Here is a 288,358-nt window from a genome sequence, read left to right on the forward strand (position 1 = left end):
GCCCCTGGGCTGGTGTGCCCATTTAGTCTCCTTTTGTTTGATGGGCCTGTCCAATATTTGGCTGAAGGGTGAACCTCAGGAGTGACTTCAGTACTGACTTAAAAGGGTATCCGAGGCCATGCTCTTGGGGTTTCTCCAGTCTCTTACCAAAGTCTGTGAACTGCACGATTCTGTCTACAAACTCCAAAAAGTGTGGTTGAGGCAAACTATTTCTAAGGTCTCTTTTGGTTGCAAAAAATCTGATTTCAAAATGAAAAGATGGTGTTACCCACCAGAATTTCAACAAAAGGGAAGCCCTGCATGTGCCCTTCTCTGTACCACTGACACAGAACCATGAAGGTTCAGTGGTGAAGCCACCCTATCACAGCGCCAGACCTGGAAGGGTGGAGGAGCTGTTGGCACCCCAGGGTCACAGAGGACTTTTGCTATGTTCTCTACCGCTCCTCCCCACGCCCCTGCCCATCTTCATTCTGTCTGACCCAGGAATTGGCCTTATGAGCCGGTGCAGTTGTGAGCCAGTATCTGTGGTTCTGGGAAGAGATTAGTGGCTGCATGTCCTGAGGTCATTTCCCTTTCTGCTGCCTGTCTCCATGGATGTTTCCCAGGGATCCCTTTCTGCCTGGGGAAGGTGGAAGAAGGCTAACTATTCTTTTAAATCCTCCTTTTCAGGGGCGCCTCCCTGGCCACACTCCCTCGGTCCAGGATGGTCAGCTAGAACAGATGTGCCTCATTCCTGTCCCGGCCCCATCTGGGAGCTGCTGTGTCCTCGGCCGGGGGCGGGGGTGTGTTGTGTGGTTTGTGCCTCTCATCAGCACGTGACCTGTGGTTCAGTAATAAAGTTTGACCTCAGCTCAGGTTGCCACTCAAAGCAAACCTACAATCTCTGAAAATAGCCTCTGAAAGCAAATTCCTCAGGCAGCTGTTGAGTTTAGCCCTGTGGTCAGTCTCCGTAAGCTAGCGCACACGTCTGATTCAGCTCTGCGTCCCTGTTGCTAGCACACAGCTGGCACACAGAAGGCGCTCAGCAAATATTTGAGAAATGATGAGTCAGGACACACTACTCCCCTGATTAAGTACTCAAGGGGCCAAAGACAATGGTGCTCCCCTCTTGTGAATTCAAACTTGAATATATATATATATATATATATATATACATATATATATATAGGACTGCAAACAAGAGAAGCAGCCCAACAAAATTCTGACCACTTTCTCCTACGATGATCATGTTATTTTTTTTTTCAATAGCAAATATAAAATTGTTCCAAATTGTGACATTCAGGAAAACGTAACACTATAGAGACAATAAAAAGATCAGTGGTTGCGGGGGGGGCGGTGGGTGAAGGGGCAGGGATGAATAGGTGGAACACAGGGCATTTTTAGGGCAGTGGAACGAGTCTATAAAAAAAAAATACTGCAATTGTGGGCACATGACATTATGCATTTGTCAAAACCTATAAGACTGTACAACACAAAGAATGAACCTCAATGTAAATTATGGGCTTTAGTTTATAATACCCACTGCCGTGATTCTGACTCACAGTGACCCTATAGGACAGGGTACAACTGCCTCATAGGGGTTTCAAGACTGTAAATCTTTTTTTTTTTTAATTATGGTTTAGATGAAGGTTTACAGAGCAAATTAGTTTCTCATTAAACAATTAATACACATATTGTTTTGCGACATTGGTTGCCAACCCCAAGTTGTGTCAACACTCTCCCCTTCTTGACCTTGGGTTCCCTATTACCAGCTTTCTGTCCCCTCCTGCCTTCTCGTCCTTGCCCCTGGGCTGGTGTTCCCCTTTGGTCTTCTTTTGTTTTATAGGCCTGTCTAATCTTTGTCTGAAGGGTGAGCCTCAGGAGTGACTTCAGTACTGAGCTGCAAGGTTGGCCAGGGGCCATGCTCTTGGGGTTTCTCCAGTCTCTGTCAGACCAGTAAGTCTGGTCTTTTTTTGTGTGTGTGAGTTAGAATTTTGTTCTACATTTTTCTCCAGCCCTGTCCAGGCCTCTCTGTTGTCAAGGCTGTAGATCTTTATGGAAGCAGACTGCCACATCTTCCTCCCGCAGAGCAGCTGGTAGGTTCAAACTGCTGACCTTTTGGTTAGCAGCCAAGCGCTTTCACCACTGCACCACCAGAGCCCCTAGTTAATAATAACGTATCAATATTGGTTCATCAATTGTAACAAACGTACCACAAGAATGCAAGAGCACTGCTAGGAGAAACTGTGAGGAGGCAGAGGTGGCGGTATTTGGGAACTCTGTACTTCCTACACAATTTCCTACACAGAAACCTAAAGCTACTCTAAAAAATAGTCTTTTTTTTTTTTTTTTTTCTTTTTGGGTAAAGATCCATTTTAAATTCAGAAGGGGGAAAAAAAGCAAACGAATAACTTTTCCTCTCCCATCCCCCTTTTGGGGGTGGGATCCTGTTTTGTGGGGCTGCTGTAAACACACTGGCTGATCTCCTTTCTCTCCAAGCAAGACTGTAGCAGGCACTTTACCATTACGGGGACATACGCAGTTCCAGTTTACCTTCTAACTCTTCAAGAAGGCCTCCCACGGCTAAGCTCAGCTTTCCCAGCTGCCTCCTTGGTTCCGCAGCCTGGCATCTAGCAGCTGTTTATGCAGGAATGATGCATGATGGATGAGGTCTTTACTCTGGAGTGGCTTTTCTGGGGTCACAACACCAGAGGTTAGCAAGACATGTGTGGACTCTGGATACAAATGGGGCCTCAACTTGATTTGATTGTTTCTGGGAACCTTGTAGCTGTAATTGTAAATCTCTTTCTGCCAAAACGAGGACACCACCATTTGCACAGAGCTCAGGTTCCTTTAGGAGCAAACCAAAACCAAGCCAGTGCTGTCGAGTTGATTCTGACTCACGGCGACCCCATGTGTCAGAGTAGATTCTAGAGTTTTCAAGGCTGTGAACTCTGGGAAGCAGACCACTGAGCCTGTCTTCCGAAGCACTTCTAGGTGGGTTCAAACCTCCAAACTTTCTGATAGTAGTTGAGCACTTAGCCATTTGGGTCACCCAGGGACTCCATCTAGAAGGAGCAGAGATCCAGATTTTGGAACAATTAACTTCCAGATATGCCCTCTGGCCCACGTCATGGAGACTTTGGGTCCCTGGGATGTCCACACTGGAGGCTGCAGGCCCCCACGGGCAGCTCACGTCCAGCGTCTGTACCTAAGGGCATCCACAGCCTGGAGGTAGGTGCTGAAGAACACACTGCCCATGTTGTTTGCAGCACCTCTAAGAGAAAGGGTCCCAGGAGTGGCTTTAACATTTCTGGCTCCTAAAAATTTCACACTTTAATTTTCACTTATGGCCACAGAGGTAAGCTATGGCCTGATTTCGTCCCTCTCATTGGTAGTGGAGCTGCTACTCATGGTGGCACTTTGCTGGGCAGTTTCAGCCTGACACCAGTAATCCCAAACTGCGCTCCCCGCTGGAATGCCCTCCACCTTGCTTCCCAGGAAGGGGCTGTGACCTCAGGGGATCCTTAAACTCTTGAAGGTTGGGATGTAATGATTCCTAGGAATGGCTTCAACATTTTAGGAGCCAAAAAAAAAAAAGTTTCTGTCGATTTTGACTCTTGACAACCCCCTGTGTGTCAGAGTAGAACTGCATTCTGTTGGGTTGGTTTTCACTGGCTGGTTTTCTTCCAAAGTGTCGCTGGGTAGACTTGAACCTCCAACCTTTTTGTTAGCAGCTCCGGGCCATGGTGGCTCAATAGCCATATGGACAGGTGACTTTCCTAGGTCTTGCTGGTATAAAGAGACTTGCAATGCTTTGCCTTTGTCTGCCCTGCATTCTTCTCCCCCTTTTCTGGGAACAGAGCACACTTTGGGAGAACCACTCCTCCCTGCTGCACGCAGCCTTGTGGGTCAAATAACACTGAGCCAGGGCCAAGGAGGCCAGGACAGTCATAGTGCCCTATCACAGGGCACAGGCACGGCTAGTTGTTGCTGTTGTGTGCCTTTGAGTGGGTTCCGACTCACAGGGACCCTATAGGACAAAGTAGAACTGCTCCACAGGGTTTCCTGTGGTTGGGACCCTGATGGCACAGTGGTTAAGAGCTCGGCTGCTAACCAAAAGGTCAGCAGTTCAGATCCACCAGCCACTCCTTGGAAATCCTACTCTCTCCTACAGGGTTGCTATGAGTTGGAATCAACTCGAAGGCAATGAGTTTGGTGTGTCTGGAATCTTTTTGGGAGCAGATCACCAGGTCTTTTCTCCTGCAGAGCAGCTGGTGGGTTCAAGCCATCAACCTTTCAGTCAGCAGCTGAACACATAACAGTTGGGCCAGCCGGGCTCTTTACAGGGATGGTTACATGACCCAGACTATTCAATCAGAGCCTCCTCTGGAAGCACCTTGCCTCTGGTTTTTAGCCACCTGGTGACAAGTTCCCTGTCATATGAAGCACTCTTCTGAAGCAGGGGGAATGAGTCCAACAGTGAGGAGTTAAGACAAGAAATCTAAGTTTCATTTATTCTGAAAAGACCAAAAAAAAAAAAAAACCCCACCAGTTGCTGTCCAGTCAGTTCTGACTCACGGAGACCACGTGTGTCAGTGTAGAACTGTGCTCCATAGGGTTTTCAGTGGCTGATTTTTCAGAAGTAGATCTCCAGGCCTTTCTTCCAAAGCACCTCTGGATGGACTCGAACCCTCCAACCTTTCGGTTAGCAGCTGAGAGCTTAACCGTTTGCATCAGCCAGGAAATCGCACTTACTCCAAGGCAACCACAATTTAAATTTCAGTATCATCTCTTCTAGGCATATTTTGTGTAGTTTTTAGTTTTACTTTATTAATATTCTCTTTCGAAATATAACAGCATATGTTTATTGTGGACCCCAAACCAAAAACCACTGCCCACTGCTGTTGAGTCCATTCTTACTCACCGTGACCCTACAGGACAGAGTAGAAATGTCTCATAGGGTTTCCAAGGCTGTAAATCTTTATGGAAGCAGACGGACATATCTTTTCCCATGGAGCAGCTGGTGGGTTTCAACCGCTGACCTTTTGGTTAGTATCTGAGTGCTTTAACCACTGTACCACCAGGGCTCCGTTATTGTGGACAACTGGGCAAAATAAAAATAAACTTGATTTCCACCATCATAGAGAAAATCATTGTTACCTTTTAAATATTTTTCCTTCTAGTCTTTTTTTTTAATGCCCATTTTTTAAAAGCCACCTTGAGATTACGCTAAATACAGGCTCTGTGTTCTACTTTTGTCACTTACAGCTGCCATGTAGTCAGATCTAGAGTTTCTAGTTCATGGTCTGGGGCAAGTATAGTTTATATTTAAGGATTGGCAGGGAAATGTGTATCTTTTGCAGGTTTTCTCTTGCTCCTGGTACCGTTCTCTTTACCTTTGTTTCACAACAGAAAGCTTTTTAAGTCCCTCCATTGCTGACATTAAATGACTCAATTTGTGTGCTTTTTTTTTTTATTGATCACTCAAGGAGACTGGAAGGTGCTGTGTTACATGTGGTTTCTGTAATGCTCTCAAACCACGTATGTGTAAGTCACAACATGACGTTAGAAAATTTCTGAATTTAGGAATAGAAACATAAAATTATGTGAGGTATGCAGTAAGCAACTTCTCTAAGATAGCCATGCACCTGCGTATAGTGATAAAGTGTAACATATATTTAGATCTCTGTAAAGCGGTCTTGAGACATTAAGACAAATGCCTTAATCTCTAACCTTAAAGAAAAGGTGCTACGTACACCTAATCTCTTAGATCAGAGAAAAAGTGTAACACACTAGTCTTTGTAAGACATTACATCATCTGGACCTTATTGTGTAGGGCCAAGGTGAGAAAATCACATATAAACCATGGACTTAAGACCACTCACTGAGAGAAGGCAGTAGGAGACTCTGCCTGCTGCTGCCATACTTGGAACCCAGCTACAAGGGAACTCCACCAAGCACAAAGCAAGGTCAAGTCTTCTTATATGACCACTCATTACAGGTAAAAGCCTGAAGTCTAAAGATTTGGACTCTAACCATTTGGCTAATCTTATATTGTCATGATTCTCCAGTCCTAATTGGATGTCTTGTGGTCTTATCTGTGTGCCTTGCCATGACTGTCTTGCAATAAGGTAAATGAGGTTATACACAATAAACTTTAACATTTCTTTAGTTAATTTTAAAATTAAATTCCACAGGGCAGGCCTCTTTTCTGTAAAGTTAGGAAAATGTGCAAATTGGTTGGGATCTATCTTAACACTGCCCATACCACTCCCAAATTTGGCAATAATTAAACACTCAAATATATTATTTTCAAACCCTGGGAGCATAACGTTAGAGACTTTCTGGATTTCAGATTGGTTTGTCCTGTCATATGGAATGATGGCTGTGAAAACTACAGAAAGAAAAACAATTTTTTTTTAATTAAAGACAAACTAATGCAACAAGCAACAGTTTATTTATTAAAAAAAAGGAAAAAACAAAACTTAACTCTTTACTACATCTTAAAGATTAAGTAAAAATACCAGTATTAATATATATGTATATACATACTGCATATATATATATATATATACACTTATGATATAATATTAAAATTACATGCTTCTCAAGACAAAAAAATCAGGACATGTTCTCTCACATCAATTTAAAACTCTATCATGATTTAAAATCACTGTAAGAAAACTTGCTTCCTTTATTTTCTGTTTTTAAACTTCAAGTACAGGAAGTTGTCAAACCAGGATCTAAATGTGGAAACCCAGCTGCTATGCACAAATGACAACAGACTGCGACACATGTTGAGTCGGGGGTCTTCTGGTTTCTTACACAGGTCTCCGTCACCCTACAACTGTGTCAACCTTCTACCTGAGATGAGAGGGAATGATGAAGTGTGACAGTTTGTAGGTTTCATGGGGACGGTCATATTGACATTTAAACAGAAGCAAATGCAGAAATGTCCTAGAGCAACAACACTGGCCATGACATCAACCTGAAGGAATATTCCTTTCTCCCCTTTCCTTGCCGAAGGAAACATAAAGAATGCCAGAAAAAAACTTGGGGTGAAGCACCTCAGGGGATGATCCGCATGCAGCAAGGGACAGAGAGGTAGGTTTCCTTCGCGACAGCGCCCGGCTGCCCCAGATGATTTCAAACACACCCTCTTCTGCAAAAGGCACTCACATGATGTCTGTTTATAAACCGTACAGTGGGATTCCAGACACGGGAGTCTTCCGTACAAATATAAAAGAGAGAAGCGCAGGAGATGGTATCACAGAGAAAAGGAGTATAAGAAAGACACATTTTGGATCAATGTGCGCTTTTTTTTTTTCTTTAAAAGGACAATCAATAGAATAGAGTTAAAAAAAATCTCATTAAAAAGTTAGGAATCCCATTAAAATGATCAGTAAGAAGCAAGGTGCTGGAGGACGAGATCTGAAGTCCGAAACACTGAAAGGAGGTACACTAGCTTTTCAAATGGCCCAAGTAAAGAGAGTCGGTCTGCCTGTGTATTACAAAGACCATTCACATACAACGGAATGTGTGAGGAAGGGAGGTAGTGGCAGAGAACAGGTGAAAAGGGAGGAAGGGGTTGGTCCTTCAGCAGGTGAGCAGAGGAAGGAATGCACCCAGAGGCTCCCACGGGCAAGGCGGGCTGTAGCCCCTTTGCTGTGCAGTCCAAGGAGACCCAAGGGAAAGGCTGCCCTCACCGGGACACCACTGAACTAATGGAATTATATGATGTGCCACTGTTGCAACTTGAGGCATAGGCCTCCTGGCCATTGACATCGAGGTTTATTTTGAACACAGAGGACGCCTTCAGTAAAAAGTCGGCAGCGTCCCGGCGACCTAGCTCCCTTAGTTTAGACATGAGGATGCCGACCGTGCTCTCAGGGTAGGTGGTCCACTCCCGGAGCAGGGCATGGACTGGGCTTGGAAGGAAGTCCTTGGAAGACCCATTGTTGGTGTTGTACTTTGCCACGAGGTCCGGGAGGCCCAAGTTCATGGCGAGAAGGCACCAGTCCTTCCCCATGGGATCGGGTGGGTCCAGTAGGCGACTCAGTTTCCGCCGGGTCAGGAGGTTCAGATCTGAAGCGTGGATGTCCATCCCGAGGCTGGCCTGTGAGTAGACGTCATGACACCCAAAGCACATGATGCTACTGAAGCTCTCCTTGTAACCCCCCATGGTGTTCGTCAGTGAGGCCTCCTTCAGGGTCTGTGCCCGGAAGAAGTCCCGCGGCTGGTAGATCATGACAGGTTCGTGGTGCTCCCTCAGCTGCTGCGGGCTCAGGTAATGCTTCACAGTCAGTAGCCCCGGCAGCGTGGTGGCCATGACGTTCTCGATGGTGCTGCACACTGAGTCCAGTAGGAGGCAGCACTTGATCTTTTCCGTCTCCAGACCGCGGACCTGGACCTCGATGCCCTGGCCGTGGTTGACCAGGAGCACCAGCAGCTCAGCTCCGCGGTTGGCAATCTTGCAGCCGTTCACCCACAGACGGATGTCCGCGTCGCCCTCGGCGCTCTGCTGGTGGATCCACCGGCACAGGTTGACCTGGACCTTGTGAAAGATGCCGCAGGGGAAGGGGGTGAGGTGCTCCACGGGGACAACACGCACGCCTCCGTAGACCATCACCTCGTCCTCCTCGTCCGTCCAGGAGCGATGCAGGTTGTCCGTCTTGATCAGGGCGGGGATATCCACCATGGTGCCACTGCTCAGGTCCCGGGCGCAGATGTCCATGGCATCCAGGATCTGAAGCAGCTCCTCCACGTCGCTGTCGGGAACCAGGCGCTGAATGTCCTCCACGGTGTAGCGGCCACGGTAGTGGTGCAGGGCCCGGGGGGTCTCAACGGAGAGCAGCTTCCCCAGGACTGTGGTGCACAGCCAGCGGGGGTCCAGGAGCAGTACATCCTGGACTGTTTCACTCTGCATGATGTTGATCTGCCAGAGGGGACAAGAGGGGGCCACACACAGGAACATAAATGGGTCACTCAAAGCAGTTACCATAAGGAATGAGCCAGGGTCATTCAAACGGATGAATTTCAACAATCAAATACTGAATCCAAAAACACCAGCTTGAGGACGTCATACGAAAGATCTGAAAAACTACCCTTGACTCTTCAAAAGAGATGAAATAAGTAAATATAGATAAAAGTAACACAAAAGAAAAAAAGTTGGTGAGACAATTACAGGCATTTGAACTGGACACTAGATGATCTTAGGGCATGGCTGTTAATTTCTGCAGGTGTGACAATAACACTGGGTTATGTTCTTAGGAGATGTTTCAGGAAGTATTTAGGAGAGAAGGGTCATGATATGTGCAACTTACCTTCAAATGGTTCAGAAATAAATAGAGCCAGATAAAGAAAACATGGCAGAATGGAACAATGGTTAAATATAGGAGGTAGGTAATACGAGTGCTCATTGTTCTGGTCTTTTAGCTTTTCTGCATGTTTGAAAACTTTCAGAATAAAAAGTTGGGGAAAAAAAAAGGCTGGGAAGCTTTTAGATTAAAGGAGACTAAAGAGACATAACGGTAAAATGCAAAATATGGTTTTTGATTGGATTCCGAGTCCCAAATAATAAACATAAATAAAAACAGTGATAAAGGACATGACTCATTATTGGGACAGCTGGCAAGCACGTGCGTGTATATATGTCAAATAATAGTATTATATCAATGGTATGTTCCCCGAATGTGGTCATTTATTATATTGTAGTTACGTGGGAGAACGCTTTTCCTCTTGGGAGATACAAGGTAAATTATTTAGGGGTGAAATGCCATGATGTCTGAAAAATAAGAGAAGAGAGGGATAAAGCAAATGTAGCAAAATGTAAACAGTTGGTGAGCTTAGGTGTACAGTTTTTGAAGACTGTACCATTCTTACAACTTTTCTGAAAGCTTGAAATTTTTAAAAGTAACACGGCACAACAGTTGTTGTGTTGTGCCATCAAGTCGATTCTGACTCACAGTGACCCACTATGCCAAGGTAGAACTGCCCCATTGGGTTTCCTAGGCTGTAATGTTTATGGAAGCAGATCGCCAGGTCTTTTCTCCTGCAGAGTGGCTGGTGGGTTAGAATGGCCAACCTTTCAGTTAGCAGCTGAGTGTTTAACCACTGTGCCACCAGGGCTCCTCATCAGAAAGCTTTATTATTGTAAGTATAAAAGGTCTGTATAATGATTGTAGCTGGCCCCACAGAGGAAGGAAAGGGGGATGGGGCCAGAGGTGATAGTCAAAGGGGATTTTAGCTTCATCTGTCAGGTTTATTTCCTTAAAAAAAGTCTAGAAGAAATAAAGTGCCAAAAAAAACAAACAAATAAAAATAAAACCCAGAAGAAGTAATTTTTCACCCTGCTGTGACATGGTTCCATGAGCAATGACCATGCAGGGTGGACCCTTCCCTCCCTCACAGGCTTGGACCTTTCACCTGTTGGTAATAGGATTATCTGTGCAGTCATAGTCTGGCTTAAACCTTTAAGGTACCCTCGATATACGGTTCTGTTCGAACTGTGCCTTACTGAAAATTCCTAGAAAGTAGAACCAATATTGGAGTCCCTGACCGGTGCAAACCATTAAGCACTTGACTGCTAGGTGAAAGGTTGTCAGTTCAAACCCACCCAGATGTGCCTCGGAAGAGAGGTCTGAGGGTGATCTGCTTCCAAAAGGTCAGAGTCTTGAAAACTCTGTGGAGCAGTTCTAGTGTGCACACGTGGTATCGCCATGAGTTGGAATAAACTCAACAACGACTAATAACAGTAGAGCCCACGTTTATTTGGTTCTTGCTATTTGGTGAACCACCATCTGTAATCCAGTCCCAAACACTGCTACCTCCGAAAGGTCGCAAAAGACAAAGTAAGACTGAGGAGACACAGTAACTAAACATAGTGTGGGATCCTAGACCAGAAAAAAGATATTGGAGAGACAATAGGTGGAACTTGAATAAGATATGTAGAATAGCTAATAGTATTGTGTCAGTGTTAATTTCCAGGTTTCCATAAGTCTTATCTGGTTATATAAGACGTTAACATTTGAAGCTAAATTTCAAGGACTTCATCTCATGAACTGGTATCAATCCCAGTCTTTTATATAAATTTTCAAACCTGGGGAAAAAAGTTACCTCGTGATTTCCATGTCCTGCTTCATCATTTCAAAACATCAAAAAAAGAGAGGCAGGAATGAAATGATAATGAATGGTCTTTGAAATGACCCCAACAGCAGTCGAGGGATATCAGTGATCTATGGTACTAATGGCCAGGCAGATCTTCGAGAATTTAACCTACTTAAAACGGATTTAAGCTGACCACCAGCTCTATCTACTTCCTCTAAGTTCTCCTCTACGTCTTGGCACAAAGTGAACTTTCTTTATCTATGAATTCTTTAACTGCCTTTTGTTGAGGGCTAAATTCTTTAGTTACCAAGAATTGAAAAGGTCAAAAATTTAGTGTGAATGGGGGCGAGGAGGAGCATAAGCCAGTCGCCACTGAGTCGATTCCGACTCCTGGCAACCCCACCCCATGTGTGTCAGAGTAGAACTGTGCTCCACAGGGTTTTCAAAGGCTGATCTTTTGGAAGCAGATCGCCAGGTCTTTCCTCCAAGGCACCTCTGGGTGGAGTCGAACCTCATCCTTTCGGTTAACAGCCGAGCACGTTAACTGCACCATCCAGGGACTCCAGGGACAGCATGGGTTCTGGTTAGATCAGGTGTTGCCAAACTACAACCTGAGGCCCAAATCCAGCTGCTGCTTACCTTTGTATGGCCCTTGAGCTTAGAGAGGTTTTTACATCCTTAAATGGTTGCAAAAAGAATCAAAAGAAAATAATATTTGTGACATGAGAAAACTGTATGAAACTGAAATTTCAATGTCCATAAATAAAGTTTTATTGGAACATAGCCTTGCTCATTCGTTTATGTATCATCAGTGGCTAACTCTGAGCTACAATGGCAGAGCTGAGCCGTTCTGACAGAGACTATATGGCTCATTAATTTATGTATTGTCAATGACTAACTGTGAGACACAATGGTAGAGCTGAGTAGTTCTGACAGATACCACACAGCCTGCAAAGCTGAAAATGTTTACTAGTTGATCTTTTACAGAAAAAGTTTGCCAACCACTGACTCAGATAACCAACCCTCAAATAAATGCATGAGGACAGGATTAAGCTTTCTCTGGATAGAAAGCAACGTTTCTTGGGCTTTAGGGAACTATTTCCTGTATAGGAGAGTCTCGGTGGTGCAAAGGGTTAACGGGCTCGGCTGGTAGCTGAAATGTTGGAGGTTTGAGTCCACCCAGAGGTGTCTCCGAACAAAGACCTGGCGATCTGCTTCTGAAAGATCAGTCATTGAAAAGTCTACGAAGCACAGTTCTACTCTGACACACACGGGGTCACCAGAAGCCAGGACTGACTTGATGGCAACTGGTTAGTAGCATCATAAGGTCTGAGCTTTGGTATTTTACTTGTCTTTTCCCTTGGACTCAGCCCCTTTAAAGTACTGCTGGACGGGCCAGTAGATTAGTCAGCAGTTTAGCTGGGAGTTTAAAGACCATCAAAATCATTGCTGGAGGCAGTGGCTCCTGGACTCAGTTTTCACTTCAAGCATATATGATCCACAAAATTAGCTGTAGGGCAGATGTGGCACCCAGGACTAGAGAGGCAACCTCCTGGTGTTCCATATTCTCAGAACCGGTCTTCTTGCCCAGACTAGCTTACACCTTCTGATTTCACTTGAAGGAGGACTGGGAAAACTGCGATCCTTTTGGGGATGGGTATGTGATGTAGTTATAACAAGGTTTCCAAAACTCGCCCCAGTGCTGAATGTAACACAGCCAAGAGCTAAGACTCCCACTACCTTGTCACTTCTGGCAAGCTTGCTGGGGACTTTTAAACGTGTATCTTGAATTATGATTATAGGAAACCCTGGCGTTGTAGTGGTTAAGTGCTATGGCTGCTAACCAAGAGGTTGACAGTTCACATCTGCCAGGCACTCCTTGGAAACTCTACTGGGGAGTTCTACTCTGTCCTATACGGTCGCTATGAGTTGGAATCGATTTGACGGCAATGGGTTGGTTTTGGTTGGTAGTGTATCATAATACACATAATATGGTGTATATAGAACACCAAAGAAGAACTGATGCCTTTGAATTATGCTGTTGGCGAAGAATATTAAATATACCATGGACTGCCAGAAGAATGAACAAAACCATCTTGGAAGAAGTAGAGCCAGAATGCTCCTTAGACGCAAGGATGGCGAGACTTCTCTCATGTACTTTGGATGTTATTATCAGGAGGGACCAGTCCCTGGAGAAGGACATCATGCTTGGTAAAGTAGGAATCATTGAAAAAGAGGAAGATCCTCAACAAGATGGAGTGACACAGTGGCTACAATGACGGGCTCAAACATAGCAAGGATTGTGAGGATGGCACAGGACTGGGCACTGTTTTGTTCTGTTGTACATACGGTCGCTATGGGTCGGAACTGACTCCCTGGCACCTAACAACAACAGTGTCTGTGCAGTAGTCCTCTGTCTTAGTTTCTCCAGGCAGTGTCTCCCTGAGGACACCTCACTGCCCTTCCTCACTGTCGGGCTGGAGTGGGTAACACCCCATGCAGAGCAGCCGGACTGAGCCATGGCTGTCGGTAACAGCAGGAAAGTACCAGGTGACCCAGGGGCTGTGAAGAGAGACCACGTCCCCCAGGACAGGGGTGGGGGAATTATTCTCCCTAACTAACGGAATCTGGAAAACAAGCAAAGCAACTCCTCCCGTGAAGCAGGAGAGCAGACAGCTGCAGTGCAGAAATCACTCGGAAAAAAATCAAACCACTTGCCTTGAGTCGATTCCGACTCATGGAGACCCCATGTGTGTCAGAGTAGGACTGCGCTTGATAGAGTTTTCAATGACTGACTTTCCAGGAGTAGATCACCAGGCTTTTCTCTGACACATCTCTGGGTGGCCCTGAGTCTCCAACCTTTCGGTTAGCAGCCGAGCATGTTACCGTTTGCACTACCCAGGAACTAGTCATATATTTAAAAATACTATGAGTAGTTGGGCAATTTCCTCCATCAAGACTCCGGAATTGGGACACAGTAATGAGACCCAGGGGCCTCTCCCAGGCTGTTACCTCGCCGATGCTATGGAGCTGCTGGGCCATGTGCCTGAGGTCCTCCTCGCTGGCCAGGGGGTTCAGCTGGTCCTGCACATCGTACATGAACTGCTGCAGTGACATCAGCTGGTTGGGCCCACCGAGTTTCCTCCAGGAAGGCAGCGTCGAGATGATCTTCTCACACAGGTGGGTCATCGGAGGGCAGACCTGAAGCAGGACGGACAGGTTAACTGACAGCCGCGATGCTCTGAGGGGGACGTGACAGAAATCCTGCCGTTCACGTACGTGCAGTGGCATGTAAGGCTCTGAATGAGGTACTACTTTTTTGGCTGCATACTCAGCTGCCAGGGGTAGCGGTGGTTCGGAAGGTTTAGAGAATTCTCACCTTCCACGTGGGAGACCCGAGTTTGATTCCCAGCCAACGCACCTCACATGCAGCCATGACCCATCTGTCAGTGCAGGCTTGTGTGATGCTGAACAGGTTTCAGCGGAGCATCCGGACTAAGGCACGCTAGGAAGAAAGGCCTGGCAATCTACTCCAGAAAATCAGCCACTGAAAACCCTATGGAGCCCAATTCTGCTCTTACATACGAGGGGTCGCCATGAGTTCGAACTGACTCGATAGCTACTGGTTTTGGTTTTACTGGGGCAGTCATTTTTGGGAGAGCCGAGCTTAAGTAGAATCTACTTCTCAAATATGAATTTCTGTGGAGTCTTTTCATTTCTACTGCTCATGTTAAATGGATGGCAAGTCTTCACAATAATATTTCTGGAACAGTCAATTCAGTCTCTCAACCCAATGAGGCAATAAATATATAAATGAAGCAAAAATGGCCTCCGTGTAATGGCCCCAGTTGTTTCCTTCTTCATAGCACGCTGAGGCCCACTGGCCCGAAGAAGTCTGCCAGCGCCAAACTCAAATTTGTACACATTTAATTATTTAAAAAATGGCCCACATAAGCAGACTTTTAGTCACTTAGAAATGGCTGGCTTTATATACCTCGTGAAACCGCACCCAACGCCTGCTAGCCACAGATGAGATAAAACGCTATAGTTACAAGGACCCTAAGGTGCTGCTGCCTTCGGAGCTCTCTGACTCAGAGATGCCCCACGTGAGCTCCAGCCCTTCTCCTCTTCCCTGGGGTTTTCATGCCTCTTCTCTAAAAATAATTTTTAATTTTTTTTTCTCTTCAGGTAGGTGTCTACACTGATGGCCTCTGAAGACCTCTGCTGTGGGGATCACCCCCCGTATGCAGCTGTCGGTGTGTCACCCCAATAAACAGCTTGCTGTGCAACGCTGTTGTCTCGTAGTCTTCTCTTTTTCCTTCATCAGTCCTGAATTCCCTCGAACTCACTGCACCAGCGAATGTTCACCAACTCTAACACTTTACTCACTCACTCACAGTGACCGATTCAGTCAGGCAACGCCACTTTACGAGCAAAGAGAGGAACAGAGTCGTTTTCTGTATTATTAGCGTTTTTACCAGTAAATTAGGTATTCATGGGGACGGTTGTTGAACCATTATTTCAAATGACTGTAGACCAAGTCTTGGTAACTGGCTTGAAATGAGTTCTTAATCTTTTAAATTGGTTCAGTGGCTCAGTCTCTGTTATAGACTCATGTCAGCAACACAGCTTCCCAACTAAAGACCACACAAACCATATACTGCACTGCGTAGCTCATTATGTAGTCCTCTCTCGAAGTATTTTTTGCCATCAGCTGTATGCCACCCCCTATTTAAATAACAATATTCCCAGGGATGCAGGCAGTTTAGCTGGTGGGTTCCACCTGCCTGATTTCAGGAGTGTTGGGGGTGGGGGCTGAAGCAGATCATGCTGTGCCCCAGCTCAAAAATCTCCAACGACCCCCTACTGCCCAAACAAATCAGTTGCATCCAGTTGACTCTGACTCATGGTGACCCCACAGGGCTTTCAGTGGCTGGTTTTTTAGCAGGAGATTGCCAGGCCTTTCTTCTGAGGTGCTTCTGGGTGAACTTGAACCTCCAACCTTTCAGTTAGCAGCTGAGTATATTAACCATTTGAACTGCTGGGAACTCCCCCTACAGCCTACAGACCACAGGCTATAATCCATAACTGGTGGAGGGTGCCTGGGGCCCTTACTGTTCCAAGAGCCATGGCCCAAGAGCAACTGTGAACATATTTCTCTGAGACCACAGCAGACCACTCTTGGTCCCTGACTATGCCAGAGTAGGATACTCAGCAGAGGGCAAGGGCATCTGATGTGAACGGCCAGGCTTTCATGAGAGGAGAGGGCTTCCTGAAAATTCCGCAGGCATGTCTAGGACTAGGAGCCTGGGGTTTCAGGTGTGTCGTTTTACTATCAGCCAAGCAGTATGGAAGGGGTGGACTTAACATGAGGCAGCATCGCTGGGCGGGAGAGGGAGGCGCCAACCCGCCCCGGGTTAACTCAGGCATGGGCAAAACGAACATTCCTATGAGCGTCCTAGCATTTTGCAGTTGGCAGTCACCTAGTTGTGCTGTAACAGAAATACCACAAGTGGATGGCTTTAACAAAGAGAGGTTTATTCTCTCACAGTCTAATAGGCCACGAGTCCAAATTCAGGGCACAGGCTCCAGGGGAAGGCTTTCTTCTCTCTGTCTGGAGGAAAGTCCTTGTCATCAGTCTTCCCTTGGTCTGGGAGCACAGGAACCTCAGGTCCAAAGGGCGTGCTCTGCTCCCGGCACTGCTTTCTTGGTGGTATGAGGTCCCCCGTCTCTCTGCTCACTTCTCGCTTTTATATCTCAAAGAGATTGGCTTAAAACACTATCTAATCTTGTATAATTCATCACTATAACTGTCACTAATCCATCTCATTTCATCATAGTTATAGAATTTACAACACATAGCGAAATCACATAAAATGGTGGACAATCACACAATACTGGGACTCATGGCCCAGCTAAGTTGACACATATTTTTGGAGGACACAATTCAATCCATGACAGCATGTTTGTCTTTTTCTTACCAACTTCGAAGAGCTTTTTGAATAGTAGCAGAGACCTTTCATCTATCAAATGCACCAAGAATATTTTTCTCAGTCTACTTCATCTTTTGTCTTTTTTAAAATGATTTTTGTTTGCCTCCCCTCCCCACCCCCAGAAAAAAAGCCTTGAATTTTTATTTAGTCACATACGTCTACATTGTCTTTGGAAACTTCTGAGATTTCCTATCTTGGTCCAAAGGTTGCCTCAGTCCCAAGGTTTTATTATTCTTAAAATACATCATCCTAAATTTCTATTCAAGGCATTTATTTTCTTTGCTTTTACACTTAAAGTCTTTAATCCACCTAGAATTTATTTCTGTGCTCTGTAATAAAGTAGGGGGTTCAACCTTATTTTCTTCCAGGCAAATACAGTTGTGCCAGGGTTATTTATTAAATAAATACACTTTCACCGTTAAACTAAAATAACATCTTTGTTCTATATTATATTTCTATAGGCAGTGTGATTTATGCTTACACTCTCTTCTGTTCCACTTATTTAATTCTATCAACTACAGAGCCTTTAAAATATGTATAATTTATTCTTACATCAACATTTTTCCGATAAAAAACCCAATCCCCTCAATCCAGCTAGGATGCTAACTAGAATTATATGAAATTTATGTAACTTTGGGAGAATGAAAACATTTCATAATATCTTGCCATCCAAGAGCAGTCTCATTCCGTTTGTTCACACGTTATTTGACTGAAGGGGGATTTTTCTGTTCTGCATTTTCTAAATATCTCATGCTAAATCACTTTTGCATTGCTTTCAGAACTAAAAACAAATTTTAAACAAACAAAACGATGAGAATGTCATCAAATCTGAAGCTGTGTGTTGTTGCCTATAACATCTCCTTCATGTACTGGCCTCTTCCTCCTCTGCTCTGCCTTCCTCATCCCAGGGCAAGAGAATATACAAACGCTCATGCAGCCAACTCATACTGAGGCCTACTATAAAGCTGTTCCCCCAAAACTCGGACTGTTATGGATTGAATTGTGTCCCCTCTCCCAAAATACGTGCTGAAATCCTGATCCCTGCACCTGTAAATAAGACTGTGTTTGGAAATAGGGGTTTCTTTTGTTATGCTAATGAGGCCATACCAGGGTAGGGTGAGTCCTAAACCTAATCACTTCTGAGTTCTAAAAAGAGAGCAGACACAAGCCCAGGAACTGCCAAGGGTTGCTGGCAGCTACTAGGAGCTGAAATAGACAAGAAAGGACTCCGTCTAGAGCCATGCCCTTATTAGGACTTCTAGCCTCCTGAACCCTAATAAACTTCTGTTCCTTAAAGCCATCCACTTGTGGTGTCTGTCATATGGTGCAGCACTAGGTAACTAAGACCTCGGCCAAACAAGAGGGAAACCCGAAGAGGCCCAACCCCTTGGGTCACTCAATGGTTGTGGCAAACGTTGGGTTCAAGTCCTCCCCAGACTGTACTTACAGAAACGATCTGGCTCCGTATTTCTTGCAGGTGATTTCGAAGTACCTTCATATCCTTAGACCCGGAAGCCCCAGCATCCAGAACAAACAGCTTATTTGAAATGTGAAGGTCATTCCCAAACCTATGGGAAGAGCAGTGGCTGTATTAGCAGTGGTTTTCACCAGGCACTTCCATGAGGGAGACTGGCTCCTACAGGCCCAAGAAGAGGCAAAGGATGCTGTGGTGGCCCTGCGTACAGGGGACTCTGCACTGTGAACCGAGAGTGGAGGCTTGGGAACATCGGTGCACGCTCTGAGTCGTACAAATGGGTGCCTCAGTTTCCACAAAGCAGCAGAAACATGGGGTGGGAAGACTTCAGCTTCTGTGATGCAGGGAGAGTGAGGCCTAATGCTCTCACGCTACAAGTCAGGAGAAGAGATGCTGCTGAATGTCGATGGCCTAAGAATAAACCTGTTGCCATTGAGTTGATTCCAGCTCACAGTGACCCTACAGGACAGAATACAATGGTCCCATAGAGTTTCCAAGGAGCTGCTGATGGATTTGAACTGCCGACCTTTTGGTTGGCAACCGGTTCTTAACCACTGCACCACCAGGGCTCTGCAATATAACAAAGTAGAATGTATATGGCTTATTGTTGTTAGTTGCCATCGAACCAGTTCTGACTCATGGCGACCCCATATGTGCAGGGCTGAACTGCTCCACAGGGTTTTTAAGGCTGTGAGTTTTCAGAAGCAGATCACCAGACCTGTCTTCTGAAACCCTCTGGGTGGATTTGAACTGCCAACCTATCAGCTAGTAGTTGAGCCCTTAACCATTTGTGCCACCCAGGGACTCTGTGGACTAAGAATGGAGGTATGAATTTCAAGACATACCACAGATCTAAAAATATTAATAAAGAACCCCATTTTCCATATTAGGAGGATAATACATAAGTGCCTAAAGCTGATAAATCAAGAATTTGAGTGGCTACCATATTATGTACAGCTGCAGCCTTGGGACTTTTGATAGACTGTCAAAAGGATGTTGTGTGTGTATATTTACATGGTGACCCTGTGCACACCGGTGCTTGTGCCAAAAACAAAAGTTTCACAAACTAACACTTGACATGAAATGCACTCTGCTATTTCTGACTCTAAGCTACTCCACTCCATTCCTCTCCACCTCATCTCCTTCCATTCATTCCATTTTAAAAAGGGTTGGCTGTGACCCCTAAGTGAGTTTCAGAAGCTACTAACAGGTTGTACCTTAACACTGAGAAATACTGATAACCGTTATGGCGATAATCAACACGTGAATCAAAAGCCCAAACAGAGCAAGTTCCTCTGGGCAGTAGCACTGAGAGGTGGGGAAAGAGGTCAGAGGGCGGCTGCTTTTACCACGTGCCCTTCACCTCCATTTGATTTTTATTATGTGAATTCATCACTTTTATAAAAATAAAAAAAAAAACAGAACAAAATCGTCAAGAGAGGAAGAGTGACCTTTAACTCTTTTCTCTGGTTCATGTGACTTGCTGTTGTACTATTCACACCCACGACACTCCCTCCCGGGCCTGAAGGCCCACGGCCACCCCTTACCTGTTCCTGATCTCTTTCAGCAACGATGTATCTTTGTCATAACCAAACTCGCCTCCAGCTGGACGAGGGACGTTCATGATGTCGGCGTGGGTGGCCACCAGGACAACTCGGAGGGGGTTCTTCAGCTTACCACCAAAGGCTTGAGGGCAGGGAGAGCACCAGTTCAGGAGGTGGGCCCCCTACCTGGCTGACTGTTCCCAGGCTGAGGCGGGCCACCTTGGCCTCATGCTCACGTGGCCTCCCCACGTGGATGTACAGCCTGCCTGCAGACAGAGGGTGCTGTGTGCAGCTTGGGCCCTTGCCCCGCTAATAGGAAAAGCCCATTCCTAAGTCGCTGCCATTTGAAACTAAAGCTCTGAAGGCTGAGCTTCAAGGAAGGTTACTCAGAAGTGGACTAAAAACAGACCACAGAACAAATGGTAGCTTCTCCCAGATCTTATCCAAATAGCCCTGCCTGCCTGCCAGGTGAGAGAAAATGTAGCCACTGACAAGATGGACACCCTTTACCAGACCAAAGACAGCCCTGAATGCAGCAATGCCTTGGAAATGGCTCAGAAGAGGAGCTACCCGCAAGCCACAAAGAGAGTCTTGCATTTACAGGAGCGTTTAAAAAAGGCAGAAAGGAGGAAAAAGACAGAGGCAGATGGCAGTACACAGCTGAGGACTAAGCCCAGTGTATTTTATTAGCTACATCCTCTGCTAGAAAATTTGACTGCCGAGCATCATATTTCATCCTGCAAGGCTGCTTCTTTAGTTGTATGAAAAGGCCAAAAGAAATTTATTCCATGTTAGCCTGTCCTCTAAGAATAAAGGTAAAATAATTTAGTCAATACAGTCATTTCTCCAAACATCTGCTTTTCTTCTCCTCTTGATGGAACTGCAGGATGAAGGAGAATTTATTTTTTATTATTAATTTATCACGCACCCTTTAAGTAAAGAGGTGTGTGTGTGTGTTTGCTGCCAGTGAGTCAGCCCCTGACTCGTGGTGGCCCCGTGCAGAATGGAACAAAACGTTGCCTGGTCCTGCACCGTCTCTGTGACCTGCTGTGGATCAGATTCTTGTGATCCATAGGGTTTTCACTGGCTGATTTTTGGGACGAGATTGCCAGACCTTTCTACCTGGTCCGTCTTCATCTGGAAGCTGCACCGAAACTTGTTCAGCATCAGAGCAAGACGCAAGCCCTCAGAGACAGATGCGTGGTGACCGTGCATGAGGTGCCTCAGCTGGGAATCGAACCTGGGTCTCCTGCCTGGAAGGCGAAAATTCTACCACTCAACCACCACTGCCTGCCCTCAGGTAAAGATGTAGTAGTTACTAAAGGAAGTATTCCACTTGCACCCAACAAAAATGACCACGGCTCTAAGGCTTAGAAAGAAAGAGAGAAATTACTACAAAGGGATTGCTCACAATCGGGCCTTAGATGCAGGAATAAGGGATTGTGAAATAAATGAACAGCCGACCCTCAGGAAGTCTGTGAGAGCGGTAAATCTAGTAGGGTGGAGGAACAGAGACAGGTAGCTGCAGGGGTTGGCCACAAGCCCTAGGGTCCGAGCCAGGCAGGACACCCCCTTCACGCCCTATGGGCTGTTTGACTCACCTATGGGCTCTTCAACGGGAACAAGAGACTTCAGGAAACTCAGCCAGAAAATCACTTGGTTCAGCTGGATCTCATAGGGTTCTTCTAGACTGAAAACGATGATATGGACTGAGGTGGGATCGTTGGCAGCAAAATAATCGTAACAGCAGAAATACACAGGATTTCCAGAGAACTCCCACACACTGAAATCACCGACTCCTACCGAGAAAGAAACGTACAGATTACTAACATGGGGCACCACCACCAAATTCCAATCAGAATTTTCCTTGGCACTCTAGGGGTTACATGCAGGGACAGTGACACCTATAACATATAACATTCAGCTGTATACCCACCCTACTGCTACCTGTTGCCATCAAGCCCATTCCCACTCATGGCGACCCCATGCATTACAGGGGAGAACTGAGCTCCATAGTGTTTTCTTGGCTGTAATCTCTATGGGAGCAGATTGCCAGGCCTTTTTCTGTGGCACTGCTGGGGGGGTTCAAACCCCTGTTTCAGTTAGCAGCTGAGTGCAAACGATTTGCACCACCCAGGGACTTGTATCTCTAAGCCTATTTCCATATCCATGTCTTTTTTGTCTATTGCGATATAACTTCTCAAATGCTGTCTTGGCACAGTTCTGAGGCCTTGGCTGGGGGACAGTGTTCCCCGTCTTGAGCAGCTGATTAGGTCTACTCTCCGACCACTCCCCTTATCAGGCTCTCACACTCCTGGACCACCATGAACTGTCCTAATCACCCTGGGACAGGTACCCGACAACTAGGACAGCCTCTATGCCCTGGAGCCTGCAGACTTAGTCAAAATGCCCAATTCCCAGGAAGCCTGGGAAACCTAGCTAACCCCACTCTGCTTGCTATACATAAAAACCCTCTCATACAATGTCACCTTGTTGTCACCTCATCCCTGGCTGCACCCTCTGGGTGGCCCTGTGTCATGGTGTGCTGTGCCTCCCTGTCTCTGGGACCTGTGAGTGTAATACACCTGGGTACTCCTCACAGCCTCCCTGACTCTTTATCCCCATGTCACGCCTGACTTACCATCCCTCAAATTTGCTAGAGCATCCATGTATCTATAAAGCTACTTGATCCGCTTATCTATTTTCCAAAGTATCTCTATTATTACATCCCTATCTATATTTGGTGGTGCAGTGGTTAAGAACTATGGTGAGCCAAAAGGTTAGCAGTTCGAATCCACCAGCTGCTCCTTGGAAGCCCTGTGAGGCTGTTCTACCCTGTCCTATAGGGTCATTATGAGTTGGAATTAACTCAACGGCAATAGGTTTTATCTATATCTATGGAGTCCCTGGGTGATTGGCTAATGCATTTGGCTGCTAACTGAAAGGCTGGAGGTTCAAGTCCACCCAGAGGCACCTTGGAAGAAAGGCCTGGTGATCTACATCCAAAAGGTAGCCAATGAAAACTCTATGGAGCACAGCTCTACCTGGCACAAGGGGGATCACCACGAGTCAGAGTCGACTTGATGGTAAGAGGATGTTTTTCACTGGTGGGGAGACCACGGTGCCTAGTTTTACTTTTATGAGCTGGCCACGCTTAAGTCCCAGGCCACTCCCAGTATTGGTCTGCACTGGGCGGTCTTCCATCCTTTGCATGGAAGTGACAGACACCATCAGGGACCGGTTCCCTTTGTGGAGTGACTCACAGCCCTGTGGAAAGGGAAACCCGAGGCCCTCCCGCTTCGGCATGGATGGCCCACCGGTAGGGTGCATGTGCGTGCACACACACAGACACACAGACACACACACACACACACACACACACGCCTATATGCATGCGTACCGTTCAAATAGGCGTTCTGGATGTCAATGGCCTTGGTGGCCTGGTCATCGGCGGAGCAGTGCGGGTGGGGCGGCGGGGCCACGAACACCTCCAGCATCCCTTTGGTGAGCCCCGGCTCGAACATCATGCTGCGACTCCTCACACTCACATTCTCACAGCCGGGGTACAGGTTGTTGGTGCTCACGGAGACTGCAGGCCAGGAAGGACGGAAGTTACACCTCGTATAGGGCACTGTGCATGCTGCGCCCCACTCCACCCTGCCCAGCCTCTGCCCATGAGGTTTTCGTCTTCTGGAATGCCTTCCACCTCCATCTCAAATGTGTGGTTCAAGCTGGATGTGGACGGGCCCCTCATGTGTTCTGTGCGCCATGGTGTATGGATGTGATCCTCCACCTTCCCATAACCCTCCTCTGCCCTGCTCTATGTCCCGAGAGGCTGACTCTATGGGCTCTGTCTCCCAGGCTTCCTTGTCATTTGGTTTCTGGTTGGGGTTAGCCAATGAGAGGCACTGGAGAGGGTGGGAGGAGAAAAAGGTCAGGGTATTTCTTCCCCGCTCATTTCCTGCTTCTCTGGCAGTACTTGCGTCTATGACTTTCTACCACCCGTCTGTCAGTTTGTTACACTGTGGAGGCTTGCGTGTTGCTGGAAGATATGCCACTAGTATTTCAAATACCAGCAGGGTGGCCCATGGTGGACAGGTTTCAGCAGAGCTTAAAACAGACTAGGAAGAAAGGCCTGGTGATTGACTTCCAAAACATTAGCCAATTAAAAACCTTATGGATCACAACAGAATATTGTCTGACTTGCTTGTCTGGACACGCCATCAGGAGGGATCAATCCCTAGAGGAGCACAACATGTTTGGTGAAGCAGAGGGGCAACGAGGGCAAGGGAGGCCCTCGGTGAGATGGATCAGCACAGTAACCACAATGATGGACTTGAAAATGCTGATGGTTATGACAATAATGCAGGACTGGGCAGTGTTTCGTTCTGTTGTGCATAAGGTCGCCATGAGTTGACGGCAGCTAACAATAAGATGACTCTGGCTCCCTCTGATTAGCTTCTCCCCAGGCCTCCTCCCAGGTGCTTTCTCAGTTGTGCCATTTCCTCCTCTTGTCCTTTCAGCCCTAGGGAAGGTGCTATGGAATGAACTGTGTCCCCCCAAAAGGTCCTAACATCTGTTCCTGTGAATGTGACCTTGTTCGGAAGTCGAGGTTTTCTTTTGCTGCATCAGTATGTCATACCAATGTTGGCTGGCTCCGAAACCCAGTCGGTTCTCAGAGGTGTTTTATAAAAAGAGCAGAAGAGACACAGATACACACACGGGGAGAGAGACACCATGTGACAACCCGTCTACAAGCAAAGGAACACCAAGGATTGCCGGAAAATACCAGAAACCAGGAGAAAGGACAGAGAAGGAATTAGCAAGCCAAGACCCTGATTTGGACGGTTAGCCTTCAGAATTATGAGAAACTAAAGTCCTGTTCTTTAAAGCCACCCACTTGAGGAGCTGTTTGTTACAGCAGTACTAGGAAGCTAAGACAGGAGGTAATGGCTCCCCCCTGTTGCTAGTCTCTGGGCGCATACCCATATCTGACGTGTTCCCATGAACTGTGCCCATGACTCTATGAACCGTTCTTTCCTAAAGGCCTCCTGAGGGAATTCTCCTGCCAGGACTCGACTGGTACAGAAGAGTCTCACTCCTGTGCTCGAGATGGCTATGGGTGGGCTGCAAAATGATTTGAGAGGAGGAGGCCAGGGCATGAAATAACGCTGAGTCTCACAAAAAGAAAGTCATTCCTTTTTAAAATTCCCTCAAAGGCCTTTCTACTGCTCCAGCAGCAAGTCTCAATTTGTGGCATTAAGTCTTTAGCATCTCTTCAATACTTGCTAATCCTTCCCTTTAATAAAGAGAGAGTGGGCAACAGCACATAGCTAGGTTTTAATTATATTCCTGCTGAATGCACTTCCTTATGGCGAGTGGTACCAGTTTTCCATTTATAGTAATGATTTTGAACAGCTACGTTTTTAAGTCGACGTATTTTAGTAAATAAAAAAGGTGATTCCATATACAGAAAATACGTAAATCACAATGGTGGCACTCGTGAAGTTGCTGGCTGGGCAGCCCAGTTTGGGTCTCTGTATTACAGGACTAGAGCCTGTACTTACTCAGCATGGCATTGGCTTTGTGAGGGCAGAGACCAGTCTGTCTTGTTCAGCCTGATGACTCAGGGCTTGGCCTGTTTTTACAGATTAAATTGTGTGTCTCCCCTCGCCCCCCCCCAAAAAAAGTATTGCAATCTTAACCTCTGGACCTGTCAAAGTAATTGTGTTTGGAAATAAGAGTTTTCTTTTTCATGTTAATTAGATCACACCTGAGTAGCATGGGCTCTAAATCTAATCACTTCTGAGTTATAAAAAGAGCAGGTAGACACCGACATACACAAGGAGACAAGGAAGGCAGATGATGGAGATAGACACATCTTTAAGAATTGCTGCAGCTACTAGAGGCTGAACTAGACAAGGAAGAATCTCTAACCAAGAGCCATGCCTTGGATTAGGACTTTTAGCCTCTTGAACTATGAAACATACATTTCTGTTCTTAAAGCCACCCCCGTGTGGTATCTGTGTTACAGCTGAACTGGGAAACTGAAAGACCCCCCCGTGGTTGGTGCCCAGTAGGCACTTGGTGAATGAATGAATGTAGGGGAGGTGTCCAATTAGTTGACTGCACCCCGTAGTACCTTTGGTCCACAATTAATGGTGACAGACATTGCAGGGTAGTAAAAACATGACCACTTTGCCTGCGCAATTTGACTTTTTAAATTGGTTGTCCCAACACAAAGGTAATCTCTTATTCAAAGATCAAAGATTTAAGACTGGGGCCATGGATAATGCGAAATACCCAAGGGAGGGGACAAGGAGTAGAAACCTGGCATACAAGGCAGGTGTAGGTAAAAGGAAAGGAGAAAGGTCAATGAGTTGGAGAAGAGTTATTCTGAAATATACATACATACATACATATAAAGGAGCTTTGGTGGCACATGGCTACTAGTCGTAAGGTTAGTGGTTTGAACCCACTCAGGGCCTCCATGGGAGAAAAGACCTGGTGATCTGCTCCCATGAAGATTACAGCCTAACCCCAAATTCTCGTAAAAAGACCAGACTTAATGGTCTGACTGAGACTAGAAGGACCCTGGTGCTCACGGTCCCCAGGCCTTCTGTTAGCCCAAGACAGGAACCATTCCCAAAGCCAACTCTTCAGACAGGGATTGGACTGGACAATGGGATAGAAAATGATGCTGGTGAAGAATGAGCTTCTTGGATCAAGTAGACACATGAGACTATGTTGGCATCTCCTGTCTGGAGGGGAGATGAGAAGGCAGGGGGGTCAGAAGCTGGCCAAATGGACATGAAAAGAGAGAGTGGAGGGAAGGAGTGTGCTGTCTCATTAGGGGGAGAGAAATTAGGAGTATATAGCAAGGTGTATATAAATTTTTGTATGAGAGACTGACTTGATTTGTAAACTTTCACTTAAAGTACAATAAAAATTACAAAAAAAAAAAAAAAGATTACAGCCTAGAAAATGCTATGGGGCAGTTCTACTTTGTCAAAAGGGGTCACTATGAGTCATAGATGGGCATATCTCTGTGTGTGTGTATTTTTATTATAAAAGTAGAAAACTTGGCAAACATGGAAATGCAAAGAAGAAAGTAAAATGACAACCCTCAGCATCAACGTGGTCAACACTTCACTGAATTTCTTTGCAGATTATTAATCCAAGTCTGACAAAGGCTATGAGATTCACACTAGTCAAAAGGTGGAAACAACCCGTGTCCACCAACACATGCATGGATACACAAAATGTGGTATATACATACAACGGAATATTACTCAGCCATGAAGAAAAATGAAGTCCTCATAAATGCTATGACATGGGTGAACCCTGAAAACATTATGCTGAGTGAAATAAGCCAGACACAGAAGGACAAGTATCGTCTGATCCCACTTACATGAAATATCTAGAATAGGCAAATACCTAGAGACAAAAGATTAGCGGTTCCAAGACACTGGAGGGAGGGAGGGACTGGGAGCTACTCCTGAAGGGCTACTGAGTTTCTGTGGTGGGTCATGAAAAACCTCTGGAAATGGATACTGGTGATGGTTGTGCCACATGGTGAAAATAAATAATGTCACTGAATTGTACATCTGAAGATAGTTAAAATGGCAATTTTTTGTTATATGCATTTTACCGCAATAAAATTAAAAATAGAAGCTATGGGGTTTCCAAGAAACGGATTTTCCCATTTCTCTGTACCACGAAACCTAACTGTTGGGATGACCATCTGTCAGGAGCAATCCTTGCTTCTTGACACAAACAGACAATATTTGGTAAATGATGTCATCCCTGCACCTCAGTGGTAGCTTTCGTCGGGAGAATAAAAAATGTAAGAACGGGGTTTGCAGAGAGTATAATTAGAGTAATAATTTCATAAGGAAACACTGAAATTACAGAAGAAAAACTTGTTTGCCAACTACTGCCCCCTCGTGGTAAAAAGTGGCAGACCCTGATGGACAGCCCACTTCGGCCCCATGGTGGGAAGATTCTTCCTCCTGTGTGGTTCTCTCTGGTGGGAACAGACAACTACCTCTTCAAGTGCTGTTCCTGAACACCTGTTCCTCAGTGGCACTGGATAGTTTCCTTCCTGCTGTGAACCATAACGCAACAGCTACAACACCCAGTGGCCTCAAGCCCGAGTGACATATGGCTGGCCGTACACCCATCGAGCTGTTCCAGGTCCACTGGAGGTGGCTTCACTGCCAGTGTGCAGACATGAGTCACCTGTGGGGATCTGCGGCTGTCGGGCCAGTGCACGAGCCCCAGATCCTCCAGTGTTCTCTCAGTAGACAGGAGTTATCTTCTCGTTCTCGGACAAGTCACTTCACACCTTGGGGCGCAGAGTCTTTGTCAAACAGGAATGATGCACCCCACCTACCCCCAGCCCTGCTTTGATAGCCCAATAAATGGTGTGTGTGAAAGGATGCTGGGAAGCAGGTGATACGTGCTATGAGTAGGAGAGGCCATGAGAGACACAGTCCTGTCTCCTGGCTGATAACTCTGTATTCAGCCTCTAGGCTTTTTTTTCCCCAAGAGAACATGAATTGTAGAGGGTCAAATTTCTAACGGCAAACTTCCTGCTCTAGATGTCCCACGTGAGCATCTCTCCCATGGAAAGGAAGAAGGACTGACAATCCTAGGAGCGGTCACAGAGTATCAGAAGCCTTGGCCTGGGAGATACTAGAGCATGGTTTTCCAGGGACTTGCAGGGCCACCGTGAGATGCTCCTGTTTCCGGAACCAAAGCCCCTTTCCCTGGAGGGCACACTCTGGGAAGGCCTTTCCTGCAGGCTTTAGGAAAGCAATAGCTGCTCCATCCATTCCCCCTGCCGCACACGAGGTCAAGGCCAAAGCCGGCCGGTGCCTTAAGTTTGAGCCTGGCTTTGCTTTTCCAAAGTCTCTGGGTAGTGCAAATGGGTAATGAACCACACACACACACACACGCACTACACATACGTACATACCATACATACGCATTGCACACATACCACACACACGCACACACACACCCCCACCACACCACACATACACACACACCCCCACACACCATACACACACACACACCACACAGGAAACAGATATGATGCCTTTGTAAGCGTGCAGAAAATGAATCTGAGCACAGAGCTACATTAACAATACTTAAGAAAACCTCTGAAGATCTCTATCTCTATTCTTCTCAAAGTTAATGCCCTCACTTAAAGGGGATCTGGAAGAAATAACCCCCAAGATGGTTTTCTCTTGCTCACTGTGGCCATTTCTGCCCTGGGGTAGGAAAGGCACCACTGCAGTTCTGGGAATGAATCCTGACAGCCCCCTGTGGTAAACCCGGATAATCTTGCCTATAGAAGGTGGGGGAAGACAGCAGGGCCTCCTGCCCAGCAAGGGTCCATGTGAAAGGATAGAGACTCACAAAACCACTAAGGAGCCCTGGTGGCACAATGGTTAAGAGGCTGCTAACCAAAAGGTCGGCAGTTCAAATTCACCAGCTGGTTCTTGGAAACCCTATGGGGCAGTTCTCCTCTGTCCTACAGGGTCACCATGGGTCGGGACTGACTCGATGGCAATGGGTAACAGGTTTAAGGGACTTGGAGATGAGCAGAAATGGTGCTTCCTAGTGAAACCAGGTTTTTTACTGATACTCTTCTCCTCTGAGATTTCATTGTGGTAATTTATGTAATGATAAAAATATATCGATACAAAACAAGAAAGTTTGCCATTTTACCATTTCTAAGTGTGTAATTTAATGGCATTAATGATATTCACCGTGTTGTGTAACCATCACCATTGTCCATTTCCAAAAGCTTCTCATCACCCCAAACAGAAACTCAGTACCGTTTAAGCAATACCCCCCACTCCCTTCAGTCCCCGGTAACCACTAATAAACTTTGGTCCCTGTACTACTGGCCCTTCTAGATACATCACGTAGGTAGGATCATACAGTATCTGTCCTTTTGTGACTGACTTAGTTCACTCAGCATAATGTTTTCAAGGTCACCCATGTTGTAGCCTGCATGGAGCTTCATTTCTCTCTATGGCTGAGTAACCAACAGTCTGTTGTACGGAGAGACCACATTTTGTTTTCCCGTTCACGTGCTGATGGACGTTGGGTTGGCTCTCTCTTTGGCTGCTGTGAACAGGGCTGCACTCAGCACTGTTGTGTTACTGTGTGTTCTTGCATTACTGGGTGCACCTGCAGAATAAGGAGCACTAGAGGCTTGTCCCGAGGGCGGATACCTGATCTTGCTATGCTTGAACCCATGTTAGGCCAAGTTCTATCTTCAAGGGCTGAGCCCCTGAATAAAACATGACGCACATCTGTAATCTGAACATTTACCATTAGCCACCTTTGCCTCTGTGACCCTGATTTCAGTGAGGCCCTCTCTTTGCAATTGCTGGGGCAGATTGCAATCACTGCCCAAAGGGGAGTGCAGACACAAGGCCAACAGCTGGCCTGGACACTCCTAAACGCCACCAAGACCACAGGGTCAGGCCAGCCATGGGCCAAGAAACCAAAGCCAAAGCCACTCCTCCTGGACCTTGACAGGAGAAGACAAAACAAATACCTGCAGGAGAGACAGGGGCCGCACGCTGTCTCCTACCTGTTGGCTTGGAAGCCAAGGGCGATGGGGGGAACCTGGTGGAGTTGGTGGAGGAGAGCCTGGGCCGCCGCCTCCGGAAGAAGCTCCTCAGCAGCCCGCACTTGAGGGACTCCACCAGGGTGGTTTTCCCAGACCCCGAGTGGCCAAACAGCTTGAGTTTGATTCTCGGCTGGAGGTTCTGCGTGGGTCGAAGCTGCTGGATGAAGAGACCTCGGTGGGTATCCTGAGAATGGATGAAAACAGTCTGTTAGTTATGGAAAGGAGCCCCTGGGTGGTTAAGATGCTCGGCTGCTAACCGAAAGGTTGGAGGTCTGAGTCCACCCAGAGGTGCCTTGGAAGAAAGGCCTGGTGATCTGCTTCCGAAAAATCAGCCATTGAAAATCTCATGCAGCACAGTTCTGCTCTGTCACACATGAATCAGAATCGACTCTACAGCCACTGGTGGTGGTGGTCCCAGATAAAGAGAAGGCCTGAGGAGATTGTAAATGCTGATTCCCTGGCCCAGAACCCCAGGCTTGCTTCCTTCCCTGCCTACCGTCTTCACCCATGTTAACAAAGTCTTCAGTGCATTTTTTAAAAATGGAGTTCAAATTCACCTAACCTAAAGTTCACCGCTTTAGGGTAGCATCTGAGGCCTGAAAAGCCTGTGAGCAGCCATCTAGGATACTCCACTGGTCTCACCCCTTCGGGAGCGAGGAAGAATGAAGAAAACTAAAGACAGAAGGGAAAGATTAGCCCAAAGGACTAAAGGACCACTTCTACCACAGCCTCCACCAGGCTGAGTCCAGTACAGGTATATGGTGCCCGGCTACCACCATTGACTGCTCTGACAGGGATCACAACAGAGGGTCCTGGACAGAGCTGGAGAAAAATGTAGAACAAAATTCTAACTCACAAAAAAAGACCAGACTTAATTGGCCGGACAGAGACTGGAGAAATGCCATGTATGGCTGCCGGACACGAAAGCTCAGTAATGAAGTCACTCCTGAGGTTCACCCCTCATCCAAAGATTGGACAGGCCCATAAACAAAATGAGACTAAAGGGGCACATCAGCCCGGGCGCAAAGACTAGAAGGCAGGAGGGGACAGGAAAGCTGGTAATAGGGAACCCAAGGTTGAGAAGGGAGAGTGTCGACATGTTGTGGGGTTGTTCACCAATGTCATAAAACAATATGTGTACTAACTGTTTAATGAGAAGCTAGTTTGTTTTGTAAACCTTCATCTAAAGTACAATTTAAAAACGAGGAAAAAAAAGTTCACTGTTTTAATCATGTTAAAGCGCACGATTCAATGACAACAGTTTACATTCACCACGTTGTACAACCTTCACCACTACCTATTTCCAAAACTCTTCATCCCCCCAAACAGAAACTCTGTACCCCTGAAGCAATAACTCCCACCCCCTCGGCCCCTGGCCACCAGGAGCTGCTTTCTGTCTCCAGGGATCTGGCTATTTCCCTTGCATTTTGAGGCAAAATGAATCGTGAAGAGCAATTCCTGGGAAGAGTTCAATTTAAGAATGAAACAGGATCAGCCCTGTTTTGACTAGCCTAGGGCACCGGCTCCTCTCTGCAAAGACGGGTCCCATTGAGTGAGGACACTGCCATGGAACTAAGCAGACGGCGAGAAGGAGGGCCACAGTGAGGTACAAAGGTAAACGCTGTGGAAGTGACTGACGACATAGTATGCTTTTCACTTTCTTCTTTCTCAGGCCTGTGGGGAGGAGGGATGGAGAGAAGCAGGCGTCTCCCTAATGGTTCACTTACCCATTCATTTATTCATTCAGAAATGAACATTTATGGAGGGCCCCCAAGTGCCAAGCATAGTGTTAAGAAGGGAAAGATCTAGACACATCCCAGGTCCATCATCTTTAGGAGATATGGACATGTGAACAACTATACATCAAGTATAACATAAGCTGTTTTAGCAGTTGGGTTTGCAAGGGGCTCTGGGAACCTGCAGAGAACCCTACCTCAAGGTCTATGCAGGAGGGCTCCATCTTGCTTCCCTGGCTTCACTCACACTCGTTTTGCACCACCCCCGGCCTCACTGAGTAACAACGACCTGTTTGGAGTTGTCTCCATGCAGTCCAATGTCTTTTACTTTCATCCCTACCCTGGACGATACCCTCTGCTTTAGCCCACTAACTTCCACACATTCGACAAGACCATCTCCTCCAGAAGTTCCTCCGACAGGCAGAATCAGGCCCTCTTGCTCTGTGCTCCTGCAGTGGCCCAGGGATGTGACCCCCCAAGAAGGTATGTACAGGTAATCCCCAGCTTACAACGTATTCTAGTTACTATGAACTATACTTACGACCTTCTGTTTTGGTAAACACTTACTGTTATGTAATATGTACTACATAAAAACCAAACCCACTGCTGTCCAGTTGATCTTGACTCATAGCTACCCCACAGGGTTTCCAAGGCTGTAAATCTTTATGCAAGCAGGCTGCCACATCTTTCTCCCGCGGAGCTGCTGGTGGTTTCGCTGACCTTTCAGTTAGCAGTCCAGTGTTTTAACCACTGCCCTCCAGGACTCCTTATGTACTACATACAATGTTAAAATATATCTATAAGTTTATATGTAATGTTTCCAACCCCCAAAGACTAATAAGATCAGATTTATTGATACTGATTTAAAAAAAAAAAAAGGCAACAATAATGAAGAAAAAAAGATTCAAGCATTTGACTTTCATCAGAACTGACTTACGATGGAGTCGTAGTCAGAGCCCCGACGTAAGATGGGGACGGCCTTACAGCGAAACCTGTGGGAGCCAGAATTCGACCAGGCTGCTTTGTTTTTCCGGGTCTCGCAAGTCTTCCGCCTTTGACAAGGTGCAGTCTTACCACTTCTCTGTTACTCATTTTAGTGAGAAATATTTGTGTTTTCCTACTCTGACAGGTTTCTGCCCTACTCGGGTTCTGCCTTTAGTAGGTTTTACTGTAATTATTTGACAACTTCCCCTTCTAGACGGGGAGGCATCTCAAGGGTGAAGACTGTATCCCCAGCACCCAGCACACGTAGGATGCTAAATAAAATTGTTGTGGCTGGCTGCCATGGAGTCGGCTCCTGACTCATGGTGTCCCTGTGCACAAGAGGATCAGACTGTGTGATTCACAGGGTTTTCACTGGCTGACTTGTGGAAGCAGATTGCCAGGCCTTTCTTCTTTGTCTTAGTCTGGAAGCTCTGTTGAAACCTGTTCAGCACCATAGCAACATGCAAGCCTCCACTGACAGACGAGTGGTAGCTCTGTTTGAGTGCACTGGCCAGAATGGAACCTGGGTCTCCCGCATGGAGGGTGAGAATTCTACCACTGAACCAGCACTGCCCCTGCTCAATAAATACGTGCCATGCAGATGACTTAACTCTGTGGGGACCCATGCAAGGTCAGTGCCGCCTGTATGGCTCAGTGTGATCTCAGACCTAGCCAAGCCATTTCTTCCAGCACGAAATCCTGGAAGTTCTAATTTACTGCCTATGCCTTCCAGCTGAGTCACTTACTTTTCCAGTTAATGACCTGAACTGTTATAAAACTCATGTCCTGCCAGCTACAATTTTCCAACACCTATTTTCTAGCCTTAAACTTTGACCAGTCTTTTGCAACAGGGCCAACACTGCCCTCTAGTGGGCATTTTGGAAAGCTGTGGCGACATTTTTAGTTCTCAGTGTTTGGGGGCAGGGGAACAGAACCATTGCTAAAGGCTGTGGGTTTGGGTGTCCTGCTGAATAATACACACAACATCCCACAGTAACGAACTTCCCTGTGGCCGCCTGCCTTCTGAGTGTCCACTGTGCATTCATACAGGAGAAAAAACAATGTATAATACTCTGAATTTAGGACTTAACTGTGTTTTACAGATAACCCAGGGGTTTATCTTTGCTTTTGGGGGGCATAGTTTTAATATATACCGAGTTTGCCAAGAATGTGACTACTGTGTAAATTGGGATAAGAACATATTTTGGAGTTTTTTTTTTTTTTAAATCTCTCATGAGAGAAGATGTTCTCCCATCTCTGGAAATCACAACGCCATCAGGCCAGCACGCAGCTTGCGGGATTGAAGTCACCATCCCAGCCCTCCGGAGTCTGTCCCCCGTCTGTAGGCGCTGCACTCAGTGGTTTTGTGGGCGGGTGGGTGCAAACAGCTGACGATTTCACTGCGTCTCCCCGTGCACTGTGCCTGAGCACTGACGTACTGAAACACGGAATGTTCTACCCTCAATGATTTTCCTACTTCTTGGTTATATTATGCTTAAGGCCCTATTGATCTCTTAAAATTATCCGTGTAGGTATGAGATTATCTACAAGTTTTATTTTGAGAGAATAAAAAGGGCATTACAAAACTTTGGCTATAAAATGTTGGGTCTTCTCAGGCTGGGAACCTCGGCTCTAGATGATGACTGTCAGACATGGGGTTGTCCTTATTCTGTCTTCTTCTCCTAACCTCCAACCTCAGTACGTTCAGAGACAAAGCACTGAGAGGACTGGAAGGGTTGGGGTATCTTCCAGCAAGTCCCCTGATTTATTCCCGGAGTCAGCACAAAAGCTGAAAAGGTCCTGCCCTGGGACAGGTACTCGTCAGGGACGCCATCGACTGGGCTGGAAGAAATGGGGCGCTGGGATTCCCCCGACGCTGGCTACCACTGCAGGTAAGCCTGTGCTGCTTAGGGATGCAGACGCCCTGAATCGAGCCTCCTCCCCCACCCTAAAATCAGGCAGCCCTGACTGGACCTTGGTCCCACGGAAGCACCGTAACTGCAATCACAGCATCTGCTTTCTTTATGAACATCTCACTGAGAAGGTGAAAAAGTTCTCAACTATTTTGTCACATGCAACTGACTAATATACACATAAATCCTTTATATTGGCCAGTGTCTGCTTCACCTGAGATGGTGAAAGGCGATAACCTGATTCCACATAAATTCCATCACTGGATCTTGGCTGAACTCCTTTTGTTAAGGACACTTTACAGTTGCCTTGCGGCTCTTTTCTGCCTGTTTCCTGCTGTGCCAATCTTGACCCTTTGAGCTTTGGCAAACACACCCGTCATGGCCGCTCCACGTCCCAGCAGCACGTCTGTCCTGTCTGAAGGAATGCGGGCAAGTCTGTCCATTCCAGGCCTTTCTGCTCTGATGAGACTTGAACCACAGTAATCAATGGATAATGCTGCCACACATGTGGCTTCTAGAAGCTTCTAAACCTACAGACTGGCTTGCTCCTGAGTAACTGAGGTAAAGTTACATCAATTCTTTGCTCAGTACTGCCTGTGACTGAGGGTACAACTCTGCCTCACCCCTTCCAATTCCATGCAGTGCAGCAGTGGGCAGGAACACAAAACATCGAACTGCTGCTGAGTCGATTCAGACCCGTGGGGACCCCAGGTGTTATAGAGTAGAACTGAGCTTCAGAGTTGTCTGCGCTATAGTCTTTATGAAAGCAGATCTCCAGGCCTTTCCTCTGCATCACTCCTGGATGAGTTCCAAACTGTCAAGCTTTTGGTTAGCAGCCGAGTGCAAACCGTTTGTGTCATCCAAGGACCTAGTGAGTAGAAAGCTGCTGGCATTTTGTTTGCCTGTTTCCCCGTCCAATTCCCAGAATTGGAGGTCAGAGTGCAGGGGGAGTTGGAGGGGCTGAAACAGCGGCACTTCTGCCTGCAGTACAGGCAGGCCCTGACTAGTGACATATTCGAGTTATGATGAGCTGCCCCTATAACTGCCCTTTTTTTTTTGTACATCTTGTTGGTAATATGTACTACATACAAGGTCGCAGTGCGTAATTTGCTGATGGTATCACTCTCAGATGTTCACTTGCAGATATTCAATTTTACGATTTAATGTTCAAAACACTGCTGTATAGATTTAGTTTTCTAAACTAAATTAGGGGCTTCAGTTGCTGGAAAACATGGACCCAAATGCTGATCACTTTGCTAAAGTTGATAGGCAGATTCAGGAAGCTGTGAGATGTTACCATGAAATATATGTTTAAAAAAAAAAAAAAAGGACCATACAGACAACTCCCACTAAGCTGGCTGCACAGTGTTTAAAGTGCTCAGCTGCCAACCCAAAGGTCGGCGGTTCCAATCCACCAGCCGCTCCAGGGGAGAAAGATGTAGCAGTCTGTTTCCATAAAGATTGAAGCCTTGGAGACCCTATGGGGCAGTCCTACTCTGTTTTATAGAGTTACTATGAATCGGAATCAACTCACCGGCAACAGGTTTTTTGGTGTATTTTTTTTTTTTAATGTATCAATGTATGTATTAAAATATATCTGTAAGTTTATGTATGTTTCCACGCCCCAAAGACACATAAAGATTGGATTTATAAAGATACTGATAATAAAAGACAATAATAATGAAAACTAAAAAAACTGAGGTTCTTGACTTACATCAGAACCAATTTACGATGGAGTATTCGGGACGGAACCCTGTTGTAAGTCGGGACCACATGTAGTAACTTCCATGTGTCTGTTGTATGGCTTATTGTGCTTTCATGCACATTGCTTATTTAAGTCTCAAAAAAATCTTTGTGGTAAATATCATCATCCTCTGTTTGCAATGAGCAAACGGAAGCTCAGAGAGGCCGAGGGACTTGCCCAAGGCCTCAGAGCTTGGAACAACAAAGCCAAATCTCACCATGGGGTCTTCCTATACAGCACAAGCTTTCTTTCCACCTTGCTGGCCACTGAAAATGAGGCAGCGGGATTCCTCAGTAGCAGAAGGAAAAAGGAATAAACAAGGATCCTCCAACCGAAAGCAGAATCTCAATGCTTTGCATGCTGGGGTTACAAGTACTAAAAAATGTCCAAGGAGTTCCATTTACAGCTCATCCCGCTCAGAAATACTTCCCAGGTAATGCCAGGTCCCCACTGCAACACCACTTCAAGGGAAGCTCGATTTAAAACAAAATTCAAAAGGCATCACTACAAAGTCAAGTAAAACTAGAAAGGTCCATTCCTGCCCTGGATTTGCAGAGACAAACCACACAGCTCATTTTAGATGTTTCTCAAGCAAATTAGATTGGTTGCTGGCTTCAGGGTTTGGACCCTGGAGCGCCACCTACAGCACCCTCGGGTGAGCTGTGGGAGGGCTCTCCTGCCTTATCACAGGCGGCTTTGCACCATGAGCCTTTATGCTGGTGGCCACCGCGCCCTGCTCAGAATCAGTTATAAGCTCACATGCTGTTTCCCAAATAATGCCTGTCCTCAAGAACTCCTGTTTCATCTAAGAAAATACTGCTGCATGGGATTTACAGCTCTGCTTTTATGATGTCCCCGATTCTGGATGTCATATAAACGTACTTTCCGAATGGGGCTAAGAAAAGGATTTTGAAGACTAAAGAATGGATGAAAGGGGCCCCAGGCCTGGACATGCCGCCTTCCCTCCTGATCCTTGCCCAGGCCTTGGCATATCTCCTGGCCCCTGCCTTCCTCCCCAGTGGCTGTGGGCTTTGCTGACTCTCACTCACCAGGCATTTGGGAAGATACACTGCTATACTGCTCTCCCTCCAAGACCCACAGAACCGCCATAATCTTGAAACGCAAGGAAAAGCCAGATGAACTCAGATCTCCTTTCTAAGGAAACCTCAATCACTCACCCTGCTCGCTAAGGACTTTTGAGATTCTAAACACAAACAAATTTGATTTTTTTTTTTTTGGTCAGTTGCTGCCGAGCCAGCTCTGACTCACCGCGTCCCTGTGTGTGTCAGAGTAGAACAGCACTCCATAGGGTTTACAATGGCTGATTTTTTGGAAGCAGATAGCCAGGCCTTTCTTTTGGGGTGCCTGTGGGTGGACCTTTCGGGTATGGTTACATTTGCACCACCTTACAGCCACCCACTACAGAAGTTTTTGAAACCTCACCCCTCTTTAGTGGAGGACGTGCTTTCACTGTCCGTCACTAGATGGCGCAGTAGGGATGGTCTGAGGGGCCAGGGACATATCTCCCTGTGGATGGCAGCTCCCCATCACCACGGCACACTAAGGTGTTTATGAAGATGGGGTGAGCAAGGGAGCTCTGGTGGCGCAGTGGCTAAGTGATACGGCTGCTAACTAAAAGGCTGGCAGTTCAAATCCACCAGCTGCTCCTTGGAAACCCTCTGGGGCAGTTCTCCTCTGTCCTATAGGGTCACTAGGGGTTGGAATAGAAGGCAATGGGTTTTGGGGAAGAAGATACTGAGTTGCTCTAGGCTAGCTCGAGAATGTATTTCTTTGGAGGGGGAGGGCAAAGTCCTTACAGCCTACATTTGCCAGAACTACAAGACTACCCCTAGACCCTGGGCTGACCAGTAAGCATTTTGTGGTCAGGAGCTGGGGGACAGGGGGGCTGGGTGGCTGTGTGGCTGTGGTGTGCAGCCAGCACCCCTGTGGGTAGTGGAGAGTTATCTAAATTCTGGATCATGCCTTAAAATATTCTCCCGTGTGTGACCCCTCAATTGGAGCTTGTGGACAGAATGTAGATCTGAGACCTGGGTGCACACAATGTGGGTGAGGCCACCACAGTGCAGGTGGCACCAGGGTGGGGAAGAGAAGGAGGCAAAGCGGCACAGAAGCGGAGGAGTCCTGGGATGCTAAACTTGAAGCTGGCCTTCTAGGTCGTCAGAAAGGTAGGCTGGGAAACCGGGAGGCCAGAGCATATTCTACTTATATTTTATAATATGAGTATGTTTATATTATAGCTGCTAGCTTTAATCATATATTTTAAATATTGACTGTGAACCTCCACCTGTATTCTCACCCAAGGCTCACAGAAGACAACCCCGGTCTATGCCACCGTCATACCTCACTTGGCTACCAAGATGGTCCCTATCTGGTCTCTCTGCTCCTCTTCCTGCCCCTGACATGCCAGCCCCTGAGGGAAATGTCTAAAACCTAAGTCAGATCTTGCACCCTCCTGCTTACATACCTGGACTAAACCCAATCTTGTTACCAAGGTCTGCAAAGGCCTGCCTATCTCTCTGACTGAGAAGCTGGACTATACGAAGAACAGCGCATCAGGATTGGAGGAAGGCTCGTTAACACCTGCGAGATGCAGATGACACAGCCTTGCTTGCTGAAAGTGAAGAGGACTTGAAGCTCTTACTGATGAAGATCAAAGACCACACCTTTCAGTATGGACTGCATCTCAACATAAAGAAACAAAAATTCTCACAACTGGACCAGTATGGACTGCATCTCAACATAAAGAAACAAAAATTCTCACAACTGGACCAATAAACAACATCATGATAAATGGAGAAAAGACTGAAGTTGTCAAGGATTTCATTTTACTTGGATCCACAATCAACATCCACGGAAGCGCAGTCGAGAAACAAAAGACACATTGCATTGGGTAAATCTGCTGCAAAGGACAGGACCTCTTTCAAGGGTTAAAAAGCAAAGATGTCACCTTGAAGACTAAGTTGTGCCTGACCAAAGCCATGGTGTTTTCCATTGCCTCGTATGCATGTGAAAGCTGGATGATGAATAAGGAAGACTGAAGAATTGATACTTTTGAATTACAGTGCTGGCAAAGAATGCTGACTACACCATGGATTGCCAAAAGAATGAACATATCTGTCTTGGAAGAAGTACAACCAGAATGCTCCTTAGAGGCGAGGACGGCGAGACTACGTCTCACATATTTTAGACATGTTATCAGGAGGGACCAGTCCCTGGAAAAGGACATTATGCTTGGTAAGGTAGACGGGTATCGAAAAAGAGGAAGACCCTCAACAAGACGGACTGACACAGTGACTGCAACAAGCATAATGATTGTGAGGATGGTGCAGGACTGGGCAGTGTTTCATGATGTTGCACACATGGTCACAATGAGTCGGAACTGACACGACGGCACCTAACAACAACCAACTCTCTGGCTGTGTGGCACACCATTCCCTGCCTAGATCACCATGCTCAAGCGCCAGCCCTGGCCACAACACCCTGACCTTGTGTTTTGCCTCACTGAACACACCCAGCTCTTTATAAACTCAGGTCATTTGCACTGCAGCCCTACCCCTGGCTGGCTCCTCCTCCTTGTCCTTCAGGGGTCAGTTTAAATGTTACCTTTAAAGAGGCCTTCCCTGACCAGCCAGTAGAAAGTAGCTGCCCCCACCACCCCTCCATACCCCCTACCCATGACTTTGTCTGGTTGTTTTCATTGTCTTACTTCACCCTATTTTTATCCCCTGAAAAGCACTTACACCAGGGCTGGCAAACCTTTTCTGTAAAGGGTCATATGGTGTCTCTCTCTATTCAACTCTGCCATGCAGTGCAAAACCAGCCACAGACAAGAGTAAATGGGTGTGGCTGTGTTCCAATAAAACTTTATTTACAAAACCAGGTGGTGGGCCAGATTTAGCCCTCAGACTATGGTTGCCAACCCCTGACTCACACATTTTTCTTATTTGTTTATGGTCTGGATCTTGCCTCTTTTGTTTGTTGTGGTCCTCCTCCATGCCTAGAATAGCTCTTGTTATAGACACCTGTGAAGTTCTTGTAAATGCATGTATGAATGAATGAGTGAATGAATGAATGAGTATTATTCGGTAACTGCATTGTTCTTTGAAGCCCTGGTGAATCTTGGTTTCTGGTTCCCTTTCTTCCAGCTTGTTTCTCTCTCCCTGGCAATTTAGCTTTCACTTCTCATCAGACTCCGCATCAGCAGGCTAACAGGGAGGGCCGTCCGCAATCTGGGAAAGCCAGAAAAGAGCACCCAGAGGTGACACGGCTTCCGCACATGGCAGGATGCAATTAGGGGCAGCAGGGATGGGAACACAACTCTTCATTATGCAAATGTGGTTTCCTTGTGGCGAATCTTTAATTCTGGGCAAACTCCTAATTTTGTCCTTTTCTCCAAAATATTCTTGGGCACCTTGCTTCACTGCCTAGTCTTAGGCTTAGGGAAAGCAGACTAGTTTTAACATCAGCTTTGGGAAAATCTGATTAGAAAGACAAAATAAAATAATCCAACTCCCCAAGGCCCTGGAGATGATTATTTTAAAATAGGACATGGGACTTGCCGTGACAGGGTTAGTAAAAATGGATTCTGATACAAAATCTAAATGTGCTTCCTCCACCCAGCCATCATAACAAGAACCCCCTTTTCTTCTATGAGAAGGGAAGTCAGTTTGGCTGAGCAAGGACATAGTTCTTGGACAGGATTGTAGGGCAGAGCTGGGCTCTGTTTTAGGGGTGGGAATGAGCACAGAGTGAAAGGAGCAGCTCCTTTTTGTAATAAGGTCGTAGTTATGACCCAGGGTGTAGCTGTGCAGGCTTCTAGAGACCCCCACCCTACCCACAGCAATCCACAGCAATGGTATGCTGGTAAGCTAGTTCTCTATCAAAAAGAAAAAAAAAAAGCTCTGATTTGTAGTGTTTGCCCATTCCTGTGGTGTAAATATTCCCACCATGGCCCATGTCTCTGATCACACAGTGGCTCCAGCACAACGCTGGCTCCAAACTGCTCATACTGAATTGGGTCAGAGTGGATCCTACCCAACTCAGCCCTACCCCATGCTCCTCCTCCTCCCATGAGCCCTGGTGTCGACCTTGCCTACCCTCACCCCATTCTGCACCCCACATGGCCCCTTGAATGTACTGGCAGGAAGGTCCTATTTCCCCTTGGTCAGCCCCCTGCACTAACCTCCCTTTAGTCTGCTGCCGTTCTCCACGGGTGCAGGTAAATCAGATGACTTTGGTTCTATTTCTGGAAGACCAACCCCCACTACTTCCCTACCAAATGTTATTAAAATTATGTTCCTAGGCAATGTCAACTGATTAGAGGCAAAAAAAAAAAAAAAAGAGAGTGCTTCCTTCGCTAACGTGACCCATTTGGAAACCAAATACAATGGCAATTTACAGCTAACACCTCCAGCTGTTGCAAATGGAAACCTTTCCCTGTGAATGCGTTTTGGATGTGCAGGGGCTCTTAAAGGGGGTAGCTGCCCACCTAGGAGGTGTCTGGATATATGTGGAGGTTTTTTTTTTTCCACAATGAACGGAGCAAGCAATACCATGGCCTTAGATGCTTGGGTGCTGGGGATGCTAAACAACCGCAAGGACAAGAAATCTCACCCATCCAAAGTGACAACAGTGCCCTGGTGCGAAACACTAGAGAGTACTGACGGGAAAATGACATTTAAAGGAAATTGGTATTCTTGTTCCCCATGTTAGGGATCCAGGTTCAATTCCTGGCCAGTGTACCACATGCATAGCCACCACCCATCTGTCAATAGAGGCTTGCATGTTGCCATGATGCTAAGCAGGTTTCAGTGGAGCGTCCAGACTAAGATGGACTAGGAAGAAAGGCTTGGCAATCTACTTCCAAAGCTCTGCCAATGAAAACCCTATGTATGGAAAACAATGCTGATCTACAACAGATCATGGGGATAGTGCAGGACCAGGCAGCATCACCTTCGTTGTGCACGGGGTCATTATGAGTTAGGAGTTGACACCATGGCAGCTAACAGCAACAGGTGTGAGTTACCTCTGTCCATCTTCCCCCACCCCAATTGTGTAGCTGTTTGAATAGTCTCTTCCTCTGTATGACCCAACTATAATTTGAGATAGATCTAGTTACTTGGCTTTCCCTGCAAGTATTGCTCTCTCCTTGCGGCAGCCTACCGCAAACCCTCACCGATGTATTCTCCAGGGATCCAACTGTGACATCTTAATCACTTTCAATAACCAAATTCCAATATCAAGTGTCCCTAAGTGCCAGACAGTTATTTACATTGGGGAACTAAAAAATAGATAGGATGAGATGAGAAATGCTTGGCAGACAACTCCTCCCTTCTTGGTTAATTAGGAAGCTAAAGTCTAGAGAAAATGACAAAGGCAAACAAACCCAAGGGCCTCATTGACCTTGGGGTTAGAAGACTATTCTGACAGGAGCTGGGACCCTGGGCTGCTCAGCTGCCCAAGGTCAAGGCAATCTGTGCATGCTACAGAGCAGGTGAACTCTGCTCCTGTCCGGAAGGTGCTGCCTTCCTGGCTGGCAGGGGATCTGCCCTAAAGATGCCCTGGTGGCCCCTGTAACAGCACTGAAAACGGGGGTTTGTATTTTAGGTCTGCAGCTCAACCTTGCACTTACTAGCAAGTCACTTACCATGAGTCCTGGCTTCCTCACCTGTAAACTCAAGGATATTGTAGGATCACACTGCACAATCCATACCTCCTGGGGGTCAAATGGTAGCTGTTGTTAAGAATAAGAGTCCCTGGTGGTACAAACAGTTAAAGTGCTCAGCTGCTAACCGAAACGTTAGGGGTTCAAGTCTGCCCAGAGGTGCCACTGAAGAAAGCCCTGGAGATCTACTTCTGAAAAATCAGCCACTGAAACCTCTACGGAGCCCAGCTGTACTCTGACACATGTGGGGTCACCACGAGTCAGAACTGACTCGATGACTGGTTCAGATTATTCAGAATGACTCTCAAGGGTACCCTGCCACAGCCAGCATCGTCGACACCCTAACAACTGCTCACAGGGACTAGGACACAGGAGGGGCCGCCACAGAGAAACGTCTGTGTTTTCCCAGGACTCCGGAAGTGGTTTGCAGGACAATCACAAGAACAGCAAACAGAAGACATTTACTATGTGCAAGCACTGTTCAAAGGACGTCATTTACACCAAGTCATCCAACTCACATCACCAATCACGTTAGGTAGCACTGTTCTCACCCTTCTGACAAATTGGGAACTGAGGCACAGAGTCCTTAAGCAGCTGTTTAGGTTACTCAGCTAGAAAGTGGCAGAGCTGGGATTTGAACTGAGGTTATCTGACTCCTGAGACTGTACGCTCAGCCACCACCCTATATTTTGCCTCCCAAAGCAAAGATGAAAGGAGAGCTGTTTGGTCCTCTAAGGATTTTGGGTGCTATAGAGATGGAGCCCTTCCAGCACATGACTAAAATGATGATTCTTTGCCTTGACTTTTGTAATCTGTCCTTCAGAAAAAAATCATAGAATAATGGCAAAACATTGAACATTGTAATATCCCTTTTCCCATCCCTCTTTTTAAAATCAAGGCACCAAAATCAGAGGTGCAAATTAATGGAAGAAAATAAAGAAAATTCCAAACTGAGAACAGTGTTGGAACTTACCTTGCACTAAATTCCAAATTCTAAATGGGCAGTCAGTTACCCTTCAACTGTACCATAGCAAGCTTCTTTTAATTTGTATTTTTAATTATAAAAGTAATCTAAGCACATTGCAGAAAATTCAGGAAATAGCTTAAGGGAGAAAGTAGCTTGAACCCACAAATCCAATCCAATTCAACTCTGGCTATCGTTTCAATGTTTTCCCTAGACATCTTTTTTTCTCAGCATTTATTAACTTTTTTTGGACTTGTAATACATGCCCAGGTTTGCATCCAGAATAGGAACCTTTTTTTAAATAAAAGAAGAAACCATTCCTAAGTGGAAGATGGACAGCAAAACACCTCATGATCTAATGAAAAGCCTTGTCAATCTTCTGGAGGACGGGGGTTTCCTAAAGTGACTCAGCTGACCCCTGGGTGGCCACGGCTTTGCTGTAGATTTTTGTTTAAAGATTAGCTGGTTGCATATTCCCACGGATCACTGCTGTATAGCAAATGCGTGTGAGGTGGTAAACAGCACTCTAAGCCAAGAAAGAACGTGGCAGCCAGGTTTTCCAGGGCACTGTAGGGTCATGATGAGTCAGAATCAACTCACTGGCAATTTTTTTTTTTTTTTTTTTTACAATTTTGACAAAGACTGTCTGTAGTGGCAGCTGAGTAACTGACAGCAGACACTGGGAAGGAACACTATTGCTCCTCAGGGACAATGGTGCTTATTTAGCCAGAACGCGGATATTGCAGGTGGGTTTTAAATCTTTGTGAAATTCTGGAAACCCAACAATACCTAGCCCATGATGGTTAGGTGTTGAGTTTGCACCCCTCTGCTGCTCCTTAATAAAGTATTTCTTTCTACCACTGGGATGTGATAGAGACCTAATAATTAACAGTAAAAAATTCGTGCTCATTGAGGCTGTGGAAAGACCAGATTTCATTCCAGCTTCTCTTCACTATTGATGGATACTATAATGGGAAATCAATTTTTTTAAACATTTTTTTCTATAAAACATAAGATTCTATACCCAAACACAGGGCTCCGAATAATAAAATCCTGTAAAAGCCAGAAGTTGTGAACTAGGGGCCCTGGAGTCAATTTGGCCTGGAGTTGAGTTTGTTTGGCTGACACACTGTCAAATAAAGAGAATTTAAAAATTAGGAGACTCTATGTAAAAGTTTATAACTGACTTGTGAACCACAACTATGAGGCTTTCCCCTCCTCTTGTTTTGCTTTAACAAAATGTTTCCCTTGTTTTTCTCGTCCAAATCCTCACTCACGATGTTTGTACATAATGGAAAACATTAGGCCTGTGATATTTCCTTTACGAACATACCAAGGCTATGGGAATTTTCCCAGGCTGATCTCTTTCTGGGATTGCTAAAACAGAGCTAAAATTAAAATCACTGGCACAAAGGTGTGAAAATGAATTATCCATGACATTATCCAACCCAGGTCAACTCCAGGGAGTTTTAAATATGCATATGAACTTGAAAAAATTGGATCTTTCCACATCTATATTCCGTACAAAAGAAATCATTCTAATCTAATCCTCCTCCCCACACACATGTATTCATTAAAACCATGGGACCACTATGGAAATGTAAACCCTTAGGGAATGTGAGAGTTATGACATCATCATCCCCCCCCAAGCCACTTTTCAATTTAAAAAAAAGGCGTCTGAGACCTTTGTTGGATAACAGAAGCATATTTTGGACAATATTTTTTGCAATGAGTGCTTAAATATACTGAATTCTATTTTTATTTCCATAAAGCTCATATTTTAAAAATTATTGCATGATTATGATAGAAAACATGAAAAAATACAGTAATGTTTAAAGAAGAAAATGTTACCCATGATAGCAAAATTTAAAGACACCATTGTTAACATTTTGGTAGTCTCTTTCACATTTTCTAAGCATTTTAAAAACATAGCAGGGATTATGAGGTACACACGATTTTTATCCTGCTTTGAACCCAGGACCTCTAGTGGTGCAGTGGTTAAGAGCTCGGCTGCGAACCAAAAGGTAAGCAGTTTGAATCTACCAGCTGCTCCTTGCAAACCCTATGGGGCAGTCCTACTCTGTCCTGTAGGTTGCTATGAGTGGGAATCGACTTGATAGCAACAGGTTTTGAAGCCCAGGGACACCTTGAGCATTAAAGTCCTGCTACTAACCTCTTCAAAAATATTTTAATGGCCCCAAACCAATCTACTGTATAGCTGTACAACAACACAATTGTCTTTTGATGTTTCCAATATTACTATATTATAAATAACACTACAATGAACATCTTTGTGCATAAAATTGTTTTTTCTTTCCTTCCTTCCTCCCTTCTTCTATCCCTTCCTATCTTTCTTTTATTTCCTTAGGACAGAGTCCCAGACATAGACTTAGTAGCCTAAAGGGCGTGACCACTTCGAAATCTCTTGATACAAATTGCTATGATGTGAGCTGGAAAGGATGCATGACATTTATTTATTTTTGTAATGTTTCTTTAAATGTCAAAGTAAGGATGCTGATAAACAGTGATATCTTGGAGCTCAAAACATTAAGAAGCAGCAAAGAACCAGCTTTTTCCTTTCTCTACTTTATGGGGAATTTGGAGGTGGGGGGAGAAATGAGGCTAATCAGAGAGGCTGGGAGGAGAGAAACCAGACACAGCAACTGTAAAGAGGCCAAATGATTTCCAAGTGTAAACCCAGAAGAAATCTGATAGATCACCTATGCATTTATGCAAGTTGGTATGCAAATCAAAGGACAGAGGCAGCCACCTCTTTGTAAAACGTGGAGTGCCAAAAGCCTCATTTTGTTCATTCTAAGAGTTTACACGGGAAAACACTGAGAAATTTTCACATAAAAACCACAGAGGATTTCAACTGGTAAACAGGGTTTCTCACCTTTCGGAGTCTGGCAAGGAGACCGGCTACATGCTGATGCTGTTCCGACTTCGCAAGGTCTTCTGCGGTCTTGCCATCCTGTAGGACAGAAACGGTTAGTTCTTTCCTCTGCAAGAAAACAATGTGCTACCTGGACCAATTCCGTCCATCCGAGGCCAGAACAAGCCTAACAGGTATCAGGAACAACGAATGTACAGAAGAGTATTCTAGATGATTTCTCTATCTGTGTAACCCTTATTTTACTCAAGTGTCCAGGAAAAGAAACTAACAGCAGGAAAGAATTGTACATTGGTGTTTTGAGATCCACAGTGAGCTGTCCTGGGCCCACAGGCTTTAATCAAGGCTCGGCAGCCCCATTAGCCAGCTGGTTCCTCCATGGCTGAATCTCCAATCAGGCAGACAATCAAGATTGGCATTCAATGCCAGGTCCTAGTTGTGCAAGCAAACATCTTAAAATCCTCACAGGATGCTAGTTACTGGTAATTGCTGTGGCTTTCAAAGAAAAGCTCAGTTTTACAGACAATTTTGATTTAAAGATTTCTAGTGAGTGGCCAAACCAATATCCAAACCCATAGCTATCGAGTCGATTTCGACTCCAAAGGATAGAGTAGAACCACCCCATAGGGTTTCCAAGGAGCAGCTTGTGGATTCGAACTGCTGGCGTTTCAGTTAGCAGAGTGTTTAGCAACTGCACCACCAGGGCTTCCTATGCCTGTTATTAGGCGTGAAAGAGCACCATGCTGCCTCGTGGCAGAAATGGACGTGTGTGCCTATGTCGACGTGTATGCACAGGCGTGCACAGGAGGTGAAGGGGAGAACCAGAAAAAGAGCAGCCAGTGCCAACTTGCTGAGGGTGGGGAGAGCAAGGAGCTTCCCAGGACCTACAAATAGTGCCATCTGGTGTAGCTGGGGGCATGTGGGAGTGAGGGATATGGCCGGGCAGGGGTGGGGGCAGGTTATAGAGGACACATCCTAAAGGCAAAGGAGCCCCTGACTGATTTTAAAGCCAGAGTGCATTGTCAGATTCACGTTACTGGACAGATAAACGTGACAGAAAATGGAATTGTCCAGGAGAGACATGAGATCATAAACATTGGTTAGGAGGTAACCTCGCCATGAAGGAGACACAGTGAGGTCCTGAACCTGGTGAAGCAGGACGGACAGAGTGCTGCATCTTCAAGAACTGAGAGGCAGATTTGACAGGATTTGATACGATGTTCTGTTGTTGTTGTTATTTGCCGTTGCATCAGTTTCGACTCATGGCAACCCCATGTGATCCCAGGTGTGCAGAGCAGAATTGAGGCTTTGACCTTTTGAAAGCAGATCTCCAAGGCTTTCTTCCGAGGTGCCTTGGAGCGGGCTTGAACCTCCAACCTTTCAGCTAGTAGTCAAGCACTTAACCATTTGCGCCACCCAGGGGCTCCTAAGAAGGAGGATTTCCATGCTTCTGGATGGGGTGACAGACATGCTGAAGCCCTTCACAAAGGTTAGGCATCGAGGAAGAAGAGACCTGGGGGAAGAGGAGACATGGACTGCGGAGGGCTTCTCAGTGTGGGTGTCCATGGGGCCACTGGGGATCCAAGTGTGGGGCTGAGCAGACTGGAGACCTGCATGTGGGCCTGGCGTTCAGGGGCAGCTGCCACCTAGGGGCTGGTAAGAGCTCCTGGGGAGAATAAGAGGGAGAACTGGGCAGGACTGACCAGCAGGAACCTCCCACAGAGGGGGTGGGAGAAGACGTGGGTCTACAAAGAGCACAAGGGGAGGGCAGGCAGAGGACAGGCTTTTCAATCTCAGGCAAGAGAGCCAACTACACCAAATCCTGGAGAGATAAGTAGAGAGATAAGGATTAAAAGAGCTACTGGGGGTTTGGTGTACTGGTACGTGAATGAATAAACAAGCTGTGGTACATCCACACAATTGAGTATTACTCAGTGACAATAATAAATCAGCTATTAAGTCATGAAAGACATGGAGGAAACTTAAATGCGTATCGCCAAGTAAAAGAACCCAGTCTGAAAATGCTACATACTATAAGATTACAACGATATGACATACTGGAAAAGGCAAAACTAGAGAGACAGTAAAAAGATCCCTGGTTGCTAGGGAAGTGGGCTCGGAGGAGGGAGGTTGCGTGGAGCAGAAGGCATTTGTAGGAGAGTAAAACTATTCTGGAAACCCTGGAGGTACAGTGGTTAAAAGGTAGGGCTGCTAACCAAAGGGTCGGCAGTTCAAATCCACTTAGACACTTCGTGGAAACCCCATGGGAAAGTTCTACTCTGTCCTTTAGGGTCGCTATGAGTCGGAATCAACTTGACGGCAATGGGTTTTTTGGCAACTATTCTGCATGATACTGTAACGGACGACATAAGACTTTATGCATTTCTCAGAAACCACAGGACTATACAACACAAGGAGTGAACCCTAAAGTAAACTATGGGCTTTACTTAAATGAACAAACCAAAAACACCTGATGCCATTGAGTCGGTTTTGACTCATGGCGACCCCGTGTGTTACAGAACAGTGCTATGGGCTATAGGGTTTTCTTGGCTGTAATCTTTATGGAAGCCGATTGCCAGGACTTTCATCTGTGGCACCACGAGGTGGGTTTGAACTGCTAACCCTTAGGTTAGTAGAGTACAAATGGTTTGCGCCACGCAGGGACCTCTTAGTTAATAATAACGTTGTATCATCAATTCTAACAAATATACCACAGGATGCAAGATATTAATCATAGGGGTAGCTGGGTATATGGGAACTCTCTACTTTCTGTGCAATTTTTCTGTTAACCTAAAACTGCTCTAAAAATGAAGTGTATAAAAATCCGCTGCTGGCGCTTGGGTGAGAAGACTGTAAAGGAACACAAGGGAGCAATCACTGTAGTGTCTACATTGCAGCGAGGAGAGAGCTGCTGAGCAGATAGGGCACTGGGGAGCGTCTGGGGTAGCCGCAAAAGCTCTATTCCTTGACCTGAGTGGGGTGACAAAGGTGTTTACCTTCTAATAAATCAATAAGCTTTACATTTATTTTGTGTTTTTTTTTTTGTGTGTGTGTGTGTGGTAAAATATATTTAAAAAAAATTTCCTTTTTAACCATTTTAAGTGTATATTTCAGTGGCATTAATAACATTCACCATGCTGTGTAACTATCATGTGTGGGGTTTTTAAGATCTGTGTTGTATTCTGTATCAGAAAGGTCTAGAAGGAAAGAGCTACGGGAGGTGACTCGTGGCTTGTCTGAGAGCCCAGAGAAGCAGAAGGCAAATGGGGGTGGAGGAGGAAGTAGGAGATAAGAAAAAAGAGAAGACAGTACCTTACGTTTAACCAAAAAACCAAACCCACTGCTGTCAAGTCGATTCTGACTCATAGCGACCCTATAGAATAGAGTAGAGCTGCGCCATAGGGTTTCCAAGGAGTGCCTGATGGATTCGAACTGCTGACCTTTCAGTTAGCAGCTGTTGCACTTAACCACAACGCCACCAGGGTTTCCACCTTACATTTAGAATATTTTTTTAAAGTTATCCTAGTTGAGAACAGAATGGGAGAGAGAAAAACACTAGAGGGCACTGTAGGGCCAAGGGTTATTTTAAGGATGGGAAAGCATGGTGCCTGCTCAGGTGATGAGATAAAACTTGCAGGGATGCAGGCTATCCAATAAGGTAGCTGCCACTCACCACACAGGGCTACTCAGACTTGAAATGTGGCTGGTCCCAGTTAAGACATGCTGTTGTCATACATGTAAACTACATACCGGATTTCCAAGACTTACTACGAAACAAAAGGCCGCTAGGTAGTGCAAGCAGTTTGCACTCGACTAACTTAAAGGTTGGCAGTTCAAATCCACCCACTAAAGCTGAGGAAGAAAAGGCCTGGCAATCTGTTTCTGTAAAGATTACAGCCAAGCAAACCCTACAGAGCAGTTCCACTCTGTAACACATGGGGTCTCCATTAGTTGGAATCGACTCAACAGCAACTAACAACAACCATACAAAACAGAGAATGGAAAATATCCCATTTAATAATCTTTAAAAACTAATTACAGGTTAGAATGATATTTCAGATATATTGTGCTAAGTTAAATATATTATCAAAATCGTCATCTGTTTCATTTTCCTACTAAAACCAAACCAAAACCTGCCGCAGTCGAGTCGATTCTGACTCATAGCGACCCTATAGGACACAGTAGAACTTCCCTATAGAGCTCACAAGGAGCATCTGGTGGATTTGAACTGCAGACCTTCTGGTTAGCAGCTGTAGCTCTTAACTACTACGCCACCAGCATTTCCAAAGGAAATATTAAATGACATATGTGGCACATATTTCTATTGGATAGAAAATAATAATAATCACGTCACTCTCCTACTTAAAAACTTCAATGGGTTCCCATTGCTTGCAACATGAAGACCTAAATCCTCACCTCGGCCATGAAACCCTGCATATCCAGCCCCACTTACTCCTCCGGCCTCGTCTGGAGCGACTTTCCATGCTGTGCTCCAACTCACTGCTCTTCCTTCAATTCCTGGTATGTGCTTGTTTCCTCCAAGCTCTGGCCTTTGCATGCTTTTCACACTCCTTTGCCAACCTAATGACTCCTCATTCTTCAAAGTTCAGGTAAAATAGTGCTCCTGCAGGGAGCTCTCCCTGATCCCCTTGTAAGCCTCCTCAGCACCCTGTCCTTTCCCCTCACCACATGTATCCCAAACCAAACCAATCCTGTTACCGTGAAGTTTATTCTGACTTACAGTGACCTTTTAGGACAGAGTAGAACTTCCCCCATAGGGTTCCCAAGGCGTGGCTGGTGGATTGGAACTGCCAACATTTTGGTTAGCAGCCAAGCCCTTAATCACTATGCCACCAGGGCTCCACATGTATCCCATTTAGTAATAATTGTGGCTCTTTGGTCCACGCCTCTTTCCCATCAGACTCTAAGTGCCCATCCCTATCTTCTCCCCACTGTATTCCCTGCACCTAGCCCAGTGCCTGGTATAGAGTACAGGCTCCCTGTTTGTAGAATGAATAAATGCATGAGTATATGAGTGAGGCTCCATGAGGCGCACTCCCCAGTACCTGTGGGAACACCCTCCTTAAACAGAAGAGTACCTCTACTGAGAGGGGAAGGACAGGACATGAGATGAGAAGAGAGAGCAAGATGATGCACTTAAGGGACTTCTTGAGGAGGAGGGATGGGTGGCTAAAAAGAATCATGGCAGAGGGAGATGACCAGGGGCTCACTGAAGGTCACTGGGCAGCTCTGGGGACTCATGAAGCCTGGAGATCACACAATTTAGTGGACTTAACCTGCACTGCTTTGTTTGGCAGAAGTCATCTGGTGTCTTCAAAGCCATCCTTGCTAGCTTATTTATTTTTCTCTTATTTTTTAACAGACTTTTTTTAGAGAAGTTTTAGGTTCACAGAAAAATTGTGCAGAAAGCCAAGAGTTCCCATATACCTCCTCCCCCATGCACATGATTTCTCTTATAATTGACATCTCGTATTTCTGTAGTACATTTGTTACAATCAATAAACCAATATTGATACATTATTACTAACTAAAGTCCATAGTTTCCATCAGGGTTCACTCTTTGTGTTGCACAGTCCCATGGGCTTTGACAAATGCGTAATGTCATGTACCCACTATTACAGTATCATACAGAATTACCCTCTCCTCACTTATGGACACAGTTAGTTTTCAAAGACTAGGTCGTTATGTGAAATCGTTGTTATGCAAAAATGGAGGATGATAACAACAGATCACAAAATGGAAGACTACTTCATTACTGCCAAATGACACCATAACTGCCAAATGACATCATTACATAACTGCCAAATGACATCATTACATAACTGCCAAATGACATCATTACATAACTGACAAACCACTGAAAATCATGGCTCAGCCAAGTGGACACATAACCTGAACCACCACTGCCAGTGTTACCCTCACCTCAAACCTTGGCGTTCGTTACTGCCACACATACGTCGCCAATGCACAAAATAGTCAGACAGTAGTTTTTTACTATTGTCGTAAATGCGAAATGTCAGATGAAAAGATGGTTGGTAAGTGAGAAGAAGGTGTAGTTCTACTGCCCTGTGCATCCCTCCCCTTCCCCTCTCCCCTGGCGACCGCTGATCTTTTCAGAGTCTCTATATTTTTGTCTTTTCTAGTTAATTTTTTATGAGGTAACATATGTCACACACACACAAAAATATTTCCTCATAAAATGCATATAAATTCTCTATGACTAAGTAACTGAGTCCTGTGCCAAGGACGATGGACAGGATTTAATACCATTATAGAACATCTGGCAAGGCAGGTCTTCGCCTGGCATCGTGTGTGTGGGTTTGTGATGGGTGAGGAGGTGCCTTAAAAGGGGGAGCAATCCCACGGAGAGTACTGGTAGTAACTGGGCCTGTAGGGAAACCACAGCTCTGGGCTCTACGCTGCAGAAAGCAAACTCGTTACTTTAGAGCGGATGGCATTGAAATCACATTAGTGCCGCCAGTAAGGCATTTCCTAGATCAGGGGCCAGCAAACGTTTTCTGTAAAGTACCAGAAAGTACGTATTTTAGGCTCTGTGGGCCATATGGTCTCTGTCACAACTACTCAAGAATGTAGCCACAGACAGTACGTAAACAAATTGGTGTGGCTGTGTTCCAATAAAACTTTATTTACAAAAACAAGAAGCAGGCTAGATTTGGCTCCTGGGCCACCGTTTGCCAACCTCTCTGTCAATCTCCCAGAAGCGAGGCTGTACCTCCAGCCTCAGGGCCCTGATTTTCCCAAGGTTGGCATCATCTTTTAAAGCATCAAGCGATCTCCTTAGAGAAACACTTTATGTCAGCAAAGTGCTAATCTGTGAGTTTCAGGTACTTCTTGTTCTCCTACATGGGCGTCTGGAGAACGAAGAGTCAGCCCACAGTTGGGCCAGAAACAGCTCCAATTATATCATTTCACTGCAGCAATAAAATGGCAACTGTGTCTTATTAACTGACATGTTTTCCTTCTTTGGTATTTCATAGAATGCGAATCAAAGGGTTTCTTCTGCAGGAAGGTCTAGGATGGGGAGTCGGGAGGAGAGGGACAAGGGGAACTAAAGAATGTGCATTTAAATCTATTTTGCAGGCCTCACAGCGAAGCTGGGCTTTTTAATCAAGAGAGGGCAGCTCCTGTGCCAAACAGCAGCAGGGCTGCCTGGCCCTGCAGGCAATATGGGCACTGCCCCCACGCACCAAGGGCCACCCCTGCCAGCTCCCCCTAAAGCAAACAGGAGCCCCCAGTGCCTGCAGTCAAATGGGAGCATTTGGGAAAAGAAAATACACACATTTAATAAAAAATGCAAAGGCACTGTTGTGTAACAATGAAAACCCAAGGGGTCCGTGGGAAACTGCAGGGTTTCCTGGCACAGCAGGGCTTGCAGAGCTGAGAAGAGGATGAAATATTAACTAGATATTAAACTGGGTTTGTGTGGGCAAATGTTTATATAACTGCAGTGGAGGAGTTAGAGCTTAATAGCAGTCTGTCCGTGTTAGAATGAGTTGCCAAGCAATACCTATCCTCTCTTGCCCTTGAGGCATAAGCTTTCTCTTGACAAAAGTACTCAGGCCATACTCACAGAGGTGAGGGCTTCCACGTTGGCACCGGTCAGACAGAGGTACCGGACCACATCCAGAATCCCGTTGTTGGCTGCAAGATGTAGAGGGGTTCGGCCATACTGGGAAGAGAAAAGAAAGACCTGAGAGAGTTGGTCTTGCTGTTCTTGCCAATGATAACATTTATGGAGTAGCTCCCACAGGCACAGCATTGTGTAAGGTGCCTGGAATTCACCAGAACAAAGCAGGAGCATGGCCACCCTTCTCCAGAAACCTACCATCCACTGAGGGAAACAAGCCAAGCAGAACGTTTTCAAATATTTTTCATAGTTTAAAGGGTAACTTCAAAATCAAACTTCAAAGGATGAAAGGGAGGGAGGCTTATCATAAGGTAACTAAATTAAGTTTCTTGCTGTGCTGGCAGAAAGGAGATGTGAGTCAGGGCTTGAGGGCCCACGTGTATGAAAAGATCTACACCAAAGATCAAATTTAGACACAGTAAGGGAAGAAGGGATGGAAGGACAGTTACTGGAGATATTCTATCCAGTAACGAGCTGCTGTCAAGTAGACTCCAACTCACGGTGACCCCATGTGTGTGAGAGTAGAGTTGTGCACTACATGGTTTTCAGTGGCTGATTGTTCAGATGTAGATCTCCAGGCCTTTCTTCTGAGGTGCCTCTGGGCAGACCCAAATTGCCGACTTTTCTGTTAGCAGCCAAGTGTGTTAGCAGTTTGTACCACCGAGGGACACCTGAATAAGGTGAAATTTCAAAGCTGTGCTCCCATTCCTGGACAAAGCCATATTAGACCATGCCACTGAAGCAGAAGGATCTCCTATCCATCAGAAAGTATGCCCCACAGCTTGAAGTTTCAGAGTGAATTCCAGCCCAAAGTGTCTGTGTTGCAAACTGGTGGTTCACAGGCTACACATGGCCCTTGGGTGCATTTCCTTTAATTTTCTAATATTTCCATACCTAGAAATTTCACATGCTCGAATCCAGACTTGCTTCCCTTGAGCCAATGGCACAGTCTGGCCACGCTGTCAGCAGCTCCCTCCTTTGGGCTGTGGGAAGGGGGAGTTGTTGTTCCCCAGCTCACCACAGTTCCCACACAACCTGCCACACTCATTTATGTTATGTACGTGGGCCTCGTAGGTGCCTGGGTTTGTGACCATGAGATGCAAATGTGAACATGAGGTTGGCGATTTGAACCCACCCAGCAGCTCCTCGGAAGATAGGCCTGGCAATCTGCTCTCATAAAGATCACAGTCTGGAAAATCCTATGCAGAACTCTTACACATTGCTGCTGGGATTGTAAAATAGTATAACCACTACAGAAAACAGTACGGCACTTCCTCAAAAAGCTAGAAACAGAAATACCTCATGATCCAGCAATCCCACTCCTAGGTATATATCTGGAGAGATAAGAGCAGTGACACCAATATGCACACCCATATTCACTGCAACATTATTCACAATAGCAAAAAGATGGAAACAATCCAAGTGCCCATCAACGGATGAACGGATTAACAAACTGTGGTACATACATACAATGGAATACTATGCAACTATAAAAAATAACAAGGAGTCCGTGAAACATTTTTTAACGTGGATACATCTGGAGGACATTATACTGAGGGAAATAAGCCAATCACAAAAAGACAAATACTGTATGGTCCCATTATTATTAAATCAAGAATAGACACACATGTAGAAAGTAAAATTCTTTGATGGTTACCAGGAATGGGAGGAAGAGGGAGGGAGAATCATTTCTAGATGGCAGGCGCTTGATACTTTTGGTGAAGGAAAAGACAAGACCAAATATGGGAGAAGCCAGCCCAACCTAACATAAATAATAACACTAAAAAGTACATGAGGAAAAGGGACAATTTTGGTAAGTGCTATAATGTATGCAATTTTGCAACAACAGTAAAAACAATCAAAAAATATGTGTGCAGTTATGTGGATAGATATGGATGCATATACCTCTACAGGAAGACATGCGAGTAAAAGCAGGTGCAGGTATAAGTGTATTTGTAGGCATATGTATATGCATGTTTGTGTGTGCTGCATATATACCTACATAAATAACACACCACATAGAGGGCACGGTCACAGAGGCTTCCTAGACATGTCCAAACATCTCATGGCATTGGTTCACTGGGTTAGAAAGCTTAGGACCACAGGCTCAGGGGACAACTTAGTTAATTGGCACAACATAGTTCACAAAGATAACGTTCTACATCCTAGATTGGTAAGTAGTGTCTGGGGTTTTAAAAGCTTGCAAGCACCCATCTAAGGTACAACCATTGGTCTCTACTCCTACGCAGCAAAAGAGAACGAAGGAAATCAAAGGCTCAAAGAAGAAACTAGTCCACAAGACTAACAGCCCACATAACATAGCCTCCTTTAACCTGAGACCAGAAGAACTAGATGGTGCCTGACTACCAATAACGACTGTTCTGACCACGGACACAATAGAAGGTCCTGGATAGAATGTGGGAAAAATGTAAAACAAAGCTCAAATTCCTAAAAAAGGCCAGACCTACTGGGCCAACAGACTAGAGAAACCCGTAAGACTACTGCCCCAAGACAAATTTTGAACTTGGATTTGAAGCTATTTTTTCAGGTCACCTTTCAGCTGAATAATAGATTGGTTTATAAAACAAACAATATCACCCGTGAGTAATGCGCTCCCTTAAACAATTAACTACAGGAGACCAAGAGTCGACATGTGCCCAAAAGCAAAGAAGAGAAGGCAAGGAGGGGAAGTGAAGCCAGATCAGTGGAAACAGAACAGAATGGAAATAACACGAATGGTGATACATTGTAAAAATTGTAACCAATAGTACAGAACTATTTGTATAAAAATTGTTAAATGGAAACCTAATATGCTGTGTAATCTTTAACTTAAAACACAGTAAAATGTTATCATATGTTAAAAACACACACACGCACAAAACCCATGGGGCAGTTCTAGTCTTGTCACGTGGGGTCACCATGAGTTGGAATCAAGTTGACAGCACCTAATAACAACAACACAGTGCAGTTTTATAAAAGGGAAGAAGGACAAATGATGACTAAAAGGGACTGAGAAATTTACATTTTTTCTTTCTTTTTTTTATGGTCGTGAAAACATACAGAACAAAACATCCACCAACCCAACATCGTCCACACTGACAACTCAACGACATTGATTACATTTTTCATGTGCCCCCATTATCACTGTCTCCATCCAAAACATTCCACCACTATTCCAAAGCACCCAAACAAAAATTTCCCCTTTCTCCCTCCCTCCCACCCTTGGGAACCACTAATAATCTTTGGTTTCTATGTATTTGCTTATTTCATGTAAGTGAAATCATACAGTACTTGTCCTTTCGCGTCTAATTTATTTCGTTCAGTGTAGTATTTTCAGGTTTTATCCATGCTGTGGCATACATCAGAAATTCATTTCTCTTTACAGCCACATAATATTCCATTGCATGTATACTGTATACCATATTTTGTTTATCCATTCATCTGTTCGGTGGACATTTTGGTTGTTTCCACCTTTTGGCTATTTCGAAAAGTGCTGCAATGAACCTGGTGTACAGGTTTCTCTTGGCATACCTGCCTTCACTTCTGGGTATGCACCTAGGATTGGGATTGCTGGGTCATATGGTAGTTCTGTGTCCAGCTCTGAGGAACTGCCAAACTGTTTTCCACAGTGAGTGCACCATTTTACATCCCCACCAGCAGGGGATCCCAGTTCCTCCACAACCTTACCAACACTTGTTGTTTTCTGTTTTTTTTTTTTTTTTTATCATTGCCATTCTAGTGGGGGTGAGGTGATATCTCATTATGGTTCTGATTTGCATTTCCCTAGGAAACCCTGGTGGTATAGTGGTTAAGAGTTTGGCTGCTAACCAAAAGGTCAGTAGTTCGAATTCACCAGGCGCTCACTGGAAACCCCATAGGGCAGTTCTACTCTGTCCTATAAAAAAAAAAAGGTCCCTATAAGTCAGAATCAACTCAACGGCAATGGATTTTTTGGTTAATGACTAACGGAAACCCTGATGGCATAGTGGGTAAGAGCTATGGCTGCTAACCAAAAGGTCAGCAGTTCAAATCCACCAGGCTCTCCTTGAAAACTATGTGGGGCAGTTCTACTCTATCCTATAGGATCACTATGAGTCAGAATCGACTTGACAATGAGTTTTTTTTTTTAATTTTTTTTTTTTAATGGGAGCCCTGGTGGCACAGTGGTTAAGAGCTCAGGTGCTAATCAAAAGGTCAAGGGTTCAAACCCACCAGCCGCTCCATGGAAACCCTATGGGGCAGTTCTGTTCATCCTATAGTGTTGCTATGAATTGGAATCAACTCAGTGGCAATGGGGTTTTGTTGTCCTATTTTTTTTTAAAAAGGGGGTTAACAGCTCATGAAGGAACCCTGGTGGCACAATGGTTAAGTGCTCAGCTGTCAACCAGTCAGTGGTCAAACCCACCAGCCACTCCATGGGAGAAAAAACCTGGTGATCTGCTCCTGTAAAGATTACAGCCAAGAAAACCCTATGTGGGACGGTTTTACTCTGTCCTGTAAGGTTGCTAGAAGTCAGTGTTGACTCGATGGTGCACAACAACAAAGGCTAATGACGTTCAACATCTTTTTATGTGCTTGTTGGTCACGTGTGTCTCCTCTTTGGTGAATTGTCATAAGGTTTCTCATAAAGCACCTAAATTAAGTTTCTTGCTGTGCTGTAGAAAGGAGGTGTTGTCAGGGTTTGAGGGCCCCACATGTCTCTGAAGTCCTCTGCCCATTTTTTTATAATTGGATTATTTGCCTTTTTGTTATTTTAGAGATTATATTTTGTTCAGAGAAATAAAAGAACACAAAAACCAAAACCCAATGCCATCGAGTAGATTCTGACTCAGAGTGACCCTACAGTACAGAGTAGAACCGCTCACAGGGTTTCCAAGGCTGTACTCTTTACAGAAGCAGACTGCCACGTCTTTCTCCCATACAGCAGCTGGAGGGTTTGAACCACTGACCTTTTGGTTCTCAGCTGAGTGCTTAACCACTGTACCACCAGGGCTTCTTTAAAAGAATGCAAGATTCCTTAATTTACATTTTTAAAGGCTCCATATTTTTGCTGGGAACAAACCCAAACTCCTTAGCATTATATTTGGGTCTTTTACCACCTGGACCCAAAGTTTCTTTCCAGCTTCATTTTCTTCCTCTCCCCTCATTTATCCCCTTCCCAAACACATACACCTACCTCTGTGTCAGTCATATGAAACACCTACACAGACCCCAAACACACATTTCCCTTAACCTGAAATATGCTCTCCCTCTTCTTCATCCGGAGTCGCTGGGCAATACAAAGATTTAACTCACCCAGCTGCTCACCGAAAGGTTACAGGTTCAAGTCCATCCTGAGATGCCTCAGAAGAAAGGCCTGCCAGCCTACTTCCAAAAAATCAGCCATTGAAAACATTGACACACACGCTGTTGCCATGAATTGGGGTCAACTCAATGGCAGCTGGTTTTTGGTTATAATAACCACGCTTCTGCTCCAAATGGGTTCTGGAGAATGGAGCTGAACCTTCTTGTGGATTCCAAGAGTTTGAAACTGTGGAACGAATGATTTGCAATTCAGCTGAGCTCCATCCAGTGGCAAAAGCATCTATTCAAGGCCCTCTATACACTGCTATTGTATTGTCTGTAGTCAAAATACAAGCTTTGCCAGGTGGCTTTATGTCAGCATTGATGACCCACTGTGGCCATTTTCGGTATCAAACAGGTAGAAGCTTTTCCACTAAATAAGTCAGCTGTGTTAAAGTATGAAAGTCTGAGATTATCCTGCTGGGTTTTTAAAAGAGGATATTGAACAACTGTACCTTTTGCATTGAGGCCAGGGTAGAGCCAGGGACAACGCCCATTCCCTTGTTAACGTTACCGCAAAGTACCAGGAGCTTCCAGTTGACAGCTAATACCAGAATGCCAAGCACACAGTAGGCCAGCTGTCCACACAATGGCCAGGTCAAAGGCATTCAAACGAGCCCTACAATGTTCCTTGAAGCTGCTCTTTATTCATTCAAAGGAATCCTAGAAGGAAAGCCAAGGTCTTGATGTTGCTTAATGCTACACTTGGCTTTCCCTAAAGCCACTTATATAACTGATCTGGCAAGATTAGAATGGGATAAGCTAAGAAAGCAATCAGCCTCTGAGAGCTAAGACTTAGAATATTGCCTTTTCACAATTCTAAAGTGTGTAGCTTACCAATTTCAATTTTCCTTAGAATTAATCTCATAATGTGCAAAAGGAGTAATTTTTTCTGTCAAAGTATAATTTTCCAACTGTTTCAGGGATTCATCCTTTTACCTCAAACAAATCACTATAAAATTATGCTGGCATCAAGTGTGCCATTTATAAATAAGTATCACCTGCCATTTAAAAAAAAAAATTCTACTCGGACTTCGTTTTCACCAGAATCCTAACAGAATGGTGCTTGCTTTTCACAGAGTTACGGGGTTAAAACCGCAAGAATATCCAGTTATTCTATCTTATTTGGTAATGCAAATCTAGACGGTACTCAGAAAAAAGGAGTCAGTCAGCTTCTAGAAGTCGGTGTATGGGAATTTTTATGAACGTGGAAGCATGTGATTCATTATTTTCACTCTTTATTATTCACTAGGATTCTGTGGTGTAAACAGTTAATGTGCTTGTTAAAACGTTGGAGGTTCGAGTCTACCCAGAGGCATCTTGGAAGAAAGGTCTGGCTAGCGACTTCTGAGAAAGCAGCCATTGAAAACACTGTGGAGCCCAGGTCTACCCTGACACATACGGGGTCACTGTCTGCTAGTATAGTCGGGATCTCATATACATGCATGAGGGACAAGAATCAAGATCAGCCCAAAGCTAGTTCCTACAAGGTGGAGGCCAGACATACCTCCACTGTCCAACTTTTCCACCATTTCTGACACCAGCCATCCACACTCCTGCCCCCCCAGACAGCACTCTCTACTTCTCTGCTGGGTTCAATAATTGGTTGATATGGCCACACAGAATTCACAGGCCACACTCACGATTATGTGGTTTATTAGGGAAGTAACAGGTTATAGCTCAGGAGCAGGATCAACTTGTAAGTAGCAGGATACAACTCAAGAGACAGGATATAGTTCTTCAATCAGGACAGCTTCTGACCAACACAGCTCTCAGCTTCTTCTTGGCTGTGCCTCCAAGCAGGCGGCCCTTCTCTCGGCCGTGCCCACTGCAGGCATTCTCTTAGCCGTGCCCACTGCCAGGCCTTATTTTTGTTTTACTGCTCAGGCAAGTAGTACAGCTCTTTGGTGCCTGAAGACAAGTGCCTGGAGACACCCGGCTCTGCCAACAAGCCTCCTGCCCGAAGGCTCTCCGTTCTCTCTGGCACTATGGATCACCAAGCCTACTGCAGCCATCTTGCATAGGTCTCCTGGTTCCCACTGCCCATACTGCTGCCACCATTTCTCTGCTACTTACGCTGCTGCACCATCTTGCACTGTCTTCAGTGTTACAGCTCTCTGCCTCCTGGGTCTAGGAGGTTCTCAGTGCAGAGACCCTGGGTCCAAAAGATGCACTCTGCTCCAGGCTCTTCTTGATGGTGGTGAGGTCCCCCTCCACCTCTGTGCAACTGGCCCTTATGTAAGCCTACTTCTTGTCAATGTCAAGTCATGGTCTTCACACCAGACCGTGAACTGACCAATCCCTTCAGCAGGTCACAGTCAGTTAATTCGCATAGTAGTTGACCAATTCCTACAAGGTCACTTAATCTACTGGGTGGTTTTACATACCCTATTTGCATTTTTTTTTTTTTTTTTTTTTTTTGCAACATAGCAGACTGACCAATTCCTGTAAGGTGCATAAAACAGACCAATCACAAGGCAGGCTGTGGCCCAATCAATAAGGGCCAGAAAGACCATATATAAGAGAAACCCATTGCACTGTGGTCACCAACTCAGCAGCAACTGGTTTGGCTTATTATTCACTAAATGATAGTATACCCTTAGTCTTACCAAATATACGTAGCACAAAAAGGGTGTTATGATTTTATAACCGTAAAACTCTCAATGTGGAAAGGTAAGAAAAGAAATCTGATCTTAGCAATCTTAAGAAAGTCATTGGGTATTTTCCTGAAGACTTAGCGCTCCACAAAGATAAGCTGCTGCAATTTTTCCAAGTTCCCTGATTATAGGAGTCTAAATACAAACACAAATACACACACATGTACATACTAGATGCCCATAGTAGTAATCTGATTAATTTATCACCAGGCCAGGCAGGAAATGCTAGCTAATGTAATAATTTTCTCTAATGTAATAATCATTCAAAAGTCATGTGTGAGATGACTTAAAATGGCAGAGCCCGATAAAATCAGATCACATCCACGTAAGTGACACTTTACACAGTGAAGAAATGCAAATAGAAACTGGGCCTAAACCCAGAAGCAGGTAGGCGGACAGACAGCGGCGGAACCTGTAGGGATCTTCTCCTCCACGCTTACCTTGTTTGAGATGTCCAAATTGCAGTTTGCATCACAGAGGGCCACCACAATGGGCATGTTGCCATCTTTGCAGGCCACGTGCAGGGGGGTGTTGCCGTGTCTGTCTTGGAAATCCACGAAACATCCTTGGCCAAGCAGAGTCTTGATGACCTCCATTTGACACCGTCGTACGGCAAGATGAAGAGCAATGTGTCCATCCTGAAACAAACACCAGTGACGATGAGAGCTTTTCAGTTAGGCACACGGATCTAGTTTTGCCACCGTGCCTGCCTTCACTACGCTGGGATTAGTTAGCAACGATATGAGTACTGCAAAGCCTTTTAAAGGAGGATTAAAATCATCAGCTTTACTCCTGGGAGGGGGTGGGCCTTATACATTCCACTCTGAATGATACAGACTAAGCTGCCCATCGAGGGCGGTGGTGGTTCAGTGTAGAATTCTCACGTCTCATGTGGGAGACCTGGGTTTGATTCCCAGCCAGCACACTTCATGTACAGCCACCACCAGTCTGTCAGTGGAGGCTTGCATGTTGCTGTGCTGATAAACAGGTTTCAGTGGAGCTTCCAGACTAAGATGGACTAGGAAGAAAGGCCTGGTGACTACTTTTGAAAATCAGCCCATAAAAACCCTATGGATCACACTGGTCTGAGGGACAGGACTGGGTAAGCAATTGGTCCCATTGTGCATAGGACCGTCGTGACTTGGGAGCTGACTTAAGGGCAGCCACCTCTACCACCACCACCGCCGCCAACAAGCTTAATGTAGACTTGGGAAGCACAATCAGACAGAAAGAACCTACACTCCTTTCTGTCTCTGAATGCAGATGATTTAAGTCATTTTTGGAACTCTAATGGCCTGTTTTACCAAAGTATTTGAAAAACACTTTAAAAACATTTGCTCAGCAATCTTTACAAACCTCCTAAGAAGAAAGCTTATGATTTTTATTTTGTACCAGGAGAAAGTGAGAAAGCAAGGTGAAATAATTTGCTCAAGGGATGTCATAAATATGAGAAACGAATATAACAAGCTTAATCTCTGCATTCCATAGCAGCCTGGCCTGGAAATTCACTCTGCCTATTATAGAGTGGAAGAAGTACAGCCAGGATGCTTCTTAGAGGCAAGGATGGCAAAACTTCATCTCATATACTTTGGACATGTTATCAGGAGGCACCGGTCCCTGGAGAAGGACATCGCGCTTGGTAAAGTAGAGGGTCCGTGAAAGAGAGGAAGGCCCTCAACAAGAAGAAATGACACAGTGGCTACAACAATGGGCTCAAGCATAGCAATGATTGCAGGGATGGTGCAGGACCGGGTAGTGTTTCATTCTATTGTACATAGGGTTGCTGTGAGTCAGAACAGACTTGACGGCACCTAACATCAACATTATAGAGTCCCTGGTGAACAAACAGGGTGTTGAGCTTCTGGAGCTGGGGAGAAAGTTTTGAATGATTTCTAGAATTTTGTATTGGGTTTTTCAATCTCAGCACTATTACCCTTTTGGGAGAGATAATGCTATGTTGTGCACTGTAGGATGTTTGGCAACACCCCTGGCCTTTGCCCCCACTCCCAGTTGTGACCACCAAAAATGCCTGCAGACATAGCCATGTGTCCCCTGGGGGCACAGTTACCTCCAGCTGAGAACCACTGCTCTTTACTAAGAAAATGCTCCACAGATGACAGTTACTATATTAACTACAGTGTCCCAAATCTCATGATACAGAGCAATATCACAACCTCATTTTAAGCATAAATTCACAATAAAAACAGATTATGCTGAATTTGCTTAATTGAAAAAGGGAACACATGGTCTGGAATTGAGGTTGTCAGACAAAGTGGTTTGTTATCTTTCTACGAAATAGCAGGTGATGGGAGTAAATTAACATGGGTCTTTGCTTATCTAAAAATTAATAGTGCATTGCCAATTCTAGTCCTCAATGAGGACTGCCTTGGGTTTAGCGATCCTCACAGTACCTGCTCCACAGCTTTTTAAAAAGGCAAAAAATAAAAGAGCCCCAAGTCATTGGACCAAATCATAAATTTTGTCACATTAATTATTAAACAGAATCTAGGAAAGTTCACAGAGAGGCTCTTTAGAACAAAGACAAGAAAGCAGAACTACAAATTGCTGCCTTCAAGTGTGCTATTTTAGGTGAACTAATTGAGGAGTCCTGTGGTCCCGCCATCCCTCCCAGATCAGTTTTGGGTAAGCGTGATCCATTCACCCATACAGCACCTTGTCGGAGGCATCAAGGTCGGCGCCGTGGTCAGCCAGACACTCCACGATGTCGTGGTAGCCCCGGGCTGAAGCTGTAAGGAGGGGTGTCTCTCCTTCACGATTCTTAATGTTCACGTTACAGCCGGCTTCACAAAGGGCTTTGGCCACAGAGTAATAGCCGTGCCAGGCGGCACAGTGCAGGGGGGTTTCTTCCTCCTGGCAGGGGAGACAAGAGCACAGAGGAAGAGGAGCACAATAATGTGAAACCCAGGCATGGTGAGCATACTGGCCAACTTCCATGGTACAACAACACGGCTGCAGAGTGAAGGAGCCCGTTAGCTCCTGGAGCTAAATATTAATCTGAAATAACTAACACAGGCACTACAATTAAGAGGCAGCTCTGATGTTCCTCCTTCCTAAGGGTTCTTTCCGCAACTCCTGACACATGTTTCAGCATCTACCTGGCAAATGACTCTTGGGAGCCCACTAGAACCAGCATCTCAGCTCTTCTGAGCAACACAGCCACAACGTGGGCAAACTTATATGGCTTTCTTGTATAAGTGCCTTCATTTGCTTAATCTGAGGCTGTTAACAGTGGGAAAGTACTTCTTTGAACAGGAATCCTTCTAACAGTCTTGACAGAGATGAGTCCCATAGTGGTATTCTTAGTTTGGCATGAAGTAATGGAGATATAGCCACGCTTTAACCAATCAAAGAAAGACCTGCCCGTGAGGTCTATAAAGTATATAAGGCCTATATTTTCATGACCAGCATCATTAGACATGTACATCTGCCTCTGAGAGGCTGTTACAATACAGTAGTTGTGAGCATGGACTGTGGAACTAGGGTGTGTGGGTTCGAGCCCCAGGCTCCACCACTTAGAAGCTGTGCAACTGTGTGCAAGTTACTTCACCTCTCTCTGCCTCAGTTTTCTCATCTGTAGGATGGGAATGATAATATTAGTGACCCATCTCACAAGGCTGTCCAGCGAATGAAATGAATGATAAATATTAAGTGCTCAGAACTATTCCTGGCATCAGCACTTAATCCATATTAAAGACTGGTTCTCTTTGAGTCCCTGCCCTCTGTAAGCTAAGACAGAAGATCTAACTTGGATAAAATTCCAGTGTACTGACTGTATCATTTGGCTGCCTGTACATCAATGCAGAAAGCTGAAGGAAGTGAGGACATCAGCTATGGTGACCCACCTTGTCCTGGATATTGGGATTGGAGCCGAAACTGCAGAGTAACTGAACCACGTCGGCATGGCCGTAGCGAGCTGCCACATGAAGGGCCGTCTCTCCAGACTGCAAAAGAAATGGAGCTAACATTTCAGAGCCACCCCTGTGAGCAGACTGTGGCGATGGGCTGGGGGCCCACTCACAAACAAGCCTGATTCCACACCCTCCCGTTTGGTTGCACCAAGACTCCTCAGGCCACATGCCCCAGGCTTGGTGACTGGGCCAGGGGCCTGAGGGCAGGGTGTTCACCACACAGCTGGTGTTAAGCCCACACACCTTTCTCACTGTGTTTGTAAGAAAACTCACAAGCCCACACAACCCAGTGAGGATGCTTTTCCTTTTCTGTGATGGCTGTCTCAATCTTCTTTACATACTGATACTTCTAGCTATGTGATCTTAACAAATCACAAAATTACCTTTTTAATACTAGGAGCTATTTAAATGAATTAAAAAAAAAGTTGCCATCTAGTTGATTCCAACCTATAGCAACCCTAGAGGACAGAGCAGAATTGCCCCATAGGGTTTCCAAGGAACAGCTGGTGGATTTGAGCTGCCAACCTTTTGGTTAGCAGCCATATCACTTAACTACTGTGCCACCAGGGCTCCATTTAAATACAGCAGTTGTTTAAATGAATAGTTTTATTTATTAACAAATTTCTCACTTCATTGTCTGACTATGCTTAGAGGTTAATTTCTTGCATTCTTACAGATTTAAAAAAAACACTGCTAGTAGCTCATACAATAAAAAAATAGCTTGCTGTAAATCAGCAATAGGTACACCTTATACTTGAGTTACAGCTGCCAAAAAATTGCAGGAATATATATATATATTTTAAAAACAGATATTTTATTGCCATCTGCTAGAAAGCTGCTACAATAAATATATGTACTTTTGATGTGAATGTCATCTCTTAGATATGGTACTCTCTGTGCAGTGCACAACCCATACAACTGTATGTGGCAGCCCTGACCGAACACAACAAATTCATCTACAAGTATTAAAGCAGAGATGTGGTGTACGGTAAATAATGGATGAAGAGGTAGGAATCCTGGGTCCAGGTTCAAGCACTGCCAGTTATTCACAGTTTGTTGTGTACACTGAATGAGATGTACGTACACACGACACGGAAGTAAGGTATCTTGCTAAATCAGTAACTTTTTTTAAACTTCTTTGCCAAAAAAGCCTTCCTTTATGTGCATTATCACATTAATCCTTCTGGTGCCAGTGATAGTAAGGTCAGCATTGTCAACTATCTCAAAGAGGGAAGAACTTCAAAGAGGAAAAAAAGGTGAAGAGATCTGTTTAAAAGCACAAGGAGAGTCAAGAGAGAATCAGGACCCAGCTCTTGTTCTGGTTGTCTTTCTGCTAGAACTTTGAGTTTTCTCGTTACAGGGAAGATAATTTACTGCTTACATATTACGGCAATAATCTGGCAGATTTCAGCTAAAAGCAGATTTTAACAGCAGACCAAACCACCAGCAAGAAGAAATTTCCAACTTAAATTCTCTGCAAGAAGATTTTGGTCCTGAATGCTTTTTTGGGTCCTCATGCGCATGGCATGCCAGCCTTCAAATACATCCTTTTATTACTTCCATTTATCCCTCCTAGAAGTCCGGGTAGCATAGTAGTTAAAGCGCTCGGCTGCTAACCAAAAGGTCGGTGGTTTGAACCCACCAGCTGCTCTGTGGGAGAAAGATGTGGCAGACTGCGTCTGTAAAGATTTATACCCTAGGAAACCCTATGGGACAGTTCTACTCTGTCCTACAGGGTCACTGAGAGTTCAAATCAGTTCGACTGCCATGGGTTTGGTTTAAATTGTCCCTCCTGAGAAAAGAAGTAGCCTTACCTTGTCTTTAACATCCAAAGGGCATTTGTTCTCATTGAGAAATTTCAAGGTATCCACGTGGCCATGCCGAGAGGCCCAGTAGATGGCATTGGATCCGCCCTGTACAAAACCAACACAGAGTTACATTTCGAGAGGGCTGGTGGACTTGAACGCATGCATCACTCAGACTCACTAGTGTTTCCTTTCCTAGTGATGGCAAAGCCCAAACAAACAACTCTCAGGAGGAATAAAACCCTCATTTCATTTTTTAGTTTTGACCAATGTACAGTGGTTATGTAAGATGTTAACATTAGGGGAAGCTGGGTGAAAAGTATATGGGAATTCTCTTCAATGCTCCACAACTTTTTTTTATAAATCTAAAATTGATTAAAAAAAAAAAAAAACCTCTCATTTCAGCCCCTGGTTAGAATTCCCTACACTGTAAAGCTCTACCCAAAGTCTATGGAAGCTGAAGATGTATCCACGGTAACAACCAGCAGCTGTAATCAATAGTGTCTACATTCCAATGTGAGCTACATTTCAGGATGCGTCATATTCCCTCTGTTGCCCTAATTAGCATGTAAAAAAAAAAACCCCAGTGCCATCGAGTAGATTCCGACTCATAGTGACCCTATAGGACAGAGTAGAACTGCCCCATAGAGGTTTCCGAGGAGCGCCTGGAGGATTCGAACTGCCAACCTCTTGGTTATAGCAGCTGTAGCACTTAACCACTATGCCACCAGGGTTTCCAATTAGCATGTAGGCAAATACATTTCTGAAGAGATTAATTAGCTAACAAAAACTTTTCCAAGTGTGACATCTAACACTACTGAGTAAACATGATCATTAAGGAGTAAAATCTGGCGTAGTGTACAAAGAAATGCTCGTATCAAGCCACAGTGCCAAGAGGAAGATACATGTTTGCCTTTTTCTTTCTAACATTATGGGTTAGATTGTACCAGGCTATTCCAGGACTTCACCTTCCTTTACAGGAAACAGAAATGAATTAGTACATACATGTGTTTGTTTTGTATTCCCCTCCCCGTACCCGTGATTAAGAGACATTTGGAAATACTTAAAAACTTAATTAATTTGCAATAAAACTGAATTATGACCTTATCCTGGATATCAATTCTTGAGCCTCTTTTAATGAGCAACTGCAGTATTTGAATATTCCCGCAGCCAGCCGCAATAAGTAACGGAGGTGTCCCATGCTGCAAAAGGCAAGAAAAAAATACATATGTACAATTTTACAGGTCTGGTAGGGAAGGAAAAGCCCAAAGTATCCTAGCTGTCCCCACACACCTTCCCTATCTCCCGCAGCATAACAGGAATGGAAACAACCAGAAGAACACAACGGCTCTTCTTCCTTCCGGTTCATCATCAAAGGCGACATTTTCATTTGCGGGATGAGTGTATTTCAAGTTTCACGGATTTAATCAGTAGAGGTCTGTTATGGATTGAATTGTGCCCCCCAAAATATGTGTTAAAATTCTAACTCCCATACCTGTAAATATGACCCTATTTGGAAATAGGGGTTTTCTTTTGTTATATTAACGAGGTTGTACCAGAGTAGGGTAGGTCTTAAACTCATCATCACTTACGAGTTCTAAAAAGAACAGAATAGACACACAAACTACAGGGGGAAGACACCATATGAAGACAGACACGCACGGCAAACACATCTACGTGCCCAGGGATGCCAAGGATTGCCGGCGGGTACTAGAAGCTGAAATCAACAAGGAAGGACCTCGCCCTAGAGCCACACTCTTAATTTGGCCTTCTAACCTCCTGAACTGTGAGAAAACAAACTCCTGCTCTTTAAACCACCACTGTGGTACTTTCTGTTACAGCAGCACTAGGCAGTTAAGACAAGGTGCAATACGTACATGTAGAGAGGTCTTGTATGAAGGAAGACCATGAGCTCAAAAGACCTCATTTCTAACTAAAATCTCTCTCTAAACAGAAGTGATTTTTCAACAGTGGAGTTTCCAACGGGAAGGGACAAGGGAGAAGCAGATGGAGTCCTTTCCACACTGGACTTCCAAGTGTCCAGTCGCCCATGATCCACCCTCCAAGCACCCTGGCAGAATAGTATCTGACCTTGTTGGGTTGGTTAACATCGTAGTTAGACAAAGAGCCCAGAAGGTGCTGCAGACCTGGGACATTGTCATCGTTGATGGCATGAATGATGGCTTTCATCACAAAGGAGTCTTCCTCATCCTTGAGAGAGACAGTGACGAGGGAAGAAGGAGTTAGCTTGTTGGCCCTGATCCCTTATCCATAAGAGAAATCAGTGTTCATTCGTAAAAAGGGGCATTCAGAGGACAGTAAGCCATTTAGTAATTAAAAACCCTCATGGTCATGAAGGGAAATAGGACGTTACTTTGTGCCTCTTCCATGTTGGAAGCCAACTCCATCTACTATTTACCTGTGCCTTAATGTCACCTGAGTTATAGCCCAGAGAACATCAGCTTTCAAGGTTCAGATGAAGAATATGAATGATGACAAACTATCCTTTGGGTTTATCTTAGGAATCTGTCACAATATCAGCCCAAACACCACTGTGGAAAATTTCAGGTATAACCAAGACATGCTTTGGACTTTCCTTCTAGACATGGAAAAAGAAAAACCATAGAACCAAGGAAATGCTGTCTGTCTTTGAATGAGATATTCTTAACTTGCAATTTTTCCAAGTACAGAATTGTCACTTTTGGTCACTTGAGTTTCTTCCTTTTCTAGGTATAGAATAACATGGGAAAATTCTCTTTAGGCTGGTCACAATTATTTAAATTTAGGCCCAAAAAGGGGAGAAAAGTGAAAATAAGGTCCAGAAAAAGGGAAATGGATACATTCCTAAATATAAAGGGAAAATAACTAGAAAATGTTCAAAAAGAAGTTAGTTAAATTTTATATCATCAAAGTTTTCTATAATAAGATATTTCTAAAATATGGCACATTAAAACCAAAGAATAAACTAGAAAAAATCCCAAATTTTCTGGATTTATAAGTATAGAGTTATAACTATTGGTTATACTTATATTAGTTACATTAGTATACTTATTAGTATATTATTTATACTTATAGCCATTGAAATTTCAGGTCTGGAAGAGTGTATCCAAGAATGTCTGCTTGTAGGGGCAGAAGAAATAAAGCATTCCTCTGAACTTTGCTTTCTCTTCTCTACAGATCTGAACTCAAACAAGCTTCATGAGGGTTTTAATAAGCTTTTTATAGAATACACGTTGAAGAATACCACTGGTATTGATTTCTACCACAATGCAAGTTGATGACAAAGAGGCATTTGTGGCAAAGTGGAAGTCAAGAGAAATGAGGAGAACGAAAGAAAGCAGATTGTTCTAACTTGTGCTTGTGACAAGCACAATTTTGAGGCTATGACAGAATCTGAGGTCTGGCAGGCGATCTCCGTGCTCGAAGTTTCTACCCGACCCTGGGTCCCTCTCATACGCTACATTATTCATTGCAACACATATATTTTCTCCCACCTGATTCTTCAGGATGAACGCAATTTATAATCTTAAAATCACTCGCATTATTACTGCCAGCAGCAACAGGAATCTAAGATTTAGATTAATCATTTGTATCTTTTTCTTGGTTCCAATGCCAGTCTCAGACAATTCCTGATCCTCTCTTCTGCTCCTGTCTTGCTTCTTCCCCACTCAGTGATCTACGTCCAAAAATCAGCCACTGAAAACCCTAAGGAGCAGGGTTCACACACAGGATTGTCATGAGTCAGAGTCAACTCACTGGCAACTGGCTTGGGTTCTTTATTTTGTTTTATCTCTTTTTACTCTACAAGGCTAGATCTGGAGCCTCAGCGAAACTACTAGCTCCAGGAAAAAGAAATGCTGGTGTCTGCTGATGTGTGACCCTGCCCTTGAAGTCCCTGGATTCCACTCAAGGCAACACAGACGATCCAGTTACGGGAGAGGGTGGTTCCCACAGAACCACCCTTTCCGCCTTTTCTGGAGTCCCTTTGCCTCCGGAGTTCACAAAGCCCTGTTGGCTGACTGTCAGGGGAAAGTCTTGTTGAATTCAGATTCGTCCAGTCATATCTGAAGGGTTAATCTGGAATTAGGTTTCAGTTTGGATTAGTGGAGAAAAAACTTAGGTTTGTTCTCAGGAGCCTTGGGCTGTCAATATTATGTCAGTAAGTCAAGCAGGTTCAAATCTGTCAGGCACTCCTTGGAAACTCTATGGGACAGTTCTACTCCGTCCTACAGGGTCACTATGAGTCAGAATCAACTCAATGGCAGTGGGTTTGGTTTTTTTTTTTTAAGTCAAGTGGGTTTAGTCTTCAGGTCTACTGAGACATAAGCCAGAAAGCAACACTGCATTTTCCCTGATTTTCTGGGGGATGTGTGGAGGGAGGAAGGGCAATCTTCCCTTTTTCTACTACTATGGTCTAAGATTCTCCTATGTCAGTGGCAATCTGAGGGCTCTAATTTTAGTGTGGAGACCTGGTGACGCAGTGGCTAAGAACTTGGCAGCTAACCAAAAGGTCAGCAGTTTGAATCCACCTGCTCCTTCGAAACCCTATAGGGCAGTTCTACTCTGTCCTACAGGGTTACTATGAGTCTGGACCAACTTGACGGCAACAGGTTTTTAATTTTAGTTTGTACAAATTAGAACAAGCTCTTTCCTCTTCTACTGGCCAGTCTCTTTTTTACCAAAGTGTGCGAGTGAGGCAATAGGGGTGGGAGTGGATATAGTGCCAATGAGGACAAAGAGAGGAAAGGAGAGAAGAGGCAATAGGGTTCCTCAAATCACCCCGCCTCTGCCTGCCCCACCACCTCGAGAGGAAGAAAAGGCCTGATGTTTCCATGACCTCAGGTTTTCTGGACTGTTGAGCAAACAGAATTTAACTTGAACATTCTAAATACAGTGTTAAAAAGGAACCTCGGCAAAGGAAACTGATTTGCTTACCAGAGTATCATCACTTCTGGCAACACTCATGTTGCTTCTGGACAGGAATGACCTGGATAATCTTTGGCACAGTGATATCAAGCGAACCGATTGCTTTAAAAACAAAAGAAAACAACGGAAGGAAAAAGGCAGGGAGAGAGAGAACTTATGTAACAATCCTCAAATGAGTGCAAATGGCACAGGCTTTGGGATAGTGCTTACTGTTTACAGCATACAGTCTTCGGGGTGGGCAATCTCACAGGTGGGCTGGGTGGTATTTGCTTAAAGAATAACTCTAAAGGCCTTATGAACCAAGACAACGGGATGGAGAAAGATGCTCCTGAATTTCATTATTAAACCACAGACCTGCATGCTCCACACCCCTCTCCTGCTACTCTGATCTCTGCTCTTTGGGACACGTGATCTGACTCGGGACAAGCCCCTTACACGTACCCCCCTCATGTTTTTCAGGGGCCTTGCCCTGTATACTCTGGTCAATGAAGATCTAACAGGTGCATGGATAATGCTAGGTAATCTGATCATCAGACCTCACACAGAGGTGGAAACCGACAGGTAGGGGACCCTTAGTCTATAGGACAAATACGTCGGCATTTACATTCAACGGCAGAAGCAACATGTAAAGAACGTGTGTCTGTTTACTGTGTATTTTAAGCTTTATTCTAAGGGTATCTTCGGGGCTAAAAGGAAGGTCTAAAGTCTTCTAGTATTATGGGCCTCTTCATCCCTGTCATGACACCCCCAAACTTGATGAGCATGAAAATGAGCTATATTTCTGGCCCAGTGCTAGGGAGATACCTGCTTCCCCTGGATTTGATACGACCCTGGGCACGGAAAGCCATCCTGCAGCCTTCTTAACTACAAACTGTGATTTTTTTTTTCAAGGATGGCTGGTATGCACACACAGCCTGTGTAGAGGCTTTCAGGCTGAGGAAGCCAAAGGGCTGCACTGCAAATGCTCACAGCCCCGCCCAGGGTGAGGAAGTCAGGGCCACACTGCAAATGCTCACAGCCCCGCCCAGGGTGAGGAAGTCAGGGCCACACTGCAAATGCTCACAGCCCCGCCCAGGGTGAGGAAGTCAGGGCCACACTGCAAATGCTCACAGCCCCGCCCAGGGTGAGGAAGTCAGGGCCACACTGCAAATGCTCACAGCCCCGCCCAGGGTGAGGAAGTCAAAGGGCCACACTGCAAATGCTCACAGCCCCACCCAGGGTGAGGAAGTCAGGGCCACACTGCAAATGCTCCCCACCCACCTCACTCCCCGCTCCAACCAAACCATTCATAGACAAAGGCTGTTGAGAGAACCATTTCCCCAAGTTCTGGTGTAAATATAATGCCCGGCTGCGTACCACAAAGAACAAGTCTGTTTAAAACCTGGTTCGTGGGGCCAAGAGAAAAGACTTCGCTATAACTTTATGGAGCTGAATCCAAAATATGCCCTTGGAATGGTTCCGATTAAAAAAAAAAAAAATGCAAAATTACATTTGAAAATAGGAGTCGAAAGGACTGAAATATCGTTTTTGCCTATCTCTGAAAAAAGGCTGGTGGTGCAGCAGACTACAGAGTGAATTAGAACAAAACAAAACCCAAAAAACCAACCAGATGGATCGATATTTTCCAAATGGCCATTATCAAAAGAGATGGACTTTGAACAGACAGGGTTCTGCAGAGCAAACAGAATTTGCCAACCCCTCCATATCAAATAATCTTACTTTCCATTTTTTTCGGGCTGCGAACTTCTTGAATTTCTCCATGTTTACTGCTGACGCTTTTCTGCTAAGTGCTTGCTGTGTGTCTTTAGGCTAAAATGAAAGTCCAAGAAAAAAATTTTTTTTTAAACTCTCAAATTATAGTGATATGTTATATGACAACTTTTGGAAACCTCTCATTAGCCAGCATGTTGACACACATTTACCTCATGCAAGTAGCACGACAAGGTGGGGTAGTACGCAGAACCTAGGAACCCAGTCTCGGGAGGCTAATGCTTGTGGCTGAGGGTTTGAGAGCCATAAAGGCTGGATACTGGGGAGAAGCGAAAAGTTGAACTTGGAGCCGAGATGAATGACAATTTTCAACACTGATAGTTCGAGAATGCCAAGATTCACAGCAAGGCCATGTTATGAGACATTTTAACTTAATCAAGTAATTTAGACCTAGGAGGGACTTCAAACCAAAGGCAAAACCAAACCCATGGTGGTCGAGTTGATTCTAATGCCTAGCAAACATATTGGACAGAGTAGAACTGCCCCATAGGGTTTCCAAGGTTGTAAGTCTCTATGGAAGCAGATTGCCACATCTTTCTCCTGCAGAGTGGCTGCTGGGTTCGAACTGCTGACCCCTTGGTTTGCAGTCCAGCACTTTAACCACTGTACCACCAGGGTTCCTGGAGGGACCTCAGAGCTCAGTAAATTTGGCCTATCCCCTAATAGTGTTGCTGTTGTTAGCTGTAGCTGAGTCAGCCTCAACTCATGGCAACCCCGTGCACAATGAAACAAAATGCTGCTCAGTTTTCAAACATTCCCGTGATTGGTTGTGGAATCCACTGCTGTGAGTCATAGGGTTTTCGCTAGCTGATTTTTGGAAGTAGACTGTCAGGCCTTTCTTCCTAGGCCATCTTAGCCTGGAATCTCCAGTGAAACCTATTTAGTATTTCAGCAACACACAAGCCCCCACTGGCAGACAGGTAGATACACTCTAATCTGTTAGTTTTCTTAGAATATGGCACAAGAGCAAACACAATACCCCGGATGTGGTCTGTTGCTAAAATCCATAGTAACTTGCAATATACTCTGGGACAAATGAATTCCGTTATGCCTCATAATACTCAGGAGTTGCTGGGTGTTGCAAATGGTTAACATGCTCAAATGCTAACCAAAGGGCTGGAGGTTCAAGTCCACCCACAAGCACCTTGGAAGAAAGGCCTGGAAATCTACTTCTGAAAAATCAGCCATTGAAAACCCTACAAAGCACAGTTCTACTCTGACATACACAGGGTTGCCATGAATCAGAATTGCCTCCATGGCAACTGGTCTGGTTTGGGGCTATAATTACTTCAAGAGCAACCTAAAATGTAATTTACCTTGATCCAGGGGTGCTGCAAACTGTCTTGAATTGTCATTCTCTTCCTTTGGGGGTAGAAGAGGGAGAGAAAAAAAAAAATGCTGTGACCAGAACAGTAAACACTGAGGTTGTTTCCATGCGGGCGGAGCCTACCAAACAGACACTCTAGAAAACGTAGTTTGGGGCCTGCTTCATGGAAGAAAGCTGAAAATTACATCGGTCTTTCCGTGATGATTCCATGGTGCCTGCAGAAGCTGACTGAGCAGATAACAAGGACACTGCATTTTCTGAAGTGTTTCCTTTCGCCAGGCAGAAACACCCGGGGGCTGATTAACGTGGTGGCACGTGGGGAACAGAGCTGACGCCTGGCTAGCTGAGGCGTGGCGCAGCGCCTTTCGGGAATAAGACACTCACTTTGGATCCTTGACCAGAAGTCTCCTTATGAAATCTTTGGCTAGGGCACTGGTATTACTGAAGTATTCTTCCTCAAATTCATAGTTGACGGCAGATACATTTGCTAATGTTTCTTGCTTTGTGTCTCCAAGAAACGGGGAGGCCCCACTTAAGCTGTTAAAAATAAAGGGAGGCACAGAACATTTATAGTTATCTCTCATGTTGCCATTTTGTTCCTACAATACCTGATAAGGGTAGAGTGGAATAAGATTATCTTCTGGCCCCTGGGCAAGCACTAGCGAATTCAATTACATTTTATAGGACAGTTAACTGTCATGAATAAAACAGTTAGCGTAATGCAAAAGATTCATTTAAGAAGTTTATCTGGAAAAGTGTCTTGTAGTTAAAAACCCCTTTTTCCTATTTTCTCAGCAGTGACAGACAGCCAAGCTTTCCTTCAAGCGACTATGTCATAGTTTCTGAAGAAACATTTAGAATTAGGAGAAAACGTTTCATTAGCATAAACTAAACGTATTCTGGGGGTGTAAAATGAATATGTTTACATAAAAACCATGTGTCAGCAGAGGAGATCAACCTCACGCCTTTAATGATTAATAAAACATATGGTCTCATAGAAAATGGCTAAGGGCGTAGTTGTGGATTTTGATACTTACAGAATATAGGTTATTACCCCAATGCTCCTAAGACAGAGGGAAAAAAAAAAAAAAAACAGGTCAGAAGTGTGGTAAAATAAATCAGAAAGACAACACCACCCAGACAGGCTCCTTACCACATGTCCGCCTCGAGACCAAGGGGTTCATAGTTGACTATCTCAGGAGCTAAGAGGAAATAAACACACACTTAGCTGGGGAGGGAAGCAAATGTCAGATTCTATCTTCATGTATAAGTCAGAAAATGGGCCAGGGATATAATCCTATAGAAAAACCAAAAAAACCAAACCCACTGCCGTTGAGTCGATTCTGACTCATAGCGACCCAACAGGACAGAGTGGAAAAAAAGAACTGCCCAATAGAGTTTCCAAGGAGTACCTGGCAGATTCAAACTGCCAACCTCTTGGTTAGCAGCCATAGCACTTAACCACTACGCCATCAGCGTTTCCAAAACCAAACCCGCTGCCGTTAAGTCGATTTTGACTCATACCAACCCTATAGGACAGGGTGGAACTGCCCCATAGAGTTTCCAAGGAGCGCCTGGGGGATTCAAACTACAGACTTTTTGGTTAGCAGCCGCAGCACTTCACCACCAGGGTTTCCTTATAATCCTACAGCAGAGGAAATTTTGGATCATCACGTTTATGAGAAATAAAAGAAACTTACCAACAAACTCTGGTGTCCCAAATATGTTTTTGAATTCATTTCCAAAGTCAATTTTATGGGCCAACCCAAAGTCAATGATCTTGATCCGAGGTTTGGGGACATGTCTATCCAAAAGCATTATGTTTTCAGGCTTAAAAAAAAAGAAGCAGCTATGATATACTATGGTAAGGACAAGGATGACAGAATATTTCTTCCCCTCTCCTAAAAAACCCCCAAAACCCACTGCTGTTGAGTCAATTCCAGCTCATAGAGACCCTATAGGACAGAGTAGAACTCCCTCATGGGTTTTCTAAGGAGTGGCTAGTGGATTCAAACTGCTGACTTTTTGATTAGCAGCTGCGCTCTTAACCACTGCACCACCAGGGCTCCTCTCCTAAAAAAAGCAACCAAAAAGTAGGGAAAAAGGGTAGTTGAAAGAGAACACCAGGAAAAAGAAACGTCTTGGTTTAAGTTTTTCCAGAAGAAAATCTAAGACAAGGATTCGGGCGCAAGTGGTGTACATGGAAAGTGTCACCAGGAAATAACGAGGGGACAGGAAAAGGAGAGAAGGAAGGAAGCTGATACAAGGTGTCTTGTCTTATTAAGGTATGGGTGATTGCAGCGAAACCCCTCTAGGGAACTCGGGAAGAAAGAGTAGAACTCAGAGTTATTCCAGTGGAAGCAGGGGAAAGTTGGGGGGTTTATCCACCACCCCCTCATCCTACACTGTCAAGAGCTGCTGTGTGGGCATCTACTCTTTGGCATTTTCAGCTCCTAGGGCCAGAAAAAAAGACATTAGGCAGAGAGTCGCAGGTGTTTGCAGTGAGCAGCCTTTGGGGAGTTTACATAGGAATGAGTGTTGGGAAGATACAGGCAAGGTTTTTTTTATTGTGTTAAAAATACATGTAACACATCTGCCGATTTGGCATTTTTTTACATGTACGATCCAGTGACGCTGATTGCATTTATCATGTTGTGCAACCATCACTCATATCCACTGCCAAATTTTCAGATGGGGTCTTGATATCTCTGCTACAGTAAGTATGGAGAAAACCCTCCCCTCTCTGAAGTCTGATCCTAGCACCAGTTATCTGAATCATCCCCTTGGCAGTCATGCACACCCGGCTTTGTGACATCTCTTCTCACTGCTTTCAACTGTGACTTGAATCTTACATTGCCACTTCCTGTCTCACATGTTTATGTCTTCTCTTTCCAGGAGACCATAAACTCTTTGACAGCTGGGAGTATGACTTACATTCCTTTTTATAACCCATCATTCCTTACCTCCAGCCAAGCAAAGACCCCAGTTAGCCACCCTAAAAGTTTGGTTTGATTGAGTTAGGCCCATTAGCCTCTCTAATGAAAGGAGAACACAGCTCAAGACACCTTCCATGTTATCTGCCCTAGAGCCACAAAGACAAATTTTGACTCATAGTGACCCCATGTGTTATAGGCTAGAACTGCTCCAAAGGAGGGCATTCATGGCTGCAATTTTATGGGAGCAGATCACCAGGGCTTTCTTCTATCATGCCTTTGGGTGGGTTCGAACCACCAACTTTTAGGTTTGTAGCCAATCATAAGCAACCCGTGCCCTCCAGGGACTTCCAGGAGCCACAGGGAGAGTGAAAAGTGTGTCAGCCTCTGGCCACACCAGCTGGAGATGTCCTGGTAATCAAGAGCAGCCCCCTTGCTTAAAGACCCTACTGGTAAAACCCCTCAATTCTTCACCACAGATTCCACAATGAAAGCGTTCATCTTAAGCCTCTTCCCCTCAAAAAGCAGAAATCCCTGCAGCAGGCATACATTATCTACTTGCTGATTTATATTGATAATTCTGTTTGATAAACTCATGCAGGAAAAAAAAAAAAATGTATGTCTTTAAGATGCTTATTTAATGCCTCCATTTCTCTTACAAACAGTGCTGTGGTCTGCATCCGCTTCCACCCGGATCACAGCCTGCAACCTACCTTAAGATCGAAGTGTGCAATCTGAAGGGAGTGCAGGTAGTAAACACCATTGAGGATTTGTTTGAGGAATTCCGTTGCTTCCTCTTCAGTCAAAGATTCCTTCTCAGCTAAGAAGTCGAACAGCTCGCCACCTGCAACACTGAGAGCCAGGAAGCCAAGGTTATTGATGACAACTGTTTCACACTGATTTGTTCACTCACAGACTACCGGAGTACTCAAACTCCAGGCAAGAAAACAGCATAAAGATATGCTGAAACAGCTAGGCACGAATCAATACACCTTTGGAATTCTGCATCAAGGTGCATTTATGCTTGGTGGCGTAGTGGTTAAGAATTCGGCTGCTAATCAAGAGGTCAGCGGTTCGAATCTATCAGCTGCTCTTTGGAAATCCTGTGGGGGGCAGTTCTACTCTATCCTATAAGGCCACTATGAGTCGGAATAGAGTTGATGGGAACGGTTTGGTGTTTGGTTTTTGTTTTGGTGCTTGGAAGAAATTGGGTATCATTTTCCTAAATACTATGTTCACAAATGGGGGGGTTGAGGGGGGACAGAGATCCGATGGGGGAAAAAAATCAACGATTCTTTAGAATATTTTAATTAAACCTATTTAAAGGTGAGGTCTTAACTCACTGAGAAAAATTTAAAACCTACAAATGGACAGTGTATATGATTTATGGACTATATCTTCATATCCCTATTAGAGGGTGCCTAGAAAATCCATCATCTTAAATTCTTAAACCAAAAATCGTAATATATGGTCTGAAAAGGATTTTTCTTTTTTGTTTGTTTAATATGTAAATGCTGTTGCTAGCTGCCTTTGAATTGGCTGGACTCATGGTGAACCCAGGCACAACTGAAGGGTCCTGTGTCATCCCCATGATCGGTTGTAGATAGGACCTTTGTGATCCATAGGATTTTCATTGGCTGAAGATTGCCAGGCCTTTCTTCCCATAGTCTGGAAGCTCCGCTGAAACCCATTCAGCATCATAGCAACACACAAGCCTCCCTGACAGACGGGTAGTAGCTGTGTATGAGGTGTGCGGGCTGGGAATTGCACCTGGGTCTCTTGCATAAAAGGCAAGAATTCTACCACTGAGCCACCAATGCCCCCAGTGATATGCAAATACTTCTAAATTCATAATTATCACATTTAGTAATGAATTTAACACAGCGCTTAATTAAAGTAAATAAACTGAAACACAGAACTGAACAGCACATGGTTACCTGAGGACTTCTTTAATCTGCCTTCCTTACCAGACTCTAACTCCCATGAGGGCAGCTGGTGGCCGGTGTCCCCCCACCTCCCAGCACAAGGCAGGCACTCTGAATATTTTTATCAAGTGGATGAATGAACAAACTCCCCTAGGAAAGCCACGATGGTGATTAATGGCAAATAACAGGGAACTTTTAATAAGAGTTTTTTATAAGTTAATCCTTATCAAGTTTAACCATACATGCACAACATAATAATTAACTGCAATTATGCACATAACTGCTGTGTTCATTATCTTTCTTGCAGCAAGACAGCTCCATAAACATACCTACCACATTTACATCCACACGGAGTAGAAAACTGAGATCCACAAGATTCAACAGCCACCACCCAAGAGCAGTTTTCCTAATGTTTCAGACTTCCCCCTCACCCCGGCGGCACCCTCCAAGTCCAGGTTTTTCTCAGCGGGGCTCGGGATCCCCTGGCATCAGAATCCTTGGGATGTTTTTAAAAGTGCAGGTCTGGGCCTTCAAGTCTTCATGTAGATGTCCACAAACACAATGACTGTGTCTGTTTACCCTACAAGACTTGTTTTTAAAATACGTGGGCCAACTGCATGAAGCAGAATGAAAGAGAAGACAGCTGCTTTTGTAAGACTCACATGGTGAATCCCATGGGCACGTGAACCCCAAGGGCACGTGAACCCCAAGGGCAGGTGCGTCCTGGCCTGGAGTATCTGGGCCCTTTTATTTTTCCCTTTTTAATATTATGTTCCATTTGGTGAAGGTATAGGTTCTTTGGAATTGCATTCACAGGTCTTCTTTCTCTACTTTGATAGTCGATTTAATGAAAATGCCACGTTAAATTTTTTTTTAAATAGAAAGAAGTGGATTCTGCACCTCACTTCCAACCTGTTTCTTGAGAGTTTCCAGGAGAGGGGACCAGGAAACTCAGCATTTTGAACGAGCACCCCAGGTGATTCTTTGCTGGTGTTGCTAGCTGCTGTCGAGTCCACTCTGACTCATGTTGAGCCCACGTACAACAGAATGAAACGCTGCCTGGTCCTGTACCATCTTCACGATTGTTGGTATGATTGAGTCCATTGTTGTGGTCACTGTGTATTTTGAGTGCTTTCCAAGATAGGGGGCACGTCTTCCTGCACTGAATCAAACAATAGTCTGTTGTAATCCATAGGGTCTTCACTGGCTGATTTTCAGAAGTAGATTGCCAGGCCTTTCTTCCTAGTCTGTCTTAATCTGGAAGCTCCACTGAAACCTGTCCACTGTGGGTGATCCTGCTAGATTTTGAAACAGTGGGAACATAGCTTCCAGCATCACAATAACATGCAAGCCACCACTATGTGACAAACTGACATATGGGTGGTGGAGGTGATTCTTAGCACACTAAAAACTAAAAGCCATTTTTCAAGGTCATAAGTACATGCCCCTGCCTTAAGTACAAGGCCTCCCTCTGATATTTAACTTCAGGATGTTTATCAGGAGGCTGAGGTGACTGGTCCACCCCTGGGGCCCTTCTCCAGGAGCCTGGCAGAAGTGAGAATCGTCCACGTGACTCCTCCCTGGGCCCTGAGCATCAGCCTCAAGGAGGGCTCTACCAGCCCTGGGTGGGAGGGGTGGGGGGAGGTTGGGCAGGGAGATGCCACAAAGCCTGAACCCAGCCAGGAAGCAAAGGAGCCCTGCCCAAGGAGGGCAGAGGCCTGCAGGTGGCATGGGAATGTCCCCCTGGAAATGGGCTACCTCCCTCTCCGCCCCCCACACACACAGCCCTCAGCCTCCTCTCCTGGGAGACACAAGTCTGCCCTGCCCTCTCCTCTGCACCCTAGGCCTTGTATTCCCACACTGCCTCCCCACCCAATTACCGGAAGCCCTCCCTCTTCTCACCTAACCAAAGGTCAGCAATTCGAATCCACCAGCTGCTCCCAGAAAACCCTACGGGGCAGCTCTACTCTGTCCTATAGGGTCACTATGAGTTGCAATTGACTCCACAGAAACGGGTTGGGTTTTTTTTTTTTTGTATTTCTTTTAAAAGGTCCCTGGGTGGCCCCGATCATTTGTGCTCACCTGCAAACTGAGAGGTTGGTGGTCTGAACCCACCCAGTGGTGCTGCAGAAAAAGGCCTGGTGATCTGCTTCTGTAGAGATTACACCCAGTAATGGAGCAGTTCTACTCTGTAGCACCTGGGTCGCCATGAGTCGAAATCAACTCAACAGCAATGGGTTTGGTTTTCATTCCTCTTAAAACAAGCAAAAGGGGCAGAGGGAATCCTTCAACTACAAAACCCAAGCCAAACCCACTGCTGACAGAATGGAACTGCCCTATAGGGTTTCCATGGCTGTAATCTTTATGGAAGCAGACTGCCGTATCTTTCTCCTGCAGAGCAGCTGGAGCGTTTAAACCGCCAACCTTTTTTTTGGTTAGCAAACAGGATCCATCCTCCAACTATAAAAAACCAACCCAAACTCATTACCATAGAGTCGACTCCGACTCATAGGGACCCTATAGGACAGAGCAGAACTGCCCCATAGGGTTTCTAAAGAGCACCTAGTGGATTTGAGCTGCCAATCTTTTGGTTAGCAGCCGGGCTCCATTACAGGAGGGAAAAAAGAGAAAAAAATGGAAACCTGTGACCCAAACAACCCTGAGAAAGATGTTTCCTCATAGATTCACTCTTCCATCCTCCTGGTGTCTGCACTCTCAGGGTGCTGGTCTCAATCCTTCACACTGACTTCAGCACCATGGGGGGCAGTCGAGAGTGGGGCACATCCAGGCGCAATTCTTAACTCTGCACCTTGCTAGCCCTGTGACCCATTTCTTCTGTCTGAGCCTCCTTTTTCTCCTCAGTTAATCAGGGATGAGGGCTGTGAGGTTAAAGATAACAAATGCATGAAAAGCACCTGGCTGGTCTGGCCTGTGGTCCAGACTCAGCACGTGGGAGCGAGTGTTATCCTAAGGGCAGGAACCTCTCTCCTGTAATGCCCTACCGATCTCCCCTGGGCAGGTCCGACATGAAGGCCCCCTTCCTGCCCTGCTTCTCCCCTCCCCTCCCCCTCAAATGGGTTGATCTCTAGTCTTTTAGCCGCAGAACTGTGAGAAAATACATTTCTGTTCTTTTCAGGCGCTCACTTGTGTCCTCGTGTTACAGATGCACTGGGTTACAGGACAAGTCCCCAAAGCAAGGGGCCAGGATTGCAAAACAGCAGTGCCTGATCAAGACGGAGAGCAAGGAGGCCTGAGCTGCTCCTCTCATTTTCTTGGTCGGCCCTTCTCACAAGTCTCTGTTCAAGCCTCACATTGTGCACGATGTGGTCTCACACCATGACTTGTCCTGGGGGCTGCATCATCAGGTCCCATCTCACTGGCCTCAGATCCATCACTGACCTCTTGACGCCCCAAAGGCCCTACACAGACACTCATTGCCGCTAATTCCAATCTGAGGTCTTTCCTCCATTTCCAACTTCCTCCTGGGAGGGCACATGCCTTTGTCATAAAACTCTACCTATAAAATCTTTAGTAATTAGTCAAAATAATTAACACTGATTTCAGCAAAGTTTCGGGAACAATAACAAGCATCATTTAATAATAACCCCTACTCAGCCCCCATGACCTCGGAGGGGGAAGGTGACCTGAGGCATTTTTCCCCCCAGGCACTTTCTCATGCATGCTGTTTCTGGAACTAGAACACAAATACTTATCAGTGTTGTTGCGGAACAATAGAATAATGCTAACCAGGAAATCAGCCAAAACCTCGGTACTTTTACTCTTTGTTTCAAATTTTACATTTTGCTCAAGAGAAGGAAGATGGATGGAAGGAGAGATGAGTAATCTCTGCAGCAAACTGAGAAGGCAAGTTTAACCTCCTTTATTAGGTCTTTGAGTCAGAGTGTTTTAAACGGTAGCATTATTATGGAAATTGTATGAAATGCATGCTAATAAGCATTTGCGATTTTCACCAAAAGAACTGGAGAATAAGAAGGCTTCTTTTCTTCCTCACACCTTCCACCACCACCAAAAGTTCCCTAAAAGTTATGGGGTCATAACGAAATGTAACTAGGGCACATATAAGAACAAAGCTTCAAAAACAAAGCTTCAGACAAAGATTAGACTGGACTATAAAACATAAAATAAAACTTAAGAGTGTGCTTCCTAGGTCAATCAAATACATGATACCAAATGGGTGGCTCCTGTCCAGAGGTAGGATGAGAAGGCAGGAAGGGACAGGAGCCGGTTGAATGGACACAAGAAACCTGGGTGGAAAGGGGGAGTGTGCTGTCACATTTAGGGATTGCAACTAATGTCATATAACGATACGTATATAAATTTTTGTATGAGAAATTAACTTGAGCTGTAAACTTTCACCTAACACACAATTAAAAGAAAAAAAAAAAAGTAGGCCGTCACAGTAACATGAGAGAAATGACTGCACCGCCAAGCACTGTGCCACGTGCTGGGTATAGAGAGATGAACAAGACACAGTCCCCAGCCTCACAAGGCTGATGGGCCTGAAGAGAGAGATGCGTTAGGTTGGACCATATGAAATTCCTATTTCTTTAGGTCATAAGCGGTCAAGTATTGGCAATTTAATATGGTTCATTCTAAATGTAAAGATAATTATCAAATAATGAAGTAAGAACAAAGATGGAGTCCAACCAGAGGGCCTAGGGGGTACAGAGAAGGGACGTAGCTTATCTTGTCAGGTTAGGGTCTGGGACTTGTCTGGAAGGCAGTGGTATCTGTGCTGAGTCACAGTGATTTGTAATTATGCTGTAGGGGAGAGATATTCCTCATAGAGACAACATGGGGAGAAAGAAAAGGCTGTGATAGTTAAGGTTGTGTGTCAACTTGGCTGGGCCATGATTCTCAGCGGTTTGGGAGTTATGACGGAGCTTAATAACACGATCCCTTCCACGATGAGATCTGATAAAATGTGATCACCCCCATGATGGAATCTGCTGTGAGTAGTCAATCAGTTGAAAGGGAGTTTCTTTGGGCCTGCACGGAATGTGAGGCTGACTCTCTGGCAAGGCTCATGGACAATGAAGAAGGAAGACCGAAGAAGAGTTGACGCCTTTGGATTGTGGTGTTGGCGAAGAATATTGAATATACCATTGGCTGCCAAAAGAATGAACAAATCTGTCTTAGGAGAAGTACAACCAGAATGCTCCTTAGAAGCAAGGATGGGGAGACTGCGTCTTACATACTTTGGACATGTTGATAGGAGGGATCAGTCCCTGGAGAAGGACATCATGCTTGGCAGAGTACAGGGTCAGCGGAAAAGAGGAAGACCCTCAACGAGGTGGATTGACACAGTGGCTGCAACAATGAGCTCAAGCATGACAACGATTGTAAGGATGGCGCAGGACCGGGCAGTGTTTCGTTCTGTTGTGCACAGGGACGCTATGGGTCGGAACCGACTCGATGGCACCTAACGACAACAACAACATTCTGGTGTATGGTGGCAATGGTGGTTAAAAGCTCACCCACTAACCAAGAGGTCGGCAGTTTGGATTCCACCAGCCGCTCCCTGGAAACCCTATGGGGCAGTTCTATGCTGTCCTGTGGGGTCACTATGTGTCAAATCAACTCGAAGGCAACGGTGTTTTTAACGGGTATTCTGGGTACAAGAGATCCTAGGTATAAATTGTTACTGTGCCTGGCTCCTAACTAAAAGACTGGAGTTTCGAGTCCATCCAGAGATGCCTCAGAAGAAAGGCCTGGAGATCTACTTCTGAGAAATCAGCCACTGAAAACCCCATGGAGCACAATTCTACTCTCGCACACATGGGACTGCATGAGGTGGAGTTGACGCAACGGCAGCTGGTTAACTGGTTATTCTAGTGTACGTGATGTGAAGGCACAAGGTGACCACCTCTTGGCTTTGCTTCTAAAACAAAAAGCAAAAAACCCTTGCCACTGAGTCCATTCTGACTCACAGCAACCCTGGAAGACAGTGTAGAACTGCCCCACAGGGTTTCCAAGGCTGTAATTTTTACAGAAGCAGACAGCCACATCTTTCTCCCACAGAGCGGCTGGGGGGTTTCAACTGTGGACCTTTTCGTTCGCAGACCAGTGCTTAACCACTGTGCCACCAGGACTCCTTTACTTTGCCTTTAAATAAACCCATAACTGAACCTCAGTGCTCTATTGTCATTGCTAAGTGTCCGATGTTCTTGTTGATCTAGGGGAAGCCATCCAGGGTTTTCACTATCTCCTCTCTCAGGTTCTAATTTAAATTCCTTAGGTAATTGACTGAGGACCTCGGTGAATGCAAAGTTGAAGCTGGGGAATGTGAAAGGGAAGATAAAACACAATACACTCTTTTTTGCATTTGTTTGACAGGTGTGAATATAAGGTTGGAAACAGATTCAGAGGAGGGAGAACACCACTCCCTGCTCCTCAGAGGAGGGAGAACAGCACTCCCTGCTCCTCAGAAGAGGGAGAACACCACTCCCTGCTCCTATACTCTGTAGCCCACAAATCAAATAAATAATATCAAAGGAGTCCCTGACCTTACCGCCTTCTCTGAATTAGCCCTTCCTGCTTTGAAACCAAGCTGTATTTGAAAACACATTTCCTGTCTGTTTTTGCCTCAAATCCACAACTTGAAAGGAGTTCTGGATTCCCACAGAAAAGCATGCCTGGTACTCAAAATTCATGGGGCCCGGGTGAGCTTTCATTTTACCCAGGGAGTCGTGCAAACAGCAGGAGCCTTCTGAAGGTTTCTAGAACAAAGTCCATAAGGGAAGAATATTGCCGAATGGTTAAAAGGCATTGGAAGAAGGTGTCCTGGGTTCAAATCTGGACTCTGCTTTGCAACCTCCAACAGGTTGCTTTCTGAGCCTCAGTTTGTCTATAAAACGGGAAGGTTTACCTACTGCTCATCATTATTAACGGGGATAATAATATGACTTACGATCTGAGTGTGTGTCCTATAGGGTCATTGTGAGTCAGAATCGACTCGATGGCGATGGGTTTGAGAACCCTGCACTTTATAACCAAGACCATCTATGTTACGTGTCTCTATTTCCCTGTTGTCATTCCCAGCCCTGGTAAAGTCTATTTTACATGTTTCAGTCCAGTCTCAACTGTGCAACAGGAAATCAAGGAAAAAAGTATGTTCTTGCTTAGGCAAGAGTGTTAAGCGTCCCTGAGGCCAGGATGGAGGTAATAGTAGTGATTAGAGATTCCTCAAGGGGAAGTTCAACCTCATGGGCCATGCAAGAGCCACAGTGGCCACGTGAAGACACCCCTCCCCACCTGGGAGCCCCCTGCCAACCTGGTGGAGCTGGGTTTATTGAGGGAGATGGCAGGTCCCTTTACTGAACGTAGGTTTCTTAAAAGTATTATGCCAGAAATACAAAACTACATTCTCCTTTAAAAAAATTAAAACATACACAAATAAAACTAAAGTGTCTTCTAATCACCTATTTACCCTCCTCCCCAGACATTATAAAAGAGCCTGGGTGGTGCAAATGGTTTGCGATGGGATGCTAACCTAAAGGTCGGCAGTTCGAATCCTCTCAGTGGCAACGCAGAACAAAGACCTGGTGAACTGCTTCTGTACAGCCAAGAAAACCCTATGGAGCAGTTCTACTATGTAACACATGGGGTCGCCGTGAGTTAGAATCAACTCAATGGCAATGAGTTTTTCAGACACTATAATAGAGCTAAATGTTAAAACAATTACCAACATACCCCTGATCTCTAGTGTCCCAGGCACAGCCGTCTGTCTGCATACCCTTCAGCTGTTTTCTGCTCATGGACAACTGGACACAGACCTGAAGTCCACCTTTGGTTAAGTACTAAACATGGGTCCTGATTCTGCCCTCTAGAACAGAGGTCAACAATCTTTTTCTGTAAAGGGCTCTAGGGGGACCATACAGTCTTTTTTCAACTATTCAACTCTATTGCATAGTCTTCTTCACTTTTTCAACCATTTAAAAAGGTAAAAACATTTTTTTTTTCCTTGAGGACTAGACATAAGCAAGGAGCCCTGGTGGCACAAAGGTTAAGAGCTTGGCTAACAGAAAGGTTCGTGGTTTAAACCCACCCTGCATCTTTGTGGGAGAAAGAGCTGGTGATCTGTTTCTGTAAATATTAGTCTAGAAAACCCTACAGAGCAGTTCTACTTTGCCACATGGGGTTGCTATGAGTTGGACTACATAGTACCCAACAGCAACATATATAAACAAGAGGCAGGCCCACGAGCTGCAGTTTGCCAACCAACCCCTGTTCTATAACAACGTAGGTCATGGAACACAAGCCACTTAAGTGACCCACACAGCCATGCTTCCCATATCTGAAGGTGGTTATACAGACTCCCGCATCTTTTCTTCTCAAGGCTAGAGTTCTGACAGGGGGGTGACTCATAAAGTTAATTCCAAACACAGATGAAGAGATTCAGGGATTGCTTTGCTGAGCTTCTGTAGCTAAGCAGGGCATTGATGCTGTAGACTCAGTAATGGAAGGAAAAAGTACAGAAACATGGACTGAGATCAGTCAGGTGTCTGGCTAACTCAGGAGTGTCACAGGTCCTAGAAGAAAGCAGAGCATAGGGGATACAGACCCCACCCTATTCACTTGGTAGCTCTGTATCTAGGGCAGGGCACTTAACCTCCAACTGACAACTGTGGTCTCTTCCCTCTTCCTCCTCAGCTTGAGTCTGAGCAGGCTCTATGTCTTCACCAGTAGAATACAACAGAAGAGATGCCATGGCAATTTTCAGGCCCAGGCCTTAAGAGTCTGGCAGTATCTACTTTCTGTTGCTGGAATACTTGCCCTGAGAACCTAGCTACCATGCTGTGGGGAAGCCAAAGCAGCACTGTGGAGTGGTTCATCTGTAGAGGAACCAACATCCCTGGCTGAACTCTCAGCCGACAGCCAATTACATGAGAGAGCAGCCGACTTGCAACTGGAAGATGCTGTCCTAGTTGAGCCATCCCAGCTTACACTGTGAGGAGCAGAGATGAACTGAGTCAGCTGAGCCCTGCCCAAATTATAGATCTGTGATCAAGCCCAAGCCCACCGCCACTGAGTCGATTCCGACTCACAGCGACCCTATAGGATAGAGTAGAACTGCCCCATAGAGTTTCCAAGGAGCACCTGGTAGATTCAAACTGCCAATCTTTTGGTTAGCAGCTGTAGCACTTAACCACTATGCCACCTGGGTTTCCCTGTGATCAAGGTAAATGATTATTTGCATTTTAAGTCACTAAACTCTGCAGTGGTTTGTTAGGCAGCAATAGATACAGAGAAGAGTGCCTCCTTTGGTTTTATGAGGATTAAATGACAGGATATATATAATGTGCTTAGCTCAATGCCTCGCACGCAAAAATGCTCAGTAAGTGGAAATTATTATTTGTGAAAAATAAAGCTACTTAAGGCCCCTTCTAGGGATCGGGGAAAGTTTGACCTAATATCTTAGGCTGTCATTGAAAAGCGCTGAGCACAGTATAGGACATGGTAGTTGTTCAAGAAATGTTAGCTCCCTCCCTTTCAAAGCCCTTCCTTTCTGATGCCCAGAAATGCTCATAAAAGCTCTAAATTGCCTCACATCTCCACCCTCAGCCCACACCCCAAATCCTCTTAGGTGGCGTTGAACCAACAACAACAACAGACAAGTTTATTTCAGTTCCTTTGTTTCCAGGTTGACATGGGACGTCCAATGAGTCAGGGGAGGACAGACTGTTGTTCTTGTTAGCTTCCATCTAATGGCCCCCAACTCAGGGCAACTCCGTGCACAATGGAACAAAACGCTGCCTAGCCCTGAGCCATCCCCGTGATTAGCTGTACATCAGACCGTTGTGATCCAGAGGGTTTTCGCTGCCTGATTTTCAGAAGTAGATTGCCAGATCTTTCTTCCTGGTGTGTCTTAGTCTGGAAGCTCCGCTGAATGCTGTTCAGATGATAGCAACACGCAAGCTTCCACTGGTAGGCAGGTGGTGGCTGCATGTGAGGTATACTGGCTGGGACTCAAACCCCGGTCCCCCACACAGAAGCCGGGAATTCTACCATAGAACCACCACTGCCTCCCTGTGCTAATGGCACAGAAAACCTGAAATGATAGTGAAAAGGTGCATGTTATATGCATGGGGCTGCAAACGTGTTAGCCCTGCCTACTACGGCAAGAAAAATAAGATTTCAATCTTGTAAGGAGACCCAAATTTGGAAATAATTTGGGATACTTCCTCCCCAAAAGGCTCCTTGCCTCAAAGTCATGGAGAAATAATCTGACATAGATAAAAGTATGGCCTCTGCAGCAAAATGAAGATTTTAAAGTAATCACGCTCATTCATAAATAAAAGAGCAGAATCATGACTTTCAGCTTCCGAGATGGAAACAGAACGCTGGACTGGTAAAATGAAAATGCATCACGATTTATCAATACCAGAAGGCACAATACCATCTGGGGCCAGACATATCACTCAGCCGTTAAGAAGGTACTGGCAGCTGCTGACGAGGCATAATATGCAATCGTGCGTTCCAGTCCAAGTGGTCCCTGATGTGATTATCCAAGCCCACCACTTAAATGACAGCATGTTCAAATTCAGGCAAATGACCAGTGGCAGCGGGCTGAAGCTGACTTACAAGCAGGAAGATGCAGAGCTCAGCTTGACACTGTACTAAAAAAACAAGGTTCCTTACTTTTTTAAAATTGAGGAAGCCTTATGTGGGATATGTGAATCCCCTAGGTGGTGCAAGAAGGTCCCTGGTTGGCGCAAATGATTTGCACTCATTTACTAACTAAAGGTTGGTGTTTCAAACCCACTCTGCCCCAGCACAGAAGAAAGACCTGGTGATCTGCTTCCATCAAGATTTCAGCCAAGAAAACCCAATGGAGTAGTTCTGCTCTATAACACATAGGGTCGCCATGAATCGGAATCAACTCAACGGCAAGGGGCTTAGTTTGGTTTCTAGTGGTGCCAACGGTTAACGCAGTCAGCTGATAACTGAAAGGTTGAAGGTTCCACTGGACCCAGAGGTGCCTCAGAAGAAAAGCCTGGTGATCTCCTTCCACAAATCAAGCCCCTGAAAACCCTGTGGAGCACAGTTCTACTCTGATACACATGGGACCACCGTGAGCTGGAAGTGACTGGATGACAACTGGTGGTATATGGAATATGAGGAAGCTGCTATAAAAACAATCTGACAAACCAAAAACCACTGTTTACCTCTCTCTTCCTCTTTAAGTGAACAGAATTCATCTTCTTCTCTCTTCCCATTGAACAGTTCTCGTCTACAGTTCTTGAAAATATGCTATCGGTTCATAAACATGGTTTGTAAGACAACTCTCTGGAGAGTACCTGATGGTAGTTTTGTAAGTTATCAAAACCTGCTGTCTGGGCAGTGGGTAAAGCGTGACATCCCAAAGGATGTCTTTGAAGGTGATCATGGCACCATGGCACCTACAGTAGATTAACATAAGCCACAGCCCTCCCACCCCCAATTCTGAGCACTTGCTCAAGTTCTGATTTCTTACTTGCATTTTCATTTCCCTAGGGCATGGGGGGGACATGGAAAAGAGAAATGTACGGGGGAGGTAACATTAAAAAAAGAGAGAGAATTTGTTAAAAGTTCCCAGCGATGAAAACCAAGAAGTCCACCAATTCAAGAAGAAAAACAGGAGAAAAGCATAACACAGCGAGAATGAAAACCTTACACAACAATGGCTCAGTGAGCCTCCCCAATAATTCCACCAGTCCCAAGGCCGCGCTCATCAGTTGCCATAGAGTCGATTCGGACTCATGGCGACCTCATGTGTGTCAGAGTAGAGCTGTGCTCCACAGGGTTTTCAATGGCTGATTTTTTCTGCAGTAGATCACCAGGCCTTTTTTCCAAGGCACCTCTGGGTAGACTCCGTCCTCCCACCTTCCATTTAGCATGAACCATTTACACCACACAGAGACTCCAAGGATACTCTTGGAGAGAAGTAATAATATGCGGGAAAGGGTGATGCACTGAGTGAGGCTTTAGGGAACCCAGGATGAAAGTGTTGAGGACCTTGGGTTCCTGGGTTAGGGGGCATCACGGCACAGGCATGAGGGGCACAGACATCAGCAGTCACCCAGACCTGGCTCTAATGGGGGTGCTGAGGGAGAGGAAGTGGAGGGCAGAGGGGGAGGTCAAAAGTGTCCACTGAAGGAGAAACCATAAACACATTCAGATAAGGAAAATTAGTAACTTGCCAAAAAGAGCACCCAGGTCCAGAATAGACCATGAACAACTTGGGTTTTTTTTGTTGTTGTTTTGTTTTGTTTTAATATATCGTGCTTTAGGTGAATGTTTACAGCTCAAGTTATTTTCTCATACAAAAATGTATACACATATTGGTATGTGACACTAGTTGCAATCCCCACAACGTGACAGAACACCCCCCCTTTCCACCCCAGATTTTCTGGATCCATCCAACCAGCTCCTGTCCCTTCCTGCCTTCTCATCCTGCCTCTGGACAGGAGCTGCCCATTTGGTCTCATGTACCTGTTTAAACTAATAAGCACACTCTTCACAAGTATTATTTTGTGTTTTATAGTCTAGTCTAATCTTTGTCTGAAGAGTGGGCTTGGGAATGATTTTAGTTCTGGGTTAACAGAGCGTCTGGGGGCCATGGCTTTGGGGGTTCCTCCAGTCTCAGTCAGGCCATTAAGTCTGGTCTTTTTACGTGAATTGGAGTTCTGCTCCACACATTTCTCCTGCTCTGTCAGGACTCTCTGCTGTGTTCCCTGTCAGGGCAGTTATTGGTGGTAGCCGGGCACCATCTAGTTCTTCTGGTCTCAGGCTGATGGAGTCTCTGATTTATGTGGCCCTTTCTGTCTCTTGGGCTCACATTTTCCTTGGTCTTTGGTGTTCTTCATTCTCCTTTGTGCCAGGTGGGTTGAGACCAACTGATGCACTTTAGATGGCCACATGCTAGCATTTAAGACCCCAGACATCACTCACCAAAGTGGGATGCAGAACATTTTAATACACTTTGTTATGCCAGTTGACCTAGATGTCCCCTGAAACCATGGTCCCCAGACCTCTGCTGGGCCCTACGTTTTAAGGAAGATGCAGAATCTGGAGACTATTCAGAAAATGTCACAGAGACAATGTGAGTGATACACATATAGACAGCAATAAGGATTGGCCTCTCTCAGGAAAGTTTAGGGAAGCTGGGAAATGCTAAAGGAGCCGTGATAGCTCAATGGTTAAGTGTTCACTGCTAACTGAAAGGCTGGTGATTCATACCCACCCAGCGGCTCCTCGGGAGAAAAATGGGGCAATCTGCTTCTATAAAGATTATGGTCTAGGGAACTCTCTGGCGCAGTTCTACTCTGTCACATGGGCTCACTCCCACCCATTAAAGTAACTGCTGTTAACTCCACCTCATAACAACGTAGAGGTAGGATTTACAACTCATAGGAAAATCACATCAGATGACAAAATGGTGGATATCACACAATCCTAGGAATTATGGCCTAGCCATGTTAACGGATATTTGGTGGGGACACCGTTCAATCCATGACAATATAAAGTACAATAAGAAACTCAACATCCAGACTGACCAAGCATATGCCAAGCCTCTTTTTTACTTTAATGGCACTGGTCCAAGCTTTGGAGACCCACAGAAATAATTAGGCCAATTGAAAGTGGGGCACACGGAACAGCCAGACGTCTCTTCAGACTGGGTAATTATAACTGGCGCAGGAACAAAAGGCAAGCGGGAAGTAAACCAAGCTGGGACAGCCTTAGATGAAGTCTACTCCAAAATCAATCTGTCTCGTCTGGTTGAAAACAAGGGAAGGCTATTATCCAAGGGAAGCACAGAGACTCATCTCCTCCTACTCCTTGACTGGGTTTCTCTTCAAAGATCCAGCCAAAAGGGCTAAAATGAAAGCTGCTGATTGTTAATGACCTGGAAATCCCAGGATGAAAGACCACTAGCCCATCAGATAGAGGGCACAGGCCAATCCCAAGGATGATGTCTGTTCATTAGCCAACTCCCAGACCTGTAAAGCTGCAATTCCAAATGGGTGGTGAATAGAGTGGTCCTTTCCCTATTTGAGGATGGATCTGAAGAAGAGGAAGGAGAGTTGGAGGAGGAAGGAGAGATGGAAAAGTTGAAAGGCCTGGACTTTGACTCAGAAGATGGTGAGGCTGTCAGGTCACTTGTTCTCTCAGCTATTCCCCTTTGTGCTCTAAAGTGATCTAAAGACGAAATGAGAGTCAAGGAAGAAAAGGGAGCAAATAAAAACTGCTTCCTAGCTCCATGGCAACCCTTTCCATTATATACATCATAGACATGGATGCCCAAGGAGCCTTAAGACAACTCCCATTCCTTCAGAGATCAATGCAGCACCCAAGGGACAGAAGAGGCAGGAAGGCAAAAGGCACAGGCATCCTGCTGGGTGAGTGGCCCTGTCAATGAAAAGCTACCATCTGCTAAAGAGCCGGGATTTCTAGTCTTGTCTTCCATGTTTCCACCTCTATATGCCAATAAAGTTTATAATAAAGTGGAAAATAGGGTCAGGTTTGAAAAAGTTGTACTTCCCCTTTAAGAATATGTGATAGGCATACAGTCCTGGATAAAGGAGAGCATGGAGTAAAACGGATCCTAATGATTCTTTGGCAAGCTGTGCAATCTTCAGACCTGAATGGATTGCACTGGGGGCACCATGAAGTTTGGGTTGTAACTCAGTCACAGCATCTAAACGGAAGTATCAAGTGGACTGGAGAATCAAGAGAAATCCTTCTGAACCCATGTCCAAGCTCCATCCTTCTGCATCAGCTCTAGGTCCAGGGAGGCTGTTCACAGGAGCAGAATCAATGAGTCCCTAGTTAGTTGGCTTCCAGTTTTGTCTGGCCAACAGAAAGTAACAACAGGGAAGGACAGTGAGGTCAACACTGCTTCCTCCCTGCCAGGCTGCCACAGGTTGCCTGAGTCCCTTCACTGAAGCTCCTCTCCAGCTGCCCTCTTTATAAAGGTATTTTTTCCAGGGTCCCCCAAGTTGCTGCCTTTCCTTACCCTTCAGACCTACGTGTCATGAAAAACCAGACACCCTCAAGTGGACTCCAACTCATGGAGACCCCATGTGTGTCGGTAGAACTGTGCTCCGTAGGATTTTCAATGGTAGGTTTTTTGGAAGTAGACTGCCAAGCTTTTCTTCTGAGGTGCCTCTGGGTAGACTTAAACTTCCAAACTTTCAGTTAGCAGTTAAGCACATTAAACGCCTGTACCACCCAGAGACTCCAGGGTGATGATAACTCCTTGCAATGGCTAGTTCTAGGGTGCTTCCCCAACACGTTTTCCTTAAACCCTGTATATCACATCTTTGAGTGGGTTATCACATCTTTGTAGACAGTCCCTTTATTAAATGCTCTTCAAATTCCCAGTTGGTGTGTGCCATCTGCTTCCTAGTGGGACCCAGATGGATTCAAGCAATAATATTCAAGCTCTTCTTCCTTACTCTGTAGGAAACTTGATCCAGAGAAAGTTTCCAGAAGCTGAGAAAAATAGATCAATACCTCACAAAGAGGAGGAATGCCCTCCTCAGCGGTCACCTTACTGGCTCTTGAGCCACTAGTGGCCCATGAATGGCATCACACTGTTCTTCTTGCACTATTTGGATTTTACAAACATTTCTTGGGTCAAGCGCAGTCTTAAGTGCTGTGAGTGCCAAAATAAAACGCAGTCTTTCCCTCAAAGAAATTTCCTGAAAGAGGCAAATGTGTACACACAACTATAGCATGAGAGCCCCCACAAAGCCATCTCAGCTCCTGAGCGTCATTCTTCCCACAGGTATTCTAGAACATTCCTGCCCTCATCCAACTTGGTGGGAATGTGAAGAAATGAGATGCAAGAACAACATGGCGGCCCGAGAAGCAGCGCTGGAGAAAGAACCAGGAGGGCGAGAGGGTCCTCCAGGTCCAGGCTGCTTTTCAAAAAATTCTAATTCACTTTGAAATTGAAGAGTAGCAAACGTGGCTTAGGAGCCCCTGAAATGAGAGAATCACTCCCAAGTGGTAAAGGTCAAAGGCGACGGGCCAGCCCATAGATGAGGAGTAGAGCGAGGCAGGCGTGGACTTATCCCAATACTGTAACCTCTGCCCTGCTCCTGAGATTGTCTGCTTTATTTAAATCACATCCTGGACTCAAAGATAATAGTTTGGCTTAGAAAAGTTGGACAACACGGTCTTGAAGGCTAAGTCCTACAGTGGATTAGCAGAATTTTAAGGTTTGGAAAACTCAAACACAAGAATAACCTCCCCCAGATGCTGCTGTCTGGGATTAGAACCCACCCTCCCGACCTGTAATTTATGTCTGGCCACAGGAGCCCTGGTGGTGCAGTGGTTAAAAGCTCAGCTGCTATCCAAAAGGTCAGCAATTCAAATCCACCAGCTACCCCTTGGAAACTCTATGGGGCAGTTCTACTCTGTCTTATAGAATCGACTCTATGGCAAGAGGTTTAGGTTTTTTGTTTGTTTTTAGTTTTAGATGGCCACAGTTTTCCTTATCCAGAGGGTCAAACAGCCAAGGCAGGTGGGGATGACAGTACAATTCTCATACATTTGCACACAAGGTTTAAAGGAGATCACGTACAGGAAAGGACGTAGCACGGTGCCTGACCCAAAGAGACACAAATGTAGTACAGATTCCTCTTCTCCTCCAGGGAAAACCAGTCTTGTCACTAAGCTATACCCTCTCTCTCAAAGCAGCTGGAAGATCCATGTCTAAACGGGATGGCCTTAAAGTTCTGAGTTTCTGAAATGATCAATTGGACTTGCATTTTCCCTTCAAAACACTGGAAAAAAGGTCCTGGTTCTTCTTTCATGCAGGGAAGAGCAGGTAACTTTGCCCACGTCTCACTTATATCCAGTTTTGTCAGTAAGGCAGCATTCACTTCTCACCATGGCCATGCCTGGTAATTGGGCTCATTTAGCGTCTGGAAGTGAAACTGACATTTCAGTGTGGAACAGGCAAATACTGGCTGACGTGCCTCCTTTGCGTGACCAATTCTGACAATATCCTGAACAAGTTCCACACGGGGGGGAAAAAAGTGGTTCAACATCAGAAGGTGAGCTAATACTCAGTTACTTGGAAATACAATTGAAGAGAAAAAAGCAATACAAGGCTGGTTCTAGAAGCATCCCTCCCCCTACCCACCTTTTTTTTTTTAAGTTGTGGTAAAATACATAAAAGATAAAATTTGCCATTTTAAACACTTTCAAGTGTACATTTCGGTGGCACTAATACACTCACAAAGTTGTATAACCATCACCATCCTTTGTTTTTAAAACTTTTCATCACCCCATACCCGAACTCTGTGCCCATTAAGTGATAACAACCTATTTCTTCTTCCACCCTCTCCCCCGCCCCTGGTAACCAATAATCTATTTCTATGCATTTGTCTTCTCCAGATATTTCACATAAATGAGATCATACAGTATTTGTCCTTTTTGTCTGGTGTGTTTCACTCAGCATGCTTTCAAGGTTCATTCATGTTATGGCATGCATTCAAACTTCATTTCTCTTTATGGCTGAGTAATATTCCACTGTACGTATATACCACATTTTGTTTATCTATTCATCTGTGGTTAGATACTCCCTTTGCTTTTTAAACGACTTTTTACAATAACACCAGGCAGAAGAAGAGGCTCTGAGGGGCTCAAGGGTGGTCCTGGAAAGACTGTTATTGACCTGCATTAGACACTAGTCTACTTTCTGGATAGTGAAAACGGTTCACACTTAGCTGCTAACGGAAAGGCTGGAGGTTCTAGACCTCCCAAAGGCACCTTGGAAGAAAGGCCTGGTAATCCACTTCCCAAATCAGCCGTTGAAAACCCTACGCGGCATAATTCTACTCTGACACGCATGGGGTTGCCACAAAGTGTAATCAGCTTGACGGCAATTGGTTTTTGGAAGATAATAGTCTAAAAGGTATTCCCTCCCATGACCGATAAGTCTTGGCTCTCTCTTCTTAGGAACTATTTGAGGGTAAATCTTCCCCATCATCTTGTCTCCAACCCTTACCCCAACCACCATCCCAGCATTTTAGGAGGCAGCAGTGTCCAGACACGGCACCAGAGGACCAGCATGAAGGACAGTCAGGCTGAAATTCTAAGTGGAGCCTGGACCACCAAGCTGGCAGCCCTCAGGCCTGGGCACTTCACGCACGGAGGCAGCAGAGCGCACAGTGCAGGAATGGCCTCTGCCACCAGGAGAAGAAACGAGGGCAGAGGGAAGGTGTAGGGCAAGGGGGAAGCCAGGATGTCTACCAAGTCAGCTGAAGCACAATTACTGTTCCCTTCTACTACATCCCCTTGACATGTTGGCCAAGAACGGAAGGGTAATCAGATTTGCAACATGGCTGTGAGTTTCCAAGAGGAAGTGTCAAACACTTGAAGGGACTTGGCCCACCCTAGAGTGTCATAAACTACAATCTGTGGTCTCTGGGAAGGAGTTTGTTTCGGCTGAATTATGTCCTCCAAAAAGATATGCTGAAGTTCCAACCCTGGTACCTGTGAACGTGATCTTGTTTGGAAGTAGATGGTATTAGCTCAGTTAACACAAGGTCACACTGGGATAGGGCGTGTCCTAATCCAACCGGAGTGATGTCTTTATAAAAGAGAAGAGACACAGACACAGGGGCCATGTGAAGGCGGAGACTGGAGTGAGACGTCTACAAGCCAAGGACTGCCAGGAGCCGCCAGAAGCCAGAAAGGGACAAGGAAGCATCTTCCCTTAGAGTCTTCAGAGGAAGCGTAGCCCTGCTGACACCTTAAATTTGGACTTCTAGTCTCCAGAACCGTGAGACAACACATTTCAGTTGTTTTAAGCCACCAAGTTTGTGGTACATTGTCACAGCAGCCCTAGTGAACTAACGTAGGGTCCAAGATTAGCCACGTGGACAGGCACGATGGACACCCCTGAGACTGGCTGGTGGGCAGCAAGGCTCCGTCAGCTTCCCAAGCCTTTACAATGATCAGTCTTTCCTAGAGATAAGCAAAGATGCCAAATACTCTGCTTCCTATACAAAACAGAGTCAAATATTAAAATTAAAATTGCAGCCTAAAAACCATAGACCTAATGGGCTGAGAGAAATCACACGTGGTATGCTTTTATGATTTCTGGATTTCATCCAGAAATCCAATAATCCACTTAAGTGCATGAAAATACCTATTTAATAACTTGAAGGAAACACTTTTCAACAGAAGTGGCGAGAAGTGGGGTGTGGGAAAGACGTACATACAGAATTTTATTTCTCCAGAGAAGGCCTGAATGGAAAATAACCTCTTAGTGACTTAATTCTGCTGTGAAAGGTTGAGACTGTTGTCAAATGCTCCTTAGTCCTCTGTTCTTGTCTAACAGTAGATATCTGAGGAGCAAAATGCCGAAAGTGTAACCCAGAACAGTTCTTGAAATTACCTTTGTGAATAAAAACGAAAGTTCAAAAAGTCAAAAGAGTTATCTTGAGCTCAGTTGAAGAAAGAAAAAATGTAGCAGCAAAAAAATTGCTCGTATTCTCCCTGTGGGTGCTTTTTGTCTTGTGAGCAGCAGGAGAGGAGCAGAGAAGAGGTAAGACAAAAAAAGTCCCTGCATCAGATACACCTTGTTTATCAGCATCACTTAGGTCTCTTTTCCTGCTTTCAGTGTCAAAGGACTTTTGACACTTTTAAGATAGTTTAACCCAGCGACAGATTGTCCTACTGTGGTGGCTTGCATGTTGCTGTGATGCTGGAAGCTACGTCACCAGTATTTCAAATACTAGCAGGGTCACCCATGGTGGACAGGTTTCAGCCAAGCTTCCATACCAAGACAGGCTAGGAAAAAAGGCCTGGAGATCTGCTTCCAAAAATTAGCCAGTGAAAACCCTATGGATCATAAGAGAACATTGTTCAAAATAGTCTAGAAGATGAGCCTCCTAGGTTAAAAGGCACTAAACAATGGCCACAACAACGAACTCCAGTACCATGGGTTCTCGATCATATGCTACCTGTTGAAATGGCTGAATGTCAACCAATTCTTTTTGGTACAGTGACTCTGTGTATTCTTTCCATCTTCTTTTGATGCCTCCTGAATCGTTTAATATTTTCCTCCCTCTCGCTCTCTCTCCACACACACACACACACTTCACTAGTGTTGCTTCTCTAGAGAACCCAGCCTAACATAGGCTCAGAACCACCCACCTCTCCCTCCAGCCCTTCTCTGCCCAGCCCTTCTGCACCAAGTAGGAGCCACGCAGCTCACCCATTTCACCTGCCTGATGGCACTACCACGTCTAAGTGCTTTGTTTCTAAGTAGCTTATAGAACTTTAGATTAACATATGCATGGGCCCCCATCCCAAGAATTAATTTTTTGTTCAACTAGTGCTCTCAAAAGGTGAACCCCCAGCCAGCAGCATCAACATTACCTGGAAAATTGTTAAAATCCAAAGTCTCAGACCCCACCCCTGGCTCACTGGAAGAGTGGTCCAACCATCTGTGCTTTAACAAGTCTCCAGGAGGCTAAAGTTTGAGGACCACTGCTTGAAACCATATTGTAAAATTAAAAAGTTGGGTTATAACGCTAAGTATATATCTTGTCTCCCCAAGAGAATCATAAGCCTTTGGGGGCTGTCTCTGACTGTATTTATCTCATGCTGCTTCTCTCATAGGGAGAAACAAGACAAAGCAAAAAACAGTTTCCAATGAGTCAGTTCTGACTCATGGAGACTCTGTGTGTTGCAGAGTAGAACTGCTCCATAGGGTTTCCATGCCTGTGACCTTTTGGAAGCAGATCCTTTCTTTCGGGGCATCTCTGAATTGGTTTGAACTGCCAACCTTTCGTTTACTGCTTAACAGTCGGTGCCACCCAGGGCCTCCTTCTCTCACAGTAGTGATCAGCAAATAAGTTATTGCTAACATAAAACAGGCTAGCATCTAGAGGTCTATGGAGGCTACGTGTGGCCCTCAGATATGTTTTCTTTTGTCTGCTCATGAAAACTGTGAATTAACTGCCAACATTAAAACCTAGATTACAACCCTTTTTCTTCCTTGAAAAAAAAAAAATTGGAAAATCCAGCAATGCCAGATACAAATTTCCACACAGCAACAATAACTAATTAGTGGCTGCCATTTTGAGGAGGGGCATGAGGGCTCCACTTGGCCACAGTCCCCACAATTCTCTAGCACCTGACTGACACAGAGGCTTTATACAACCAGCCTTGCTCGTTTCCATGGCCTGCTTGGTTCCTAAGGGCATTTGGGTTTGAGCCATGGCTAGATAGAGAAAAGTTAGATACAACACATCACTATCAACAGCCCAAAATACTAAGCTGCTTCTGAGCAGCGAGTTTAGGAATGGAATTCTAGGATCCAGTGCTTCTGATCCACAATGCCACACACTTCAGAAACAGCACCGACTTTAAGTTCTGAAAGTCTGGCTTCATTTTTCCTCAAGTAACATGGCAAGTTATGAAATGATTCAAGCCCTGAAGATTAAAGTTCTATACCAGTGTGCCCAGGCAGCCACGCATGGGCAAACGGCAATGCAGGAAGGAAAGATTTTCCTATCGCCACGACTTCATTAGAGAGCAATGGGAATGTGGAAGGCAAGAAATCGTGATTTTAAGACATCACACATGCCTCCTTCAGTGTGTGCGCTGTGCTGAACTGCAAGAGCAGATGAGCTGTGGAAAGGGTACTTCTCAGTGAGGCAAGTGAGGGAAGCAGCCATTGCTTTAAAGCCTTATTTAGCTTTGGGATATTTTCAAGTGGTAGATGCTGGACCACAATTTGACAATCGTGCCTTTAATGCAGATGTCAAGTCGTTTCTGGACAAACTGCAGAAAAGATGCCTTTTCTGTGTCTCACCCAGGTCACGGGGGCTGGAGCCACGGTTTGGATTTCCTTACCTCTGTGGTAAAGACAGTTCTGGAATTTGGAGGATAGAGTTCATGCATAAAAGTGGAGACAGATACCAAGTTTCAATGAGGGAACTAGCCTCCTCATTAAACCTCCAGAGTTTTACTTGCCACGGAGATCATTTTTAAGCAATAAACCCAAAAAACACATCCATTCAAGGGCTGGTGAAACAGATGATTCAGACAAATGGCCACTATTATGTCATATGATTATTTTCTAACAAATTCTTCATTTTTTCCTTCTTCATCATCCCTGTACCTCCGTCATGTTTATGGAGGAAATGATGAGACGTGTCACTGACGACTCCTAAGCTTTCTTTAAAGCTACTAGAGTGTAAAACAGTGATGATTTTCTCATAGGCAAAGGCAAAGATGACTATTTCTTCTGGCAGATTTAATACTTTAAATGTTACTGTTAGTGGCCGCCCAGTCAGCCTCTGACTCACGGCAACCCTGTGCACAATGGACTGAAACGCTGCCCAGTGCTGTGCCACCCCCATCATTGGTTGTGGACGGGACTTTTGTGATCCATGGGTTTTCACTGGCTGATTTTCAGAAGCAGACTACGAGGCCTTTCTTCGTAGTCCAATGCAGTCTCTGCTGAAACCTGTTCAGCATCACAGCAACACCCAAGCCTCCACTGACAGATGGGTGGTGGCTGCACTGGACGGGAATCAAACCTGGGCCTCCCTCACGGAAAGCAAGAATTCTAGCCCTGAACCACCAGTGCCCCCAACTCTTCATGTCAAAGTAAATATGTATGAAATGAGAGAGGCTTCTGAAGTAAAAACTAGGGTGCACTTTCCCTTCTTGGTGCTTCTACCCACATGCCTGGCTGGGGAAGAGGCAAGGACAATAAACCCACAGGTGATGCTGGAATCTGTGAAGAGGAAATACCCAGAAGAATCTAAGCCTGTGAGGAAGGTGGGTTGGGGGCTGGAGACTCTGCAACGGGCATGTCCTAAGGCCCCTCCTGCCACTTCCCATCTAACAGCTGCTCCCGGTGAACCTGCTCAACTTTTATGAAAGATCACTGTTATAGACTGAATTGTGTGCCCCCAAAGTAAGTGTTGGACTCCTAACCCCTTTACTTGTGGATGTAATTCTATTTGGGAATAGGGCTTTTCTTTCATTATGTTAATGCGGCCATACTGGTATAGCCTGGGTCCTAAACCTATCCACTTCTGAGTTATAAAAAGAGCAGATTAAACACAGAGGCATGTACACACGGGGAAAGACAGGATCATGTGACGACTGCCTACAAGTCAAGGAACCAAGCAACGTCCAGAGCTACCGACAAGGAAAGAATAAACATAGCTGAGATACTGATTTGAACTTTTAGCCTCTAGAACTGAGAGAAAATAAACTTCTGTTCTTTGAAGTCACCCACTTGTGCTATTCAATGTTACAGCAGCACTAGGCAACTAAAACAGTCAGCGTGCAGCTCACTATTTAAAACTGTATGCCACTACATACCTATCAGTACAGCGAAGATAGGAATGGAAATGGGGAACCTGAGGTCAAGAAGGGGAGAGTGTTGACACATCGCAGGGTTGGCAACCAATGTCACAAAACCACGTGTGTAGTAATTGTTTAATGAAAAACTAAGTTGCTCTGTAAACTTTCACCTGAAGCACTGTAAAAAAAAGTAAAGAAACAAAGTTCCCCGAGGCAAGGAAAGTGTTTAATTCAAAACTTCTGTCAAGGTAAAAATTATTCTTTTCAAAAATAAACATTGCTCAGAATTAAAAAAAAAAAAAGAATGGTGAAAATAAAAATATACTGGCAATATAGAGAGCTGGTGGAGCAGATGAAACTGTCATACACTGCTGGTGGGAATATAACTGGCACAGGCACTTTAGAGAACAGTTTGGTAGTTTCTTATAAACACACTCTTACCACACAACCCAGCAATCACACGCCGAGGTATTTATGCAACAGAGAGAAAAACTTATATTTCACACAAAAGCCTACATGTGAATGTTTATAGAAGCTTTGCTCATGACTGTCAAATACATGGAAACAACTCAACTGCTCTTCAATGGGTGAATGGATAAATCTACATCATACAATGTAAAACTACACAGCAATAAAAGAGAACAAGCTACTCATACATGCAACAACTTAGATGAATCTCAAAATCATTATATTGAGTGAAAGAAACCAGTTGCAAAAAGTTCTGTACTGACCAGACTTACTGGTCTGATAGAGACTAGAGGGAACCCCTGAGACTATATGGCCTTTAGCTGCCCTTGTAACGTTGAAGTAAAGCCACTCCCAGAGACCACCTTTCAGCCAAATACCAAAAAAAAAAAAAAAAACCCACTGCCATCGAGTCGATTCTGACTCACAGTGACCCTATAGGACAGAGTAGAACTGCCCCATACAGTTTCCAAGGAGCCCCTGGTGGATTCAAACGCTGACCTTTTGGTTATTAGCTGAACTCTCAACCACTACACCACCAGAGTTTCCAGCCAAATAATAGACAGGCCCATAAAATAAACAATAACACCCATTTAGGAAAGTGCTCCTTAGAATAATCAACTATATGAAACCAAAAGGGCAACATTTGCCCAAAAGTAACAGCAAAGATGAGAAGGCAGGAAGGGGCAGGAAAACGAGATGAATGGCAACAGGGAACTCACGGCAGAAACAGGTGGAGTGCTGACACGTTGCGCAGATTGCAATCAATGTCACAGAATATTCTGTGTATAATTACTGGATGGGAAACTAATTTGTTTTGTAGACTTTCACCTAAAGCACACACACAGATACAGACACACAAGAATGGTATGCTTAAAAAAAAAAAGTCATATACTGTACATAGAGTGAAACGAAATTATCACATGATCCAGCAATTACACTTCTAGGTATATACCCAAAGAATTAAAAGGAGAGACTCAAACAGCTATTTCTACACCAGTGTTCACTGTAGCACTATTCACAATAGCCAAAAGGTGGAAACGAACCAAGTGCCAATCGACAGATGAACAGATAAACAAAACGTGGTACATGCAGACAATGGATTATTTAGCCATAAAGAGAAATGAAGTTCTACCATACACCACGATTTGAATAAATCTTGAAAACATTATGCTGAGTGAAATAAGTCATACATCAAAGGACAAATATTGCATGGTCCCACTTACATGAAATACGCAGAACAGGCCAATGCGATAGCAACAGAAGGTTACTTTGTTAGCAGGGGCTGGAGGGAGGGACCCATGAGGAGTTTCGGCTTAATGGTACTGAGTTTCTGTTTCGGGTGATAAAAAATTTTGGTAATAGACAGCAGTGATGGTTGCATAACATGGCAGTTGTAATTAATGTCACTGAAATGTACACCTAAAAATAATTAAGTTGTAAATTTTATGTTATATATATTTTACTTCAATTCTTAAAAAGGGAAAAGTGTTGCCTATAATTCTATTTCTATGACATTCTGGAAAAAGACAAAACTTTTTTTTTTTTTTTTTATAGTGATAGTGAACAGTGGTTGCCAGGGAATAGGGGTGGAGGGAGGTGTGACTATAAAGAGATACCCATACATACCCATCGCCGTTGGGTCAGTTCTGACTCACAGCGACCCTACAGGACAGAGTAGAACTGCCTCATAGGGTTTCCAAGGAGAAGCTGGTGGATTTGAACTGCCAGCTTTTTGGTTAGCAGCCGAGCTCTTCACCACCATGCCACCAGGGCTCCATAAAGAGATAGCCCGAGAGTTTTTCTAAGTAATGGAACTGTTCTGTATCCTGACTGGGGTAGGAGTTACATGACGTATACATGTGTTAACATTAACAGAATTACATGACTCCTCTCCAGTGTCAAATTCACTATATGATAATTAAAAAAGTAAACAACTTAAATGTAAAAATAATAATAATAATTGTATGCCATCCGATTTATGCATACTATCAATGAGTCTAATGAAAAAGATCTACGGAATGAGGTCAGGCAACAGAGCATGAATCTGGAATAAACACACAGGTGAGAGTAACAAGGGCAGTAACTCACAGCCACCACTTGTGTATTTTGGTAGTAAAGGGGATAAGTGACATTCTTGAATCACTGGGTACAACCTGGTAATTCTTTGAAAAGGCCATGGGTCAGAGTCAACTAAGCAGCAGTTGGTTTTATTAGTCACCCCATTTTATAGTTAAGAAAGCTGTTGCTCAGACCAGTAGAAGGATATGGCACAACTTAAGTTGCAGGCATGACACCAAAGCCTTAGGGCCTTTGAGTGGGACAACCCTGGGTTGGACAACTCTGTAAACGTCCTTTAACGTTTATCTCCTCTAGTCTTAAAAACACCCTTCATCCCTGAGAGATCTGCAAACCAGGAGAGCTGCTGGGCTGGCAGAAGAGCAAATCTGAATTCGAGAGGATCCCAGGAAGTGGTGGGGCCTGTCATCACTAAGAACACCCAGGATTGGGTTTTCACAGAATCTTCTTTTGATCCATCCATCCTCCTTCTTCAGAGCACTAATGTCTTGTTCCCTGGATGGTTTCTTCTTCTCTCTCACCAGTCCCTTTCGTTGCTTTGCTTGAGCTGCAGGACTGGAGGCCACATGGACTGGGGGTCCTGTGGAGCACACACAGGCATGGGGCCAAGAGAATGGGGAGAGACGGGGGATGGAGACTGGAATCAACATAGAACGACAAGCTACAATCAGTTTCCAACAATGGCACCACACGAGCAGGGCTTGCAGAGAAAATAAGCAAATCACTGTAACAGCAAATCCTATAATCATATCTGAGTGACTCAGGTTCCATTTTTCCCGTTCGTATAATTAGTCTTGACAGTTCCAACAGTAAAAAATGGGGCACATGTGTATAAGATAGAAGGAGGAGGCAAAAAGGCGAGAGCAGAGAGAGAGAGGGTGAGGCAGCGGTGAGTCAGGGGCAGAATTCTCGCCTTCCATGAAGGAGACCTGGCTCATTCCCAGCCAATGCACCTCCTGTGTAGCCACCACCCATCTGTCCATGGTGGGCTACATGTTACTATGATGATGAACAGGGTTCAGTGGAGCTTCTGACTAAGGTAGACAAGGAATAAAGGCCTGGAGATCTACTTCCAAACATCGGCCTATGAAAACTCTATGAATTACAAAGGTCTAGTCTGCAACCGATCATGGGGATGGCACAGGACCAAGCAGTGTTTCATTCAGTTGTGCACAGGGTCACCATGAGTCAGAAGCCAACTGGATGGCTGCTAAAAGGAGCAATGAAAGGGAAAGAGAGAAAGAAACAGAGACCAGAGGAAGAGAAGTAGAAAAGCAGAGGCAAGTCAGAGAAATAGGTGAGAACCACATGTGTTTAAAGATTAACATAAAACTCAGAAAAAGAGGAACTCATAACAAAGATGAAACCAGGACAGTGATGAAGCTCAAGATTTGCCGACCCTCTTGCAAATCAGGCGCCACCACACTGGTTGAAGGTGCTCTTTAGAACTTAGTGAACTACAGGTAAGTCTCAGGTCAGGGCTTTCAGCACACTCTTGCTCTCAAACCCAGCCAAGCAAAATCACTTCCCCATGAGGCTCCAGGGCTCCCGAGCCTGTGGTCCTCCTCCTGCCGGAAAGCAGCATAGACTGACCTCAGCCACACCCTCGTCCCCACCCACAGTCTCTGCCTACTGCCACCAGCACTTACAGCTCTAGAATCAGGATGACATCTGTCTTGTTCTCATAGACTTCGTGCAGGGTGATGACGTTGGGGTGCTGGACCTCCTTCAGGATGCTGACCTCCCGCTCGATGTCCTCGCGGCTCACGCCCCGCCGGCTGGATTTCGTCCTCCTTTTCTTGATAAATTTGGCCGCATACTGGAGGCCAGTGCTTTTCTCCCGGCATTTCTTCACGACTGCAAACTGCCCGCTGAAGGGAGAAAGCAGGTCAATGGTCATTCGGAGATTCTTTACTGTTCTTTAAAAAAATAGGACTGGAACAAGGGTGTGGCCTTGAGGGACAATGGAAATGCGAATAAGAGAGTTACAGCTGTAAGACAGGAACAGACTAAGTAGGGATGTTTCTTCTTATATCTGTTTCATGAAGCCCCTTTCCTAACAAACAATGACACAGAAATAAAAATTCATGTCTTCAATTATATTTTGTGAAATGGATAATAATGTCTGGATTTCTGTACCCTCCCTTCCATTTCGGATTCGACAGCAGGAAGGAGCTCCTTCATCTGACCCCACCGCCGTCAGCTCTTTCCCTCTGTCTAGTCTTAAAGCTAGGAAGAGAAGAAATGGAGACAAGGGCTGGGGTAAAAAAATATATAGGGCCCTACCTTCAATGATGGGAAACCCTGGTGGCGCAGTGGTTAAGAACTAAAGCTGCTAACCAAAAGGTCAGCAGTTTGAATCCACCAGGTGCTCCCTGGAAACTCTATAGGGCAGTTCTACCCTGTCCTATAGGGTCGCTATGAGTCGGAATCAACTCGATGGCAACAGGTTTTTTTGTTTTTTACCTTCAATGATATATTTTTAGTACCAAATACCCTGAATAGGAAAAGCTTCATATTTATTTGTCCACAATTCAGAGACCAGTAAGCTCTGTGTGCACACATCTGTTTGTTGCTTCTCCAGCAGCTGCTTTTCTGCCACTTCCTTTCCAACAATGTCTACTACCGGGGATCCTTGTGCTTCTGGGGAGGATGACTCCACCCGAACTATAAATATGGGCCATGTGACCTATGCTGAGCCTATTAGTGCACTGTATTCTCCTGGCTCCAGTGACAGACATACGATCTAAGTTAACACCTTTCAGAGTGAGTATCAAGATTTTGTGGAGAATGCAGAGACAAAGCCTTTTCCTGATACTCTCTTCCCTCTGGATCTGAACATGGAATTATACAACCCTGGAAGCTGCTGGCAGCCATCTTCGGATCACGAAGGGAGCCAGTCTTAGGAGAAGCTAACCACTACAGAGGCAGAGTGGGTAGACAGAAGGAAACCAGGTCTGTGGTTACATGATGCAGTGGCTGGATCAACCCTCACCTGAAGCCATATCACTGTGGATTTTAAATAACATAAGCCAAAAAAATTCCCTTTACAACTGTGATGGTTAATTTTATGTGCCAACTTGGCTAGGCTATGGTGTCCAGCTGTTTAGTCAAACACTAGTCTAGTTGCTGTTAGGAAGTAGTTGTATGTGATTAAATAAACCGGCCTCAAGTAAAGTGGATTAAAAGGGCCCTGGTAGCGTGGTGGTTAAGAGCTGGGCTGCTAACCAAAAGGCTGGTGGTTTGAACCCACCAGCCGCTCCACCAGAGAAAGATGTGGCAGTCTGCTTCCGCAAAGATTACAGTGTGGAAAACCCTATGGGGCAGTTCTACTTCATCCTAGAGGGTGGCTATAAGTCAGAATCAACTCGACAGCAATGGGTGAAGTGGATTACCTTCCATAATGTGGACGGGCCTCCATCAATCAGCTAAAGGCCTTAAGAGCAAAGAGGGAGTTTCCCTAGGCTGTGCTCTGCCTCCAGACCATAAACAGACATTTTGCCAGAACACTCTTACTTGTCATCTTCTCATGGATCTGGGGACACAGGGAGTCTTCAGCCTATTGCCTGACCTACAGATCGGGGACTTGCTGCCTCCTACAGCCCTGTAAGTCATTTCCTTGAGTAAATCTCTCTCTCTCTTTAACTATTTTGTTTTGTTTGTTTATAAATGGTTCTGTTTCTCTACAGAACCCTGACTAAGCCAACAGCTAAACTGAGCTTGATTTGGGTTTTCTATTTCTTTCGTACGAAAGCATCCGAAATGACACAGCATGTAACCAGAGCTTCTTCCCATTTCTAAAATAGGATAATAACAGAAATTGACACAAAATAACGTGAATACGTAAGCCGTGAGATCTCGAGAGGTAAGCAGGCTACCCAGAAAATCGGTGGCGCACATGGAAAGACCCTTCTGTAATGACGCTGGCGCCCTCCCCTCTTCGCTCGCACCCAGGGAGGAGTCTGCCCACCCATCCCAGGATCTGTACACTCCATGGCACCTGCTGCAGAACAGCTATATACAGAACTAGCAGTTATTTTTAGCTAGCTTTGGTCTCCTGACATGAAGGCAAAAAGGGCAGAGAAAATCAAATTAAGCATAATATTCTGATGTTAAAGAATGAATACTTGGAAATGTTACTCACGTCCTTCAGCAGTGGGAGGCCAGGGAGGAAAAGCAGACGGTGAAGGATTACTTTAGAGCAGTGTCAAATTGTTTGCACGGCAGTTATTGCTACACTTTTCCCCTCCTCTGCAGCAAAGCAGAGAGACGGAACCCAGAATCACACTGGAAAGCCTGCACCAATGCCTATAAACTCACCACCTGAAAGAGCCATGGGATCCGTGCTGCCACTTTATTGCAACCATTTCTAATTTCTCTGGGGAATGAAGAACTGGGCTTTTCCTCTGTCATGGACTGAATTATCCCAAAAAGATAAGTCGAAGTTCCAAACTCTGATACCTGCGAATGTGACCCTGTTTGGAATTAGGGTCTTTGAAGATGTTAGCGGTTAAGTTAACAGGAGGTCATACGGGAGTAAAAACCGAACCCAAAACCTATTGTGGCTGAGTTGATTCTGTGGAGAGTGGAACTGCTCCGTAGGGTTTTCTTCGCTGTAATCTTTATAGAAGCAGATCGCCAGGTCTGTCTTCCACCCGCCTTTCAGCTAGTAGTTGAGTGCTTAACTAACTGTCTGAGGCACTTTACATGCTGGAGTCTGAATACAAAGCCCAGCTCCTCTCCACCAATCCCCCACTACCCCAATAATAACAACAACAGCTGAATTCATTTACGTGTTTGTTTATCTTTGGCAAGCACTTCTAAATCGTGGGCCCCCAGAGTAACAAAATGACACAGCTTGGAGGGTGAGCTCAGACCCAGGGAGGAAAGTGAACACACAAAAGAAGCCTTACCACCACCGCCGCCCCCTCGAGCACTGCTTTCTCTTCAGCGCTCCCTGCCTTTTGCAAACACACTGAAGCTAGTCAGTAATTAACGTGGATACAGATGGCTGCAGCTACAGTTCGACTGTAAGATGGGTCGGGGAAATGTAGCTTCTTTATTGGGAAGTAGAAAGTCACTGTATATGGCGAATTTGTGTATATTATGATATAGTCAGGCAAGGAGCCTTGGTGGCGCAACAGTTAAGCGCTCGGCTGCTTACCAAAAGGTTGACTGTCTGAACCCACCCTGCAGCTCCGCAGGAGAAGGACCTGGCGATTTACTCCCATAAAGATTACAGCCTGGAAAACCCTATGGGGAAGTTCTGGTCTGTCACATGGGGTTCCTGTGAGTCAGAACCAACTTGACAGCACCCAACAACAACAACAGTGATCAGGTGCCTATAAAGACGATGAGGCATAATCCTTGAGCTAAAGGAGCTTTCTACTAAAATACTTGATTAAAAACAATCACAAATTTTATTAAATAGAGGAGAATCTTGGCTAAAAGGAGCAAAATTTATAAAGAACAACATTCCATCTCATTTCAGTGTCTGATTTACTAATATTCTCTGATTGGTCCCCTTTAAGTTACTAAATGAACCGTGACCAGGATTCTATGCGAGACGCCTTATACATGTTACCTTATTAATAATCACAGCTCTGGGAGATACACATTCTTGTCCTCTCTTCGGAAACCCTGGTGGCGTAGTGGTTAAGTGCTACAGCAGCTAACCAAAGGGACGGCAGTTCAAATCTGCCAGGCGCTCCTTGGAAACTCTATGCGGCAGTTCTACTCTGTCCTGTAGGGTCGCTATGAGTCAGAATCGACTCGACAGCGCTGGGGTTTTTTGTTTTTGTTTTTTTTTTTTGTCCTCTCTTCTATCACTAAGAAAACCAGGACTGAGAAAGATTTTAAAAATTGCACCAAATCACTCAGCCTGATTGAAAAACGAATCCAAACCGACGTGTTTTTTGCCTCCAAAGCTCAATTCACCGAGCCATGTGGCTGTGTTGATCTTGTGATCATTTGCTTTGATGTACAGTCATTCTAGGAAAGTCCTTTGTGAGGGAAAGACAGAAGCTTGCAGTGAAATAAGCTTGGGTACTGTTACCTTCTCCTCTCTCTGGAAAATTCACACAATGTTTTAATTAACTGAAGCCATCGCTCTGACGTGCCCTGAGATGCTATGTGATACAAAGTAAACTCTGTGTGCACGCACATCCACGCATGCCTGGTGGTGCAATGGTTAAGGGCGGGATCGTTAACCGAAAGGTTGGTGCTTCAAATCCACCCCGTGGCTCCACAGGAGAAAAGACCTGGTGATCTGCTCCTGAAAAGACTTAAAAAAAAAAAAGAAAATCTGCTGCCGTTGAGTCAGCTCCAACTCACGCAGACCCGACAGGACAGAGGTGAACCGCCTCACAGGGTTTCCAAGGCTATCATCTTTATGACAGCAGTTTGCCACAACTTTCTTCCGTGGATCAGCTGGTGTGGTGAGTTCGAATCACTGACCTTTTGGGTAGAAGCCAAGTGCTTAACCACCGTACCACCAGGGCTCCTTAAACCCACTGCCGCTGAGTCGATTCCGACTCATAGAGACGCTGTAGGACAGAGAACTGCCCCATAGGGTTTTCAAGGCTGTAAATCTTTACAGAAGCAGATTCCCCATCCTTCTCCCACGAGCGGCTGGTGCGTTCAAACCGCCAACCTTTCCGTTAGCAGCCAGCGCTTTAACCACTGTGCCACCAGGGCTCCTTTCTGCCTAAAAAACCCTATGGGGCAGCTCTACTCTGTCACCTGGGGTCACTATGAGTTGAAATCAACTCAATAGCACCTATCAACAACAACAATACTAATAATTGGAGCTTCTGGGTGACTCAAACAATTAAGTACTCGGCAACTCACCAAAACATTGGTGCCTCCAGCCCACCCAGAGGTGCCTCGGAAGAAAGCCTTGGCAATCTATTTCAGAAGAATCAGTCACCGAAAACCCTATGGAGCACCGTTCTATTCCGACACACCTGGGGTCACCATGCATCGGAACTGACGAGACAGCAACTGTTTAATCCGTTAAACAAACTTGCGGAACAATCCAGCCAGGTTCTATTTTCAAGTTTATTTATTCGTGGAAGTCTTGTCTGCTTGGGGGAAAGATGGTATGGACATTCAAATTCTGAGAGGACATTGCATTCAGAAGGGAGGAAAGTGCAATTTGATCGGATATAACAATTTCTGTCTCACGGGTTGGAACCCAATCAAGTGTCTAACAATTTCATTGTTGATCTTGATCCAGAGGGCACAGGCTACCACTCAAGATAGGTGCGGATTAAAAAGCATATATATATATATATATATACACACACACACACACAACTAAAATAGCATATGTTTTATCTTTGATTTTTAAGTATGTATTTACCCAGCACACGTGACAGTTAAAATTATTTATGGTAACTATTATTGTTATGGAGTTCCCAGGTAGTACAGTTAACACTCTCAGCTGCTAACCAAAAGGTTGGTGGTTCAAGTCCACCCAGAGGCACCTCAGAAGAAAGGCCTGGTGATCTATTTCTGAAAAATCACAGAAAACCCTATGGAGCACCGTTCTGCTCTGACTTACATGGGGGTCGCCATGAGCCAGAGTTGACTCAATGGTAACTGGTTTTTGGTTTTATTATTGTTATAAATCCCTAAACTAACGCTGAAAGCAGATCTGGTTTAAATCTAACAGCTGGTAACTTCCATCTCTCCTTTCCTTTTAATGAAAAAAAAAAAAAAAAAAAACCTGTTGCCACCGAGTGGATTCTGACTCATAGCGACCCTACAGGACAAAGCAGAGCTGCCCCATAGGGTTTCCAAGCGGTGGCTGGTAGATTCAGACTCCTCTTAAATTTTGCAATATGATTTCTAATGAAAGCAAAATAAGTTTTACTTCTGAATTCATGTATCAAATCCCTGGCCCAATTTTAGTGCTCGTTTATGGGCGATCTATTTTTCTTGACCAGAGCTGCACTGAGAGATGAATAGGGCAAAAATTTTGCTGTAATACTGGAATCACAGGTCTTAGGTAAGAGGTGAGGTGACAGGAATGATTTTTCGAGGCTGAGTTACCATCTGATAATAATTCACATTTACAATATGGGAAAGACCCCAAAGGGCTTGTAGACGTGTGGGAGAGACAAGCACATGTCACTATAATGTGACATGGCCGCTCTGGGGCTAAGGGCCATCAGGAGACCCTGCCGGAGCTGGCCTAAACTGGGCCCTGAAGCCTGCATGTCAGTAGTGTTAAATGACAGATTCTGAAGTCGAGTTTTAAAAAAAAATTTAAAGATTTTATTTGTGAGTAAACCAAACTGCTGCAGCAAGGAACCCTGGTACTCAAGAGGAGATACCAAGGACTTCAATTTGAGAAAGACAGCAGTCTCCTTTTATAAGAAGCTTGGAGGAAGTTTGTTGGGAAAAAAGGGATGGGCCCTGGAAAGTTGTCATTTAAGCAATGGTGGGTCCTTCTATAGTGGGGGCAAGTCTGTGATTGGCCCACGTGTCCTTTCTTTCATTGGTAATAGCTACAAGGGTTCTTGGCTTTACTATGAAGAAGTCTCAAGAGAATGTGGGTTTGGAAAATACCAGTTAAGCAAGGTTTACAGGTGGAAGCACCTGGGGCTGGGTCTACACTGGTTATGGTCATTTCTGGTTGACAGTAGGGAGCTGAAGAAGGTGTAGGCGCACATGGAGAGACAGAGAGGGGCAGGGAGGCATGGAAGAGCCTGCTGTAGTGTTTCTAGAGAAGAGGGGGTGATGGGAGAGGCATCGGGACAGCTACACTCTAACTCTACGAGGGCCAGGTCTCCTTTGGTGATACCACCTTAGACCCCCAAAGGGAGCTCATATTGGTCGGGGCAGGGGGTGTCTCTAGAGGCAGAGGTGGGGGCTTTGCAGAACTAACTGCCCCCGGGGAAGAGCAGTGGCGCACTTCCATAGCCTGCCTTGGCTGGCCTCTCAGCCCCACAGGCCACCAATTGCATCCTCGTGGGGAGGGCGAGGGACAGTTCAAGGGCTCTGCAGCCTCCTGGGAAAGCAACGGGGTGGAGCTGCTCTGGGGCGCACACCTCTTCCCTGCTGCCCAGACCAAGCAGAACGAGACGTCTACAGCTAGGGGAAGGTGAGGGCCAGATTCCACTCACATCTGCGCCACCACACCCAGCAGAGACCTGACACAGCGGGGCACTTAGCACACATGGCACTGCAGAGTGGAGGAACCCCAGCCCCAACTCTGGCCTAACTGGCTGGAAGCCCTTGGGGAAGCCAGGGACCTCTCTGAGCTTCAGTTTCCCCATCTGAAAGGGGGTGATGAGAACATGAAGCAAGGCCATGCATGTCAGCACATGATGGGTTCCCTAAAGACACCCGGTACATGTAAAGGATGAAAATAATAAGTTGTCACAGCTTTGTGTTTCTCAAAGAAGCCAAGAGGGTAACATTTTAGTGGGTGAAGAAGCAGCACCAAATTTCTCCTTGGCCCTTTTCTACCCAGTGCGTTTGTAATCTAAGTGTTCAGTTGCTGCATTTTTCTCCGCATTGGAACTCAACAAGGGTACTTTCATTTTGGATGCAGAAATATTCAGTTTGGCCCAATGTAAATGATCAGGTGACTTTGCTTAGATATTAATGCTGTAACCTGTAGGAAAAAAAAAAACAACCAAACCCTTGTCATAAAGTCGAATCTGACTCATAGTAACCTTATACGACAAGGTACCCACGACAGCATTTCTAAGGCGGTAAATCTTTACGGAAGCCGACTGCCACATCTTTCTCCCAAGGAGGAGCTGGTGGGTTCCAACCACCGGCCTTTCAGTTTGCAGTCAAGTGCTTAACCACGGCACCACCAGGGTACCTCATAGCCTGTGGGGAGGTGATGAAAAGCAGACTTGCATTTTGCAAGAATGGCCTCAACAACATTGCATTCATCTCTTTGGCTGCCCTAACAAAGCGCCCCAAGTTGAATTGGCTTAAAATAGCAGAAATTTGGCTGGACCTCTCAGCCCCAGGGACCGCCAAGGATCCTTTAAAGGGTCCTCACAGTTCTGGAGGCTAGATGTCCAAAATCAAGGTGTCAGCAGAGCTGGTTCCTTCTGGTGGCCCTAGCGAGAATCTGTTCCATGCCTCTCTTCTAGCTTCTGGCGGCCCCCAGCCAATCTTGGTGTTCCTTGGCTCTCAGAGAAATCATTCCAATCTCTGCTTCCACTGTCACAAGGCCATCTTTTCTCTGTATCTCTCCTCCTCTTTTATAAGGCTATCACTCAGATGGGATTAGAACCCATGCTAATCCAGTATGCCCTCATGTTAACTGATAACATCTTCAAAGACACTGTTTTCAAACAAGGTCACGTTCACAAGTACAGAGCTTAGGACTTGAATGTATTTTTTGTGGAGAACACAATTCAATCCATAACAAATATTTCCCATCCCACATGCCCTTCTGTAACGTGGCCTTGCTACGTCCCCATCAACAGATGGAGTCTCATCAACAGAAGTTGATGGGGATGTTCTAGAACTTCCACCCGGGTTTCTTGGAACACATTTCCTTGGCGGCTCCCTCTTGGAACCCAGACTCCATGCTGTGAGAAGCCCAAGCTACAGTAGAGGTCATGTTCAGAGGCTCCAGCTGAGCTGAATGTACCATCTTGGACATTTGGCCCAGTCAAGTCTTCCCATGACTCCAGCCCCAGCCAACTCCAACTGTAACCACATGAGAGTCCCCAAGCAAGAACTTCCCAGCTAAGCCCAGTGAACCCACATAAGCATTAGAGATAAGAGACCGTCATAAATTGCTGCTTTAAGCGACAAAGTTTTGGGATGATTTGTTACCCAGCAATAGAAAGCTGGGACACCAGTGAGGGATCACGGAGAGGGGGTTTAACAGATCACCCTGGCAGCTGTGCAGAGAAAGGGTCTGATATGGAAGGCAAGTGGCCATGACTAGCACCATGGATTAGCCTAATGGAGAAGGGCAAGGTGTCAGGCTATCTGTTATGTAGGTCACATCCTGAGCTCACCTGCATGAGCCCTCTCACTACATCAGTGCATATGGGCTCACTTTTCAGGTTCTTTGCTCCTCATCTTGGCAACCACTCCTCCTCTTTCAAGGAAATTGCTACATCATTTAGGAAAGAATTCTGTGCCAAAACCAACAAAATCCAGGGACTTTTACTGAATTGCAGCCACATCACTCCAATCTGTTTCCATCCTCACGTGGCCATCTTTTCTCTTTGACATTTCACAGTCTCTGTGGTGAAGCACGTCTCTGCCCTGGGGAAAACACAAATCTAATGGCTACAACAAGACCCAGCACACATGCTGCTGTTGTTGTTAACTGCCATTGAGTCGGCCCCCAACTCCTGGTGACCCCAGGGAATGAAATGCTGCCTGGTCCTGTGCCATCCCCACGATCGGTTACAGATCAGACTGCTGTCTGTGATCCACAGGTTTTCAGCGGCTGATTTTCAGGTCTGTCTTCCTGGTTCATCTGAGTCTGGAAGCTCCACGGAAACCTATTCAGCATCATAGCAATGCACAGGTCTCCACTGATAGATGGGTGGCAGCTGTGCATGACGTGTCTTGGCCAGGAATTGAACCCAAGTCTCCTGCACGGAAGGTGAGGATTCTTACCACTGAACCGCCACTGCCTCCCAGTAGACATGCCACTATCTAATCATTCTGAACGGTCTGACTGTCCAAGACATAGCCATGGTCATGTCACCTCTAGGGAACTGCCATGTGAAAAGGAAGCACTTTTTCTTCTCATTCAATGGAAACCTCTCCTTCTTGTCTAATCCAACTGGCTTAACAGATTTAAGCAGATGACGAATGCAAACCTGTACGGAAACTCGGTACTTCAGAGGGAAGCTGCACACAATTCCTGTAGATAACTCCCTTGGTGTTTCCCACACTTGAAACCTCTCTCTCTCTCTGTCCTTTGAGAAGCTATTAGTGAGCAAAGCATGCCACTTTTTATAAAAGACACAATGCCCTAAAAAGCAAAACTGATTATTATGAAGAAAAAACATACAACTGTCCAAAATTAATTCTGTACTGCTACAAGAGCGCGGTCAAACGGCATACGATCCGGAGAACAAGTGTCCCAGCGGCGGAGAATGCGGCTCCGGCTGCCGTGGTGCTGGCAGCGAGAAGCAGAGCTTCCCTTGGGTACAAGCAGCAGCACGTCACCCTGGGAACAGGAACAACACACACGAGTCAGGAGGGAGATACAGAAAGAGGTGTGCGACCCCAGGGAGCGCTGGGAGCACTCAGGAACACCCAGATGGGCACAAGAGAGCACAGCAGAGAGCTGTGTCCCCCTGAGCAGAGAGCTGGTTCCCCTTAGAACGTGTCCTCCTCAGAGGACAAGCTCACACACAGAAGCCTCAGACGTAAAGATGGAAAAACCTCAGACTCACAGCAGGGCTGGGCAAGGGCCTGGCTTCACTCACAAATACAGTGTTGCCAGGGGGTCAAAGAAACCAAAGGTCAGGGTGGCTCAAGTAGCCTCATTATAATTAACAAATTAGCCAATGAGAACAGATGAACACTCAGAAATGAGGGAAGATCAGAAGATAGCAATGGGGGCCTCTGCTCATTCCATTTGTCCCTTTAATGTCCTGTTGGAGATGGAAGGTCTGAGATTCATCTGGAAGTGGGCTTTGGGAGTTCACACTGAGAGATGCTACTTGGACACAGGGTTTCATGGTCACGTGGATTGGGTAAAACAATCGCTACAGGCTTCTGGATGCAGACCAGGGGCTCCTTCTGCCTCCTTCTGGCTGCTGGTGAAAGGGCTGCTTAGAGGACACAGGCAGAAGCAGCATGAAGGCCTCAGGCCAGACATAAACTCTTTACCATTTAAGACCTAGCAGGGAATTTAGAGGTTTCCTTTTTTTTTTTTTTTCCCAGACTGTTGGGTTAAAAGCGGTTAATATGGCAAAATTTTACACTTAATCATTTTTAAGTGTACAATTCAGTGGCATGAATTACATTCATCACGTAGCACGACCATCACTCCTATCCATTTCCAAAACGTTTTCATCACCCTACACAGACGCTCTGTACCACTGAAGCAATCAATTTTTGGTGGCAGAGCAGGCATGGAGAGCACACGCCCAAAGGCAAAGGTCAATAAATGCTTGCTGGCTGGTTTACAGGGGAACTGTTGGAGCCCTAGCTGCCTGCCACCTTGGGCCAATGAGAGCTACTTCCAGGACGAGCGCTGGTGATGGGAAGGAGCCTGGATCCCTAAGGATTCCGTGAAGGAGCTCCCTGGGCACTTGGCTGGCACTGGATCTACCTGAGCGAGAGATGTACTGCCCCCCGTTCTGGGCACTGTTGCTCAGGCTTCTATTACTCGCAGCCATACCTAATCTTACCCAAAGGGATCCGCTAGAAATTTCAACATAACAGAGTTGAAAATGCTAAAGGATGGAGGTGTGCAGGGTGGGTGGAGGCCTCACACTAGCCCCAGAGGTGGGGGTGGGGAGACCTTAGTCCACTCTGCCCAGCACCCTCCCTAGTTCCTAATGCAGGCCTGGGATCATGATACATGCTTGGTGCGTGACATATTTTTGTTTGTTTGTTTTAATTTTTTTGTTATGGCAAAATGTATCTAACACGAAACTTTCCATTTTAACCATTTTTAAGTGACAATTCTGTGACGGTAATTACATTCATGATGCTGTACAACCATCACCATTATCTATTTCCAAACAGAAACCTGTGCCCCTTAATTAGGCAATAACTCCCCGTTCCTGTCCTGTCCCAGCCCCTGGTAACCACTAATCTACTTTCCATCTTTATGGATTTGTCTATTCTGATCATTTATATAAATGGAATCATACAACATTTGCCCTTTGGCCTCTGGCTTATTTCACTCAGCATAATGTTTTCTAGGTTCATCCATGTTCTAGCATGGATGGGAATTCATGCCTTCTTATGGCTGAATATTAGTCTATCATATGGATATACCACATTTTGTTTACTCACTCATTAGCTTTTGTTTCGTTTTTAAACAAAAAGGGAAAGGAAAGAAAATAGGGGTTTAAAAAAAAAGTCATTAGATACAATCTAAACAGGGCTTCCAATGGAATAGAGAAATAGAACAAAAAATACTCCAAATAGCATCTTCATAGGAAGCCAAACGGTGGAATCAGGGTTGTCCTGTGAGTTCAATTTTATGGAGAAGAAATTGCCTGATAAAGAAGAGATGCCTGTGGATTACACTTAGGCCAGGATCAGCTATTCCATCCCAGTGAAGACTGACTTCGATGACGGGAGATTGGGGCTTCCTGACCCAAGGCCACGTTCGAGCAGCAGGAGACCTTTCGTTGTCTTCTCTTGGGACTCAGAGGGCATCAGCCCTGTACTTGATCATTCTGACTTGTCATGCTCTCCCTTGGGCCAGCCCCACTATTTGATCATCCTGACTTTGTCACGCAATCCCCTTTCAGCACTGGGCTAAAGTTAACTGGGTCAGAAGGTATGATCTGTTCTTAACTCTGCTCTCCCCGGAGAAAGTTGACAATGGGAGGAGGTCCACATAACTTCATGCGGAAAGAGAAGACAAACCCCGCAACAAAAACAAAAGGAAGGGAGTCAGATTTGTTCCAGGTGCTAAGATTCAAGAAGAGGAACAACTAGCTAAAGGTAAAAAGAAAGCCAACGATCAGCAGAGTCAGAGGGGCATGGGTTATAATCACACAGCAAAGATTAAGGTGCAGCTGATCGGAGCCATGGGACAACCCTCCCTGGTATTTGCTCTGCCCAGTTCTGGAGCATGAGAAGACTGCTCGAAGACACTGAAATATTTTGACTTTTCCTCTCTCAGCTTAGATAGAGATACCATTTGCAGTGTGTGTTTTCATGGGCGTATTTGGCTATGAGTTGGAATCGACCCAATGGCAACGGGTTTGGTTTTTTTGGTTTGGTCACCGTCTAGGAGCCCAGGAGTGGTGCAAACAGTTAACGCACTCGGCTGCTAACCAAAAGCTCGGAAGTTCGAGTCCACCCAGAAGTGTCTCTGAAGAAAGCCCTTGTGATCCACTTCCAAAAAATAAACCATTGAAAATCCTACGGATTATAGTTCTACTCTGACACACATGGGGTCACCAAAAGTTGGAGTCAACTTGACAGCAACTTCACTCGCTCTTACTGCATTCAATTGTGAGAGAAGGAAGGACTCCTTCCACTTCATCACACATGAGGTCAGTCCTGTAATGGTGAGGAGTTTGGACTTAGTGACTTGAAAGAAACTCAAATATGCTTTTCCTTATTGGACTTTTAGCACAGCCACATGGCCAATGCCCTTTGGGGATGCCATACATGAGCCTGTCCTGCTCTTAAGACTGAATACAACTGAGGGGAGAGGCAGCACTTCTTCAGGGTTTTCCTTCCTTTGGGTTGTAAGAGTCACATCCCCATGACTCAATGAGGCAGTTAGTAGCGGTCTGGCCATCAGCCCAGCCCAGAAACATCCTTTTTGCAGTGCTCTTTGCCAAGCCCTGCCCCCATGATGTCTACAGATCTGTGGCCTTGGCTCTGAATTGGGTGGAGACTCACCTCACAGAGGTGTCTAGGGGGGAGGAGAAAACAGGGAGGGGTGGAGGGGTCACCTCAGGCCAGGCAAGGAGAGGTTGGCAGGGAAATTCACTGCTGGAGTTACCGGAAGGGAAAGCCAGTCAGATAAAGCTGAAAGATGAGAAGTTAAAGAGAAACCAGAGCTCCCGAGAAGCCTGTCATGTGGGCAGACCGCCTGGCTGCCTTCGGAGCAGACATGAAGCTTATCGTCAGGCCAAGGAAAGATTAAGTGCCGTGGCCAGGGGACCAAATATACAGATGACTTTTCTTCTCCTAATAAGTGAGACCTTCTGAGAATGTGGTATGGATTGAGTCTTGGTCAACACGGAAGAAAATAAGAACAACTCAATGGGTATGAAGTATGAGGAGTCCCTGGGTGATGCAAAGGGCTAACACGCTCAGCTGCTAACCAAAAGGTTAGTGGTTCAGGTCCACCCAGAGGCACCCTGGAAGAAAATCAGCCACTGAAAACTCTGTGGAGCACAGTTCTATTCTGACACACATGGGGTCGCCAGGAGTCAGAGCCAGCTCAAAGGCAACTTGTCTGGTCTATGAAGTATGAAGGTGACTGACGCCCTCTCCAAAGCAGGGGTTGAAAGCCCAACGACCTTTATGGGGGGTATTGGTTCCTAGGAAAATGTGAACTCTGAATTCAATAAGACTTAGAGTGATCATCCATAGGGGGTCTTCAGAAGTTCTGTCACATGGAAACGTAATTTTCTGGCAGGCAAGGGAGGGACTATGGGAAGTGTACTGGTCAGAAAGAAGGGCGACTGAGTCCTTTGTCTTGCTTGGTGTCCACGTCCTCAACTGCAATACTGGGGGCTGGGGATCTCTGCATCCCTCCAACATTCCCACTAGACTCTGCCAAGCTGAGGCCGGTGCAACACCTCACTTGCGGTCTTACCACTGAGATTAACAGGCTGTGCTTATCTGGAGTTACGTAGAAACACCTGGGTCACATGTGCCAGCCTGTTTCAGGAATCTAGCACGACTTCTAGGCAATGTTATGAGTTCAAAAGGAAATGGCGGCAATAGCGCTCCTGCAGTGAACAACCTAACCAAGGAGGCTGACACGTTTAAATGAAGCACACACTGGTAACGCCCTGAGATGCCACACAAACACATTTCACCATACACACATGTTGCCATGGGCCACATGGTTAGCCCTCTGACCCTAAGGTATTGTTGTCTGGGGTTCTGATGCCTCTTCCAGAAGTTTCAGAGTAACCGGGCCCCAGTATGGCTAGATGGCGTCACAATGAACGTGAACTCTGAGAGGGAAGTGCTGGCTAAGGGGCTGGTGAGCCTAACCATCTGCAGCTTGGAGCTTGCTCTCCATCAAACGGTAAAGTGAGTGGCACAGAAACAAAATCCCCTTTTTTTCTAGTTACCTCAGAGTTGTTAGGCATTTCCGGGAGGTACATAACTAGTTACTACATTCAGAACCAGAAACAAGTAACACCTGGCCTTTTCAGTTAGAATTTTAATCCCCTTCATAGTTATTGTTCCAATCACACCGGATTCTTTTGGAAAATTAACACCACTACTGAGTCCCCAGAGCTTCACAAGGTGCTCTGTATATCACAGGCATCCAATAAATTTTAAAATTTATACTTATTGGCTCAATCATCTTATGTTTTTAGCTGCCACTGAGTCAGCTGTGACTCATGGCGACCCCATGTACAACCAAAGAAAATGCTGCCCTGTCCTGTATCTTCTTCATGATTACTGGCATGTTTGAGTCCATTGTTGAGGCCACTGTGTAATTTGAGTGCCTTCCACCCGAGGGGGCTCACCTTCCAGCACTGCATTGGACAAAATTCTGCTGCGACCCAGAGGGTTTCATTAGTTAATTTTCCGATGTAGATCACCAAGCCTTTCTTCCTAGCCTGTCTTAGTCTGGAAGCTCTGCTGAAATCTACCCAGCTGGGTGACTCTGCTGGTATTTGAAATACTGGTGGCATAGCTTCCAGCAACACACAACCCACCACAGTACAACAAATTGACAGATAAACTGACTACTCATCTGTCTATGGAAAATGTCTCCACTGACCTTCTGGACATGGAAACACAGTTGCTCCAGGATTTAAATACATCACACATGATGCCTCATCATTTGTCTTAGGAACATCCTGGCCATATGCCACCCACGTGCATTTACTTTTCTCAAACATGTCCAGTTCTCCTGCTTTGGGCTAAGTCCCAGCGGGGCCCTGGGAGCTGCCCACCTGCCTTAGAAGCTTGTCGAGGGGGATATCACTGTCTTTATCTTGTACCTTCGCTTGAAAAGCAAAGTCATATTACACCACCCACATATTCCAATGACACTTCTAGGGGAATTCTCCCGGCCTCCTTGGGACAAAGTGCTTTGTGAAAGCAGGTGGATTATGTTGTTACTTTAGGTGACCAAGCAAATTCCTTAATTAGGGCACAATCTAAAATCTGTCATAGTCTTTAAGCAGTTTGTGATTAATTTGCTCTTTAAAGGCCAATGCAATTTGCAAAGTCCATGAGGTGAAATTTCCATACACTGAGAAACTGAAAGGCAGGACCCATGACCTTGTACAAACACCACAGACAGCACTAATTAGTCAGGAAGCCTAAATAAGCTGAGATTGGGGGAAGAATAAAACTTAAGTTCAGTTCCCAGCGAGAAGATGGATAGAAAAGGGCTAGCTAGAATGGCCGGTCAGAGCAGGTGGTATAACAGAAAGCAAAACCGGGCAACTCTTCTCAGCCTCCATTTACTTTGTAAGGCCAACGACTTCACATTGGGAAGGGTGGGGAAAAGCATCACTGTTAACGTGGAACTGAAGCTTGAGTTTAGAAAAGAGAGAATGAAAGCGTAGCTGGTAGGCATTCAAGAGAAATTCACATCTCCAAGTCTCAGAAAGTTCAATCTTGGTTTGGCAGAAGCAACCGCGACTCATTGCTGGTTAAGTTTGGACAAGTGTCAAGGAGTGAGTGATGCCGTATGGATGTTCAAACGGGGACCAAATGGGCTCCCTCTTCAAGGTCAATTAGCTTATTATTAGTCCCCAGCAAAAACTGTGAACCAATTATTGATTAGATGAATTAAGAACACTTAGAACATTTTGTTCTCAACAACAGCCAAATAAAATAATTAAAAAAAAAAAGAACACTTAGCAAGTGATCAATAGGCAGCATCCGTAGTAAGAACTAACCGTCCCACTCACTGACTGGGTTCTAAGACAAGTAATATGAGAGCTGATACAGACAGGAGCGTGTTTTGGTTTCAGCAAGGCCTGTGACATAACCTGTCATGATATTTTTGTAGACGAAACGACAGATCGCCATGTGATGGGTGTTGGCGGGCCATACTGCTCTGTATTTAGCACTGTCCAAGATAAGCTATTTCTTAGTATATCACATGCTTATTAAACTTGAACGCTGAGAGAAATGGTTAATATATTTACCGTCAGGGCCTAGAATCTAAATTATTTCAACAGGCTGGATAATAAAATTCATAAAAGGAGTAAATAGACATTCTTGCAGGGAGGTTCGAAAAAAAATTAACCTCACCAGTACAGGATGGGGGGAGACCTGGCACAACAGCAGTTGATGTAAAAAATACTTGAAGGTTCTAGCTGACCACAAACGGCATAATCCGCAGTGTAACGTCACTGCTAACACGGTGTCATGTTTAAAGAGCGTGGCACTCCTGTGCTCAGCAGAAATCTAGGCCCCATTCAGGGCACGTATACTTGGTAGGAAAGATGCTGACAGTGAAGAAGGCATGCAGGCGAAGGTGACCAGGACCCAAGGATTCAGGAATCCTTATGTTAAGAATATAAAGATGCAACTATGATTTATATACTGCATACTCCACATGACTATCATGCTAATGTTTGGAAATATTTAAGTGATTACCACAGCTGGGAATAAAGCCACTATGCCTATGTCCAAAGATCTCTCATAGGCTTAGGTCAGTTTGTAGCAGGGATGGAAAGGAAAGAAAAGGATCTTTTTAAACAGAATTTAGAAACAGCGAATTAAGTCCTCCAAAACGAAAACATAACAAATGTCAAGTAATTTTCATTTTTCATATGACAGCACAGTTAACAGCACAAACTTTGGAGGCACAGAGCCTGGTTTTTGGCACCCTGGCTTTGCCTCTTACTAGCTGTACAGTTGTGGGCAAAGCACTCAACCTCTGTGGCTCAGATTCCTCATCTGCAAACTGGGAATATTATCGGCATCTACTGCTGTAGGGATGCTCCTTGAACAGTGCCTGACACACAATATGGACCATATGCATACTATTATAATGCTTATTATTGTGTATAGTTGCTTAAGATCATCTACATCTCTTAGATATATGCCAAGGCTCATATATTGTCCTGTTAGAGAAAACATGAGAAGGAAAAACCAGTGTGAGTTGTTCCGTACCCTCTTCTGGAGAAGCAGTCTTGAGCAAGGGCTGCTGAAGTGGATCTCCCTCCCACAAAGCTACTGGCTTTAGACCATGTGCGCAAGGGGAATGGTGTTGCCCATTCATCTAAAACTGCTTGGACCACCAAAACACTGAACTGTTCAGGGTGAAGAAAGAGAAAGTATTAGAACAAAGATGTCCAATTTCCGCATCTTGGGCCCTTGAATAATATCCTTCTGATGTCTTTCTAAGGTTGCTAGGTAGTGCCAATGGTTTGCACTTGACTAGTACCCTAAAGGTTGGAGGTTTGAATCTACCCAGCAGTGCTATAGAAGAAAGGCCTGGCAATCTGCTTCTGTCATGATTACAGCCAAGAAAACCCTACGGAAGCAGTTCTACTCTGCAAAACATGGGGTTGCCATAAGTCGGAACTGACTCAATGGCAACGTTTTGGTTTTTTTTTCCCCGGGAGGGGGAGGAGCGTGAGGGAGGTTTGACATCTTTCTGACCTAAGGGTGTTAGGAATGAAGGTCAAAGTCTCACCTTGGGACAGTTACAGGTTGTTGCTCAAACTCTTGGGCAGCCACAGAGGAAAGACTCGTAATTGTCTGCGGCTAACTAAAGTCTGTATATGTTCAAAGAAGCCTCAAATTTCAGATGCTGACTGTGTGACCCATCATTCCAGACCAACATTTATCGTTTACAAGCAAACATATGGTTAACATTCTTCTGAGGCACAGAAATGCTCAATGTCAAAAAACAAAGTATTAATCATAAAATTTAAATATGCTGAGGGATTAGAGAATTATCTGGTCTTGTGTTTTTTTTTTTGTTTTGGTTTTCTTCTTCCATTATTATTAATATACATGTAAAATGCTATATTCTGTACCTCAAATGAAGGCAGGGGACAATTATGAAAGCTTCATACCTGGGAGCTAGCTTTAAAACCATCCCTATCAGCCTGACACAGATGAACCAGGCAATTTGCGCAGCTGTTAGAAATTTGTCGTGTATTTCCAAATCCAAGGTTTCCGGTCTGTCTAAATCCTTGGAACTAACGTGGAAAGGGGTTTTGACTTAAAACAAAGCAAACCTGCTGCCATAGAGTTGATTCTGTCTCATGGACACCCTATGTGTAACAGAGTAGAGCTGCTCTATAAGGTTTTCTTGGCTATAATCTATACAGAAGCAGATCGCCAGGCCTTTCTTCCTGCTGCTAGTGGGTTTAAATCACCAGGCTTTTAATTAGCAACTGACAGCAAACTGTTTGCATCACGCGGGGACCTTATGTTATGTTAAAATCCTCCTAGAATAGAAAATTATAAAACACAGAGAGAGTGTTTTGCTTACATCTTATCCTCTCTCTTCCGCTCAGCAAATGTGTGCTGAATGGGTAGATGAATCAACTTTAAAAATGCTGGGGGTTGTATCACTCTATAACAGGTTCTGAAGGGTTAATGCTAGTGGTTCAGAGTGAAGCAAATGGAACTGAACTTCGTACTGGTTCCAAAATTCTAACCTCCCTCAAGTGCATGTACTCAAATGGAATAAAAAAGCCATGAAAACTTATAATCTGACTATATGAAGGTTGACTTGATTTATATTAATCCATTTAAATACTAATATCAACTATTTGTCTAGAAGACTTGTCTACTAATTTTGTTTTAGTACAGGAAAGTGAATTATAGTTTGATATATGATCTTCATAGCTAGGACATACATGTAAATTTCAGTTGTAAGCATTATACAGTTACACATTAAAACAAGGACTTTATAGGATAAAGTTATCCAACAGAATGTAAGCCACAAATGCAAATCAGAGGTGCAATTTTAAATTTTCTAAGAGACACATTAAGAAAAAAAGAAACAGGTGAAATCACCTTTAACAACAATATATCAAAATATTATATATTATAATATATATGCCTGCATATTATAATTAAATATATATTCTATATTATATGATTGCATATTATAATTAAATATAGATTGTAATTTCAATGTGTAATCAATAACTAGAGCCCTGGTGGTTCAGTGGTTAAGTGATACAGCTGCTAACCAAAAGGTCGGCAGTTCAAATTCACCAGCTGCTCCTTGGAAACCTTATGGGTATTGTCCTCTAGGGTCACTATGGGTTGGAATCAACTCAACAGCAATGGGTTTGGTGTGGTTTTGGTTTAATCAATAATTTAAAATTATTTAAATAATAATTTAAAATTATTATGAGATATTTTACACTCGTGTGTGTGTGTATGTGTGTGTGTGCTAAGTCTTTGAAATCCAGTCTTTATAGCACATCTCAGTTCGGAAAAGCCACATTTCAAGTGTTCAACAACCACAAATGGCTAGCGGCCACCATGTGGAGCAGCACAGATTGAGGTTAATTGTATTACAGCTTTAACATAAAATTGGGACAAAGCTCAATTCTTTTATTTACAGAGGGGAAGTGGAAGAGATGGCTGTGAAGTCCATGGGAGAAGAACCATTGCTAATTAGCACATTAATCACGGGAAGACGAAAGACACTCCCATCAATTTTATTAGAATAAAAGCAGACACCGACATTCTCTTGGAAACCCAGGCATTTTTTCTTAAAAATACGTTAGTATATCTTCAACTCCTTAACTGTGTATATGCACCCCAAAAAATTTTTTTTAATTATTGAAGTAGATGCCACACAACATAAAACTCACCATTCACCCCTACTGGTACCTATAGGTACCTTTACATTTTCTGCCTCTGGGGTTTCTGGGGAGGCTTTTTTTATCACTTATAGCAGGTGCTGGCACCGCGACGGGGGCTGTCATAACTGCGTAAAACAGAAGGAAGTTCGTCGGCGCCGTATCTCTAGGTTGAGAGGTTGTCTGAGGTGCTGCATCCTGGAGAACCGATTGTGTAAAACTTTTGTCTCTGGGCTTCTGCACAGCGAGATAAGGCTTGTAAGTAGATTTACGGTTTTCCGTGTGTTGTTGGGAAGGCTCAGTTTTGGAGGTTAGGTAATATTCAAGTGAATAAGTTATTTTTAGGTACAATAAGTAAAAGCACACGTCCTTGACACACTGTGTCACCACAGGTACATATAAGTACCACTCACATCTTTCGCCTCTCGGGCTTCTGCACAGTGAGATAAGCCTTGTAAGTATATTTACGGTTTCCTGTGTGTTATTGGGAAAGTGCGGTTTTCAGGGTTGGGTGATATGCAAGAGACTAACTCATTTTCAAGCGCAATACAGTGTGAGCACATTCATCTTTGACAGGTTGGATGGAAGGCATTTACCTGTCCAGGGAACCAAAAGGTGACGCAGAGAGAATGCAGCACTAAGAAGCAGCAGCCAGTGCGGGGTACTTTTACGTGTTGCCCCAAGTTTTCAAAAGTTTCAGTCAATAAAATAAAATTAGTAGTCCAATGCTTAACTGTTTGCACCACCCAGGGACTCCTATGAATCACAATGGTCCGATCTGTAAAGATCACAGCCAAGAAAAACCTATGAGAACAGTTCTGTTCCATTACACATGGGGTCGCCATGAGTATCAGGGATCCACTCAACAGCAACAGGTGCACCGCCTTTTGGAGTATAGAAGTCATCCGAACAAGCTATGTGCTCTATAAGGACTTGTGTACTTAAAGGCATTTACCAAGCTTCCGTGCAACCTTCTCTAGCAATTTCCTGTTACAATAATTGCTGGTACATGTAGACAAGCTTATGGTTCCAACAAAGCAAACATCAAGATTTCTACATAGTATACTACAACCACGTGGTAAATACAAATAGAGATTACGATTGAGCTGATATTAAAAGTTTGATCCTATTTGATAAATTGCTTTTCTGCACGATCTTAATTCTTTCATAGTTACCCTCGTTCCGTCACCATGGAGGCACAAGAGTTGTTATGGGGGAGGGGTGGGCAAGTCAGTGGGAAGGAGGTGCTTTGGGACGAGGTGCTTGGAGATGGGGATTTTGGTAGAGTTTCTGATGATGGCCATGGAGTAGAAGTGGAGGAGAGGAAAAGGTCACTGCACACAAGGCGGTCAAGGAACTAGTAGGCAGGGTGCTGATTACCTACATCATTCACAAGGAGGTTACAATCGCTGCCAGATGATGGGAGAGAGAAGCCTGGGAAATCTGGGATCCAAGACGTTCACTGTTCACACAAGTGTGCCTTCTCCATGCATCATATTTCTCAAACACAGAGCTGATTCATTTCTCTTCACTTGCAAGACCACGGTACTGATATCTGTTATTTCCTTTTGCTTGTGAAAGCCCTGAGAATGAACAAGTCTATCACAAGGGGCTCATTAAATCTGCCTTAGGCATTTACATGTAAAGGGCTTAGTGTCCTGCAAATGTCAAGTTTAAAGATGCTGAAAAACAACTGGGATCTGTAGGAAGCTTGTGACCCTCTACCTGACTCATCCATTCATTCACTTAGTCACTCATTCACTCAATGAGCATTTCTTCAGCATTTACTATATGTCAGGGACGGAACAGTGTTCTCTTTTTTTTTTTTTTCCTAAAGTGTCACAAAAAAGGGGAATCTGTAACAAATAAATGTTATTCTTCGCTCTCCTAGCTGAGAATTACAAGCTCTTAGAGTGTCCCTGTTTACCGTTTCTTTGCTTCCTTCCTTTTTTCTATTAAATAATAGATAAATGTCATGCCACTTATAAAAGTTGGCCAACAGTATCCAATGCTGACCTAGAGAAGATGTCCCAGGATCCCAGGGATCAGCCACATTTCGACAGAAGATGAAAGAACAGATCTGGGGGCTGGGCTGGTGCTGCTGTGGTTCCGATTGATATCAATGTTTCCGTGTCCTTTACAACACAGAGACTCCTTTAGAAGTAGGGACAGTTGGCAAAGTGCACCCATGGTAAGAAGAAAACATCACGGTCATGGGAAAACATGGCAGAAGCTACTGAAGTGAGGCATCTGTCACAATAAAGTTGCCAGCCACTCCTGACCACGTTTTAGGGCTAGTTCAATCGTACTGAAGAGAGTCACCAAAAGTCAATGGTTTGATGCCTTCAAATGGTGGTGTAGGTGAAACATATTGAATATACCATGGGCTGCCAAAAGAGTGAACAAATCAGTCTTAGAAGAAATACAACCAAAATGTTCCTTAGAAGTGAAGATGGCGAGACTTCAGCTTACATACTTTGGACATGTCATCAGGAAAGACCAATTGCTAGAAAAGGACAACCTGTTTGGTAAAGTGGAGAGTCAGCAAAAACAAGTGAAACCCTCAACGATATAGACTGACACAAGGGCAGCAACAATGGGCTCAAACATACCAGCATTCATGAGGATGGCACAAGACCGAGCAGTGTTTCCTTCTGTTAAATTTAGGGTCCTCAAGAGTTAGAACTGACCCAAGTGGGCCTCAACAGGTTAGATTTACCTAGGGACTCCAAAGGTTGATGGTAGCTTCTCTATTCACACCTAGTCTTTCACTCATTTCACCTCCAACTTCACTCTGATTTAAATCATTTGGCAAATTAGAAAACCTGCCACCATTCTAGCAACACTTTGAGTGTTGTTTTATGTATACTTAATTCAGATTCCACTAGATACTCACGCTCATTAAGAAAGGAGCTGAAAGAGAAGGATATACCTAGTACAGGCCACGTTCCAGTGGAGTATAACAAAATAAATCTTTGCTGAAAGCATGAAGTTGATTATTCTAAAGTGGCATAGCTCTGAAGGCCTTTTGGACTTATTTTCATTTAGTTATTTTTTGGTACAGAACTCTAAACGTAAGGCCCTGCTCAAATTAAATTCCAGTTAAGACTTCTTATTACATTGAGCCCAAGGGCTTCAAATTAAAGAAAATGAGAGGGAATAAATGCTTAGAAATACATACGGCCCCAGGTGCATGATCTACTCCAGGTGAAGGTTATAACATGAATTGCTGGTTTGTTCCCGGTGGCTGACCCTCTCTCTCTCACTTGGTGAACTTCTTCCAAGTTTCCTAGCCGGTTGGGTCAGGCAGGTTTTATGGCTGTATTTTAAGCTGGTCATGTGAACGCATTGCTTTTGACCCAGAACAGCTTATCTTCCAAATGGCTCAAAGGCAACTAGGGAAGAGAATCAAATTCTAACTTACAAGCCAACCCAGCCACAAATCCACACTGGACGTGTGGATTTCAACACTGAAGTCCTTGGAAAACACAGCCTCTGGGGTCCACTGTCTCTGCTACTGCTAATATCCTCTACAGTGAGGTCAAAAGTCTAAAACCCATTTCACTGGACTAAAATCAAGGTGCTGGCAGGGCTGGTTCCTTCTGGAAGCTCTAGGGGAGAATCTGTTTCCTTTCCTTTTTCAGCTTCTAGCGGCCTCCTGCATTCCTTGGCTTGTGGCCTCTTCCCTCATCTCCAAAGAGCCTCGACTCTGACTCTTTCTGCCTCCCTCTTAAAGGATCCATGTGAGGACCTCAGGCCCATCCAGTAATACAGGATAATTTTCCCATCTCAACATCCTAAACTTAATCCCATCTGCGATGTTCTTTTTACCACGTAAGGTAACATATTCACAGGTTCTGAGGATTAGGACAAGGACATTTTTGGAGGGGGCCATCTTTTAGCCTACCACACTCCCAAAATGAAATACCTATAACCACAGGCCTTTTCCTTTATTTATTTTTCAAATTTGGAACTGGAAGGAATTGTCTGGAAGGAGAGAGCTGGGCAGTTCTATCTAACTATGAGGTGCCTTGATTCACAGTTAAAGATTTTTCCTGCCAGCGTCCTCGACCTCTTTATCTGCGGTAACCTTTTGTCTCTGAATAGATAAAGTTGTATTATTGGCTAATTCTCTCTCTTTTTTTTTTTTTTTAATTATGGTGAAATACACATAACAAAACATTTGCCATTTCGGTCATTTTTATGTGAACAATTCAGTGACATTAATTTCATTCACCTAGTTGCGCTACCATCGCCACTATCTATTTCCAAATATTTTCATCACATTTAACCAACATCTACCCACTTCCCCCTCCCACTTGCCCCTGGTAACCACTAAATAAACTCTGGTCTCTATGCATTATCTATTCTAGATATTTCATAAGTAGGATCATACAGTATTTGTCCTTTTGTGGCTGACTTATTTCACTCAGCATAATGTTTTCAAGTTCATCCATGTCATAGCACGTATCAGAACTTCATTTCTCTTTATGGCCAAATAATATTCCATTGTATGGATATACCGTATTTTATTTATCCACTCATCTGCTGATGGACATTTGCGTTGCTTCAACTTTTGGCTACTGTGAATAATGCTCTATTTGTTTTTCATCAAGTCCAGTTTAAATAGAAAATAAATAAATAAACAAACAAAAAACATTCTGCACTATCCCAATGAGTTCCCACCAGGCTACTACGGGATCTCCAGATATTTAACATGCACCTCTGTGTTGGACCTTAAGGCTGTGCGTCAGTAAACCATGAACCATAAGCGGCTACTTTCTAGTGGTAGAGGGTCAATAAATATTTCGAGGGAGGGAGGGAGGGAGGAAGGGAGGAAGGAAGGACGGAAGGACGGAAGGATGGATGGATAGGAAAGAACACATCTAGGAGTCTTTGGGATAAAAGTAAGACCATCAGTTCCTTTCTGCAACACTAAACCAGTCGTCAACAAGTCAATTCCAACTCAGGGCAACCCCATGTGTGTCAAAGTAAAACTGTGCTCCACAGGGTTTTTGATGGTTGATTTTTTGGAAGAAGAAAGACAGGCCTTTCTTTCCAGGCAGCTCTGGGTGGACTCGAACCTCCAACCTGTCAGTTAGCAGTAGATCGAGTTAACTGTCTACACCACCCAGGGAGTCCTCCTGCAGCATTTGTTAGCTCATGTCTCTAAACAGCAAAAAATGAACCACTCTGGAAACCCTATGAGGCAGTTCTTTTCTGTCCTATAAGGTCACTATGAGTCATAATCGACTTGAAGGCAACTGGTTCGGTTTGGGTTTGGGTTTTGTAACAAAATAGAAGAGAAAGTGTACATCTGTGGCTGTGACCCTTTAGTGGGAGAGTTCAATCCCTCTTCCTGCCCTTGTTCTTCCTGGGCTTCTCCATGTCCCAAATGATACAAAATTCCTGGAATTCTCAAGCAGCTGGCCCTTTGTTAACATTCTAGGCTGCTGTGATCCCTCCTGGACCACAGGTGCTCTAAGCTACAGCGTTTGAAACACAAGCTGACAAGCAGATGTCTACACTTCCAAAAGTGGAGCAACTAGCATGGCTGGCTATCTTCCTCCAAAAAATCAACCATCGAAGATCCTATACAGCACAGTTTTATTTTGACACACACAGGGTTGCCTTGAGTTGGAACTGAAAAATTCTAGTGAATTAGAACAATGACTATCCACTACTTTCCTTCTGCCCCTGCCAGAACAGAGGTTTTCCTAAGAGGGTCTCAAGCCTATAGACAAGTTACCTTGGCTTGACCTACATGGCTTAGCCACTGTGGCAAGTGGCTATGGCTGCAAGATGTTAAATGTCATAGTGGAAATATTCTCTCCCTCTTCCTCTGCCTAAGCAATGAGCATTCAATTTGAAAGAAGAGTCTGCACAACTACAAGTCATTGGGTGCTTCTATCAAACAGCATTTGTCTAGGACAGCCATGAAAATGGATCTCTGGTTATTTCCACTGGAAGACCTACAAGCCTTCCCTATGTGATATGCTGAAGAAGTGCACTTGAGCTTGTATGTGCGTTTGTGTGTATGTGTGAGAGAGAGAGAAAGAGGGGAAAAAGCTAAGCAAGGTACAGTATCACCTCTACAGTTGATTACACACACCCTAGTAATCCAGAATAATTTAACTTTTACTCTAATGCTATGTATGACTTTACTGTAATATCCCAGAGCATTTTTACAGGCCTCTTGAAGGTGTCCATCATCCATCTGTCAGTTTGTCATACTGTGGTGGCTTGTGTGCCTTGATGCTAGAAACTATGCCACCGGGATTTCAAATACCAGCAGGGTCCCCACGGTGGACGGATTTCAGCACAGCTTCCACACCGAAACAAACAGGCTGGGAAGAATGGCCTGGCGATCCACTTCTGAAAATTAGCCAGTGAAAACATTATGGATCACAACAGAACACTGTCCACCTCACTTGCTTTGGACACATCATCAGGAGGGAACAATCTATAGAGGAGGATATTATGTCTGGTGAAGCAGAGGGCCAACAAGTGCATGGGAGACCCTTGGTGAGATGGATGGGCACAATGTCTACCTACGATGGACTCAAACATGCCTGTGATCATGAGGATAACGAAAGACCAGGCAACATTTCGTTCTATTGTGTATGGGGTCGCCATGAGTTGGACTGACTCAACAGCAGCTAGCTAGCTGTCCATTTATCTATCCACCTATCTTGAAGATATGCTCCTGCTAAGTGTTACCAAGACGGTATGTGCTGGTGTGCACAGCATGAAAGGGTTAAAGGGTGCAAAGGCATGAAAGATGAAGCCCAGATACAAGGAGGTTGGATGGATCTCCAGAACAGCAGAGCTGAGAATTCCAGGTGGGCTCAAAGTTCGAGATAAGATGAAAAACCCCAAGCTAAAGCTATCAGACACTGAAAAATCACCATGACTCCAAAAGATGGATAAAAGGAAGATAAAGACACACGGGTTGAGAAATCTGTGATTGAATTCATGACCGCCTGGCCCAGGAAGCTGACAATAACAACCAACATTAGCAGAAACACAAGGCAACAAGCACTCTCTCCTTCAGAGAAGTGACAGTAAAAATGGCATAACCCTTCTGGAAACAAATTTAGCACTGTGTCACAAGAACCTTTAAAATGTTTATCAGTGATTGCACTTCTAGGAATCTATTTTAAGGAAATAACCCCAAAAAGCAATCAAAGACTTGATTATAAGAATATTTGTACTTATGGGAAAAAAGCGTGGATCAACCAGAGGAAGATGGCAGGATATAGCCATACAGTGCAATCTATGCCAACCTTAAAATGGAATTCAAAAAAATTCATGTAAAATTATCATAAAATAATGTCAGGTAAAAAAGCAAGGTATGTACCTATATACATTCTATGATCCTAATCTTCTATTAAAAATGACACGTATATATGCAAGACTGGTTAGGCACTAAGAGCCTCCTTGCCCCACAGAGCATCCATTCCATCCACACCTCCTGCTTTGCCCTAGATTTCCCTTACAAGAGGAGCTCCTTCATGGCTGTGAACACGACAGCTATTTTGTTAAATTGGGATGATTCAGTTGAAGAAAAGTATTCAGATTCTTCCACCTCTCTTGGTATCAACCAACCAACCCATTGCCATTGAGCTGATACCAACTCGTAGAGACCCTAAAGGACATAGTAGAACTGCCCCATAAGGTTTCCAAGGTGCAGGTGGTGGATTCGAACTGTCGATCTTTTGGTTAGCAGCCATAGATCTTAACCACTACACCACCAGGAGGTATCCTATGCAGAAAGGTGTGCAGACGTCCATGTCTTTCCCTCTTGCTGACATCTGCACAGGTGACGAACACCCCAGCTGTCCAGGGGGAGTGAGCCTCACTTCCAGCCACGTCACCTGAGGCTCGTCTTCCTTCCCAGCAGACTCAGCACCTGCTGCACACTTCTCACAGGCGGAACAGAAGTCAAAGCTCTGTCTCTGCAAGATGGAAACCCGAGGTCAGAGGTAGTGAGAGGAAAGAGTAAGTTCCGGGTATCAGGAGGCTGAGTTCTCACTATGTGACCTTGTGCAGGTCACAGATGTTCTTGGCCTCAGGGTGTTTGCTGGTACAGGTAAGGCTGGTGTCTAAGGAATCCACGTCTCAGAGGCAGGGGGAAGCTGTGCACTCCAAACCCCCTCCAGGAGATTCCAATGATGAGCCAGGTCCGGGCATCTCTGCTTTAGAAACTTGCCACCCAAAGCGTGCCCATAGACCGGCAGCTTCGGCATCACCTGGGCACTTGTTAGCAATGCCAGATCTCAGTTCCCACACAGACTCACACAATCAGAGCCTGCATCGCAACAGGGTTCTCAGGTGTGAGAAAGGCTGGCGTAGACGATCTATGATGTCATGATATCAAGGAGAATGTAATGGGTTTCACCACTGTCCTGGGATCCAATCTAAACACCTGCTTTTCATTTTGTTTCACTTTAAAAATCAAATCTGCTTATTGTGAGGATTATTAGAGGTGATGTATATAAAGGGCTTGATCTAGTGTGAAAGCTCATTAAATGGTAGCTTTGTTATTGCCACTACAACTTGTTAGCTGCCATCAGGTCAGCTCCTCCTCATAGAGACCCATGTACAACAGAAAAAAACGTTGCCCTCTCCTGCGCCACCTTCACAGCCATTCGTATGCTCAGGTCCGCTGTTGTGGCCACAGTGTATTCTGAAGGCCTTCCAACCTAGGGGGCTCATATCCCAGCACGTTGTCAGACAATGTTCTGTCGTGATCCGTAAGATTTTCAATGGCTGAGTTTTTTGGAAGTAGATCGCCAGGCCTTTCTTCCTAGTCTGTCTTAATCTGGAAGTTCCACTGAAACCTGTCCACTGTGGGTGACCCTGCTGTTATTGCAATACCAGAAGCATAGCTTCCAGCATCACAGCAACATGCAAGCCACCACAGTACACGAAAAACTGACAGACATATGGCTTCTATTACTGTTAGCTGTTATATTCACTGGTCTAAGTTTACGAAGATTCGAAAGACCCAGTGGGCGAACAGGGATTTCAAATTCTGATGCACCCCTTTTTGCCTGCAACACTTTATTCCTGACCCCTGGTGTGACAACATTCTTCCCAATGAACAAAGAACACTGGAAATCTTGGTCTTGATTGATACCCCAAAGGCAAAAGAAAACACAATGTCCTGAAATGAAGAGACTCCAGGTCATCAACCAGCAAGCTGTCTCAAGCCAACGGCACATCCTTGGCTACTGTCTGAGCTGCCTGGGGCTGCATAACAAAGTAGTACAAACTGGATAGCTTATAAGAACAGAAACGTATTCTCTCACAGTTCTGGAGGCTACAAGTCTGAAATCAGTGTGGTGGCAGGGCCATGCTCTCTCTCAAGGCTCTACAGGAAGATCTCTTCTTGTCTCTTCTGAACCCACCCAGCCGCACTGCAAAAGAAAGGCCTGGCAATCTGTTTCCCATAAAGATTACAGCCAAGAACACCCTATGCAGTAGTTCTACCCTGTAACAAATGGGGTTGCCAAGAGTCAGAATGGACTCAAAGGCAATGGGTTTGGCTTTTTTGTTTTGTTTTCCAGCTTCTAATAGCCTCAGGTTTCTTGGCTTGCAGCTGCAGCATAACTCTATAATTAAAACCAGTTGCCAACTCATGGCAACCCCATGTGTGTATGTGTAGAACTGTGCTCCACAGGGCTTTCGTTAGCTGATTTTTTGCAAGTAGATCGCCAGACCTTTCCTCCGAGGTGCCTCTGGATAGAATCCGAACCTCCAACCTTCCAGTCAGCAGCCGAGTGCGTTAACCATTTCTACCACCCGGGGATTCCAAACTCCGTGGTTATATGCCAGTTTTCTCTCTCTCTCTCTCTGTCCCTGTGTTTATTCTCTTCTATCAAAACGCACTCTGATTGGATTAGGACCCACCCTACTTGAGTATGACCTATTAATTGATAACATCAAAGACCATATTCCCCAACAGGGTCACATTCACAGGTACTGGGGGTTAGGACTTCACCACATCTTTTTTGGGAATACATTCAATGCATAAGAGCCCCGCTCAGGAGAAAAGAGGCTTCTAACCCTGTCACCATTTAAACAAGTACAATGGCATCACATTCATGTGTAAAAGCGCCAAGGGCAGATTATCCACATATAACGCTGAACGCCCACTAATTCTCACCCTGGCCTGCCTGAACAGTGTGTACAGGCTTTTTTAAATGGATTTAACCAAAGCTGAACTGCTGGCAGACAGGTGGGCAGCCGCAAGGGGCAACCATCAATTTGCATCACTGGCGCTTTTGCAGAGGCAGATCAGTAGGGGAACCAAACTCTCTCTGCTCCCTTTTCAGTCTCTTCCTTCTGCTTTACTTCTGGTCTTTGTGGTTGGTGGCTGGGGGGGTCTCAGGGCCTAAACAATGAGTCTCCTCAGAATAAGCCAGGTCCTCACCATGCCTCGTTCCTCTAATTTTTAAGCATCAGGAGAAACCACCCCCGTGGATTACAATTTCATATGCAAACACCAGGAACAGTTGAGGCACTTGCTCCCTGGTTCCCAGGAAAACTGGCATTGCAGAGGGAATGGGCTGAGCAGAAGCCTGGGGTCTCCCATCCTGTCCCCAGGTAATGGCTTTTGTTCCCAGGGCACAATTAAGTCACTGTTTGCTTTGTGTGCGTGTGCACTGAACACACAATACCTCCCATTCTCAGAGCCTAAAGAAAATAGACGTTGGCAGGAGGCGCTCACATTTTCCTTAATGAACTGCACAGCCCAACCTGAAATTCAAGTGCTAAACTTTCAGCAGCAAACAAAAGGCTGGTGTTCCGGCCCCGCTCACTGAAACCAAGTGACTTTTAATACACCTCGAACCCTGAGGGTGCTTACTAACTTATTCTTCCCTTATCAGGACGGCTAGGGGTCAGTTCCACCATGTAAGCAAAGGAAACAAATTCGGCATAAGACACTTTGGGTTAGGAAAAAAAAAAAAGTCACTGAGACCTGTACTTAGCATCCTATGTGTTCCTAAATGGTTTCTCTCCCCTGTCCCCCAAATCAGAGGAATTAGGCATTTTGGACTTTTGAATAAGCAATTCAATCTTTGGAAGAAAATTTCCTAAATGGCTGCCAGAAGTAATGCCTCCCTCTCCATAAAGAATCTGTTCACAAAACCCATGAGAAGAGGGGTCTGCGTTAAGCAGGCTCTTCACGCCCCGCACAACTTCCTCTGCTTGTAGGTGTCCCAGAAAGCCCAGTTCTGCAACGCGAAACCCCTACTGTCTAGGCGATGTGCAACTTGCTATTTATTTGCCTAACAAAATGGTAAAACGGATGGAAAAGAGCATGACTCAACTGGAGGGCAATATTCTGGGAATTAAAGCACAGTATTTGACAATATAAAAAGATACAGACGGCAGATTTACATCGAAGCCACTTTCAGACGTAATACAAATAGTTCCCCAAACATAAGGCTTGCCCCCTTTGTGAACTGACATCTTGCAGCATCTCAGTGTTAGCAACTACACAAAGCTGGAATAGGAAAAGGAGTTTCTATGAGCCAGAGGGGCCTAGGCAGAGTAAGAATGAATTGTCTCAGGTAGATACAGGAGGGAAAATGAGGTTGAGTGTCTGTAAAGCCTTTGGTGACATGTGAATTGCAGTGTTTGTACCTTCTCTTTTCAGGACTGCAACTGACAGAAATTTTTCCCTTATCACAAAATAACCAAAAAAAAAATTCGCAAGAGACTCAGTTACACAAAGCCCAACATTCAAAGTGCAATGCAAACTTCAAGATAAAGGTTATAAGAATCCGATACGGGAAAAACAAACTGCTTTTGGTTTCATAAGTTTTCCAAACCCAAGGAAGACCCAGAAACACAATTATTACATGGCCAGAAATAAAGGCATTACATTCAGAAGTCTAGAGTTAGTACTCTATGGCACTTCCTTTAATTAAAAGAAAATACTAAAACTTCATTTACTGTAATGGTCAAAGTTGTCTTCGGGAGTCTTAAAAAGAGCACAGAAAGAGAACAAACTGTTTACAGGCTTGTGTTTACAGCTGTTTGGCACTGCTTCTATAAACCACCAATCCAGGCAGGAAGCAGCAACACAAGATAAATGGACTGGAAGATCTCTCATAGAGGAAGCCTGGGTTTAACCAGAAAGCCGCTGCTACAAGTCGGATTCATCTCTTCAGAATCTGACAGGACCCAATTCTGCGGACCACCCCTCCACGAACCAGAGCTTGGCTGGACCCCCTGATTCTAGCCCACACCCTAGGTAATCACAGTCTTCGAGCCTTAATTGACATCTGTGCCAGGAAATCTATTTTCCCTTCAAGTGCTTGTCAAAAGCGGGATACTAAACTATTTATATAGTCGCAAACAGTGTATTCATGTCCGTATTTGCCTGTGCTTGGGTACTGCGCTGCTCAAGGGGCAGTGGTGTAGAATTTTCGCCTTCTAACAAAGGTCTAATCTCTAAAATCTGTAGGAAAATCCAACACCTCTATGATAAAAAGACAAATAATCCAATTAAGAAATGGGCAAAGGATACAAACAGACATTTCACCAAAGAGGACATTCAGGGGGTTAACAGACACATGAGGAAATGTAAACGATCACTAGTCATTAGAGAAATGCAAATCAAAACTACGTTGAGATACCATCTCACCCTAACATCACTGGCATGAAGGAAAAAACAGAAAATAACAAATGTTGCAGAGGCTGCGGGGAAATGGGAACTCTTATGCACTGCTGATGGGAATTAAAAATGGTCCAACCATTTCGAAAAACAATATGGCGCTTCCTTAAAAAGCTAGAAACAGAAATACCATATGATCCAGCAATCCCACTCCTAGGAATATATCCTAAAGAAATAACAGCCATCACACAAATAGACATATGCACACCCATGTTCACTGCAGCGTTATTAACAAAATGATGGAAACAATCTACGTGCCCATTAAGAGATGAATGGATAAAGAAACTATGGTACATACACACAATGGAATACTACACAACAATAAGGAACAATGATCAATCTGCAAAACATCACACAACATGGATGAATGTCAGGGTATGACGCTGAGTGAAATAAGTCAATTACAAAAGAATAAGTACTGTATGGGACCACTGTTATAAAAACACATGAAAATATTTCCAAACAGAAAAAACGATCTTTGATGGTTACTAGGGAGTGGAGGGGTGGGGAGGGAAAAACACTAACTAGATAGTAGATATGTAGTAACTCTGGTAAAGGGTAAAACAGTACACAATACTGGGGAAGTCAGCACAACTTGACCAGGGCAAAGTCATAGAAGCTTCACAGACACATCCAAACACCGTGAGAAACTGAGCCACTGGGCTGAGGGCTGGGGACCATGGTCTAGGGAGACATCTGGCTCAATTGGCATAACACAGTCTATAAAGAAAATGTTCTACATTCCACTGTGGTGAGTAGCGAATGGGGTCTTAAAACCTTGTGAGTGGCCATCTAAGACACATTTACTGGTCCCATCCCGGCTGGAGCAAAGGAGAATAAAGACCAAAGACACAAGGGAAAGATTAATCCAAAGGACTAATGGACCACAACTACCACAGCCTCCATCAGGCTGAGCCCAGAAAAACTAGATGGTGCCCGGCTACTGTTTTTTCTGTTTGGAAATATTTTCATGTGTTTTTATAACAGTGGTCCCATACTGCTCTGGCAGGGATCACAACAGTGGGTCCCAGACAGAGAGGGAGAAAAATGTAGAACAAAATTCAGTTCACAAAAAAGGACCAAAAGCATGGCCCCCAGACAGCTTTTTAACTCAGTGCTGAAATCACTCCCATGGTTCACCCTTTAGTCAAAGATTATAGACAGGTCTATAGGGCCAACAATAACACATGTGAGGAACGTGCTCCATAGTTCAATTGTGTATACGTGTCTAACGGGCACACCACCCCAAAAGCAAAGATGAGAAGGCAGGAAGAGACAGGAAAACCGGACAAATGGAAACAGGAAATCCACGGGTGGAGAAGGAGACAGTGTTGACACACCTCGGGGTTGACAACCAATGTCACAGAACGATTTGTATATTAACTGTTTAATGAGAAACTAATTTGCTCTGTAAACTTTCACCTAAATCATAATTTTAAAAAAATTCTCGCCTTCCACACAGGAGTCCAACGCACCCTATGCATGGCCATTACCTGTCTGTCAGTGGAGGCTTACGTGTTGCCAGTGAGGCTAAATAGGTTTCAAAGGAGCTTCCAGACTAAGGTAGGCTAGGAAGAAAGGGCTGGCTATCTACTTCTGAAACTCAAAATCAGCCACTAAAAAACCTATGAATCACAACCGATCACTCTCCAAACTGCAACAAATCATGGGGATGGCACAGGACCGGGCAGCATTCTCTACCTTGTGCATAGGGCACCCTGAGTTGGACGGCTGACTCAACAACAGCTAACAACAGTACCGTTCACTACGTCAGCCGTTCGCTAGGTCAGCCACGGATCACCTGGAGGAGGGCTGGAGGCAGGGTTTTGAAAATGACAGATTCCAGGGCCATCACTCAGATTCTGATGATGAGGTAGGGGCCAGCAATCTGCATTTTAACAAGTTCCCCAGGTGATGCACAATGACGTTTGAACCCCATAGACCTAGAGTAGTGGTCCTCAACCACAGAGACACTGGGGAAGCTGCTGAAGATCCAGATGCCCACCCCAGCTCCCAAACCAAGCAAATCCTGATTTCTGAGGCTGGGGCCAGAAGTAGGGCTTTTAAAGTTCAAACGACATTCCACAGGCTTCCAGGGTGCGAACCACTGAGGCTAAGCAAACTGATGCTGCTGCACACCCAAGACATGAAACAACTAGACACGCTGTCCTCTATCAGATACTCAAGAGAAACCTCCAAAATATTTTTTACTCACTCCTGCTAGGTGGACACTTCCTTCCAGTGGCCTATTCGTCATTCCTATTCTTGATTTCTCCAAACTCCTTTCTCTGTACAGTCTGTTCACTACATCAGGCCCTTGTGCAACTCTGAGGACAAGGACTGGGCTCCCCTTAAGGATTTGCTACGAGTCCCTGGGTGCCATGGATGAAAAAGCATCTCCCCCGTGGAATGCATTAATTAAAAACGAAATTGCTTCAGCAACCTCTTTTACAATGCAAGTACCCTCAAAGGAAGCTAAACTTCACTCACCAGGAGTATTACTTTAATCCACGGATCAGAGCTGGAGGCTTGTATTGGATGTTTTTTGTTTGAGCCACAGTGTTTTGAAAAGAACCGTATTCACTGTCAATACTGCAAAAGTCTAATTCTTAGCATTGCTTGAAGAATTGGAAGAGCTGGCAGCCTTGGCCTCAGTCTCATGTGCAACAATCTCACAGTAAATAATGGCTGCACCCTGTGGATGGCCCATGTGCCTGGACAAAGGCCTCACTGTTCCCTATTGCCTCATGCAGGTTGGCTTCACTCACCAAGGCTGCCTGCAGAGCCCCTACAAGGCATCTGAGTTTGCAAACTCTGCTAAAGGGCCAGAACTATTGATATAAAGAAGCCAGATAGGATTTATAATCCCATCTTTTGTTTTCTAATCATTAGTAAGGGAGGGAGGGGAGGAGTGGTGGTTCAGTGGTAGAATTCTCACCTTCCATGTGGAAGACCCGGGTTCAACTCCCAGCCAATCCACCCCTCTGTCAGTGGAGGTTTGTGTGTTCCTATGATGCTGAACAGGTTTCAGTGGAGCTTCCAGACTAAGACGAACTAGGAAAAAAGGCCTGGTGAACTACTTCTGAAAATCAGCCAATGAAAACCCTATGGATCATGACGTTGTGACCCGTAACCAGACAGCACAGGACTGGGCAGTGTTTTGCTCTGTTGTGAACAGGGTTGTCATGAGTCGAGGGCCAACTGCACAGCAGCTAACAGCCAACAACAATCATCAGCCGTGAAACCTTGGACATTCACTATCTCCTCAGAGCCTCGGTTTCCTCAGCACTACTACTCCTGTTGACTCATGGTGGCTTCTTGTGGCGTCCATAGGTAGTAAAATGAACTAAGTATGAATATGAAAGTATTTACAAACAATAAAGCAGGTATGCACTTGTAAACAACTGTTATCAATCAGTTCAAGACTGCTCCTCATAAAACTTGAGTTAGGCTTGGTAGGTAACCCTGCAGGGGAAGGTCTGGATGGGGCTGGAGTCAGGGTTAAGGAAATAGCAATCTGAGTGGTAGCCCCAGGAAGACAGCAACCGGAATCCCAGCATCTAGAACCATGCAATTTTCATGAGGGCTGCTACCGCGGCAAGCGTGCCAGTGAAAACCAAGAGGCTGCTTGTGTTCAGACGAAGAGATCAGTTTGGGAGGCAGCAAAACGCATTGTCACAATTTCCTCATTACTTCTGGTCTGATCCAACATCTCCAAGTTAGACCAGCGTCTCCTGATCCATGCCTGGTTTTTTCTCCAACAGGAAGAAACACAGAGGAAAGAAGGAAGACACAGAGGAGCAGAGAAGACAGTCACGTATTCCTTCTTTATCCTCCAGGGCCCTCCGTGCTCCCCACAGGCCTTTTCTCCTCTCCTCCCTTCTATTATCAGTTTAGAAGGTTGTTTGCGTTCTGGAAGGATTTTCCTTTCCCGGGCCTATCAGCCTAGCCTGGAGGAGACAGCAGATGGTCTGCTGCACAGCCTATTTGAGCACATATTCAAGACAATAATCAACTAGAGATTGACTTGGCGCCTGCAACCCAGAAGGCCAAGCATTTCCAAAGCCCACCATGTCCTCCCGCCTTTGCCTTTACAAAGAGTACATTTTAATCTCATAATAATTGGATTTGGAAGGAACACTGATTTCATAAGCGTTTCATCTATATCATCAAATTAACTACTAATATGAATTCTTGGACACTTCTCTTTGTACTGGAAACACTTCACTCATCAGCCTTCTTGCCATTTTGTCACCCAACCATCCCCTGCATGGTACAGGGTTCATGCTCTTGCCATCTTGACCAGAAGGATGTATCTCAGGAGGGACATGGTCACACACCCTGCTGAAATCCCATGTATGCCCTACTTTCTATGATCCAGCAGTCCAATGACCTTCTCAAGTAAGGAAATTAGGCTGGCCTGATGGGGACAACTCCCCAGTGTTCACTGCTTCATCCTTCTAGGAACCCAACCAACATGCCATTCCATCCTTATTTTTGGTCAGAACATAGCTCTACAAAGGTTTTATTTATTTATTTTGTATTTACTATTTGTCATATCGGCCAGGTATGATTTAGGCTGGTTATGTGGTCGATCACTGCGTATATAATTGATTCTCCCTGCCTTATTTTTGGTAGATACTTAAACAATCTGAGCTTATTTAAAAACTTCCTCTACCAGTAAATATTTATCTCCCTCTACCTTTTCTCCTCAATAGAATCATTTGTGATACTGTTTACAGTTTTTTTTTTTTAAAGCCTCCTGTCTTGTTGAGCCCTAATCTTGGAGAGGGATATATATACACATACTATTCTAACGGCCAAAAGCGAGCTGACAGTAGATTACTAACCCACAATGACATGGCCTCTTTCTCCCCTTCCACATTATCAACGAGTTCCTCTTTGTTGTTGAGAATTAGGTTCAGCTAGCAGTTGCCCGCGATGCTTCCACCACTTTTGGAGACATGCAAATATCAGTCATGCAAATGACATATTTATCAGACCTTCCGCTTTTAGCAGAATGCAGTTTTCCATAGATGAATGTGCAGATCCCTGAAGTCTCCCATCACAATCAAGCCTCTCCTCTGTGATGGGTTTTCTGTACCAGGAAAGTGGAGCCAATTCCTTACTGCACCTGAGACAGATGTGCTGGTGTTCCCATAAAGACATTCTGTCTTTATCCTCATCAAACAGTACCCAAATCACAACCTGCCAGACCTATGCATACCTTTTCCTCATTCTCTTTTATTCAACCAAAAAATAATAATAATAAGACACACCACTGTTGCCATATTATAATCCCATGAATAATCCCACCAAGTCAGGATGACATCTATGGGATCATATTTGTACCCTTAAAAATATCCAGCTCACTTTATCAGTTGTCTTCTGTACACTGCAGTCACGGGTACAATCGTCAAGAACCACTGAGAACCTGTGTTACTACTGATCATCTTTCTTGGCCACGTAAGTTATTATCTATGGCCTTGTTACTCAAAGTGTCATCTGTGTAGAATCTCAGGCCCTACCCTAAACCGACCGAGTAAGAACCTGCATTTTAACAAGACGCCCAGGTGATTGGTGTGTACATTAAAGTTTGAGAAGTGCTGTTTTATGGGATCCAGTTATACCTGGAGTTTTCTTCTTCCTTCCTTTGCTGATATCCTAAGTCATTCCCTTCTGACAGTCCCCTTCCCTTCCCACTCTCTCCCTTTCCCCCAAGTCCTTCACCTTCCTACTAAGGATTTTTAACATCACTAGAAAGATTTGGAGCCCTGATGGTGCAGTGGTTAAGAGCCCAAATGCTAACCAAAAGGTCGGCAGGTCAAATCCATCAGCCGCTCCTAGGGCAGTTCTACTCTGTCCTTTGGGGTTCCTATGAGTTGGAATCAACTCAACAGCACCTAACAACAACAGGCAAAATCAGGAAAGGCATCTTGGTCTTGAAGATATGATGAGGGAGGGAAAAGGGAGACAAGAAGTCTCCAAAACCGGTGTCATATTGGGGACTGGCAAGAAGATCTGTGTGGCCAGCAAGGAGGGCATATGTAAGGAACGTGCAACAGTCATCTACTGGGCACAGAAAACCACCTCGAACTAGTGGTCCAAACTATAATCACTTGCTCACGATTCTGTAGGTTGCAATGGGCTGAGCTCAGTTGAACAGGTTGTCTGCTCCTATGGTGTTGACTGGGCTCATTCATGTGTTTGTGGTCAGTTGGGGTTGGCTGGGGCTGGCTACATCCAATGACCTCTCTCGTGTCTGGTGATGTGCACTGACTGTTGGCTGAGACGCTCTCTCACTATGTGGCCGCTCATCCTCTAAGAGGCTAGACAAAGTTTCTTTCCATGATGTGAAACATTTTAAGAGGGCAAAGGCAGAACCTGCAAGGTCCCTCAAGGGCTGTCTTTGAAAGTCACACATCACTGTTATGGTTTGAATTGTGTTCCCCAAAAATGTGTGTCAACTTGGCTAGGCCATGATTCCCAGTATTGTGTGGTTGTCCACTATTCTGTGATCTGATGTGATTATCCTATGTGTTGTAAATCCTAACCTCTATGATGTCAATGACACAGGATTAGAGGTAGTTATGCTAATGAGGCAAGACTCATCTACAAGATTAGGTTGTATCTTGAGTCAATCTCTTTTGAGATACAAAAGTGAGAAGCGAACACCGAAGAGAGAGGGACCTCATTATCACCAAGCAAGAAGAACCAGGAGAGAAGCGCGTCTTTTGGACTCGGTGTCCCTGCACTCAGAAGCTCCTAGACCTGGGGAAGATTAATGACAAGGACCTTCCCCCAGAGCCAACAGAGAGAGAGAGTCTTCCCCTGGAACCGGCACCCTGAATTTGGACTTCTAGCCTCCTAGACTGCAAGAGATTAAATTTCTGTTTGTTAAAGCCGTCCACTTCTGGTATTTCTGTTACAGCAGCACTAGATAACTAAGACAATCACCTCTGCAGGACTCTACTGACCAAAGCAAATCACAGGCCAGTGCAGAATCTAGGGAAATGGAAATACACACCAATTCTTGATTGGAAAAACCACAAAGCCGAACTGCAAAGAGGCATGGACTCAGGAGGGCATAATTCCTTGGGGATCATAAATGTAGCAATCTACCCCAGATTGGCAGAAGATATTATTAGTGCATGTGTTCACATTTTATCTTCCAAATTGGACCCTTAAACCCAAAAGCATTCAAGGAGCTTAAAATCATATTTACTTGTGTGTCCCAATAGCAACTCCCACAGATCTTTGCACACAGTGGGTGCTTAATAAATTCATTTGGACTAATTGTACTTTCACAAATTGTTATAGATTGAATTGTGTCCCCCCAAAATACGTGTTGGAAATCTAACCACTATCCCTGTGGATGTAATCTAACGTAATTTACAATCACCTTACAGCTAATGTAATATAATGTGATCACTTTCCACAATGCAATGTACTGTATCAATCAGTCAAGATCATACCAGTGTAGGGTAGATCCTAAACCTAACCACTGCAGAATTATAAAAAGAGCAGATTAGACCCAGAGACATACACATATGCACAGGGAAAACAGATGCCATTTGAGTATCATCTACAAGCCAAGGAACCAAGGAATACCTGGCACTACCTACAAGGAAAGAACTGACACAGCCAAGACTCTGATTTTGATATTTAGCCTCTAGGACTGTAAGAAAATAAATTTCTGTCCTTAAAGCCATCCACTTGTGGTATTTCTGTTACAGCAGCACTAGTTAACTAATACATAAAAGCATGTACAGGAAGTCCCCGGGTTACAAACATCCAACTTACATAAACCTGTAGTTATGAACCAACCACTGTAAAACCTATTATGTTAAAAATCTGAGGTCCATACAATGGTTTGTAATAACAAACAGGCACTACTTTTCGACGTGCATCAAAACATCATTGTTACAGTAGTCCTCCCTTATCCGTGGGGAATATGTAACAAGAAACACCCCCACCCCTGGATGCCCGAAACTGTGGAGAGTACCAAACCCGACATATACTATGACTTGTCCTATACATACATAAACCAAAAAAAAAAAAAAAACAAACCCAGTGCCGTCAAGTCGATTCCGACTCATAGCAACCCTATAGGACAGAGTAGAACTGCCCCACAGAGTTTCCAAGGAGCCCCTGGAGGATTTGAACTGCCGACCCTTTGGTTAGCAGCCGCAGCACTTAACCACTACCCCACCAGGGTTTCCCTATACATACATACCTGTCATAAAGTTTAATATATAAATTAGGCACCAAACCAAAACCAAACCTGCTGCCATCGAGTCAATTCCAATTCATAGCGACCCTACAGGACAGAGTAGAATTGCCCCAAAGTGTTTTCAAGGAGCACCTGATGGATTTGAACTGCCTACCTTTTGGTTAGCAGCCATAGCTCTTAACCACTACCCTACCAGGTTTCCAAATTAGGCACAGTAAGAGATTAACAACAACAACCAATAACAATGTTGTAACTGTTATTGTTATAACAGTTATAACAATATACTATAATAAAAGTCATCTGAATGTGATCCCCAGCCGGGGTGGGGCAGGATGGTGCAACATTTCATCACGCAAACATATTTAACATTTTTGGACCGCAGTTGACCATGGGTAACTGAAACCACAGATAAGGAGGGACTACAGTATTATTGGAGCCCTGGTGGCGCAACAGTTAAGAACTCAGCTGCTAACCAAAAAGTTAGCAGCCTCGAATCCACCAGCCATTGCTTGGAAACCTTATGGGGCATTTCTACGCTGTCCTATATAGGGTCACTATGAATCAGAATTGACTCGACAGTAACAGGTAGGTACTATATATTATTACTGTATTATTATGTTAAAGATGTTTTAGTGTATCTGGAAGTATTTCTTTAATGTTTTTTATGCATAGAAAGGTATCCTATATACCACATGCTAAGACAAACATTTGACTAACTGACATTAGATACAAACCATACCTAACTGTTGCGACTGACTTACATACAATTTGACTTAAAGACAGACTTCGGAACGGGACTTGTTCGTGATCCGGGAACTGCCTGTACTTATAAACACAGGGACCGGAGTTTACCGGGAGAGAATGCCCAAAGGTTTAGTTCATAAAGAATAAAGTGTCTCTTTCGCTTATCAAAAAACTGAAAGAAGACAGAATAGGTGCATCATCATTTCTGAAATAGGATCCAGTACCTGACCTGAAAGTCACTGGTAGCAAATCTCTGGAATGACTGTTGTTATCCGTTCATTTACCAAACCTCTCTTCAAATCACATCATTTGTCACAAAGGAAGTGAAAAGGCTTAAAAGGTCAGCACTTGTTTTGGTTCTATAAAAAAGCACAGGAAGCCATCACAGCTGGGCAGAATCCTCTTCCAATCATTCTTTAAGCTTAATATCGTGCACAGCAAACTGTCTTCATTTGCAGGAGCTGCAGACCACTGTTTCAGTCTGTTTTCCTCACTTGGGCAGATGACATGCTGTCATCTTATAAGTCTGACATGGCAAGATTTCTTTATTTCCTTCTGGACATCATGCCTGAGATTAAGCAAAACAGTGTGGTATGAGGTTATAGGGACAATCTCAACTTTCTTCAGGTATAGTTAGCAAATGACTCAGTCCCTTATTCTTTTTCTGCAAAAATGTAACTTTCTATTAAAAAAAACTACGTGGCAGTGCTATCGATCAAACTTTTCAGGGTCCTCTCCTTTCAGTAGTCTCTGGGTGGTATAAATGGTTAACGCACTCGGGTGCTAACGGGAAGGTTGGAGGTTTGAGTCCACCAGTGGCACCTCAGAAGAAGAGCCTGGCAACCTACTTCTGAAAAACCAGTCCTTGGAAACCCTATGGAGCACAGTTCATTTCTGACACACGTGGGGTTGCCATGAACCGAAGCTGACTCCACAGCAAATGACTTTCTCCTTTCAGCATGTGATAGAAATTCACCCTCTTCAAGTTAGGTGTGGCCTCGTAACTCGGTTGGGCCAATGAAATGGGAGCCGAAGCACTTGCGCTGGTTCTGGATGAGAGTTTTAAAAGCCAGTCCTGGATATGCCACACGCTCTGCCCTCACCAGTGTGACCACAACTTTCCAGATGAGAGAGGTTCCATCAGCTTCGGCCCTGGAGTTAGGACACATGAGGTAGAGCCTCCAGCTAACTCACATTTACCACTGGGGTTGTTTGTTACAGCAGCATAACCTTACTCCTCCTGATGGACTTGTAACTATGATGAACATGTAACTAATCTTGCTATTATAAACCTCGTGGCATAGTGGTTAAGTGCTACAGCTGCCAACCAAAAGGTCAGGAGTTCAGATCCACCAGGAGCTCCCTGAAAACTCTATGGGGCAGTTCTACTCCGTCCTATAGGGTCGCTATGAGTCGGAATTGACTTGACAGTAACGGATTTGGTTTGGTTTTTTTTTATGTTGAAGAAACTGAAAGTCCCTTTTAAGCAAGATGGCTCCTGGTTTGTTTGTTGTTGTTACTGTTGTTAGGTGCCGCTGAGTCAGCCCTGACTAATGGTGACACCATGTACAATGGAAAAAAATGTTGCCAAGTCCTGGGCCGTGCCCGTGATGGACTGTGCATCAAAGCATGATCCATAAGGTTTTCATTTCCTGATTTTTGGAAGTAGATTGCTAGGCCTTTCTTCCCAACCTATCTTAGCCTAGAAGCTCCTCATCACAGCAACACTCAAGCCTCCACTGACAGCCAGGTGGCTGCTGCACATGAGGTACACTGGCCAGGAATCTCCTGGATGAAAAATGAGAATTCTGGCACTGAACCACCCTATTGAACCATCAATGCCTCTTTTAGAGCTGTTTAAATGCAGTTAAACCCAGTGTTCTCCACTTTTCTCTGGCTAATTGCCCCTCCTTTTGTATTTTTGCTTGCCTCAGGTTTAGGAAACTGCCTTATTTCCTTTCCTCACAGGAAATCCACAGAAGGTGGTGAGTTAAGGGAGAGAGCTTGGGGCCACACCCAGCTTCTCACCTGCTATTGCAGCCCACCATGCCCATTGCCTTGACTCCTTTGATAGCCACTCCAAGTTCACGGTCATGGAACCAGAGTATGTCTGCGTTGTCTGTAGAAGACATGCCATCCACCACCCTGAACCCGAGCAGCAAAGGCTGAGCCACCTACCCGAAGTAAGTGGCAAAACCCGGTCTAAAACTCAGGTCTTTCAGACCTAGTCCAGGTCCCGCTGCCCAATCTGTCCCCCAACATCAGGCCATGCACTGTATGGAATGCAGATCCTGCCAGCCTTCCTGACCCTGCACTCCCTGAGAGTCCTGGGGCCTGACCTCTCCCCTCAAGTCCTCCTTTCTCTGGCCCCACAACTATCTACCTCCCCAAAGGCCAGCCCTCACCCTATTTCCAAAGCCTAGAATTGGAATCTCTGCTGATGACGACTCAGAAGAGAACCCTGACTGGACATGTTGGCACTCTCATGGAGACCTCTGCCTGACTGCCCCAGTTTCTGCTCATTCCTTCCAGAGCCAACACACTCAGCTCCCACTCTCCCTCGTCCCCTTCCCTTCAGTCAGGGAAGCACTGAGAAAGATCCAGTTACATGTCTATTAAAACCCCTGAGGGTATTTGTCCCATTGCAGTATCTCTCTGAAGAAGCTTCAGTAACCTTCCCCCATCCTTTTTGATGAAGGCCTAGTCACTCTTGAATAAGTGTCTTTATTAAACTCTAGTTGGATGAACTCTCATCTGAAAGAGACTTCTTAAAGAAGCCAAGCCTTTTTTTTCTCCCTTTCACATTTTCAAACTCATTTAAACAGAAGAATTTTAAAACAGTCCCATCCAGGGGGAGTTCTCACAGCAGTTCCCTGTGTCCCACACTTCTCCATGACCAGACTCACAAAGAAACTGTGACTAAACAGAGATACAACATGCCCCTTTCCTTTAATTCTGGGAAGACTTGGAGCTCTCGCTCACAAAGGGAAGCTGGAATGTTCTAGCAGCACATGAGGCAGTCAGATACTGCTGGTATCCAGGGCAGGCCACTTCAAAGGGGTCTATGCCCCAAATTCTTTGTACCATTGCCTGAACTCCAAGAGGATGGGCACTGAAGACCAACAGGGTGGACGCACGAGCTGCCAGCCCTACATCATCCCCCCTTACCTCTTCCCATCAGAATCTCAATTTTATTCCCAGCAGCAATGTGCCTAGTCTCCTATGCTCCAGGGTAGAGGGGTGGGATGGGATATGGGTGAGGGTATATTTTGACAGTCTGGCCAATAAGAGGTGAACAGAGCCACTGGGAAGGACTTCCTGGAAGTGCTTTAAGGGGACTGAGGAAACAGGCACCTAACCCTTTTGCCCAATCCCCTTCCCTTCTTGTGTGAACAACAGGTGTGGTGGATGGCACTCCAGTGGCCATCAGGAAACCACAGAGATGACAGAGACACCCTGCCTTAAGTCTCCTAGAACTGCCATAACAAAATACCACAAAGTGGGTGGCTTTAAAGAAATTTATTGTCTCACTGTTCTGGAGGCTTGTTGTTGTTGTTGTTGTTGTTGTTGTTGTGTGCTGTCCAGTAGGTTCTGACTCATAGTGACCCTATGTACAACAGAATGAAACACTGCCCAGTCCTGTGCCATCCTCACAGTTGTTGTTATGCTTGAGCCCATTGTTGTAGCCACTCTGTCAATCCATCTCCTTGAGGGTCTTCCTCTTTTTCACTGACTCTCTACTTTACCAAGCATCATGGCGTTCTCCAGGGACTGGTACCTCCTGATAACATGTCCAAAGTATATGAGATGTTGTCTCACCATCCTTACTTCTAAGGAGCATTCTGGTTGTACCTCTTCCAAGACAGATTTTTTCATTCTTTTGGCAGTCCATGGTATATTTGATATTCTTCACCAACACCACAATTCAAAGGCGTCAATCCTTCTTCAGTCTTCTTTATTCATTGTCCAGCTTTCCTGTGCATATGAGGCAACTGAAAACACCATGGCTTGGGTCAGGCACACCTTAGTCTTCAAAGTGACATTTTCTGGAGATTAAAAGTCAGAATTCAGGGTATTGACAGGACCATGCTCTCTCTAAAGACTCTACAGGAAGATCCTTTCTTGTCCCTTCCAGCTTCTGGTAGCCCCGGGCGTCTCTTGGTGTTTCTTGGCTTATAGATGTATCTCCACAGGGCATCTTCCCCTGGATAGGACCCTGTCTTCCTTTTATAAGACATCACTCTGAAGGAATTAGGACCCATCCTACTCTGGAGTGACATCCTTAACTGATCACATCTTTAAAGAAAAACCCTATATCCAAAACGGGTCATATTCATAGGTACAGGTGTAAAGACTTCAACGTATTTTTTGGCGGAGACACAATTCAATCTATAACACACCTAAAGAAAACCCAGAAGACACCTGTGCCTCTAACAGCATGGAGGAATCACGATACCAAGAGCAGTCCACCTACCTCTGCAATTTCTATGAGAGAAAAGCTAAGCCTTTAACTTGTTGCAACTACCGTTTGACGGGCTTCTTTCTGATTCTAGCACCCAAATGCAATGTCTATCCAACCCAACACATGAACAGTGTAATCCCCTGCGGCAGGCTTGGGGAATTTCTTTTTTCTTTAGAAAGTGGAGGGCTAATGAAAACAAGGAAAATCCTCGATGAGATGGACAGACACAATAGCCAAAACAATGGACTCAAACATACCAACGACCACAAAGATGGCGCAGGATTAGGCAACATTTTGTTCTGTTGTACACGGGGTCACCATGAGTCAGAGTTAACTCAACAACTAACAAAACAGTGGAAAGTCAACGACCCAAGGGGGAAAAAAATTCAAAAAAAAACACCACAGGTTTCATTAGAATAAAAATCAATTCTGGTTGGGCATATTTGGTATATTTTGAGGTGACATGGGCAGAGCATAAAGGCACAACTCTGCTGGCCGTAATATGTGACGTGACCATAAACTGCTCCTCAACTAATACATTAAGTGTTCAAATATTTTAATCATATATTTTGAGAAAATGGAAGGGAAAGGAAGAAAAGGGAAGGCAGAAATGGAAGGAGGGAAGAGGAGAGTAGAGATGTCATAAACCAAGGAGGGGAGATAACAGAAACAGATGGAAAAGGAAACAGAAGAGATGGCAAAGGAAGAGAGAGGCAGAGGGGATAAAGAACGGGACAGACATTGAGGCATTGCATTTGGGTGCTAGAGTCAGAAGCTCCACAAACAGTAGTTTCAACAAGCTAAAGGGTTAATTTTTCTCCCATACAAAGTCCAGAGGTAGGTGGGCTTGTGCTGGTCTGGCGCTTCCTCGGCAGGCGCCGTTAGAGACAAGGCTCCTTCTGGGTTTCTGCTCTGCCATTCTTGTGATGTCACTGTCATCTGTGTGATTCATGCTGGCATCAGAGCTCCATTTACCTGCCAACCAACTCTGGTCATACTGGATCAGTCACTGGGGTTGTAGACATCAAAGGCCTATATGAGAGTCCTTCTAAACCCCACAGCTGTTACAGATATTCAACCCCTCGTCGGTCTCCTTTCAAAAGAACCCTGGAGATGAGCTTTATGGGTTTGGAATTCTGACAGACTTTTCCACCACTAAAATATATCTGTACCTAGGAAGTGCTTATGGAAAGGCAGTGGTGGTTCAGTGGTAGATTTCTCCCCTTCCATGTGGTAGACCCAGGTTCAATTTCGAGCCAACGCACCTCAAGCACAGCCATCACCCATCTGTCAGCGGAGGCTTGCATGTTGCTATGATGTTGAACAGGCTTGGGAGAGCTTCCAGACTAAAAGGGACGAGGAAGAAAGGACTGGAGATCTACTTCTGAAAATCAGCCAATGAAAACCCTAGGGATCACAACAGAACACTGTCTGATCTGAAACCAATCATTCCGTTGTGCATGGGATCACCAAGAGTCAGGGCTGACTCAATGGCAGCTAACGACAACAGGAAGTGCTCAATAAGGATCTTTAAATCAAGCAATGAATGGATATCATCAATAAAGCCAAAGACCTTCAGTGGCCAATGCCTCCCATTTCCCATTTACAGCACTTCTGAGAAGGTCCACAGCTGCACCCCATGCACTGGCTATTTAAATTTAACTTTTAATTACCTAAAATCAACAAAAATTAGAAATTCAGTTCCTGCATTACACTACTCACATTTCAAGTGCTCACTGGCCATAACATTCCCATAATCACAAAAGTTCTATTGCACAGCACAGGTACGGACTCTATGCTATACTACACTCTGCTGTGATGAGAAGAAGCCTTCCAGGGACATTGGAAACTTGGGCACACCATGAATGACACACAGCCTCTCTATGCTTCAGTTTCCTCGTCTATAAAATGAAGACAACATCAGCATCTAATTGGTAAGAGTCGTTATGTGGACTAAATGAAGTAATACACATAAACCCCAAAATGCCTGGCACACAGTAAGGACTCAATTAATACTATCAATTAATATTATTTTATGGGGGAGAGGGTGGCCCAAAGAGATAGGTGCAGGCTCTCTGAGTGAGCCCCCATGTGGCTCAGGCAGGCAGTTCAACCAGGCAATTAAGGGGTCTGCAGTGGGAAATTGCTGCTCATGTCACCAGCAACTCCTTCAATCACAGCCCCTTCTTTATGGCTCTGCTGTAATAAGCAGAAACCGAGGGGCCAGCTAGTCCCTAGAGCTCATTCATTTCCATCAAAAGGGGCACTTACCTGCAATGACTGCCTTGTGACTCGGGCACTTATATATAGCTACATACGTACATTTATGTGAACAGAGTATACTATCAAGTGGGTCCAAGATCCTTTACTCATTTAATACTTGTAGTTGAAGGCTCTGAGAATACTTTTCTTTTTTCAGGCTTGCTGAATTTATTCTCTCCCGTTGATCTATGGGTTTATCCTCAGGTTGTGTGATGCTGCTCAGTGGGTTGCTCGTGGCAAAGGGGCATAACCATCTTGAGTGTCTTGCTGGGATGCTGTAGGAAGGGGGACTAACAGGACTAGACACCCACTCTGCAGATAAGATACCAGCCGTGGGGAGATTCCGTGACGACATGTGAAACCAAACAGATCACCTCCTCCACTCAGCTTCCAAGATGATCAGACCTGCAGCAAGCTAACTACCAGCCACCACGCTGGGTTCTCCCTCACCAGTGGTGACAATGAACAAAATTAAAGTTGGAATCGACTCGACGGCAGTGGGTTTTGGTTTTTTTATGTCAAGGGAAGAGAAATCCTTTGAGAAAAGCACTCAAAAGACTGCTAACTTATCCAACAAGACACATCTAACTAAAAGGTTAGGTATTTTTTAAAAAAAACCAATACATTTTTCTTTTAGTTAGTAATATTTTAAGAATTAAAGACGGGGGGGGTGTGGTCATCCTCTAATGACTTTGTCCCCAAGATTTTCACTTGTCAATAAAAGATATAGACATCCAATATTATTTTACTTTTAAAATTTTAAATTTACTTTCAATGTAAGGCTTACAAAAGAGTCCTTGAGTCACAGAAAGAAAATTTGTTTTCTCCATGAGCTGAACAATCTATATTCAGAGGGTAAGACAGGCAGTCTGGTACAGTGAACACAGGGCAGGACAGGCCATGATGGAAAATGAAGATGCCAGGAGTCCAGATTCTTCTCAGGAGTCCTGTGAGTTCCTCAGAAGACTGCGTGGGCAGTGTGGGCAGGGTAACATTGACTTCGAACAAAGGGCTCTAAGACCTGAGAAGATGAAACCAGATGGCTGAGCTATCTTTGCTAAACCACACCATGCTAAGGAAGGTTCCACTCCTCTCACCTCAGAGCTGGAGCCCTGGTGGTTCAGTGGCTAAGAGCTCGGCTGCTAACCAAAAGGTCAGCAGTTCAAATCCACCAGCCACTCTTCAGAAACCCTATGGGGCAGTTCTACCCTGCTCCATAGGGTTGCTATGAGTCAGAATCAACTCGATGGTAATGAGTTTAGTTTGGTTGGTTCTGGTCCCCTCAAAGCAGCCAGAGACATGCCCCTCCCTCTTTTCAGTCCCTGAGAGAATGTCTAAGTAGCTAGAGGCCGGAGCGGAAAAGCTGAGAGTCATCTTCAAACCATCCACCTTCAATAAAATTTCCTGATAATGGTGCCTCACAGAAGCCCTCTCCACCCCACCCCCAACTACAGGTCAGCCCCTCAACCACTACAGCCCTGGGCAAGCCAACCCAGAAGGGGCCCAAGGATGTGCAAAGGCCTCTGGCCAAGCCAAGGTGCCCCACTTGCACTTTCACCACAGAGCAAGCTGACTTAACCTCAAGCCAACTTCATCCCTGCAGGGGCAATTCATTTCTATTCTTAGTCACCCACTTAGAGTAAAAAAAATACCAAACCAAACCCACTGCCGTCGAGTAGATTCCAACTCATAGCGGCCCTATAGGACAGAGTAGAACTGCCCCATAGAGTTTGCCAAGGAGCGCCTGGTGGATTTGAACTCCTGCCCTCTTGGTTAGCAGCCATAGCACTTAACCACTACACCACCAGGGTAATTCCTTCTCCAGAAAAGGACAGGCCTAGGAGCCACTAAGGCCTCAGCTGGAGTCCCCTCTGCCATGTTCTAAGGACCATGGCTTAGAGCAAATGGCTTCACCTCCCAGAGGCCAAGGCTTCCCTCTGTGACATGGGGTTCAGGCTACTTACTTCTCGGGGTTTCGGCAGGAGAACACTGCCCTACTCCCCCTGCCCCAGCAAACCACCTCTTCCCCACCAGACATCAGCATCATGAGGTCAGAGACTGTCTTCTTCACTTCTGTATCCTCAAGTGGCCAAAACACTGATCAACACATAGCGTTGTTGTTGTTATTAACTTCTGTCCAGTCAGCCCCGACTCATGGCAACCCCACATACAATGGAAGGAAACGCTGCCCGGTCCTGCACAATTCCAAGATCGGCTGGAGATTGGGCTGCTGTGATCCATAAGGTTGGGTTTTCACTGGCAGTTTTGTGTGTGTGTGTGTGTGTGTGTGTGTTGTAGGAATCTTTTTATCATTTATTTATGTTGTGCTTTAGGTGAAAGTTTACAGAGGAAATTAGTTTCTCACTAAACAAACTGTTCTGTAACATTGGTTGCCAACCCCATGATGTGTCAACACTCTCTCCTTCTCCACCCCTGGATTTCCTGTTTCCATTCGTTCAGTTTTTCTGTCCCTTCCTGACTTCTTGGCTTTTCTTTTGGACGGGTGTGCCCATTAGTCTCGTACACATGATTGGACTATGAAGCTGGTTCCTCACATGTATTATTATTTGCCCTATAGACCTGTCTAATCTTTGGCTGAAGGGTGAACTTCGGGAGTGGCTTCAGTACTGGGGTAAAAGGGTGTCTGAGGGACACACTCTTGGGGTTTCTCCAGTTTCCGTCAGATGAGCAAGTCTGGTCTTTTGTGTGTGTGCGTGTGTGCGCATGCATGTGGCTGAATTTGAATTTTATTCTACATTTTTGTTCCCACTCTGGCTGGGACCCTCTATTGTGATCCCTGTCAGAGCAGTCAGTGGTGGTAGCTGGGCACCATCTCCTTGTTCTGGTCTTAGTCTGGTGGAGACTGTGGTAGTTGTGGTCCATTAGTCCCCTGGACTAACCTTTCCCTGTGTCTTTGGCTTTCTTCATTCTTCTTTGCTCCAACTGGCTGAGTTTTTGAAAGTAGATCATCAGGCCTTTCTTTCTAGTCTGTCTTAGTCTGGAATTTATGCTTAAACCTATTCAATATCACAGCAACACGCAAGCCTCCACTGACAAGACGCTGGTGGCTATGCACGAGGTACATTCACTGGCTGAAAATCAAACCCGAGACTCCCTCGTGACAGTGAGCATTTTACCACTGAACCACCAATGCCTCTTCAGCACATGGCAGGTTTGCAATAAGTATGTGGTGCTCAACCCCCCAAGCCTGTTTCCACATCCATAAAATGAACACAATGTGACAACACTTGCAAAAAGCACTTAGAACAATGTCCAGCCCACAAGAGGTACCGGCCCACATTAAAACCAAACCCGTTGATGTCGAGTCGATTCCAACTCACAGCGACCCTACAGGACAGAGCAGAACTGTCCTACCAGGTTTCCAGGGAGTGGCTGGTGGATTCAAACTGCTGACCTTTTGGTTAGCAGCCCAGCTCTTAACCACTATGCCACCAAGGCTGTATTGTTAATGAGATGTCTACCCAAAAGGCAAAAATAAAACTGCCTTCTGGTTTGGGTCCTGCCATTGCTGATAAATCTATAGCGGCCGAGGTAGAATGCAAATAAAACAGGCCCTTCATCTGTTCCTGAACAGTAATTAGGATGGTCACATTCACTCCTCCTTCATAATACGTAATCTTCTCGTTTGTCTTTTTAAGAATAAAACAACACCTTGCATAGTGGCAGCATGAACTAGTGAACTGCTCCATTCTTTTAAACGATTATTTTGCTGTATACTGTTAAATCACTTTAACGTGGAGCTTACGTACCTGTTAGCTAGCCAGTAATTTCCTAAGAGTATGCTCTTGCAAAAACACATATTTACACTTCACAGTTAGTTTTAAGGTGCTTCTAGTGCTGGTTTTTTAAAAAGTGGAGCTTAAAAAAATTTAAAAAAAAAAAAAAAAAAAAAACCTTTTTTTTTTTTTCCGGTTTTTGTTGTTTTATGTTACTATTGTTTCCTAAGATTGCCAGATGACTCTGGGGTGTCGTTCCCATTTTCTCCCCGTGTCATGAGAGAGAGAACGCAAACAAGAGATCAGAAGGAAGGAAGACAGACACACTGCTTTAAAAGGCGAAGGCCAAGCTTCGTTCTGACCTAACTGCTTCCTGACATAACATTTGCCTAAGATCACGCTATATTACGGAAACAGCTTAGCAGGGCAGCAAGATGAGGAACTGAGGCTTCTGGGAGCATGAGATTCAAAAATGAGGAACTTAATTTTGATGAGAAATAGGGATGTTAAAAATCCTACTAATGAAACTGCCCTTGAGCAAACCGAGATGACAAGCCTTTGGTGCTCACCCAGACAGCCCGCCCTCACCCCTCTTAGCCACAGGCTCTGAGAGGCCCATCCACCTTTCCACAAGATCCACACGTCAAGGTCACTGGCTCGTGGAACCTTCTTCACAGACACCAAGAGGCCTCTCAGAACCACAGTCTAGCCCCACAACTGATGTCATTAAAATTCTGCTGTGAACTGCTACAGAGAACTTGTGACCAAGGGGCTTTTTTTTTAATTTTTTTTTTTACTGTGTTTTAAGTGAAAGTTTACAGATCAAGTTAGTTTCTCATACAAAAATTTATACACACATTGTTATGTGACCCTACTTGCTCTCCCTACAATGTAACAGCACCCTCCTCCTCTCCACCCTGTATTTCCCATGTCCATTCAACCAGCTCCCGTCCCTTTCTACCTTCTCATCTCGCCTCTGGACAGGAGCTGCCAATTTAGTCTCATGTATCCACTTGAACTAAAAAGCACACTCTTTGTCAGTATCATTTTATGTCTTATAGTCCAGTCTAATATTTGTCTGAAGAGTTAGCTTCGGGAATGGTCTTAGTTCTGGGCTAACAGAGAGTCCAGGGGCCATGTCTTCCAGGATTCCTCCAGTCTCAGTAAGACCATTAAGTCTGGTCTTTTTACGTGAATTTGAGCTCTGCACCTCACTTTTCTCCTGCTCCATCTGGGACTCTCTGTTGTGTTCACTGTCAGGGCGGTCATTGGTGGTAGCTGGGCACCTCTAGTTCTTCTGATCTCAGGTTGATGAAGTCTTTGCTTTACGTGGACCTTTCTGTCTCTTGGGCTCATATTTTACTTGTATTTTTGGTGTTCTTCATTCTCCTTTGCTCCAGGTGGGTTGGGACCAACTGATGTATCTTAGATGGCTGCTCATTAGCTTTTAAGACCCCAGACACCACTCACCAAAGTGTGATGCAGAACATTTTCATAATAAACTTTGCTATGCTAATTGACCTAGATGTCCCCTAAAACCATGGTCCCCACACCCCCACCCCTGCTACTCTGTTCCTCGAAGTGCTTCCTTATATTCAGGAAACTTCTTAGGCTTTTGGTTTAGTCCAGTTTTGCTGACACCCCTGTATTGTGTTGTTCTTCCCTTCACCAAAGATACTTCTTGTCTACTACCTAATTAATGAATTCCCCTCTCCCTCCCTCCCCACCCTTGTAAGCATCAAAGAATGTTTTCTTCTGTGTTCAAACCTTTTCTTGAGTTCTTATAACAGTGGTCTCATACAATATTTGTCCTTTTGTGACTGACTAATTTCGCTCAGCATAATGCCTTCCATATTCATCCATGTTATGAGATGTTTCATGGATCATCATTGTTCTTCATCGTTGTGTAGTATTCTATTATGTGAATATACCACAATTTGTTTATCTATTCATCTGTTGATGGGTACCTGGGCTGTTTCCATTTTTTTGCTATGTAAACAGTGCTGCAATGAACATGGGTGTGCTTATATCTATTTGTGTGAGGGCTCTTATTTCTCTAGGATATATTTCAAGGAGTGGGATTGCTGGATCGTATGATACTTCTATTTCTAGCTTTTTAAGGAAGCGCCATATTGATTTCAAAAGTGGTTGCACCATTTTACATTCCCACCAGCAGTGTAGAAGTGTTCCAGTCTCTCCACAACCTCACCAACATTTATTATTCTGTGGTTTTGGGATTAATGCTACCCTCATTGGGGTTACATGGTATTCTATTGTAGTTTTGACCCGTATTTCTCTAACGGCTAACGATTGTAAGCATTTCCTCATGCATCTGTGAGCTGCCTGAATGTCTTCTTTGGTAAAGTGCCTATTCATTTTTATTTGGTTGTCTTTTTGTTCTTCGGGTTTTGCAATACCTTGTAAATTTCAGAGATTAGACCCTGATCAGATATGTCGTAGCCAAATTTTTTCCCCTAGTCTGTAGGTTGTCTTTTGACTCTTTTGGTGAAGTCTTTGGATAAGCGTTAAGTATTTAATTTTTAGGAGCTCCCAGTTATCTAGTTTGTCTTCTGGTGTTTGCACATTGTTACTTATGGTTTGTATTCTGTTTGTTAGTTATGGTTTGCATTCTGTTTATGCCATGCATTAGGGCTCCTAGTGTCCCTATTTTTTCTTCCATGATCTTTATTGTTTTAGATTTTATATTTAGGTCTTCAATCCACTTTAAGTCAGTTTTTGTGCGTGTAAGTTATGGGTCTTGTTTCATTTTTTTGCAGATGGATATCCAGGTATGCCAGCACCATTTGTTAAAGAGACTGTCTTTTCCCCCATTTAACAGACTTTGGGCCTGTGTCAAATATCAGCTGCCCATAAGTGGATGAATTTATGTCTGGATTCTCAGTTCTGTTCCACTGGTCTATGTATCTGTTGTTGTACAAATACCAGGCTGTGCTGGCTACTATAGCAGTATAATAGGTTCTAAAATCAGGTAGTTTGAGGCCTCCCACTTTGTTCTTCTTCAGTAATGTTTTACTTATCCGAGGCCTCTTCCCTTTCCATATGAAGTTGATGATTTGTTTCCCTATCTCATTAAAAACTGCCATTGGAATTTGGATCCAGATTGCATTGTTATCTATAGATCACTTTGGGTACGATAGACATTTTCACAATGTTCAGTCTTCCATATCCATGAGCAAGGTATATTTTTCCACTTATGTAGGTCTCTTTTGGTTTCTTGCAGTAGTATCTTCCAGTTTTCTTTGTATACGTCTTTTATGTCTCTGGTTAGATTTATTCCTAAGTATTTTATCTAATCGGGGGCTATCGTAAATGGTATTGATTTGGTGATTTCCTCTTTGACGTTCTCTTTGTTGGTGCAGAGCAATCTAGCTGATTTTCGTATGTTTATCTTGTATCCTGATACTTTGTTGAAAACTTCTATTAGTTCCAGTAGTTTTCTTGTGGAGTTTTCTGTGTATAAGATCATATCATCTGCAAATAGAGATACTTTTACTTCTTCCTTACCAATTTAAACCAAAAAAAAAAAAAAAACAAAAAAACCCAGTGCCGTCAAGTCCATTCCGACTCATAGTGGCCCTATAGGACAGAGTAGAATTGCCCCATAGGGTTTCCAAGGAGTGACTGGTGAATTTGAACTGCTGACCTTTTTGGTTAGCAGCTGTAGCTCTTAACCACTATGCCACCAGGGTTTCCCATTACCAATTTGGATGCCCTTTATTTCTTTATCTAGCCTAATTGATCTGGCTAGGACCTCTAGCACAATGTTGAATAAGAGCGGTGATAAAGGGCATCTTTGTCTGGTTTCCGTTCTCAAGCGGAATGCTTTCAGACTCTTTCCATTTAAGATGATGTTGGCTGTTAGCTTTGTATAAATGCCCTTTATTACGTTGAGGAAATTTCCCTTCTATTCCTATTTTGCTGAGAGTTTTTATGATGAATTGGTGTTGGACTTTGTCAAATGCCTTTTTTGCATCAATTGATAAGATCATGTGGTTCTTATCTTTTGTTTTATTTATGCAATGGATTACATTGATTGTTTTTCTAATGTTGAACTGCATACCTGGTATGAATCCCACTTGGTCATAGTGAATTATTTTTTTTGATATGTTGTTGAATTCTATTGGCTAGAATTTTGTTGAGAACTTTTGCATCTATGTTCATGAAGGATACCGGTATCTAATTTTCTTTTTCTGTGGTATCTTTACATGGTTTTGGTATCAGGGTTATACTGGCTTCATAGAGTTGAGTTTTGGGGTATTCCATCCTTTTCTATGCTCTGAAATACCTTTAGTAGTAGCAGTGTTAACTCTTTTCTGATAAGTTTGGTAGAATTCTCCAATGAAGTCGTCAGGACCAGGCCTTTTTTTTGTTCAGAATTTTTTAATTACCTCCTCAATATCTTCTCTTGTTACAGGTTTATTTAGTTGTTCTACCTCTGTTTGTGTTAGTTTAGGTCAGTAGTGTGTTTCTAGAAATTTGTCCGTTTCCTCTAGGTTTTCAGATTTGTTAGAGTACAATTTTTCATAGGATTCTGTTATGATTCTTTTAATTTCAATTGGGTCTGTTGTGATATTGCACATTTCGTTTCTTATTTGGATTATTTGCTTACTCTCGTGTTTTTCTTCTGTCAGTTTGGCCAGTGGTTTACTGATTTTGTTGATCTTTTCAAAGAACCAGCTTTTGTTAACTCTTTCAATTGCTTTTCTACTCTTTATTTCATTTAATTCTGCTGCAGTTTTTATTATTTGCTTTCTTTTGGTGCCTGATGGCTTCTTTTGCTGCTCTCCTTCTATTTGTTCAAGTTGTAGGGCTTATGTTTTGATTGTGGCCCTTCTTTTTGGATGTGTGCTTTATTGCTATAAATTGACCTCTGAGCACTGCTTTTGCTGTGTCCCAAACGTTCTGGTAGGATGTCTTTTCATTCTCATTTGATTCTGCGAATTTCTTCTATAACCCAGTAGTTTTTAAGCAAGGTGTTGTCAGTTTCCTTGTGTTTGATTTTTATTTTTTCCTTTCTTTTTCTGTTATTGATTTCTACTTTTATGGCTTTATGGTCAGAAAAAAATGCTTTGTAATATTTCAGTGCTTTGGATTCTGTTAAGGCTTTCTCTGTGGCCTAATATGTGGTCTAGTCTGGAGAATGTTCCATGTGCATTGGAAAAGAAAGTATGCTTGGCTGCTGTTGGGTGAAGCATTCTGTATTATATCTATGAGGTCAAGTTGGTTGTTTGTGGCATTTAGATCTTCCATGTCTTTACTGAGCTTCTTTCTGGATGTTCTGTCCTTCACTGAAAGTGGTGTGTTGAAGTCTTCTACCATTATTGTGGAGCTATTTCTCTTTTCAATGCTGTTAGAGTTTACGTATTTTATAGCCCTATCATTAGGTAGGGCGTAGTGGTTAAGTGCTACAGCTGCTAACCAAGAGGTCGCAGTTCAAATCCACCAGGCGCTCCTTGGAAACTCTATGGGGCAGTGCTACTCCGTCCTATAGGGTTGCTATAAGTCAGAATCGACTCAATGGCAGTGGGTTTGGTTTATTTTTTTTTTTTTTAATCATTGGTTACATAAATATTTATTATGGTTATGTCCTCCTGCTGTGTTGACCCTTTAATCATTATATAGTATTTTTGCTTATCCTTTGTGGTAGATTTTACTTTAAAGTCTGTTTTGTCAGAGATTAATATTAGCACTCCCAACAGGTTTTTCTTTAAAGATCTAAAGAACTGGCTGACATCCCTGGGTGGTTTGAGTGGTTAACGAGCTCGGCTCCAACCAAAAGGCTGGTGGTTCAAGTCTACCCAGAGGTGACTTGGAAGAAAGGCCTGGCAATCTACTTCTGAAAAATCAGCCACTGAAAACCCTGTGGAGCACAGTTCTATTCCAATACACACGGGGTTGCCATGAGTTATAGTCAACTTGACAGAAACTGGTTTTTATTTTTTAAAAGAACTGGTTAAAGCCAAGAGGTAAACCCCTGCTCACAGATGTCTGAGAAGGTGGCATATGAAACCAGGGCAGGAGACAGCACTGGCTTCCTAAGTCTCTCCCATATTAGTCAGGGGGCGAGACCTGCTTATTAAGATTTGCTCATTTGGGTCAGGTTGCCATGGAGATCATTGTCTCCCCGAATGGACCCACTAGTGCACTCCTGATGAAGGCTGTAAGCAAGCCCACCTAAGTCACATGAGTGGGGGCTTTGTGTGATGAGTTTAATGTGTGGTCCCCTCTGTCTTCTTGAGTCAGAGGGAGAATGTCAGCTTAGCTACTCACTATTATGTCCAGGGGTAAAGATTTTTCTAGATGATGTTAAGATGACTTTTTGGGAGGGGCATTACATTTTTTAAATTTTTACTCCTTCTTCCAGTATATCACAATTATTTAAATTAACAATTGCTCCTGAGCTAAAAAAAAATGCCTCAAGGCATTGCAGAAGACGGAAATGATTTTAAGAACTGCAGTCAGCAACAAGAGTCCTTAAAAACATTTTTGTAACTGCATCCAAGAAATAATGTCCTTTGACTTACTTGAACTTAAAGAGATTTACTGATAGCAAAATCAAGTCTTAAAGTTTAATGACTCTATCCCTCTCTATGGACTAAAGTACTTAGATGATTGACACAATGGCCACAACAATGGACTCAAACATACTGTCTTAGTTATCTAGCGCTGCTATAACAGAACCACAAGTCGATGGCTTTAACAATAAGAAATTTATTTTCTCGGTCTGGTAAGCTACAAGTCCAAATTCAGGGCACCAGCTCCAGGGGAAAGCTTTCTCTGTCAGCTCTGGAGGAAGGTCCTTGTCACCAGTCTTCCCCTGGTTGAGGAGCTTCTCAGCACTGGGACCCCGGGTCCAAAGGACATGCTATTCTCCTGGCTCTTGTTTCTTGGTGGTATGAGGTCCCCCTGTTTGTCTGATTGCTTCTCTCTTTTCTATCTCAAAAGAGACGGCTCAAAACACTATTCAATCTTGTAGATTGAGTCCTACCTCATTATAACTGCTGCCTATCCCACCTCATCAACACCATAGAGGTAGGAATTACAACACATAGAAAAATCACATTAGACGACAAAATGGTGGACAATCACAGAATACTGGGAATCATGGCCTAGCCAAATTGATACACACATTTTTGGGGAACACAATTCAATCCATGACACATACCAACAATCATGAAGATGGCACAGGACCGAGCAACGTTTCATTCTGCTACACATGAGGTCACTATGAGTCGGAGCCAACTTGACAGCAACTAACAACAACAACGAACTTAGATGAAGACAAAAATATTGCATATCCTTTATGCCTTAGAACAGGATTTGTGACCTGGGGTCTTTGATTCTGCCAAGACTTGGGCCTATGTGTTTGATGGTATTTTTCTGAGAAGGTAGGTGGATATTCAAAGTGGTTTCCCAAAATGGGAAACCCTGGTGGTGTAGTGGTTAAGCACTACGGCTGCTAACCAAAAGACTGGCAGTTTGAATCCACCAGGTGCTCCTTGGAAGTCCTACAGGGCAGTTCTACTCTGTCCTATAGGGTCGCTATGAGTTGGAATTGACTCGACAACAAGTTTGGGTTTTTTTTGGTTTGTTTTCCCAAAACGATAAGCTTAGAGTTGACTTAATTGATGGCCAGGTTTCCCAATTTGGTTCCTTTTCTTAATTCCATAAAACACGTCAAAACTCAGTGGAAGGCCTGCTGGGGGGTTTCCTCCCTCCTCTTTCCACCCACAGCTCATGTGTTTCATCCTTTCTCTTGCTCTCATCTCCCTCATCTATGCAATATTTACAAAACAAAAAAAAATTGAGTGTATCCAGGAGAAGGTGCCAGATGGAGTAGTTAGTGCTGGGATACAGGGACAAAAGAGACAACTGTCCACGCCCTTACGAAGCTCACAGTCTAATAAAGAACATGACACATCTGGATACTTGGATGAGTGTAATAATTACTAAGCTATACCTGCACACCATGCTGAGGGAGCTTTAGCAGCTGCTGTGCAGACAAACCCTGGTGGCATAGTGGTTAAGTGCAACAGCTGCTAAAGAGGAGGTAGGCAGTTCCACCAGCCACTCCTTGGAAACTCTATGGGGCAGTTCTACTCTGTCCTATAGGGTCGCTACGAGTCAGAATCGACTCAACAGCAGTGGGTTTGGTTTTTTGGTTTTGGTGTAGACATCGAATGTTCCCCATCACCCAACCGCACCCTATGTGACAGACAAAAGTTCAGTAAGAGTTAGATGAACGGGTCTTTGCTGGGTTTCTTGCCTAGTTGACCACATGTAACTTAGATATCGATAACAACGTCAAAGACAAGCACTTCTTAACAGTAGTCCTGATTTTTCCATAGGTATTAGGCAAAGAGAGGATCACTGGTACTCACTTTTGCTAAGGTACTAGAGAAAATGGAGTCCCTGGGTAGTACAAATAGCTAATGCACTCGGTTGCTCAAACAAAAGGCTGATGGTTTGAGTCCATCCCAGAGTCACCTCATAAGAAAGCCCTGGAGATCTACTTCCAAAAAATCAGCCACTGAAAACCCTGTGGAATCGAGCTGCTATGACACACACAGGGTCTCCATGAGTTGGAATCAACTCGACAGCAGCCAGTTACTATAGAAAATGAATATGTTCAGCTGTGAGCTTCACAAACCCTAATGGATACTACCTTCCAGAGAGCAGTGTTCCTGTCACCTGCCTCAGACAGAAACACTCCCCTCCCTCTGCAAGCATCCCTCCTTTCTCCTCCTTAGAACATCCAGCAGGGTTGGGAAGGAAGATTCCTGGCCTCCAGAGAATCCTCAGAGCTTGTGGCCTCCCACTTCCCTGGGCCCAGGGCTGCCGTGCTGTGGGGAAGCCTCATCTAACCCAGTGCCGACACTCTGGGAGGTGCCCACCTCCCTCCACAGAGAACTTCCTGCCGCACAGAATCTCCTCCTGCGCCCTGCAGCGTCCCCCCAGGCTCTGGGAGAGCACAGAACCCCAGCTCGGCCTGGCACAGTGTCACATTTCCATGACTAGCAGCCTGAAATGTGAGCCACCACACTGGGAGCTTAGAGGGGGAGCATTATCCCAGCCTCTCATGATCCTAGAACTCGATCTTGGTTATCAAGTGCTCCTCACCCACGATGCCCCTCTGGTTTACTGGCAGCTGAGATTATCCTGGAGTTTGGTTCTTCATCTAGATTCCAGCCTCCAGATCACTGTCTGACAGTATCTGAAATGCCTCATCTGCTTCAGGCTAGCCTTTCTCCCTACCAGCACAGGTCCACTCCTGCGAGACTACAGCCCAAGCTTCGATGTTTATCATCTACTCTCTGCCTGGGTATACTCTCTGGTTTTATTACAGCTTGTCTGTGTGGATGCATCAGGACCTGCACTGCCCTGGGAGAAGGTTCATGATCACTTCCGGACCAGGTGCCCTGTGGGATGGGTGAGGATGCCCCCAGGCCCACGTCTTCTCCCCCATGGTTCCCAGTGCTCTTCCTCTCCCCTTTCCCCACAGCTCTGGGGGATTTCCCCTGCTTTCCTGCCCTTCATCTGCCACCACCAGCCTGGGGAATGGGACAGTCTCCTCAACTCCCTCTTCCTTGCTGTCCCAGATAACAGGCTCTCAGAATTTGGGCCTTTATGGGTCTCATCATCAACCCTTAACCAGTTGTCAACAAGTCGTTTCTGACTCATGGTGACCCCATGTGTGCAGAGTAGAACTGTGCTCCACACAGTTTTCAAGGCTGTGATCTTTCAAAGGCATACCGCCAGAACTCCTCTGTGGCACCTCTGGGTGGGTTTCAGTGCCAACCTTTTGGTTAGCTGTCCAGCAATTAACCGTTTCCACCACCCAGGAACTCCACATTGATCACTAAGCTTTACAAGGAAATAAAAAGATACTGCCTAAAACCTAAATTCACAGACATGAAGCAGTTACACACAGTTTTAAGTAGAATCATCCGTAGTTTGTAATTTGTGACTCCCCACTGGAATCTGTCTCAGTAATGCTCAATCCACCTGCTGGGGACCCCGAGCCCTGAGGAACATCCTTCAATATCCATATACGACAAGCCCCGCCTCCAGGACCAACCCCTCTGGCCACCATGTGGGAGAAGGAATTTTTCTCTCCCAGGTTCCCTAAGACTTCAACGTTAGGCACCAGGCTGCTCCATACCACCCAGAAAGGATCTTTATTTTAATTATATATCTCTACACATAATTTTTTTCCCTTGGCTTCCTGAATACTGCTGGTGCTGGATGCTGAGACGTCTCGCCCTTGTTCCTGGTCCCAGGTCCCAGAGATGACACTGGGCTTCAGACTCAGCCAAAATAACCCATAGTACCCCCTCCTCTGTTTGTCCTGAAGTCTGCAACCTCTGGCAGGCCAGCCTTCTCACCCGGTCCCTTCCTCTCACCCACGTGGCTCCTGTGAGCTCTTCTATCAGCTCTCCTGGCCTCTTAACCCTCTTTGGTTCTGTGTTTGCTACATGCCCGACTAAGGGGCCTCTGGCCACCACCACACCACACCACACCCCATTTTGTCTCTCCAGTCTTTTCTTGGCTTAAAAAGCCCTGCCTAGATGACATGATCTTATACACAGAAAACCCTAAGGAATTCTCCAGAAAACTACTGAAACTAATAGAAGAGTTTGGCAGAGTCTCAGGTTATAAAATAAACATACAAAAATCACTTGGATTCCTCTACATCAACAAAAAGAACACCGAAGAGGAAATCACCAAATCAATACCATTCACAGTAGCCCCCAAGAAGATAAAATACTTAGGAATAAATCTTACCAAGGATGTAAAAGACCTATACAAAGAAAACTACAAAGCTCTACTACAAGAAATTCAAAAGGACATACTTAGGTGGAAAAACATACCTTGCTCATGGATAGGAAGACTTAACATAGTAAAAATGTCTATTCTACCAAAAGCCATCTATACATATAACGCACTTCCGATCCAAATTCCAATGTCATATTTTAAGGAGATAGAGAAACAAATCACCAAATTCATATGGAAGGGAAAGAAGCCCCGGATAAGCAAAGCATTACTGAAAAAGAAGAAGAAAGTGCGAGGCCTCACTCTACCTGATTTCAGAACCTATTATACAGCCACAGTAGTCAAAACAGCCTGGTACTGGTACAACAACAGGCACATAGACCAATGGAACAGAATTGAGAACCCAGATATAAATCCATCCACGTATGAGCAGCTGATATTTGACAAAGGACCAGTGTCAGTTAATTGGGGAAAAGATAGTCTTTTTAACAAATGGTGCTGGCATAATTGGATATCCATTTGCAAAAGAATGAAACAGGACCCATACCTCACACCATGCACAAAAACTAACTCCAAGTGGATCAAAGACCTAAACATAAAGACTAAAACGATAAACATCATGGAAGAAAAAATAGGGACAACACTAGAAGCCCTAATACAAGGCATAAACAGAATACAAAACATTACCAAAAATGATGAAGAGAAACCAGATAACTGGGAGCTCCTAAAAATCAAACACCTATGCTCATCTAAAGACTTCACCAAAAGAGTAAAAAGACCACCTACAGACTGGGAAAGAATTTTCAGCTATGACATCTCAGACCAGCGCCTGATCTCTAAAATCTACATGATTCTGTCAAAACTCAACCACAAAAAGACAAACAACCCAATCAAGAAGTGGGCAAAGGATATGAACACACATTTCACTAAAGAAGATATTCAGGCAGCCAACAGATACATGAGAAAATGCTCCCGATCATTAGCCATTAGAGAAATGCAAATTAAAACTACGATGAGATTCCATCTCACACCAACAAGGCTGGCATTAATCCAAAAAACACAAAATAATAAATGTTGGAGAGGCTGCAGAGAGATTGGAACTCTTATACACTGCTGGTGGGAATGGAAAATGGTACAACCACTTTGGAAATCTATCTGGCGTTATCTTAAACAGTTAGAAATAGAACTACCATACAACCCAGAAATCCCACTCCTCGGAATATACCCTAGAGATACAAGAGCCTTCACACAAACAGATATATGCACACCCACGTTTATTGCAGCTCTGTTTACAATAGCAAAAAGCTGGACGCAACCAAGGTGTCCATCAATGGATGAATGGGTAAATAAATTGTGGTATATTCACACAATGGAATACTACGCATCGATAAAGAACAGTGACGAATCTGTGAAACATTTCATAACATGGAGGAACCTGGAAGGCATTATGCTGAGCGAAATGAGTCAGAGGCAAAAGGACAAATATTGTATAAGACCACTATTATAAGATCTTGAGAAATAGTAAAAACTGAGAAGAACACATACTTTCGTGGTTACGAAGGAGGGAGGGAGGGAGAGAGGGAGAGGGTTTTTTATTGATTAATCAGTAGGTAAGAACTGCTTTAGCTGAAGGGAAAAACAACACTCAATATATGGAAGGTCAGCTCAATTGGACTGGACCAAAAGCAAAGAAGTTTCCGGGATAAAATGAATGCTTCAAAGGTCAGCGGAGCAAGGGCGGGGGTCTGGGGACCATGGTTTGAGGGGACTTCTAAGTCAACTGGCAAAAATAATTCTATTATGAAAACATTCTGCATCCCACTTTGAAATGTGGTGTCTGGGGTCTTAAATGCTAACAAGCGGCCATCTAAGATGCATCAATTGGTCTCAACCCACCTGGAGCAAAGGAAAATGAAGAACACCAAGGTCACACGACAACTAAGGGCCCAAGAGACAGAAAGGGCCACATGAACCAAAGACCTACATCATTCTGAGACCAGAAGAACTAGTTGGTGCCCGGCCACAATCGATGACTGCCCTGACAGGGAGCACAACAGAGAACTCCTGAGGGAACAGGAGATCAGTGGGATGCAGACCCCAAATTCTCATAAAAAGACCATACTTAATGGTCTGACTGAGACTAGAGGAATCCCTGCGGCCATGGTCCCCAGACCTTCTGTTGGCACAGGACAGGAACCATTCCCGAAGACAACTCATCAGACATGAAAGGAACTGGTCAGCGGGTGGGAGAAAGATGCTGATGAAGAGTGAGCTAATTATATCAGGTGGACACTTGAGATTGAGTTGGCATCTCTTGTCTGGAGGGGGGATGGGAGGATAGAGAGAGAGGAAAGCTGGCAAAATTGTCACGAAAGGAGAGACTGAAAGGGCTGACTCAATAGGGGGAGAGCAAGTGGGAGTACGGAGTAAGATGTATGTAAACTTATATGTGACAGACTGATTGGATTTGTAAACGTTCACTTGAAGCTTAATAAAAGTTAATTAAAAAAAAAAAAGCCCTGCCTACACAAATCTCTGCTTCAGATGCTCCAGTCTCCAGCTGGCTCTCAGCTCAATGACTGAGGTGCCCTGAGTCTAGGGGATGAGCTGATCCCTGTTGTTCTGGTCATTCACCTTCATCGGCATCTAACTCTATACCATCCCTCACCCCCACCCCACACAACAGAAATGGAGCTCTACAAACCCGCTGCTATGTTCAAAAGTAAGTGCTGATAAGAACTGCTTTAGGTGAAGGGAAGGACAATACTCAATACATGGAAGGTCAGCTCAACTGGACTGGACTAGACCAAAAGCAAAGAAGTTTCCGGGATAAACTGAATACTTCAAAGGTCAGCAGAGCAAGGGCGGGGGTTTGGGGACTATGGCTTAAGGGGACTTCTAAGTCAATTGGCAAAATAATTCTATTATGAAAACATTCGGCATCCCACTTTGAAATGTGGTGTCTAGGGTCTTAAATGCTAACAAGCGGCCATCTAAGATGCATCAATTGGTCTCAACCCACCTGGATCAAAGGAGAATGAAGAATACCAAGGTCACACGATAACTAAGAGCCCAAGAGACAGAAAGGGCCACGTGAACTAGAGACTTGTATCATCCTGAGACCAGAAGAACTAGATGGAGTCTGGCCACAACTGATGACTGCCCTGACAGGGAGCACAACAGAGAACCCCTGAGGGAACAGGAGATCAGTGGGATGCAGACCCCAAATTCTCATAAAAAAACCTTACTTAATGGTCTGACTGAGACTAGAGGAATCCCGGCGGTCATGGTCCCCAAACCTTCTGTTGGCCCAGGACAGGAACCATTCCCGAAGACAACTCATCAGATATGAAAGGGACTGGACAGTGGGTAGGAGAGAGATGCCGATGAAGAGTGAGCTAATTATATGAGGTGGACACTTGAGACTGTGTTGGCATCTCCTGTCTGGAGGGGGGATGGGAGGGTAGAGAGAGTTGGAAGCTGGCAAAATTGTCACAAAAGGAGAGACTGGAAGGGCTGACTCATTAGGGGGAGAGCAAGTTGGAGAACGGAGTAAGGTGTATATAAACTTATATGTGACAGTCTGACTTGATTTGTAAACGTTCACTTGAAGCTCAATAAAAGTTAATTAAAAAAAAAAAAAGTAAGTGCTGTTTCAACTCGAAATAAACTTGGCTGTATTTAAGTTCCTTTATGGCAAGGGGAAGGAGTCTGGGTGATTCAAGCAGTTTGCGATCAGGTGCTAAGTGAAAGTCTGGCAGTTCAAACTCACCTAGCGATGCTGCGGAAGAAAGGCCCGGCAATCTGCTTCCATAAAAATTATAGCCAAGAAAACGCCCGTGGACTCCAGGCTTTCTGAAGCCACAGAGGCTGGCCGGCCCACCACACACCAAACTACTACCCTGAGATAGTTTTTAAGCTTTAACCAAAACTATCCCCTAGCGTCATCTTTAAACCAAACAATAGTTTAGCTTAATTAGTAAAGAATGTCTGCATTGGGCATTGTGTTCTTTTAAAGAATTATCTATATGGGATCAGGAAACCTTGGTGGTGTAGTGGTTAAGAGCCACAGCTGCTAACTAAAAGGTCAGCAGTTTGAATCCACCAGGCGCTCCTTGGAAACCCTGTGGAGCAGTTCTACTCTGTCCCTATAGGGTTGCTATGAGTCGGAATCAACTCGCTGGCAATGGGTTTTGGTTTTATATGGGATCAAACTGAGGGCCGCAGCTTGATGGGTCAGACAAGAAGCTTAGGGGGCAATGAATTTGTCTTAATGGTGGTGGAACAATTTGGGAAAGGACAGCAAGAATGGTTGCAAAACTTGAAGAATGTTATCAATGTCACTGTACATTGTACATTGTTGGGGGGGAAAAAAAGATTAGAGCCAGGAAAACCCTACAGAGCAGTTCTACCCTACAACACATGGGGTCACCATGAGTCAGGGTGATTCCTCAGGAGCTAACAACAACAACAGCAAGGGGAAAGTTGCTGAGCTTTGGTAGACCTGCATGTGATATGTAGGATTTATAGTGAACATTGACACTGAACATCCCTCACTGTTAATCAAGTAGAAACCAACTTTCTCATTATTTTGTTTAATACCTTCTATATAATTTTTTTTTATGCTGTAATGGGGAAACCCTGGTCGTGTAGTGGTTAAGTGCTACGGCTTTTAACCAAAGGGTCAGCAGTTCAAATCTGCCAGGCGCTCCTTGGAAACTGTGGGGCAGTTCTACTCTGTCCTATAGGGTCGCTATGGGTCGGAATCGGCTCCACGGCACCGGGTTTGGTTTTGGTTTTGGTACGCTGTAATGGGAAACCCTGGTGGCGTAGTGCCTAAGTGCCACAGCTGCTGTAATGGGAGTCCCTGTGTGGCAGAAACAGGTAACACACTCGGCTGCTAACCAAGACGTTGTTGGTTCAGGCCTACCCAGAGGTACCTCCAACGAAATGCCTACTTAGAAAACCCTGTGGGGTACAGTTCTACTCTGACACACAGGGCCTTGCTGTGGGTCAGGGTCTTCTCTGTGGCAACTGTTTTTTGTTTGTTTTGTTTTAATGTTGTAATGAAAGAATATTTGTCACAAATGTAAATCGTTCTGTAGGAGCCATGTTAAGGCAAACATGAAATTCACTGTTCTTCCACTTTCCCTGAGTCCTCACCACGATAATTCAAGGATTACTGTACCGTGGAGATGATCAGATAATAGGATCTAATTTGCTGGGAAATTTCCATTTCTTGGTTATACTTACAGAAAAATGCGGAAGCTTTGATCTGTTTTTTTAGAGATTATTTATTTAGTCTAATCATCTTCATGCCCCATATATGGAAACAGGAGCTCAGGGGTTGATTACTGAAGGCTAGAGCTGAGGAGATGACCCAGTCTTACACAAAGAGTATACACGGCATGATTTCATTTACAATGTTCTAGAACAGGTTAAACTAAACTATGGTGAAAAAAGATCAGAACAGTAGTTTCCTGTGGAGGGGTAAGGAGCAGGGATTGACTGGGAAGGGGCATGAGGAAACTTTCTGGGGTGATGACAGTGTTCTATACAGGTAGTCCCAAATTATGACGTATTCAAAGTTACAACAAACCACACTTAACGACTATCTTTTTTTTTTTTTTTTTAAACATCTTATCGTTAGTAAGGGTTGCTGTGAGTTGGAATTGACTCAAGGGCAACAGGTTTAGTTTTGGTGTTTCATCCAGAGTAACAAGTACTACACACAATGTTGCAGTGTATAATATTCTGATGTTATCATTCCCAGATGTAATGTTTCCAACCCTCAAACACATATAAAGATGGGATTTATAAAGGTATTGATAATGTTCTTGTTGTTAGGGGCCACTGGGTCGGTTCCAACTCATAGCGACCCCAAACACAACAACAGGAAACACTGCCCGGTTCTGTGCCATCCTCACAATCATTGCTATGTTTGAGTTCACTGTTGCTGCCACTGTGTCAATCCATCTCTTTGAGGGTCTTCCTCTTTTTCGTTGACCTTCTACTTTACCAAGAATGATGTCCTTCCCCAGGTACTGGTCCCTCCTGATAACATGTCCAAAGTACAGGAGACCAAGTCTTGCCATCCTCACTTCTAAGGCGCATTCTGGGTTCACTTCTTCCAAAACAGATTTGTTCGTTCTTCTGGCAGTCCAATATTCTTCGCCAACACCATAATTCAAATGCACCAATTCTTCTTCGGTCTTCCTTATTCACTATCCAGCTTTCGCATGCATATGAGGCGACTGAAAACACCATGGCTTGGGTGAGGCACACCTTGGTCCTGAAAGTGACATCTTTGCTTTTTAACACCTTGCAGAGGTCTTTTGCAGCAGATTTGCCCAATGCAATACATCGTTTGATTTCTTGACTGCTGCTTCCAAGAGCATTGGTTGAGGATTCAAGTAAAATGAAATCCTTGACAACTTCAATCTTTTCTCTGTTTATCATGGTCTTGCTTATTGGTCCAGTTGGGGGGATTTCTGTTTTCTTTATGTTGAGGTGTGATCCATACTGAAAGATGTAGTCTTTGATTTTCACCAATAAGTGCTTCAAGTCCTCCTCACTTTCAGCAAGCAAGGTTGTGTCATCTGCATATCTCAAGTTGTAAACGAGTCTCCCTCCAATCCTGATGCCCCCGTTCCTCTTCACATAGTCCAGCTTCTCTGATTATCTGCTCAGCATACAGATTGAATAAGTATGGTAAAAGGATACAACCCTGACGCACACCTTTCCTGATTTTAAACCACGCAATATCCCCTTGTTCTGTGCAAATGACTGCCTCTTGGTCTATGTACAGGACTAAGTGTGCCTGACCCAAGGCATAGTATTTTCAATCGCTTTATATGCACGCAAAAGCTGGACAATGAATAAAGAAGACTGAAGAAGAATTGGTGCCTTTGAATTATGGTGTTAGCAAAGCATATTGAATCCATCACGGACTGTCAGAAGAATAAACAAATCTGTCTTGGAAAAAGTACAACCAGAACACTCCTTAGAAGTGAAGACAGCAAGACTACATCTCCAGTACTTTGGACATTGTCTTAGTCATCTAGTGCTGCTATAACAGAAATACCACAAGTGGATGGCTTTAACAAAGAGAAATTTATTCTCTCATAGTCGAGTGGGCTACAAGTCCAAGTTCAGGGCATTAGCTCCACAGGAAGGCTTTCTCTCTCTATGGGCTCCAGAGGAAAGCCTTTGTCATATATCAGTACTCCCTTGGTCTTGGTGCATTCCAGTGCAGGAACCTCAGGTCCAAAGGATGCACTCTGCTCCCAGCACTGCTTTCTTTGTGGTATGAGGTTCCCATGTCTCTCTGCTTGCTTCTCTCTTTTATATCTCAAAAGAGATTGGCTTAAGACACTATCTAATCTTGTAAACCTCATCAGTATAACCACCACTAATCCATGTTATCACATCATATTGATAGATATATAACACATAGGAAAATCGCATTAGAAGATAAAATGGTAGACAATCATACAGTCATCTAAGGGAATCATGACCTAGCTGGGCTGACAGATATTTTGGGGGGACACAATTCAATCCATGACAGACATGTTACCAGGAGGGATCAGTCCCTGGAGAAGGACATCGTGCTTGATAAAGTAGAGGGTCAGTAAAAAAGAGGAAGACCCTCAACGAGATGGATTCACACAGTGGGTGCAACAATGGGCTCAAACATAGCAACGATTTGTGAGGATGGTGCAGGACCAGTGTTTCATTCTGATGTACATAGGGTCGCTATGAGTCAGAATCAACTGGAAGGCACCTAGCAACAACATGTCCCTTAGACTCTTTCTTGTCATCTGCTAACGCTCCAGTATTATGTGTATTTTAATTAAAGCAGCCATTAAGCTCTCTACATCCCAAGTAACTGTCTGGGCTGAGATTATTAATTTCAGTTTAGCTGTGGGTTCAGGAACCATTTCTAAAGCTCATTAAGCACTTGCTAACACCTCGGCAGGGTAGCCTGGTCTGAGAAGTGGGAAGCCCTGGCTATTGGCAGCCTCTGACTTCCTGAAAAAAAGGTGTTAAGTACTTTAGCAACTGGCCTGAAACCTCTGCCCTTCAGGAGTTCTGAACTTGCATGCAAAGGCCAGGGATGGCTAGCAGTATCTTGGAGATAGAAAAGCAAATTTGAAAAGCAATCAGTGTGATGCCAGAAGTAACCTAAAGTGTAGGGAGAGGGCAGCCACACTGCGGGAAGGCAGGCACCACACCTTCAGGACTGTCAGGACTGGCCTTCCCTGAGACAGGTTCAAGATAGGTTGCAAGGAGACATGAAACCCCCTTTCATTAAAAAAAAAACAGGTTTTTTTTTCAGCAACCCTGGAGGACAGGGCAGAACTGCCCCATAGGGTTTCCAAGTAGCAGGTGGTGGATTCAAACTGCCAACCATTTGATTAGCAGCCGAGCTCTTAACCACTAGACCACCAGGAAAAAGCTGAGCTTTATTGCCAGCTTCACTTGAGAGGATAGAGACCAGATTATCATCTTTAATTTTATCCTCCAGCACAATGCCTTTCTTTCTGATTGCTGGAAGCTGGAGAAGAAGCAGCGTTATTAAACACTTATTTTAAAACGACCATCATCCCATTCTCCCCTACTCCCTCTTTGGGGTCATATATACATAATCCATCTCCCCAGTGAGTGCTTCGAGAAAAGCACTCTACAAGCACTCTCCAAATCTTATTGCTTTTTTAAAAAAGTTACAGTCACTAAACACATAAGAAATATACTCATTTTTAAAAAGCTATGAAATAATATATTTTGGAAGGAACATTAGGCCAATTTTCTGATGGTGTGTGTATACACATACATCCAAACCAGTTGCCATTGAGTCGATTCCGATTTATGGGGATCTCGTGTGTGTCAGAGTAGATCTGTGTTCTGTAGCGTTTTCCAATGGCTGATTTTTCAGAAGTAGATTGCCAGGCCTTTCTTCTTAGGTGCCTCTGGGTGAACTCGAACTGCCAGCCTTCCAGTTAGCAGTCAAGCGAGTTACCCATTTGCCCCACCCAGGGACTCCACATACATACACATACATGCTCACATCTTCTCAATTTTTCTGTTCATGTGTGCAACATTTAAAAACAAAAATCTGGTGAGCTCCAAGGTTTCATCTTCATAGACCAAAAAAAAAAAAGTACTTATTAACTCCAAATCATGACAGAGGTTCTACCGAGATAGTGGGACTGCAGGTGATTTTTCCCCTCTGTTTTCCAAAAATTTGGATAATCACGTTGCTTGTACAATTTTTCTTAAAGTTAAGCCAATATATTTGTATATTTAATCAGGTGTATTCTTCCTCTGAAACACGAATCCGAAATAATTTTATGGATGGAGCCCCTGCCTTCTGGAGGATTATATATATTTACAATTTCCACATTTATTGTCTCAACATGAGTTTAATTTTAAATACAAAACCACTAATTAAGACCACATGAATTCTTCTGAGTCCCCAATCCTTAAAACTATAGCGTAATATTATAATCAACAAAATCCAAACACACAAAAGGCTATAATGCATTTAGCCTAGATACTGAAGAAATAAGGCTTTTGTATTTTTTCCGGGTTTTTGTCTCTTTATCCCCCTCATACTCTGTACTACCAAACAATGCAATGCTTAATAAGGTAACTGCAGAAAAACCTCAGATAAGGGCAAATGATGAATTTGCAGAAAGCTCCACGAAACCAAAAGATAGTCCTTACAGTCCTTTTGGCTGGTTGTAGTTTTTTGTTTTGGTGTATTAACTACGTCAGCATCCACTTACTACCACCAGAAAACATTTACTAACAATACATTTTAAAGAAATTGGGCTTGAAATTATTAACAGTTATGATCAACTGGTAAACAACTTTCATGCCACTGTCTCTACGAAAAGCCATTTCTAAGAGATCAGCACTGGGAAAGACTCAACGTACACCTGGTAAGAAGGCCACCGTAACTGTGTTTTATTGTAAAGGCTTCCTTCTTCCCCTTCCATAATAAGAGAAACTTCCTTCTCAGGTTTTAGACACGCTGAGCAGAACCCTCACAGCCACAATCAGGAATTATGTATTGTTTTGCACTAAATGTGAAACCTCAAATAGTACTCTTGAATGCGCTTTTATGTTAACACGCTCTAACTCATTCTATTCAGTATACGCCGTATTTTAAATATTTGGCTATTAAAATAATTCTTATCAAATGCTGACAAACTTCACTGCAAGAGCAGTAAGAATTTATTTTCTAGTCTGTCACTTATATAGTCATATTTAGCTGTTTAATTACAAAAAGATATGCTAGCAATGGGGCAAGTTACTTGAAAGTCTATTCAGGATTACGATGACATTTCACGCATTTCAATAAACTCTGTGGGAGCAGAGATGTGTACACCAGCATCCGATCATTTGGAGGCTCAAAAGAACATTCTGTGTTGACTCTGAAGCCACACGGACCTGGGCAACGGCAAGGGCCTTAATCTGGGAGTCAGACAGGCTTGAGTCTCACCTCTCATTGGCCACCTGTCTTTGGGCAACGTAGCCACCCAGCTGTATTTCTTCATCTGTAAAATGGGAACGATTCCTCCCACCTCATAGAGTTTGGTGTGGCTTCAAGAAGTCACTGAATGCAAGCCAACCAACACACTAGATACTTGATAAATACTCATTCTCTTACAAAGTTGAGGATTAGCATGCGTAGGAAAACCAAGTTGGAATCTACAGCACAGGGTGGCTCTGGTGAAATAATGATGTGTCTATTGCTTGTAGTGGATCCCTGGTGGCGCAGTGGTTAACAGTTCGGCTACTAATCAAAAGGTCGGCAGTTCAAATGGAACCCACTCGACAGCAATGGGTTCGGTTTTTGGTTTTGGTACTAAGCTAAAGGTGGTTCAAACCCACCCATCAGCGCTGGAAAAAAGGCCTGAAGATTTGTCTCTGTAAAGAGTAAATGAACACACTAACAAAAAAAACCCCAAACCCATGGAGTTGATTCTAATTCACTGCGACCCTATAGGACAGATTAGAACTGCTCCATAGCATTTCCAAGGAGCAGCTTGTGGATTCGAACTACTGACCTTTTGGTTAGCAGCCTGAGCCCTTAACCACTGTGCCAGATTACAGCCAAGAAAACCCTATGGAGCAGTACTACTCTGTCACACATGGGGTTGCCATGAGTCAGAATCGACCTGGCCGCAACAGATATTGCTTGTAGTTTCATACTGAATTGTTGACGAAGTTAGCAACGGTGGGTGGAGCACAGGGCCAGGGGCCAGAGTATCAAACACACTTGAGTTCACAGCATGGTTTACCCTTACTCCCTAGGTGACCATGGGCAAGGCCCTTTACCTCTTTAAACTTCAGTTTCCTCACCTGTAAAATGGATGTCACATTTCCTACCACTTAGGGTTGTGATGACCCATGGAAAGTACCGGTAAGCACTAACACTATCCAACCTGTCTTAAGTATTCAGGAAATGTTACCTATTACCATTCAGTATTTTTTTCGCATTTTAGGAAACACAGCATTCATCTTTCATTGCTAATCTAGGATTAAAAAAAGCTAAATCATTCCGAATGCTACTGGTCCAGATTAGTAGGAATCTCTGCTGATATTCAGACAATCCCTGTAAATTACTTTTCTTTAAATAAGTCCTTCACTTTCTCATCGGAGCTGTGCTTAGAGTCACTGCTGTTGTCAGTAAGTTCAGGGTCTAAAAGGAAAACAGCTTATAAAACTATGCTAATTCATTGCTGTTTTCTGATTAAAAATGTTTTTAATTCAGGTAACTTTTAAATTTTTAATTAACCAGTTTTTTTTTTTGTTTTTTGTCTCTTGCAATTTTCTTTTTAGTCATGTGAGCAATTCCTATAAAATCAGCCAGCAGGAAACAGCTGGATACAAAGTCACACTTGAATTCTTGCATAAATATGAAGTCTTAGTTATTACAGTATTTAAAAAAAAAATTCTGCTCAAATATTTGTTTTAACAATACATCCCTAAGACAAGTGAAGTGAACACTATTGAAGATTTCAGTGGACTTCAGATAGAGGTCTTTCAAAATGAGACGATAATATAACCTTAAAGTGAACGGAAGGACGTAGCCATTAAACATGCAACAAGAACACAGATCTGCAAAATAAACCAATATGCACACATACCTACCCACACTCCAGACATCTGCATATATGGTTGGAAAATGGATATTCACAATGATTCTCCTGGATGGTGGGGCTTATAGGGTGATTTTTTTTTTTTTTTTCAGTGACCAGGGATTAGTTTTGTAATTAGGAAAAAAAATTGTCTTTAAAATAAGAAAAAATGTAGCCTGAGGGGACAGATCCCTAAATCGTTCTGGAGTGCCATTATGTGGTCAATTATTAGCAGGCTACATTCTGTGGAAAATTAACGTCTTAAATTTCTTCTCAAAAGATTCCATAACTATGGTCTTGGTGAGTTCATTTAAACAATGGCATAGAGATTGTAGCTTTAATTAGAATCCTTTTGACCTTAAACTAACAATGGGAAGATGCTGAAGTCTTCCAGCCATCTGCTGAATTACAGAGAGTCTGGGACCAGTAAAACGATTGTAATTCCTGTGGGACTGTGGATAAAAAACTGGCTCCTGCTACTTTTGTGAATGAGAGCACATTTCAGCGCCTCCCCACCCAGCGGCTGCCTCAGGCTCCGCTCTCTGATGTTTATAGTTTCTGTGGGTTGATTTTATGAGGATGCCCCTTCCTTGGCCTCAGAACCAATCTGGTCCTCCCCAAGATTTTCTCCCAACTTTACGGCTACACATGTCATACCATCTGCTGCTTCCAGAAAACCCTCTCCTCTGTTAAGAGTATGGGAAACGCATCTTTTAGGGAATCCTCCACTGCTCCTGCTAAAAACACACAAACATACACACCACACTGCACATACGCACATGTGCTATATATACGTCACATACTCCACACACACCATATACAACACACACACAACCACACTCCATATACACACATACCATATATACATCACATACTCCATACATTGCACATTCCACACACACACCACATACTACACACACATGCATATACCACATGTATTGCATAATCCACACACACACATTTCACATATACATGTATACACACACAATCATATACCCACCACATACTCTACTTATGCACACACTGCATACATCACATACTACACACATACCACATACATACTACACACATGCCGCATACATACCACATACATACTACACATGCCGCATACATACTACACACGTACTGCATACATACTACACACATACCACATACTACACACATACCACATACATACTACACACATACCACATATACACGTGCATACATATATCACATACTACACACATCACATTTCACATATACACTCACACCCCATATACATGTCTTACACTCATGCCAAACTGCACACATACACACCACATACATCAAATACTTCTCATACAAACACACACCATATATATCATATATACCACAAACACATACACACCCTTCTCTCACAACCAGAAATATCTCCCCACACACCTGCCTGTCAGCCAGAGCAAACTAGGACAGTTGGCTACATACCAGTAGGTACTGCTGTGCTATTTAGAATAAAAAAAAACCCATTGCCATCCAGTCGATTCCAATTCATCATGACCCTATAGGACAGAGAACTGCCCCATAGGGTTTCCAAGGAGCACCTGGTGGATTCGAACTGCCAGCCTTTTTGGTTAGCAACTGTAGCTCTTAACCATTACACTACTAGGGTTTTCACTATTTGGAGTACAGCTTCCAACACACATTAAAACATCATTTTTCTAATAACAAGTTTTCAAATTAAAATTTAATTTACCACTATCAATGCCCAGATAATAAAACTACTACCCCATTACAAAAAAATATAATCAGGTTAATTAAAAGTCTTTCCAATCCTTGAATTTTAAATGAATTTATTGTTATTGTGCCTATTCAATACAAAACAGAATTCAAAAATGAACACAGTATATTCAAGGAAGATATCACTTGTCCTAAAACCTAATGGTAGGGAAAGAATAGCTATAAATGCAGTAATTTCTGAGACAAATTGAATACAGCATTATATTCTTTTCATTTGAAACTGGTGTGGGTGGGGGATGACAGGAAGGGAGTGACAGGGGAAATCAGGTATTGATTATTTTAAGTGCTTTTAAACGATTATCTTCCACAACATATTTACATCTGCCACATACCTTGCAGATTTTTTTTTCTTTGTAGCTAATTTAACTATTAGAATCTTAGGCTCTTAGTTTAAAAAAAAAAAATCAGTACAGACAGATGAAAGCTTTTAATTATTTAACCTTTCCCTGGAGAAAATAATCTGTGTTATCCAACAACCTTTGGATCATTTTCCTATTCTCACGATGTCTTAAAAACATCTGTACTTCTAGACACATGCTAGAGCTTACATCTTCTACTCCCCCAATCCTGAGGCCTCATTTGCCAACGAATCCAAAAAGATGAACTCTCTGTACCCTGTGCCAAAAAGATTCTGTTGATTTAAAACCCACTTTAAGGAAACAATTCCAGGTACAATATCATCTAAGAAAATAAAATACCTACGAATAGATCTAACTAACCCGGGATGTGAAGGATTCATTCAATGGAAACTACAAAACACTGCTGAAAGAAATTGAAGATTTAAATACATAGAAAGATGTTGCATGTTCATGGATCGGAAGACTTAATATTGCTAAGACGTCAATACTACCCAAAGCGATCTACAGATTAATGCATTCCCAATCAAAATTCCAACAGCCTTCTTTACAAAAATAGAAAAGCCAGACCTCAACTTTATATGGAATTGCAAAAGGCCCCAAACAGCGAAAGCAATGCTGAAAGACAAGAACAAAGGAGGACTCACACTTCCTGATTTTAAAACATACTATACAGCTACAGTCATCAAAATAGCCTGGTACTGTTATACTGACAGACACAGAGACCAATGGAATGGAGTTGAGAGTCCTGAAATAAACCCACACATCTACAGTCACTGATTTTTGACAGGGTGCTAAATCCATTTGATGGGGAAAGAAGATTCTCTTCAATACATGGTGCTGGGAAAATTGGATTTCCACATGCAGAATAATGTAATAGGATCCATGCCTCACACCATATACAAAAACAAATTCAAATTGGATTAAGAACCTAAATGTGAAAACTAAAACCATAAAATTCTTAGAAGAACAAGCAGGGGCAACACTGTAGGCCTAGCTTTTAACAATGGATTATCAAATATAATACCAAAAGTGCAAACAGCAAAAGACAAAATAAATGCTCGGGACTGCATAAAAATTAAAAACTTTTGTTCAGCAAAAGACTGTACAAAAAAAGGAGAAAGACAAGCTACCAACTGTCTTTGGAAATCATATATCTGGCAAGAATCTAATAACTAAAATATATATAAAACTGTGACAATGACAAAAAGACAAATAACCAACCCAATCATAAAATGCGCAAAGGACTTGAATAGACATTTCACCAAAGAGGATCTTCAAATGGCCACCAAACATATGAAAAGATGATCAGTGTCATTAGCCATCAGAGACGCAAATCAAAACCACAACGAGTACCATTTCGCTCCCATTAGGATGGCTAGGAAACCCTGGTGGCGTAGTGGTTAAGAGCTATGGCTGCCAACCAAAAGGTCTGCGGTTCAAATCCACCAGGCACTCCCTGGAAACTCTACGGGGCAGTCCTACTCTGACCTATAGGGTCACTATGAGTTGGAATTGACTCGACGGCAGTGGGTTTGGTGTTTTTGTTTTTGTTTTTTTTTTTTGTTTAGGATGGCTAAGATTTAAAAAAGAAAACAGAAAATGTTGGCAAGGATGTAGGGGAATTGGAACCCTTACTCACTGCTGGTGGGAACGCAAAATGGTACTGGCATTGTGGAAAACAGTGTGGCAGGTGCTCGAAAAACTTAAAATAGAATTACCATACCAAAAAACCAACCCACTGCCATCGATCAATTCTACTCCTAGGTTTATACACAAAACACTTGAAAGCAGAAACTCAAACAGGGACTTGTACAACAATATTCACAATAGCCAAAACGTGGCAACAATCTAAATGCCCCTCAACAGATGAATGGATCGACAGAATGAGGTACATATATACAATGGAATACTACTCAGCCAGAGAAGAAATAAAGTCTTTATACATGCTACAATACGGATGGAGCTGGAAGATACTATGCTGAGTAAAAAAAGTCAATCACAAAAGGACAAATATTAGATGACCTCACTTACATAAAAAGACAAGAAAAGGGAAATGCATAGACAACAAATTTTATCAGTGCTTACTGATTAACAGAGGAGATTAACGGTGATGGAAATATCACATTAAGCGTCGGGTTGGCACAACCAGTTATTGTAATTGCTGTCAGTAAGTTGTACACCTGTAAAAAAGTTTCGTGATAGATATATTTGCAGAAGTTTCATGATAGATATATTTACAAAAATGACTGAAAAAAAAAAAAAAGGAGTACCTGCTGAGGCTGCTTATGTACAAACAAAAACCTCATGGGATTTGGTTTCTTAGTTTGGAAGTTCAGGGTCACGGTCACAGGACACCCCAGTTAACTGGCCTAATAACACGTTTAGTGCTTTTGTTCTGCTTCCTAGTTTGATGCATAGTGCCTGGGGCCTTCAAAGCTTGCAAGCAGCCAACCAAGGCACAACAATTGGTCTCTATTCACCTGGAATAACAGAGGAAGAAAGAGTCAGGAATAGAAGGAGGAAATGTAATGTGTGGTTATTTGCCTCCATGAATAGCTGCCTCCTTTGCCATGAGACCAGAAGAACTGGACGGTGCCTGGCTACCATTACTGAACATGTTGATCAAAGATTCCATAGAAGAATCCTGATCAAAAGAGGGAAAATGCAGAACAGATTTTCAAATTATCATGGACTCCAGACTTTCTGGAGTCAGGAAGGTTGGATGAACCCCTGAAACTATTGCCCTGAAATAATCTTTAAACCTTTATCCAAAAATATCCCCTGAAGTCTTCTTAAAATCAAACAATAGTTCACCTTAACTAGTAAAAAGCCTGTCTTGAGCATTACACTCTTTTAAGAAATTCTACATGGGATCAAATTGATAAGAGCAACTTGAAATATTAGATAGGAATCTTAGGGGGCAATGAGTTCATGTTAGTGGGGGAGGAACAACTCAGAAAAGGAGGGTGAGAATGGTTGCACAATTGGAAGAATAAAATCAATGTCACTAAATAATACACATAAGAACTGTTGGTTGAATTGGAGTATATTCTCAACAACAAAATAAATAAAATTATATAAAAATAAATAAATAAAACTAAGATTTCAGGAGGTCCCTGGGTGGCTCAAATGGCTTGTGCTTGAAGGTTGGCAGCTTGAACCCAACCAGTGGTACTGTGGATGAATGGCCTCGTTCTCTGATTCTGTTAAAATTATAGCCAATGGGAATCTAATTTACTGTACAAAATTTCACTAAAAACACAATATTATTTTTTTTTAATTACAGCCAAGAAAACCCTGTGGAGAAGTTCTATTCTGTAATACACAGGGTCACCATGAGTCGGAACCAACTTGACGGCGATGGCTTTGTTTTTTTTTTTTAAGATTTCAAACCTTCCACACAGTGGTGCTTCTGTTCCTTGTCCTTAACCCAGAGACTATAGCTTTAGTGTGGAGTCCCTGGGTGGCACAGACAGTTAATGTGCTCGGCTGCCAAAGTCCTCTGTTGAAAGTTTGGGTCCACCCAGAGGTACACCTTGGAAGAAAGGTCTGGTGATCAACTTCTGAAAAATCAGTCGCTGAAAACCCTGTGGCGCCTGAGGGACCAAATCACCGGGCTGAGGGTTCTGGGGGACCATGGCCTCTGGAAACATCTAGCTCAACTGGCATAACATAGTTTATAAAGAAAATATTCTACATTCTACTTTGGTGAATAGCATCTGGGGCCTTCAAAGCTTATGAGCAGCCATCTAAGATACTCCCCTGGTCCCACCCCGTCTGGAGCAAGGGAGAATGAAGAAAACCAAAGACACAAGGGAAAGATTAGCCTGAATGACTAATGGATCACAACTACCACAGCCTCCACTGGGCTGAGTCCAGCATAACTAGATGGTGCCAGGCTACCACCACCAACTGCTCTAACAGGGAGCACGATAGAGGGTCCCGGACAGAGCTGGAGAAAAATGTAGAACAAAATTCTAACTCACATACACACAAAAAAAAACTAGGCTTACTAGTCTGATGGAGACTGGAGAGACCCCAAGAGTATGGCCTCCCAACACCCTTTTAACTCAGTACTGAAGTCACTCCTGAGGTTCACCCTTCAGCCAAAGATTAGACAGGCTCATGAGACAAAATGGGCACACCAGCCCAGCGACAAGGACTAGAAGGCAGGAGGGGACAGGAAAGCTGGTAATAGAGAACCCAAGGTGGAGAAGGGGAGAATGTTGACATGTTCTGGGGTTAGCAACCAATGTCACAAAACAGTATGTGTACTAACTGTTTAATGAGAAGCTAGTTTGTTCTGTAAACCTTCATTTAAAGGACAATTAAAAAAATAAAAAAGAAAACCCTATGGAGCACAGTTCTACTCTGACACACACAGGGCTGCCATCAGCCGGAGTCGACTTGAGGGCAACTGGTTACTGGTAGTTGTGGTGAAGGGGCTCCTTTGGTGTCACCAAATCACTGCTACTGGTGACCTAGTGGAGCACCTGGGGCTCAATGTGAACAACAACCTAACCTGGAAAACAATGAAGAACCCAAGTTAAAATGCCCTCATTTAGGAGCGGGGAGAAGGAGGAGGTATGCATAAATGAACATATTTTAAAAACAAAAAGCGTTATTTTGTTTCTCATCACCAAGATAAGACATCTAATGTGAGAATTTCAGAGAAATGAACAAAAGTCACAATGACCCAGATAAAATCCTCCACCTAAAGTTAGCATTCTGGGGTATACCTGTTTAATCCCTTTTTACCCTACACATACAAACATATTAAGTTGCCTTAACTGTATGTTTTGGGCAAAGGACATTTACTATACAAAACCCAAAACCCAATCCATTGCTGTTGAGTCCATTCCGACTCACAGCAACCCTACAGGGAAAAGTAGAACTGCCCCATACGGTTTCCAAGGAGCGCCTGGTGGATTCAAAAGGCTGACCTTTTGGTTAGCAGCTGTAGCTCTTAACCACTGCACCACCAGGGCTCCATTAGCCATTTTATTAAAAGTAAAATATACTTTATCTAAAAAAATGTGTAAAGAATTGGCGAAGAAAGTTTATTATCTGGAAATAGTCCTTCCAAGCTATTTTGAGCTATATTGCTATGATGTAAAGGGAAATAAAACTCTGAAGGACTACCTATTTAAATTAACTAGGGCAGAGACTATTACCTTTCTTGGGAAAAAAAAATCATATTTACAGACAGCATTACATTGAAAGAACATCATATATTCGACTTCAAAGGACACTTTCACACATAAGAAGTCCAACTCAGGACAACTGAACCCTACAAGTTACTCTGTCTATAATTTACAATATAAAATGCTGATTCCCTATAAGAACAATTTTCAAATCAGCAATTTTTTTTAACTACATTCAAAATTTAGCAGAGCTTATAATTCTTATGTGATTCAATATCAAGCGGATTCGTCTCAAGTGAAATAACAGAATTGAATAATCAAATAAATCTAAATAAACACGGGTGGGATCCAGCACCCTCCCAAGTGTCTCTGTGCTGACTTTCTGCTTGACGATGCTGAGGGAACAGTAATCCAGGGCCAAGTTGGCCCATGAACCGGGACTAACAGAAATGCACTTCAGAAGCCCATGGAGCCCACGGAACCAGGGACCATTACAATAGGCAGAGCACACAGCAGGATCTGTCTGGGGTGGGAAACGCAGAGAACACAGAAAAAACCAGATGGTCTCCATGCCTTCTGTTTACCCATTTGCATCATGCATCTTCAGGAAGCTAAGATTAACAAAATTTATTCTTTTTTTTATTGTGCTTTAGATGAAGGCTTACAGAGCAAATTAGTTTCTCATTAAACAATTAATACACATACTGTTTTGTGACATTGGTTGCCAACCCCACAACAAGTCAATACTCTCCCCTTCTCGAACTTGGGTTCCCTATTACCAGCTTTCCTGTCCCCTCCCGCCTTCTCGTCCTTGCCCCTGGGCCGGCGTGACCATTTAGTCTCATTTTGTTTTATGAGCCTCTCTAATCTTTGGCGGAGGAGTGAACTTCAGGAGTGACCTCAGTACTGAGTTAAAAGGGTGTCAGGAGGCCATGCTCTCAGGGTTTCCCCAATATCTGTCAGACCAGTAAGTCTGGTCTTTTTTTGTGACTTCTACATTTTTCTCCAGCTCTATTCAGGACCCTCTACTGTGATCTCTGTCAGAGCAGTTGGTGGTGGTAGCCAAGCACCACCCAGTCGTGCTGGACTCAGTCTCGTGGAGGCTGTGGTAGTTGTGGTCCAATAGTCCTTTGGACTAAACTTTCCAAGAAGATTTCTTTAATCTCCCGAATAACCTGTCTTCTAAAAAGTGCTCTTCATCAACCTGACTCTGCCTATGCGCCCTAGCACAGACTTGAAAGGGACACCCATCTTCTAAGACAGTGTTGTGGCTCACAGCAAGATATTTACCTTTATTGATATCCCATTATTGATATATATTGACTTTAAAATGATATAGCTGACAAAGCCAATCACGCAAAAAAAAATTTTTTAAGATCTTGACTATTCTAGGTCCTTTGAATTTTCTCACAAATTTTAGGATAAGCCTGTCAATTTCTACAAAAAAAAAAAAGTCTGCAGGGATTTTGATGGACGTAGTGTTAAATTTATAGATCAATTTGGGGATAACTGCCATCTTGATGATATTGTGCTTCTATGAATGTAGCACATCTCTCCATTTATTCAGATCTTCTTTAATTTCTATCACCAATGTTTCATAGTTTTCAATATACAAGACCTGCAATTCTTTCCTTAAATTTATTTCTAAGTAAAAAAAAATAAAATAAAAAGTGCTCTTCATAGTAACAAAGACATTTCCAGGGATCCAATCTATGACCTGAGTTCCCAGGTGGTGTAAGTAGTTAATGCACTGAGCTGCAAACGAAAGGTGGGATGTTCAAGCCCACTCAGAGGCACCTCAGAAAAAAGGCCTGGCAATCTACTTGCGAAAAAACAGCCACTAAAAACCCTATGGACACACATGGGGTCACCATGAGTTGACTCAATGGCAACTGGTTTTTTAATCTACTACAGAAAATAAATCAAGGAAGAACATCAGACATTTTTAAAATAAGGGTCCTCCACCCCGGAAGTCACGATCCCCAGACCTTCTGTTAGCCCAAGACAGGAACCATTTCCAAAGCCAACTCTTCAGACAGGGACTGGACTGGACTATGGGACAGAAAATGATACTGGTGAGGAGTGAGCTTCCTGGATCAAGCAGGCACATGTGACTATGTGGGCAGCTCCTGTCTGGAGAGGAGATGAGAGGGCGGAGGGGGTCAGAAGGTGGCTGGATGGACGTGAAAATAGAGAGTGGAGGGAAGGGGTGTGCTGTCTCATTAGGGGGAGAGTAACTAGGAGTATATAGCAAGATATATATATAAATTTTTGTATGAGATACAGACTTGACTTGTAACCTTTCACTTAAAGCACAATAAAAATTTAAAAATAAATAAAATAAGGGTCCTCAGAAGGAAGGCATTGAAACCAGAGTCATTTTAGCTAACCACCGTATCTATCAACGACAACACTGAATGCGCTTCAAGTTGTTTTTGCGGATTCCCAAGGAAGAACTAGGCGTCCCTCCTCTGCTATTCTACGGGGCCGAGGTAACCCCAACGGCAAGGAAACGTTTACAGAGTATCTACACGAGGGTCAGCGCTGTGTTACGGGGCTTGGAAAATCCAGTGAAATGTTCAACACTGTCCCCTGCCCTCAGGAGCAAGGACTACGATGAAGGAAAACTGTCGGTTTTAAATTTTCCAAGCCAAACTAGTTGAAACAGCATTGCAGCATAAAAAGAGAAATAAAATAAATAAATAAAAAGCCTATTAAAATAAGCTGTTTACATTTTGGCCACATGTATGGAACATTGCGTGATGCACACTTACTGATAAATATACCAATTGTGCATTAAGCATTTTTTTCCTCCAAGAATTCCGGGCAGTTTGCAAAATTATGGGATCATCATTTCCACAGAATAATGGTGGGTCCCGATACATTATAAAGCACTAGGCGAATGGAGCTTTACGTAGGCCTGAGGATAAAGGCATGAGAACCACTCTAAGAACATGAAGGTACACAATGATCAATTAAGGATTAACTGTTCCTATCATTAAAGCAACTAAGAGCTCAGGCTGCTAACCAAAAGGCTGGCAGTTCGAATACATCAGCTGCTCCTTGGAAACCCTGTGGGGCAGTTCTACTCTGTCCTTTAGGATCACTATGAGCTAGAATTGACTCCATGGCAGCAGGTTTTTTGTTTTTTAACCTAAACGAATCCGTTCATCATCAAAAGGTTCCTCAGCGGGTTGCTTCAGGTAGGAGGTGGCCTTATGCATTTAGAACATTCCCCCAGGATCCCATCTCTGCTCATCTGGCCACACCTGGCACACCACCGGCCGGCCATGCAGAGGTCACGCGCCAGCCACATCTGCTTTCCCTCCAGTTTTGCATGTCACCTCTCCACCCACCAGAAGCTGCCTATGAACACTTGGATGGCCCTTCTCCTCTTCCTACTCATCAAGTGCTTGCCTCCAGTGGAGCCAGCAGGTGGAAATGCACCACCACCATGTGAGTGTAAAGGCTTCTGGGTGGGTCTGCCTTCTGATGGGACTGATTGTGGATCAACGCTGCCTAACAAAACGGATGCGGAAGTCAAGATGGAAGACACACAGCCCAGAGATGCAACAACACCTGGCTAGCAACGGGGCTTCAAGTGCCGAGCACCTTTCCTGTCTCTATATGTGTCCTCCTTTTGGAAAAACACATTGGCTCACCATCTAGACACTCAGCATGGACATGACTTTGGCATCTTTAATTGCACAATACTGTGGAGCCGTGGTGGCTCAGTGGTTAATGGCCTGGCTGCTAACCAAAGGGTCAGCAGTTCAAAGCCACCAGCCATTCCCTGGAAGCCCTACGGGGAAGTTCTACTCTGTCCTATAGGGTCACTAGGAGTTGGAATCGATTCAACAGCAACAGGTTTGGTTTTTTGGTCCTGGGGTCCAAGCACCAGGTGCTAGAGTTCTCTCCCAGCAGGTAATTTACCTGTAATAAAGTCCACTTCTCAAAGACTCCACTATTCCATGGACTATTTTATTATACTATATATATATATATATATATATATATATATATATACACATACACACACACATATGTACTCTATATATACAATATATAGAGTATAATATATATATGTGAGCATATATACATATATATACACACATATGGAATGATATATATGTGTGTATATATACATACATATAGATATGTGTGTATAAATTTGTTTATACGTGCATATGTATATATATGCAAATTTTTAAGTGTTTGTCATACTGTGGTGGCTTGCAATGTCTGGCACCAGTTAATCGCTGCCTGATATGCTTACAACATGAGGAGACCCAAGGGTGCTGGCAACCTCAGTTTGGCCCCAAAAGATATCAGGGCTACCTGAGCAATCAAGCCTGTTTAGAAATGTGTTGTTAATAAGGACAGTGCCTTAAAAAGGGCAAAACCAAGAGCTATGCCAGAAAGCTCTCAGCATTCCCTACAACCGCTTATGGACTGGCTCACATAAATAAGGAAATCGATGGAAATTTCTCTGAAGTGATACCCACCTCTGGGACCTTCCTCTCTTCCTGCATTCCAGTATTCCGTGGATGTTCCCTTATGCTCTGAGCAATCAGTTAATAGATTAGCTTTCAGGCAACTAGCCTTAAATTATGTACAATATACAATCACCTGTATGAAACCCTGAGGGCATAATTCTGCTTCTGACAGTTCGGTGCCCTTTGCTGGGAAGGGGGTTGGTTTTTTCTTAGCATTAAACTGAAGCATCTGTTCTTCTGGCTCAGTCTACTCATCGTCAGCCCATATTCCCGCTGCGGTTTGCACCTGTGAGAGGCGCACCAGGCTTTGTCACCCTGTAGATGCCCTCTTCCCCGCACGTTCCCTTTCACCACTTACAGAGTCTTCAGATAGGATCAGGTCACGAACGTCCTTTTCTTCTGTTTATTGTTTTGCCTAATTACTAAGTACGGCGAGGTCAATGAAGAAAACACAGAAAAGTCCAAAGGAAAAAAAAATCAGCACCATTTTCACATATTGTTTCCTCTCTGAGTCACCAGCCAGGAAGTTAGTGGCACTAGTAATGAACGCCAGCTAGCCATTGGCAGTGGGCATAGGCTGCAGAGAGAGAAGCTCAGCCTTCCACTCTGAGGGGCCCTCAGAGCTTGTCGAGACCTTGGCAGAGGCCGTGATCCGTGGCAGAGTGCTACTGACAAGCACAGGACCAAACCCACCACATGCAACAAAGGAAAAAAGGAGGCCATTATCTCTTTTCTTCCCTAAATTACATTTTCGATGAAAATCTCTTTATGTATAGATCTCTCTCTTTCTCCCTCCTCCCTCCCCTCTTCCCCACCTCAACATTCATAACATTGTGGAAAATTCTACATCAGTTGCTCTGGCGTACCTCTGGTGTACCCTTAGGGTGAATGAAATGGAAACAGTGGAACACAAGAGAAATGGCATAGGTTCTCATCGGGAAAAAGAGGGTGAGATTTGGCTGCACTTTGCATTTATAAACATCAGAGGAAAAAGCTGAAATTACAATGGCACTGTACCTCTCTCATTTAATCCCAACAGATCTCTAAGTCCTCATGATCCCCTTCTGCAGATGAGGAGACTGGGGCTCTGAGAAGTTAGGGAGGCATCAGAGGCCCTTCCATACCACACATGCTCATGAAAGCCCAGAGTTAAATGGCCACAGGCGACAAAGAGACTAGAAGTGACCAGATCCTAGGACAACAGAGTAGACAGACAGACGGACAGACAGAGTTTTAGATAGAGAAAGGGTTAGACAGACAGGTACTTTAAAATACATCCATTCTTCCACTTGTCTTTACAGACTGTAGGCATTTCTTATATTCATCAGTTTCTATTTATAAAAGGCCTGATGCTAACCCTTGGCTCACAGCAGCTCCGTCTTCCTGGGGAGGGAAATTACTTAAAAACCCCCTTCGAGAGGCGACCTGCATGAATATGAAGAGATCACTAGTCCGGCCCCAATGACTAACTGTGTTTCAGGGAGGCTGACCTTCAAAAAGGCCCCGTGGGGACTCCCTGGACTGTGTGCTCCTTCCTGCCACAAGAAGGCTCCCTCTGTGCAACCTTTTCATGTGCATCCCCTGGCCCGACCACATAATGGGAAACCGGCTCATTACCTCTGTGCTCAAATGTCAGAAATCCATGACAGTTGGGTTTAAAAATTAAATAGCGGGCAAAGATTTTTTACAGAGCCAACTTTATGTTCCTCAAATAGAGGAAAATCATTCTGGAATTCTGGAAGCAGTACAGTGGATGAAGGCACCTTCCACCCAACATTAAAACTAAAAGCCAATGCATGTGGCTATGCGTTCGCATTCTACTCTAATATCAAAATGGGTCAAGAAAAGCAGACATATTATTGGACCCTCAGGGAGACCGAGGTTGTTTATGCCTTCATGTATACGGCCCATGCAAAACACACTTGAAATCAATGTGCAAATTTAAAACCAAGCTCTCCGTAAAGGGCTTAATAAATGAGCTAATACAGCCTGTGTTGAGGTTAACAGTAAAAGTTGCGACAGCTCCCAACTGCTTCCCCTGGACTTCTGACAACCACATGAAAATGACAGTCTTTTCTTCAAGGTTCAGAGAATTTCCCACATTCTGGAAAATGCTATGCTGCTCAGGTGTTTGTTAGAGTGACTAGAATAATAACAATAGAAGACATGAGAAGCTGTACAGGTTCTTGTTGGGGAAAAGAGGAGAGTAATATTTGGCTGAAGTCCTTGGATAGTGCACACATTTACTATGCTGAGCTACTAACCAAAAGGTTGGAGGTTCAAGTCCACCCAGAGGCACCTCAGAAGAAAGGTCTGGCGATCTCCTTCTGAAAAATCAGCCATTAAAAAGCCTATGGATTACAGTTCTACCCTGACACCCATGGGGTGGCCATCGGTGGAGTCAAGTTAACTCAATAGCAAGTACTTGGTTGGCTGGAAGGTTTGGCTGTACTTTTCAGCTCTAAATATCAGAGGAAAAAGCTGAAATAACAATGGCACTGTACGTCTCTCCTTTAATCCCAGCAGATCTCTAAAGTGGTTCTCACGGTTCCATTCTGCACATGAGGAAGCAGGGATACTGAGAAGTTAGGGAAGCTTCAGGGGCCCTTCCACACCACACATCCTCATGAAAGCCCAGATTTAAAGGGTCTGAGGTGACAAATAAAATTTGAAGCAAGTGACCAGACTGCAGTACAGCAGAGCAGATCTGACCTGTATCAGGGGGAGGGTGAGCCTCCTTCTGGTGGCTCCCCCATGCAGGCCTGAGCCCCCTGGGGCTGGCGGCTTCTTTGCTCTGGGTGGTCTCAATGCAGTCAGCTTTCCTTGCAGAAAAGGGGATGTAGGCAGCACACAATCTGCTGTTAATGGTCTCCCCTCCTCCCGTGCAACTCGGGCCTGTCCTCCAGCTTTGCAGTCAAGAAATGGAAACCAACTAATAACCAAAGAGCTAGCCCATGCATCCCTTCACACACGTATGCTTCCACATCATCACCTTTTACTGACCATCTACTACATGCCAGGCACCGTTCTAGATGCTGGGGAAAAGACAGACAGGGATCTCGGCCCAAAGAGTCAGAGGATAAATAACACCTTTCATTTTCAAAAATATGAAATAGTAAGATGAAGCCAGAAGTACATGAGAAAGCGCTAAGTGCTATGAAAAAGGAATAGAGGACAAGGTCCCAACAACCCACTGCTGTTGAACTGATTCCAACTTATAGTGACCCTATAGGACAGGGGGAAACCCTGGTGGTGTAATGGTTAAGTGCTACGGTTGCTAAATCCCCAGGTTTGAATCCACCAGGCGCTCCTTGGAAACTCTATAGGGCAGTTCTACTCTATGCTATAGGATCCCTATGAGTTTGAATCGACTCTGTGGCAACAGGTTTTTCATGTATACCTGTGTATGCACCAGGTGGAATGCATGCGTGTACTTGGAACGCTTCTGAAATTTAGCTTTCCATTTCAAAGTCCCTAGAATGCAGCACAAAGGGGAACTAACGATTTCTGCATTCAGGTCAGCAAATGCTCACTTGCAGATAAGACCTTAGCAGTAAGATCCCTTCCCGCCCTAGGATTTCCTCCTGCCTTAATATGCGTGCTTCAAAGGAGAAGCGTTTTAAATGTCACTTGCAAGAAAAGGATGCGAAATACCCACCTGAGGGAAGTCCAACTAATTCCGCCAGCAAGAGCTCAAAAAGAGGCTCAGAGCTTGGAAACTATCCAAAGAGAACATCAGGTTTTAACATATCTGTTAATGGCAGACAGCATTGCGTGTACATCTACATAAATAACTTTTAACGACTTTGGGGATCTTTTGCCAAGATCACCTTCCTTATAGGCCTAGATTCAGAAAGCATTTGACTCCAGGGGCAAGAGCTCAGAGAAGTTTCCTTGGAAGGCTCACCTCTGAGGCAACAAGCTCTATTTTTCACTCTGCTAGGGCCAGCCTACCAGCCAACAGAACACAGTCACTTGCGTGTGTCTGGGGAGCAGTGGTGGGACCAGGAGCATTCCCGTGGCACCGAGCTGCTGCTCTGGACTTGCAGAACCAACAGATTCCAAAGGCCAACTATGTCTGGAGTTACAAAATGGTCAGCATAAAGACCCTGGAGGCCCACCTTCTCTGAGCCCCTTGTCTTAGTTATTTAGTGCTGCTATAACAGAAATACCACAAGTGGGTGGCTTTAATAAACAGAAATTTATTTTCTAACAGTTTAGCAGGCTAGAAGTCTGAATTCAGGGTGCCAACTCTAGGGAAAGGCTTTCTCTCTCTGTCAGATCTGGAGAAAGGTCCTTGCCTCTTTTGGGCTTCTGCTTCTAGGAGATCTTCATGTGGCTCGCATCTCTCTTCCTTCATCTCTGCTTACTCACTTGTTTAATCTCTTTTGTATCTCAAAAGAGACTGGCTTAAGACATACTCTACACGAATCCTGTCTCATTAACATAACAAAAAAACATTTCCAAATGAAATTATAAACGTTTAAGTATAAAAAAAATTGCAGTCGAGTCTAACACAGGTATGAAAACCGAACCTGTTGCCGTTGAGTTAATTCCAACTCATAACGACGTTATAGGACAGAGTAAAACTGTCCCATAGGGCTTCCCAGGAGCAGCTGGTAGATTTGAACTGCCGACCTTTTGGTTAGCAGCCGGGCTCTTAACCACTGAGCCACAGATTTACAGCACATATTTTGGGGGATACAATTCAATCCATAACATCCCTCATCTTACAGAAGAGCAACTGGAGGGCAAGTGATCTGTCCAAGGTCACACAACGCGCAAGAGCAGACAAGTCAAGGTCAAAAGCCAACTTTCCTCAGTGCCACTTTTTGGGCCTTTCAGTTTCTGTGAGATCAACACCTAAAGAGGCTGGAGATTGCAAAAAGTGACAAATCTTGTCATTGGGAATCACTAAGTGGTATAAACGGTTAACGTGCTTGGGTGCTAGCCAAAAGGTCTGGGGGTCGAGTCCACACAGATGTACCTCAGAAGAAAGACCTGGCGATCTACTTCCAAAAGGTCACAGCCATTGAAAACCCTACGAAGCACAGTTCTGCTCCGGCACACACAGGCCTGTCCCGAGTCAGACTCCCGTCTTGCTGGTGGAGTTCATTATGTATGTAGACACCAGTTCTTCTCACTGTAGTGTGAAGCTGCACACCAGGCTTTCCTCTGGGGCTACTCCCCACACAATCTTAGGGAATGTTCACAGAATTTAGTTTCCATCAACTAAACGATAACAGACATTTGGTCCCTTGGTCCTTCGCCCTTCAGGTTTCCGGTTTCACAGCCTGCCCCAGACCAGTGTATTCAGCTGTTTCTTTCCCTCCCCTTTGCACCCACTGTAAGGAGTCTGCCCCTATTCTAACAGGAAGAAACTGTGTCTAACTATCCTCCAATTGTCTTTGAAGTAGAAAACGGCATATGGAGATAGTTTAATCTGAGTCTTGAGTTTTCAGAGAAACCCTTTTATAACATTGCTAATTGGCCTCAACATCAAAGGCGGCATGTCACTCACGAGAGAGCGCAGCAGAGAATAATGAAGCCAGGTGACCCGGCGAGAAGCCAGCCAGATTTGGGCACCGTGACACCACCCACCACCATAAAGGACATTAGGTGCACAATTATACAGGATGTCTTAGGGGATGTGGCCAAAAAGCTTTGCCCTCAAAAAAGATAGCAGACATACTTGGTTACTATCACAATGATGCTCCAGAAAGCTCCTCACCTACCAGTAAATGGAAACAGTCAAAGTACTAGTAAAACCAAACCAAGCCTCCTGCCACCGAGTCGATTCCGACTCATAGCGACCCTATAGAACAGAGTAGAACCGCACCATAGGGTTTCCGAGGAGCGCCTGGTCGATTCAAACTGCTGACCTTTTGGTCAGGAGCCAAACTCTTAACCACTATGCCACCAGGTACTAGTAACATACTGGGGAAAAAAATGTCCTCCAGTTGGTGAACGGATAAACAAACTGTGGCACACCCATACAATGGAATGCTACTCAGCAATAAAAAGAGATGAGCCACCGATACAGGCAATAACATGGATGAACCTAAAATGCATTACACTAGCCAGACTTAAAAGCTCACCACCACCAGTTGCTATGGACTCTATCTGACTCATGGTGACCCCACGTGTCAGAGGAGAACTGTGCTCCATAGGATTTTCAATGGCTGATTTTTTGAAAGTTGATTGCCAGGCAACAATGTAACTTTTTTTCCCAAATATTTTCAATCCGTGGTTGGTTGAATCCACGGATGTGCAACTCACAGATATGGAGGGCCAACTGTACTGTCAGGCACTGTGAAATACAGAAGTGCGGAAAGCCCTGAAACTTACCCCTAGATACAAGAGGAAAAAAAAAAAAGCCACATTCTTCCACCGTGGTTGCCTGCGTGGGGGCCCAGCAGGCTCCCAAAGATAAAAAGAGACCTCAGGAAGCAGCATTCTCATAGTTTGTATGTAAATACAACAGGTGATTAATGTTCCCTGGAATTCTGTGAAGAAAAGGCTCTGGAAGGAAACCACCCCAGCTCCGCCTTCAGGCTTCTGGGAAAGATACAAGTTCAAGGTATCCTTTCGGTGCTTCCCAAACTTTTCCACCTCTCCTCAGGGAAACACTGTCCACGAAGCCTGCAGGGTGAGATAACCAGCAGGACTCCAGTGCCCCAGGCCCTGCCCAGCTGCCCTGAAGTCAGGAAATCAGTGTCCCAGCACACCTGGAATGCAGGTGTACCTTCAAGCTCTCCAAAGGAGGCTGGGAGGCTGAATTCAGCAGGATACTTGCCAGCAGGTCTAGAGGCTAGTTCTCATTTCCAGCTTGTACCCAAGACACAGAATTCTAGCATCAGGGCGCCCTTAGTGTATTGGGAGCCTCAGGGAGAGTTACAAACAGAAGCTCCTTCCTCCAGACAGAGGCCCAGACCAACAGCTGAATTCCAGGCCCCTCCCCCAGCCTCACCTCCTAAGACACAAATTACACAAATTGCACATCTCCTAAGACAACCTTGTCCAAGGGACATAAGCTCTGTTCCTACGTGCTACGCCAATCTTACCCAACTTTCTCAGTGCAAACACCTACAGACCATCTTTTAGTTGGTTTAGATAATGTTCCGATTTGCATGTCTATGATTTTATCTGAGGATAGCAAACACCAACACCTTGGAGTTCATGTTTTCCTAGAATGGGATTTCATCAGTCCAGGTCAGGCTTGATTTCTGAAGCGCACCATGATTCACAATGGACTATCTGAAATGGCTACTTTGCTGTTCCCATATAGAAACCTCCATGTTGAATCCAGCTGGCTCTCAAACCATGTTTTCAAGACCAAGATGGCAATCAAGTGGCTCGTCATCTGGGGAAAAATACACTTGGAGCCATAGCCCACACTTCACACCAGAATGAATTCCAGATGGAGCAGAGATTTAAGCATAAGAAACAAAACTATAAAAGTACTAGAGGGAACCATAAGAGGATCTTTTTTAATAAATTCTGAGTGGAAAAATTCTCACTAACGGTGATACGAAACCAGTAAAAGATGAAAAAAAATGATAAATTTGACTCCTTACCCAACCAATATTTACTGAGCCTCTAACCACCTGCTTCTGGGCAGTGCTAACGGTTAACGTGCTCAGCTGCTAACAGAAAGGTTGGAGGTTTGAGTCCACCCAGAGATTCCTCAGAAGAAAGACCTGGCAGTCTACTTCCAAATAATCCCAGCCATTGAAAACCCTACGGAGCACAGTTCCTATCTGACACACACGGGGTCGCCATGAGTCAGAGCTGACTCGACAGCCATGGGTTTTCTTCACCACCTGCTCAGTACCATCCTTGGAAGTGGGGCTGAACCAGTGAAGAAGGCAGACAAGCACTTTCCTTTTCAGATCTTAACAACAGCTGGTGACATTCTGGAGCCTACCCGTTCTGGCTGACAAGAGCCAGCTGTTCCATTTTCAGGGACTTTGTGAGCTGGCTGTTAAACACAGCCACTGTTAATGCAGAATCAAACAATGTCCCAATCCCTGAAATGACACCAAACGCTAAAAAGACAGCCCTATTTTAACCAGCAATGCTGAAGCTGAAAAGGAGTTTAGTTTAATGAATATAATTTGAACAAGGGTGAGAAATAGTTTAACAGTAGATCACAATAGCAGACGGAATGACAATAGATTTACTGGGAAAAGGATTAGCAGACTGGGGTCCAACTTCCAACAATGGCCAACCATATGTTACCCACAGCAAAAAAAGTCGATGAAAGCATCCTGTCAGATTCAATGGGCCGTATGGAATTTATAATAAAGAGTATGAAATAAAAAGAAATATTTTCTATTATTTGTAAGTTATGTGTTATAAATCCTTTATATCAGTAAAATGTATAAATAAATGTATGTATGTCTGTATATATTTATGTTATGTTACAGAACGAGGCATTGGCATTGCAATGGTAGAATTCTCACGTTCTATGCAGGAGACCCAGGTTCAATCCCAGCCAATGCATCTCGTGTGCAGCCACCACCCACCTGTCAATGGAGACTTGGGTGTTTCTATGATGCTGACCCGGTTTCAGCAGAACTTCCAGACTCCGATGGGCTAGAAGAAAGGCCTGCAATCTATTTCTGAAATTCATCCAAAGAAAACCCAGTGGATCACAACAGTCCAATCTACAACCAATCATGGAGATGGGGCAGGACGAAGCAGCATTTCATTGTACATGGGGTCACCATGAGTCAACAGCCAACTCAGTCACAGCTAACAATAAAAACATACATACATTAAAAAAAAAAAAAAATTTTTTTTTTTTATACACACATGCATATATGTATGTATAAACACACATACATTTCAACTCACCATTCAATGGAACTCTACTGCCTTGAGCTTAATTTCTCTGAGCTATGGTTCCCCAACTTGTAACCCGGGTGTCAAAAAAACCACTTCTGGGAGGTCATCTTGTTTCTAGGCTTTGGACTCACCCCAGTGTTGTCCCCACGCATTGACTGGCACGGTTACAGGGCATTATGTCATTAAAGTCTTGAAACTCTAAGCCCAGTTTGAACTTAATGATGGTTACATCATAAACAAATGGGGGACACTGCCCCCCCCCACCTTCAAAGGTCAAAAAGAAACTATAAAGCTGAATTCCAGTTATTACCAATATCCTAATTCTTCCCACCCACAATGGCTGCTTTTTAAATACCTATTCCCAAGTATGGAGCCCTGGTGACACGTGGCTAAGAGCTCTGTCGCTAACCAAAAGGTCAGCAGTTCCAATCCACCAGCTGCTTCTTGGTAACCCTATGGGGTAGTTCTACTCTGTCCTATAGGGTTGCCATGAGTCGGAATGGACTCGGCAGCAACGGGTTTTTTATACAGGTTATTCCCAAGTATGCTTTCTCTGTGTCTTCTGGCATTCAAGCAATTGTCATCTTGTCTTTAACCTCTTCATTATAATAGATGTGCAACCCAAAGAAAAAGAGCTACACCAAGTGGAGAGATGCTTTGTCTCCAACCACTCCTATCCCCACTCTCCACAGGCACTTTCACAGCCTTGCAGCCTGGCAGTCTCATGCCTTCAGCAGCTCTTCCACTTCTGCCCTGAGTGCGGGGAGGCTAATTCACACCTGATTCACACCTGGTTGTAATGCTGGCGATGCTCCCAAACCAGCCTCAAGAAGCCAATTTTCCCATCAACCTGCTGATCCAATTCTACTAGAGCCTTTCTTTCCTTTTTCTCTCAGGGTGTTAACTCCAAGTGCTTCCTATAGAGCTAATTTTAAAACATAATTAAGTCCTATCCTTTTAGAACAGGTGACACACCTTTCACTGTGTACTAAAATCAATTAAAATGTATCAGGAAAGAAGTCTATCTTAAGACTTCCTTTTTCCTTTTTGAAGCCCCAAATTTGAAGCATCACTAAAGAGAACTAGATTTGACGCGACTGACAGCCGGGAGATTGTTGAAAAGGAAACTTACCATCAAGTCCCTAAGGTTTTCACTTTTAAATCGCAAATATTCTAGGGCAAACGGCTGTGCCGGAAAAGGCTGTTTTCCCAGGCTCAGTCCCAGATGTGTGCTGCTTTCTCTCAGAATCACGCTAGCTTCGACATGGGGCAGATCAGCACCCTGTACCTATCACCTCTGGTGCCCTGCAATTTTCCCTTCTGTAATTGAAATGGGTTACCACCCAACTGTCGGTTCATGGTACCTTGCTGGCTTGCATACTGCTCTGATGCTGGAAGCTATGCCACCAGTATTCTCACATACCAACAGGCTTGCCCATGGTGGACAGATTTCGGCAGAGCTTCTAGACTAAGACAGACTAAGAAGAAACGCCTGGTGAACTACTTCTAAATATCTGCCAGTGGAAACCCTATGAATCACAGAATAGTGTCCAAAACTTGGAATAGCTTACTTTGGATGCATCATCAGGAGGGACTGATTGCCAGAGAAAGACATCACGTTTGGCAGAGAGGAGGGTCAGTGATGACAAGAGAAGCCCTCAATGAGATGGATGGATACAATAACCACAACAACGGGCTCAAACATACCTAGATGCTGTGAGCAGTACGGACTGTATGTTCCTCAGCACCTCCAGGCTGTGGATGCCCTTATGTACAGACCCTGGACTTGGGCTGCCCAGGGGGAACTGGGGCCTCCAGTGCAGACAAAGCATTCCACGGACCCAAAGTCTCCATGATCTGGGCTAGAGGGCATTTCTGGGAATTAATTGTTCCAAAATCTGGATCCCCACTCCTTCTAAATGGAGTCCCCGGGTGACGCAAATGAGAGCCGGAACTCGACGGGATTGCCTTGTTTTTCCCGGTATCGCAAGTTTTCACCTTTGACAAGGTGCAGTCTTACCACTCTTCTGTTGCTCGTTTTAGTGGCAGGTATCTGAGCTTTCCTTTTCTCACAGGTTTCCCCTTACACAGGATCCAGCTTTTGCAGGTTTTACTGTGGATGACACTGAGAATAGGTAATATGGTAAAAAGTACCAGGGGATTTTTAGGGAAATCACAGTATTCTACCATGGCAAGTATACAGCTGTGTCATCTGAATCTGACTGTACCCCAGCTAACCAAAAAAAAAAAAGCTCACTGGTGTCGAGTCAATTCGGACCCACAACGAGACTACAGACAGAGTAGAGCTGTCCCATAGGGTTTCCAAGGAGAGGCTAGTGGATTTGAACTGCTGACCTTTTGGTTAGCAGCTGAATGCTTAACCACTGGGCTACCAGGGCTCCAGCCAGCAAAGTGATACTGAGATCTGCTTTGTAACCTTATGGGGCTGTCACCCTACCGGGTGAAGATGAACGCGTGTCGTGAACATAGCATTTATAAAGAAATTTTTAACGATCGCTTGGTCCACCTTTAAGACTCCTAGAAATATCCTTTATTTCAGAATTTTCTGATTATGAACAATTAGTGCAACTGATCAAACAACTGATATTTTTGGAGTGCCTTCTCTTTGTGCAAGATGCTGGAACAAAAGACTGATGACTCCGTCAGGGGCTAACAATCTACAGATGACAAATACACACCCATACACAGACAACCAGCAATACAATGATAGGCAGTCTAAGCGCTTGGTTAACGGGCCAAAGGAACTGCTCCAGGGGTTGGGAGGAGGAGGGCATCACTGGGGTGGGATGGTCAGGAACGACTTCACAGAGAAAATGGAATGTAAACCCAGGACTCAGAGAAGCAGAGAGGAGGGTCCAACATAAAATCAGTTTCTGATCGTCTCCGCCGACAGCGGGAAACAGCAACATAACTCATGTGTAATCACTTCAATATTGGCACATGTTATTTTTTTTTCCTGGTTATTCTCCACCTGTCCACCCGCCCCCACTTCTTCACTTTTCTCTGCCCAGCCAGGAGGCTGACCCCTGCAGACTGCAGCTCCTATTCGGTTCGGCCAGTGGCTGACACTGGTGGGAGACCAGAGGGCAGGAGAGGCTGGGGGATTTCTTCCCTCAGTGGCATATGCTGGTGGTCCTCCTCCAAGGCTCCGGCTCAGCCCTAGGGATGGTATTGGCTCCTTTCTGTTGCCAGACACTGTGAACTTGACCATGCCATCACCTTCACATGAACCATGGGGGGTGACTTCTATTTCCTACCAGCACCCTGACTGAGCGGTTCCAAATCACCCCTTCCTCCCACATTAACAAGCTCTTCCAGTTGACTCCATAAAAGTGCCCCTCAGAGCCCTAGTTAGCACATCTGAAAAACCCCCCAGCCCCTGGGTGTTGAAGAAACAGCAGAAAGCTGAAGCATCCTTTAGGCGTCCTGCCAGGGGCCCCCAGACCTGACCATTTACCCTTAAAAGCCCTCTTTCAGGAGGAGGGGATATCTGAGTAAATAATTAAGCTGTGTAGGCTCCCCAGAGTCACCCAGCAGCATGCTATACCTGCTGGAAAGGCGGAAACTGCAGGCAGAAGAGAACAAAGAGGGCATTGGTGGTTCTGTGGTAGAATTCTCACCTTCCACGTTAGAGACCTGGGTTTGACTTCTGGCCGATATATCTCATGTGCAGCTACCAACCACAAGTCAGTGGAGGCCTGCATGTTGCTATGATTCTGAACAGGTTTTAGTGGAGCTTCCAGATTAAGGTGGACTAGGAAGAAAGGTCTGGAAATCTACTTCTGAAAATCATCCAATGAAAACCCAGTGGATCTCAATGGAAGACTATCAATCCACAAGCAATGATGCCGATGGCACAGGACTGTTGTGCATGGGGTCACCATGAGTCGGGGCCAACTTGACAGCAGCTAACGAGAACAACAAGATAATGAAAAGTGAATAAAAAGCAAGGAGTTATCTAGCTTTGACTAAAAATTAGGAATCAGCATAAAAAAAAAAGAGCTATTAATCAGATTAAAAACGAAATCATCAAGAGGGAAGCAGATCGCCAACCTCAGGAAAGACGGAGGTGAAACAAGGTCAGACAGTGATGGGAACAGGCTCCGGGGACGGGACATGACTCAAAAGAACCCTGCTCAATAGGGAGGGGAAGGGCAGAACTCATGTTAGCCCGGGGTGGCCTTCTAGGTGTCGGCCCAGACCCAGAGGCAGAGCTGCATTTACAAACGGCACTCAGTGGGCTAGGGCTTCGCCCTCAAGGCCTGCCAGGGTAGAAGCTGCAAAGCTGGCCGCGCCAGGCGGATCTGTCCAGACCCAACCTTTAGCTGGAACCAAGTGGAGACACAAGACAAAAATATAGTAGTGCTGGAGGCAGAATCCAAACTTCCATGCAAGGCAAAGGGCAGAAGGTGGGGAGGGAGCTCAGCCTAAGTGTGATGCTCCAAGCTGGCATCAAGCAGAAGGTGGCACAGTCCATCTGTGTCCCTTCTGGACACAGAGACACGCTGGCAGCCCAGTGATGCCCATACCAGGGATGGATTACTTAATAAGCAAAGCACACACAGGCTTACTTGTGCTTACTTACTAATCTGCAGTGCACTACAAATTAGTAAGTAACCACGAGTAAGCCTGTGTGTACCTTACTTACTGGTTAATCCACCCCTGGGCCCTACGCTCCCTTTGGTGTTCTCTCTGTGGATTTGGCCTGAGCACAATTCTTCATAAGGCTAGGTGACGGAGTGAGTACCTGATGCACACCAGAGGCTATGGAAATGGTGAAAGGGGCCACTTGCTGACCACTGCAGGCAGTGAGGGGAGGTTCGTGGGACTGACCCAGCAGCAAGCGGTCATCAGGAGTGGGCAGGAGAGGCCAGCAGGCTGGACCCAGCAACTCCTATTGGAGGCCATTGCTCAAGGTCAAGAAGTACTCTGATAGAAGCTACTACCCATGCAGGTTCCCTTTACCAATGATCACAGACCTTAGGACTGGAAGGGACCTTAAGAGGTTACCACCTCAAGTGCCTCCCCAATGCAGCAACCCCTCCCTCAAAACCCCAGACACTCAGGCATCAAGTCTGAATACCTCCAGTGTACGGTGCTCACTACCTTGCCTGCAGTTGTGGCCATTAGCAAGTTCTCCTATCGCCTTCCAATAAACCATTCCATGTGTTTGTGAACTGTGCGGCGAAATGCTGGCTTTGGAGCCAGACAGGTTTGGGTTTGAATCTCAAGTCTGCCACTTACTAATTTTGGCAAATTATTCAATCTCTTTGAACCTTGGTTTATTTATCAATTAAAGAGAGCAAGGGTCAGCAGATTACAGCCCATGGGACAAACCTAGCCTGCTGCCTGTTTTTGTAAATAAAGTTTTATTGGAACACAGCCACACTCATTCATTTATCTATTGTCTCTGGATGCTTTTGGAGCCCTGGTGGTGCAATGGTTAAGAAATTGGCTGCTAACCAAAAGGTCAACAGTTTGAATCCACCAACCGTTCCTTGGAAACCCTATGCGGTAGGTCTACTTTGCCCTATAGGGTCGCTATGAGTCAGAATTGACTCGACAGCAACAGGTGTGGTTTTTTGGTTTAAGGGACTATTCTGAGGAATTAACTGCAGTGATATTACTGATCACCACCCATCTGTCAGGTTGTTTTAATATGGTGGCTTGTGTGTTGCTATGATGCTGAGTATTTTGCCACCAGTACTGCAAATACCAGCAGGGTGACCCAATGTGGACAGGTTTCAGTGGAGGCCCCCAAATAAGATAGGCTAATAAGAAAGGCCCAATGACTGACTTCCAAAAATTAGCCAATGAAAACCCTAAGGGGATCACAACAGAATACTGCCCCATAAAGCCCCCTAAGCTGGAAGGCACTCAAAAAACCCAATGGCCACAGCAATGGTGTCTTAGTCATCTAGTGCAGCTATAACAGAAATACCACAAGTGAATGGTATTAGTAAACAGGAGTTTATTCTCTCACATTCTAGGAAGCTAGAAGCCCAAATTCAAGGCACCAGCTCTCAGAAAAGGCTTTCTCTGTCAGGAAAGGTCCTTGTCATCAATCTCCCCAGGTCTAGGAGCTTCTCAGCACAGGGACCCCGGGTCCAAAGGGCGTGCTCTGCCCCCAGTGCTTCTTTCTTGGCAAGAGGCCCCTCTCCTCTCTGCTCAGCTCTCTCTTTTATATCTCAAGGGACTGACTCAAGATACAACCTAATTCTGTAGATTGAGTCCTGCCTTATTAACATAACTGCCTCTAATCCTACCTCATTAACATTATTAACATTTTGGAGGTTAGGATTTACAACGACTAGGATAATCACATCAGATCACAAAATGGTGGACAACCACACAATACTGGGAATCATGTCTAGCCAAGTTGACACACTTTTTGGGGGAACGCAATTCAATCAATAACAAATGGACTCTAGCATTTCAGCGATCGTGAAGATGGCGCAGGACCAGGCAACGTGTCGTACATGAGTCTCCGTAAGTCAGAGCCGACTTGATAGCAACTAACAACATTAGTGAAAAGGTGGACGTGGTGCCTGGCTTTTTAGATAAGTAAAAAACCACTGCTCATGGGATGACGTGGTCTCCTGACTTTTTCTTTCCTCTGAATTCCCTCCAGTCTTTGTCTCTCCCCAAACACCCAGGACAGAACACAACTACATTCCAGATGGAGACTGACCCTCAGAGAAAACAGAGGGACCAGCACTGTCCCCTGCTGGGGAGGTGCAGCTTCCACAATAAACTTGTACTCCCATTTGAACACAATCCTGCCAGCTGATCAGTTCTGGGAAGTTGTGAGTTCCCAAAGCACTCAAATTCGTTTCCAAATGAACACTGTAGGGCCCAGATTCCTTCCTGCTGCATTTGGGCAATTGCTTTTTCCCTCCAACCTAATTACCTGGCTTCATCTTTATATCTGTTCGATGTAATCTGTTGAGTTTTGGCTCATCCCAACCACTAATGTAAACCCTCCATTCATTAATCCAAACCACTAATTCAGCAAATGTGTATGGAGACCAGCGTGGGGTCAGCTCAAGTGCTCTATGCACAAGGAGAAAACAAGACCCAGTCCGTGACCCCAAGGAGCTTCCAGGCTTAAGGAAGGAAATGACATCTTAAAATAATTATACAAACAGGTATGTAATCACAACCGTGATAAGCAGAGAAGGAAATGTAACTCGACATGTCAGCTATCACACTCAGTCCACTATCATGCGGAAGTGTGCCCAGCAGGTTTTCTAGGTGTCAGCCACAGTCAGTTCCACCAGGCTCCTGGAATACAGCAGACCCATTTCACACCTGGGGCAGCTCCTAAAAGCCAGACTAACACAACCCACTTCCAGGCATTGCCCTGGACCCCATGCTGACACTATCTGGCAGGTCTCTTTCTTCCCTCCCCAGCTCTGGACACCCAAAGTCAAAACTTTCTTTAGCTCATACGGCTGGAAGGAAGCTCAAGTCCATTTTCTTTGCATTACCGGGCACAGGCTCTCCTCACCTACTACCAGCTCCATCCAGTTCCCAAAACACATTTCTATCTTGATCCTTTAAACTAGTAGCTCCCAACTGGGAGGACAGAGTGGGAGGAAGCATTTGGCAATGCCTGGAGTTGTTTTTGGTTGTCACAATGAAGGGGTGTACCGGCATCTACTGGGTAGAGGCCAGTTGTTGTGAGTTGCCATCAAGGCACTTCGAACTCATAGCAAGCCCGTATGTACAGAGTAGAACGGCTCCATAGGATTTTCAAGGCTTGGACTTTTCAGAAGCAGATTGCCAGGCCTGTTTTCCAAGGGGCCTCTGGGTGGGTTCGAACTCCCAATCTCGTTAGTAGCAGAGCGCTTAACTGTTTGTGCCACCCAGGAAGGCCAGCGATGCTGCTAAACATCCTACAACGCACAGGAAAGCTCTGATGGAACGGAATTATCCAGTCCAAAATGTTCCTAGTGCTGAAGCTGAGAACCCAGCTCAGCCTAGTCACAAATAAGGCCTCCTTCAGCCCTGCCCCGCCCACTCGTCCCTTTACCTTCTCTGAGCTAAAGCACCGGCTTCTGGTCATGGTCCCTTAAGAATGAAGGGCTATTTCCCCCTTCCCTCCAGTGCTTCTGGAGTCCCTGGATGGTGCAAATGGTTAACATGCTCAGCTGCTAACCAAAAGGTTGGAGGTTTAAATCCACCCAGAAGCACCTCAGAAGAAAGACCTGGCAATCCGCATCCAAAAAATCAGCCACTGAAAGCCCTATGATGGACAGTTCTACTCTGACACAGATGGGGTCGCAATGAGTCAGGATCGAATCGACAGCAGCATTAATTTTGGTGGTTGAATGAATACATGTCTGTCTACCTTACTTGATTAGAAGTTCACTGAGGTAAAGGGTGTTCCCTCAAAACCCAGCAATTGTTACACAATTCAGATGTTCAGTAAACCCTCAACAAATGACTAATGGTGGAAAAATATTCTGGTTCCAACAGTAGTTTTGTTTAACAGCCTATTTATGTTGCCTGTTTATCATTTAGCATTTACACTCCCTGCTATTATTTCACCTGAATTCACCTTAAAACCAAACCCATTGCCATAGGGCTTACAAGGCTGTAATCTTTACACGTATCACATACTTTGGACTCGTTATCAAGAGGGATCAGTCCCTGGAGAAGGACACCATGCTTGGTATAGTAGAAGGTCAGCAAAAAAGAAGGCCTCCAGCAAGGTGGATTGACACAGTGGCTGCAACCATGGGCTCAAACATAACAACAATTGTGAGGATGGCACAGGGCCAGGCAGTGTTTTCTTTCTGTCGTACATGGAGTCACTATGAGTCAGAACCGACTCGACGACACCTAACAACAAAAACAATCTTTATGAAGCTGACTGCCGCATCATTCTCCTGTGGGGCAGCTGGTGGGTTCGAACCTCTGACCTTCTGGTTCGCAGCCGAGGGCTTTAACCACTGTGCCACCAGGGCATTTTCCTTTTCAAATTTGTGAGAATTTAATGTTACCTTTATAAGCTGAAGATATCCACCCAATGGGCCCAAAGAATAAGGACGCATCCTTTGAAAGGATCCTACCGTTCAGCAGCCATGTTCCTCCCACAAACCAGACCCCACTCCAGGGACACAAGGACAGGCACTCAAACGTGTAAGTGGGCACTTACCCACGGCAGCTGGCAGAGCCTCGCCATTAAGTAAGCCTAACAATTCAGCCTTTCAGCCACCAACCTAATAGGCTTTTCCTGGCACGGACAATTTTGGCTCAGCAAAACACTCATTTTCACATCTTAAATTAGTACGTGTCAGAAATGAATGGAGGCTCAGAATCTGCCGTATGTCTTGCATTCTGTAGCTGGCTTAACTGGGTCAGGAACACACGGTGCCTAGACACACATTTTCAGACTCCTTTCTCCATAAAGATCCACAACAAACATCAAATTATTTGTTTTCTCTGATCAAACTCCTAGTGACTTACTTGGCCACATAAGACTGTTTCAAATTGAAAACAGAAAGCTAGAATGATGAAAGCTATACTTTAGGAACATATACCCATTGCTGTTGAGCCGATTCCGACTTGTATCGACCCTATAGGACAGAGTAGAACTGCCCAACAGGGTTTCCAAGGAGCGGCTGGTGGATTTGAACTGCCGACCTTTTGGTTAGCAGCTGAGCTCTTAACCACTGCGCCACCAAGGCTCCTGTAAGTATACTGACTCACGTGCAACACAGTCGCAGGCCCCCCAGGATGCCACAGCGACTACCCCGGAAGCATTCTGCAGCTGCTCTTACTAAGCAGCTAATCCTCTCTGGCCGAAGTGTGAGCTTTTGGCGGCCCTTGCTTCCCTAAACATTATCTCTTTTCATCTTAATAGGTCCTCCTTCACATGTGGGGCTTCTCACTCCCTTCTCCCATGGCAACTGGGTGGACTTTGAAAATGGCATCTCTTTAAGCCTTGCCACCAGCAGTCCACTTTCAAATGCACCGCTAAAGTCCTAGTTAATGTCTAAAAATCATCTACCACACTCTGAGGCAGGCTCCTGGGAGAACCCAGCACGGAGTCCTGGAGGCCAGTCAGAATGGGGTGGGGCACACTGAGAGGAAGGGAGCAGACAAACAAAGTCAAAGCTGGAGGAATGCTGTCCACCAGGCAAGCTGAGCCAAAGAGGGAGTGAAAGGTATCGAAGTGAGCCCTCCAGGCCCCCTGCCCGCCCCCAGGACTTCCTGCCAGACCTGGGAGGGTAAATGACGAAGAGAACTGAGGAGAGGCAGGACCCAGGTAATGCGTTCAGACACGTTATGTTATTCAGTCTCTCCTCTCTCTTTCTTTCGCTCTTGCTCTGTCTTACTAAGCAACTGTCACCACTTTCTGTGTGCCTGGTACTATGCCAATCTCTTTACAAACATCACATACAGAGTCATTTTTAATCCTCACGGCAACCTAATGAGGTATGATTATTATTACCACTCTACAAATGAGAAGACAAGTCTTGCAGAAGTCAAGTGACTTTCCCAAGGTAACCACTAGTGTGTGTGAAGTCAGGGATTTGGGTCCAAAGCCTCTAATGTCTGGATATGTGCCTTCATAAGGCAATAAACAAGGCCTACTGTGCACTTAGCTTAATATCACCCAACGCATGAGATATGAAAGCCATGTTCTCTACTCTCAGAATACTCACAACCCACAGGGGGAGCCACAAATCACACGTATAAGCCAGCTGGAAGAGAATACCAAGTGATCAGTTATGTAGCCCAAATTCTTAAGGGATATAGGAAATAAGAAAGGGAATGATGGGGTTGAAATTGGTCAGGTCATTTCATATTTACTTCTTATTTCTCCAGGTTATAACTTCTCTCTAATGCAGATAATTTTTTAGACAGTGATTTTTAAAAATTATCCACATTAAATAAAACTTTTAGAAATAGACAGTGATGGTGGTAGCACAACACAGTGAATGTAACTGTTGTTGTCAGTTGCCATCCAACCAGTTGTCTCCAACTCATGGTGACCTTCCAAAATGTGTTGCTATTGAATCGATTCCAACTCATAGCTACCCTATAGGACAGAGGAGAAATGCCCCATAGGGTTTCAAAGGAGCAGCTGGTGATTCAAACTGCAGACCTTTTTTGGTTAGCAGCCGAGCTCTTAGCCACCGCGTCACCAGGTCTCCTCACGGTGACTTTATGTACGCGAAAACAAAATGCTGCCCAGTCCTGCGTCATTCGCACAATCACCAGCATGTTCGAGTCCATCGTTACAGCTACTGTGCCAGTTCAGCTCACCGAGGGTCTCCCTTGCCCTCACTAGACCTCTGCTTCACCCTCCGATGACTGGTCTTTCCCAGTAACTTGTCCACAGCAATCAAGTTGACAATATCGTGTTGGTCCATAAGGCTTTCACCGGCTAATTTTCAGAAGCAGATCGCCAGGTGTTTTTTTTCAGTCTGTCTTAGTCTAGAAGCTCCACTGAAATCTGTCTACCATGGGTGACACTGTTGATATTTGAAATACCAGTGGCATAGTTTCCAGAATCACAGCATCACACAAGCCACCAGAGTATGACAAACAGACAGGTGGTAGTGAATGTACCAATGTCACTGAATTGTACCCTTAAAAATGGCTAAAATGGCAAGTTTTCTGTTATATATATTTTACTGAAATAAAATAGAATATTGTTTCTGAAGATGAGGCTTACAGAGCAGCCTTCATTAAACAGGGTAGACTCATTCAATGCCTGAATCTCATGTAGCAAAATGAGGGACTTCCTGCTTCCACACCACCCTGGGAGCATATCCTCCAAGTCTGCTGCTATACATCGACTCCTTACTTATCAACTATCTCGTTATCTGACATTTTACATTATGACAACAATAAAAAATCTACCATCTGACTATTTTGCACATTAACAATGCACGTCTAGCAGTAACAAATGCCGAGGTGTGAGGAGAGACAAACGCTGGCTGTGATGGTTAGGTTATGTGTCAACTTGACTATGCCATGATTCTCGGTGGTTTGACAGATATGTAATGATGTGATTTGGCAGTTACGTAATGATGTACTTTGGCAGTTGTATAATGATATAGTCATCCTCCATTGTGTGATATGATGTGGTCATCCTCCATTGTCACATAACATCGATTTTCACATAGCGACCTGGTCTTTAGAACCTAACCATGTTGATAAGTGAGGGGTGGGTGTATATGCAAAGCTTTCCTACTCCTTTGTGTCAAGGGAGGGGTGGGGAGGAAAGCACAGACTGATACAATGTCATCCTGGAATATTCCACTTCCTCTCCCAAACAATTCAATCAACTGCCAGAAGCTCTACATAAGATGGAATACATGATGGTGCCTGGACCAAACCCTTACCAATTTGAAATGGGAGGACTACAGCTTCCATCTATTCCTAGACTTGTTTGAGTAACAGTGAAAAGAAACGCCCAGAATGAGGTCCCAGGCAGTGATTTTGTAGGCTCCCCACAAATTGTGATACAGGGGAGGATCCCCTTCATTCCTGTTGTACAGGTGGGAAAAGTGATTTTAGAGAGAGAAAAAGAGCACGATGCCTTAAGTCCATCGGCCTTGCCAGTCCGTGCTGGTGCCTCTACTTTTACTGACTGCAGAGTAGTGTCATCAAGCCAGGAAAAGCACACCACCCAGTGTGGTGTAGAAGGAAATGAAAACCCTGCATATCTGAAGCCAGAGCAGCTCTTGAGAACAAAGTCGGTCAAAGTTCCTTGCATCACTAACAGCAGTTCACAGGCTGATTACAGATTCTCTGAGTAACAAAGACAACTCCCTACATTCACACCCCAGATACATGTACGTATGTATAATGAACACCCCTAGCAGGCTGGGCTTTCAATGACACTGATTTCCATCCCAATAAGGTATATTCTTAGGGTAGCAAATAACTTCTTAGCACTTTTTTGGCTCCCCAAATTTCTAAGCTCCTCTGTATCCCGTGCAATTACCCGTTAAAAGCCTGTTTTCTACAGTATGGAGTCACTGGGTGATGCAAATGGTTAACTCAGCTGCGAACCGAAAGGTCTTAAGTTCGAGTCCACTCAGAGGCGCCTCGGACGAAGGGCCAGGTGATCTAATTCTGAAAATTCGGCCGGTTCTGCTCTGACACTCATGGGGTCACCATGAGTTGGAGGTGACTCTATGGCAACCAGTTAACTGTTTTCTACAGTATGCGTATACCTACAACACCCATAGCTTTGTTTTTGTCAAGGAAAGCAGCTTGTAACTCCCAAGTATATTAAGGATTATACTCAAAAGGTTGCATCCTGTCATCACTTTCCCAAAGACAGACGTTTCTGCTGCTTACCCATAACCCACAGATGGCAAAAATAAAAAGAGAAAGAAATAGAGGTTTACACAGAAGAGGTGAAACAACTTAGTAGATCTTCTCAAAAGGAGAGTGGGAACATCTGAACTGAATCAGCATTAAATACTGACCTCTCCTCTCCCAAGTCACTCCTTCTTTGTCCCAACCCACCCCTCTGTCACTTGGTTTCCTGTATCACCTAAGTCGCACCTATTGTAGTTGTTGTTAGTTGCTATCAAGTCGATTCCAACTCATGGTGACCCCATGTGTGCAGAGTAGATCTACTCCATAGGGCTGCCAAGGCCGTGACTTTTTAGAAGCAGATCACCAGGCCTGTCTTCCACCTCTGGATGGGTTCCAATCACCAGCCTTTCAAATAGTCGTTGAGTGCTTAACCCTTTGTGGTCACCCAGAGACTCTGAGTTTACACCTACCCTCCCTTATATGCATCCAGGCCATAGAGAGACTTATGCAGCACCGAGGAAAATCTAATCCTTTTCATGACGGACAAAAGAAAGGCATTGGTTGCTTTCTTTACATTTCTTTTTCAACTAGAAAGTTCTCCACTGAGAGGCCAGGAACAAGAGCATGGGGAACTGAAACAAGGTCTCAAAATCAAGAAAACCTTTGCAAGTTAAAAAGAAAAATTTGCATAATTTCAAAGGTAGAAAACAATGAACTGTAGAAAGTATTTGACAGTAGAAAAAACTGAAATTAGCTCATTCCTATAGGTGAAAACTTGCAATAGCAACTCTACTTAAAATATTTTAAAACCAGCCCCCTTCACCACATACATCTAAATACGAATAACCAAACAGTTTTGACAGAAAATAAAATGTATTCCAAAAGAGAGTCCATACTCAGAGCTAAATTTTAGAGCCATAAACCGTCAGGCTTATGCATATAAGCACCATCAATGTAAACTATTCAAGCACCCAAGATCAGCAGTCTACAAAAGTTCATTTGTTCAAACATCATGTTCTTCCCCCAAAGGCGAATGTGTTTATAAAAGAACAGAAAAATTAACAACATTCTTCCAACCTCTTTCCTTACCTGACATCTCTGAAAATAGATTAGGATATTGAATAAAATCTCTCAAGCTCAAAACTGAAATGTCAGCAGGTAGAACACAAGGTGGGAGTCTCTGGTGGTGTAAAGACTTAAGCACTTAACTACTCACTGAAAGGTTGGTGGTTCAAATACACCCAAAGGCACCTTGGAAGAAAAGCCTGGCGATCTGCTTTCAAAAGGCAATGGCCATGAAAACCCTGTGAGGCAGTTCTATTCTGCAACACATGGGGTCACCGTGAGTTGGAACTGACTCAGCGGTAACTGGTTAGGACACAAGTGAGAGCTTCGTGATCATCCTCAGAAGCGAAGAACATTATACTTAAATGACCACAGTGTTTCCCAGAAGCCACACTAGCTCTCGACACCACCTAAAAACACAGCAGTAAGGAATTTGTGTCCCTCTGGATCACCATTGTCAGGTATCTGAAGATTTGTTACTATCACATGACTGTTCTGGCTTTTCTATTAGTTTGGGCTGTGATTAAAAATAAGACACAAACCATTTTAAGCTGTAGTCTTTTTCACTGCAAAAGCCCATCCAGCGCCTGATACCTATAGCTGGGATACAACTACAGCTTTTGTTTTATCTTTTAAAAAAAGATTTACTACGTAGGGAAAGTTTTTTAGAACCACTTAGTTAAATGATGTAGAAAATCCGAAAGCCAGCTTTTTCCCTCTACCTTGCCTCACTGCCTATTTAAAGGAATTCATTTAGAGTCTTAACAAAGTGATAAATTGGATTATCATAAATAACTATACTGTCACATAATCTTCAAGAGCGGGAGACGATGCATTCTGTTTTGATAATTTACCACAATAAACCAAAGCAAAACAATCAAGTATTACCTTCCCCCGCAAAATCCCAAACAATCGCACAACCTTGTTATAAACTAGAAAGACGAGCGTTGTTTAATGAAAGCAGAAATTTCATCATTTGGGCGATAGGTCCACGGAGCAGAGGCCACGTTCAATTCTAGAGCCAAGAGGCTTACACATTACACTAATCAAAGGTTAAATAATAATGAAAGCATTTAGGGAAAGTTCTAAAAAGCTCAACTGTTAACGTTGGGACTTGGCAAAAATGACACCACAGGCTCACGCCATTCATAATTGCAGAGCACAAGTCATTTGGAAAAGGAGAAAAGGTTCAGCTATGTCATGAAGAGTCTACAAAAGCCGTGAACTCAAAGGGTAAACCCTGCTGCCTTTGGCTGGGGCCACAGTGAAGAGCTTCAGTGAAGTGTTACAATTTATTCCTCGCCACTGTCTCCAATGCAGATATTGAAATGGACTGGCATTAAATGGCGGCCCAAATCACCTCTCTGAAATATCTGTTTTACTTACCTTTCGAAAAGAAAATTGCCAAATCCTAAGTAGTGTAGGAAACTGTAACGAAACAGCTCCTGGCCGGGGATTCTGGGTCCATTTCTTGCTACTTACTAGTGAAAGCCATATGGATTACAGCAGAATACTGCCTGATACAGTGCTGGAAGAAAAGCCTCCTAAGTCAGAAGACACTACAATAAAGTCAAACGTACAATGATCATGAAGATGGCGCAGGACAGGGCAACGTTTTGGTATGTTATACATGGGGTCACCATGAGTCAGAGCCGACGCAACAGTAACTAACAACAACAACAACACTAGCCAGCGGTCTTGAGAAAGCCATTTGACCTCTCTGAAGACCACCTGGCTAAAATGAGAAGGGTGGACACGCTGACCATTCAGGTTTCTTGGAGACCTAAGTATCTACGGTTCTCTGGGATGCACTCCGTTTCCACCAAGAGGCAGCCTTCTTTTTTTCAGGAGCAGAAGTAAATGTGCACTAAAACCACGTTCACTTCATTTATACGAAACACCTGGTTGCGTTAAGTACACATAACAGTTACCCAGAATGCAAATGAGAGCTCATGGCTATAGCACATTTCCCTGCAGAGAGCCACAAGGTCCACACAGAGGTTAAAAAAAAAAAAAAAACAGTTGCTGTGGTGTCAATGCTGACTCACGCGACCATGTATGTCAGAGTAGAACTTTACTCCATGGTTTTCAATGGCTGGTTTTTTAGGAGCAGGTCACCAGGCCTTTCTTCCAAGGAGCCTCTGGGTGGACTCAAACCTCCAACCTTTCAGTTAGCCAAGCACATTAACCGTTTTCTCCAGCCAGGGACTCTGGTTGAGACACAAGCCTATGGTTAAGCAAAGAAGAGGACAAAGAAGCCTACTTCAAGGATCTTTGGCTTCTCCACCAATAAGTACCTTGATCCGCGCTGTATGCTTGACCCCATCTAACCCAAACTGTCCTTGCCTGGGTGTCCAGAAACACATTCCAAGTGCGAGCAAGCAACGTTCAATCAAACCACCATTTACTACCACCCTCATGGCTCTCCCTTCACATCCTAGAAGACTATCATTTACCCTTCTCAAAATGCACAGAATTTCAAAATCACAAATATGGTCTTTATCTCTAACGCGTGTATTTGAACTGTCTCTCACGAAAACTTTACAACCTTTCCTGTCAGAGGAAACATCTGAGGGCACGCGGAGTCAGAGATGCAAAGAGAAAAATCACATTCAACACAGCCTTCCTGCAAGGATGGCCTCAACAGTCAATACGTGTGGCCTGTGATTCCCACTTCCCAAGAGAAAACAAGCCAGGAAGTCTCCCCTTTCTTCTGCTCACACAGAACCGCCACTATCCACAGGACGGATCCCGTAAGCTACAGTGAACAAACTGAAAAATGGACTTGGACAGCCAGGTTTATTACAATCCCTTACTTCAATTAAAACACCTATGGATTTTATGCCAAAATGAGATCATTTTAAAGTTGAACAATTAGCTTCCAGAGACCATCCAAACCAATGTGAAAGATTTACTGCTCCACTTTGTTGTGTTTAAAGCTGTGCTTGTGCTTGGAGATTTTGGATGCTGTGCTCACTGCTGCTCAGCCACAGAGAACGCAAGAGGAAAAGCCATTTTTATTTTTTATGAGCTGTAGCCTTTAATAGCTTAACTCTAACTCCACCACAGTTATTTATTGAGAGCCCCATATATACATATATATATGTATATATAAATTCAAGATGCCTTACATATATTAACACATTCAGTCAATCAGCAAGCATTTATTGAGCACCTACTCAGTGTCAGGCATCTAACCAGGCATTAAAAATTTTTTTAAATGATGAGCAAGTGGAAGGTCACGGCCCTGTGAAGAAAGCACATAATCTAATACACAATGACTACAAAACGTGGTAAACACTGTGATGGGGAAAACAGGTGACTAAAAACAATATATTAGGCAATAACTATGTGTGTACACCCACTGTCTCTAATCCTTACAATACCCTGCGAAGACAGGGGTCTCCCATTTCCCAAATGAGTATACTGAGACCCTTCCATACCTCACACTGCCCCTCTATCACCACCAATACCTGCACCAGCAGCATCCGCAGCGCCTTAAACCCCCATTCCTGTCTAAACTCTGCATCTACCCATCTGCACTGATTCAGTCACTGTTATGAGTTGTGTCCCCCAAAAATACATGTTGTAAATCCTAAACCCCTATGCCTGTGATGTAATCCCATTTGGGGACAAGACTTTCTTTTTCATGTTAATGAGACCATGTCAGTGTAAGGTGTGTCTTAAGCCAATCACCTCTGAGATATAAAAAGAGCAGATTTGACACAGAGAAGGAAGCACAAATGGAGGGGAAAACACACACCACACGAACACCGCCAAGGAACTGAGAAACAGAAGCCGTAAAGAGACAAGGACCTTCCCACAGAGCCAACAAAGAGAGAAAGCCTTCCCCTAGAGCCCTGAATTCAGACTTCTAGACTCCTAAGTTGTGAGAAAATAAATTTCTGTTTGTTAAAACCACCCACTTATGGTATTTCTGTTGTAGTAGCAGTCAGAAACTAAGACAGTCCCTGATCAAATATTTTGCCCAGTAATCTACAGCCTCCATCTGTCACTTTGCTGTACTGTAGCAGTTTACACGTTGCTATGATGCTGAACGCTATGCAAGTGGTATTTTATATACCAGCAGGGTTACCCATGGTAGACAGGTTTCAGTGAAGCTTCCAGACTAAGACAGACTAGGAAGAAGGCCTGGTGATCTACTTCTGAAAAATAGCCAATGAAAACCCTATGGATCACAACAGAAGTGTCCAATATAGTGCTGGAAGATGAGCCCCCTCAGTTGGAAGGCACTCAAAATACACAGTGGCTGCAACAATGGATTCAAATGCACCAACGATCGTAAAGATGGCACAGAACCTGGCAACATTTCATTCTGTTGTACACGGGGTCTCCACGAGCTGGAGTTGACGTAATAGCACTAACAACAACAATATTCTACAACACATTACAGGCCCTGGAGAGAGAGGACCACAATACTCAACCACAACAGGGCCCCTAAGGAACTCACAAGCTAACTACAAGGAGCAATACAAGAGTTATAACAAGACAAGCAAAGGATGTAACATGTTATACTGGGCAGTCCATGGTAAAGAACCAGGAGAGCGTTTCAGAGAAGTCCTTTGGTTTGTTGTGGAGAAATTATTGTGGATAGATTTATTAAAGCAGTGGGATTCAGGTCTTAAAATAATGTAAGATCAGATAAAAGAAGAAAGAAGCCCAGTCCTTCAGAAAGCCATGTTCACAGAGGTGCCAAAAGGCTCACCAGTTAGGCTAAACAAGGACCAGGGGTGAAATCAGAGCTGGTGGTGGGGACAGCCAGCCTGTAGCTGTCCTAAGTGCCAACTGAAGGGGATAGCAGGGGATGTTAAAGCACTCTGAGGCACTAACACGACCCAAGTGTAACAGCTGACGGAGAAAACCACGCGTCTAAGAACTCCTCTGAGACTGCTACATGTGACGTTCAGCCTCCCAAGACAGAAGGTGACACCTTAAGGGGTTTACTGGAGTCCAAACAGGAGGTCCCCAAGCCATCTCTCTAACGATGGCTGGTCCCGTTTACTACAGGGACTTGTTTTTGCTGGGAGCGAGTGTGCATGTTGGAGGCCAGAGCTGAATCATTCAGGACCAGTGTGGAAAGGACGAGTGCAGTGGGTCTCCCCAGTGACCTTCTTCCCACAGGGCCACCCCTTCCAAAACTGGCAAGCAGATATTTAAAGAGCACTGAGTTGCAGGCCAAGTTATTAGCCTGCCTGGAACACCCACATGTCTCAGCCAGCCCTGCAGATAATGTCTACATTTCCTAGCTCTTTATTGCTGATAAAGTACTTCCACATATGTTAGCTAACTTGATTCTCACAACAGCCATTAAATGAGCAGTAGGCCTCTCATTTTAGAGATAAAGATTCTGAGGGTCAGAGAGGCTAAGAATCTAGTCAGTGTTATAAAGCTAGTAAGTTGCAGAGCCGGATTCTGGACCAAGATGCCTGTTCAGTGGTCTGTGTACTCTACCACTGCTGTGACAGTCCTAATACTTTCTATTTTTAAAGTTCTTTACAGTTGATGGAGAGCTTTCACAGCAGTCTTGGGCAATATACAAAGATACACACACAAATATAAGATGCACATATTCACACACATTCTTACATACATGCTCTCTCTGTTTTCCTAAAAATTAAAATAATAATAATACTATAGTCTGCTTCTTTAAAAACCCGTCTCTGGGCTTTTGGAAACCCTGGTGGTACAGTGGTTAAGAGCTACAGCTGCTAACCAAAAGGTCAGCAGTTTGAATCCACCAACTGCTCCTTGAAAGCCTATGGGGCAGTTCTACTCTGTCCTATAAGGTCGCTATGAGTCAGAATCGACTTGAAGGCAGTGGGTGGGTATGGCTTTTACTCAGTACACATATGAGGTATATGAATGGCTATTATTTAGGTAACCACTAAAGATATGTAGGTAAAGTCTTAAATTCTAGATGTTGATCACTGCTTAGAAGGATCTTACATTTGTATTCAGTGTCTGCCCATTTCCTTTCCCTGCCACCAAACTCCTTTCTCTACCCAGCCTTCTCCCCATGACACATGAAGTCAAAAGCAACATCTTTCCTATCTGTCCATTTTAAGTCAGGACATGTTTTTGGAAAGTGGTTAATTCCAAGGTAGACATATAAATTACAGGACTTGAAAAACCTTCCCCAAAAATTACTGTTCACCCCATTCTTCAGCAAAAACAACAGCAGTTACACCAGATAGATGAGCATGTGAGCTTTATACCAAAAAAAAAAAACCCAACCCCCAGCTTTTCAGAGCACTTCCTTCAAATTCATAGTTCACCTAAAATAAATTATTCAGTAAACAGTTTGTCAATTAGTCTTGCACAGTGGGGAGAACTGTACACAAAAAATGTATACGGAGCCAAATCGAAGTGAAATGCTAGTGACAAATGAGCAAACAACCTCCTAGCAGAGGCAAGCGCTCGTCAGCACGCCCTCGAGATAGGATCCTAAACTCCCCTCACCAGCCACAGGGCAGCCTCGTTTTTTTTTTTTAATTTTTTTCCTTTCTTATAACACATAATTCTATCAAACTGGGAAAAGAAAAACCTTTGCCGTCAAATCAATTCCAACTCATGCCGACCCCATGTGTTCCAGGGTAGAACTGTTCCACTGTGTGTTATTCCTGGCTGTGATCATAACAGAAGCAGATCGTGTCAGCCCTTTCTTCCACACTGCCGCAGGCTGGGTTCAAACCACCAACCTTTAGTTTAACAGACGAGTGCCAAAACATCTTAGTAAAAATAAGGTCAGCATACTTACATCCATAAAGCAATCCTCTCACCTAATTTTCATCATCCCTCTTTATAATGGAATTTAGATTATCAGGTCACACTACACACACTAAGTTAAAATATAATTTTTCATCTTTTTTCCCCCTAGTCCCAAAGGAAAAACTCTATATACCATTAGCATTGCTGAAAACCACAGGAATAAAGTGATTTAATTCCAGCTCAACCAACTATTTTAACCACATACTCTTAAACCTCTATCTTAAATATACCCATGAAATATGATTTTTTTGAGGGTTTTCCTTCTTACTCCTTCACTCACTAAGTCCCCAAAATGTATTTAGCACTTCCTAAACACAGGCTTCCATCCACGTTTTGAGGCAATATATACAGACATATTCTGTAACAGTAACTCTTAAAATATTACTTTCATGTCGCACTATCAATTGAATTTTTAAAAAAATTTCAGTTAAGCTCAATTTTCTTAATTCTTATCAGGTAATCCAGGGTGTGGGTGTCTTCGAATTTCCTTTTCATGAAGCAAAAAGACTTGTATCAGGACATCATGTGTACGGAAATTTATATATTTCTATGTACACATATCGGGTCGCTATGAGTCAGAATCGACTCAATAGCAATGGATTTGGGTTTTTTTGGGGGGGGCATATGCATATAAATAAATCCATACTTTCTTTGTTTAAAGATCCTTTTGCCTACTTTAGTCACAATGCAAATATACCACAGTCAAATACCACATATTGGGTATGAAAATGGTTCTCGGCTAAAGAAGACCAGAGCTCAACACATCTGTCAAATACCCAGTCACAGGGAAACAGCCATACAGCCTTTATAGATCTCAGGAACTGACCCTCAACTCCAGAATGGTAACCGCACACAAATGCCCCCCAAAATCATTCTTAGTTCACGTAGAAACTGAATCACAGCTCCTACCACAATAGACAAAGCTCTCAATCCAGATAGCTATATTAGACTCCCATTGATTTGTTAAAAGTTTAACGTTGTAAATGAAACCAATGCAACCACCACCACCACCACCTGGGTAATTAAATTCACGGTTTGAAGAAGTTTCAAAATTCAAGTCCAACATCAACAACCTCTGGAGGAGTCTCCATTTACTTACTACCTATTATACTTGCTCAAGGTACTGTGAAAATTCAAAAGGGGCTGAAGTATTAAGATTTTTAAGATTTTATCAATTAATGTAACCTCTAGCTGCGATTACAACCTTCGAGTTTGCCTCATTGTCTCAGAAGGGCAAAAACTGACAAGAATTACTGCAGACAATTCTGTTCTTGTCCTGGGGCTCTCCCATCACTACACTCTGCATCATAGTCTCGCACTGAATGGCTCTCCCCCACCCCCACACCCTGTGGATCAGGTGGTTTTTTTCTGGTTCCCGGCCCTCGGTGGGTCTTTTCTCTATAATTTGCCCATCTCTTAGAAGAGTGAAGAAGACGCCTGATTCAAACTGCCTGTGTTCACCGCCCACTGCCCCCAATATTATACATTCCCACAACCCAGGAGCGTGCGCTCCCGGCACCCCTTGTACCTGCCAAGTTCCTCGCCGGTATCGTAGTAATCATCCACGTTTTCCTGCCTGAACACGGTCATGATAAACTGTCACGTCTCACCAAAGCCCAGCGCACTTCAGCTCCGCTTCCCAAACCATCACCACCGCTCCTGCGCCGTCGTGGGCCCCTCATGCATCAGTCACCAGTCCTTAAAAATAAAATAATAAAATGACAACCCGAAAAGGAAGTAGACCATCCCAGGGCTAAGACTTGCTCGCCAAAGATCACGTCTCCCGCCGGGGGTGTCTAGCAGGCACCGAGCTGCCCTTTCTCACAGGGTGGAGAGGAGCACCCTTTGTTAAACCCCGGCCAGGGACGCCCCCAGCCCCATAACGCCGGCGCGCGCCAGGGAACCGAGCACAACTGCACCCCTAGGTCCGCGTCCTCGAAAGCCAGACGATTTGCAAGAACAGAACCGGCTTCTGGAGGGACTGGCCTCTAGCCTCCCCTTTCTCTGTACACACGCCCACCCAGCTCCCCACCTCCAGAGGCGCCGCAGAAGAATGAAGCCCTCGCCGGGGCGGAATGCGCCTTGCTGGAAGCATCCCTCTCCGGGCTGCAGCGGCGGTGGCTGCACCGCGCCACCTCTTGGCTCCCGCACCTACCCGGCCACCGCCCCCATCCCACCCCACCCCCACGAGCCAGGCAGTCCCCGGAGGCACATTCCTGCCGATTCCCTCTCCGTTACCCGGCCGACCCGGCGTGCGGCCGCCCGGGGGAGCAAGGGAGGAAAGGGAGCGGCCGGGGAGACGCGGCCGCAGCTCCAGGTCCCCGCGCCCCGACACAAAGCGCCCGGCCCGGTCCGCACCACCTGTTCCGGCCGGGCCTGAGGGGCTGGGATACCTCCCGTCTCCGATCCCACTTGTCCCCGCAGCCAAGTTTCCCCTCGCCTTGGCCCTCCTCATTGCCCGAGGCGCCAACCGAGAAAACCCTGCCGCGCGGCGGCCGCGGAAGCAAAAGCAGGCGGCGGGGCCCGGGAGGAGCCCCGAGAGCGGCGCGCGGCCACTCACCCGGGTGCCCGGGAGCTCCCCGGGTCCCTCAGGAGCGCTGTCGGAGGCCGAGCATAGGCGCCAGCGCCGGAGACAACCGGGCCCGCGGCGCGAGAGGAGGGGGGGACCGAACGGGGGCGCAGACCCTGCGTCCGCCCCAGCGCAGTCCCCAGATCCCGCGGCCGCGAGGGTCGCCGTGCCCCCCTCCGCGGCGGGAACAATGTCCCCGGCGTCGGCTCGGCTGGGCTCTCCCGCTCCGGCACGGGTGCAGCCGCTCGGCTCCTCGCCGCCTTCCAGGCGGAGGGCGGCGGGCAGGCGGCCAATCGGGACCCCGCGGGCGGGCGGCGGCGCGGCCCACCCACCTCCGAGCAGCCCTGCCCGGCCGGCGCTGCGGGTTCCGCGCGGCGCTCGCTGCTCCTCCCGGCTCGGAGCTCTGGGCTCGCGGGCGCGCTCTACCGCGCACACCCCCGCACACACCCACTCACCCCACACCCACTCCGGGGAGGAGGAGGGAGCCCAGCAGCCGGCAAAATGGTCGCCCCACCTGTGACGCGCCGCTGAACTGACCCCTTTCGGCTGGGTTCAAGAGAGTTGAAATTTGTCCTTTCCGCAAAAGTGTACCGAGAGCTCAGTATGTACCAGGCACGGTGTTCGGCACAAAAAAATCACAGAGAAAAAAAATATGTATTTAAAAAAAAAAAAGGAGAGAGAAGAAAAACCCTTGCGCTCGTGAAACTGCCATTCTAGTGGAGAAAAAGGTAGAGAATAAATAGGTAAGCAAATAAATAAGATCAATTTAGACAAGGTAAATTCTATGAAGACAATAAAAAAGGGTTAACGGGATAGAGAATGACGGGGGAAGCTGTGGACTGCTTTAGATGGGATTCCTTTCCCGGCTGTTTTGACCAGCGGTCGAAAATATAAAGAGGTGTGCAGTCAGAGGAGAACGGGTTGAGGCTCCAGAGGCCCAAAGAAGCAGCAGATCTGAAGGGTCTACTTATGCCCATTGCCAATAAGGTATGGTCTATTGATAAAGTTGAAAAGTGCTAGTCCTAACTGAGATGTGCCATAAATGGAGCCCTCGTGGTGCACTAACCAGGAGACTAGCAGTTCAAATCCACCAGCGGCTCCTTGGCTCCTTGGCAACTCTGTGGGGCAGTTCTTTTCTATCCTATGCGGTCCCTATGAGTTGGAATCAACTCCACTGCAGGGTTTGTTTTGTTTTTGGTTTATAATTGTAAAATACACTTTGAATTCAAAGACAGTGTGGAAATAAGAATATAAAATATCTTTTTAATATTTATATGTATTACATGTTGAAAAGACCATATTTTGGATATATTGGGTTAAATATATTATTAATTTACCTGGAGCAACACAGGAAGAAGGAGAGCCAGGAATAGGAGGAGGAAATTGAGTTCCTGACTAATTGCCTCCATGAACAACTGCCTCCTTTGCCATGAGATGGGAAGAACTGGATGTTCCCTGGCTACCGTTACTGAACATTTTGATCAAAGATTCTATAGCAGAATCATGATCAAAAGGAGGAAATATAGAACAGAATTTCAAATTCTCATAGAATCCACACTTTCTGGAGTCGCTGAGGCTGAATGAACCCCTGAAACCATTGCCTGAGATAATCTTTAAACCTTGAACCAAAACTGTTCCATGAAACCTTCCTTAAACCAAACATTAGTTTAGCTTAATTAGTAAAGAATGTATTGAGCATCACGCTCTTTAAAAGAACTATCTATATGGGGTCGAATTTACAAAAGCAGGACAAAAGTTCAGATAGGAAGCTTAGGGGGTAGTGAGTTTATGTTAATGGCAGATGAACAATTCAGAAAAGGAAGGTGAGAATGGTTGCACAACTCGAAGGATGGAACCAGTGTCCCTAAATTGTACATGTAGAAATTGTTGAATCGGTGTATGCTTTGTCATGTGTATTTTCAACAAAAATAAAAATAAATTAGTATATATTATTAAAATTAATTTCACTTCTTTTCAAAATGTGGCTATTAGAAACTTTAATAGTATATATGAGGTTTGCCTTATATTTCTGTGGTCTAGACAGAGACCCCTATATCCATGGAAGACCCCTTATCTATTTTCTCTAATTCTCACATCAGGTTCCCACCAAGTCTTCTAGTGGGGAAAGTAGAAATGATGGTTCTGGAAGAGATCACTGGGAAATCCCCAAACACGGGAACTCTCCTGTAGAAAACCTATCTTATTACCTAGAATTCCAAAAACTGATACACCAACACTTGGAGATTTCAAATCCCCACCATTGGTCAAATTCACAGGCTTTCTAAGATGTGATGGTACCAATTATCTTGAGTTCAACAGAAATTTTCAACTGTGGAGTGTTGGGTCTCTTAAAACAAAACAAAAAAAAAAACAGACTGACAAAATGAAAGAATCCCTCCCAGGCCTTATGTCGGACTCTAGTCTTAAAGAATAGTTTATTTCAAGGCACAGGGGAAGAGCACACAATGATGATAATGCAGTCAGGGGACAGCTCCACACTGAAAGGCGGCGTTAACCTAAAGGGTGGGTTTGAGGATGAAAACAAAAGCATCTTCAGAGGTGAGAAATACAGTCAAAAATAACAAAAATAAATAAATTAAGTGATTCATCTGTGCAAAGTGCAAATGAATACATCTGTTGGGGGAAAAAATTAAAAAACAAGGATGTTTGAGAGAAACCTGGGAAGTACTTACAGATGCCTGCTTTATGGGTAATATGTCTCCTGCAAAAATAAGTTTTAGTATGTTTTCCAAGACAGTGAAAAGGATTGAATCCACGTGACAGCTAGTTTCGGCATGGCAGTATATCTTACTTATATGTCTTAGTTGTCTCGTGCTACTGTAGGAGAAATACCACAAGTAGATGGCTTTAATAAAGAGAAATTTATTTTCTCAAAGTTTAGGAGGCTTGAAATTCAAACTCAGGATGCTGGCTCTAGGAGAAGGTTTTCTCTCTCTGTCTGCCTGGAACAAGGTCCTTGTCTTTGCTGAGCTTCTGTTCCCAAGTGATCTTCATGTGGTTTGGCATCTCTCCTTCCCCTTCTCTGCTTCTTTCGCTTGCTTGTTTAATTTCTTTTATATCTCGTAAAGAGATTGACTCAAGATACATCCTACACTAGTCCTATCTCCTTAACATAACAAAGACAACCTATTCCCAGATGGGGTTATAACCACAGGCATTAAAAAAAAAAAAAACACAAACCCATTGCCGTCAAGTCGATTCCACAGGCATAGAGGTTAGGATTTTCAGCACATATTTTGGGAGGACACAATTCAACCCATAGCAGTGATAGTGCTGATCGCAGGCAATATTCTGGGCTAGTAAAAAAGAGCATAGAATTTAGAGGAACAAAAATTGGAACCATTTAACAGCTGATTGACCTTGAATGAATCACTCACCCCCCCATGCACTTATTTAGGCAAGAATTTTGGAGACGGGAAATGCAAAGTTTTTAACATTTCTCCAATCAAGGGGTGGAGTCTAATTCCCCTCCTTATAAATATGGGCTGGCCTTAGGAGCTTGCTTCTAAAAAATGTGGCGGAAGTAACAGTGTAATTGCCTTCCTAGTTAGGTTTTATGGCAGTGAGGCTCCTGTCTGGCTCTCTGGTTCTCTCTTTTTAGAGACTCTGGGAGCTCAGTTGCCATGGAGTAGTCAGTTAGCGTAAGCCACCATGTGGAGAGACCATGTATAGAGACCAGGAGAGAAGGAGAGGTACAAGTAACCTCAGCTGTTCCCAGTGTTCACACCCTACTCTTTAGCTAGTTAAGTCTTCATAGCCCAAGTTCTGTGAGCAAAATGACCAGTTGTCTTAGAATTGACTCAGTCTTATGGCGACTCCATGTGTGTCAGAGAAGGACTCTGCTCCACAGGGTTTTCAATGGCTGATTTTTTGAAAGTAGATCACTAGGCCTTTCTTCTGAGGTGCCTCTGGTGGACTCAAACCTCCAACCTTTCAGCTAGCAGGGGAGTGTATTAACATTAATAATGTTAATGTTCATACCACCCAGGGACTCCATGAGCAAAATAAACTGTTGTTACTGTGTTAAGCCATTGTTTTGGAGTGCTATGTTACACAGCAATAGATAGCTGAAACAGAAAACTTAACTCTTAACACATACTAGGTGCCAGGCAGACTAAGTAATTATCTCACTCAATCTTCAAATACCATGGTATGCTGGTTAATGCTATATGTATCCACTTGGCTAAGCTATGATTCTCAGCGGTTTAGCAGACATTATATAATCACTTTCCATTCTGTGATCTGATATGAGCAGCCAATCAATTGAACGGGGAGTGTTATGGATTGAGTTGTGTCTCCTAAAAATGTATATCCACTTGGCTAGGCCATGATTCCCAGGACTGTGTGATTGTCCACCATTTTGTCATCTGACCTGATTTTCCTATGTGTCCTAAATCCTACCTCTATGATATTAATGAGTTGGGATTAATCGGCAGTTATGTTAATGAGGCAGGATTCAATCTACAAGATTAGATTGTGTCTTAAGTCAGTTTCTTTTGAGATATAAAAGAGAGAAGTGAGCAGAGAGACATGGGGACCTCCTACCACCAAGAAACCGTAGCCAGGAGCAAAGTGCATCCTTTGAACCCGGGGTTCCTGAGCTGAGAAGCACCTTTACTGGGGAAGGCTGATGACAAGGACATTCCTCCAGAGCCGACAGAGAAAGAGAAAGCCTTCCCTTGGATCTGGCACCCTGAATTCAGACTTCTAGCCTCCTAGACTGTAAGAGAATAATTTTCTCTTCGTTTAAGCCATTCACTTGTGGTATTTCTGTTATAGCAGCACTAGGTAACTAAGACAGGGAGTTTCCTTGGGGGTGTGGCCCACCTACAGTATACAAATGTTTGTTCTGACAAAGCTCACTCTCTTTCTTGACTCTGCACTCTTCTTGTTGCCTGACCTCTGATTCTTGGGGCATAAGCCAGCAGAGGCCTCCAGCCTGCCTCCTGACCTGCAACTATGTGAGCCAGCAGAGGTCTTCAGCTTGTTGTTTGATCCATGGCTTTGGGACTTGCCAACCCCCACAGTTGTGTGAGCCATATCCTGAGAATTGCATGAGCGGTTTCCTTAAAGATTTCTCTCTCTCTCTCTATATATATGTATATCTATTTAATATCTATATATGCTTCACTGGTTTTGGTTCTCTAGAGAACCCAGGCTAAGCAATCTGGTACCAAGAGTGGTTCTAGAGGAACGAAATCTTAAGGATGAGTTTTTTGAATTGGTTCTCAAATCTAGCTACATTTAAAGGCACTAGTGACTTTCTCTGGTAGTAAAGAGGGCACTGTTAATCCATGATGTGATGTGGCAATAGAAATATGCAAAATATCCCCAGCACTGGATCAAATATTTGTGAGAGATTTGGGTGGTTGGTATCTGATACCTTTTGACATTTTTGTCAAACTAAGAGGTATAATAAAGCTGGCTGTTTGGTCCTCCTTTTGCTAGACAAAGAAGAGAAAGAAAAGGATGAGCTCAAGGATTCAGAGTCACAGCTCAAATGCCACTTAAAAGAACTGAAAGTTGCTACTTGCGCCTGTAAGAAATTCTTATTTCTTGTAGTAACAGAATTGATATCGCTGAAAACCAAACTCAGAGTCTTATACTAAGAGTGGCTGAATTACAACACCAACTGAATTCCCAGACTTGAGCTGACCATCATGAACTGGGTACTCTCTAACCCACAGAGTCATAAAGTTGGATGTGCACAGCAGCACTCCATTATTAAATGGAAGTGGTATACACAAAATTAGGCTCAAGCAGGACCTGAAGGCACAAGTTACATGAAGAAGCAGCCCAAATGCCCATTGTTCCCACCCCTGTCACATTACCTTCCGTCTCCCAGGCTGCATCTATGGCCTCATGGGGAGTTCCTTACAGTCACTTGGCTGAGGACCAGAAAACTCATGCCTGGTATGCACGATATGCAGGCCCCACTCAAAAGCTGTCAGTGTCAGCACTACAGCCCCTTTCTGAGACTTTCTTGAAAGATGGTGGTGAAGGGAGATCCTCCCAGTGCACGTAACTTTGAGCAGCATAGCTGGTTATTCATTTCACTTGGAAGGAGAAATGGCCAAATATGAAACTGTATACTGATTCATAGGCTGAGGCCAAAGGTTTGGCTGGATTGTCAAGGACTTGAAGGTACATCACTGGAAAATTGGTGACAAGGAGGTATGGGGAAAAGGTATGTGACTAGACCTCTCTGAATGGGCAAAGAAGTGAAGATATTTGTGTCTTGGTGGAGGAGGATTTTAACAAGTGGATAAGACAACACGTTCTGTGGATACCAGTCAGCTTCTTTCCCCAGCCAATCTAGTCATTGTCCCATGGGCCCATGAACAAAGTGGCCATCATGGTAAGGATGGAAGTCATGCATGGGGTCAACAGCATGAACTTCCACTCACCAAGGCCGACTTGGCTACAGCGACTGCTGTGTGCCCAATGCCAGCAGCAGAGACCAACAGAGCCCCTGTTATGGCATCATTCCTAGGGGTGACCAGCCAGCATTCTGGTGGCAGGTTGATTACATTGGAATGTTTCCATCATGGAAAGGGAAGTGTTCTGTTCTTATTGGGACAAACACTCTGAGTATGGATTTGCCCTCCCTGTATGCAATCCTTCTGCCAAAACTACCATCCGTGGAGTTGCAGAATGCCTTATTCACTGTCATGGTATCCCACACAGTATTGCCTTGGGTCAAGGGACTCACTTCATAGCAAATGAAGTACAGCCATGAACTCATGCTCATGGAATTTAATGGCCTTACCATGTTCCCCATCATGCTGAAGCAGCTGGCTTGATGGAATGATGGAATGGCCTTTTGAAGATACAATTACAGTGCCAGCTAGGTGGCAATACCTTGCAGGGCTGGAGGAATGTTCTCCAGGAGGCTGTATATGCTCTAAACCAGCATCTAATGTAGGATTTATGGGTCAGGATTTATGGGTTTATGAATCAAGGATTGGAAATGGGAGTGGCACCATTCACTATTACCCTTAGTGACCCACTTCAAAATTTTTACTTCCTGTCCCTGAGACCCTATGCTCTGTGGGTCTAGAGGTCTTAGTTCCAAAGGGAACAATGCTCCCACCAGGAGACACAACAGTAATTCCATTGACTGGAAGTTAAGAATGCCACCCAGCCATTTTGGGCTTCTCATGCCACTAGCTCAACAGATAAAGAAGGGAGTTACCATATTGGCTGATGTGATTGATCCTGATTATCAAGGGGAAATTGGAATTAATATTACATAATAGAGGTAAAAAAGAATATGCCTAGACTACAGGAGATCCCTTAGGACTTCTCTTAGTATTACCATGTCCTGTGATTAAAGTCAATGGAAAACTACAGCAACCCAATTCCAACATGACCCAGATCCTTTCAAATGGCCCAGACCCTTCAGGAATGAAAGCTTGCATCACCCCACAAGCTGAGGTGCTTGCTGAGGGCAAAGGGATTACAGAAGAGTGGTTGAAGGAGGTAATTCTAAATACCAGCTACAACCACTTGACCAGTTGCAGAAAGGAGGACTGTAACTGTTATGAGTATTTCTTCCTTGTTTTGTTATAGGTGTTTTTGTGTGTGCACATACCTTTGTTTTTTTCCCTCTCTTATTCTGTAACTTATTATAAAAAATGAGATGTAAACAGGTTTAGTGCATTTTCAGTTGTATGTGTGTTAGTTGTATCATGTTTGATGCAAGTATGACTTTATCTTTGTTTAGAGATTATGTATGGTTTAAAGAGATGTGTATGGATGCCAAGTTGACAAGGGGTGCATTGTAATGGTTAATGTAATGTGTCAACTTGGCTAGGCTATGACTCTCACTGATTCGGCAGACACTAAAAAAAAAAAAAAAAAAAAAATTTCTTTTTTTTATGTAATTGCCTTCCATTTTGTGATCTGATGTGAGCAGCCAATCAGTTGAAAGGTACAGTGTCTTGCCTCCAGCATATAAAAGGATATTCTGGCAAACTTCACTGTCTTTCTTGACCCTGCACTTTTCTTGTTGCCTGACCTCTGGTTTTTGGGATAGAAGCTAGCGGAGGCCTCCAGCCTGCCACCTGACCTGCAGATTATCAGTTTTTCAGCCTGCGCAACTAGATGAGCCAGCAGAGGCCTTCAGCCTGTTGCCTGACTCACATATTTGGGATTTGCCAGCCTCCACAATTGCATGAACCATTTCCTCACAATTGTGTGAGTCATTTCTTTGAAGTAGATTTCTCTCTGTATATATCTATATACATTTCGATGGTTTTGCTTCTCTGGAGAACCCAGACTAAAACATTTGGTAAATGAGTTGTTATTTCCACTTTACACATTAACTTTTTCACCTCAGTTTCATCATCTGCAAAATGGAGACAATAATAGTCTCCCTCCTGTTTCTCAGAGTTGTTGGGAGCATCTAAAGAGAATTCATGGAACAGTGCTTTCCACGTTGTAAAATATATCAAAATGTTAAGTATTATTATATTTTCTAACATTTCCAAACAACAAGGGTTCCAGTGAACATCTCTCAAATAGAAGTCAACAATATAATAATCCTGAAATTATGAGATTCAAGCTGGAAAGGCCCTCCATGAGAAACACTGATTATGACATGGATTATAGATTATGATAATCGTAGTGACAGAGTTTGAAACACAGAAGTGTAGATTTTTAGAAAATTATTTCTTAACTGCATTAAGGGTAAAGTAAATGCTGCTGCTATATAAGCCCCCAAATAAAAAAAAAAAAAGAATATGAAGATACTTTGCTATTGTGCAACACTATAGAGTTGCAAAGTATCATTTTTGTTACGATCTGAGGTCCCAGATATAAGAAAAGTGATCAATCAGTAATCAGTAAATGTTTATTGACGAGACAAAACAAATATCAGTGGTTTAACACATTAAAGGTATATTTCCTGCTCTCAGCACAGATGTTTCTGGAGAGTGGGGAGAGGGGTCTGCTCCACTTGGTCATTCAGGGACCCAGGGACCCATCTAATGAATCTTTGGTCCCCCAGGTCATTTGAGTTTCCCAGTGGATCCATTTCATCTGTTGACTGACAGAGGAAGAGAAAAAATGGGGAATATTGTGGTAGAGGTGTTTTAGGGGTATGTGGTCTGAATTGTAAGGTTAATTATTCTTCTTCCGAGATGTTTTAAGACCAGCCAATGGGCCACATTAGCTCAGATCACCTCTAAGTTACTTTTCAAGGGCTGGTGTTTTTAAATGACTCCACGAAGAACATTTCTGCACCTGTGGCTTCACCGTTGACAACCTCATCCTTTAGGCAGCTAAGTGCCTCTCATGTCGGCAGTCACACGACTCATTCTATTCCTCCCAGCATTTAGCACTAAGAGAACTTGTCCCTCTGGCCAAATAGTGTTTCCTTTTATCAGATAATGAAAATTACATAACTCATTTTTCTCCCCATTTTGTCCCAGGTTCGAGAAATCATTTGGCAGTTCCAGAAAGCACAGTACTCAAAGTGTGCCCAATTCACCACATTCGCTGATTCAATCCATATGCATTTATTATTTAGTATAATTAGATGTTAGGGTTGAAGAGAGAAATGAAACATACTCTGTCCTCAGGTAATTTAGTCTTACAAGGGAGACCAATGGGCAAAGGCAATTCCAATAAATTATAATTGTGCTAGGTGTAATCCATTTGCCCTTCCAGACCCACTTCTACCCTTCTCCACATTTACAGGTGGGGAGCGGATCTGTAAAATTATTTTAACTCCTTCCTTTGTCCTCTGGCTTTTGGTTGGTTTGGCCAGTAGGGAGCCCTGGTGAGAGGTCAAGAAGGGAGGAGGGCGAGACATCGATAGTTTTCCCTCCGCTTTCCTCCATGCAAGGAGACACAAAATCTTGAAGTGTGGTGGGAATGAGAATATTCCTGACAGGTCAAATACTGCCTATGCTTGAACGGCCCATTCTATTTTCAAACAAACCTAATTGTTAAGAAGCCATTCTTTATGTTAAACCTCCTTATAACTTCTACCTTTGTTTTGATATTCTAACCTCTAATTCATCTCCAGAGCATTTGGTTTGCTTTTAACTAATGGTCATGCAGCTTTCACATTGTGTATAGGTAAGACTGAGAGGTAGCACGCTAATTGGATGAGAGATAAAGGAGATACGTCTTGAAGTTACATTTTTGTAGAGAATATAATTTTAAAAATGCAAATAATCTAAGGGCCCCAAAGCTCTCCACCTTTGGCATCACAGGGCCTAAAGGACATGTGTCTGTATAATCGGTGCCCCACTTTTGTACGTAATGAATTTCTGAAAACTTACTCAGAAATAGGGTTATTGTTCTGGCAGGTGCTGATTCCCTGTGGCCGTGAGAGCAATGGGTTAAACTCTGAATGCACATGGACAGCTGTTCTAGAAGAGCAAGAAGCAGAGCCATTTATTTCCAGGAGCCGCTGTCCCTCCTGCCAAGTGAGTGAATGGTGGCAGGGCCCCTGATCTTTAAACCCATAATCCATAAAAGGGCTGCAAATCTGCAGCAATGGTGGGAAAAGGAGTCTGAGGGGGCTTCAAGTAAGCTGTGAGAAAAGGGGTTGTAATATGCATTTTCTGTTTTGTTTGTGAAAATTCAGTTCTGCTATAGAAAACAAGAAAATTAATGGGATGGATGAAACTCGTAAGACATGCTAAGCATAGATAAGGAAGTTTGTAACCTGTCTGACCAAGAAGACAACAAACATTTGTGATGCACTGTACACACAGAGGAACCCCGGTGGTGCAGTGGCTGTGTTGCTAACCAAAAGATCAGCAGTTTGAATCCACCAGCTGTTCCTTGGAAATGCTATGGGGCAGTTCTACTCTGTCCTGTAGAGGGCATTATGAGTTGGAGTAGACTCGACAGCAATGGGTTTGGTTTTTTTGGTTTTATACACAGAAGGTATAGGAGACACTCGATACCCACAAGGTGTTAAATCAGCCACCCATTGGGGATGCCTATTCTGGTCCCAAATATTCTTTGCCAAAACAACACAAATAAAACCCACAGCTGCTCAGCAGACTAATAGACAAGCTATAGCTACTGGCCCACCACCCTTCTGTTAGCGCATTGTACCGGGGTGGCTTGTGTGTTGCTATGATACTGAAAGGATGCCACCAGTATTTCAAATACCAGCAGGGTCACCCATGGTGGGCAGATTTTAGCAATGCTTTCACACTAAGACAGACTAGGAAGAAAGGCCTGGCTATCTACTTCAGAAAATCAACCAATGAAAACCCTATGGATCACAACAGAATTTAGAGTGGTCCCTAAATCCAATGACAGGTGTCCTTTTAGGGGAGGTAGAGGGATATATGAGACACAGAGACATGGGGGAGAAGGACATGCAAAGATGAAGACAAAGACTGGAGTGATGCAGCCCCAAGCCAAGGAATGCCTGGAGCCACCAAAAACTGGAAGAGTCTAGAACCTAACCTCCACTAAAGCCCTGGAAGGGAGTGTGGCCCTGACAACACCTTGATTTTGAACTTCTGGCCTTCAGAACTATAAGACAATAACTTTATGTTGTTTTAAGCCATCAAATTTATGGTAATTTGTTACAGCAGCCATAGGGAACTAATACACTCTTCTATTTCTTTACTCTTACTTTCTCTCTGACTCAATTTCTGTCCAATTTGCATTTATGATACCTCGAATGCACTCTGTAACCCTCAATAAATCCTTTGTGAAAACCAGTGGGGTGTAAATACGTTCAAATCACCAACAAGCATCTGAAAAGCTGGAGGAGATGATAAATATCTGAAGTTACCAATTTACTTGCCCTTAATCTGATTTCTTTTATACCTAGCCCAATTTCTTTTAGGTTCTGATACTACCTGAGGCAAAAGATTGGTGACACTCAACGGCACTTATAAAACTCATGGCCCTAGAATGGCAGTCAGGTTCCTAACTACATGTACATAGAGCTGCCTCTAAGTAGCTTAAGCTCTACTCATTTACTATTATATGCCAATTAAGATTGCTTTAACTCTTACTTCCCCACCAAGTATTCTACTGTTGGATTTTTAGTGCAGTGAGGTATCAGACCCTATGAGAATATTTGGATATAATCAGGAAGGAATAGAGTGGAACATTCTGAAGACTTGGATTTTGTCAAACAAACCCAAAGCAAAAAAAGTCACCCAGAGTGAAGGGCTCAAAATTATGTATCCATTAGGAATGGTTATTTCTTTCAAAATTACAGATAAAATCTGAACTTACATCCACATTGATTTAGTAAATGTACTTACATTATTTGCTTTAAATGCAGTAGTTTTTTTTTTTTTTGAAGGGGAGGATTTTGCTCTACTGGTTTGACTAATGAAGCTCTTTGGAACCATCAGACAGAAAACCATTGATTTCTATTTATTTTTCTTTCATCAAAAATGATGTTAAAAATATGTTCAGTCAGTATTAAAGTTCTTCTTTTGGGGGGTAGATATTAAATATTATAGAAGATTCAATATAAATGAAAGCTTCTATGTTTCTTGGCATAGTTTCATGAAATAAAAGTCCCATTCCTCAAGCTAGTGAAGTGATTTACAGCCTAATTCACAGCACTTTGGGAGGATTTATAGTAACATTGCTCTAAAAACAAGACAAACTTGCCATAAATTTTTCCAGGAGGTTCCACCAGTTAGAAGATTTGCAGATGGAGTGACAGCCCTTTGACCCATTCAGTGCTGTATTGTCATACAAAGAACTCTAAATTTATACACCTATAAAATTGGTATTTTCTGATTACATAGGCTTAATAAGTCCAAACATATTTCATTTTTAAAAACATGGAAATATTTGATGCCATTTATTTTCTGTCATTTTCTCTTATTTTTAAGAAATTTTGAGACTATGAAAATTTCCCTCAAGCACACTAGCACATTGGGTTTACAACATCCTAAGAATCCAGAACTACTTCTAATAATTTAATGCTCATTCATTCATTGAGGATAGTGGTGAACAAGACAGCCCCAGAGACTTATGATTTAGAAGTGGCCACATTTTGTATTTCTTTGTATTCTCTTAAAGAAAGGATCCACTTGTCTTTTTAAGTTTCCTGCTTGAATTTCTCAAAAGAAATTCCCCAAATGGAACTCACCTACCACAACCAATAAAAGCAATCCTTAATCAAGATTACAAGAAAAGGCACAACAGCTAAAGATGCATTTCCCATCTCTTCCGCACAGCTCCACCTCCCTCCCCAAGACCATCTCACTCACTTAAGGTTAAAAAAAAACACAACCCCCCCAATCTTATCTATCCCTTTTGCATAGGTGATTAAGTTTTCAAATACTAATATTTATGATAATATATTTAAAAAGTTACATCTTAAATGACTTAAATATGTCTTTTAAAAATGTTTTTTGCTGTTAGGATAATTTGATTTAGTATTTTACTATAATCTGTATTACAGTTTTCTAAAATTCTTACCTCTCCTTAAGCATTAGAAGTCTATGGTTTTCATCTTTTAGAATTTCTCAAAAAGCCAGCTAGCACATGGCCATGCACAATAAATATTTTCTCCTTGATTAATTACCTTTTAGGGTCATCAATTAACTACAATATATAATTCTCTGATATACAGACATTCTTCGCTTTTAACCAAAACGCATTCCAGGAAACTTCACGGTAAAACAGTTCATGGTATGGGGTTCCTAGTAAACCAGATAGCACTTTTCCATTGGCAGACTGTGACAATTAGAGATTGTACTCCTGACTAAGGATTTCGCAGCAAATACATCTTGGCAATAAACAAAAATATGTCACAAAAGCCAAGGCTCAGAAACTATGACCTCCATGAAAATAGAAAACAGTAAAATAATGCTCCAAGTCTAATAAAATGGGCAAGTGGACATAAATATGGTATACATACACATCCCTTATAGCATTCCACTGTTACCTATGTGTGTGTGTGTGTGTGTGTAGATACATAGATAGATAAGTAGATAGACAGCTCTATGTACACATACATAATTATTGTTAGTTGCCATTGAGTCATTTCTGACCCATGGTGACCCCACGTATAAAAGAACAAAGTGTTGTCTAGTCCTTGCCATCTTTGTGATTGTTGGTATTGTTAAGGCCATTGCGTCAATCCATCTCATTGAGGGTTTCCCTCACCTTCACTGGCCCTCCACTCTTCCAAACATGATGTCCTTCTCCAGTGATCGACCCCTCCTGCTGACATGTCCAAAGTAAGCAAGTCAAAGTCTTGGACAATTGTCTTGGTTATCTAGTGCTCCTATAACAGAAATACTACAAGTGGATGGCTTTAACAAAGAGAAATTTATTTTCTCACACTCTAGTAGGCTAGAAGGCCAAATTCAGGGCATCAACTCCAGGTAAGGCTTTCTCCCACCATCGGCTCTGGAGGAAGGTCCTTGTCATCAGTCTTCCCCTGGACTAGAAGTTTCTCAGGTGCAGGGACCCCAGGTCTAGAAGACGCACTCTGCTCCTGGTGCTGCTTTCTTGGTGGTACGAGGTCCCCAACTCTCTGCTCGCAGGCTACATCCCAGGGAACCTCCCTTTACGTTGGATCAGGGATATGACCTGAGTAAGGGTGTTACATCCCACCCTAATCCTCTTTAATATAATATATATAATATTGCCTCGTTAACCAGAGGCAGAGATGAGGATTTATAACACATAAGAAAATCACATCAGATGACAAAATGGTGGACAATCACACAATACTTGGAATCGTGGCCTAGCCAAGTTGATAACATATGCTTTTGGGGACACAGTTCAATCCATGACAACAATCTTCTGTGATCTGTAGGGTTTTCATTGACAACATTTTAGAAGTAGATAGCTAGGCATTTCTTCCTAGACTATTTTAGTCTAGAAGCTCCACTGAAACCTGTCCACTATGGGTAACCCTGCTGGTATTTGAAATGCTGGTAGCATAGTTTCCAGGATCATAGCAACACATAAAGTCACTACAGTACAACAAACTGATATGGGTGGTGTATATATATGTATATGTATATGTATATGTATATGTATATGTATATGTATATGTATATGTATATGTATATGTATATGTATATGTATATGTATATGTATATGTATATGTATATATACACATATGTATATATACACATATGTGTATATATATGTATATATATATATACATATATATATTTATCCAAATATCACATAAAATGCAACTTTAAAGTACCATAAATTCTATTTACAGTAGTATGGTGAGTAAAATCAATGTTAATTAACTTGCTCAATGGTAGTTGTGCTTAGAGTTTGGGAAGTCTTTTGGTGGATGATCGGCCTCAGCCAGGTTTCCAATATCTGTCCAAGAAGGTTTGGGCTGATGCCCCTTTCTCTCTTAGAAAAGCTTCTGTGGTGAATGAATTCTTTTATGAGGCCTTTTGCCTTCAATCTTTGGAAAAACAGCTTCAGAGATTTCCCCCGAAATCCTGAAGAGTTATCTTTGTCCTAGTTTTCTATCCTGGAGGGTTTGTTACTTTTGTCCAGGTTGATAGATATTTCCTGGGTAAGCTGTTAATGGCTTGTGGTTTGATACATTTTGTCTGATCCTGGGCTACAGCCTGCCCTGTGATTGGTGTGCACCTTGCAGGAATTGGCAGGAATTAGTCAATAGGCTATGCAAATGATGTTACTATATCCTACTATGGAAATGAAGTGTCTGTGGACTGCTAAGAGGGAATTGATTAGTTTGTAGCTCTGGTGGGAGGGCCATGCCTTGAAATTGATGAGAAGTTTGTGTATATATGCAGCCAACCTCACAAAGTTTTTTGTTTTTTTTTAAGATTAATTTTTATTGTGCTTTAAGTGAAAGTTTACAAATCAGGTCAGTCTCTCATACAAAACTTTACATACACCTTGCCATACACTCCTAATTGCTCTCCGTCCAATGAGACAGCACAGCTCTTCCCTCCACTCTCTCTATTCCTGTCCGTTCGGGTAGCTTCTGGCCTCCTCTGCACTCTCATTCCTTCTCCAGACAGGGGAAGCCAACATAGTCTCATGTGTCCACTTCATCCAAGAAGCTTGTTCTTCAACAGTATCATTTTCCATCCCCTATTCCAGTCCAATCCGTGTCTGAAGAGTTGGCCCCAGGAATGGTTCCTGTCCTGGGCTAACAGAAGGTATGGGGACCATGGCCTCTGGGGTCCCTCCAGTCCCAGTCTGACCATTAAGTCTGGTCTTTTTATGAGAATTTGGGGTCTGCATCCCACTACTCTCCTGCTCCCTCAGGGCTTCTCTGTTGAGTTCCCTGTCAGGACATTCATCGGCTGTGGCCAGGCACCGTCTAGTTCTTCTGGTCTCAGGCCAATGTAGTCTCTAGTTTATGTGGTCCTTTCTGTCTCTTAGGCTCATAATTACCTTGTGTCTTTGATGTTGTCCATTCTTCCTTGCTTGGGGTGGGTTAAGGCCAATTGATGCATCTTAGGTGGCCGCTTGCTAGCATTTAAGACCCCAGACACCACTGTCCAAAGTGGGATGCAGGATGTTTTCTTAATAGATTTTATCATGCCAATTGACTTAGCTGTCCCCTGAAACCATGGTCCTCAAACCCCCACCCCTGCTACGCTGGACTTTGAAGCATTCAGTTTATTCAGGAAACTTCTTTACTTTTGGTTTAGCCCAGTTATGTCGATCTCTCCCTCACAGAGGTTTTTGAGACAGGAAGCAGGAAGAATCAGCAAGGAGAGAAAGGAGGCAGAGAACCTCCCAAATGAGCTATCACATGCGTCAAGGGCTGTAACTCTGAAGACAGCAACAGGCCCAGAAAGTCCTGTGGCAAAGTCACTGGTGACAGAGATCAGGGCCAAGAGGAACCTTGCCTGAGGTGGCCAAGAGGAGGCCTACAAGGCCGAGAGGAGCTGAGAGAGCTGTCCTGCACTAAAGAAGGGAAACTTTGCCTACATGCTTCCTGATGTCGTAGCCTATTGATCCTGATCCTAAGTTGTACCTTGTTACTTCCTTAATAAACTACTTAACTGTCAGTGTGGTCTGTGAAGTCTGTGTTACCGTTACAATGGATTATCAAACCCAGAAGAGAAATAGAGAATGCTGTGGGAGGGACAGCTTGTGTCAGAATTGGTGAAAACTTTAGAGGGTGGAGGTACAACTGACCTCCGCTTCATGGGAATCAGCTTTGAACTGATCCTGGTCATTATCGCCCCTGAAGTTAGACAGGCTCTGATACTACTACTACCTTTTTACATTTTCCTAAAGTAAAAAGGGGTTTTCAAATTCATCAGAGCTATTTCAAAGGACTGTATGAGGTAGTATTCAACATATGTTAGATGTTGATGTCAGTGGTTGCTGCCCTAAATATTTTTTTGAGAATCCCAAATTTTTCCCCAAACATCTCTCCTCCACTCTTTTATATATCATCAATTATTTTAATTTTTTTTATTATTAGATAGAAAAAAAGTTTCCAGCAAAAAATAAGCAGCAGTCTTTTCCAATTCATTTGAAAACGCTGAATTTATAAAAGCTTTATGAGTTGCCAAGCAAGGCATACAAAAAACCTGATTAACCTGAGCTGTACCTTTCAAACTCTGACAGAGGACACACAGTGAAGGTTTAAAGGTGTTTGGATCTGGCAGCACGGTAAACTAAAAAAACCAAACACCATCCAAATCCAAGGTATCTAGAAACACGAATAGCATATAACAAATACTCACTTAAATGCAGACCTGCATGGGAAAGTAAGGGAGAAACAAACAAAGGGAAAGAAAAAGAGGATGTGCATTAACCCAGGAATGGTTATTAGGCTTAGAAACATAACTGGTTGGGAAACTAATTTGCTCTGTAAACTTTCACCTAAAGCATACACACGCACACAAAGTTACACCCATACACACAAAAAAACATAACGGTTTGGGTTTTTAACACTCAAGTGGGGCAGGAGATGAGACTTTCAGCTCTTTTGAATAAAATGGGGACTTTCCAAGAGCTAAGACCTCCAGTAAAATGGACTGCATAAAAATCCACCCATTTACACGACCTGATCACCAAAACACTGACCTGTCATCAGTGTGTGAGAATTTGTAACCACAGGCCTCTCACTCATGTGGATTCAAGTTTGAAATTTATACGTAGTGCTCTGTCCAGGAACACCTAAGTCAGGAAAGTGATCCTGTATTGGTTTACTCTTTTGGAGTGCTTGCCAAAAGTGCTCTGGAGGAACCTACTGTCATTCCACAGCAGAGAGTATGCCCAAGATAAGCCCCACTGAAGATGAGCTCACAATCAAAAACCACAAAACCCTCTGGGAACCAATGCAGCATGATTAGGAATCAGCAGCTTTAATACATAACAGAGATAACTTCCCTTCCAAGAATAAAATGAGAATGTTTAAAATTATTAAAGACATAAAATAAAGAATCAAACATAAACATGATAAAGGGGTAAAAATTGATATCAGGTTGTTAGGAAACTGTCAGGAAGTATGGAATGCAAGAACTTCAGTACAAAAAAATATCAAGTGGGAATCTTGGGTGTTATATGCGTTTGACTATGTTCTCCATATAAGCTTTCAGCCATAATTCCTTTTATTGCCTGTTATTCCAAGATAGGAATGGGATGGAAGTGCTCCAGTCCCTAAGGAAAAACAGCAGATTTCTGTGGTCAAAAAAGTAGAACAGACATCTCTATGGAATTGGTTAGCAACCGCAGATTTTTATTGGAACATGTACTGTCTCTAGGGATTTAAACAATTTTGACATTTTTTAAAAACACAAACTATTTTTCTTCCATCACTATTTTATTTCTTTCTTTCTCTTTTTTTTTTTTTTTTACACATATATGGTCACATTTAAGTAGGGTAGACTTTAGGCTCCTACATTTTTCTTCTAAAGGCCAGTCGTAACAGTTTTTCAATCTGTTCACCCGTCTTTTTGAGGGTTTCCGTGTTCAGATAACAAAGCTTCTGGACAGGTAAAACTCTATAGAACAGGTGCAGAGTGGAGTTGAGGAGGCCCGGGTCCCATAGTATTATGGACTGAATTGTATCCCCCCAAATATGTGTTGGAACCCTAACCCTGATACCTGTGGATGTAATCCCATTTGGGAAGAGGGTTTTCTTTGTTACGTTAGTGAGGCCGTATAAGTCTAGGGAGTGTCTTAAATGTTTATATTTTGAGATATAAAAAAGAGCAGATCAGACGTAGAGAAGCAGGCACAAACGGAGGGGATAGTACATGCCACATGAAGATCTCCAAGGAACACTGAGGAGACCACCAGAGAAGCTGAGACAAGAATTTTCCCCCAGAGTGGACAAAGAGAGCCTTCCCCTGGAGCTGGCGCCCTGAATTCAGACTTCTAGCCTCCTAAACTGGGAGAAAATACATTTCTGTTAATTGAAGTCACTCACTTCTGTCATTTCTGTTGTAGACGCAATAAGAAACTGATACATGGCTGTGCTACTAACCAAGCTGTGGGACCCTAGGCAAGTCACATAAAAAGCCTAGATGTCTACTTATCTTTTTTTTTTTTTTTTTAGTAAAAAGGAAGCTTTGTCGTTGTTAGTTGCTGTGGAGTTGGATCCAACTCATGGGGCCTTATATGTAACAAAACGAAACATTGTCTGGTCCTGTGCCATCTTCATGATCATGGCTATGTTTGAGTCCGCTGTTTCGGCTATTGTATCAGTTCATCTCATTGTGGGTATCCCTCATTTTTGCTGACCCTCTACCAAACATGATGTCCTTTTCTAGCAATTGGTCTTTCCTAATTATGTGTCCAAATTAAGCAAGCTGAAGTCTTTCCATCCTCACTTCTGGTTATATTTCTTCTGAGGCTGATTTGCTCATTCTTCTGGCAGTCCACAGTATATTCAGTACTCTTTTCCAACACCACAATCTGTATAGGTAAAGTAGTAAGGCCAGAACAGTACTGTACTAAAGCAGACAGTGAATATTTCACATGTATACATTCAAATTCACATGTATTTTTAAACTCCTTGCTGGTCAAATAAAATATCGGTATGTGGACCAGATTCCATTGGTCTGTGGAGTTCAGGCTTGGGATACTAACAGGTGTGTTTTGTGAGAAAAAGCTTTCCAAGGTAAGATCATCAAAAAACTAAACCCATTGCCATCGAGTCAATTCCAACTTATTGTGACCCTACAGGACAGAGTAGAACCACTCCATAGGGTTTCCGAGGAGCAGCTGGTGGATTTGAACTGCTGGCCTTTTGGTTAGCAGGCATATAGCTCTTAACCACTGCACCACCAGGGCTCCCCATGGTCAGATAAGCTTGGGGAATTCTAAGGTAAGCAGAGCTACAGTTTCAGCACGACTTCTCAAGTCTTTAAAGTGTATGATGACACTCCAAGGCTGGAATTTGGTGTGCCAGATTTCCCTAACTTATTTGACCCCCATTTTTGTCTAGGAACAGCAGAACAACTAGGAACACTAGATGCTGGAAAACTTTATTTTTTATATCGTTCTGCATATAACCATATGGGTACATTTTTATTTATTGTGCTATTTGTAAGGCAATTTACCAAACCAAACCAAACCAAACCCGTTGCCACTAAGTTGATTCTGACTCATAGCGACCCTATAGGACAGAGTAGAGCTGCCCCATAGGGTTTCCAAGGAACTGCTGGTGGATTCCAACTGCTGACCTTTTGGTTACCTGCTGAACACTTAACCACTGGGCCACCAGGGTTCCGAGGCAATTGAGGTGGATATAAATTTAGGTTGTGCCATTTTATCAAAATTATGACTGTATACAGATTATTCCCAAATTTGGGAATGCTGTCTTAAAAATATTAATCATCCCATAGGCCCAGCTTATGTCCTGTTTCTGCCATAAAACTTTCCCTAGTATTTATGGCCTATGTTAATTTCTGTCTTCTCTAAACTGCTGTGTCCCTTTAGTTCTCCCTACATATAATTTTCCCCCTAAATATGTATTCTCTTGTATGACCCTTCCATGGTGGAGTGGTTCATTTCTCATAACAGCTTGTTCACAGAAGTTCACAGGAGTAGCCTTGTGTTACTGCCATGCCTCCCACGGCTAAGTAGGTGTCCTACACATGGGAGATTTTTAAGTAAAACTGTTAAATAATTGTTTCTTTCCTAGGCATTCACTCATGCATTCATTTCTTAATTGAAAGCATGACAAAAAAAGAAAAAGAAAAAACTGTTGTTGCCAGGTTGATTCCAACTCGTGGCAACCCCATGTGTTAGAGTACAATTGTGCTCCGTAGGGTTTTCTTGGTTGTATTTTTTATGGAAGCAAATTGCCATGCCTTTCTTCCATATTGCCAGCCTCTGGGTGGGTTCCAACCAACAACCATTAGATTAGGAGTTGAGCACAAACCGTTTGACCACCTATAGACCTTTGAAAGCATAACAGTTGCAGCTGTTTTCAAAGTGGACTATGGTAGCACTAAATTAGATCAGCTGTGTCTAATACTCCCTGCAGGCTGTTTCGACAGATGTCCTTAAAAGTGCAAACCTCATGATGCCTTTCAGTTGTTCATCGTGGCAATCTTTCCAGACGACCTATAAGTTGTTCACCTGCCAAGAAGCAGAGAAAAACTTATTTAATGATAAATAGACACGTTGTATTTCGACAGTGGAATGAATCATTTTAAAATATGATTACAGCAAGACAGAATTATAAGCAGTATTACAAATATTTAACACGTCATGGCCTGCCCTGGGAGTGTTGTGAGATGGTAAATAAGATTAACCAGGCAGATTTCTCAGCATCCTGATTATAATACAGAGGCAACCAAATATTGTTTAAACCTGTCATCGGGGAAACCTAGGCCTTTCAATCTTTTAGCTAGCAAGAGCTGTGTGTCCTGTACAAATGAGTAACCTGGAAATAGGAGCAACCAAAATACCTGAATAGGAAAATGATTCACATAATTGGGGAAAACTCAATACATGCTTTTTACCAGGGATCATCATTTTTAAAAAGAAACTGTACAATGCACTAAACATCATTGAGCTATATACTTAAAACGGTTGTGGTTGTTAGGTGCCGTTTAGTTGGTTCCTACTCATAGCTATCCAAGCATAACAGAAGGAAACACTGCCCAGTCCTGACCATGCTCACGATAGTTGCCATGTTTGAGCTCATCGTTGCAGCCACTGTGTCAATTCATCTCGTTGAGGATATTGCTATTTTTCATTGACCCTCTACTTTACCAAGCATGATGTCCTTCTCCAGGGACTGGTTCCTTCTGATAACATGCCCAAAGTAAGCAAGATGAAGTCTCACTGTCCTCACTTCTAAGGAGCACTCTGGCTGTATTGCCAAGACAAATTTGTATGTTCTTCTGACAGCCCATGGTATATTCAATATTCTCCACCAACACCATAATCCAAAGGAGTCAATTCTTCCTCCGTCTTCCTTATTCATCCTCCAGCTTTCATATGCGTACGAGGGAATTGAAAATGTCATGACTTGAGTCAGGCACACCTTAGTCCTCAAGGTGATACCTTTGCTTTTTAACACTTTAAAGAAGTCTTTTGCAGCAGACTTTCCCAATGCAATGGGTCATTTGATTTCTTGACTGCTGCTTGCATGGGTGTTGACTGCAGATCCAAGTAAAATGAAATCTTTGACAACTTCAATCTCTTCTCCATTTATTGTGATGTTGCTTATTGGTCCACTTGTGAGGATTTTTGTTTTCTTTATGTTGAGGTGTAATCCTTACTGAAGGCTGAGGTCTTTGATCTTTATCAGTAAGTGCTTCAAGTCCTCTTTGCTTTTAGCAAGCAAGCTTGGGTCATCTGTATATCACAGGACACCCGTTCTTCTTCCTAGAGACTAACTTCACAGATTATTTTCCAGCATACAGGTTCAGTAGGTATGGAGAAAGGATACAACCCTGACACACACCTTTCCTGCTTTTAAACCATGCGGTATCCCTTTATTCAGTTTGAATGACTGCCTCTTGGTCTATGTACAGGTTCTGCATGAACACAATTAAGTGTTCTGGAATTCTCATTCTTTGCAATATTATCCGTAATTTGTTGTGGTTCATGAAGCCGAATGCCTTTACATAGTCGATAAAACACAGGTAAACGTCTTTCTGGTATTCTCTGCTTTCAGCCAAGATTCATCTGACATCAGCAACGATATCACTCATTCCGCATCCTCTTCTGAATCTGGCTTGAATTTCTGGCAGGTCCATGTCGATGTGCTACTGCAACCATTTTTAAATTATCTTCAGCATAATTTTACTTGTATTCGATCTCTTCCAGTTGGCTGGCCACGTATCTGTCTTCCAAATTTCTTGGCATAAACAAGTGAGTGCTTCCAGCATTGCATCCATTTGTTGAAACATTTCAATTGCTCTTCTGTCAATTCCTGGAGCCTTGTTTTTCTGCCAATGCCTTTTGTGCAGCTTGGACTTCTTCCTTCAGTACCATCAGTTCTTGATCACATGCTATCTCCTGAAATCGCTGAATGTCAACCAGTTCTTTTTGGTACAGTGACTCTGTATATTCCTTCTATCTTCTTTTGATGCTTCCTGTGCCATCTAATATGTTCCCTGTAGAATGCTTTAATATAGTAAGTCAAGGCTTGAATTTTTTTCTTCAATTCCTTCAGCTTGAGAAATGCCAGGCGTGTTCACCCCTTTTAGTTTTCTGTCTCCAGGTCTTTGCACATTTTATTGTAAAACTTTGTCTTCTCAAGCTGCCCTTTAAAATCTTCTGTTCAGCTCTTTTACTTCAGCTATTCTACATTCAAGAGCAAGTTTCAGAGTCTCTTCTGACATCCATTTTGGTCTTTTCTTTCTTTCTTGTCTTTTTAATGACCTCTTGCTGTCTTCAAGTGTGATGTCCTTTATGTTATCCCACAACTTGTCTGGTCTTTAGTCGTTAGTGTTCAGTGTGTTAAATGTGTTCTTGGGATGGTCTCTAAATTCAGGTGGGATATACTCAAGGTCATACTTTGGTTCTCGTGGACTTGTTTTAATTTTCTTCAGCTTCAACTTGAACTTGCATATGAACAATTGACGTCCTGTTCTGCAGTTGACCACCCCCCCCCCGCCATGTTCTGATTGATGATACTGAGCTTCTCCACGTGTCTTTCCACAGATGTAGTTGATATGATTCCTCTGTATTCCATCCAGGCAAGTCCATGTATATAGTCATCATTTATGTTGTTGAAAAAGGTAGTTGCAATGAATAAATTTTAAAAAATTAAAAATCACTTAAAATAGTGCATTTCAGTAAATCTATTTTTGAAAAAAGGAACTGCAGAATTTTTTCCAAAGTTATATTAAAAGTGTTCTTGAAATTTTTGAAGGAGAGCCCTATTCTGCTCTGAAAGATCATACAATCTCACATTTATGATACAAGCATCTTCTTAAATCCTCCAGGTATGGCTGAATTAGTTGCCAGATGGCCTACAGAATTAACACCCTTGTCAATTGTTGCCAGAATAGTTTTAGTTTAAATAATTGATCACAGTTTTGTGTTGAAAGACAATGTCAAGTAATGACATGAAAGATACATTTTTTAAAAAATAGCTTCTCATTATCTTATCTAATACACGATATGTTTGTCTTGGAGCAAGGCCATAATTAAATACCTGAAAATAGGCAGCAAGATGTCACTGTGCAAGGATATCATTATTCAATAGTTATTAGCATGCAAATACCTGAAAAAAGCAGTGATTAATTGACTTTCAGGGGTTATGTTTTGACTGTTAAGATATGAGGACGTGACCTCAGAGAACCACTTGTTAACAGCCAGCAAAGGAAGTTTCCAATCAATCCCTTAGGTTTCGAGTGCATGATTTTCCATTATCCTGTCTTCCTTGCATTTAACCATTGTTTACAGAGACAGGAATGTGAGAAGTCCCGTAATTGTCAGAGGCAATTCTATAGAAGTTACCTTTTACTTTAATGTATGCCTTCGTCTCATAACAAAAGGATGTGATTACATGGGGAGACATCAAGTTTCCACGCAAAATCATTTTTGATGAACAATTTTGGCTGTTTGGGTCTCTTCTCGCCTGATTTTTGTTTTCTTGCACAGAACGCTTCTTTCCCTCTGGCTGGCGGATCAGAGGGGAGACTTAGGCGGAGCTCCGAAGAGTTATTCTGAGTGCTTGTTTGGTTAAACACTAAATGCCAGGTCACTGTCAAAGTGGTGACATGACCTCACCACCCCACAGTGTGGGCCAGTATCCAAAAGATAGTGATGCCATTTGATGTTGTGATCAATGGAAGCAAAGGGTGAAGAGAAGGATGGGCTAAAGGGGTGGCTTCCTGTGCCAGGAATGGTCACGTGGCTGGGGAGCCTGTGGTATGGTCAAACAAATCTTCCAGGACTCAGCTACCACGAAAGCCACACATGTGAGTTCAGGACCTGGGAGATGGACGGGAGAGGTGCTGTGATCAGCTTTGTTACGAGGTTTATCATATTTATTCACAGACGACATCTTTATAAGTATTCTAGGGGCAGAACTTAACAAAATGAGATGATGTATGTATATGTATATGTATATGTATATGTATATGTATATGTATATGTATATGTATATGTATATGTATATGTATATGTATATGTATATGTATATGTATATGTATATGTATATGTATATGTATATGTATATGTATATGTATATGTATATGTATATGTATATATACAAGTGTGAATATATATATGTAATACATAGATCACGGGAAAATATATTTTATACGTACACGCAAGTCTTATAAAATGTAAACTACCCTACGCATATAAAATATTATTAGTTATTTTCCCACCCCTGCTCTATTTCCCCAGTCTTTTGCAAATCTTTAAAGCTGGTAAAAACTGGGGTATTCTCCCCTATCTCTTCCCTGCTCACACCACCACCCCAGGCACCAGGCTGACCCAGTTCCTGACCCAGTATGTCGGTCATCTCCTCTTCACTGCACCCGCAACTCTCCCTTGAGCCGCATTCCACAAACTGTGACTCTGTGGCCCAGGCAGTTCTGTGGGGCTTCCTAGGGGTTTCCCTGTTTCATTACTCTTGGGCACCACCTTGCACCCTGAGCACTTGTGTGGCCCCCATGTCAGCAGCGTTCCTCTGTGTCTGCCCTGTCAAGGGCCTGGCCAGAGGTCTAGTTAGTGTTCTGTGTGAGATGCACACTCATCTTCCAGGCTCCCTTTACCCTCCTGGCTCTTAGGATGGAGTCCTGCCCTGACCTCTAGCTGGGGATGGCAGCTGCTTAGGAAAAATCCAGTCTTACTTCTCTGACACGAAACGTGTTCATCCTCCCAAATCAGTGTATTGTCACTTCCCTTCCCCTCTGTTCCACCTCTGTTCTGCCACCAGCTGCGCATGCAGCACTTCCTGCCCTGATCCTGGCCACCCGGAGCTAGGTCAGAGCTCACAAGTTACAGGGCACAGGCCTCCAGACCGCCAAGCCTGCCCAAGACCTCAGACAGCAGCTGCAAACTTGGAAGTCCCCACGATACCATCGCTTCTGACCTGCTGACTCCCACTACTCCCTTGGATTCCATAATTCCCTAGAACGGCTCATTGAATTCACAAAAAGCACTATAGGATTACGGTTTTGTTACAGCAAAAAGGATACACATGAAGACACACATAGGGCAGGGCCTGGGAGGGCTCGTATCACAGAGCTGCCACGTCACAAAGAGGGAAGCACTACCCTCCCATGTGCATTGATGTCTATCACGAACCAGGGGCCCATGGAGTTTCCATGCCCCTGTAGTTATCATTGATTGAATCATGCCCCCTCCTCACCCCCTCCCTGAGGTCAGCTGATACCACATGATGGTCTTTCTGGCCTGATCAACCCCCACCTGAGTCATCTTGTTAGCATATACCCTCAGGTGTGATCTGGAGGCCTCATTAGAGACACTTCAATCATTGGGGAAATTCCAAAGTTTTAGAGGTTTTCATGGATTGAATTGTGTCCCCCCAAAATATGTGTTAACTTGGCTAGGCCATGATTCCCAGTATTATGTGATTGTCCATCATTTTGTCATCTGATGTGATTCTCCTATGTGTTAATGAGGCAGGGTTATAGGCAGCTATGTTAATGAAGCAGGACTCAATCTACAAGATTAGGTTGTGTTTTAAGTCAATCTCTTAGGGGATATAAAAGGGCGAAGCCAGCAGAGAGACATGCGGACCTCACGTTGTTAGTTGTTGTTAGGTGCCGTCGAGTCGGTTCCGACTCATAGCGGGCCCATGCACAACAGAACGAAACACTGCCCGGTCCTGCGCCATACTTACAATCGTTGTTATGCTTGAGCTCATTGTTGCAGCCACTGTGTCAATCCACCTCGTTGAGGGTCTTCCTCTTTTCCACTGACCCTGTACTCTGCCAAGCATGATGTCCTTCTCCAGGGACTGATCCCTCCTGACAGCATGTCCAAAGTATGTAAGGCGCAGTCTCGCCATCCTTGCCTCTAAGGAGCATTCTGGCCTCACTCCTTCCAAGACAGATTTGTTTGTTTTTTGGCAGTCCATAGTATATTCAATATTCTTCGCCGACATCACAATTCAAAGGCGTCAGCTCTTCTTCGGTCTTCCTTATTCATTGTCCAGCTTTCACATGCATATGATGCAAGTGAAAATACAATGGCTTGGGTCAGGTGCACCTTAGTCTTCAGGGCGACATCTTTGCTCTTCAACACTTTGAAGAGGTCCTTTGCAGCAGATTTACCCAATGCAATGCGTCTTTTGATTTCTTGACTGCTGCTTCCATGGCTATTGATTGTGGATCCAAGTAAAATGAGATCCTTGACAACTTCAATCTTTTCTCATTGGTCCAGTTGTGAGGATTTTTGTTTTCTTTATGTTGAGGTGTAATCCATACTTGGGGACCACATACCACCAAGAAATAAGAGCCAGGAGAATAGTGAGTCATTGGGACCCAGGGTCCCTGTGCTGAGAAGTTTCTTAACTGAGAAATGTTGATGATAAGGACCTTCCCCCAGAGCTGACACAGAGAGAAAGCCTTCCGCTGGAGATGGCACCCTGAATTCGGACTTCTAGCCTCCAAGACAGTGCAAGAATAAATTTCTCTTTGTTAAAGCCATCCTCTTGTGGTATTTTTGTTATAGCAGCACTAGATAACTGAGACAGAGGTTATCACTCAGGAACCAAAAAAAAAAAGACTAAATTCTTTGGGTAAAGTTAATTTTAAACTCCACAGCAGCCCTGATACCCTAGTCTAATGTTACGAATTTAACTGTGTTGGCTACCAACCAAAAGGTCAGCAGTTCGAACCCATCAGCTGCTCCTTGGAAAACTTATGGGCCAGTTTTACTCTGTCTTATAGGGTCGCTATGAGTCAGAATCGACTTGACGACAACGAGTTTTTGCGTTCCAAAAAGATGTGTTGAAGTCCTAACCCCTGTACTTGTGAATGTGTTTCTTGTTTGGAAATAGGGTCTTTGAAGATGTTATTACTTAGGCTAGCGTGAGGTCATACTGGAGTCGGGTGGGTCCTAGTTGTACATAGCTGGTGTTCTTATAAATGAGGAGAAGGTACACACAGAGAGACAAACCACGGTCACCACATGATACTGCAAAATGAGGAACACTTGGAGCTACTAGCAGCCAGGAGACAGGCATGGGACAACTTCTCTCTGAGAGCCCTCAGAAAGAACCAACACAGCCAATACCCTGATTTGGACTTCCAGCCTCCAGAACTGTGAGACAAGAAATGTATGTTTTTATGAGCCATTCACTTTGTGGTGTTGTGTTAAGGCAGCCTTAGGAAACAAACGTCCCGAGTTCTTGCCAGGCCCTGCTCCCAGGAGAGGAGCCTGTTCATGCACCCCGGGGTGGGTGCTGTGATGATAAGGAATGAAGGACTTACTTCCACAGCCACTGTTGTGCTGCTAGAAGAAAGCCCCTAGCTGGTAGCCCACTGTGGGACTTGCCTCACTTGAAGAGAACCTGCTGGCCCGAGGTCATGTGCCCTAGCTGGGGCAGCTACATCTGGGAATTGATGTAGGTAGGGTGTGAAGGCCCATTGGCTTTGATTGAACTTGGGACAACTGAAGGGTTAGCCCAGAGCTCCCAGTAGATTTGTCTATGGTCTTGGGCATCACACTCAACTTCTCCCTTTGCCTAGTCCTGTCTCCAGCTCTTCCCTTCCTCGGGTGTTATCCCAAGAGCACTCACTTTGTCAGTCTCCGTCTCAGAGTCTGCTTCCCAAGGAATCCAACCTTCTCTATACCATAGGATCCAGATCTTCTGAAAGTACCTCTGCTGATTTGTTTTCAGGTATTCAGAGCCACCTGGATTCTCTTGCTTGGCTTTGCGCACCCAGCTGGCCACTCTCTTTCCTAATATTTCCTGAAATAAGACTGGGCTCTACTTAAACAAAACAAAAACCAAACCTGTTGCCGTTGAGTCAATTCCGACTCATAGTGACCCTATGGGACAGAGTGAAACTGCCCCATAGGTTTTCCAAGGAGCAACTGGTGAATTCAAACTGCCAACCTTTTGGTTAGCAGCCAAGATCCTGAGTTCTACTATTGTGCATTAAATATGTACATGTATTGAGGCTCCGTATACACGCTTAAGGATGCTTTCTCCTTGCAGGTAAAGCAGAAATTACAATATTTTCCCTGCCTGATAGACCTAGATGTTATAGCTGTTTTCTCTCTGCTGTCATTTGCCACAGTTTTCTTCCAGTTATACTTAGAGCCCACTGGCTTTTCTGAGAGACGGTGAGCCCCACCTCCATCGACTTTGAACCACCCTTGCCTAGCTTGGCTGCTCTGCTTAATAGGCAGACTTTGCGTTTGAAAGATGCAAGATTACATGCCTTATGTAGAGACAAAATACAACATACCACACAACAGCAAATCTGCAGTGACAATAATTTTATCTTTTCCTTAATGATCCAGAAAGTCACTGCAAGACCTGGAAGAATTACAAGCATCCTTATGGATGTTAGAGTTAGCAGAGATTTGGGGCTGCTGGGATATTGCCCAAACCTGCTTCAATGCTACATTGAAAGGGGAACACCATGAACATTGATATTCTTCTTGTCTCTGTGTTTAATAACTTGAGCTGTTGAAATTGATTTTTAAAGCCATGTGCCTTTGCCTAAACTCACCAGTTTGAGAGGCACTAGGTACAGGGAAATTGATTAACTGGATAGCTGGTTCTAGTTCTATCAAGAGCCTGCTGTGTGAATCTAGGTGAGCCACTTCTCTACCCTAGACCCTGGTTGTCACTTTTGCAGAAAGTGGGAATTGGATTGGGTTTCAAGCTTTATGTCTATGATTTCTCATCATATTTGGCCCATCAGAGAAATCCTATCATGGTTCTTAAGGGCATGTGGTTTGGGTGAATGACCTTCCAAGTTTTTACTTGCCATGTTAAAGCTTTGTAGTGAGTTGAACAGTGTCCCCCCAAATTTATGCCCACACAGAAACTCAGAACGTGACCTTATTTGAAAACTGGATCTTTACAGATTTAATTAGTTAAAATGAGATTGTACTGGGTTAGAGTGAGCCCTAAATCCAATGACTGGTGTCCTTATAAGAAGACACGAGGACAGACAGAGACACAGGGAAGAAGGCCATGTGAAGACAGAGGCAGAGACTGAAGGGATGCAGCTACAAGCCAAGGAATGCCAAGGATTGCCTGGAGCCACCAGAAAGAGAGAGCCATAGAAGAAATATTCCCTAGAGCCTTGCTAGTTTGTGATACTTTGTTATAGCAACCCTAGGAAATTAATATAAGTTTACTCTCAGGAGTGAATTCACATGTCATCTTTTGGCCAGCACCTACCCTGAAGGATAGATAAGGCAAGCCACTTTGTTGCAGTGTTTCTTTCAGAGCCTTGGTGTTTATTTGTTCTGCCTCTACAGAAGGTTGTTCTGAGCTTCCAAGAAGGAAGAGTAAAACAAGAAAATAAAACCTCACCACTATTTAATGGAAGTTATCAATGTCGTCGCCTCCACAGGTGATCTCTGCCGTTAGATGCTTCATTTTAAACCTCAGCTCTGTTCTTCTGTAAACCTGGGGAGGCTACTGGAAGTCACTTAGGCCTCGGTTTTCTACTTAGAAAAATAGGAGCAACCATTAGTACTTATCTCATAGGGCTGTTGTGAGTTTTAAATGTGTGTATAGTCCAGTGCCTGGCACAGAGTAGGACTCAGTGACTAAAGATTTTATTTTTATTATTTCTTCTGAAATATCATGCCCATCGGAGTCCCTGAGTGGTGCAAATGGTTAATGCAGTCAGCTGCTAACTGAAAGGCTGGCCGTTCAAGTACACCCAGAGGCACCTCAGAGGAAAGGTCTGGTGAGCTATTTCTGAACTATCAGCCACTGAAAACCCTATGCAGTACAGCTCTCCTCTGATGCACGTGGGGTTGCAATAAGTTGGAATTGACTCGACAGCAACTGGAAAAAAAAATCATGCCCATCACATAAAATTAAGAGGGGTTGGGTGTTTACTAGTATGGAGATATAATTAAAATAAAAAATGGTGCTTACAATTAAAGAGCCATCATTTTGACTTAGATAATAGCTAAATTATGACCTTTTATCTACTGTTATCATTATGATCACAGGAGGAAGAAAGACCTGGCACTGACTCTAATATAAAGGTCTAGAGAAAGGATAACAATTGAATAGATAACAATTTGTGAGCTCAAAACGAGCTCAAATTTCATTCCTCAGCAAAAATAGAACAGTGCAGATTTCTCACATTCTCTCCGTTCTTACCGGGAAAAAATAACTCGCAGAGGGAAGAGGATAAAATAGTGGAGGCGTATTTCAAAGTGGCCTAGGAAAGAAAAGTCTTCTGGTTGCTCCTTTGAAGTTAGGTTGAAATGAGTCTCTTCCCTACTCAAGAAATGAAGGCATGATTTGCAGTGTATATTTAATCTTTGCTAAAAATATGTAGCTAAGGGAAAGCCAAGGAAATATTTTCATTTAAGGGAAGCCAACTTTGGTGTTGTTTTCTGTGTGGGTGGAAAGTGCTGTGTTTTTACTCTTGCCAATCAATAACCAAAACTCAGAGTCTACATACACATTTCCATTAAATGATTACAAGCTTATCTCTGGTCTTTAGGGAGGTTAGTGTCTAAAGCAGCCAGGATCTCCAAGGATGGATGTTTCTTTTTTCTGGTTTGTGTATGCATTTCACTGATGGATGTAACCAAGAAGTTACCTCCAATGTTCAATCCCCCCACCAAAAAATTTTTTTTGCTAGAATATAAGCCCCATTTCTCTCATTGGTCACATTTGAACATAAACTAGACCCCTTGACACATTCTCCTTTCCAAACCTGAAGCTCAGGTGGGAGGCATGTGGGTTCTGGGGCAGCCAAAGCCAAGTTTAGAATCAGATAACCAGTTAACCAGTTGCTGTCAAGTGGACTTTGAGTCATGGTGACCTCATGGGTGTCAGAGTAGTACTGTGCTCCATGGGGTTTTCAATGGCTGATTTTTTGGAAGTAGATTGCCAGGCCTTTCTTCTGAGGTAACTCTGGGTGGACTTGAATCTCAACCTTTTGGTTAGCAGCTGAGCATGTTAATTGTTTGCAAACCTGGGAACTCCAGAATCAGATAAACCAGGCTCAGATCCCCGTGCTGCCACGTTCCACTCCAAACCTCAGTTTTCTCATTTGTAAAATGGGGATTATGATAATACATTTCTCACTGGGGCTTTTTGAAAATCAATGAGGTCGTGTAAGAAGTATGAGTTAATCAGAGAGGCAATATACAATAGTGGCTCAGAGTTGAGGCTCTGGAAAGCTCAAACTGCCTGAGTCTGAATCTCATTTTCCATCACTTACTAGCTGGCTGGGTGATATTGAACATACTGTGATTGGTGTCTTCATCTATAAAATGGGGATAATAATAGTTGCTATTGTGCTCAGTAAAATAAAGGGCCAGCAAAAAAGAGGGAGACCCTCAGTAAGATGGATAGACAGAGTGGCTGCAACAATGGGCTCAAAAAAAATGTCCCTGGGTGGCACAAATGATTTGCACTAGGCTGGTAACCAAAAGGTTGGAGGTTCAAACCCACCCGGCAGTAGCCCAGAAGAAACAGGCCTGGAAATCTGCTTCCATGAAAATTACAGACCAAAAAACCCCTAGGGAGCAGTTCTATTTGGTAACAGATGGGGTCTCTCCAAAGTCACAAACCAACAAAATCAGCAATAACAGACTCAAGCATAGCAGTGATTGTGAGGATGGCACAAGACCATGCAACATTCCTTTCTGTTACACATAAGGTCACTGTGAGTCAGAGCCTGCTCTACTGTACCTAACAACAGCGAACAAGCCCAATCGGGTAGTTGAGATGATTAAATGAAATTACACATAACAACAGCTAACATGTTCTTGGCTGGTATTGATCAATACTTCTTGCTCTTGGTTTTCTCTATTAAGAAGCCTGGATTCTTGTATCCTGAAGATTATTTTTCAATCCTTTAACCTTCCTTGATTTCTCATTCTTCTGAACCATCTTGTATCTTACACTTCTTATAGAGTGCATATCCTGCCTTCATGTTTTGTTTTTAACTTTGTATTAAAATTTTAGTTGTATACATCATCCACCCTCATGAATAGTAAGCTGCAGGAGAGTAGGGCACACCTTATAGATCTTTGTATTGTCCTTAGCTACTGCCTAGATTGTGTCTTCTTGTGGATCTGAGGTCACAACTCTTCCGGCCTCCTGTATGGAAGTTTTGTTTGACCCTCTTCAGCTGGGTTGGTGTGTTGTTGTTGTCAGGTGCTGTCGAGTTGGTTCCGATTCATAGCGACCCTGATGTACAACAGAACGAAGCACTGCCCAGTCTTGCACCATCCTCACAATCTTTGTTGTTATGCTTAAGCCTATTGTTGCAGCCACTGTGTCAATCACTTGAATGCTTTCCAACCTGAGGGGCTTATCTTTCAGCACTATATCAGACAATGTTCCGCCACTATTCATAAATTAGTTGCTGTTATAGGTTGAATTGTATCCCTCAAAAAGATGTTGAAGTCCTAATCCCTGTATCCGTGAATGTGACCCTGTTTGGAAATAGGGTTTTTGAAGATGTTTTCAGTTGGGTTAACATGAGGCCATACTGGAGTAGAGTGGGTCCTAATCCTATATGACTGGTGTCCTTATAAAGGAGAAGAGTCACAGAGACAGAGAGATAGAGGAAGGCCACCATGTGAAGTCACAGCTGCAAGCCAAAGGATGCCTGAAGCTACCGGAAGCTAGGAGAGAGCAAGGATCAGAGGTGCCCTCAAAGCCTCAGAAGGAAATCAGCACAGCCGTACGCTGATTCAGACTCCAGCCTCCAGAACTGTGAGACAATAAATTTCTGTTCTCATGAGCCATCCAGTTCGTGGTATTGTGTTACGGCAGGAAATGTTAAAAGAAAAAGATCTCTCATAAAAATTTAGTGGCCGAGTGTCTCTTGTAAAATCAGTAGATTGTGAAATGTGGGGCCCTGTTTCCTTCATGGCAACAATTGTGGAGCTTCACAGGGGCCGTTTGCCCAGAGAGAGCTGTTATCCAACTTGCCTGACTAAAAACACTGGTGTTTGCCAACCCTCGATGCTTCATGTGTGTTTGTTAAGTAAAGACGGGTGAGTCAATGAGGGTGTCGTTTAGATTTGCATTATTTTTCTTGGAATATCCAGTTTCCTTTTAAGGTCATGGTGGCCCAGGTATCTGCAGGACCCTTTCAGATTCTATTTCTACATATATGTATATTTTAACCAAATAACCTAAACCTTATACATCTGAAGGAACTGGATTTCAGAGAAGGGAAATAAGTACTAAAATGTGAAATTGTGGAAAGGCCCTTGAATGTGAAATTCCAGCAATGACAGATGGTGAGAGTCATTTGGCCCAAGTTCTCTGAACGAAATCTAGGCCTTGGCTGAAGTGAACTGTTCATGAAAAACACAGATACATTTTTGCTGATATTAAGTAGATTTAAAATTACTATAAAAAACTTGGGGCTGCTTTGCATTCAGTTCCCCCTGGAACAGCCATTTCTCATTTTCAGTTTGTTTACTACTTAGTCTTAGTTGTCTTGCTTCACTGTGTGTAATGAAATTACTCTGGAGCCTCTCCTGCTTCCTTTCAAATTAGAACCAGGCTGAATTAACCTCCAAAAGCTGAACCGCTATGATCTGGTTTCTGTGAAATGATTTAATACTGCGTGAAGTTATATTTTCTGAAACTGGAAACTTGAGGCTCTTTATTAAAACACCCAGCTGCTACAGTTTCAGCCCTATGTGTTGTAGTGGGGACAATTCAAAGACAAGTGCCAGCCACATCCCTGGGTGAGTTTGCGTGGTCATGGAGGAACAAGCAGAGAGAAAATTGCATACCAGTACGTGCCTCCCACCACCCATTTATCTGTCAGTTTGTCGTACTCCAGTGGCTTGCATGTTGCTGTGATCCTGGAAGTTTTGCCACCAGCATTTCAAATGCCAGCAGGGTCACCTATGGTGGACAGGTCTCAGGAGAGCTTCTAGACTAAGATGGACTAGAAGGAAAGGCCCGATGATCTACTTCTGAAAACCAGCTGATGAAAACCTTCTGGATCAGAACAGAACATTTTCTGACTCTCTTGCTTTGGATGTCATCAGGAAGGATCAGTTGCTGGAGGAGGACATCATATTTGGTGAAGTAGAGGGCCAGAGAGGGCAAGGGAGACACAAATCAATTGGAATAATAGTCAAAATGATGGAGTTGAACATGCCGACATTTGCAAGGATGGTGCAGAACTGGGCAACATTTTGTTTTGTTGTACATATTGTCACCATGAGTTGGCATCAACTCAACAGTATCTAACAAGTTAGAGTTTACTAACTGGAGGTACTTGACGGCACTGGATCTGGGTAACCGGAGGTAAGGAGTCCCTGAGCGGCACAGTTAACTGCTGAAAGGTTGACATTTCAAACCCACCCAAGGGCACCACGGAAGACAAGACTGGTGATCGGCTTCGGAAGGGTTGCCGCTGAAAACCCTATGGGATAGTTCTGCTCTGCACACATGGGGTAAGTGTGAGTTGGAATCAACTCAGCGGCAACTAACAACAACAACAGGAGGTAAAGAAAGAACATTGAACTCAGGCCAGAGGCAATGGGGCCTTCCTGGTAGGGCAACTCTTTTTTTTTTTTTTTTAAATAATTTTTATTGTGCCTTGAGCGAAAGTTTACAAATCAAGTTAGTCCGTCACATATAAGCCTTACTCCATACTCCCACTTTCTCCCCCTGAGTCAGCCCGCTCCCTCCTTCCAGTCTCTCCTTTCGTGACGGTTTTGCCAGTTTCTAACCCTCTCTACCCTCCCATCTCCCCTCCAGACAGGAGATGCCAACACAGTCTCAAGTGTCCACCTGATACAAGTAGCTCACTCTTCATCAGCATCTCTCTCCAACCCACTGTCCAGTCCCTTCCATGTCTGATGAGTTGTCTTTGGGAATGGTTCTTGTCCTGGGCCAACAGAAGATTTGGGGACCATGACCGCTGGGATTCCTCTAGTCTCAGTCAGACCATTAAGCCTGGTCTTTTTATGAGAATTTGGGGTCTTCATCCCACTGATCTCCTGCTCCCTCAGGGGTTCTCTGTTGTGCTCCCTGTCAGGACAGTCATCGGTTGTGGCCAGGCACCATCTAGTTCTTCTGGTCTCAGGATGGTGTAAGTCTCCGGTTCATGTGGCCCTTTCTGTCTCTTGGGCTCATAGTTATCGTGTGACCTTGGTATTCTTCATTCTCCTTTGATCCAGGTGGGTTGAGACCAATTGATGCATCTTAGATGGCCGCTTGTTAGCATTTAAGACCCCAGACACAACACTTCAAAGTGGGTTGCAGAATGTTTTCATAATAGAATTATTTTGCCAATTGACTTAGAAGTCCCCTTAAGGGTAGGGCAACTTTTGATCAAGTAACACTGGACTCATTACTAGGAACCTCTTATCCATATCTGTTCAGCACGTCTAGGATAGTAGAAAAGAGCCCTGGTGGCACAGTGGTTAAGAGCTTGGATGTTAACAGAAAGGTTGGAGGTTGGAAACCACCAGCCACTCCGAGGGAGAAAAAGGTGGCAGTCTGCTTCTATAAAGATTTACAGCCTTGGAAACCCTCTGGGGCAGTTCTATTCTGTCCTACAGGGTCTCTATGAGTCAGAATTGACTTGATGGCAGTGAGTTTGGTTTTCGGTTTGGTTAGTAGAAGAAGAAGTGGGGTCAACAGGAAGGAGCTGAAAAAGAACCCCGAAAGTGCTATAGGACCATCTTGTGGGATGTGTAGGGCTGTGTGGGGATGGTACCAATTTTAATAATTGGATTATGGAATTAATTGGCTTGTAAAAAAAGTAACTACAGGGAGTCCCCCGCTTACGACGTATTTGAATTATGTAGAACGTTCTTAGGACCATCCTTTTTTTTTTTGAACCTGTCATCATTAGTAATAAGCATTACACACAACGTTGAAGCCTGTAATTTGCTGATGTTATCATTCTCAGATGTTCACGCATACGTGTTTAATTTTATGATTTACTGTTCAAAACACTGCCATATAGCAGAGGAAAGAAATGCCAAAGAAGAAATAATGAGAGAGAGGAAGGAGAGAAGTCGTCAGAAAATGTCACAGTGAAAAGATTAGCTGAAGTTTTTTCTAAACTAAATCAGGGGCCTCAGTTACTTGAAAACACAGACCCAAACGCTGATCGCTTTGCTGACGTCAATAGGCAGATTTGAGATTTTACCGTGAACTATATGATGAAAAAAATAAAAGGACCATACAGACAGTTCTCACTGATTTTCTGACTTGAAATGCCATCTCCATTCCCAGTGACAGTGCAGATGATCCAGAACCTTCCACAAATGGACTTATTACCCTAACTGACAAAATGCCAACATTGTCCAAATCTTCTTCATTGTCAGAGTAAATTTTTATGGTTTGTGTGTTTTTTTATGTATGTGCATATGTACGACAATATATCTGTAAGTTTATATGTAATGTTTCCATCCCCCAAAGACAAATAAATATCGGATTTATAAAGATACTGAAAATAAAAGGCAATAATAATGAAAACTAAAAAAAAAATGAGGCATTTGCCTTACATCAGAACTGACTTACGAGGAAGTTGTTGGAACAGGGACCGCCTGTACAGTTAAACCACCTGTAGCTGTCGCTGGCTACATCCTTATCCCCTCAGCAGTACCATTTTAGGACGTGCCACCTACTGGCACTGGAGTCTTTTTGCCTGGAGGTTTTCTCTGGAGCCCACTCTTCACAGTAGGCCAGAAGTACCTGGGAATTAATACACGTGCTTCCCTCCTGGCAGCCTTCAACCAAGGACTGATCGGACCTGGTGTATACATACCCTAGCTCCCTCACCCATAACTCTGAAGCACATTGCTTTCCTAGTGTGGTTTGGAGCTGTGGGTCTTCAGGTGTCCCTTTAAAGGCCTATCTTGGGTGGAAGTCCCTGTCTCTTTTAATATTGTACTGTGCTACTCATTCCTTCTGCTCCATCCTGGCCCTATAGCTGCTGTTTCCCCCACTCCAGCAAACAGGAGGAATGCAAATTCTGTCTCCCAAAAAGAGATGTTGAAATCCTCACCCCTGGTACCTATGAATGTGACCGTTTGGGGAAACAGACTCTTTGCAGATGTACTTAGTTCCCGTGAAGTCCTGGTAGAGTAGGGTGGGTCCTAATCCAATATGACTGATGTCCTTATAAAGAGGAGGAGGGAGACACAGATGCAGAGGCAAGACGGCCTGAGAAGGTGGAGGTCGAGATTGGCCTTTTTCTGCCACAAACCAAGGAATGCCTGTGGTTACTGGAAGTTAAAGGAGAGAAGGAAGGATCTTCCCCTAAAACCTTCAGAGAGAGCATGGTCCTGCCGACACCCTGAATTTAGATTCCTAGCCTCCAGAACTGTGAGAGAATAAATTTCTGTTCTTTTAAGCCAGCCGCTTTGTGGTCATTTGGTTACAGCAGCCCTGAGGAACTAATACACACATGTTCTGCACTGTTTCCTAAAGTTCCCCAAGAGGGTTAAGCTCCGGTTGTGCCACATGGTAACTGGCTTGATCACACACCTTTATTGGCCTCTTTCCCTCCCTGCCTCACTTCCCACTCCGCTCCTGGTGCCTGAATAGACTAACTTGGACTAGAATCCTATCTCAGAGTCTGCTTCTGGCGAAACCCAAACCACAACAGCATTGATTTTCCAAACGTTTCCCCTTTGCCTGTGGAGTAACACTGTGAATGCCTGGGCGGCCCTATGTCTGTGTTCATTCATTAGTTCACTGACTCATTCCCTCATTCAGAAAAATATTGATAGGGTGCCTATTGGGTGGGAAAGCACTGGTCTAGGTGCTGGAGATACAGTCGTGAGGAAGGCAGCCCTGTGCCCAGAGCAGCTCTGTCCCATAGAGACACAATATGTTCCACATGTGTGATTTAATTTTTTTCTAGTAGCCAACATGAAGAAGGAAAAAAAAAAAAGAAACTCAACTTATCCAAAATATTATCATTTCAACAAGTCCTAAGTCTTTGAAATCAAGTGTTCATTTTACATTACAGCACATCTCAGTTTGCACTAACCACAGTTCACGTGCTCAACAGGGTCATCGGCTAGAGGCTACCAGATTGAATAGCACAGCTCCTGAAGTTTACAACCTATGAGGATGGAGGTGGAGCATAGGACATCCGAGATGATCAAACAATAAGGGATTAGTCACTTAAATGGATGGTTCTACTGCCCAAGATTTATGGAGGGCCTGAGCCTTTGTATTTTTCCCACATCCCCCAGGTGGATTATATGTACACCAGAGTTTGAAAACCACTGTCCTTCTTCAAAAAACCCTGGGGGCCCAGTGGTTAAAGCACCTGGCCGCTAACTGAACAGTGGATGGTTCTCCGTGGCAGAAAGATGTGGCAGTCTGCTTCTGTAAAGATTTATAGCCTTGGGAACCCTATGGGGCAGTTCTACTCTGTCCTGTAGGGTCACTGTGGGTCAGAATTGACTCCACGGCAGTGGATTGAGTTTACTCTCTTAACCCAATCTGCTCATTCCCAGTTACTTTATATAAGGCCATGGTTCCCAAATTTATTTACACCTTGGGAACACCTGTTGTTGCTTGTTGTTAGCTGTGTGGAGTTGGTCCCAGCTCATGGTAATCTCATGCACAGTGGGATGAAACACCACTGGGTCCTGCGCCGTCCCTATGATTGGCTGTGGATCAGATTGTTGTGATCCATAGGGTTTTCACTGGCTGATTTTTGGAAGTAGATTTCTAGGCCTTTCTTCCTAGTCTGTCTTAGTATGGAAGTTCCACTAAAACCTGTTAGCACCAGAGAAAGACATAAGCCTCCACTAACAGGTAGATGGTGGCTGCTCACGAGGTGTATTGGTCGAGAATCAAATCCAGGTTTTCCACATGGAAGGTGAGAATTCTAGCACTGAACCACCAATGACCTTTCAGGAAACACGTAAGAAGTTTAAAAAAAAAAAAAAAATGCTTGGTTGTCATCCCAGAAATTTTGGTTTAGTGGTAAGGAGCAAGGCCTGCCCATCAAGATATTTAAAATCTCCCCAGGTGATTATAATTTGCAGCCAAGTTTGAGAATCACCAACATAAATTATGGGGGAGTAACAAGATACCATATACTTCAGGTACCTGGTTTTTTTTTAAAAAAAAATACTATCTGTATATGTAGCCCTTCTGGCCCAGTGGTTAAGAGCTCAGGCTGCTAACCAAAAGGTCAGAAGTTTGAATCCATCAGCCACTCCTTATAAACCCTATGGGGCAGTTCTGTCCTGTAGGGTCACTATGACTAGGAATCAACTAGAAGGCAACAGGTATACCTGTGCACAAGAAAGAATCCTGAAGGGTGTGTAAAAATATCTTGCCCTAGTATATATGTCCTTTTTGCTTGTCAGTATTTTGTGATTATTCTGTACTAAGCATACATTGCGTGTGAAAAGCAAAATAACAAAAAGAAATCCAATTAAAGAAGCAATAGAAGAGTTGGCCTAGATTTATTTGGAGTTTTTTACTGGGATTCCCTGGGTGGCACAACAGGTTAAGTGTTCAACTACTAACCGAAAGGCTGGCAGTTCAAACTCACACAGAGGCACTTTGGAAGAAAGGCCTGGTGATATACTTTCCAAAGGTCACAGCCTTGAAAGCTCTGTGGAGTGCAATTCTACACTGAAATGCATGGGGTTGCCATAAGTGGGAATTGACTTGACAGCAGCCTGTTTAGGATCTGGGTTTTGCTTCTAAGTTTCTGTCCATTATGTCTGTTGTGCTCTTTAGTAATATTTCCATGTTTCGTTTGGCTCTGAATTGAATGGTGGCTTGAATGTTTCCCCTGGAACGAGGGCCCTGGCAATAGGATAGAGATCCCTTAGAGGGGTAAGTCAAGGCAGAAAAACCAGTTAGAAAGTTGCTGTTCCCAGTGAGCCTGCTTCTTAGGACTGAGCCAGATATGTGGGTGTGCCTCCCTGCCTTCATTCACGGACCCCTGGCCAGGTGGGCCTTGTGATCAAGGCCCTGTAACCGGTCAGCGCCTGAGTGTTTCCAATGATGTTTTTTGCTGGGCTGGGCTAGCAGCAATGAAAAAAAAAACCTGAAATGTCAGGCCTTGGCTGTAGGCATAAACCAGTTTGCATTTAAATTAAATATTGAATGAATTTAAGGCTATAAACATTGATCTTCTCTTAGAACAGTTGCATTTCTGCCTGAATGGTCCAAATCAGTGGTGCTAAATTTTGTGTGTTCACATAGATAATCCCTGGTGCTGGAGACTGATCTGAACACATGGCTCAGGTGCACCTATGTATTACCAAAATGGAGGCAGGTCTTCTCATTTAGCTGCCGAGTAATGTGTTTAGTGTTTTCACGTATTTATGGATGTCACGTAAGGCTTTTTTTAAAGTTTACTTTGAAAAATTGGAATGCAGTTCAGCTTAAACTGTTGCCAACTTTTAAAAAAGTTGTATAAGCAGGGATTTGGTTTGGTGGTGCAGAAATGACTAATGGAAGCCAAAAGAGGAAGAGGCACCACTTTTTTGTTTGATTCTTGTATTTTCCTGGGTTTTCAGATTCTTGTTTATGTGCTTTGCTTTGCATTTTTTGCCCAGGAAACTTGACCTGAAATGATGAAATCTTCTAGAATAGTCAAATGCTAAATTTCTTTAAGCGTGTTGCAAACTGGTTTTATTCTTCCAAAACAGCTTTTTGCTTTGGGGTATATAAGGACAAGGAACAGGCCTGTAGTCAGGATCTTGACTTGAGCCCAATACAAGGCTTCAAAGTTTAGGACCCATCTGATGAGTTGGGGGGGCGCGCGGTTAAGTGGCGATTTGCATGAGCTGATTTGCATCTGACGCTGATTTTGTCGAAGGGGAAGAACACGGGATTACGAGTGCCTAGGCAAGAGATTTTTAGGCAAGAGATAGGGGACTGGGGAGGCCATTACGGTGTTTGTTCTCCACCTTGTTGGCCCCGGCAAATAGGAAGGTACTTCCCTGGCTGGTGCCACCAGTTTATGTACTTAGCTGCTAAATGAAAAGTTGGAGGTTTGAGTCCACCCAGAACCACCTCAGAAGAAAGGTGTGGTGATTTAATTTTTTAAAAATCAGCCGTTGAAAGCCCTGTGGAGCACAGTTCAGCTCTGACTCACGTGGGTTTACCATGAGTTAGAATGGAGTCTAAGGCAACTGGTTGGGTTTTTTGTTTGTTTGCTTTTTATCCGTGAAGTTCGCCAGGACATGTTGGGGCAGAGACAAAATGTGTCCCAGAGTCAGTGATACTTTCTCCCCAGACTTCAGCCTATCACTGAGATTTGGTACATTTGAGAGTATCCAGAGAGCCTTTGGAGGTGACTTTGACCTGCGTCTGTGGGCACTGAGAGCAGTGGCGAGGGCCTCTGAGGACAAAACCCTGTCGCCATGGAGTCGAATCCAACTCATAGCAACCCTGTAAGAGAGAGTAGAACTGCCTGGTAGGGCTTCCAAGGAGTGGCTGGTGGGACGGCAGCGAGCACCGGAGAAGAGACCAAGCAGAGGAAGAAGGTGGTGGGTGCGCTCTCTTGGGGAAGGCAGCTGAGGATCAGGTTTGGGAGTCCAGATAAAACACCAGCAGGGGACATCTAGATATACCTGGGACTCTTTTCAACTTTCTAGAAGACTTTTGTGAACAGGTCAGGTCCAGAATCAGAGAAATGTGGGCCTTTCCCATGAACGTGACTCCATTTCTACTCATCTTCTGGTGAAGCCTCGGCAAACTTACAAACTGGAATCACTTCGTCTTGGGAATATTGATTTACGTCAGCGACAAAAACGCTTACTGTAGCTAAAATGGTGCCAGTGGGGAGGGGAACAGGCCCGTAATGAAGAAGGGCTGCACACTGTAATCTTTCCACCTAAGCCTTTGATTCATAGAAAAAATTCTTAGAAATCTTGGACTGGAGCATAACAATAAACAAGCAACTGGATTTTCACAGAGGAAATGCCCTTGGTGACAGCCATCGGCAGGAAATCTTCAGAAGAGCACATGACGCCCCAAGAGGTGTTGTTCTGGGGATACCTTATAATTAGCTCCAAGCTCTCACCAAACAGTAACTCGGGTCTATAATTTCTATGTAACTTCAGTAGCTGTTTGAGTCATACTATATTTCTCTGTGCGAGATTTGTCATCTATTAAAAAAAAAAAATAATAATACCCTTCTCTGGCTACACAAAACAGGCAGGTGATTTCTGGGAGGAAAAGTCAGCTTGTACAATGGAGGTGGCATGTCTGGGAGGGACAACCAGGGGACTCAGAGTCAGGAAACCTGGGGCCCTTACCTCACTCAGAGTCCCTGAGCGGCACAAATGGGTAAGCACTTGGCTACTAACTGAAAGGGTGGTGGTTTGAGCCCACCTGGAGGTGCCTTGGAAGAAAGGCCCTGTGATCTTCTGAAAGGTCACCAATTTGAAAACCCTATGGGGCAGCTGTACTCTGAAACCCTTGGGGTTGCCATGGTTTAGAATCGGCTCAACAGCAGCTGGTCTGGTGGCTCACCTCACTCAATGTGTGATCTAGAACAAGCACCCTCAGCTGTCTGAGCCTGGGTTTTTTTTCTTGTAAAACAAGGGGCTTAAATTCAGTTTCCCATTCAATAATGAGGAGTCCCTGGGGGTTGCAAATGGTTAACACGCTTGCTGCTAACTGTAAGTTTGGAAGTTTGAGTCTACCCAGAGATGCCTCTGAAGAAAAACCTAAATCTGCTTCTGAAAATGAGCCACTGAAAACCCTCTGGAGCAGATTTCTACTCTGACACACGTAGGATTGTCACGATTTGGAGTTGATATAACAGCAACTGGATTTAGTAATTACTTATTTAGTAACAGGTATGTGCCAGGCATTTCCATGAACTTTAAAACTCAACTCCATCACCACCACTTCATTTCAGGACTATCTGATTTCCGAGGTCCTTGTCAGTCCTAATAGCTTTATAAGTCTGGAAACTTATATTTCAAATTCTTCTAAAAGAAACTTACCTGGTGTGTAACTGCAGTGTAGCAGCTGCAGAAGTCCTCTAACTTCAGGGGGAGAGATGAGAATCACCAGCATCAGCCCAAGGCTGATTCCTATGAGGCGGAAGTCAGGCGTACCTCCACTCTCCAACTTTTTCGTCCTCTCTGACACCAGCCATCCTCCCCGTGGCACTCTCTACTTTGGTGGGTTGGATAGTTCATTGCAATGGCCACACAGAACTCATGGACCATACTCACGAGTATGTGGTTTATTAGGGAAATAACAGATTGGAATTTAGGATCAGGATCAACTTGGAAGTAGTGAGCTATGGGATATGGTTCATCAACGAGGAAACTTCTAACCAGGACAACTCTCAGCTTCTTCTCGGTCGTGCTTGCATGCAGAGCTCGCTCTTGGCATCTGCAGCCAGCCCCTGCTTGGGCCAGGACTCTGCTGCCGTGCCTCACTCAGGCAAGTGTTACAGTTCTTTTGGCTCTGCCATCAAGTGCCTGGAGGCACCTGGTCCACCAGCAAGCCTGATGCCTGAAGGCACTCAACTCTTTCTGTGGATTGGGAAGCTCTCTGCAGCCATCTTGTTCCACAAACTGACCAACCCCCTCCACCTTGGTAGGCTGCAGGCACCTTATTTGCATATTAATTGACTAATCCCTGCAGGGGGTTTACACACCTTATTTGGAGAGTAAGCTGTCCTATTGCTGCAAGACTGTAGCCCAGAAAATCATCTTGGCAGGACTACAAACCCAGGGCCAGAAAGACCATATATAAAGAGAAGCCTGTTGCCCTGCTAGAACAAAAATGGAAATCTCTCTGTTGCTTTTCCTGATTTCAACTTGCGAATTATAATATTCACCTAACACAGAAATTTATAGAATGAAAACTGCCCATAATCATATATCACAGGAATAGCCACAGTCTGTATTTTGGTATACCAGTGTCTAGACATGTTTCTATGGTGACCCACACACATTTATTTTTCCTAGCATATTTTCAGAAGTCTTCCAAACCCTTCTGTGTGTTTTCCCCCCACATGTTACGTGGATCTATTTCCATGTCAACATGAGATATTTCATGTCAATGAATACAGATCTACATTGTCATTTTTCGTGGTTTCAGAACATTCTATCACATGATCAGATCATAACTTACATAACTATTTTCTATTGATGGACGTTGATGTTGATATCAATTTTTATATGAAACAAAGCTGAGGTGGATATCACTATATATCTGTCTTTATGAATATATATGCCTATTTATCTACTTTACTCCCTTTGGTAAACTCCTGAAAATGGAAATCCTGGTTTAAGGGATATCCAGAAAGTCTGCATCTATTTATGTTCTTACCATAGTGTATAACAATGCCCATTTCCCTAAACTCTAGTTATACTGGTGTAATGATTCTTTCTAATTTTTACCAATCACCAGGCAAAAGGTGGCATCTTGTTTTATTTTAATTTCTTTGACTACTAGCAAAGCTAAAGATCCTTTTCTATATCCACTGATCATTTATATTTCTTTTATAAGCTCTCTATGTCTTTCCTCATTTTTCTATTTGAATGTATATATTTTGTCTTATTGCTTTTTTTCCTTATTACTTTGTAAAGACTCTTTTTATATTAAGGATAATCTGCAAATTTCAATACAGGCCATAAAAAATAAATTCTCAAATTGCTCTCATTCTAAATTAAGGCTCAATTCTCCCACTAGCATATCATTTATAAAATGAATGTTTGTGGTATGTTTGCAAGAGTAGATTGCCTATGGAGAAGGTCGAAACCTTATTTTATAAGGTAAATGAGTTTATTTTCAAATTACACTTTTTTTTTTTTTCCTTTTTCTTTCATTTCACTCCCACTCTCTGTACAAAACTTTACTAACCCCCACCTCCCACTTCAGCTCTCCAAAAGTGAGGCAATTAAGCTGCTCAGTGATTAGGGGATTTGAACATTTTGAAAGAGAAGTGGGTGGCAACTGCACATTATTGAAAGCTGAAAGAAAGCCAGTGTGATATAATCTCACATTGGAAGCTGAGCTGATCACTATGGCAACAAAGAACAGATTTTGAAAGAGAACGTTCAATATAATAGAATTAGTGGAGAAAAATTGATTAGGAAAAGAGTCTTATCTATCTTGTGTTTTACTATCAACTTGTTCATTATACACACCCAAACTCTATATTTGTACCCAAGAAACATATTTCTGCTTTCAAAGGAAACACATTTTAATTACCTTTACCTGGTATAAAACCACAAGAAGGAAAAGCTTTTTGGTAACCTTGCTTTTGTTTGTTAATATGAGTGACAGTGTCTCCTTGGAGTCTTTTATTTGAGAAGAAATAATCAATTTAAAATATATACTTAACTTTAAATTCTTCTTTCTTTTTTAACTTAATGTTTGCATTCATTCGTTCATTCATCCAACAAATATTCAATGAACCACTGTGCTAGGAACTGAGCAAACACAAAGTTGGTCTCTATTCTCAAGTTGCTTACAGTCCACAGAAGATATTTTCCCATGTCCTTAAATATTCTTTGAGACACGAATTCAATAGTATTTAATATTCCAATGTATGTATATGTGATCATTTATTTGATTATTCTACTATTGTTGGACATTTAAGGTGCTTTCAATTTTTCATAATGAGAGATGATTAAGTGATGAACATATCTCTGTATTAATCAGAGTTTCTGGCTGTTTCCTTAGAATTATATCCTAGGAAGGGAATCACTAGCTTAAAATACCTAAACCTCTTTCTTTTCAAAAATAATAGAACTTTAAAAATGGTAAAATCACACAGTCTTGCCAGTGAAAAGATCATCTTATCAACAACATTATTTCTAGAAATAGGGCATGGATAGGCTAGTGCAGTAAACACCTTTATTTTATTAGTGCCTCCTAAAGTTGTTAAGTGTTGAATTTTGCTTTAGAAAACAATCCATAGTTCAATAAAATGTCAAAATTTGATAGTACTCAATGAAGAGAGTCATTATAGAGAAGGAGAAGGTCAGCTTTGATAAGAAAGAAAAAAGAAGCCTAATCTGTGCATCTAAGTTGTCTTTGAGAGAACAATAAGATCAAGTTTTGAGGCTATTTTGCTTCTTTAGGAAATCAGTCCTTGAGGTCAAGAGCCAAGTTAGGAATTCCAGAGTCTCAGAGTCTAAGAAGCCAGTTATGAGTTGATAGCTATCTTGAGCCAACGTCACTCATTACTGTAATTCCCTGTGACCAGTGATTATTTCTTGATACCCCATTTTTCTCCCATCAAGACTTCTCATTCCTTCAGTGAATTGTCATTTTCCATTTTAATTACATTTTACAAATCACCAGAACCACCAACTTAGTATTCTACAGAATTTTCATTTGCCAAAACCAAAATGATAAATGCTTCTTCCTTTTACTTCCCTCTAAGTATTTTTTTTTAAGTATATCTGCTCAGTGAGTATTTCTCAATGAACCCACTTCCCCTAATGATGAAATAAGAAAAAAAAAAAAAGTTGCATTAATATTTAGTGCCCTAGGTGTTCACCCTGAATCTGCCTTTTGGTAACCTCAGGCAAGTCCCTTAGTTTCTCCATCTTGGTTTTCTCATCTCTAAAATGGGGAGGTTAGAGTAGATGAGCTCTGGTGATGTCTAGTGGTCCTTCTTTTCCTCATCATTTTCCTAGCACACACACACACACACACACACACACACACACACACACAGAGCTCATTCCATTTTTACTTATTACCATGTGTTGCATTTTAAGAGAAGCTGAAATTCAAATCTGTATATGTGCTGTTTGTGCAGGCTTGTCCATTCAGAGCTGAAGAGTGGACCCTCTGTGGGGAAGAATAGTGTCTTCTCCTCCCCCTACCCATTCCCACCTTTCTCCTCTTTCTGTTCGTCCTCCTGGTTCTCTTCTCTCTCTCCGCCTTCTCTTTCTATTCTTTACATTCCTTCCCTGTGTTCTGCTCTCTGCCTTCTATCTCTTCTTCCTTATCTTCCTCTGCCTCTCCTCCTCCTCCCCCTCCTTCTCTTCCTCTTTTCCTCCTCCCTCTACCTACTCTCACCTCCTCTTCTTTCTCTTGTTTCCTCTTTGCATGGCTGTCAGTTCCCTAATATGGCTTGTCCATGGTTCTGCTCAATGTTAAATGCCTAGAGGGGGACAGAGCTGAATGACTTTGGGTAAGTCATTTACTTTCTTTGGGACTTGATTTTCTGTAGGGCTCTCAACTCCCTTTTCAGCCTAAGCTCCCTTAACCCCCTTACACACGTGCACGCACACACACAGAGGATGCGCTGACTAAAATCAATCTCTTTGTCCTCTCTGGCATATGGCTTACGTGGTTCTTCCTCCAAACTGCAGCTTATACCCGCCACCACTGGTGCCCTCCACCCTTCTTCATCTGTTGAAACCCGCACTCGTAGGCCCAGTTCCCACGTGTTTCCATCATTAAGGCTTGCTCGGTACTCATCCAAGTCAAGATCGTATTGGGACTTCAAACACCCCTAGACCCCTTGTCCCTTTCTATTTCTAGTCTATTTCTGTTCCAAAGACACATGAGGAATAGTTAAAAAATATAGAAATGTCAAAGAAGGAAATAAATAAGGCACGTCTCTGCTCCAAGACAAGACAAAGAGCTCCCTAGACCAGAAAACAGGGCAGAAGCACAAAGCAGTGAGCAGGCCTGAAAGTAATAGCCCAGCTGGTCTCTTAGAGAGAAAGGTTTAACTTCTGTGGGGCAATTGAGACCAAAACGGCCCCATGGAAATGGACACTCTGACTGAGGAATTCAGTCAAATCGCTGGCCTACAAGCAGAAGGAAGTGCTGATGCTACATGTAGCCGTGGAGTCTATCAAGTCATGTACCTTAGTGGCAGGAAGAAGCAGACACGGCCTTGCCTGTCCAACTGTGGATGACTCAGTCAGCCCATCTACAATATCATTAACATCACTTTAATGCAAGAGCCCTGAGATTCTCATGTGTGATCTTGTTCTTACTGGAGGCATGGGAGTGCTTTGTGCAGCAAAGATGTTAGTAAGGAAGCCTAACCTCAGAGAAAAAGAAACGCAATAGGATGGAAACACCTACATACGATGAGCTCTCAAACTCCAAGTCCAAAGCACATAAAGCTAACACTAATTAAGACAAGAAATAAACTCAGCAATTGAGCAAGAAATTTCCTCCCCATGAAATAAAAATAATGGAGTAATCTGAAAATGACTTTAAAACAAGTATGTTTACAACCATTAAAGAGATAAAAGAAAGAATAATATTCATTTAAGACTTGGAATAACCTTGGAGGTAGGTGTTATTTTTTCCTTTTGCTAATTAAGGATCTGAGGTTTAGAGAAATTAAGGAACTAGCTCAATGTCCTACAGCTAGTAAGTAATAGAGCCGAGTTTAAACTCAGGTCTGTCTCCAAAGGCAAGCACTTGTTAGCTGCCATAGAGTTGGCACCCAACTCCTGGCGGCCCCTTGTGCGTCAGAGTAGAACTGTATTCCATAGGCTTTTCAATGGTTGATTTTTTTGGAAGTAGACTGCCAGGCCTTTCTTTCGAGGCACCTCTGGGTTGACTCAAACCTCCAACCTTTCTAGTTAGCAGCTGAACGCATTAACTCTTTGCACTACCCAGGGATTCTTTTGCTGAGCACTTAACCACTACATTAATATTCCCATTGGTGTCTATATAGCAAAATGTCTTTGCATGTTTCAGACCATCCTGAAAGGAAGAAATACAATAGAATGCTTCTTTAAAATAACTTGGGTGTGCATAGATGTGACTTCTGTTTTATGATAGAATGGAAAACAATAGTTCTATAGAATTCTAATTTAATTTATATATATATATATATTTATTAAGCATCCTATCCAGCTCCCTGGTAGGTGCTTTGCGGGTTATTGGTAGTGGTGGGAGAGAAAACAATAGAATTTTCAGTCTAATAAGGGAAGAAGACTTGGGTCTCTGTGCTGGTTTTATGGATATACTCAGTAAGATGTGTTGAAGCGGGAGAATGAATGGTGCAGTTAAGAAGAGCTAGGATTCTCGAGGAAGCAGTGGCCATCGGTGGAATTCAAGTAGGATATTGAATGTGTGGATGACTTGAATAGGGTGGTCTAGGAAGGGGACAATTCCAAGGAGCAGGAATAGTCTGCTGAAAAAAAGAGGCAGGGAACACCCAGGCATTTTCAGGGCCCAGTGAAGTTCCAGACTGAGTAGAGGGTGTCTTAGTCATCTAGTGCTGCTATAACAGAAATACCACAAGTGGATGGCTTTAACAAAGATAAATTTATTCTTCACAGTCTAGTAGGTTACAAGTCCAAATTCAGGACATCAGCTCCAGAGGAAGGCTTTCTCTCTCTGTCGGCTCTGGAGGAAGGTCCTTGTCATCCATCTTCCCTTGGTCTGGGATCATCTTAGCGCAGGAACCTCAGGCTCAGAGAACGTGCTCTGCTCCTGGTGCTGCTTTCTTGGTGGTATCAGGTCCCCAACTCTCTGCTTGCTTCCCTTTCCTTTTTATCTCTCGAGAGATAAAAGGTGGTGCAGGCCACACCCCAGGGAAACTCCCTTTACATTGGATCAGGGATGTGACCTGGGTAAGGGTGTTACAATCCCACCCTAATCCTCTTTAACATAAAGTTACAATCACAGAATGGAGGACAACCACACAATACTGGGAATCATGGCCCAGCCAAACCGATACACACATTTTGGGGGGGACATACTTCAGTCCATGACAGAGGGGAAAGATTTCTACCGAGGAAGTTGTAAGTAATGCATTTGTCTAGATCAAGTTCAAACCATATCACCCCTGTGCCTTGCTTAATGACTATCGTGCATTCCTGCAAACTCTGCCATTAGTGAAAGGTCATTAAATGATGAAAAATGTTTGCTAATTTTAACAGGAAAAATTACAGTATGTTCCAGACCGACGCCAAGATTCCCAAACAATTTGCACAGACAGAAAAAAACACCAGTTGAACATGGATAACATGTTTATACAGGTTATAAAGAACAATTGAAAAGTAATAAATAATAAGATACACATGAAATAATAAAATGTACATAAAAATAATGTGTTAAACATTTACAAAGGTCTTCCCAAGGAAGGAAGAGACGATGACGGCTGGTGGTGGTTGAGGGAGGAGAGGTGCTAGGAAGTTAGACTGGAACGCACGTTCTTCTTTCTGCCCCATTTTCTTCACCAATTTTCAACCTCTTGGGGGGTCCTTGATTATCTTGCACTACAACTGCACATAGAAATCAAGTTACAGCTCAGAAAAACATCTTTTGGAGAAAACTGAGGCTGAATCAGAGTGCTATAATGAAACACCTGGAAATAGTGGATGCATCAAGTAGGCACACAAGTGGGAGAAGATGCTACTTCTTACATGTTTCTTCCTCTGGACTGGACCTTTTGGCCATCCCCAGTGTTGCCTTCTGCCCTGGTGAAACCCGTGCTCTGAGGCCTAGTTCAGATGTGCAATGCAAGTCAGGATTGCCTTGTGACTTCAAACACTCCCAAACCCCGGTCTCTATTTCTCACTCTAAACACATATCAGTATTATCTGGGTAAAACAAAACATTTTGGTTCCATTCAAACATGGAACACAATTCCAAATTGTTCCATACAAAAATCTCTCAGTAAATTTGTGAGTGTATCTTTGCCTGAACTCTAACATTGAGTGGTTTATTTGCTATTTAGCAGAATTCTGGGTAATACGTTCAGTCAGAAAAAAGAAATTGAAAAGTGTTGTAACTTTTCAAGAGCCATTACTGTAAAATCCATAACAGTCATTGTGTGAAGTAAGTTTGTCAGTGAGATGGTGAAAGCAAGGCGGAGGTTTTTAATGAGTTAACTCAGCTCCCCCTTTCTGAAACATAGACGCCACTACCAAGAAATGCCTGCTTCCCTTTGAGTTTCAGTTTATGGTGGTGGAATTGGCAAGGGATATTGGTGATGATTGCACAACATAATTAATGCAATGGATGTCACTAAATTGTACATGTTAAAAATGTGGAATTGTCAAATATTGCTTGTATTTTTACAACCATTTTAAAAAAATGGAAAGAAATACCTGCTTCCACCTGTTTGCAGATAATCTACCATTGTATTTGAAGATAGAGGCAATGGGCACCTCCTTAGCTGTTGGTTGGTTGTCTTTTTCTGTCAACTTCTGAACAATGAAATGCTTGGATTGCAGAATATTATGCATCACAGTGGTCTTATGCAAAGTGTAAGTTACTTTTCTGTGTATGACTTCCTTCGTAAATACATTCGGGGGACTTGGTGACTTGATATTGGAAGTGACACTAGCATTGCAAAGCACCAAGACTCTTTGTTTTAACAAGAGTTGTTTGTTTGATCTTCCAGTTTGATATGTAAACTAAGACCAATATTGACTTCGTTTTTTCAACTTGATACCTCCAATGTCTCCATTACAAACCTCCTAAAGAGGAAACATCTGCTTTGAGTGGCCTTTCTGAATTCTATTTGGATAAATGAAGGGAGAGCACTATGAATAACAGGTGCCGTTTTCCTCCTGACTTTGTTGAGTTAAACAGGTTTTTTGCTCACCAGAGATGTCTTTAAAATTAGTACAGGGAGATTCCCCAAGTGGTTTAAATTTGTTTAAAAAAAAAAAAAAAAACACAACCAACCAGACAAAAAACCCCCACAAGAAAAAAGGAAGTACTGGCTTACTTAGTTCCCATTGCTATTCAGAGGCAGTCTCTCTGAATCTTCTCTTTTGAGGAACATTCTGGTGGAGAATTGTTTACTAAAGGTGCTGATGAGCACCACACATGTCTTTGAGAAGGAGGAATCAAAGCACAAATGTTCGGGGAAATTCTAAGTCACCACCATGACTAAGGGGGCAGTGGTATGAGCTCGGTTCCCGGCCTATGCGCCCCATGCACAGCCACGGCCGCCTGTCAGTGGAAGCTTGTGTGTTGCTATGATGCTGACTGGGTTTTAGCCGAGCTTCCAGACAAAGAAGAACCGGAAAGAAAGGCCAGTGAAAACCCTATGGATCACAGTAGTCCGATCCACAAAAGATCATAAGGATAGCATGGGACCTGGCAGCATTTTGTTCTGTTGTGCACGAGGTCACCCTGAGTCAGGCTGACTACAAGGCAGCTGTCTTAGGCTGAGCTCTCTAGAGAAGCAAAACCATTCAAGAATATAAATATGTATATAGAGAGATTTATATCAAGGAAATGGTTCACGCAGTTTACCGTAGAGGCTGGAACATCCCAAGTCCATGGGTCAAGACAGAGGCTTCCTCTGATTCACAAAGTCGCAGGGGCTGGCGAATCCAAGATCAGCAGGTCAGAGAGAAGGGCCCTTCATCACAGGCTGGGAAGATCGTTGAATCCCAAGATCAGCAGGCAAGACCGCAGGTAAGCTGCTAGCTCAAGTCCTGAGAACCAGGGGTCAGACGAACGGGAGCCAGCTGCGGGATGCAGTGCAAGCAAAAGCCTATGAGCCTTGCCAGAAAGTCCACTTATATTTGGTGCAGGCCACACGCCCAGGGAAACCCCCTTTCAACTGATGGGCTACTCACAGCAGATTCCATCATGGAGGTGATTATATAACAAATCTCATCACGAAGGTGATCACATCATTGTATAACTGCCAAACCACTCAGAATCACCGCCCAGCCAAGTGGACATACAACATTAATCATCATAGCAGCTAACACCACCACCATGACTAAGGGAAATAGATGAGCTAGTCATTAATCTTTAGGGATCTAATTTTGTTTTTGTCATTTTCAGGATCTCTCTTCTCTCCAGTTTCTCAAATGCAGAAATAACCAGGTCACACCCTGCAAAGACTTTACAACTGGCTATTTGGAAGAAAAGGGTGATAAGCCCGAAGGTTTTATCCCTCATTTTTGTTCATCTTTTTTCTTTCATTTCCATCAGTGTGAAAACAGGTATAATTGTGAGGTTGAATTTCATGTACTCTGCTTAATTAAATAATAATTCAAGAAAAATGAGGGGAGTTTCCAATGTTCACTGACACTCAACTGCTCTATTAAGTAATTAGTTAGGTTGTCATCATTTTATTGTTGATAATAAGGATGATGATAATAATTAGTTACAGAGGAGTGATACATGAAACTTAAGGAATCCTGGGAGATCCTCCCCATAGAAATGCTAAGTAGGTTTCAGAATCTATCTATAAATTAAACCTAATTTAGTGAAATAGCTATGGGCAGCAAAACAATTATACTCCAGGTATTTGTGTCTCCATATAAATTATAGCTCTCAGACCTGAGATCCTTTGAGATTTCCATATTTCTCAATCTAATATAGAACACAAATTTGGCCCTAGTTTATAGTCAGGAAGACTGATTGAAGCATTCTTAATAATTAATGTGTGAAAACCAAGACCACACATGTGTATTAATGGGTAGGCAATTACATTAATGTCTAAATAACTTTCTATTACATATTTTAATTATACATTTTATTGGCAGGTTGCTTTTAGAAGTTGCTTTCTCAAAACAAGGCTGAACTTGTCATTTCCATTTCACAGAACAAGGAGGAAAAGGTATAGGCTGCAAGTGACCTCCTCAAGGTCATAGAAGCAAAGCGAGAGATGGAATTCATAGCCCTTGAGCTTTGGTTGTTGGCTTATTCTCCTCTGTTGCCTAGGAACAGCAGTGCTTCCTATCCAATAGCATTATGTCTGCAGAACATGCTGTTTCCCTTGTAGAGTTTTTAAGTGGAACTCGAATTCTTTTCAAATCAATTCTTTGTAATCTGCCTAAAGCAAAAAAAAAAAAACCCAAAACAAAACAAAAAATCCCATAGTTTGAGGAGACTGAATTCTGTCAAGTCTTGAAGAATTCTACTAAGAACTTATTTGGTATCACTTTTCTTTTGGGGAAACCCTGGTGGTATAGTGGTTGAGAGCTACGGCTGCTAACCAAGAGGCTGGCAGTTCGAATCCATCAGGCGCTCCTTGGAAACTCCATGGGGCAGTTCTCCTCCATCCTATAAGGTTGCCTTGAGTCAGAATCGACTTGATGGCCAAGGATTTTTTTCTTTTGGAATTCCTATTTCATGGTGTTTTTAATTTGTTTATTTAAAACAGGTGATCTCAGTATATGGCAGTCAGCAGGAATCTGTTGCTTCTAGGAGGATGTAACAATGGAAGAATTTGGAAGCAACAGGGATAATTGCTGTTTTGGTAGGTGCTGTAGTGTCATTTCTGACTAATAGCAACCCTGTGTACAACAGAACGGGACACTACCTGGTCCTGTGCCACCCCCACAGTCATTGCTATGTTTGAGCCCATTGTTGCAGCCATGTGTCAGTCCATCTTGTTGAGGGTCTTTCTCTGTTTCACTGACCGTCTACCTTACCAAGCATGATGTCCTTCTCCAGGGACTGGTCCCTCCTGATAACATGTCCAAAGTATGTGAGACAGTCTCGCCATCCTTCCGTCTAAGGAGCATTCTGGCTGTACTTCTTCTAAGATTTGTTCGTTCTTTTGGCAGTCCATGGTATATTCAATATTCTTTGTCAATGCCATAAATCAGTTCTTTTTCAGTCTTCCTTATTCATTGTTCAACTTTTGCATGCATATGAGGCAATTAAAAATACCATGGCTTGGGTCAGGTGCACCTTAGTCCTCAAAGTGACATCTTTGCTTTTTAATACTTGGAAGAGGTCTTTTGCAGCAGATTTGCCCAATACATCATATGATTTTTTGACTGCTGCTTCCATGGGTGTTGATTGTGGATCCAAGTAAAATGAAATCCTTGACAACTTCAGTATTTTCTCTGCTTATCATGATGTTGTTTAGTGATCCACTTGTGAGGATTTTTGTTTTATTTATGTTGAGGAAACCCTGGTGGTGTAGTGGCTAAATGCTATGGCTGCTAACCAAGAGGTCTGCTGTTCGAATCTGCCAGGCGCTCCTTGGAAACTCTATGGGGCAGTTCTACTCTGTCCTATAGGGTTGCTCTGAGTTGGAATCGACTCAACAGCAGTGGGTTTGGTTTTTTGGATTTTTATGTTGAGGTGCAACCCATATTGAAGGCTATAGTGTTTGATCTTCATCAGTACGTACTTCAAGTCCTCTTAGCTTTCAGCAAGCAAGGTTGTATCATCTGCATATCACAGGTTGTCAGTGAGTCTTCCTCCAATCCTGATGCAAGAATAATAGCTGACATGTATTATTTACTAAATGCCCACACTGTTTGGGGAACTGTACTTACATGGTGGTATCAGAATTTGAACCTAGAACTCTGGAATTGACGGGTAACCATGTACAATGTATAGTGCAGTGACCAATAGCATGGACTCTGGAGTTAGACTTACGTTCCAGTCCCAGCTGTACTGTCTATTACCTTGAGTAGGTTGCTCTAACTCTCTGATTTTTCTTTGATGCTAAATGGAGAGAGCAATAATGTTTACACTATAGATTTGCTAGGAGGATCAAATGACATAATGTAAGCAAAGCACCTACCACTGTGCCTAGCATTCAGTGGGTCCTTAATAAGTGTCAGCTATCACTGTCATGGAAACCCTGGTGGCATAGTGGTTAAGAGCTATGGCTGCTAACCAAAAGTTTGGCAGTTTGAATCCACCAGGCGCTCCTTAGAAACCATATGGGGCAGTTCTACTCTGTCCTATAGGATCGCTATGAGTCAGAATAGACTTAACGGAAATGGGTATCACTGTCATTATCTGTATTATTAATCAGGAAAGAGATTGGCATGGATAGCAGAGAGAGTCTGCATGTGCGAGAAGTTTCTATGTGAAAAACATCCTAGCCTTTCAGAAGTGGATCTTTAACTCTTCAACTCCATCATTTTCTGATGAAGAAACTGAGATTGAAAAGGACTAAGTGATGCATCCAAGGTCCCCAGTTAAACAATGCCAAAGTTAATACTGCTCAACAAGGTCAAGATTTGTCAACCTTCAAGGTGGGAGGGGACTATGGAGCAGAGATAGACCTGAGGTGGGGTGCTACAAGGCTGGTTACAGATAGGCTTGGAGATTCAAAGAGGGTTTATGTTTATGTGGTGGCAGGAGGCGTTCTTCTGGGAAGTTGTTTTGAGGCTGGATTTTCTTACAGTTAAAACCAAAAAAAAAAAAAAAAAAAACTCAAACACTTTGCCGTTGAGTTGATTCCAACTCATAGCGACCTTATAGTTAAGGAGGCTAGAAGTCTGAATTCAGGGCATCAGCTCTAGGAGAAGGGTCTTCTTTGTCTCTTTCAGATTCTAGTGGCTGCCAGCGATCATGGGTTTTCCTGGTCTTGTAGATGCATCTGTCTCCATCCTATCTTCTCCCTGTGTGTTTGCCTCTGTGTCTGTTCTGCTCTTTTTATAAGACACCACTCAGAAGTGATTAGACTTAGGACCTACCTTCTTCTGGTATGACCTCATTACATAAAAAAAGAAAACTTCTATTTCCAAACAGGGTGACATTTATAAATACAGGAGTTAGAACTTCAACATTTCTTTTTAGGAGACACAATTCAACCTATAACATGGAGTGTCCTGCTTATAAACTCATCTGATAGATGATAAAGAATGGAAGAAGGGCTGACCCATGGAAACTTGGTTGTCGAGCATACTCAGGGTGGCCCTCCCAGGCTGCCAGAGATGGGGCAGCAGGGAGGAAGTGGAATGCAGAAAGCCCAGGGACCCAACAGCCCACATGGTCTGGCTGGACATTCCAGCTGCCAGCCCAGCTCATTGACAGGGGTATCTGCTCCTAGCGTGGTGCAGAGCAGATGGACTCTGGACCCTGCTGGCTGCCAGGTCAGGGGAGGACTGGGGCTGACTGCAGGTGGCTGGGCACTCACTAGAAATAGTTGAGAAGAGGCTAGAACTATTAGCAACTCAATTTCTCAGTCATCAGTAAGTTTTTAATATTGTAGTACCCGACCTCAGAAGATCTAGAGCACTTTCC

The 288,358-nt window shown here is 43.9% G+C and overlaps 1 protein-coding gene and 1 long non-coding RNA gene across 8 annotated transcripts; one reads left to right on the forward strand and one right to left on the reverse strand.

Moving 5' to 3' along the window:
* Positions 1–7,251: 7,251 nt before the first annotated feature.
* On the reverse strand, positions 7,252–230,368 carry DAPK1 (death associated protein kinase 1). 6 transcript variants are annotated; one of them, XM_064291150.1, is made up of 26 exons: positions 230,250–230,368; positions 228,877–229,046; positions 109,505–109,726; positions 80,745–80,883; positions 78,799–78,928; positions 78,252–78,300; positions 78,136–78,162; positions 77,483–77,635; positions 77,088–77,133; positions 75,721–75,810; positions 74,011–74,103; positions 71,167–71,286; positions 70,179–70,277; positions 69,085–69,183; positions 67,205–67,303; positions 66,015–66,212; positions 63,782–63,979; positions 55,285–55,383; positions 47,676–47,753; positions 30,715–30,937; positions 23,500–23,688; positions 21,701–21,898; positions 20,103–20,241; positions 18,529–18,649; positions 14,101–14,289; positions 7,252–8,917 (listed from the first exon to the last, which is right to left on the reverse strand). In XM_064291150.1, exons 2-26 carry the CDS (start codon positions 228,936–228,938, stop codon positions 7,685–7,687), a joined length of 4,293 nt encoding a protein of 1,430 aa, XP_064147220.1. In that variant the 5' UTR covers positions 228,939–229,046; positions 230,250–230,368; the 3' UTR covers positions 7,252–7,684. The 6 variants fall into 6 exon arrangements, with proteins under 6 accessions (XP_064147220.1, XP_064147219.1, XP_064147223.1 ...); XM_064291149.1 differs by lacking the exon at positions 230,250–230,368 and adding an exon at positions 229,909–230,041; XM_064291153.1 differs by lacking the exon at positions 230,250–230,368 and adding an exon at positions 229,710–229,819.
* LOC111749809 (uncharacterized) lies at positions 151,824–166,192 on the forward strand. Of its 2 annotated transcripts, none has more exons than XR_010322953.1 (3): positions 151,824–152,010; positions 158,411–158,565; positions 159,051–166,192. It is a non-coding gene; the product is annotated as an uncharacterized LOC111749809 (long non-coding RNA). The 2 variants fall into 2 exon arrangements; XR_002784985.2 differs by having other exon boundaries at positions 151,830–152,010; positions 159,098–166,192.
* Positions 230,369–288,358: the final 57,990 nt, after the last annotated feature.

The sequence above is a fragment of the Loxodonta africana genome, chromosome 9 (assembly GCF_030014295.1).
Source record: "Loxodonta africana isolate mLoxAfr1 chromosome 9, mLoxAfr1.hap2, whole genome shotgun sequence".
Taxonomy (NCBI): domain Eukaryota; kingdom Metazoa; phylum Chordata; class Mammalia; order Proboscidea; family Elephantidae; genus Loxodonta; species Loxodonta africana.

Excerpts from the sequence above, each read along its gene's own strand:
- DAPK1 (XM_064291150.1), bottom strand. The coding sequence starts at position 228,938 with ATGACCGTGTTCAGGCAGGAAAACGTGGATGATTACTACGATACCGGC. Across the intron at positions 70,278-71,166 it reads ATGTTAACCAACCCAACAAG|CATGGGACACCTCCGTTACT; the intron begins GTCAGATACTAT and ends TGCCTTTTGCAG. Across the intron at positions 67,304-69,084 it reads CTTTGGATGTTAAAGACAAG|TCTGGAGAGACGGCCCTTCA; the intron begins GTAAGGCTACTT and ends TTTCTTTTGCAG.